This window comes from Mustelus asterias, chromosome 1 (genome assembly GCF_964213995.1).
Source record: "Mustelus asterias chromosome 1, sMusAst1.hap1.1, whole genome shotgun sequence".
In the NCBI taxonomy this organism is placed as follows: domain Eukaryota; kingdom Metazoa; phylum Chordata; class Chondrichthyes; order Carcharhiniformes; family Triakidae; genus Mustelus; species Mustelus asterias.
Genome location: NC_135801.1, coordinates 83,308,596 through 83,524,080, shown reverse-complemented (window position 1 = coordinate 83,524,080; position 215,485 = coordinate 83,308,596). Strand labels below are relative to the sequence as shown.

Below are 215,485 nucleotides of genomic sequence, written 5' to 3'. Positions count from 1 at the left end.
ACAAAGATTCAGGTGTGGTTCCTGGTCTGTGTGGCGTTGGCATGCCTCAGCATAGGGAACAGCAATGGCTCTGGAATGAACCGAAAAATAGAAACCACTAAAAAAATCAGGAATTAACAAGCAGCAATAATACGAATTCCAAACAAAGAAAGATTCTGGAACTTCATTCATTAAACTCATTGATTATTGCAATTAAAGCAATAATTAAAAAGTCAAATTAAACAGTGTTAAAACATATCAAGTCTGCCTCATGCAGATTGTTCCAGAAAGGAATGTTATCTTATTATGTTCAATTCTGATATAATTACAAGTCTTACATAAAGTTTATTGCACATTAAATGTGCATATAGTGGCAAATTAAATCCATCTATAGCAGGGAAAGAAAAACATGTCATATTGTTCTGAATGGATAAGAAACTTACCCTGGATGATTAATTGAAATATAGGTCAAGTAGGATACTACACAGTGTTGCAATTTGAATCAACCATGTTGCTCAATTTCATTTGTTTAAGGAAGTCAGCGACTATCATAATCGGGGGGAGGTGGTAATGTAGTAGGAATTTTGCTGAACTTGTAATTCAGAGACCCAGGGTAACACTCTGGGGACCAGAGTTTGAATCCCACCAAGGCAGATGATGGAATTTGAATTAAACAAAAAAATGTGGAATTACCAAGTCTGATGAAATCGTTGTAGATTTATTTTTGTTTAAAAACCTACCTGATTCATTAATGCCCCTTTAGGGAAGAAAATCTGCCGTCCTTACCTGGTCTGATGTATACGTGACTCCAGATTCACAGGAATGTTGGTGACATCTGTCTCACAGATTAGACAAGCAACAGCCTGACATAGTCATACTCACAAAATCGTTTGTAGATATTGACAATATCGGTAAGAGGGACCAGCGCACAGCCCTTGAGGAAACAAAGTCTGGTCTTTTTCACATTGAAGATATCCTCCATCGCATTGTGTGGCACTACCACCATGCTAAATGGATGGACTTCAGATAGATCTAGCAACTCAAGACCTGGGCAACCATGATGGCACTGTGGGCCACTTGTACTCAACCTCAATTGATAACCCCATGGCCCAGCATAGACCCCACTCTACAATTACCATAAAGCCAGGGATCAACCCTGGTTCAATGAAGAGTGCAGGAGGGCATGCAGGAGGGGTATCAGGCATATCTACACAGATGTCAGTATTCAGCCAGTTTAATTCACTCCATGTGATATCAAGAAACAGCTGAAGGCACTGCAACAGCTCCAGGCCTGACAAATTTCCGGTAAGAGGAAAGGGAAGGGTAAAACTACAAGATGCATAATGGTAAATTGGAACCAAAGTAGCAGGCCAGCATATAAGGATAAGGTAGAAGTTAATAGGATGAACAAGCAGGGCCAGTCTAATGAACACAGAGGGGAAAGGAAACATAAAACAATCAAAATGTAAGGTGTCTGTGAGAGTGAAAGTTGGGGATGAGGCTGAATGTTATCAGAGATTAAAAAAGGATGTCAAAATGTGTGAATAGTGTAGTGCACAAGAAAATTCTGCAAGGGAAAGACAAATCAGTAGGACATATTTAAAAACCCTGTACCTAAATGCACGCAGAATTCAGAGTAAGGTCAATAAGTTGATGGCACAAATAGAGACAGATGGGTATGATTTGGTGGAGATTACTGAAACATGGTTAGAGGAGGACCTGGACTGGGAGTTGAATGTCCAAGAGTACTCAGTATTCCGAAAGGAGAAACAGGATGAAACAGGAAGTGGAGTTGCTTTATTGGTTAAAGATGACATCAAGGCTATGTCAGGAAATGATACTGGCACTAAGGGCCAAAATGTTGAATCGGTCTGGATGGAAATAAAAAACAAAGGAAAAGCTCCTTGGTTGGAGTAATTTAAAGGCTCCCGAGCAATACCTCTAAAGTGGGGTGTAGCATAAACCAAGAAATAATGAGGACTTGTGAGAAGGGCACAGGAGTAATCACGGGGGATTTTAACGTGCACATTGACTGGATTAAGCAAATTGGCAAAAGTAGCCTTGAGGGAGATTTCATAAATGAGGAATTGTTTCTTATGGAGCCAACCGGGGAGCAGACTATTTTAGATTTAGTTTTATGTGACAAAGAAGGATTGATAAATAGTCTTGTTGTTAAGGATCCTCTTGGAAAGAGTGATAACAGCAGGCTAGAATTTCAGATTCCGATTGAGCAAGAGTAGACCGAGTGCCAGACTAGAGTTTTAGTGTTGGGCAGAGGTAATTATACAGGCCTGAGGAAAGAGTTGGCCCAAGTAGAGTGGGCACAAATAATTGAGGGCAGGACAGTTGAGGATCAATGGCAGATGTTCAGGGAGAGATTGAATACCTCTCAATTAAAGTATATTCCTGAAAGGAAGAAGAATTGTAAAACGAAGAAAAATGTTCCATGGCTAAACAAGGAAGTCAAAGGGGACATAAAGGCAAAAACTAGGGCATACCAAACTGCAAAAGCTAGTGGTAAGCTGGAGCATTGGGAGAACTTTAAGGTTCAGCAAAAGGCTACTACAAATAAAATCAAAAGAGCTAAGATGAACTACGAAAGGAAATTGGCAGAAAACATAAACACAGACACCAAAAGCTTCTATAAGTATATAAAGAGGAAGAGATCAGCTAAAGTAAATGTTGGCCCTTTAGAGGACAATAATGGGGAACACAGAGATGACAGAGGCACTGAACCAATATTTTGCCTTTGTCTTCACGGTAGGGAATAATAAAATTTTTCCAAAAACTGCAGTTAATGCAGAGGAACTTAGTACAATAACCATCACTAGGGAGTGGGTATTGAATAAACTCATGGAATTAAAGGCAGATAAGTCTCCGGGACCCAATGCCTGCACCCTAGGGTATTAAAGGAGGTGGCAACAGGGATAGTGGATACATTGTTTGTGATATTTCAAAATTCCTTGGATTCTGGTAAGGTCCCAGTGAATTGGAAACATGCTAAAATGATGCCCTTTTTCAAAAAGGGAGAGAAGCGAAAGGTAGGAAATCATAGGCCGGTTAGCTTGGCCTCTGTGATGGGGAAGTTGCTGGAATCAATTATTAAGGAGGAGATAACTGAACATTTGAAAGACAAAGCTCAATCCACCAGTGTAAGCATGGTTTTATGAAGGGTTAGTCATGCTTGACAAACTTGCTTGAGTTCTTTCAGGACACAACCAGAAAGGTAGATAATGGGGAATATGTGGATGTAGTATATCTAGACTTCCAGAAAGCATTTGACAAGGTGCTGCATGAAAGACTGATCCAGAAGGTGAGATCACAGGGGATTGGGGGTAGAGTACTAGATTGGATTGAGGATTGGCTGACTGACAGAAAGCAGAGGGTCGGGATAAATGGGTTTTTCTTTGGCTGGCGAAATGTAACTAGCGGGGTGCTGCAGGGGTCAGTCCTCGGACCTCAATTGTTTACAATCTATATGAATGATCTGCAAGGAGGGACAGAGTGTAGCATAACAAAATTTGTGGATGATACGAAAATAGGTGAGAGAGCAGGCAGTGAAGAGGAGATAAGGATTTTATAGATGGATATAGATAGGCTAGGAGAATGGGTTTAATGTGGATAAGTGTGAAGTTATCCAATTTGACCAAAAAAATAGAAAGGGAAATTAGTTTCTAAGTGGAAAGCAGATTCTGGGCAAAAGGATCTGGGTGTCTATGTTCATGAATTGCAGAAAGTTGGTATACACATACAGCACGTAATAAAAAAGGCAACTGGAATGTTAGCATTTATTGCAGAAGGACTGGAGTATAAAGGTTGAGAAGTGTTGTTGCAATTGTATAGGGTGTTGGTGAGACCACATCTGGAGTATTGTGTCCAGTTTTGGTCTCCTTATTTGAGGAAGGACGTGGTGGCATTGGAGGCAGTTCAAAGGAGGTTCACCAGATTGATTCCAGGGATGAAAGGGTTGACATATGAGGATCATTAATAGTCCTATCAAGCAGCACGTGCTTAGCAATTACCTATTCACTGACACTCAGTTTGAGTTCCACTACATCCACTCAACTCCTAAGCTTATTCACCTTGGATGAAACATGGACAACAGAGCTGAACGTCAGAGGTGAGGTGGGAGTAACTGCCTTTGACATCAAAGCTGCATTTGAGAGTGTAGCATCAAGGAGCCCTAACAACACTGGAGTCAATGGGAATCGGGGGAAAGCTCTCCCTTGGTCGGAGTCATTTCTGACACAAAGAAAGATAGCTATGGTTGTTGGAAGTCAGTCATCTCAGCTCCAGGATTTCACTGCAAGGGTTCCTCAGGTCCTAGGCCCAACTATCTTCAACTACTTCATTAATTACCTTCCTTCCATCATAAGGCCAGAGGTGGGGATGTTTGCTGACGATCGCACAACATCCAGCCCCATTTGTGACTCTTCAGATATTGAAACAGTTCATGTCCAAATGCAACAAGACCTGGACAATGTCCATGCTTGGGCTGACAAGTGGCAAGCAACACTCACACCACAAAAGTGCTAGGCAATAAACATTTCCAACAAGAGAGAATCTAACAATCACCCCTTGACATTCAGTGGCACTACCAGCGCTGAATCTCCCACTATCAACATCCTGGGGGTTAACATTCATCAGAAACAAACTGGACTAGTCATATAAAAACTGTGGCTACAAGAGCAGTTCCGAGGCTTGGAATCCTGCAGTGAGTAATTCACCTCCTGACTCCCAAAACCCTGTCCACAATCTATAAGCCACAAGCCAGGAGCGTGAAGGAATACCCTCCACATATTCTCCATGCCAACCTATGTTCCACCTACCCACCCTCCATGGCCTCTTATCTCACCCATGCCAACCTAAGCCCACCAGCCCAACCCCAATCATCCCTCATACCTTCCATGCCAAGACATGCTCACCCATCTATTCCCATGGTCCCTCATATGCTCCATGCCATCTCATGTCCGTGCACATCCTAGGGCTCTCTATAGCTCCTATGCCAGCTTAATGCCAACTAATGACCCATGTCCCTTACCCACTACCCTTTTCCCTTACACCTACCATGCTAACTCACCCAGTCTGCACCATGGGTGAACTTTAGGAGCCATGCTGAGATAAAATAACATAAAGTTTTATGTGTCTATTGCAAACTTTATTTTTAAAAATACACTCTCATTCATTAAAAATAAATTATTAAATTTACATTCCTTCAACTACATAAACCCATTTAAGAATAAACATTTCAATCAAGTGGATAATTCCTTATAAAAACAGGCATTGGAATTGGTAGTGCCACATCAAAGAGTCAATAACCATTTGGAGCTGTCAATCAAACTGTGATGTGGAGATGCTGGTGTTGGACTGGGGTCGACAAGATGAGAGTTCACACAACACCAGGTTATAGTCCAACAGGTTTATTTGAAATCACAAGCTTTCGGAGCGCTGCTCCTTCGTCAGGTGAAGTGGAGCAGGGTGCGCAGGTGCAGAATATATAGTGACGATAGCCCGACACTAACAGGTAATCAAGAGTCTCAAAGGATAAGTGCAGACAATGTAGGCCAGCTGAATAACAAGTCTTTACAAGTAATCACAAGTGCTAATAGACAAATGCAAGCAGTTACGTTTAATCAGTATGTGTAAAGTACTTTACACATGCTCTACTTCACCTGATGAAGGAGCAGCACTCTGAAAACTTGTGATTTCAAATAAACTTATTGGACTATAACTTGGTGTCGTGTGACCTCTCATCTAATCAAACCGTGAAATGGCAGGCATCCTGCAGTGATAAACGGAAGATTGTGAAATCAACCACGTAGCATTAATCCAGCAATGGCAACCCTTAGACTTATGTCAACAGACAGGGTGAAATGGCATGCAATGATTTTTTGTTTCACACTCCAGACATTTTTTTCAAAGATTTAGAAGGCAGCAGTTTTAAATGCCTTGAGGGCTTGACAGTTGCTTTTGACAGATTTTGACACTTTTGACAGTCGCATTTGATGTTTTATTTTGACACTTATGACAGTTAATGAGTTTATACACTTTTTACACATTTACATAACAACCCAGAAGCACTCCTTAACACCCCCCCCCCACGCCCACCAAATGGCACCATACCTCTCATAGGTGTCCTTGAACCGTATTCAAAGGGGTACCTCTCTAAAAGGGTACCCCACCTTTCCAAAGTATTCCACAAAGTTCAGGCTTGTTCCTATCAGGTCTAATTTGCACATGTCATATTTTACACACCTGCGTCGCCAAACTTAGACACCACAGAATCATTACAGCACAGAAGAAGACCATTTGGCCCAACATGTCTGCACCAGTTCTCCAAATGAGCATCATGACTTAGTGTCATTCCCCTGCTTTTTCCCCCTGCCCCTGCAAGTTTCTTCTAACAGCAATTATTGCCCATCCCTAATTGCCCTTGAACTGAGTGGCTTGCTAGGCCATTTCAGAAGGCATTTAAGAGTCAACCACATTGCTGGGGTCACATGTAGGCTTCACCAGAGGACGGCAGATTCCCTTTCTCCCGACAGGACATAGTGAATCCAATGTTATTAAAAAAAATGATGACAATGGTTTCATGGTTATCATGAGAAAAGGCCAGTGGAGGCAGCTGCTGATTTATATGGACAGCTGTCTCCGTGAAATATGCATGTGTGAATCCCCCCACAAAAATGGTAGATCATAGAATCCCTACAGTGCAGAAGGAGTCCATTTAGCCCATCGAGCCTGCACCAACAACAATCCCACCCAGGCCCTGTCCTTGTAACCCCACATATTTACCCTGCTAAAACCCCCTGACACTAAGGGGTAATTTAGCATGGCCAATCCACCTAACCCGCACATCTTTGGATTTTGGGAGGAAACACAGTCCAAAGATGTGCAGACAGGGGGGGAACATGCAAATTTCACCAGCCAGTCACCTGAGGCCTGATTTGAACCTGGGACCCTGGTGCTGTGAGGCAGCAGTGCCAACCACTGTGCTAACCTACATGTTTGAAGGGGAAATATCTGGATTTTGGTCTCTTCCACCACTTTCACAATGATGGAGATGCTCACCAGGCCAATACGTTCCCCAAAAATCCTCTATAAAATGGTTTATTTCAGCATTGTCGCAGTTTAATGCCAAAAATACAAACCCTGGAATGAATTTTTCCTTTTAAATTCTCTGAAGACCGATACTTATGCAGGATTGGAAAAAAAGGATGTTTGTGGAGAAGTTTGATACTGAGCTCAGACATAAGTTTGTCAGTCAGCCAAATGCAAATCATGGCAAATGACCACTTGTTCAACGTGGTGGTCTTCTAAAACTCTAATGTGTGAAAATCCTCTCGGATGCATCAATGATATTAGTAAATAATAGTCCTGGGAATATTATGTATAAAATATTAATTTGAGGCAAGGGGTTCACTAGCCTCTTCCAGAGAGGAAATTGGATATAATGTTCGAACTGATGTCATAGAAAAATGGGAAATCAGGCAAAGGGTGAGAGGACTCTTTTTTTTTAAAGTAGCAGCTAGTTTCAGGGAATGCTTAATGTGAATGTAATCTCTGAACTGAATTAAAGTGGTGTGCTTTGTTATTTCGGTTTTATAAGGAATGATATGAAGTATAATCAATTGTACTGAGAGCTGTGTTCTGCTGTCGTGTATCATATGTAAAATATACAAGTCCCTTATGTTACAATTGGCCTCCTTTTTGGAGAGTATTAGTCTACCTGCTAGAAGATAAGAGAAACACAGATGTGTACATGTGCAGCATGATTGTATCCAAGAAAGAGCCTCATTCAAAGAGTCCTCAGATTATTCTACCATATCATTCGATACAGGGCAAGAAAGATAATCTTCTAATCAAGAAATGGTGGGTACATGTCCAGTGACACTGAACCCTGAGGATGTGCAGTGCAATCCTGATATTTATAAGATACCTACAGACTGCTAAATAGAGAAACCAGAGTTAAATAGGAGCAAAGATGGAGAGAGGATGATGGGAGGAGCAGAAGACAAAATGAGTCAAGGAATTAGGAGGAATGTGGTGAGGATTATGTTTAGAAGGAGAAGGGGAGATCACACACTGGGGACGGAGGAAGGATGGGATGGAGAAGGAGGAATGGTTAACGAGGGAGAGAATTCCATTTACCTTTTCAACAAACCTTACAATTTGTCCTTTCCCTTTAAAGACTTGTTAGTGTAAACTCCTCAAGTCTCTCTGATACTGCACCGCTTTAAAATTGTACCATTTAATTTATATTGCCTCCCTTACTCTTATATCAAAATTAATCACTTCATACTTCTCAGTGTTAAACTTCATTTCTTTTCTTTCATAAGATGTGAGCATCAGTGGCTGAGCCAGCATTAGTTGCCCATCACTACTTACCCTTAGGGAGGTGGTGAGCCACCATTTGAAATCATTGCAGCACTACTGATGTAGGTACATGTGTAGGTACGCAGTGCAGTTAGGAAGAGACTTCCAGGTTTTTTTTGACAACTGACAGTAAAGGAGCAGTGATATAGTTCCAAGTCAGGATGGTGTGTGGCTTTGAGGGCAACTTGCAGGGGCGGCACGGTGGCACAGTGGTTAGCACTGCTGCCTCACAGCTCCAGGGACCTGGGTTCAATTCTGGCCTTGGGTGATTGTCTGTATGGAGTTTGCACATTCTCCCCGTGTCTGCGTGGGTTTCCTCCCACACACCAAAGATGTGCGTGTTAGCTTGACTGGCCATGGTAAATTGCCCCTTTGTGTCAGGGGGATTAGCAGGGTAAATATATGGGGTCACAGGGATAGTGTGGGATTGTTGTCAATGCAGACTTAATGGGCCGAATGGCCTCCTTCTGCAGGGATTCAATGATTCTATGAAGCAGTGGTGTTCCCATGCATCTCTTGCCCTTGTCTGTCTGGGTGGTGGGGTTTCCAGGTTTTTTAAGGTGTTATCAGAAGAGATTTGGTTTGGTGCTGCAGTGAATATTGTGTTTGATGCACATTGCTGACACTGTGTACCAATGGTGGAGTGAGTGAAAATGGTGGGTGTGGGCTGATCAAGCGGGCTGCTTTGCGCTGGATGATGTCGAGCTTCTTAAGTATTGTTGGAGCATTACTCATCCAGGCAAGTGGAGAGTATTCCATCACACTTGTGCCTTGTAGATGGTGGACAGATTTTGGGGAGTCAGGAGGTGAGTTACTTGCTGAAGAATTCCTTGCCTCTGACTTATCTCTGACTTCAAGTATTTATAGGGCTGGTCCAGTTCAATTTCTGGTCAAGGGTAATGCTGTTGAATGTGAAGGGGAGGTGGTTAGATTCTGTTGGTTGGAGATGATAATTATCTGGTACTTGTGTGGCACAGGTGTTACCTGTCATTCATCTGCCCAAGTCTGAATGCTCTCCAGCTCTTCCTGTTTTTGAAGACAGACTGCTTCCTTGAGGAGTCGAGAATGCTACTGAACATTATGCTATTCACCAGTGAAAATCCCCACTTCTGTCATCAGGATTGAGGAATGCAGCTGAAAATGATTGGACCTAGGACACTATACTGAGGAATTCCTCCATCGATTTCCTGGGACTGAGAAGATTATCCTCCAAAAACCACAACCAACTTCCTTTGTTCTGGGTATGACTCCAACCAGTGGAAGGTTTTCCCCATTTGTCATGTGTCCATTCATTTTATCAGCCAGTGTATGTCCTCCTGATTATTATCTTTCTCATGTTTCCTACTTTATCAATTTTGTGTCATATGCAAATTTTGAAATTATGCCATGTGTACTTAAGTCCAGTTCATTAATATATATTAAAAAGAGCACTGTCCCCAACCCTGAATCCTGGGGGACACCCTCTCCCCTTTTTGAACAATGGTGTCTTATTTGTGATCCCTCTGTCCTCAGGCACCACTCCAATCTCGAAGGAGAATTGGAAGATTGTGGTCAGAGACTCTGCAATTCCACCCTTACTTCCTACAGCAACCTAGGGTACATTCCATCCAGAGAGTGACTTTTCAACTTTGAGCACTGTCAAGTTCTTTAGTTCCCCTTCTTACTCAATGTTGCCTATCCAATTTCTCTACTAGCTTGTTTTCACATGTATTTTTACATTTTTTGTGTACGTGTATATACTGTTACTTAGTTGTGAGCCTTCAGTGGGACCTGAGTCCAAGCAATCAATGTGGAATCATAGAATCATAGAATCCAAAAATGCAGAAGGAGGCCATTCGGCCCATTGAGTCTGCACTGACCACAATCCCACCAAGCCCTATCCCCATAACCCCATGCATTTACCCAAGCTCGTCCCTTTGACACTAAGGGGCAATTTAGCATGGCCAATCTACCTAACCCATATATCCTTGGATTGGGTCTTGTGTAATTGTAGGGTCAGGGAGGGGAAGCAACCATGTATGTGTGTAGGAACAGCAAAGTGTGGATGGCATCCATTCAGCAAATGCACAATCATTGACATGGCTAGTGGCTACACAACGAAATGGGCTAACCCAGAGGAGTGTGACAGTATTTGCTGCAGTCAGGATCTGTCAGCTTTCCCAGCACAAGTTACGTGCGAGGTATGCAGGACTTTCTTTTTCTGATGTTCTCTGCCCAAACGTCATTGGTGATTGTTTGCCAAACTATGGGTAAGTGCCCTGATTTTTTTTGCTATTGTTAGGGTGACAAGGTAGATCCTGAGACTGTCTCAGCTGGAACAGGAGTCAAACCCCATGCTGTTAACATTAACCAGATCCACACGCTAGCTGTCCAGCCAACGAGCTACCCGGCTCCCCATGCAAGGCATTAAAGATGAATAAATACAAGTTTAAAAAGAAACCTTGACAGGCACAAGGATTGTTCCTGGAGATCTTAAAATGAATCAAACAACGGGGAACGGGCTGATTTCTCTTTTTCCCAAAGGAGAAGCAAGACTTGAAGTGTCTAAAAAGACAGAAAAATGCGAAAAGTTGTTAAGAAAAAGATTAAATTTAAACTTAGCCAAAGGAAAAGACAAGATGACAGAAAGAGGCTCTAAAGATTTTCAGAGGTAGTCTAGAAATTGGCACAGATAAGGCATTAAGCCCCCAAGTGCTCAGTTTATGCAATTACAGTGTGATGAGGTTGCATAGAGAAAGGCAATTTGAAATTGGGGCAAAGGAATTTATAATGATATAAAAGTGAGACAAAAGGTCAGACAAAATTATGGTAACACCACATAAAGTGGAACAAAACAAACTGCAGATAATTGTAAGATTTTTAATATATTAGATATATACATGTAAATGATGAAGTAAAACCTCTCAGTCGAATCAATAATATTTGTAACGATAACACAAATAGTAAAAATTTATACTTATATAGTGACCTTCATGAACTCAGAATGCCCCAAGATACATTACAGTTAATGATGTGCTCTTTGAAATATACTCACTGTTGTAACTGCAGGGAAACACAGTGGACAATTTGGGGAAACCAACCAACAAGGTCCCACCAACAGCATGTTATCTGAAAAGTTATTGCAAGATGCTTATCATGGATTGATATTAATACAGGCAACAATATCATATCAGGTACTGATAAACAATTGCTGGAAATGTTCAGCAGGTCAGACAGCATCTGTGGAGAGAAAGGAGTTAACATTTCAGGTCACTAACCTTAGTTCAGAACAGGTCTATCAGCTTCTGATGAAAGGTCATCGATCTGAAACATTAACTTTGTTTCTCACCACAGATGCTGCCTGACCTACTAAGCATTTCCAGCATCTTTTGTTTTTATTTCATTTTCCAGCATGTGTCACAGTTTGCTCTTGTAATATTGAAAGTATTTTGTATTTTGTAATATTGAACCAAGAAGCTCTGGTTTCAAGTCTCATCCCAGGACCTGATGGCCAAGGAAGGTGTGTTCATAATGCAGCCAACAGGTTGAATATCAACTGCAAAATCCTTCCAATCATGCAAATGGTTGGTGGTCAGAACGGAAGAGATTCTTGGTCAGCTATGTTTGATGTGGAGTGGTACCCGTCAAGCTATAAGCCTCTGGTGACAAGCTAGCAACCTGTTCAAAGAAAAAAAAATCACTATAGGAACAGATGAAAGACTGCCAACAATAGGTAAAAGGACAAAGATGAATCCTGGTTGTTATTTTGAATTTGGACAACAAATTAGATATAGATGGAAGAGATATAAGACTCCATATGTCCACATTGTAATTCAGCTTCCAGCTTTGAGAAGAGGTTATTCTACTTTGTACAAAAGAATGCCCTCAGGAAAGAGGGACAAAAGGAAATTAAATTTTATGTGAAGAACACAGGCCAAAGTGCAGCAGTGGAGATGAGTACTGCAACAACAGCAACTTTATATTGCCTTTAACAGCCATCTCATAGTATGTCATAGGAACATCATCAAACAAAACTTGAAGCAGAGTCACATAAGAAGACATTGGAACGGGTGGTTGAAGCGGTAGGCTGTAAGGCGTATCTTAAAGGACAAGAGAGAGGTAGAAAGGCAGAGAGGCTTCATGCTGGCCTTTCAGAGCTGAGGACTCAAGCAGATGAAAGCATCGTTTGCAGTGATGGAGCAATTAAATTTTGAAATGTGCAAGAGGCAGAGATCCCAGTCGGTTGCGAGGCTGGGGGATGTCAGTGATAGGTAAGAGTGAGGCTATTGAGGGATTTGAAAACTAGGGTGAAAAATTTAAAATCAAGCCCTGCTCTCTGAGCCTGTCTTGATTTTTTTTAACGAAGGCTCAAAAAAGTCCAAGATTGAGCTCAAATATCATACAGACACTGCCACCTTCACCAGCAGAATCTGCTGCTCCATTTGGCCATGAAAGATGGCAGGCTTTTTCTTCTGTTCTTGTACAACCTCGTTATACAGGTAGCTCATTGTCCAAGCTTAGTAACTTGTTAATTGGTGATTTAAAAATGGTGGGTGGGCTTCTGATTTAAGTGCCAGCTCACCTTGCATAATATTTGAGACTGGCGTGATGATCTAATCTTGTCGATCTGAATCATCGCATCCCATGTTCCATTGCTGTGGGGGCATGACCCACAATTTGTAACCATAAAATTCAGCCCAAGTTTATTTTAGGAATGGAACTCTTTTATATACTATCACAATATTTTAATGTAAAACAATGTGATCTTCAAGCATCAGGCTTCCTTCATAAAATACATTTTTGGAAGGGATGGCAAAACTATTGTCAGTGTTTCCAGTTGTTCCTACCACCAATAAAGAAGTCAACTATCCTACTCCAGGTACTTGTGTCATCACACTATGAGGCTCTGTTGAGTTGCCCAATTCTTAATCTGGCAAAGACAATGTAAAAAAGTCTGGAGTGTAGCATTTCAATATAAACCATATTTTCCATTAAGAGGCACCATGTGTTGTTTATAGAAGGGACATTAAACATGCCACTGTCGCTTCATTCCTCTCAGCCTCCTCTCAGTGCAAGCAGACATTGAAGATGAAATCCAGCATCGACTCCAATGCGCCAGTGCTGTCTTCAGACTCCTGAAGAAACATGGACAATGTACAGTAGACACCTCGAATCCCTGGAGAGATATCACAATTATTGCCTCTGCAAAATCCTGCAAATCCATTGGCAGGATAGGCTTACCAATGTGAGCATCCTCTCCCAGGCCAATATCCCCAGCATCGAGGCACTGGTCACGCTCGACCAGCTGCGATGGGCAGGCCACATTGTCCACATGCCCGATACAAGACTCCCGAAACAAGTGTTCTAGTCCGAGCTCCGCAATGGCAAGTGATCACTAAGAGTGCAGAAGAAATGTTCCAAGGATACCCTGAAAGCCTGTCTAAATAAATGCAACATCTCCATTGACATATGGGAAATGCTTGCCTTAGCTCGCACAAACTGGAGAAGAAGCATCCACAAAGGCGCCAATCAGCTTGAGCGTCAGTGGGTGGAGCACGTGGAGGCCAAGTGTAAACAGAGGAAAGAGGGCACAGAATCTACAGCATCGCATCCACCCACCTCATCAAACACCACCTGCCAAACCTGTGGCAGAGTGTGCGGCCCCTGGATTGGACTATTCAGCCACCACAGAACCCATCTCCCCGGAGTGAAAGCAAATCATCCTCGACCGTGAGGGACTGCCAAAGAAAAGGATTACTTCACTGTAGATCGGTGCCATTTCTACCCATTTATGTTCTAATTCCTAAATCTAATGTCAAAAGAAATTCTCATCAGTTATTGTAGCAACTGACAAAGTTTAACTTCCCACTCATTATTTTGCCAGTAATCTTCCATTTCATGCATACAGCATTGAAAGCCACGTCAGAAAATACAATTTCCATTTCCGATCAAGGATGTCCTTTGATGTAACATCCATTGTTCTTCTTGGCAGGCATTTTTAAAAACAGAATTAGTATTCTTTTATGACCATGGACACCAAACGTTATTTCAAAGTAGTGCATTGTTGTTAATTGCTACAGTATTTTTTAAATCACTGCCTCAGTGGAATAACTATCATTATATAAAAATAACTTCTTCCACGGTACATCAAATGTAAGTGAATTTGTAATCAAATCAAATTCTTGATTTTTCCTTTCCTCTACCTTATTTAAAAGCAGTAGATCCAAAAACATAAAAAACAGAATTCATTTATTTTCTATTCTTATTATCAACAGAAACTTCTATGGAGTTTATGTTTTTTTCATGTGTGCAAGGTGATAAGATTCCTTCAAACAATCACAACAGAATTGATTCTGGAGTACAATAGTTATTGATGCATCATATGTCTCGACAGTACAGTTTTTTTTAAAAAGGGGAGTGACATTTATCAAGTTGTTTCCAGATATAGACTTCCAGATATTTCTCAGTAGATCAACATTTCACATGCATCTTGATTTTTTTTTATAGTTAGGATCAGATTTGGCTGAAGAACCAACCATTGGAGACAGGTGTCAAGGACATTTTTATATGTGGCTTTCACGTCATAGAGCCATAGAGTTCACATGGCACAGAAGGAGGCTATTTGAGTCCACGGCTGGCTCTTTATAGAACAATCCAGTCAGTCCCATTCTCCCTTTCTATCCTCATAGACCTGCCTGTTTATTTTCCTTAAGTGCCCATTCGATTTCCTTTTAAAATTATTTATCATCTCTATTTCCACCACCCTTGGAGTCAGCGAGTTCCAGTTCATTGCTTAAAGGAGGTTTTCCTCACATATCCCATGTATCTCTTGTCAAAAGCCTTAAATCTGTGACCATTAGCCCTTGCACCATCAGCTAATGGGAATAACTTTTCTTTGTTTACTTTAGCTAACTTGTCATAATCTTGTACACATTAAGCAAGTCTCTACTCAACCTCCTTTGTTCCGAAGAGAACAATCCCAGCTTCTCTAACCTTTTAGCTAAAATCCCTCAACCCTGGAACTAACTTGATAAACCTTTACTGTACCCTCTCACAAACACTCCCATCTTTCCTAAACTGTGTTGACCAGAACTGGACACAATTCTGTGGTTTGGTCTAACCAAAGGTTTACAAAGTTCAACATAATTGTCCTGCTTTTGTACTCAATACCATTCCCAGCCCCAAATCCCATCTGTTTTGCTAATTACTCTCTCAATATGCTCTGCCACATTCAAGTAAAGTTAAAGTTTATTTATTAGCCACAAGTAATGCTTACATTCACACTGAAATTCCCTTAGTCCGGCCCCTGTTCGGGTCAATGCACTTAACCAGCATGTCCTTCAGAATGTGGGAAGAAACTGGAGTACCCGGAGGAAACCCACGCAGACATGGGGAGAACGTGCAAACTCCACGCAGACAGTGACTCAATTCAGGAATCGAATCCGGGTCCCTGGTGCTGTGAAGCAGCAGTACAAACCACTGTGCTACCGTGCCACCCTTTGAAGATTCATAGATATATATGCACATGAACGCCTAGGTCTCACTGTCCCTGCACATTCTTCAGGACTGTACCAATGAGCCTATATTGCCTCTCCCTATCTATACCTTCTGCCAAGATGCATTACCTCACACTACTCTCTATTAAATTCCATCAGGCACTTGACCGCCCATTCTGCTAACCTATCTATGTCCTCTTGCAGTTGATTTGTATCATCCTCACTGTTTGATAAACCTCCAGATTTGGTATCCTTGGCAAATTTGAAAATTTTACTCTGCAGTACAATATCCAAGTCATTTATATATATGTGAACAAAGCAATGGTCCTACTACTGACTCTTGGGGAACACTACTGTCAACAAGTCTGAGAAAGAACCATATACCATGATTTGTGATTTTCTGTCCTTAAACCCAAATAAACAATAGGAAACGCCACAGGAAAAATATTGAATATTGTTTGTTCAGACTGATTTTTATAAGATCAGAAAAGATGGATTTGGTTATACTTATAGAAATAAAAACACACAATAAAAGCAGGGGCAGTGGAGGATGAGAAGAGAATAGGTCTCGATGATGGGGAGGGGTGGGGGGAGGCAGCTCAGCAGTGATGTTTGTTGGTGAAGTTTCTCCAAAACAAACAGAATGCATGTTATTTTCTGTAATTAATGACTTGATAGCTAATTTACACCCTCAAGATGAGCACGTCTCAAATTTCTGACATTGTGTCAGCAGGTTTTTAATTAATTACGCTTATTATTCTCTGTAATTAATCATCTGTTGACACAATTACAGGAATTGCAAATGTGCGCATCCTGACAGTGCAAATTAATTATCAGGTTATTAATAATAAGCAGCTTTTTTTAACAAAAAGAACACTTTTACCACTACGTGTTTGCATGTTTTATATGATTCTAGCTCACTTGGTGTTGCATGTGGGTGTCAAGACAAAGTGCAGTCTTTCACTGGAACAGGGTAAGAGGACAGGACTTAAGTAGAGCAGTGTGGACAGATCTAATTCAGTTGCCATTTTAAAGTAATCTATTCTGTTGTTAGTTTATATTACATATAATTAATCAGAAAATGATACAGTAATTTGGGAAGCTGAACTGCTAGGAGATTTAAACATCACCATTAGCAGGAGAGTGGAAGAACAACATAATAAATGCAGTTTAAAAGTGAGCCAAAAAATGATAATGTGACAATGGAAAACTGAGTTTCTTCGAATGAGCTGAGAATTGTCTATGTTTGTGTTGCTGGTGTGAAAAATGAATTGTTGATTTAATATATACTTGTTCACTCTTGATCCATGTCATAAAGCAGTAGGTTTTTAGTTGCCACAATCTTGACAAGTGATTGACTAGATTTTAGCAGAAATTATCTTTTGCTCTCAACATTCCATGAAATGAGACCTAATATTTATAATAACTAGGGGTGGCACAGTGGCACACTGGCAGCACTGCTGCTTCACAGTGCCAGGGGTTCGGGTTCAATCCAGCCTTGGGTGACTGCGTGGGTTTCCTCCAGGTGCTCCGATTTCCTCCCACAGTCCAAAGATGTGCACATCAGGTGGATTGGCCAAGCTAAATTGCTCCTTAGTGTCCCAGGATGTATAAGTTAGATGCATTAGCCATGGTAAATATGTGGAGTTCCAGGGCTAGGGTGGGTGAAAGGGTCTGGGTAAGGTATTCGTTGGGCCGAACGGCATCCTTCTGCACTGTGTTAAAATGTAACCAATGATAACATTGGACCTGTTATAATGTAACCAATGATAACATGCTGTGAGGGTCAGCTGATTAGCTGACCTGGTAGACAACGTAACCAATGACTAAATGACAAAAAAAGGGCGGCACGGTGGCATAGTGGTTAGCACTGTTGCCTCACAGCGCCAGGGACCTGGGTTCAATTCCGGCCTCGGGTCACTGTCTGTGTGGAATTTGCACATTCTCCCTGTGTCTGCATGGGTTTCGTCCGGGTGCTCCGGTTTCCTCCCACAGTCCAAAGATGTGGGGGTTAGGTTGATTGGCCATGCTAAATTGACCATTAGTGTCAGGAGGATTAGCAGGATAAATACATGGGGTTACGGGGATAGGGTCTGGGTGGAATTGTTGTCGGTGCAGACTCAATGGGTGGAATGGCCTCCTTCTGCACTGCAGGGATTCTATGATTCTATGAAAATGATGTGGTCAATATAAATAAGAAACGGTTGGGAATTATGGGGTGCTTGTATGGCCCAGGGTGTGGCCTCAAGTGTTGGAGTAATGAAGTTTCTTCTATTAAACCTTTTTCTTTGATTTACTTACTGAAATAAGTTTTTTTTATTGCTTGCAACTGAAGAATTCCTTCTCCAGGATGAACACACTGTAGGGATTATATGATTCTATAATACTATAATTTCCCATACCTATTTTATCAAGAACAAACTTTCAATTATATAACACCATGCACATTTTCAGCACATCTCAAAGCAATTAAAAACAAATGAATTAGTTTTGAAGTATAGTTACTATAGTTAGGTTGGGAAATACTGCAACCATTTTCCGCACTACAGGGTCCAACAAACATCAACTGAGATGAGTGGCATAATTCTGTTTTGATTGAGGGCTGAATGTTGGCCAGTAGAAGCCCCAACTCTTCTTTGAACAATGTTAAAGGATCTTTCACAATACCCTGAACAGGCAGAGAGGGCATTGTTCAGTGTTATGTTTACACCTCAACTGACTGGACAAACAATTAGAATATGTTTCAGTGAACAAAGCAGTGTAATGCTGCAAATAGTAGATAGTAATGAATAAATTTCAATTGTGGATATCTGTGGGAATTTCAAACTTTAGATCATAAAATTATTAAGTGTAATGTTAACTATAGTTAAAAATAATAACCTCATTAATCTCTAATACTGATAAATGATTTGTTTTCAAATAATTATGGAAGTCATATTTTATCTATGTTGACTCTATCTCTGACTTTTATCTCTGTGAGTTAAATATAGACTGGGAAAGGAATAGTGCAAAGGAACAAGCGGGGACGAGAGTTCCTGGAATGGTTTCAAGATCATTTTCTGCAGCTGTATGTTTCCGGTCCAATTAGAGGGAAGGCACTCTTGGACCTGATTCTGGGACTATGTTGGCCCAAGTCGATCAAGTATCAGCGTGAGAACATTTAGGGACAGTGACCATTGTATCATAAGGTTTAGGCACACAGGTGGCAGATAAAGTTCAATGAGGAGAAGTGTGAGGTGATTCATTATGGCAGGAAAAATATGGAGAGACAATGTAAAATAAAGGGAGAAACTCTAAAAGAGATGCAGGAACAGTGGGGCCTTGGTGTATATGTACATAAGTCAATGAAGATGGCATGGCATTTTGAGAGAGCAGTTAATAAAGCATATTATATTTAAGACTTTATTAATAGGGGCATTGAGTATGATAGTAAGGATGTCATGTTGACATTATATAAGACACGAGCTATTAGTCCTCATCTGGAGTACTGTGTCCAGTTCTGGGCGCCATGCTTTAGGAAAGATCTGAAAGCATTGGAGAGAGTTCAGAGGAGATTCACAAAAATGATTCCAGGGATAAAGAATTGTAGCTATGGGGATAGATTGGAGAGGTTGGGACTGTTTTCCTTGCAGAAAAAAGGCTAAGATGAGACTTGATGGAGGTATTCAAAATTCAAAGGGGTATGGACAGGTAAATAGTGAGAAATTGTTCCCACTCAAGAGAGCATCGAGAATTAGAGGGCACCCATTCAAAATAATTGGTAAAAGGAACAGATTTTTTCACCCAAAGGGTGATTGGACTCTGAAATAAACATCCTGAAAGGGTGGTGGAGGTAGGTTTGATTGAGGTATTCAAAAGGGATTTCTACGTAAAAAGAGTGTGCAAGGTTATAGGGCTAAGGCAGAGGAGTTAGATTCGATAAAAATGCTCTTGCAGAGAGGCAGTGAGAACTCGATGGGCTGAATTTTACATTGTCTCTCCTTCTGGACTGTAAAGATTCTGTTTTATTTTATTTGATTAATGGTGTTACTGTTGTGAATATCTAGTTCATAATTCTATTGTTTTAGAATATAATTCCAGTTTTAGGAATCAAAGTTTTAATTCCATAAATTGGGGGACGTCTAATTGAGAAATTGATAAGCAACTCTGATGTAAATACAACTCAAGCAAGTCTGGGTTTATTACACTTAAATGGTAACTTTTGTTTATCTTGCAAAGTCAGTGGTAGAGGTGTAAACCTGAAACAATAAATTACCCACCTCTGAGCTTATAAGGAAGCGATTAAACATTTTAATAATTTATATAGTTGCCAGATCAAAAGAAGGTAAGACCAGGTTACAAACATGGAATAAGGAATAAGGTCTACAAGAGGGTGATTACGTCCATTAGCAATACGACTTATTCAGGTGGGTTACAGAATCAAAGAGATATGTTGAAGGTAAAAGAACTTGTTTAATTGAATCATCCCAAAACATGCCACAATTCCATGGAGATAGTGGATCAGGGTGGAGCCTTGGTTAGAAGGTTATTTTCTTTAATTTATTTCTGTGTGGTTGCTAACAGAAGCAGGCAGTTTAGTTTTGGATTTTGTAGGGGAAAAGCCATTGGAAGATTTGCTCTAACTTGCAGCTAGTGGAAGAAAGCTATAGTGGTTCATCAGAGCCCTGTGGCAGAGTTAGCCTGTAAGTTTGTGAGAAATAGTTGGATATCTGCCAACAACTTCACAGAAACTTCATACCTTTGAGTTGATACCAGGAAAAATGAATGAACGTTCAAGGTTTCGTAAGATAAAGGAACTCTTGGCTGTGGGGGGTGGGGGGGGATTGAGTTCATGGTATAAGCCTTTATAAGCTATAGTGTTAAAATACCCCTTTGAAGTTAGTGGTGTTTGCTTTATTTAACTTCTCTTTATATGTACAATAAAGTTTGTTTTTGTTTAAAAACATAAAATCTTGTAGCATCTTTGTGTTGGTTATTTGCAGGGTGTTAGGATTTCATCTTTAAATGTTAACCATCCCTGACAGGATTGTAATGTTACAAAAATATAAACTATTATTGTTGTTAACATAGATTTAATAATATTGACAAAAAACAAAAGGGAAATGAAGAGAGTGTTTGTTTATGCAGCAAATTGTGATTAGGAATGGATGGCCTGAAAGGATGGTGGAAGTAGATCCAACAGTAACTTCCAAAAGGGAGCTGGATTATAAAGTTGAAAGGGGAAAAATGCAGCCTTATGCGAAAGAGCAGGGGAATGGGACTAATTGGATAGCTCTTTCAAAGAGCCAGGACAAGCATGGGAGGCTGAAGAGCCTCCTTCAATGCTAAACAATTCCATAAATTCAAAAAAACACAGCAGCACCTAATCTTTAGATTGTTTCCATGGTCAATATATACTTAAATTCAGCAGAAAAATGTTGAAAGATAATAAAAGAGGACAATATTGTTCCAAGAACATACAGTTTTTTTGTACTCTCACACTATATCAAGGCTTGGACGAGTGGACTTTAAGCAGAGTTCTGTACTTTACCATGATTGCTTCTGAAATTGTTCCTGAAATCAATAGAGAGAGCAGTCACCCCAGAGGCAATTACATAATGTTTCAAGGTTTACTTTTTTTGATTATAGTATTTAGCAGGGTGTGAAACAAGTACAAGTAACATTCACGTTTGCACTACACTACATTAAACCTTAAAAAATGTGGCATCTGCTTACATTACCTGAATTCTCTATATTCAGCCACAGGTGCCAATCTATAAAGATACAAATGACAATAGCATTCTTAGGAGGTTAAATCAGCAAACTTGATCTTGTCATTAATTATAATGCGGCAGAGTCATGAAACTTAGATATTCAACATGCCCAGAATTTATTGGAGTGTGCCACTTTCATTATACTCTTTCCCTCAATCTTCAACCAAAATAGTTTTGCACTGTATTTTGCTGCTTTGTGAGTTGGTAATAGGGTATCTGCAGCTTTGCTGAACAACTGGACCAACAGTACTTAACCAATGAGATTAGGAATGTAGGAACATAGGAATTAGGAGCAGAAGTAGGCAAATTCAGTCCTTCGAGCCTGCTCCGCCATTCAATCAGATCATGGCTGATCTCTCCCTGATCTCAAATCCAAGTTAAGTTTCAAATAAAAAGATAGTTACTGTAGCAGGAGATACAGAAATCCCTGCTTTTGCGACTATTAAAATAAGTAGATTAGTTTAAAATAGGGACCACAGTGTGCCTTATATATATGATGTGGAGATGTCGGCTTTGGACTGGGGTAAGCACAGTAAGAAGTCTCACAACACCAGGTTAAAGTCCAACAGGTTTATTTGGTAGCACAAGCCACAAGCTTTCAGAGCGCTGCTCCTTCATCAGGTAAGTGGGAGTTTTGTTCACAAATAGGGCATATAAAGACACAAACTCAGTTTACAAAATAATGGTTGGAATGCAAGTCTTTACAGGTAATCAAGTCTTAAAGGTACAGACAATGTGAGTGGAGAGAGGGTTAAGCACAGGTTAAAGAGATGTGTATTGTCTCCAGCCAGGACAGTTAGTGAGATTTTGCAAGCCCAGGCAATTCTTGGGGGTTACAGATAGTGTGACATGAACCCAAGATCCCGGTTGAGGTCGTCCTCATATGTGCGGAACTTGGCTATCAGTTTCTGCTCAGCGACTAACGAGTTCCAGATTTTGACCCAGTGACAGTGAAGGAACAGCAGTATAGTCCCAAGTCGGGATGGTATGTGGCTCAGAGGGGAACTTGCAGGTGGTGGTGTTCCGGTGCCTCTGTTGCCCTGGTCCTTCTAATCTAGGTGATAAGAGGTGCTGTCCAAAATGCCTAATGGAGTGGACAGCAGGGAAGCAGACTGCAAGTCCCCCTCCTCCCCTCCTTATTGTGAGCAAGCCCCAGATGGGGAACAGGAGGCTTGTGTTGTGAAGCAGAATGGCCCGGGAATGCCTACATCGACACAGTCCATTGTGACCGCACAGGGACAGTCCTTTGTGACCTCACAGAGCCGCAGGGAATTGGAACGGCGATTGCTAAGATACGGAGCGTTGGAATCCTTCGAGCGTTCTGCCGCCTCATTTCCCGCCTGCAGTCGGCTCCAGCGGAGCGGGCAGCGCCAGCACTTTGGAACCGCAGCTGGGCCGGGAAGGAAGCCGCTGACCGCCCGCAGACTGAGAGCTGAGGAAAAGGCTTCCACTGTAACCAGGGCGACAGGTGGCGTTGAACCGAACTCCCACAGTGTCGCGGCGGGCAGGATAACAATAGTTATATTTTTATTATCTCATTTAGAATATATTTTTTTTACCTGAACTCTTTTTTTATATATAAAAAAATCGCAATAAAGGTCGGTATATTTATTTAAATGTAAATGTTTATTTTTAAGTAAACATTAAGTTAATGCCCAAAGGATTTTTTTTTAAAAAAACAAGTCGCTCCGGTGTATTAAAAATGTCCAACGTTTTTGAAACTGAAGCTCAGAAGAAGGCAGCGACTGGTGGCAGCTTTACGAAAGGTGGATCACTGAGTAGCTCATCGCTTCTCGATGTTTCAGAACTATCCCCAGCTTTAGAGAGTGAGTATCGTGTGGTGAAGTTTTCATTCATGCTGTGTAATGTAAACCGGAATGGACATGTAATCCAAGGCAATGGTTCTGAACTGGGACATTTTGATGTGAATATTGAGTGTCTGATTGAAGTTGAATATTACCAAGGTAGGATGGGGAGGACAAGCACTTCTCACCTTCAGCTAGGCCGCAGTTTTCCAAGTGTTCTTGCCCTCGTGGGAAGCTGGATGAGTGATGCCATGGGTCAAAATGGAATTGAGGATGCAGAAGGAGTTAACGTTTATTTATTAGAGCCACAAGTAGGCTTACATTAACATTGCAATGAAGTTACTGTGAAAATCCCCTCGTTGCCACACTTCAGCACCTATTGGGCTACACTGAGGGAGAATTTAGCATAGCCAATGCATCTAACCAACAGGTCTTTTGGATTGTGGGAGGAAACTGAAGCACCTGGAGGAAACCCACGCAGGCACGTGGAGGACATGCAGACTCCGTACAGACAGTGACCCAAGCCGGAAATTGAACCCAGGTCTCTGACTCTATGAGGCAGCAGTGCTAACCACTGTCTCACCCATAGAATGAGGCATAAGTCTACAGGTCCCAGTTTCCACTGAGTGCTTTTGTTTCTCACCACCTCCCAACAACAAAAATAATTGAAACAAAATGTTGTTTTAAATTTATTCCTTCGTGGTAATGTAGGCGTTGCTGGCTAGACCGCATTTATGGCCCATCCCTAATTGCCTTTGAGAAGGTGGTGGTGGGGAGCTATTGCTAACGTCTGCTGTGATAATAAGTAGATTTAACTGAACAAGTCAAAATTGGTTTTGCTTTCACTGACAATTCACCGACAATTCTAGTCTATGTGTCTTTGAGATGAGATGTTAATCCATTCGAACTACTGGAACAACTTGACTATATGACAGCCAATGCAGATTCGCCAAAGGCAAATTGTGTCTGACTAAACTGGTTCTCTTTTTGGAAGTAGCAGAGAGGATTGATGAAGGTGTTGCAGTCGATGGATTTCCTGACTTTCAAAAGGCACTGGGTGATGTCCGACATCATGGCTTATTTGGAAAATAGAAACACATTGCATTAAAGTGACGGTGATTAATTGGGTACACTGGCTGTGTGAAAAGAGGAAAGAGTAGTGGTGAATAGATGCTTTTCTGACTGGAGAGAAGTATACAGTGATGCCTGCCCAGAGGTCAATATTGGGGCCACTGCTTTTCTTGTTATATTGAAATTAATTGGACTTATGTATAAGACTTGTGATAAAAGCAAATTACTGCGGATGCTGGAATCTGAACCAAATAGGGGCATGTGGCACAATGGTTAGCACTGCTGCCTCACAGCACCAGGGACCCGGGTTTGATTCCTGGCTTGGGTCACTGTCTGTGTGGTGTTTGCATGTTCTCCCCGTGTCTGCGTGGGTTTCCTCTGGGTGCTCCGGTTTCCTCCCACATTCTGAAAGACGTGCTGGTTGGGTGCATTGACCCGAACAGGCACCAAACTGTAGCGACTAGAGGAATTTCATAGTAACTTAGTTTCAGTGTTAATGTAAAGCTTACTTGTGACTAGTAAATAAACTTTAAACAAATACAGAAAATGCTGGAAAATGTCAGCAGGTCTGACAGCATCTGTGGAGAGAGAACAGCTAATGTTTTGAGTCTAGATGTTTCTGAGACTGAAGCAATCATAGTGGGGAATAAGGAAATGACAGAAACATTAAAACAAATAGAAGATACATTCAGAAATAGTGTGGAACCAAAGATCACATGAGAATGAGGAATTTGGAGAAAACAGAAAATGCTGGATAAACTCAGCAGATGTGGAAGCATCTGTGCAGAGAGAAACAGTCAATCCTAATGTGCTTGGCCAGAATATTATTAAGGCATGTGGAGAGGTAGCTAATGCCTGTACAACATCATCTTGGGTACAACCATCAAGGGAAGCCTAAAGATTTTAACAGATTAAATGTGACAAAAGAAGTCTGGTCCCATCGTACAAGTTGTATGAGATCAAAATATGCAGGCCTATCGTGAAGTATAGCAGGAGCAGTGGCTTTATTCAGTTGCATTGGTTTGATTCTGGGGTCCGAAACAAATCAGTGGCTTGGAATTTGAAGTGTTCCAACAAATAAGAGTTGCACTAAAAATATCGTAAAGAATGATTAAAAGTATTCAAGATGCATCAGGAGGCACAGTGTATGAGGCATTGTTTACTAGATTTTATTGCTCAATTATTTTAAAGTTTAAAAGACTTAATATTGTAGAGCATGCAATTAATGCCAAAGAATGTGCAAGGCGGGAGAATTGAGACAAAGTGAGGTTACATTCTCCATGGAATATTTAAAAAAATGTAAACAGCCTTTTTAATATAATGGGTGCAAATGTAATGGGACCATTGCTGGCTAGGAATAACCCAGTGTGTAGATACAAAGTGAGCTTTGCATTAGATATTTGGATACGGGGATACAAACTTCAGTGAAAAGTGTATAAGCGTAGATAAACCCAGCTATTCATGTTTTCACACAGTGGGTAGAATTTCTTCTAGAAAATCAATCAGGTTAGAAACCTTACATTTCAGCTAGTCAAGTAACCAGGGAAGCAGTGCACATCAAACAGCTTTGCACTATTCTTGGAGCGATTTATTGAAGCACGGAACCAAATGTTGCACCCATATGCTGAATAGAACTCCTGTGGCTGGAATCACAAGTTAAATGTATCCTGTACAGAGAAGCTGGTGGCACCATTTTCAGTTATTGTTTGCTTGTTGAATAGACCATTGTTGATTACAGTAGCTTGTCAGGGAAGACAGAAATTTGGTGGAGTGTGTCTCAAATTGCAGGATGACTTGACCTAATTGGTAGAATGCACTGAGGAAAACCTGGAACGTGTGTGGCTTTGCCAGAACTTCTGCTAAATTTGTAATCCGAACTACTGCAAGTACCAAATGAACCAAGTGTTGGTTCTACTGTTGGTCAACAATACAAACTATCGGCCTACTGGAAGGTTCTTTATAAGGCAGTGAACAAATATGACGATGAGTTGCATAGTTGAAGTACTGTTCTGGTGGCATAAATGTAAGATTTATTATGTTTAACATGTTAAAATTGTATGTAGATTATGAAGGGAATATCCATGTGCTATCTGTGGATGAGATGCTTTAATGTAACTAATAATAATGCAACCATTAGTGTAGTGTATTGAAAATTGTATTGTGTATTTTGCCCATTTGTGGCTAGGAAACAGAAGGCCTCTGCTAGGCAGAGAATACATATTAAAGGATCCCTAGTTAACACCTTATGCGTTCTAACTTTAATTTTAAATATCTCTGGCTGTATATATAACTGTTTCGGCCCCAAGAATTTCACAAATACCATTGTATTAGTTTAAAGTGATGATTGTTTATTTTTCATGTGCTTCTGCAATTTTAGTTGATGTGTGCTATTTGTTTCATTTTTATGAGTCCAAATGAAAATTCAGTAATTGAGAAAGTTATTTATTCTGTCAAATACAGTGGAACTCTGATTTTACGTGCCCCGATTTAGCGCGAAATCGGATATGACGCGATGAATCATTGGACCTTTTTTTTGCTCTTTCCGGTTTAGTGATTTAACCCGACCCCGATAACATTCGCGATAACATTTTATGGACCCAAACCATCGCGTTAGAACAGGGCTGCACATGTTCTGGACTACATTTTGCACATTACAAATAAGTTGATGGTCAAATAATAATTTCAGTTCAAAAATTGATTTCTTGAGATGTGGGCTTTGCTGGCATTTATTCCCTATAGTTGCCCCAAGATGGTGGTGGTGAGTTGCCTTGTTGAACCACTGTCCCTATCTGCTTCAAGAAGACGACCATCATCCCTGTACCAAAGAAAAGCCAGACAGCGTGCCTTAATGACTATCGCGTGGTGGCTCTGACATCCATCATTATGAAGTGCTTTAAAAGGTTAGTCACGGCACCAATCAATTCTGGCCTCCCAGATTGCCCAGATCCACTACAGTTCGGCTATTGCCGCAACAGGTCCACAGTAACCGTCATCTTCCTGGCCCTACACTCAACACCTTGATAACAAAGACACCTATGTCAGACTCCTATTTATTGACTACAGTTCAGCCTTCAACACCATTATTCCTACAAAACCCATGTTCCAACCTCCATAGCCTAGGGTTCGGCTCCTCCTTCTGCGACTGGATCCTAGACTTCCTTACCCACAAACCGCAATCAGTAAGGATAGGCAACATCACCTTCTCCACGATTATCCTCAACACCGGTGCCCCACAAGGCTGTGCCCTCAGCCCCTTACTGTACTCCTTATACACCTGTGACTGTGTTGCCAAATTCCCCATCAACTCGATTTTCACTCGCCCCGTTTAATTTTTTGACCGACAGATCTTTAATTATTATGAGGCAAGACTTCCGCCCTGTTCCAGGAGAAAGAGCTGTGAGCCAATTAGAGGCTGGCAGCTCTGCAATATTGGTAGTGCCATCGGGGGCAGTGACCTCTGCTGCGATGAGACATTGAAGAGACGTAAAGTGATGGACCAAACCTCCAGATAAATCTGGGATTTCACCAGGACCAGGCTGGCAGGCCCTGGTGATGGTGGTGGTTATGCATGTTGGAGGGGTTCCTGAATGATACCGGAGGACTGGAGAGGAAGCACCCTCCCATCTCAGTAGCTGGCAACTTTCAGGGTCATACCTGTCAAGCTGCATGTTAGGCTGTTGTAAAGTGAAAGGTGGGTAAATGTGCCCTGACTAACCTTGACTAGTTTACAGTAACCCTTTATAACTCAGACAGGTTAGGCAGTGAGATAGACAAAGGGGACAAGAATCAGGTGAAGTTCAACACAACCTTATTGAACACCATCAAGGAAAAACAATATTGATCAAACTCTACTATTTTATTTTAATTAAACTCTAACAATCTCATCACAGGATTCTTCTGTAAACAGTCTCAAATCTACACTAACTATTTTCTTCTGACATGCTTCTGAGGATTTGTTACACCCTATCCATAGGCCCCTATCACTGTATTGGAACTGTTTGTTTGAAAAGACTGGTAAAGCCCGTTCAACAAGACTGGGACAGACTGTTCCTTGGTCTTTGAGGGTTGGCTGATGTCTCAGGATGTGCAATTGTCGGTTTAGGCTTCACCTCTCATCTAGGGCTGGTTCTGGTATTCAGGTTGTCTCACCGGGTTGGTCAGTCTGATAATACTTTCCCTGAGGTACAAGGAGCTGGAGATGCTGTGCTGCTTGGCTTGGTTGAAGGTGCTCTCAGGAAATGTCATTGAAGAAGGCGCAAAAACAGAGAGAGCCGGGCGCCAGGTTGCCCCTTTTATCCCCCTCTTCACACCCTTCTCGAAGATTCTATGGCCTGTGTCAAATACTAGTATTGGGCGGGGGCAGGAAGATCCAATGAGGTGACTACTTTCCATGTTTGGAGGTCGCAGAACATGGTTTTGGACCCTCAATGGTCAAGTCCTGTCCTTGTCATGCTATGCCTCTGGCCTCCTACAAAGCTGGGTGTAGCATTTTTCTAACAAAGCAGGTTCACTGGAGGTGTAAACAATGTGACCATTAGCACCTGGCTAGGCAGTCCCAGGCCTGTCTGGTTTTGACGGTGAGTTGATTCTCCAAGGCCTGACTGCATGAATACAGTCTATTCCATCTCTGCAGTTTGCAAATTGCAAAGTCCGGCTCGGTTTAAACTTGGCTTCCACATTTTGAGTTTTTATCCATGCTCATGAAATGTATCAATATTTCTGTCTCAATCCTGGAGGTCTTGGGTCACCTAACCACAAGGTGCAGGCCTCTCCTGTTGTCCATTAAATCTGAGCAGCGACAGGATGAAGCCCATATGTGACCTGCTGATTATTTCTAACATTTTTAGCACAGCGCTGATAATTGGTGTAAACAGACAGATAAGAACGTAAGAAATAGGATCATGAGGAGACCAGATGGCGTGTCGAGCCTGCTGCACCATTCAATATGGTCAAGGCTGATCTTGGATTTATTTCCATTATCCCACCTGCTTCCCATATCCCTTAGTTCCCTGAGAGGCCAAACATCTGTTCATCCCAGCCTTAAATGTATCTAGCGATGGGGAATCCAAAGCCCTCTGGGGTAGAGAATTCCAAAGATTCATAACTCTGAGTGAAGAAATGTCTCTTCATCTCAATTCTAAATTATCAGCCCCTTATCCTGAGACTGTCCTCTTGTTTTAAATTCGCAACCAATGAAAACTATCTCTTCGCACCTACTCTATCAAGCCCATTCAAAATTTTGCAGGTTTCAATGAGATCGCTCCTCATTCTTCAAAACACCAGGCAGTATGGGCACAATTTACACAGCCTCTCATCATAGGGCAATCCCTTCATCCATGGACCAATTTAATGAACTTTAGCTGTACCGCCTCCATTGCAAGTATATTCTTTCTCAAGCATGGAGACCAAAACTGCGCACAGTACTGATAGGTTCAAAACCTTATACTACTGTAGCAAGACTTTTAATTTTTGTATTCCAGTTCCCTTAAAGGCTAACATGCCATTTGCCTTCCTCATTGCTTGCTGCACTTTCTGCATTTCTAATACCAGCACAGCCCCTTTGGACATCAACATTAAGTTTCTCACCTTTTGAAAAAAAAATATTCTGCTGATCAAAGTAAATAATTTCACATTTCCCTATATTATACTCCATCTGCCATGTTCTTGCCTACTCACCTTACCTGTCTAACCTGTCTATATCTCTTTGCAGCTTTCTGGCCTTTGCGAGCAGCAGGATCTTCTGGACCCACCAAAGTTGACCAAACCCCCCCCCCCCCGTGACAGGTTCCCCAGTGGTGAGGCGGGTGAGCCATACAAAATGCCGCAGACTTTGGCAGGACCAGAAGATCTCGCTGACGGCCAATGGCAAGCCACATCCGCTACTGTAAAACACACCATGAATTTGTCTATCATATTGCAGGCACTTTGTGCATTCAGCTAAAGAAACTTTGATTTCATTTTTTTACTTCTGTTCCCTGCAATGACCTTATTTATAGTTGTATATTTGTTAAACTCTGCCCCTTTCTGCCCCACACTGCTTGGCTTTATGCACATCACTATATTGTTTCAATACCTCGACCTTTCTCTTTGAACTTCCAAGTCTCCCTTTTCCCCCATCCACTCTGTTAGTTTAAAGTGCTGTCCCCTAGTTATACAATTGGCTTGGACATTGATCCCAGCCCAGTTCAAGTTGAGTCCATCACAATGGAATAGCTCATCTTCCCTGAGTGCTAATGCCAGTGCCACATGAAGCAAAACCCCTTCTTCCCACACCGTTCTTTAAGCCATGCATTTAATTCATTGATCTTTAACCATGTGCCAATTAGCTCACGATTCAGATAACAATCCAGAGATGATTACATTTGATGTTGTGTGTTTTAATATGGACCCTATCTTCTTAACTTCTCTTTGCAGAACACTATTCCGGATTCTATCTATGTCGCTTGTTCCCACATGGACCACAACAACTGGATCCATCCCCTCATACTTCAAATTTCTCTCCAGCTGTGAGGAAATGTCGTTAACGCAAGCATGGGCACATAGCACAATCTTCGGAGCTCCCTGTCACAGCTGAGGAGAAAGTATCTATGTTCCTGATTATACTGTCCCCTATCACGCCACATTCCTCTTCGCTCTACCACTTGCATGGCATCCTTTACCATGGTCAGTCTGTTTATTCACCTTGCAGTCCTTCTCTCATCCACAGGGTAACAAGCACTTCATACCTGTTGGACAAAGTCAGAGGCTAAGGCGTCTCCATCACTACATGCTGAGCCCCCATACCCACCTGACCTGCAACCACATCTTCCAGTCTCTGACCATTGACCAACTCTAAAGTTCTGCCTCTCCTAAGGGGTGTGACTGTCTCCTTAAGTGCATAGCTAACTGTCTCTCTCCCTGATGCATCACAGGTTCTGCAGCTCTGACTCCAAATCAATGACTCCGATTCCTCAAGCTGCAGACGCTTACTGCAGACGTATTTGCCTTGGATCGCACTGGTGTCCACAAACTATCACATTTCATAGCCACAACACATCACCTGCCCTCCCATCTTAATTCTGTGTTCATTAGTTAGTTAATTAATTACTTTTCCTTAATTAATTTATAATTAATAAATCCCACTACTCTCAATAAACTTTACTACTGCTAGTACAATGTAATGCTACCAATAAAATCTTACAATTATTAATAAATTACACACTTTTAAAAGATACAGGAACAAAACACACACCAACCAATCACTTACCTGTTTCCTTGTGACTGCATACTTTGATAATTTTCCAAATATGGGTGTTCCATACACTGATTTCCCCCCCAACCCCTCTCCACCCCCTGCTCCCTCAAAGCCTGTCCACCATCTACAAGGCACAAGTCAAGAGTGTGATAGAATATTCTCTCCAATTGCCTGGATGAATGCAGCTCCAACAGGTCTCAAGAAGTTCAACGTCATCCACAACAACAGCCGGCTTGGTTGGCACCTCATCCACCGCAATAAACATTCACTCCCTTCACCATGGACGCACAGTGGCAGCAATGTGTACCATTTATAAGATGCTATCAAACACTGCGACTGGAATCTTACACTGTTCACGCTGGCAGGATTTTCCCATCCCACTGCAGTGAACGGAGATTTGGCTGGCTGCCAGATTCTCCAACCTCGCTCCAGCGGCAGCGTAGCGTGAACGGGCGGTAAGATAGTGACCACAATTTTTCTGATTTCCTCAGGCAATGTATCCTGTCCTGAATATTCTTTCTATAACTCCGATCTGAGTATTCTCCCACCATTAGTTGCAGAGCTGTTAACTGCTTTTGTTTTACTCTTTTTCAAATTTCCTTCCTAAATATGCCTCTGCAACAATGCACCAAGGCTCCTTTGACAGCACGTTTCAAACCTGCAACCTCTACCACCTAGAAGGACAAGGGCAGCAGATGTGTGGAAGCACCAGCACCTGCAAATTCCCCTCCAAGTCGCACACCATCCCGACTTAGGGATATATCGCTATTACTTCACTGTGGCCGGGTAAAAATCCTGGAATTCCCTCCCTAATAGCACTGTGGGTGTACCTACAACACAAGGATTGCAATGGTTCAAGAAGGCAGCTCACCACCACCTTCTCAAGGGCAATAAATGCTGGTCTAGCCAGCGACAGCCATATCCCATGAGTGAATATACAAAAACAAAAGAGCAACTTTCATATAGGAGTGGGCTCTCTTCTATTTGATTCTTCTATTTTATGGCATGGCAAGCTTGAGCTGTGGGGAACTGAAACCCAAACTGACATTGTCCCACTGTGCCAGCATTCATTGGAGATGTGGCAGGAGTAAGTGATATTTAGAGGCATGGAGCAGAGATGGAAAGAGGAAACAAGTGTGACATGTACATGCTGAGGGAAGGGCAAATTTAAGATAAAATTGATTAGCAAGATCATGATTTCCATAAATTTCCATAAATGTATAAATCATAAATTCCCAAGTGCAAAATAATTTTCTTGTTTATGTTGCTGTGAATCACAAACTGATTATTCTTTGTTAATTATGTCATAATACCCCATCACAACACTGTCACTGCAATATCTCTTTAAGCTTTTTCCACTGTTGTCCAGCTGTGGCGGTAAGAATATCTCTCTTTGATTTTTAATTTTGTTTCAATATACATGTAATGAAAAAAGTAGAAGACTTCAGCTTTGCTTTTACTAATTAATGTCATTTGAAGCTCTTGATTTTTAAGTTATGCCCTTGCTGTTTGCTCTCTGTCCGAACACATGGGTCTGGATATATTTTAATATCTTAAATACTCCCTCACTCAAGTTTTAAAAGTACTTTTATTGGTGTAATCTGAAATATTGAAGTCGATTGAGAAAATGTGACTTCACCTCATTTGATATAATCTCATTTTGGAAGAGAACTGTAAACATTGCTGCATTATTTTGAAGCTAGGCTTTTTTCTTAACGTTGCGTATTTGCCTTAATTAATTATGATGTGGAGTTCCGGCGTTGGACTGGGGTGGGCACAGTGAGAAGTCTCTCAACACCAGGTTAAAATCCAACAAAATAAACCAAATAAATCTGTTGGACTTTAACCTGATGTTGTGAGACTTCTTTCTTAATTAATTAGTACACAATAGCACATAATGAGATTTCACTTTACTTTTACTGAAGCTGTCGTCACTCGCAGAATTTTTTAAAATGTTTTTGTAGTCTGTGCAATACAATGGATTCTATGTGGTCTGTGGGAGAAATTGGTTTCATTGGCTTTTTTCTTGCATGTTTGCTCATGATGCAATTTTGAATCTGATCCTGATCCTGTTCCATTGAAGTCATAGGCCGGAATTTTCACACCCTGCTGCGAGAGAGGATGGAGAATTTGGCGCTCAGCCAAATCTCCATTCACAGTGGCGGGACAGGAGAATCCCACTGGCGTGAACGGCCGGAGAATTCCAGCCATAATTTCTGCTGCTGGAGTGGATAGGGAGAATCCCACTATGCCATTCTTAATTGGCTTTCTACACTACTTATGGTCTCCCAACACTACATTTGAAATCCTTGACCTCTTCTGTAAACCTTTTCATAGCTTTCTGACGCTCTTTCTTTGCAATTCCCTCAGGCACTGTATATTGGCTTAAATGTTCTTTAACCCTGACCTGAGTATCCCCAGTTCTTTGTCCCAATATTAATTACAGAGCTTTTGACTGCTTCCGACCTACTCTTCAGAACTTTCTTCCTAAATATGTCTCTTTTTTTCCCTCTATCTTTCTCCTTCTTTCCCTTTTTCTCTTGCTCTTTGTGAAAAGAAATCTCCACACAATACTCAACTCTTAGCAATCTCTGCTTTTTGTCCATGGCACAAACAACTTTCTTCTACTTCCACAGCATCCGCCTCCATCCCATTTCTCCATTTATGCCTTGAAGCCCTGGTCCCTCAAAGTTGATTATTCCCATACCCTTCTTGCGAGCTCCCTAGCATCAATCTGCCACATGTTTAAACTCATCTTAAACACCACATTTAATTCCCTCATCCACAGTAAACCCTGTTGCTATCAACCAACTCCCCTCCAAAATCAGTGACTCTACACCCCGACAGTTGACACTTGCCCACCTTCCATTGTCTCCTCCTGTGTTACATTTTTAAAAATGATTTTATTGGATGTGGGCATCGTTGTCCAGACCAGCATTTATTGTCCATCACTATTTGCCTTTGAGAAGGTGGTGGTCAGATGCCTTCTTGAACCGCTGCTGTCCCTGTGGTATCGAAACACCCTCAGTACTGCTGGGGAGGGAATTCCAGGATTTTGACCCAGTGACAGTGAAGGATTGGCGATATTTCTGCATGCACCCTTGATTCTTAGATGTATTGGCCTCTCTAGCATCAGCAGTTGCTTATTCAGCCACTGTGATCCTGTCCTTTGGAACTTTCTTTGTACTTCCTTCCCTGCTCTTGAAAGTTTCCTCAAAACTCCCTTCTTTAACAGTACTTTCAGTTCCCTATCCGAGATTCTCTGCTCCCTTTTTTTAATTCACTGCGTCCCCTTTTTTCCTTCATTGTAAAAGACTGAGTTCTCTTCTGGTCTTGACTGCCATATAAATGCAAGTTCTTATGGATGTGATTGCAGTTGGTGTAATGATAAAAGTAGGAAATTAATACTTGGAGCATTTAATCTAAAATTGGATTTATTTTCACTTTCAGTATCAAAAACTTGTAATGTTCTGTACCGTGTTGCTGTTATTTTATAATGCTTTGAATATTGGAAGTGCAAAAGTTATGGCACCCAAACCAACAAATGGTAAATCTACAAGTCTAAATACAAAGATGGCCTGACCTGTTGTCTGGTAAGACAGTGAATAACGTTTAGCTGATTTGGTAGTGGAGTGAAATCATCTTTTAGATTTGTACTGACATTGGATGTGACTTCATCAAAATGTTCCTCTCCTTTCAACAATATCCTTGCACTGTTGTAGTTTCCATTAGTGGAGGAAGCGTTGTCAACTGTTGTCATTGACGAGCAACCTCTTGTGGCAGAATCCAAAGGAAAACATTGTATTTGTATTATTTATTTCTGCGCTTGCTAATTAGTCATTCAGATCAGATGCAATATTAACTAAACAGTTTGAGATTTTGGGGAAATTCATTATCCAACTTCACCTAATTCTGACGAAGGGTCATCCCGACTCTGTTCTCTCTCCACAGATGCTGTCCGACCTGCTGAGTTTCTCCAGCATTTTCTGTTTATGTTTCAGATTCCAGCATCTGCAGTATTTTGCCTTTATTTCACTGTTAACTTGTTTACTCGCAAAGTGGCAATATCTATTTAATATGACGATTAACTTAATGGCCGGAATTCTCCCGTGGGTTTCCGGTCAGCGTGGGGTGATGTCAATGGGAATTCCCATTGACAACGGTGAGACCAGAGAATCCCGCCACTAGCAAACAATCCGCTAACTCCCACCGGCGGAAAACACACAGCTGAGAGACCAGAGAACCTCACCCAACATGATATAGAATGTGTTACAAAAATCTATTGCCATACTCTCGCTGTCAGCTGCTAGTTAAATCACATGCAAGAAAGGAGCATTTTACTACTGTGCTACTATCGAAATGTTTCAATTATTCTTCATAAAAGTGAAGTCTCTTTTTGGAATGAGTGCATTAATGTAGTTTGAAATTGTAAGAGTGAAATAAAAGCTGGTGATTGAGCTGGGCTAAAAAGAAGAGCAACAGCATGCACACAGACTAAAGGGCAACATACTTGTGAATCCAGTTCCATGCTATGATAATTATGTTATTTCATTACTAGGGGCTCGTGGACGCTTATCATCTACTGACTATCGGTCTTGTCAGTCAAGTCTGCATGCCTCAGAAGCTGGAAAAGAACCATTTACATTGTGTAAATGTAAGTGTTTGGATTATTGATATTCTTTGGATATTTTAATTCCTGATTGAGTACTTGAACACAACACTAACTCAATTTTAGACACTAAGAGGTTGTTTTAACTAGATGAGGAATCTAGCCCTTGGGGGCACAGTTTTAGGACCACCAGTCATTTAGGGCTGAGATGAAAGTTCTTCATTCAAAGGGTTGTGAATCTTTGGAATTCTCTACCCCAGACGATTGTGGATGCTCCATCGCTGACTATATTTAAGGCTGAGATGGACAGATGTTTGGTCTCAGTGAAGGAAGGGATATGGGGAGCGGGCGGGTAGGTGGAGTTGAAACCCAAGGTCAGCTATGATTGTATTGAATGGCGGAGCAGACTCAACTGTATGGCCTACTACTATTCCCATCTCTTGTGTTTTCGGATTCTTCATGTGTTCTTGTGAAATCTTTGTAGTGGAGAGATTATAAGCCATGGTGTGTCAGTTTTTATTCTATGGCAGCAAATTCTAACTTAAATTAATAATTTATACAAAGTTATAATATGTCCTGTCATTTTATAATAAAATGTTTTTTTTAGGCATATGTTATAGAATTTTAACTTCAGAATGCTATTTGTGTATTTTTGTGGAATTGTAGTGTATGTGCAGTCTGTGCAGCTTCAGCGTGTTAGGGTACTTTATTGGATGAGGAGGTTACAAAATCAACTCAAATTCATTTAATGAAATAAATCTAGAACAAACAGCCAGTCTTAGTAATGGTGATCAGAATTGTCATAAAACCCACGCTCATTGTCTTTTAACAAAGGAAATCTACTGTCCATACCTGTTCTGGCCTGTATGTGACTCCAGGTCCATGCAGTCGTCCAAATTACCTACTGAAATGGCCCAGCAAGCCTTTCAGTTGTCCCAAACTATTAAGCAAAGTTTAATAAAAATAAAACTGGGCAGACCTCCCAAAATTCACCTCAGGAGTGGACTAAACAAAGGTCCAGTCAACTCCACAAAGTCTTCCATACTAACATCTGGGGACCTTTGCCAAAATTTGGATAGCTCTCTTGTAGACTAATTAAGCAAACAGCCTGACAACCTTACAACCAATGTTGCAGAGCTTCTCCTTCGCCATCCTGTCCTGACCCATTGGGTGGATATACCCACCAGAGGGGGTGACACAATGGCATACAGTTGGGAGGGAGTAGCAACTCCCTCAACATTTGGGGCCTCAACATTGATTCCAGAGCCCATTGAGTTCTATGGCGTCCAGTCAAACCTATTCGAGGAAACCATGTGCAATTACCATTACCAGTTGTGCCTTCCCACAACTGTTGAATGCTACTTGGAAGAAGCATTGAGGGTAACAAAGGCAAAGAATGTACTCTGGGTGGTGACTTCAACACCCATCATGAAGAGTGCCTCAGTAATGTGATTACTGATAGCTGTCTGAGTCCTGAAGGACATACCTGCCAGACTCTGCCTGTGGCATATGTTGAACGAATCCACATGAGTGAAAGATCTACTTGACTTTATCCTCACCAAACTACCTGTCACAGATGCATCTGTCCATGACAGTATTGGTAAAATAACCATCGCACAGCCCTTTGGAGGTGAAGTCCCATCTTGACACCCTCCTTCATGTTGCGTGGCGCCACCACCATGCAAAATGGAATAGATTCAGAACAGATCTGGCAACTCAAAACTGAGCATCCATAATCTGTCGCACATCATCATCAGTAGCAACAGACTTGTATTCAAACATAATCTGTAACCTCATAGCCTGGCATGTCCCTCATTCTATCATCGCCATCAGACCAGAGGACCACCCCGCTTTAGTGATCAGTGCAGAATGCATGTCAGGAACAGCACCAGGTGTACTTAGAAATGGGGTGCCAACCTGGTGAAAAAACAACACAGGGCTACATGCATGCTAAACAGCAGAACAGCATACTATAGAGGAACTAAGAAATCCAAAATCATTGGATTAGATTTAAGCTCTGCAGTCCTGCCATATCCAGCCATGAATGATGGTGAATAATTAAATAACTAATAGGTGGAGGATTTTCCCCACCCTTAATAATGGTGGAGCCCAGCAAGTAAATGCAAAGGATAAGATTAAAGCATTTGCAACTATCTTCAGTTGGAGGTGCCAAGTAGATGATCCATCTCGACCTCTTCCTGAGGTCCACAACATTACAGATACCGATCTTCAACCAATTCAATTCACTCCATGTAATGTAAAGAAACTGAAGACACTGGATAAAACAAAAGCTGTGGACATCCAATAGTTTCTCAGCTGTAGTACTTAAGATATGTGTTCCAATACAAGCTATGCCTCTAGCCAAACTGTTCCAATGCCAGCACTGGCATTGACATGTCAACATGGAAAATTACTCAGGAACGTCCTGTCCACAAAAACAGGATTATTCCAATCTGGCCAATTACAGCCTTATCAGTCTACACTCAATCACCAGCAAAGTCATGAACGGTGTCATTGACAATGCAATCAAATGGCACTGACTCACCAAAAACCCGCTAACTGATGCTCAGTTTGGGTTCTGTCAGGCCCACTTGGCTCCAGATCTTATTTCACCACTTGTCCAAACATGGACCACAAAACCTATGTTCTAGAGGTGAGGTGAGAATGGCTGCTCTTGACATCAAGGTGGCATTTGAGTGCCGCATTGAGGAGCCATAGCAAAACTGAAGTCAATGGGAACTAGAGTGGGGGAGGAGGGCAATGGGGGTGGTTGTGGTAGAAACGGGGAATTCTCCATTTGCTGGAATCATACAGAGCACAAAACAAGATGTTTACGGTTATCATAGAGGATAATGTCCTAGACCCAATCACCTTCAGCTGCTACATCAATGACCTCCCTCCATCTTCATGTCAGAAGCAGGAATTTTCACTGCGCAAAGTTCATTACCATTCGCAACTCCTCATTTAATGAAACAGTCCCAGCTCATGTACAGCAAGACCTAAACAATATTCAGGCTTGTTTTGATAATTGAGAATTAATATTCATGCCACTCAAATGCCAAACATGACCCTGAACAATGAGAGAATCTAACCGCCTCTCTTGATATTCAATGACATTACAATCACAGAATCTCCCACTATCAACTTCCTGGGGGTTACCATTGATCAGAAACTTAATTAGATACTGCAGTGATTCAGGGAGGTAGTTCATCGCCGCTTTCTCGAGGACAATTAGGGTTGGATAATAGATGCTGGCCTTGCTAATGGTGCCCGCATCCCATGAATGAATAAGCATACAAAGGTGCAAACAAGTAAAGCTGCTTTTCCTACCTGCCTGGTTCCTTCTCTAGAGTTTTTCGCTGATTTGTTGAATTGCCAAACACTATTTCCACTCAGGATGTGACAGGCAAGTCAACAAGTGACTACATGAGCAGAAACAACACAGACAGCTTCTCTGTTAATCTAGTCTATTACATCAGTTGAGATAACTCTGACAGTTACTGACACAGTTCTCTATGGGGTCACAGTTATAGATACAGAAAGCTGTGTGTTATTTTCATATAAATACTGTGGCTACAGAATCCATTCAAAGCCTAAATATTCTGCCATAAGTAACTCCTGACTTCCCAAAGTTGCTCCACCATTTAAAAGGCACAAGTCAAACTGTGATGGAATACTCTCCACTTGCCTGGATAAATGCAGACCCAAGAATGCTCAACATCATTCAGAACAAAACAGCCCACATAATTGACACACCATCTTAAACATTCACTTCCTGCATCACGTGTGCATAGTGGTAGCAATATGTGCCATCAGCAACTTGCCATGGCTTCTACAGCAGCATGACAGCATGGTGGCACAGTGGTTAGTCCGCTGCTCACAGCGCCACGGACCCGGATTCAATTCTGGCCTTGGGTGACTGTGTGGAGTTTGCATGTTCTCCCTGTGTCTGCATGGGTCTCCTCCGGGTGCTCTGGTTTCCTCCAAAAGTCCAAAGAGGTGCAGGTTGGGTTGATTGGTGGTGCTAAATTTTCCCCTTAGTCAGAGGAATTAGCAGGGTAAATATGTGGGGTTATGGGGATTGGGCCTGGGTGGGATTGTTGTCTGTGCAGACTCAGTGGGCTGCGTGGCCTCCTTCTGTACTGTAGGGATTCTATGCTAACAGCACCTACCAAACCCCTGACCTCCACTAGCTAAAAGAAGATGGACAGCAGGCACAGGGGAGCATCACTGCCTGCAAGTTCCTGTGCAAGTCGCACACTATCCTGACTTTGAACTATACAGATGTTTCTACATTGTTGCTGGGTCAATATCCTGGAACTTACTCCCAGGCATACTGGAGTGCAGCTACACCTGCAGTGATTCAGGGAGATAGTTCATAGCTACTTTTTCGAGGACAATTAGGGTTGGATAATAGATGCTGGCCTTGCTACTGGTGCCCACATCCCATGAATGAATAAGCATACAAGGGTGCAAACGAGTAAAGCTACTTTTCCTAGCTGCCTAGCTCATTCTCTAGAGTTTTTCGCTGATTTGTTGAATTGCCATACACTATTTCCACTCAGGATGTGACAGGCAAGTCAACAAGTGACTGCATGAGCAGAAACAACACAGACAGCTTCTCTGTTAATCTAGCCTATTACATCAGTTGAGATAACTCTTGACAGTTACTGACACAGTTCTCTATGTCTGGGGTCACAGTCATAGATACAGGAAGTTGTGGGTGATATTTTCATTTCAGAATAATGAGGGCACCTCAAAGGCTGATGGGGCTAGAATTAATTTGCTTTGATTTATTATTGTCACATGTATTAGTGTACAGTGAAAAGTATTGTTTCTTGCGTGTTATACAGACAAAGCATAAGGTTCATAGAGAAGGAAAGGAGAGAGTGCAGAATGTAGTGTTACAGTCATAACTAGGGTGTAGAGAAAGATCAACCTAATGGGAGGTAGGTCCATTCAAAAGTCTGATGGCAGCAAGGAAGAAGCTGTTCTTGAGTCGGTTGGTATGTGACCTCAGACTTTTGTATTTTTTTCCCGATGGAAGAAGGTGGAAGAAAATATGTCCGGCGTATGTGGAGGCCTTAATTATGCTCACTGTATAATTTGCAAGGCAGCGGGAAGTGTAAATAGAGTTATTGGAAGGGAGGCTGGTTTGAGTGATGGATTGGGCTACATTCACGACCTTTTATAGTTTCTTGTGGTCTTGAACAGAGCAGGAGCCATACCAAGCTGTGATACAACCAGAAAGAATGCTTTCTATTGTGCATCTGTAAAAGTTGGTGAGAATCGTAGAGTGACATGCCAAATTTCCTTAGTCGTTTGCGAACGTAGAGTCGTTGGTGGGCTTTCTTAACTATAGCGTCGGCATGGAGGGACCAGGACAGGTTGTTGGTGATCTGGACACCTAAAAACTTGAAGCTTTCGATTTTTTCTACTTCCCATTGATGTAGACAGGGGCATGTTCTCCCCTACGCTTCTTGAAGCCAATGACAATCTCCTTTGTTTTGTTGAGGGAGAGATTAGATTGATGATGAAATTAAATTAATTGAAATTAGGGTGGGAGTGGGCTCATGTGGAGCATAAACATCAGCATAGACCAATTGGGCTGAATGGCCTGTCCCTGTGCTTTAGATTTGAGACACATATCATGTGGTGCCCAATTTAATAATAGTATATCTTTTGCTACTCAGCTATTGTAAAGAAAATTACAATCAGTCAATGTTCATGTCCTTGTTGCAAAGGGCTCTGACACAGATGCCAATTGAAATATCCCAAGCCATGTACTTTGTTCTGTTTCTTGAATCAAGAATGTCTTTGGCAGTTACACACAAGAGTTTTCTTAAAAATTCATTCAGGGATCTAAGAAAACACGGATAATTCCAAATTCATAATTCGATTAATCGCAATTATGATTCTCATGGTCTTAAAATGAAAATATTTTGAATAATACATTTTCTTTTTCAGATATTTCTGATAGCAGAAGACCGAGCAAAAACTTAGAGGAATTGAGGTTAGTTTCAGGTAGAGTTACTAAATGCATGTTTGGTTGACATCTCTCTGCTGACGTGATACTCAACTGAATGTGCTGCAGATAGTGCATTACTTGTTCTCATCCAAAGGTGGAAAGCTTAGGAGAAATTAATTTCATACATTTAACAAACTTACCACAAATTAGAATACGGAAGATTCTGTGCACACACTGTAAAATGGCACTCACAGGGACTACAACTTGAGAAACTGTGGTTGGGCAATCTGTGATTTTTTAAAGTTAAAGTCAATGGACAAAAATCACAAGTGACATTTCACAATTTCCCAAGATACACTCCTCACCAGGAATACTAAATCAAGGGGCAGAATTTTCTGCTCTCTGTGGTGGTGAGCTTGGAGGGAGGGACAGGTGGGGAGTTTGCAGAGGAAGAAAGTGTATTTACTTAGGTGGGATGGTGTCGGACCTGAACCTTGTCACCACCAATGGAAGTCCTTAAGTGGCCAATTAATGATCACTTAAGGACGTCATCTAGCTACCACTAATATTAGCCCAGCTGCAGACAGGTCTGTCACCTTGTGGTGTGTATGGCAGCTAATACCATGCAGCCAGCCTCTCACCTTTTAGCAGGTGGTGGGGGTATGGCATGGAGAGATCAAAGGCACTCAGTGCCTGATTGAGGTACTGGACATGAGGAAGACAAGACCCGCTGAGAGCCATCTCCCTGCCCTTGCTCTCCCCCCCCCCCCCCCCTCCCATGACCAGCCTCCCCCAACACATTACTTACCACAAATTAGAATATGGGAGATTCTGCACACACACTGTAAAATGGCACTCATTTTACAGTTCTTCAGCGATCCTGGAACTCTGGTGCCTATCCTTCTGGCAGTAGCCACAGCCTCCCCCAGTAGCGTTGCTGAGCACAAGAGCTGCCACCCTCTGGTTGACTGCCAGCTGTGGTGGGCCCCCACCGCCGGACCCGCCCGACCGGCCCCCGCCGCCGGATTCAGGGAGATGGCCTGTTGCTGGCTTTGCTACTGCCTGATTGGCTTGTGGTTCAGCGGGCCTTCCTGACAAGAGGCAGCGCAAGTCTCTCACCAGCTCCCTAGCTGACAGGTGAGACCCCCTGACGCCTCAACAAGATTTTGCCCAAGGAATCACTCTTTCACTCTTTACATAAGTTTAGGTTTTAAATTCCAAGGAAGGTATTTTCTGATGCATTTGACACAATTTTCAAACATACTGAATATTGTTACAGTTTTCTCCATCCCTGACCTCTTGCCAGTGGGGTACAGATGTGGTGCAGAGGATCACAATCAATGATCACATTTTGCCATTTAGATGGAAGATTAAACAAAGAGATTAAAACATTCTGTTTTTTTGTTTTAAATGGATATGGTTGACCATCTCTTTAAGTTAGAGACCATTGTATTCCTTGGCACCTTTTCCTGTGAAGATGGAGTGTGAGCGAGATTATATTGTAGCAGTTTCCATCAGTCAGTGCTTTGTCCCTAAACACTAATTCTGACAAACTATCGTAGACACACCTATTCCTTAGTATTCATCCTTTTCGCAGAAACATTAAATACTTCAAGTTTCTGAATTGTTCTTGCTGGTAATATTTTGGTGACTAAACGAATTGTACATTAATTCAGCAACATCATGGCAATTTTTTTACTTTCTTAAATCATAACTTTTCTGATCATATAGTTAGTTTCTTTCCCCCATTTTCCTCAACTAATAAATTTGTGACAAGCTTGACAACAAACTTAATTGAGCACTTAGTCCTTTTCAAAAGCAGGAAGCGTAATGAAACCGGTCGACAATACATTAAAACTTCAGATTTTAACGGAACTAACTTTCTTTCCTCCGACGCTCCTCTGTTTTTATCACAGGTGTGCAGGGCAGTTAACAAAGAACAATACAGCACAAGAACAGGCCCTTCGGCCCACCAAGCCCGTGCCGCTCCCTGGTCCAAACTAGACCATTCTTTTGTATCCCTCCATTCCCACTCCGTTCATATGGCTATCTAGATAAGTCTTAAACGTTCCCAGTGTGTCCGTCTCCACCACCTTGCCTGGCAGCGCATTCCAGGCCCCCACCACCCTCTGTGTAAAATATGTCCTTCTGATATCTGTGTTAAACCTCCCCCCCTTTCATCTTGAACCTGTGACCCCTCGTGAACGTCACCACCGACCTGGGGAAAAGCTTCCCACCGTTCACCCTATCTATGCCTTTCATAATTTTATACACCTCTATTAAGTCTCCCCTCATCCTCCGTCTTTCCAGGGAGAACAACCCCAGTTTATCCAATCTCTCCTCATAACTAAGCCCCTCCATACCAGGCAACATCCTGGTAAACCTCCTCTGTACTCTCTCCAAAGCTTCTACGTCCATCTGGTAGTGTGGCGACCAGAACTGGGCGCAGTATTCCAAATGCGGCCGAACCAACGTTCTATACATCTGCAACATCAGACCCCAACTTTTATACTCTATGCCCCGTCCTATAAAGGCAAGCATGCCATATTCAGTTTCTGAATATGAACATCAGTTTAACTAAAAGAATCACTGATTCTAGTCAGAGTAGACTATAGTGGCCTGAAGACTAGAATATGTTAAACAACGACAATAATGAACATTTATCTGGCCTCCAAAAGAAAAAGCTTGTTCAAAGAAGTAGGTTTGAGAAAGAGCAAGAGGTAGAGAGCTTTAAAGAGGGAATACCAGAACATGGGACTTATACTGCTGAAGGCAAGATTGTCAGTGGTAAGGTGAAGGAAGTAGGAATGTAGAAAAGGCCAGAAATCTCGGATTGCGGAGTACTCATAGAATTTTTGGATTGGAGGAGGCTACTGAGATATGGAGGCTACAAAGTAATTTAAACACAAGGATAAGTATTTTAAATCAGAATTGTTGGAAGACTGGGCGCCACTGTAGACTAGTGAATTTGGGTTTTAGGTGAACAGAATTTGGCGCGAGTTGGGTTATCGGCAACAGTGTTTATGGAAGATAGAGGGATAGCAGGAAAGCATTTGTATAGTTGACTCTGGTGGTTGGAAATCTACAGATGAGGGTTTTGGCAGTTAATGGACTGAGGCAGGGGTGGAGGCTGGCAAAGTGGAGGTGGAACTTAATGGTCTTCATGATGTAGAGGATATGAGGTTGGAAGATGTGCTCAGAGTTAAATCAGATGAGGTTATGTTGAGGTCACCTTCACCTTAAGACAGTAACTGAGGCTAAAGACTCCATTACTTTCATTAATTTAACATTTTTAAAATTTAGGATCAGAGTCAGCAGTGCTATAAATACTTCTTAAACTTAGGAAATAATCAATCAGATTTTGCTGGAGCTATATCCCATAAAGTTAGATTTCGTGCAGCAAGTTTAACTTTAAAAGATTTTACCCAGAAAGCTTTTAAACTGCAAACAGATATTGGCGTGGCAAGGGCAATAGTGCATCTGGGAGCTTGGTGAACAATGGGACAAATGCTGTATCTCATTAATCAATGAGATTAAAAGATTGAGAAATAGAGAGAGGAAGGTGATATGAGAGTGATTGAATTCAATGTCAAATCAGGCGCAGAAAAATAAATAAAGATTGGATTCAGGGAGAGAAGAAAAAAGAGACAAAGGAAAGTTTAAAAAAATTTTTAAATTGTATTTGACAACAGCCTGAAGGAATAATGATTCCTCATGATAGTTTACTTGGCAAGAGAGTTTGATTGGGAATCAACAGTTATGTTAAAAGAGTACTTACGCTGAACATGACTAAACTTTGGCAAAATTTGGTGAATTTAATGGACAATTAATGTGCAAATGCAGCAACTTCATGTAACTCATAGGAAGGTTAAGCGCAAGAAACCTTTTCTTGCAGCTAATCACAGAGCCTTGCAAATCAACCAGCAACTTGTGAGGATTCACAATTCATGTGTTATTTCTTCCTCACTGTGTTGCTGGCTGATTTGCACTTTAATAACTGCATTTTTGAAAAGTTGTTTTTCAACAAATTCTGGCCCTTATAGTTATAATTCTTGTGACTTTTTCAGGATCTATGAAGAAGATCTCAAAAAATATTCACCTTGTTACTAAAAATGGAAAGTTATTTTGGATGAATGTAACAAAGTATTGTATTTTCACTTCTGCATGTGTTTTATGGAATGTGTAGGAACTAGAATTGAGCAAAGATCTGATCGTTGATACTTGCAATAGGGACAAGACTAATCTTTAGCCAAAACATTACTGACTTATCTATAATGAGCGCAGCAAAAGCAATTTATCATTGGCTGATTTTCTTTTGTGACGGTTGAGATGATGGATGTTACTGTTGGCTAATAGAACATTTTCCAACATCAGTGACAATATACTCTATTTTTGTGCTCCTATCTACAGGAAAGAACTAGAAAGACAGACAAAAGAAACAAAGATACTTCAGGAAGAGGTAGAACTTGCTACCAAATTAACAATGGACAAATTCAACTGGAATTTAAATGAGGGTAGAAGTTGTAGTCACGATGAGTTCTCAACTAGCCCTAACGACAAGTCAAAAACAGATCGTAAGTATAGGCCCATGTTCTACAATGTGGAGATGATGTCTTGATGCATAGTACAATTATCATAAATTTTAGACATGTGTATTTGGGTCAATTATCCCCACTTTTTCCTGATGGGTAAGATGGCTTTTAAAAGAGGCATCTTAAAGGACACTGGATGTTCATTGTTTGAAATGTTGAGAACGTACAGAAAATCCTTTCTTTCAATACATTACAATGGAAAATAAAACTCTATGTTGCGGTCTCCACATTGGTAATGTAGGGTTACAATTCCCAGCATTTACTTCAATCTTTAGATATTGTTAGATCAAAGTCTCAAATTTATTCAAAATTTGAGTCATTGCTATTTCCATCAGTGCACCCATCCCCGATAAGCTCAACGCATTCTCTGCCTGTTTTGAGCAAGAGCATGCCCTCCACCCTGGAAGCCTCGGCCAAACCCATTTCCGAGGTCACCATCGCAGATGTCAGAGCAGCTTTCTTGAAAGTCAACCCACGGAAAGCAACTGGCCTGGATGGGGTATCCGGACGAGCTCTCAGATCCTGTGCGGACCAGCTGGTGGGGGAATTCGCAGACATCTTTAACCTCTCTTTACACAATCTGAGCTCCCTCTCAGCTTTAAAAAAACCCATCATCCCGGTACCAAAGAAAAGCCAGGCAGCGTGCCTTAATGACTATCGTCTGGTGGCTCTGACATCCATCATTATGAAGTGCTTTGAAAGGTTAGTCATGGCACGAATCAGTTCCGGCCTCCCAGACTGCCTGGATCCACTACAGTTCGCCTACCGCTGCAACAGGTCCACAGCATACGCCAGCTGCCTGGCCCGACACTCAACCCTGGAACACTTAGATAACAAAGGCACCTATGTCAGACTCCTATTTATTGACTTCAGTTCAGCCTTCAACACCATTATTCCTACAAAACTCATTTCCAAACTCTGTAGCTTGGGGCTCGGTTCCTCCCTCTGCGACTGGATCCCAGACCCACAGGCCGCAATCAGTAAGGATGGGCAACATCACCTCCTCCATGATCACCCTCAACACCGGTGCCCCACAAGGCTGTGTCCTCAGCCCCTTGCTATATTCCTTATACACCTATGACTGTGTGGCCAAACTCCCTTTCAATTCAATTTTCAAGTTTGCTGATGACACCACCGTAGTGGGTTGGATCTCAAACAATGATGAGACGGAGTACAGGAAAGAGACAGAGAATGTTGTGAACTGGTGCAACATAATAATCTCTCCCTCAATGTCAACAAAATGAAGGAGGTAGTCATCGACTTCAGGAACCGTAGTGGAGGACATGCCCCCAGTTTACATCAATGGGGACGAAGTGGAAATGGTCGAGAGCTTCAAGTTTCTAGGTGTCCAGGTCACCAACAACCTGTCCTGGTCCCTCCACACTGATACTATAGTTAAGAAAGCCCACCACCGCCTCTACCTTCTCAGGAGGCTAAGGAAACTTGGCATATCCACTACGACTCTCACCAACTTTTACAGGTGCACCATAGAAAGCATTCTTTCTGGTTGTATCACAGCTTGGCATGGCTCCTGCTGTGTCGAAGGCTGCAAAAAACTACAAAGGGTTGTGAATGAAGCCCAGTCCATCACACAAACCAGCCTCCCATCCATTAACTCACTATACTTCCCGCTGCCTCGGCAAAGCAACCAGCATAATTAAGGACCCCACGCACCCCGAACATACCCTCTTCCACCTTCTTCTGTAGGGAAAAAAATACAAAAGCCTGAGGAAACATACGAACCGATTCAAGAACAGCTTCTTCCCTGCTGCCATCAGACTTTTGAATGGACCTACCTCGCATTAAGTTGATCTTTCTCTACACCCTAGCTATCACTGTAACACTACATTCTGCACCCTCTCCTTTCCTTCTCTATGCGTAGAATGCTTTGTCTGTTTAGCGCGCAAGAAACAATACTTTTCACTATACTAATACTTGTGACAATAATAAATCCAATCAAATCAATTACCCATCTCTTTTCGTGTCCTAGCCTAAAAGGACTGACCCCTCCCCCACCCACTGGCCCACCTCTCGGTTTCTCTCTACATTGAAAATAAGTTTGGTTCTAAATGCTTTGTTTGCCAACACTCGATCATGGTCATTTTGTTCTGGAGTTACACTGCAAAAAATATTTTTGTAGTGACTTAGTCAATTTTAAGCAATTAACATGTTAAAGTCTTTGTAGGGAGGATGTAAAGCATTTTTATGAGTGATGGTCGTAGTGCATTACAAATTGTTTAAGAAAGGAAGCAGGGATAATCCAGGAAATTATAGGCTGATGAGCCTGACGTCAGTGGAGGAGAAGCTTTTGGAGAAGATACTGAGGGACAGGATATATGCACATTTGGAAGAAAATTGACTAGTTAGTGACAGACAGCATGGTTTTGTACGGGGAAGGTCAACGTCTCACCAAGTTGATTGAGTTTTTGAAGAGATGACAAAGATAATTGAGGGAAGGGCTATGGATGTAGTTTATATGGACTTTAGTAAAGCATTTGACATGGTTCCACATGGCAGACTGGTACAAAAACTAAATCACATGGGATTCAGAGTGGGCTGGCTAGATGGATACAGAACTGGTTTGGTCATAGAATAGGTTAAAGTCCAACAGGTTTATTTGGTAGCAAAAGCCACACAAGCTTTCGAGGCTCTAAGCCCCTTCTTCAGGAGTTACACTGAAGAAGGGGCTTAGAGCCTCGAAAGCTTGTGTGGCTTTTGCTACCAAATAAACCTGTTGGACTTTAACCTGGTGTTGTTAAACTTCTTACTGTGTTTACCCCAGTCCAACGCCGGCATCTCCACATCTTGGTCATAGAAGACAGAGTAGCGGTGGAAGGATGCTTTTCAGAATGGAGACCTGTAGCTAGTGGTGTTGCGCAGGTTGTTTGTAGTATATATAAATGATCTGGAGGAAAATGTGGGTGGTCTGATTACTAAGTTTGCAGATGACACGAAGATTGGTGGAGTTGCTGATAATGCTGGGGATTGTCAGAGGATACAACAGGATATAGATAGATTGGAGACTTGGACACAGAAATGGCAGATGGAGTTTAATTGGGATAAATGCGAGGTGATGCATTTTGGAGGATCAAATTTAGGTGTGAATTATACTGTAAATGGCGGAACCCTTAACATACAGAGGGATCTGGGCATGCAGGTCCACAGTTCCCTAAAAGTAGCAACACAGGTGGCCAAGATAATTAAGAAGGCAAATGGCATGCTTGCCTTCATCAGCCGGGGCATTGCAATTCCACAGTGGTCTTATTTCATTGTACCTCAGTAAACTGCGGCCATTTATCTTAGCCAGGCCTATGCTACCCAACCCCCACCCCCTTCAGCTCCACCAGTGGTCAAGCTGCTTGAACACAGCTGACACTTTTATCTGCTTAATGATGTGTAAAATTGCTCAGGTATATCCAACCTGCAAAAAATGTATTAACCTATCTGACATCTCCCAATCATCAGCAAAGTAATGGAAGGAGCTACCAATAGTGCTATGAGGCAACATTTACTCACGGAGGTCTACTCATTAATTCCCAATGCAGACTCCATCAAACCATTTAGCTTCAGACTTCATCACTATCTTATTGCAGGCATTGATGCAAAAGCTAAATGCTAGAATGGGGTGAGAGTGAGTGCAACTGCTCGCAACATCAGCATTCAACTTTATTTGGCATAAAGCTGGAACTCCTCTAATAACTGGAGCTGTCACTGACCTATAAGAAAGTGGTTGTGATTGTTGTCGGAGACTTGCTGGTGTAGGAGTTCACTGGTCACCACTTGCAGTTCAGCCACCTTAAGTTGCCCCTTTGATGACCTTCCCTTCATTGTGATGTCAGAATTGGGATTGTTTGGTGACAATTACAATGTGCTCAGGTCCATTCACAGCTCCTCTGACAATGAAGTAGCTCATTGCAGAACTGCATCAACATGTGGACAATATTTAAACTCGGGCTGACAAGTGTCAAGGACCACTTGCATGACATAGGTGCTACGTAACGACCATCTGCAGCAAGGCAAACTGCGACTACCCCTTCCTGACCTTTAATAGCATTACTGAATTTTCCACTTTCCAAATCTTCTATGTCATTTTGAACTGAATTTTAAAAGGATTAACCATATTAATAGGAGCAGACGTTATGTACCCTGATAAGTGCATCACTTCTTGACCCCTCAAAGCTTTGCCAATGTCTACAAGAATGATTGAAAACACATCTTGGTGTTCCTATGATGGCTGCTGCAACAAGAATCGGAGTTCAACAGTATCCAGAACAATGAACCGTGCTTATTCAGTGTCCTGCCACCGGATTCGATAATCTATTCCCTCCATAACTGGCACAGTGTGGCTTCAGTAGATCCAATTTACAGGATATATTGCAGCAACTCACCAAGATTACTTTGACAGCACGTCCCATCCAGTTGGAGAAACTATTGGTTTAACCAGGTCCTCACATCAACCAGGAAGTCCAATGGCATGGTGGTGGTTGTCGGGCTGAGGGAAATGGCAGAGTTAGAGTGGTGTGCTGTGCAAGGTGACAATGTTGATGGGCAGCATATTGATGAGGATGAGGTATGAGTTAAGAATGGATTTTTCAAGGACACTGATGACTATAAAGCGACAAGGAGAGAATCCATTGACAGAGTTATATTAGTTGCTTTGAGACAAGTGGGAGCCGAACCAAGTTAAATGCATAAACCTTAACCATGGGTAGTAGAGGAAATAGTGAGGGTAGTTCAGTTTAAGGTAATGTTTGAGATTTTTTTAAATTTCCTGAATAATTTTGTAAACCTTTTATATCCACCTTTCAGAATATCTCGCCCAGGTTGAAAAGCTCAACATTTCCCTCCACAATCCAGAATTTTTACACCGAGAACTTAAACATCTCCATTGTTCCTTTAATAAAAGCTAAATACTGTGGATGCTGGAAATCGGAAATAAAAACAGAGTACAGGAAAAGCTCAGATCTGGCAACATCCATGGAGAGATAAGCAGAACTAGAATTTCTAATAAGAGTCAGTCACATTTGACTCCATATTATTTCTCTTTCTCTCTCCACAGATGCTGCCAGACTTGCTGAATTTTTCCAGCACTTTATAGTTCCCCTTGTTTCTTGGCCAGCAGACTGGGCATTGTTTTCGAGCTGCAGTCTGGTCAGAGCATTACATGGTTTAATGAGAATTTCTTCTGACCGTTATTCTACTGTTATTCATACGTTGCCAATGATTTGAGTGTAATGAGTTTACAGGGGTATTATGTTCACATTTGGAACAAAGGGAAATAGATTAAAGCAACTCCCTTTACCTCCCTTTTCCCAGATGGCTTTACCATAGAACCATAGAAAATTACAGCTCAGAAACAGGCCTTTTGGCCCTTCTTGTCTGTGCCGAACCATTTTATGCCTAGTCCCACTGACCTGCACTTGGACCATATCCCTCCACACCCCTCTCATCCATGAACCCATCCAAGTTTTTCTTAAATGTTAAAAGTGACCCCGCATTACTGGCAGCTCATTCCACACTCCCACCACTCTCTGCGTGAAGAAGCCCCCCCTAATATTCCCTTTAAACTTTTCTCCTTTCACCCTTAACCCATGCCCTCTGGTTTTTTTCTCCCCTAGCCTCAGCGGAAAAAGCCTGCTTGCATTCACTCTATCTATACCCATCAAAATCTTATACACCTCTATCAAATCTCCCCTCAATCTTCTACGCTCCAGGGAATAAAGTCCCAACCTATTCAATCTCTCTCTGTAACTCAGCTTCTCAAGTCCCGGCAACATCCTTGTGAACCTTCTCTGCACTCTTTCAATCTTATTTACATCCTTCCTGTAACTAGGTGACCAAAACTGTACACAATACTCCAAATTCGGCCTCACCAATGCCTTATATAACCTTACCATAACACTCCAACTTTTATACTCGATACTCCGATTTATAAAGGCCAATGTACCAAAGGCACTCTTTACGACCCTATCCACCTGTGACGTCACTTTTAGGGAATTCTGTACCTGTATTCCCAGATCTCTCTGTTCAACTGCACTCTTCAGAGTCCTACCATTTACCCTGTACGTTCTACTTTGATTTGTCCTTCCAAAGTGCAATATCTCACACTTGTCTGCGTTAAATTCCATTTGCCATTTTTCAGCCCATGTTTCTAGTTTTCTATATTTCCTTTTCCCTTGTACTTATACTTTTCCTTTTCCCTTGTACTGCTTCACAGCTCCAGGGTCCTGGGTTCGATTCCCAGCTCGGGTCACTGTCTGTGTGGAGTTTGCACATTCTCCTCGTGTCTGCGTGGGTTTCCTCCGGGTGCTCCGGTTTCCTCCCACAGTCCAAAGATGTGCGGGTTAGGTTGATTGGCCAGGTTAAAAAAAAAATTGCCCCTTAGAGTCCTGGGATGTGGAGGTTAGAGGGATTAGCGGGTAAAGTATGTGGGGGTAGGGCCTGGGTGGGATTGTGGTCGGTGCAGACTCGATGGGCCGAATGGCCTCCTTCTGCACTGTAGGGTTTCTATGATAGTTCTATGATTATTAATGACTGCCTGATGATGCCTTTGGACAACCTGAACCATGAACTGTTGGGTAATGTAGAGAATGCAAAAGGAAATGTAAAGGCTGTGCTGAAGCATAGCTTGCCTTTGGTACCCACCCTACCAATTTCTGATGGTAACCATAATCTTGGAATTAAATTAAACTAACTATTCTTTGGTTATGCTGCTGGTCACACATCTTGATCCCAAGAGGACGATGCTATTTGCCAAATGATGTAAGATTTCTGAACCACCGCAGGTTTTGCCAATCGTGAAGTGAGGGGAAAGCTAAAATATAATTCATTGTGAATAACATCAGAACAAATCTAAAAATATTTAATTTGACTAAATTTGTTTCAAAATTGATGTAAGCTGTTTCTTTCTATAGGTGTCTCGAACTTTTTCTAATTTTCTACCTTGCTTTGCCCTCGATCTCTTCTGTGTTCTATATATCTTCTACGTTCAAATGGTTGTCTGCACACTTTTTTCTTTGTGTTCACCATATGCATATGGTTTCAAAATGCATTTGATGTGGGCTTTGATGTCAGCCTTTTAATTGATCACAACTTTACCCTTCGAGTAACCAGATAAGTAGCAGAGTTCTCTTCAACAACTGTTTTAATACGAGCTATAGGAAGGATGCTGCGAAGCTACAGTTCACATCCCTGTAGCTGGCCAGAGTGCTGTATTCCAAGATACAAAGGCAATTAAAGTTTTCAAAATCAATTACAAGTAATTAGCATAAACCAATCACAATCACTTTACGCTTGCTTCATTATAATATCCAATCAGCGTGTACTACTTCATAGCGCAGCTCGTTTCTGTACCTGTGGATCACTCCCATTTTCCAGTTACAGATGTCTGATTTTTGTGCTTTGCCAGACTAATGGCCTTGGTGTCTGTCTATGAAGGCTCTTATAAGAAGACCTTTGTTTTTCAGCCTGTGATTTTTAAACTTGTGTGACTATTAACCCTTTCAGCATTATTTTACATTTTTCAGTTTCCCTTTCAGACCATGGTATTAGAACATTACAACCTAAGAAATAGGAACAAGAATAAGCCATTTGACCTTGAACTTGCCCAATCATTCAATAAGATTGTGGCTGATTGTCTACTTCTAGATCCTACTGTATCTCTATAATCACCTGATTCTCTTTGTATCCAAAATTCTGCTAATCTCTGTCTTGAATCTACTCAACAACGGATTATCCACAGAGTACTGGGGTAGAGAATTCCAAAATATCACCACCCTTTGAGTGAAGACATTTCTCATCTCAGTGCTAAATGGCTGACCCTTTATTCTGAGACTGTGATCCCTAATTCTAGACTTTGCGACAAGGAGAGACATCCTCCCAACATCTATTTGTCAAACTCCATGTGTTTTAATGAGATTTGCTCTGATTCTTCTAAGCTCAATGGAATATAGGCTATTCGCATTGACCTCTCCTCGTAGGGCAATCTGCTCATCTCAGAAATCAGTGTAGAAAATCTTGGGTGCACTCTCTCTCAGGCAAGTGTATCCTTCTCTGGTTAATGAGACCAAAACTGTACACAGTACTTCAGGTGCGATCTCACAAAGGCCCTAAATAATGCAAGTAAAACTGCTTTACTCTTGCACTTGTTATAATCCCAGATGAGACCAATTGTCATGATCTCAGTAGTGATCAGTAATGAAAACCCAGATATTTAATAAAAGACTGAAAGCACAAGATTCATGGTTTAAATCAAAACAGTTTTCCTAAACGAAATCAAAACATCAATATTCATAATTATACCACCTGAAATGTTTGAAGATATTTAAAGTACAATAAACATAGTTACTTATTTTCTAAACTGAGTTTAACACAAATTTCCTTCTGCTTCCATTTGATTTACACCCCCAAAACCCACGTGAGATACTTAACAAAATTTGGAAGAACAGCCACTTGATCTGAGTACCTTGCTCTGCAGTCAGATTATTCTAAAAACACTGAACACTGTTTTCAACTTGCATGCTGCATTAAAAGAATTTCAAAATGGTTACCTCAATCACATGACCTCTCCCCATATTTATTACCCAAGGTTTTGTTTACATGATATCCAAACTGACAATGCTTTTTTATGGCGAGGGGGATAAGTAGATTCTGTAATGGCCCAGCCGTTAACCCCCTGAATGAATCATTTTTCAGTTTAATGTGATAGGAAGACATATCTCCAGATAACCAACCTTCCAGCAGACTTTCTGTCTCTGCTGAAGAGGTAGCCTTATGGAAATGGAAATTTTAGGTCTGGTATATTTTTTCAGTAAATCCCTTTGAAGTAGTTCTTGACATCCTTAGGTCTGAAATTCCATAGAATGTCTTGGCATATCTGATTTACAGTTCACAGTGGAATTTTCCAGAAGTTGGTTAACTTGCAATACCATACATCAGGTGACTTGTGGCAGCCACCTTTAGCCAACACCTTTTTTGTCATTTAAAAGTCTGTTTTAATCAGTTGAATATATGTTTAGTCAGCCAGTGAAATTACAGATTAATATCATTTATGCACAAGTCACATCATTGTGACAATGTCTTTTTTTCAGAAATACTCAAATTCTGTACTGCCAAACAATTCTTTGTTTTTAAATTGATTTTTCAGGTTTTTTTGCAGCAGCCTTCCCAAATGTGAGATCTCCATTTCGTAGCTCATTATTTCAGGCTTCTAACTCAAAAATCCCTCGTAACAAATCGCCACAGACTACGAAATATGATCTGGATTTGGTTGTATCCAGAAAGAATGTCCCGTCTTCTGGATCACCATGTGTGGAGAAGCCAATGGATGACTGTGCAAATGAGGTAAACAATTTATATAAGTGATCAAGTGAAGAGAAATTCTTTATGAAAAGCAAATTATTTGAAAATATATCTTTTTGTCCTCTACCTCTCCATTTCCATGCTTGAAAGTATGGGTAGATGCCACTCAGGAGTCAGTCCTACTCTTGAGCTGAGCACCAGTAGGTATCTTGTACAACTATACCCAGAGATTTTTTTTAAAAAATTACATTCCCTTTCCTGGTCATGATTACGAACTTGCTTTTGGAGAAATTGTAGATACGATACCTGCATCTTCTCGTTTCCATGACATTCATATGTTTGTTGTAAACTTTATTTATTATTATTTGCTGAGCCATTTGATGTGGCAACCAAACTTTGTCGGACTTTGTCCCAGTTAAAATAAAACACAAAGGTCCTCCAGCCCTCAGCTCTCATATCCCTCACACTCCCCATGCCCCATCTATACCACCCTCATGGCCCAGTGCCAAGCTGTAGACTACACCCATTCCCCCATGACCTCTCATGCTCCCTACGTCAAGTTACAGCCTCACCCATCCTCATGGTCCCTTATGCCCCCATGCCAACCTCTGCACTTCCATACCAATTGACCCACTTATACACTGTATAGACCAATGAATCCTATAGTGGCAGCAGGATGTGCTTAACAAAAAAACTTTAAAAAGTTATTCATTCATTACTTTCCACAATGTTTAAAAAAAAAATCATCTCACTATAAGGCAGCTGTCTTAACAAAAGTAATAATGCCTCGGCTCTCGAACAGCCAAGCCTCATTATGTATGGCTCGTTATGATCTCTCCAGTGAGAGTAACTTTCTTATTGGGCTCCCCTTACATTGCTGTTTTTTCCCCCATCATGATGTGGAGATGCCGGCGTTGGACTGGGGTGAACACAGTAAGAGTTTTAACAACACCAGGTTAAAGTCCAACAGGTTTATTTGGTAGCAAATAAACCTGTTAGACTTTAACCTGGTGTTGTTAAAACTCTTACTGTTTTCCCCCATCAACCAGCCCACACTCTACTGCCACCATTGGCAGCTGCACGTACATCAAGTGCTCCAGTCCGCTGCACGCCCCATGTGCCTCCAAATGCATCAGGCAATAAATCCACCAATAGACATGATAGATGTGCCCCTAAACCAATCAATCAACACTGTTCAAACAGACTAAAACTGAGATAAAAGCAAAATACTGCAGTTGCTAGAAATCTGAAGAAAAAAAAGAAAATGCTGGAAAAACTCAGCAGGTCGGGCAGCATCGGTGGAGAGAGAAACAGAGTTAAAGTTTTGAGTTCTTATGACTCTCTTTCAGAGCTGGTGAACAGAAAGAGAGTATTGTTATTATAGATGTGGGGTCTGGATAGAATCAAACGTGGCTGTGACACCCACTAGCCCCATGATTGAATGGCCTTCTGCCACTCATCTGGCTCGTACATGAAAATAACTAATTGGTTGAGGTACCAGAGACCTTCCTTTATCTGTAACACTTTGATGTCTTTAAGGAAGTGGAGGAGGATACTAATGATTCAGAGATGGGGAAAATACTATAACTGTTGAAGTTCATAACTGCAGTATTCACCTTCTTCAATAGCCACCACATTTTAAGATCCACAATGCTGGTTCATGTGGCCTTTTAAGGCAAATATCTCAGCAATCACTGTGATAATGTGCTGGGATTGCATAACTAAAATAACATACTATTTTGACAGGTATTTATGACAAAATTCCATAGTACAGGGATAATACACAAGGTATGGACAAATCAAATATATTTCTAACGTTGGCGAATATTAAAAAGAACAATGATTCTTTGATTATTGATGGGTCTCCGGGTGCAGAACGAAGAATACTTGAAATTATATGTTGTGCTATGAAAATCATTCTCATATTTCTGTAAATTTAATTTTCATTTAGCATGCCCCAATTTGAAATTTAGCGCACTACAAATCGGCAAGGTTTCTAAAATGGGCAGATGCAAGGTTAGAATTTAAAGAAGTTGTGATCACTGCATTTTGTTAGCTCAAAGTACATTAAAATTTCTTTGCAGATTTTTCTTCACAGAAAATTAATGAAAGTAATGCTGTCCTTGAAGAATCTTGATGAAAGTAAAGAGTATCTTGAACAATGAGAATCACCCCTTGTCTCATTATTCCTGTTGGGTGTATGCAGAGAAAAGACTGCAATCCCTGAGGTGCAGGACAAAAATGGTCCCTGAACTTGTGCGTGCTCTTTTCCATAAGAACTTTTAACAGGAGTTTGGTGAATAGATGATGAAATGCACTTATGAAGGGACTCGTTGACTAATCATTTTAATGTTACTGGAATAGTTTTATCATAGATTTTACTTAGAGTTAGACTTTTGTGATAAGGTAATTTGCTTTCTTTTTATTGTTAGTATTCATATACATATAACTTTTTTAATGACAATGGACCTGAAATGAATTACTGTTACGACAATAAATTGAAGCTTCATTGTGCTAAACATCTTATACATTTTCCTCCCTCTTTTTAGAGTGTTCAATATCATGAACAGCCAAAATTTAATATGAGACAGTCTGTGATAGATTTGCAGAGTAAATTACAGGAATTGCAAGCTGAAAGAGATAGCTTGATGGATCTCAGGCAAGTACTGACCTGATTTACTGTCGGGAAATCTGGTGAACAAATTTTCAGGCTTATTTAAATTCCCCCTCATTTTTGTCCAACTGTAACCTCCTCCCCAATTAACATTATTAATTTTTCAATGTGGAGATAAATGCAGGTCAACTTCGTGGAATGTTTTGACAAATGCAGTTACAGGGTGGCATGGCAGTTCAGTGGTTAGCACTGGTGCCTCAGTGCTGACCCGGGCACCCTTTAAAGATGGCGCTCCAGTCTCTGTGGCCGGCTGTAACAGGCCCCGGCCTGCTAGAGGGACAGTGTAAACCACCCCCCCGATTTGTTTTTATCAGAGTGGTCTGAAAACTTGCCTGTGCATCTGGAGAGATACACATCTTGATTTACTTAGAGTCTGACACTCTGACAAATTATGGGAAAATTTCACCCCTAATATTTTCCATATCATACAACATCTGTGGTCTTAAATGTGAACAATCTGAGCAGACCGTAGCTTCACGTTTCCAACCATCTGCAGCCCTGGTTATGTTTTTTTGTAGATGCCTTGTGAGCGAATAAACTTGCTATCATATCTTTCTCTCTGATCTGGAGGGTGCCACGACAGTTAAATCCAAAGGAACACAAAGCAACCCTGAGCTTACGTAAACAGTTGTTCCTTTTTAAAAAGAACTCTGTCCAATTTTCAACCATTTCTCTTGAAGACACTAACTACCTGCCAAGATGCACTTTCTCCCTTACCTGGCGCTCTGTTTTCTTGTCCAATTAGCCATTCCTTATGGCAACTGTGAGTGCCAACATGGAATAGCATTTTCCATCTTCCCCTGAAATTCACACATGTATACAATGGAAATTATCAGCTGTGGGAAATCTGACTGATTTCTTTTTAACCCCGGCCCTCCCTACTTCATCTTTACACAAAGTTACTAAGGCCAGTGGTAGAAGACTGAAGCAAAGTAGCTGTAAATCAGCTAATTAGGTAGAGACCAGGGATTCCAACTGGAAGATTCCTTGTGTGGCTTAGCAGCATACCAGGTGGTGCATTTTAGAATTATGGTCCATCTGTTCTCCATCTTGCCCCCATCACCCCTGGAGTCTCAATGCATTAACACGCAATTCCAGAGCCAAAACTTGCTGACATCTCAAAAGGTGCTGCTATCGTGGTAGACCCACCAGATTTTATGCAATGGTGACAGTGGGCAAGTATGCTGGCTATTATTTTTCCTCATTCATAATACTTCTGTATTATTCCCAGTTGGATTTTTCTACTTTAATATAAAAATTGTTCTATATTGGCCTAGATTGATTTAAAGGTATTTAAGCAGAGCTGTAAAAAGTGCAAGTTACAGGCCAAACATTAAAGTTGCTGAAATCAGTGAATTTGTATTCTATTTCAGATTTAAAGAGAGTCAGGACCAAGGAGAATTGATATGCAAGCTGCATAACACAGTGCAAGACCTTGAAATAGTTAATCATATGCAGGATGAGACTGTTCGAGATGCCAACGTTCAGATTGAGCAACTGAGGAAAAAGGTACATGTCTACGATACTGTGCTTAATGAAATCCGTCAAGCACTGATGAATTACGAAGAGCGCACTGGCAAGAAAATATATGAACATGAGAATATCTGCAACCTTCTTGTCCAGAAAATGGGCACGACAGTGGATAAAATCCTGAGAGACACGGATGCTGACAATTGCTACCTCAAAGAAAGACTTGGTCCAGTAAGTGATTGACATGTTTCACTGGGTGGAAATATCCTGGGTTTTGGGTGGGGCTGAGGGGCGTTGCACACACTGGGCAGTATTCATAGAATCATAGAATCTTTGTAGTGCAGAAGCAGGCCATTCAACCCATCGAGTCTACACTGACTCTGTCAGAGCATCAAACCCAGACCCTAACTCTGTAACCTCACATATTTACCCCAGTAATCCCCCTAACCTACACTTCATGGGACACTAAGGGACAGTTTAGCATGGCCAATCCACCTACCCTGTACATCTTTGGACTGTTGGAGGAAACTTAAACACCTGGAGGAAACCCATGCAGGCATGGGAAGAACATGCAAACTCTACACAGTTGCCCAAGGCTGGAATTGAACCTGGATCCTAGCAGTGCTAACCATTGTGCTACCCTGCCACCCTGTGGGATTGCGGGGTATTGCCAGGAAAATGGTAGGTACCATGTTGGGACAGTTTTCTGATGCAGTTCTACCATCAGGAAGGTTTCCCAGTGACAGGACTGCAGGCAAAGAGGCTGTGTGCGAAATGGAGGCAGGCAGCCAATTTAAATATTTAATGACGCCATTTGGGTCTTTTGTTGAGGCCATGGTGGCATCCTGCTGTGTGGAGGGGCTGCCAGCTTCATGAAGGGGTTATCCATGAGGGCATTGGAGCTGGAATTGCTAGAATTTTACCGGCATGACCGCCCCGGAATCGAGGTGGACGGGGCTCGCAGAACAGCATTCTCTGTTGGTCTCTGGTGAGATCTTAGGAGCCTTGGGCAGGCGAAGCGGTAAAATTCTGCTACATGTCTCAAAAAGCAGTGAAATTGCTGAGCAGACTCCACTGCTGGAAATGTGGGCTCAGGACCCCCATTTAGTCTCAATGTCAGGGTCCCAAAGCTTGTGGTAGAGTCCTGACCATTGTTTTCTAAAGATTTCTGATGGAACTTGGATATTTCTGGGATACTGTTTACTCAAGCACATTTGATCTCCTCATCCCCAGCAAAAACTCACCCATCTCATCAATTTTTCTAGTATAGCTTTGCTCCTTCAAGTCTGAGCAGTGTAGACGAGCTCATCTAGTGCACAATTGTTTTAGCCATCTATTATTGGATCTGGCTGTAATGTGTCATGCCCTATTGGATTTCATCTCCCTCTGCCAAAACCACCCACTATTCCAGGTTTATCCAGGGGCTTCTGCTTCTCCTGCCTCCTCCACCCTAGTACCCCTAGTACAAGGAGTTCAAGGAGCCTATTTGTTCAACTACTTTTACTGCTGCCTTCTTTTTCCTGGTCAAACTCTTAAACACATCGCATGTTTCTCTGATTTCTGTCATGTTTCCCTCTGATCTCCCATCACGCCCTCTCTGAGCATCTCCTCTCGATGAGACTTACCTCGTGCTCCCTTAACCCAGTCCTTCTGAAGTGCTGATCATACAAATATCCATGAATAAATGATCCCCCTCCCTTGAGCATTGGTCTCTTGCCTTAAGAAATGCTATCATCCCCACTCCTCAAAAAACCCACTCCTGACCCTGGGTCCATAGAAGTACCTGCCCAAACTTCAACAAGATGAAAACTCATCAACCTGAAATGCTAACTTGCTTCTCCCTCCATAGATGTTGCCAGAGCTTCAAATTCCCATTTTTCTCCAGTCCTTATTACTTCAAAATCTGTGTCCTTCTTTCTGACAACCTCTTGTTGAATCTCTGCAATCCAGTTCTGCCATACCAGAACACTGAATCAACCCCATCAAAGTCACAAATGACACCTTCTGTTATTGTATTCACAGTGCGTTATTCTTTCTCATTCATTTCCATATCTCTGCAACCAGTGACAATTGGCCACACCATCCTCCTATCCGACACTGTACAACTGCAATACATTCTTTCTACTTTTATCATTCCCACTGTAACTGGAGCATCTTCAGCAATGGCTATTTTTCCTGTGATGCGCCAATATCTCTAGACATTCTCAGGGATTTATCCTTAGCCCACTCACTTGCCTCAAAAATGTTGCTCCTTGATGTTGACATCCACAGGCATGGGATCAGTTTCTACATTTACACAGACAACATCTACTGTAATTCTCCCAAAACTTCTCTCGACCCCTTCAATTCCTATTCCATGCCTCAACTCCTCAGCCCCATTGCCATTGACCTATATTGGTTCCCAGTACCCTCGTATCCTTTTTGGTCTTCCCACATAATGTCTCCTTTTGCTTGATATCCATATTTTCCTTGTGCCTATGTGAAGTACCTTGGAATGTCTGAGGCTCAATATAAATGCATGATGTCTAGAAGCAGTCCAAGTGAAGCATGAGACAACAAACTAATAAGTTATCAGTCAGAAATATTATTATCTGAAGAATCATATGCGAAGCAAACAAGGAGGGCACCTCTGAGTTAGTGGTATGGAAATGCATTGTCACATCTGATCATTTTCCCAGGAAAATATGTATTTTTGATATTTTGCCAAGTTTGAAATCCATCATTTTCTGAATAATTTATCATAATTTTGTTGTTCTAAATACATAATAGAAGTAGAATATAGAATTAGCCTTAATCCTGACACAGGTAAGGCTGTTTTTTTATATTTTTGAGTTGATCGTCTGGTGTTTTGCATGTATTTTCTGGCACAGTGTTTTGTGGGTCTGGGAATCCTAGCTGACTTTCCATTACCCCTGCCTAAGGATACTGAGACAGATATAGTTTCTGATAAATATAGTTTCCCACAGCAGACACAGCTGACATCATTTACTTCAGCGCATTCCATTTATCAAGTTTGTGACACTCTTGAGCTTATGGCGCATTGCCACATAGTTGTTCTATTAATATCAGTCTGAGTACAAGTTGAAGTATTTCTATTTGTTTATACAGCCTTATTTTAACAAGAATTGATATGCATGCACCTGTGTGTCTGTGTGACTATTTCCAATTGCTCCCTACCAACCACATGACTACTAATGTATCTCTGGCAGGGAATAATTAAATGCATTTAGTTAGGGCTCGATCAGACGCTGCCTCGGACTTGACTCATTTTTGTCCCATTGTCACTTTCACAGTGGTTGACTCCCAGATTTCAGGCCTCAGCCAGGTTTCTTCCTAACTTTCGATCTGGCTATCGGCCTGTCTCACTGCTATTCCTCACATTGTCCCATTCTCACCGCAGCTGGCCTCAGGTCTACTGCACAAGAAGCTGGAAGACAATCCAACTTAGTGGTATTGGCATAGTGGTATTATCACTGGACTAGTAATCCAGGATAATACTCTGAGGTCTTGAGTTTGAATCCCGTCATGGCAGATGGTGAAATTTGAATTCAATAAAAATTCTGGAACTAAGAGTCTAATGTGACCATTAAATCATTGTAAAAGCCCATCTTGTTCATTACTGCCCTTTTGAGGAAGAAAATCTGCTGTCTTTACCTGGTTTGGCCTGTATGTGACTCCAAATCCACAATAATGTTGACTCTTAGATGCTCTAGCAAGCCAAGCACTGTGGGTATACCTGCAGCGGGTGAAGAAGGCAGCTCGCCACCACCTTCTCAAGGGCAATTAAGGATAAGCAATAAATGCTGGCCTAGCCAGCAAAACCCAGATCTTTTGAATGATTTTTTAAAAATTGAAAATGCTGAAGCTCAAGTCCTCATCTTGCTATTCTTGCTCACATTGTCTGCCAGTCCACTCATTTCCATCCTCCTTTTCAAATCCTTTGCCCCCTCCAACATTGAACTCTCTGAGATTTTTGTGGTCTTGTCGTTCTGGCCTCTAATGCAGATTTTCAAAGCTGTGCACCTAGTTGCAAGCTCTGGTAACTTCTCTCTGAACATCTCTGCTCATCTAATTTTCCCCCTTCTCAACGATGCACCTTGAAAACTACCTGTTTGACCAAGGCAGTGGCTCAGATTTTATGGTCAGCAACAAGTTACACACTCCACACTGACGTCTGGTTGTAAGGCTGAATGAGATTAAAAAGAAAGGGAGGAATTAAAACAAAGGTGAAAATTTTAAAATCAAGGCATTGCTTATCTGGAGTCAACAGGTTCACATGCATAGTCTTTGTGTAAGTAAGAACATGGTCCGCAGAGAGTTGGCCTCGGGTTTACCGAGTATAGAATGTGGGAAGCTCGCTGGGGATGCTTGGAATAGTCAAGTCTTGAAGTAGCAAAGACACAGATGAGGATTTCAGCAGCAGACGAACTAAGATGGGTCAAAGCTGGACGATGTTACAAAAGTGGAAACCAGCAATCTTAGTGGTAGTGTGAATATGTAGTTGGATGCATATCTTAGGGCCAAATTTTGTGAACAGACTGGTTCAGCTGCGAGCAGTTGTTGAGGACAGGAATGGAGCTGATAGCTAGGGACTGGGGTTTGGAGCAGCGCCCTCTGAGTGAGCTTACTGATTAGTACCAAATATTGGTATGGCTTTTAGAGTAGATGCAGGCAAATCTTGCGTTGAGACCATTTAAACTAATTTCACGGGATCCTTAAAGCAACAACCAACTCAGTGGTGTTCCTAATATTTAAGCGGACAATTTTACTGCTTATCCAGTACTAATGCACAACAAGCAGTCTGATAATTTAGCAGCAGTGGAGAAATTGGGAGGGATGGTGGTGAGGTGTTATCATGGGGCAGCATGCAGATGAGAATTAAGATGGAGCCAAGGATAGATTCTTGAACCTGTGGTAGTAGGAAGATAGGAAGAGAAGACATTGCAGGTGATAACCTGATAATGATTTGATAAATGAGAATCGAAACGGCCAAGTGCAGTCTCAGCACCTCTTGAGAGGTGTTAGGGGAGGATGATATTGTTAGGCCTGCTGAAGGCTGCACACGGGTCAAGAAGGGAGAGCAGAAGTAATTTACCTTTCTCACAATCACACAGGATGCCATTCATAACTTTGATAAAAGATCTTTCAGTTCTGTGGCAGAAGAGAAAACCTGTGTTATGATCTCTGTGGAAACCAACAGACCACAGGAACCAAATTTATCGAACATCCACAGCAAAAAAACCCAAGGACATTATCTCACCTTTTATAACTTTTGCTTTAGCAGTGAAACCAAAATTAACGTAAATTAAATATGAATTAACAGACAAATTGTAGTCAGTATAAACTATAAATTGCACTTGAAAGAGCAGATGCAACAAAGATAGATCTCAGGGATTGAATAGGTAGCCCACTTAGCACATATGGCATCATGTTCAACCACAAAATTCATCAAAATTCTGGACGGGATTTTATGACCTCGCTTGTCCCGAAGCATTAAAATCCCATCCGAGGTCAACGGAACTTTCCATGTTCCGTCCCTCGCCTGCTCCGATTCCTCTAGCGGGCGGGCTGGTAAAATTCCAGCTTCTGTCTTCCTCAGAGCTCCAGTTCCTTTCTCCATGCACAAGTCAGACACAGATTCTCCTTCAACAGATACTCTCTACCAACCTGAGTTTCACACAAGCATTCATAGAACATAGAATCCCCACAGTGCAAAAAGAGGCCATTCAGCCCATCAAGTCTGCACCAACTCTCCAGAAAAGCATCCCACCCAGGCCCTCTCCTCCACACTATCTCCGTAACCCCACACATTTACCATGGCTAATCCACCTACCCTACACAAGTTTGGATACAAATGGGCAAGTTAGCATGGCCAATCCACCCAACCTGCATATCTTTGGACTGTGGAAGGAAACCGGAGCACCACGAAGACATGGAGAGAATGTGCAAACTCCACACAGTCGCCCAAGACTGGAATTGAACTCAGGTCCCTGGTGCTATGAGGCAATGTTGTTAACCACTGTGCCACACATTCTTCTTCAAAATAGCTAGTTCTGGTTAATCGGTCCCTTTAAATTAACTGAAGCAGTGGCAGTAACTTCGCTTCTCTTATAATTGGAGAATTGTGTGTGAATTGCAGGTTAAAGAAAGAAACTTAGAGACTGAAACTGAGAGCAGTGATAAGAGAAGTGAAGTTACTGCCACTGCTTCAGTTAATGTGTGTAATACTGTGTGCAATTCTGGTCACCCTATTATAGAAAAGATATTATTAAACTAGAAAGAGTGCAGAAGAGATTTACTAGGATGCTACCGGGACTTGATGGTTTGAGTTATAAGGAGAGGCTGAATAGACTGGGCCTTTTTTCTCTGGAGCATAGGAGGCTGAGGGGTGATCTTATAGAGGTCTATAAAATAATGAGGGGCATAGATCAGCTATATTGTCAATATCTTTTCCCAAATGTAGGGGACAGTAAAACTAGAGGACATAGGTTTAAGGGGAGAGATACAAAAGTGTCCAGAGGGGCAATTTTTTCACACAGAGGGTGGTGAGTGCCTGGAACAAGCTGCCAGAGGTAGTAGTAGAGGTGGCTTCAATTTTGTCTTTTAAAAAACGTTTAGGCAGTTACATGGATGAGATGGGTATAGAGGGATATGGGCCAATGCGGGCAATTGGGACTAGCTTAAGGGTTTTAAAAAAAGGGCGGCATGGACAAGTTGGGCCAAAGGGCCTGTTTCCATGCTGTAAATCTCTATGACTCTAATGTGTAAAAAATATTATAAGTAGATTAAAACAAGGAAGGTTTGAGAGAGAGAGAGGCAGACATTAGGATGAAGTGGAAGCAGGGAAAAAGAGAAATCTATAAAAAGATGGAGAAAGTGCACAAACTATCGAAGTAGAGTCAGAAGTGAGAAAGTGTAAGATCCAGAGAGGGGAATCATAAGTTAACAAGAACAAGTGAGGAGATGGAAATAATTATGGCATGATAGATAAGTAATGACAGCCACAGAAGGGACATTTAGATCTAGATTTTATTCATTGGAAATTAGTTCCAGGAATATTCCAACTTTCTATTAAAAAGATTTCCACGTTTACTCTGCATTATTATTTCTGAGAAACAATTCAGTATCATTGTGTCATTATCTGTTCACTAGTTGAATTAGATATTATCATCTTGAAACATGTTATTTGGGTTTAGATGGAAGAACAGCTGGAAAACCTGAAAACTGAATCTCACAGCAAAACTGAAGCTTTGCTTAAGCAACAAGAAGACCGGTAATTCTCTTTAAGGTCTCCTCTATGTTAAATTGCAGTTATTGTTATTCTGGATTGTTAGGTGGGGAGAAGCTGAATTAGAACAAAATTGCTGTCTGAAGCTTCCCCACACAGTTTACAAGATGAATGTATATTTTTGAAATTTGTGGTTTTAATTTATATATATGTTTTCCCTTTTTTAGATTTACCCTGTGTCACTCATCATTCTTTGCTGAGAGATTGTTTTACCCCAAGATTTATGCATTTTGTTGTTGAACTGAATGTTTCTGATGACTTTTTTAAATCCCCTTTTCCTTTCTTGGGAAATGGTCTACCTTTGATTCAGCATATGTCCCTGTACGGCAGGTTGGAAATCTCAGATGTAAACATACACTGTGCATGGAAATATAAAAGCACCTGGCCAGTTTAATCAACACCAATTTAACAATTGTTAAAAATTCCAGCTTCTCTATAATGTTAGTTCATTATTATGAACAATGTTTCAAAAACACAGATACCAATTTTAAAGGACTATAATGTCTGAGATTCAGTATCCAACTTTACTTTCATGTGTTGATGACATGCCAAGGTAACCGCTTCCTCTGGCACATTGCCCTAGTAGCCATTCTTCATGTATGGACATAAAGAGTGATCGGCAGTAGGTTATTTGGATGTACCAGTGAGGGCTTTGCAACCACACTGGTACAGTTCCAGTACGTTAATCTTTAATCTTCTGTCCAGGAACACAATTTTAAAATTCTCACTCTTGATTCCAAATTCCTCTACGGCCTCACCCCTCTCCATCTTTGTGATTTCCTTCAGTCCAACAACCCTCCAATGTATCTGTGCTGACCTAATTCTGGCCTCTTATGCAGCCATGATTTGGAGATGCCGGCGTTGGACTGGGGTAAACACAGTAAGGAGTCTAACAACACTAGGTTAAAGTCCAACAGGTTTATTTGGTTGCAAACGCCACTAGCTTTCGGAGCGCTTCTCCTTTGTCAGGTGAGTGGTAGATCTGCTAACAAACAGCAAACAGGGCATATAAAGACACCAACTCAAGTTACAGAATAATGAATAATGTTTGGAATGCGAGTCTTTACAGCTAATCAAGTCTTAAAGGTACAGACAATGTGAGTGGAGAGAGCATTAAGCACAGGTTAAAGAGATGTGTATTGTCTCCAGACAGGACAGCCAGTGAGATTTTGCAAGTCCAGGCAAGTTGTGGGGGTTACAGATAGTGTGACATGAACCCAAGATCCCGGTTGAGGCCGTCCTCATGTGTGCGGAACCTGGCTATCAGTCTCTGCTCAGCGACTCTGCGCTGTTGTGTGTTGTGAAGGCTGCCTTGGAGAACGCTTACCCAAATATCAGAGGCCAAATGCCCATGACCACTGAAGTGCTCCCCAACAGGAGGAGAACAGTCTTGCCTGGTGATTGTTGAGCGGTGTTCATTCATCCATTGTCGTAGCGTCTGCATGGTTTCCCCAATGTACCATGCCTCGGGACATCCTTTCCTGCAGCGTATTAGGTAGACAACGTTGGCCGAGTTGCAAGAATATGTACCGTGTACCTGGTGGATGGTGTTCTCACGTGAGATAATGGCATCCGTGTCGATGATCCGGCACGTCTTGCAGCGGTTGCTGTGGCAGGGTTGTGTGGTGTCGTGGTCACTGTTCTCCTGAAGGCTGGGTAATTTGCTGCGGACAATGGTCTGTTTGAGGTTGTGCGGTTGTTTGAAGGCAAGAAGTGGGGGTGTGGGGATGGCCTTGGCGAGATGTTCGTCTTCATCAATGACATGTTGAAGGCTCCGGAGAAGATGTTGCCACTTCTCCGCTCCGGGGAAGTACTGGACAATGAAGGGTACTCTGTCCACCGTGTCCCGTGTTTGTCTTCTGAGGAGGTCGGTGCGGTTTTTCGTTGTGGCGCGTTGGAACTGTCGATATGACTTGGGATGTTTCATTACAATAAAGGTACTATTGTTGTTACTGGGGGTACTGAGGGCAGATTCCCTGATAGAGGTCAATTAACACAGCACAAATTGGAAGCCATGTCTAGGTTATCGCTGGACAGTATGGTGCAACCACCTCATGTTTTAAACAGCTGAGCCATTGTGGAAGTCATGTTGATTGTTAAGTTTTTATTACTGTGGAAATCGGAGGCTCCAAATAACATTTAAACAGACTTTAAAAATAGAGATGACAGTCCCTAGTATTGCAAGAGGCTGGTGTAAAAGAGCAAAGAAGCCTTACTACAATTGTACAAAGCTTTCGGAGACCACATCTAGACTCTGCAATTTTGATGTATTTATCTAAGGAAGAATAGTGGAACTGGTCCAGCAAAGGTTTGCTAGATTGATTCCTGGGGGACAAGAGGGTGATCTATGATGAGAAGCTGAGTGAATTGTGTTGTAGGGTGTTAGGCATAGTTTGATAGGTCTTATTAAGGTATTCATTGTCTTAGGTAGTTTTACAGTAAGTATTTATAAACTACTAAAAACTATCTACAAAAGTACAGTAAAAGTCTAAGCTAGGAGCTATCTCCATGCTTGCTTAGACACATGGCTCTGACAATACTACACTGACTCCTAGGTGGGAGATAGTGGTGTTATGGTAATTTCACTAGACAAATAGTCCTGGTTAATTCTCTGGAGACATGGGTTTAAATCCCATCATGGCAGCTGGTGGAGATTAAATAAATTTGATTTTAAAAAAAGACTGATTGAAATAGTAATATTGACCTTGAAACTGTGATTGATCATTGTAAAAACCCACAACATACCCGAGAGAGAATGAACTCCGAGTTAGTTTAATTGCACAGACAAACCAACTTTGTCTCCTTTGCATCATACAGTAAAAGAGGTATTGAGAAAAGAAAGCTTTACAGCCCAGAGACCACAGAAATATAAATATTGTTTCATGTTTGTCCAAAGTCCAACAAGGTATTCCTTCTTGGAGGTCAGCAGGTTGAAAACTGATACTGTATAATTCACTTTTCTGGTGAAGTTAACTTCACACAATAAAAGAGGCTCGCAGAGATGAATCAGTCTTGTCGGCGGTGGTACAGAAGTTCCAGCAGAAAACAGTGTAAATGGGGGCAGGTATTTTCTTTTTGTTTGTTTTTTTTTTATTGTTCATGGGATGTGGGCTTCACTGTCCGAGCAGCATTTATTGCCCATCCCTGAGGACATTTTAAGAGTCAACCACTTTGCTGTCGATCTGGAGTCACATGTAGGCCAGACCAGGTAAGGATGACAGATTTCCCTCCCTAAAGGACAGATGGGTTTTTACGATAGTTGAAAATAGTTCCATTGTCATCATTAAGAATTTTAATTCCAGATTTTTATTGAATTCGAATTTCACCATCTGTCATTGTGGGATTTGAACCTGGGTCCTCAGTGCATTACCCTGGGTCTCTGGATTGCTAGTTCAGTGACAATACTACTATACCATTGCCTCCCCTTATTCGACCTGGCACAGCTCCTTTTCTGTGAGGCTGTATGTGGAATGGTAAAATGGCAAGATTTGAGATTTTATAGTACAGCAAAGCAATATAACTTGTTTCACCAGCTCGAGTCCTCATGACCCCTATCTCTCCTCTCTGCCTTTGGCAAAGGACGTGTATCCCTCATCCGGGCCCCCGAGATTGTTAAGCATCCCAGCCATTAAAAATTGAAAGGAAATTCGTGGGGCCCTTTGTCCTAGTAGATGAGTAGACTTGATTTGCTAGCTTGGGTTGTGAAATGTAGTAATGTGCTCCAGGGAATTCCCCCTTCCTTATATCAGCTACACTTTATGCAAGGTCTACTGAATTCACACTTCAGTTTAAGTTTTTATTTTCTTTGTCACCAATCAATCCTATTGTCCACACCAGAGAGAAAAATCATCTTCAGACTTGCTATTTGCTTGGTCATTTCTTATAGTTTCAGTAATGTAATTAGTCTGGTCAAAATAAATTTAAATAAATGATTGAAATTGGTTTTGTTCAGTCTAGTCTATGTTATTGATTTTCTGGCAGAATTTGATACTACCCTCAGATGAGCTTGGAGGCAGTGGCGGTGGGGAGTAGGGGGGAAGGATGGTAGTCATTTGATCAAGTGGGTGGGAGGGAGACACTGCCACCTTTCCAGCTTCTCCTGGTTGAGCTTCGAGAGGGAATGGTGGATGATAACTTCATCAACTGAAGGTAGTTGAAGTAATTAAATAATTAGTTAAAGGCCTCGTCCTGCTGTTGCTGGTATTCAACCAGTAGGGAGCTTGCCATCTGGGCAGACCATTCAGCAATTCCAATTATGTTTGCTAGCAGCCTACCCTCATTCACGAACAAGGAGCATCTGCTGAAAGCTACCTCCTTGCCTTGCTTCCGACCCCTAACCCTTTACTGGCGACACTCTCACTGTGATCCTTATCTTGGTGCACACTCATCACTATGTAGAGATTCATTACTGATCCCTCCTGCAGGCCTATGTGTAGTACCAACAATGGCCACTGTTCCTGGTGGTGCTATGCAGATGACTTCGGATTGGCCAGCTGCTCTTGGGGGTGGGGTTTCCATTCCACTGGGGGCTTAATTTTGTGGGAGGCCTGACGCTGTCCAGGTAAGTGCCTGATTACCTGATAATTGCGTCAGGCTTCCTGGAGAGAAAGTTCATGGGGCTCCCATCGGTTCTCCAATCATTGGCAAGACTCCTGTTACATTCATTAAATTCCATCCTCTATTCCAGAGGATAGTGTTTTGCTTCTTAAGTCGAAGTGTGTATCATTAAGTGTGGTATCTACTGACCCATTGTGACTACATCAAAGTTCTTGATAGCATTAGAGATCAACTTTAATCAAGAATTATACCCACAAATGTTGCCTACATTGCTTTTGGATGTAGAGCAGTGCATTTAAGTACAAGACTCCAAATGGACATGTTGGGAGGCTGAAGTGGTGCAAGGTGATCCTAGAAAATTGTATGGTAATTGGGGATCCTCTGTACTTGCCCATCTCCTCAAGCTCAGACAGGATTTCTACAGTGGTGTAACTATAATCAAGCCCAACAACTGGAACAAAACCAACTTTAAACTCGGGGATACAGATATCAGTGATGGACTGGTTGGAGAGAATTCCTCCTCAAAGCTTTTTGCAAAGAAGCCATCCTCGAATTAGCAACTGCCCACTTTGTTGGTCTTTAGCTATGGCCCTGATTTATGAGAAGAAGTGATATGAATGGAGGGAAGAAATTGCTGTTAATAATGAGTTGTTCAAGAATTCCATACCAAAAGCCCTTGACTGATGCATGCTTGTCCATTTACGTTGGCACCTGATCGAGCTGAGATAATGGGTGTTTATTGCCTTTTGGATATACCCAGGAATTTTGTTTACTAGAATAAGATACTATAGATAGCTGTTGAGTCTAGGCAAATAAAAATCGAATATGAATGAATAGTTGAGGAATATTATGCCCACACAGCAGTTGTACTTGATGTTACTTAGTTCACATTGTGATTTCTACCACTGGGAATGGATATCTTGCATTAGAAGATAATTTAGACTTTTTCCTTTCATCTTTTTCATGCTGAGCTCCAGCAAAATAGTGTAGGAGGTTTTAACTTGGCTTTCCTCAGTAATTAAAAAAAATACAGTGAATACGAGTGGACCTTTTGTATTTTTCTTTACTTGCTGTTGACCAAGTCTGTTATTCCATTTATGGCAATGCAAGACTCCTGGACAGTCTGCTTTGCCCACAGAGCAAATATAATGAGGTTCTACTCAAGCATAAAATATTTAATCCTATCCCCAGTGCCAGGTCTGAGGAGTACTGAGGGAAGAGCAATGACAAACAAAGTCACTAATGGAGTACAGAATTTTGAGAACCGGCTGGTAAAAATCACCTTCTTTGGATAGTGCCGGTGCCCATATTTGGCGAACTTGAACCTCCTTCTCATATTGAGAGCTTCTTTGTTTTGTTTAGATTAAAGCTAGGTGTTGAGTTGCATAAGCAGACAGTTGAACTGTACCTGGGATTACATTTGGTGAAACCATTCAGTATCTCCAACTTCTCATAAGAGAAATTCTCCTGTCAAGATAGACTGGAAGATTCATTTGCCTGTTACTGGGGAGACCTGAAACATGTAAACATGCCTGCCTGTGGAGCAAGATATCCTGAGCTGCATCATCCACCATGACCACCACCAATGAGGTCATCAATTGTGGATTGTTGCAGTAGCTTAGCAGTCTGTGCAAAAGCAACATAGCAAACCAGCTATCCCTGACCAATGGCATGAGGTTAGTTAATGTCATCATTAATCTGAACCACGTGATAAATAAATGTAACTAATTTTCAGTGTGACATGGGTGCATGGAGATTTAGCACAGAGACCCCAATTTTTAAATGACTTGTGTTTTTCCATATCCCTTTGATAAAATCCTCAGAGTTTGGGGGCTAGGTTTCTTTGGACAGTCAACCTGTTACCATGGAAGTTTTGGCTTCAGAGGTAAATATTGAGTGGTTATTTTTCAAACTGTGTGGTGAAATGTGCAATTGTGTCGCGCAGGGTTGGGACCGTTGCTCTCTTTGATATATATTAATGACCTGGACTTGGATACACGTAACATCATTTCAAAGTTTGCAGATGACACAAAATATCTTAGAATCTTAGAAACCCTACAGCACAGAAAGAGGCCATTCGGCCCATCGAGTCTGCACCGACCACAATCCCACCCAGGCCCTACCCCCATATCCCTACATCTTTTACCCACTAATCCCTCTAACCTACGCATCCCAGGACACTAAGGGGCAATTTTAGCATGGCCAATCAACCTAACCCGCACATCTTTGGACTGTGGGAGGAAACCGGAGCACCCGGAGGAAACCCACGCAGACACGAGGAGAATGTGCAAACTCCACACAGACAGTGACCCAAGCTGGGAATCGAACCCAGGTCCCTGGAGCATATAGTGGTGCAGTAAACAATGAGGAAGATATTAACAGATTTCAGGAGGTTATAGACAGACTTGTATAATTGGCAGACTCATGGCAGATGAAATTTAATGCAGAGGTGTGTAAAGTGATTCATTTTGGCAGGAAGAAAGATGAGAGACATCATAAACTAAGTAGTTACAATTAAAAGGAGGTACAGGAACCGCAACTTGCAGCTGGATGTACGCAAGTCTCTGAAGGTGGCAGGACAAATTGAGAAGGCTATTTAAAAAGGCACGTGGGATCCTTGGCTTTACAAGTAGAGACATTAGAATACGAAAGCAACAAAGTTATGCTGAACCTTGCCCGAACACAGTTCTGGTCCCCAGCTGGAATGCTGTGACCAATTGGGAAGGATGTCAATGCTTTAGCGAGGCAGAGAAAAGATTTATTAGGATGGTACCAGGTGTGAACTGCTTCAGCTACATGGAGAAACTAAAAAAAAGGGCTTCTACTCCTAAGAGCTTAGAAGATTTGATGGAGGTATTCAAAGCTGTGAAGACTTGTAATAGGTTAAGTAAGGAGAAACTGCCAAAGGGGCAAACCAACAGATTTAAGGGAACGATATGAGGAAGCAAGACTTTTCACGGTATTCTAAAATACACTGCCCAAAAGGGTATTGGAAGTTGATTAAATAATCATTTTCAATGAATAATTGGATAAGTACTTGAAGTGGAAACATTTGCAGGACCATGGGAAAGAGCAGGAATGTGGAACTAATTAAATAACTTTTTTTAAGAGCCAGTACAGGCATTATGGGCCAAATGGCTTCCTTCTGTGCTGTATCATTCTATGACTGTATGAAGGCTCATCTTCAGCTAAAGAGATGCCTTCTTTGTGACTAGGATTTACTCTTGTTGTTTAGTCGCCCCAAAAAAGATGAGCATTTCCTGAAATGCAATTAATGTAAGGATCTTGAATTATTTTATCCTCAAGAAGGCGTTCAAAATGGTAATGCTACTTCAGATCATTTAGGGAGTAGACTTCTGGCATCTATCAACCTTAAAGATCCGTCTGTGATAATCGAGGTAAATCCAGCCCTTGAGTCTCAAAGCCAGCTATCAATGTAACATTCTCCCATTCAGTGTGGTCTCAGCATTACCATAGAGCTTCTTGGCTGTGAGAGCTTCATATTTGTAACTGCTTAAAAACTAAGACAGCTACACTCCTTTTCAAAACTCGTGGACTATATTCATGGAAAATCAATAATTCCTCAATGAAAAAAATGAACAACAAATCAGCAATGAATCTGCCTTTTATAGCTGCTTCAGCTCAATCAGATCTGCTCAAAGTCTGAATATAATTTTGTATACCATGAAGAAGAAAGCAGAATCCAAAGGTAGAACTGTTCGTAGGCCCTACATGGCAGCTTTGTTGTGTCAGGTATGAAAGGATTCACAAGAGAATTGTCATCACACTTCTCTTGCAGTGTGCCTTGAAGCATCCACAGTTGCTCCGTGAAGTAAGCAATGAGACAACTGCTACTTCAATCTCATGTTCTTGCGAGAGAAGAGGGATTGGGTGGGTGGGGGGGAGCGGGGGGGAGTGCAGAGGGGGGTGAGATGTGACAAAGCAAGCATGTTATCACTGTAGGTTCAACTGCCCATTTGCTCTGGTGATTGACATTTTCATACTGACTGGGAACCAAATCTTTACGTGCATGCACCTGAGGTTTCTGAATGAAACATCCACTTTCCCAACCTATGATACTGAATGAATACCAGTCAGACTTGCTTTTTCTAGTTGTGTTTTAGGTGGGTGACCAGAAACTCATCACTCACTGTGTTTTCCAATCTCCTGAATGTGGTCATAACTTAAAGACAGGAACTGTTCTTTCAAACAGATCTCTGGATACTCATAGCTTCCCTTGGATTGGCCATTTATTTAACGTGACTCTTGGCAGGAAAATTTTATTGAGGCAACATTTCTTTCCTCATGTGACAATTATTCAGCATCCAGAAAAAGGTCTGCTCTAAAGTCATAAAATGTCAAATTAATTTAAATTTCTTGACTCCTTGATATTCAGTACCCCAGCAGGTTTTGGTTTCTTTTGGAATTTTTTGGCCCATCATGTAATTTGTTGGAGTTTTGGGTTTCATGTTTCCAATTCATGTAAAGCAGGTTAACACAGGGCTGCACAGTGTCATAATGTTAGCACTGCTGCCTCACAGCACCAGGGACCTGGGTTCAATTCCAGCCTTGGGTGACTGTGTGGAATTTGTACGTTTTCTGTGTCTGCGTGGGGTTCCTCCGGATGCTCTGGTTTGCCTCCAGAATTCAAAGATGTGCAGTTAGGTGGATTGGCCAGGGTAAATGTGCAGGGTTACGCGGGCACAATGGAGAGAAGGGCCTGAGTCAGATGCTCTTTCAGAGAATCAGTGTAGACTCGATGGGCTGAATAGCCTCTTTCTACATTGTAGGGATTCTTTGGTTCCATGGGTTCTATGGTTTAAAACTTAAACTTTACATTTTCCTGTTGTGTTTACCTGAAACATGAGCCTTGTTTTTTGCAAGATCTTATCTGATCTGTTTCACCTATTGGTCTTACGAGGCTATGTATTTGCATATGAAGCACTAGTTAGCTGCATACTTCGGTGATTTCCCCTACACTATTGAGGCAATTAAATAAAGTATTCCTATTTTGTTCAGATGTAAAAGTTTTGTGTTTTACAGGAAGTGACCAAACATTGATACAAAACTTGGCAGTCAGTAAAAGCTATAAATGAACAATTTTTGGATGGGTGGTTAGGATGCATCTTTACTCATCAGCTAAAATGAACAGCTTGTGCCATGGACCAAAATATAAATAGTCTATCTTGGCGAACCTGTGTTAGATAACTGAAATGGTTTGCAAGTATTGTTGTAGAATTTTAAACTAAATCGTGGGGGCGAGGGTTCAGTTGCATGGAAAATTAAGAAATCAAAGTTAAAGGAGAAGGTATGAGTGCAGGTTAGTGATGAGGCTGATTGTTACCAGAAAAGAAAAGGAAGGGACAGAATGTGTGAATGTCATATTACACTAAAGAATCGTGCAAGAGTAGGGAAATTTGATAATAGAACAAACTTAAAGACTTTGTATTTGAATGCACTAAGCATTCAGAATAAAATTAATGAGTTAATGGTGCAAATAGAGACAAATAGGTATGATTTGGTGGTGATTACTGAAACATGGTTACAAGGAGACCAGGTTTAGGAATTGAATATCCAAGGGTAATCAGTGTTTCGGAAGGATAGGCAAAAAGGAAAAGGAGGTGGTGGAGCTTTGTTAGTAAAGGAAAGGATCAGTGCTGCAGTGAGAAATGGTACAGGTACTGAAAATCAAAATGTGAATTAGTCTGGGTAGAAATAAGAAATAGTAAGGGCAAATTGAAGTAATCTACAGGTTCCCAAACAGCAGTGAGGCACAGTATAAACCAGAACGTACTGGAGGCTTGTAAGAAAGGTATGGGAATAATCATGTGCGATGTTCATATGCACGTAGACTGGATTATCAAATTGGTAAGGGTAGACTTGAGGGAGAGTTCATTTAATGTATTAGAGATTCTTTCTTGGAACCATCCAAGGAGCAGGCTATTCTGGGTTTTGAATTGTGTAATGAGGAGGGATTGATTAGTAATCTCATAGTTAGGGAAGGGTGATCATAACATGCTATAATTTCAAATTCAGTTTGAAGGTGAGAAACTGGAGCCCTACAGTAGCATTCTAAAGTTACATAGGCATGAGGATAGAGTTAGCCCTAGTGGATTGGGCAGGAGGACTAAAAGGTAAGACAGCTGATGAGCAATGGCAGATGTTTAAGGAGATAGTCAATTCTTCCCAACTAAAATATATTCCAAAGAGGAAAAAAGATTGGGGAAAAGCATCCATGACTAAGCAAGGAAGTTAAAGATGATGTAAAGACAAAAATTAAGGCATACCATCTTGCAAAGGCCAGTGGCAGGTTAGAAAATTGGGTAACTTTTAAAGATCAACAAAGGCTATTTAAAAAAAAAAGAACAAAGGTAAATTATGGAAGAAAATTAGCACAAAATATTTTAAAAAGCAAAAGTTTCCAAAGTATATAAAAAAGAAGAGAATTGCTAAAGTGAATGTTGGTCCCTTGGAGGATGAGACTGGGGTGTTAATAGTGAAGAACAAGAAATGGCAGAATGCTAAGTTAATATTTTGCCTCGGTTTTCATGGTGGAAGACATTAGTACCATCTGAATAGTAACAGGTAATGTAGAGGTTATAGAAAGAGAGGAACTTAGAACAATCATCATCACCAGAGAAAAAGTACTGAGCAAAATATTGTGATTAAAAGCAGATAAGTCCCCAGGGCCTGATGGACTACATCGTGGGGTCTTAATGGAAGTGGCAGTGGAGATAGTGGATCCATTGGTTATAATATTCCAAAATTCTCTGGATGCGGGAAAGGGCCCAGTGGATTGGAAAAATGCTAATATAACACCCTTATTCAAAAAAGGAGGGAAGCAGAAAGTTGGAAACTATAAACCAGTTAGTTTAGCATGTCATTAGGAAATTGTTAGAATCCATTATTAAGCAAGTAATAACAGGTCAATTGGAAAGTCAAAATGCAATTGCTCAGTCAGCATGGATTTATGAAGGGAAAATTGTGTTTGACTAATTTGCTGGAATTGTTCGAAGATGCAACATGCAAAGTGGATAATGGGAATCCTGTAGACGTATATCTGGATTTCTAGAATGCGTTTGATAGGGTGCTGCACAAAAGGTTAATATACCTTTCGTGAAGGGCAAGTCGTGCCTCACAAATTAGTAAATTACAATGAGGAAATAAGAAATTTACATATGGATAGGTTAGGTGAATGAGCCAAAATTTGGCAGATGGAGTTGAATGTGGATGAGTGTGAAGTTATCTATTTTGGTCAGAAAAAAAGAAAGGCAACTTATTATCCAAATCGAGAGAAACCTCACAGTGCTTTGGTGCAGAGAGATCTCACTTGTGCATGAATCGCAAAAAAATGGCATGCAGGTACAGCAGCTTATAACGAAGGCAAATGGAATTTTGCCATTTATTGCTCAAGGAATAGAGTGTAAAAGTAGGGACATGTTGCTGCAACTGTACAAAGCTTTAGTGAGACTGCACCTGGAGTATTGTGTACAGTTTTGGTCCTCTTACTAAAGAAGGAATATAGTTGCATTGGAGACAGTTCGAAGGAGGTTCACTAGATTGGTTCCAGAGATGAGGGGTTTGTCTTATGAAGAGAGATTGAGCAGTTTTGGCCTATGCTCTCCAGAGTTTGGACCAATGAGAGGAGATCTCGGCACGGTAGCACAGTGGTTAGCACTGCTGCTTCACAGCTCCAGGGACCTGGGTTCGATTCCCGGCTTGGGTCACTGTCTGTGTGGAGTTTGCACATTCTCCTCGTGTCTGCGTGGGTTTCCTCCGGGTGCTCCGGTTTCCTCCCACAGTCCAAAGATGTGCGGGTTAGGTTGATTGGCCATGCTAAAATTGCCCCTTAGTGTCTTGAGATGGGTGGGTTAGAGGGATTAGCGGGTAAATATGTAGGGATATGGGGGTAGGGCCTGGGTGGGATTGTGGTCGGTGTAGACTCGATGGGCCGAATGGCCTCTTTCTACACTGTAGGGTTTCTATGATTTCTTTCTATGATCTTATTGAGGTATGTAAGATGATAGAGGGGTTTGACAGGATAGACGTAGAGAGGATGTTTCCTCTTGGGCAAGCTAGAACAGAAGTTATAGTGTTAGGATAAGGTGTAGCAGATTTAAAACGGGTATGAGGAGAAATTACTTTTCTTAAAGGGTTGTTCGTGAACCTGTGAAATTCACTACCCCAGAGTGTGGTGGATGAAGGACATTGAGTAAATTTGAGAAGATAGACAGATTAGTAATGGGTTGAAGAGTTATGGAGAATGGGCAGGAAAATGGAGTTGAGATTGAGTTGACATCAGCCATGATCCTATTGAATGGCGGAACAGGCTTGAGGGGCTGAATTGTCTACTCCTGCTCCTCATTCTTATGTTGTGTTGAACTGGCTGCTCAAGTTAATATCTAATTGAGGCTTGCTTTGAAATTAAGTCCTGGAAATTCACATCCCCATTTTTCTCTATTCTTTTCACTTACAACACTTTTGTTTGAGAATAAATACATTTTGAGGAATGTTTAAGATTTTATCTTTATTATGTTTCCCTCATTCTTTGAATACTGGTCAGACCTCAGATTCAAAGGTCCTGCTACACAATCAACTCTCAGTACTTTTCTGATCTGATCTACTTAGTGATTCTTATTCTTTATGTATGCATTTATTTAGTCATCAACTGTTCGATGAATTTAGTTTCTCTTTTGTTGATTCAATTTTTTAAAAAGTTAAATCTTATAATAGGAGGAGGATCACTACGACTTCTGAATAGTTCACAAAATGGCCATGTGTACGGGGGTTCCCCATTCCCTTTCCCAGTGAATGCTGACTCATTACTTTTTATGAGGAGGCTGAACTACATTTAAAGAAAACCACAACAAAGGTAGCAAATCTAAAGTGTTTATATTCTGATGTATGCAATAAAATGGTCTGGTGCATCATTTGTATACAAATGATGACTTGTATTTAGTATCATTCCTCTGCACTGAATTCAAGTCTATGTGCACTTCAGTACATTCTTTGGATATGTTACTGTGAGAGGACCAAGTCCCTGGCATCCGTCATTGTTGCAGTGAATGTAAGCTGCTTGGAGTTCCAACACGAAAAATACAACATTACCTCTTCCTCCAGTTTCCTCTTCTCCAATGAGGAAGCAGCTGTCTTTGCTCCAGAATTGTGCCACAATGTTTTAGCTGTGATGAAATATTTATTGGAGTGGATACCACCAGTGCGTATAAAGCGCTGTTCAGAACTTTTCATAAATTCAACAATTAAGAATTTTGATTTTACTTTTGCTGTTACATTTTCATAGAAATATAAATGATACTGCACAGAAGGAGGCTGCTCAGCCCATTGTACCTGTGGTGGTAGAGCTACCCAGCTAGTCCCACTCCTTTGTTTTTTCCACATAGACCTGTAATTCCTTTCCCTTCAAATACATATCCAATTCCATTTTGAAAGTTACTATTGAAACTGCCTCTGCTACCCTTTCGGGCAATGCATTCTAGATCACAACAGCTTGTTAAATAAAATGTTTTCTCCTGTTGGTTCTGGTTCTTCGGCTAATCATCTTGAATCAGTGTCCTCTGGTTATCAACTCTCCTTCCATGAGAAATTGTTTATCCTTATTTACAGTATCAAAGCAGTTCATGACTTTGAGCACCTCTATCAAAGTTATTTTTAACCTCAGTTCTGAGAACAATACTGCAGCTTCTCCAGTCTCTCCACATGACCGAAGTTTCTCATTCCTGGTAACTTTCTAGTACATCTCTCCTGCATCTTCTCTTCACATCCTTCCTAATGTGTGGTACACATAATTGAACACAATACTCCAGCTGATGTGTTCTCTAAAGGTTTAGCATAACCTCAACTAATAAAAACACAATAATAATCTATACTACAGTGCAGTGCTGAGTGACTGTTGCATGGTGTCACAAACCCAGCTGATATCTGCGAGGGTGTCCCATGGTCCATGGTGGCATATTGTTTTGTCTACAGGAATGGTGTAAGGAGCCACATGCGGTGGTACACAGTGAGAACAGTAACCAGCCCAGTCATAGTATAACACTTATTAAAGATTATTTATTACAATAACAAGACACATGTACACGAACAGGACTATAATGATCTAAGACAGTGACATACAAGAAAACAACTAAACACACCCACGCAGCTTAAGTAGGAATTACCCTTTTGATCCAAAGTACATTTACCAGATCTGAACTCTTTCAGGACATCCATCTACCTGAACAACATCCAATTCAATAGATCTGTAGGTAAAGGCCAGTTTGTAGTTACCACACTGTATATGATTGAGTAGTTATTATGGGGAATGTCTCTTCTTGGTTCAGCAGAGATGTGGATTTTACCTGCCTCCATGAAGGTTTTCTGCACTCTTGTTTCAGGTCTGTCAGTTGGTACTGGTTTACAGGCTACTTGATGGAATCAGCTCCCTGCTTCCACGAAGAGGTTGTCAATTATATCATTGTTTCCCTTTGAAGATTCTCTCTGTATATTTGGTTGTCTGTGCCTTTGGCTTCTGTCAGTTTACGTCTTCCCTGAATGCTGCAATCTATGTGTTGCTATAAGCAGGATGATGCATTTATTTTGGTCTGTCTACAACTTTTAATCTCGTTATTGGGATTCACATCTGATGAAATACCTTTTGAAATGCTGGTAGCTTTGAATCTGCTGGCACATTCATGACACATGGTCAGAGGTGGGTTTCTCTGGGTGAAATGGTAACTTTTTCCCATTGTCCCAGTTAACATTCCTCTTTGAGTATCACTGATTAATTATCAACCTGTTGGTCTTTGTGGTGTCTTAATGTGTGCAAAATGACTACCAAATTTTCAATCTTTGAGCTTCAAATAAATTTGTTAAGTATAGGGATACACAATGCTGCTAAGTTAGGGATGTTTCTGAGGAGTGATAAGGCACTAGATAGAATATTTTTCTTTCATTTTAGTGTTGGATTCAATGCTATTTTTCTGATTTCTTGAGTACTTGGCAAATACAATCTATGGCAGTGGTTCCCAAAGGGTGCGGCGCGCCACACTGGTGCGGCAAGAGAGGATGGCAAGTGTGGCGGGAAGATTCAAAGACAATCAAAGAAACATTTAAACATGGATTAGATATTTTTCCAAAGTGATTGTTTTATACTTTCTGGATGTCCCATGATCATATTGTAAAGTAGTTGTGTTCTATGTTATGAATCAAGCACTGCTAGGAGTTGTTTTTTTTTGTTTTTGAATGTATTTCTTATCAATAAAAAATTTGGTGTGGCGCGAGCAAATTTTTATTCCAAAAGTGCGGCCCAGTGAAAAAAGTTGGGGAACCACTGATCTATGGTGTATTAAAAATGTTGAATGCACTGCACCATTCCATTTCACTTAGGAGATAGGTTTTTAAATCCTACAGTGGCAGAGACACCTACTGAAAACTTCTATACCAGGCTTTATAAATGGAAAGCACCATTTTAAAAATGTCACCATTTGGCTGCTGTGCTTTTTACACTTCAGGTGGTGCTGTGGTTGGTATTAACAATACGAAACTCCCTTCATGTTCCCTTACTAATAGAGTATTTGCTTTGAGGGTCTTAAACTCCAAAACTGGATTATCAGAATCACAGTCTGAGGTTGCAATAATTTACAGTAAGTCCTCACTTAAAGTTGTGTTTGCACTCCTGAAAATCACAACTTTAAGTGAAGCAAGTGAATCTTGAGTTTCCATAGGAATCAATGCTAAACCCAGTGTTAGATTACTTTGGACATTTTTTACCTGGAAATGTAATGTACAAGTTGAAATACTGTACAGCATTGTACAGTGCAGCATTGTGTATTTCTATCTGAAAGAACTTGCAAAATAAAACAAGCTGCTAAATATAAAAGAAATATCATATAAAGCGAAAGGAAGATTTTGCAGGGCTATGGGGAACAAACAAGGGATTGGGACTAGTTGGATAGCTACAGTATTTCAAAATACTGGCATGATTGGCTGAATATCTTCCTTCGGTGTTGCATAATTTGACTGTTCTCTGATTAGAAACCTGGTCCTCTGATCTTTTCTCTAAATAGGAAATCGTTGCCACATTTTCCTCCGTAAGATTCAAAAACATTGTCCCCTAAGTGCTTTATTCTGCAGTTCTTCCAGTCATGCAACTAAATGTATTTTTAAAATTATATTTTGGTAACCTTTCAACTTTGAAATACTGCATTACGTTTTCACGTCTCCTTTATCTCAGCACATTGCGTTTAGTTGGCCCAGTGATTTTCTTCCCAAGCATTCCTTACCCCTTGAAGGACACATTTAATCCCTGTGTCATAGGTGGCTACCCAAGTCCTTCAGTCACCTTCAGATGGGTTTCCAATATTCTCTGCCTGCATTTCCACACATTCATGTCAATAGGATTTCTTCTAATTTACAATAAGTTGATCTGTGATGATCATGTGCAAATCCGATACCAATGCACAACTCTGAAGCTGATGTTAGAAATGATGAAAACATGAAAATGGCGACACAGAATGGAAAACAGGCCCTGAAGAATAAACTTTAAACCAAAATGGTATTGAGGGGATGACTTAAATTGAGGACTTCCTGTAGTGCAGTAATCAACTAAGTGATCACGGTACGATCCAACAATTTCTCCACCAATTTAAGAATAAAAATTGTCGCCTTGGTGAATAGAGGAAAAGGAGGGACAAGTATTGGTTCCTAAATTTCTCTCTTGACTCCTAATGAGAAGGAAACCTCAGTGCCACCCCCAACCCCTCAAAAAAGCATGAAAATCCAAATCTTGCAGATAGACGTCATGAATGGTCAATTTATATTATTTAATAATCAAAAGATTTTTTTTTATTATTTATTAGTCACAAGTAAGGCTTACATTAAGACTGCAATGAAGTTATTGTGAAATTCCCCTAGTCGCCACACTCCGGCGTCTGTTCAGGTCAATGCACCTAACCAGCACGTCTTTCAGAATGTGGGAGGAAACTGGAGCACCCGGAGGAAACCCACGCAGACACGGGGAGAATGTGCAAACTCCACACAGACAGTGACCCAAGCCAGGAATCGAACCCAGGTCCCCTGTAGCAGCAGTGCTAACCACTGTGCTACCATGCCCCATATAAATAAAAAAGTAAAGTTGTTCCTTGTTCTCAATTGGTGTTCCTTTTTAAAAGAGCAGCAATATTGAGATCCACTCGAAGAATCTTTGGACAATACTTTGTAAATATATTTGGGGCGATTCTCCCATCACGCTGCACTAATTCCTTTAGTGCAGAGGGCCAGGAGATTTAAGCTGCGCATGATGCGCGGGTTCCATGCTGGATGTCCCATCCTGATAGCATTTCCCAGCGACGGATTTCCGGCGGCATCAGCTCTGCGCCAGAAATAGATGCGGAGCCGCATTATACATGCAAACGAGCATGTAAATCTGATTTAAATATAATGAATGGGCCCGGGACTGAAGTCTCCTGGCCCATTAGCCTCTTCCCCCATTTTTTGGGTGTATCTTTTAAAACAAAGTACCACTGTGTGCAGAATTATAGGGTAACTACTAATCCTTCTTTCATAGAATACAGCAGCTGAATCATGAACATGAACGAGAATTGTCAGCACTAACTGGAAAAGTAAACCGTTCTCGCAGCTTTGCCACAAATTTCCAGAATCAGGTGGAGGCTATACAGTAAGTTTAGACTTTTTCCATCTTTCCATTTGTTTTGTAGAATCCATCATGCATTATTGTCATTGTTTAGATGACTCTTTGAAGAGTTGAAAAACCATACAAGTCCCTTGGTGCTTGTTACTTGGATAAACTTAGAACTTGGTTATCGGGCATCAAATTTCAGATACATATGCTAACAAGGAAGTGAAATTTAATAGACCAGCTTTTCACAAAATATGTTAAATGAAGTGCATCCTGTCAGTTACGGAGCATTAATACATTTTAAGCAAGTGAAAGAGCGAGGGTTTAAAAAGAATAAAGGGGAAAGTCTGTGATGGGTAGAAGACAGGAGAGGTTAAGGGATGAATTTTCATCAGGTATGGCAATGCATTTGGTATGTCTCCTGCTCTGACCAAGACCGTAAGGAACTACAAAGGGTCATGAATGAAGCCTAATCCATCACGCAAACCAGCCTCCCATCCATTGACTCTGTCTACACATCCGCTGCCTTGAAAAAGCAGCCAGCATAATCAAGGACCTCACACACTCTGGACATTCTCTCTTCCACCACCTTCCGTCGGGAAAAATATACGGAAGTCTGAGGAAGCATACCAATCAACTCAAGAACTGCTTCTTCCATGCTGCTATCAGACTTTTGATTGGACCTTCCTCATATTAAATTGATCTTTCTCTACACCCTAGCTATGACTGTAAGACTACATTCTGCACTCTCGCGTTTCCTTCTCTATGAACGGTATGCTTTGTCTGTATAACACGCAAGAAACAATACTTTTCATTGTATACTAATACATGTGACAATAATAAATCAAATCAAATAATTTCAGTGCAGAAATGGCACTTAGGAGGAAATGTGATTTTACTCGGCATTCCCAATCCCACACCACTTTCATCTGGCCTTTTTGCAGGTCGGGAATGTTGGTGTGTAAAACGCTCACCCAACCTGAAATAGAGGGCAAAGATTTCATTACCTATTGCATATAATTTTCATCTGCCGGTATGAGGTTTTGTAAGCCCAGTAAAAGCACAGCAGGTTTGACGGTTTTTGAAAAAATGGAGAGCCTGTTGGGTCTGGAACATTCTGAGACACAAGTGTGAAATGTTTTCACACCTCCCCCTCCCCAGATGTCATTATTAGGCACTGTTCTGGAATGTAGATTTATTTTTAATGCAGTGATTCATCATCGGGATCTGAACTTTAAAGGTAAGTGGATCCTTACATTGACCAGCCTTGTGTATTTGTTCACATGCATTACAGTGCTTTTGCAATGGAAAAAGACACCATACTGCAATGAAAAATATTTCAAAATATCCCATCAGCCTGTACGGTCATCTTTTCTACTGTGAATTAAATGGCTGTTGCTGATTAAAAGAAAAGACTGTTTTAAACTTGAAAAACATCTAATCACCTGCTCCCTTACGCTGATTGATATGCACACTACTTTGAAATTAAAATGCGCACTTTTTTTCTGATTTGTTGGCACAAACTAATAGGATTACAAATGTTAGGCTTTTTTACACATGGCCGAATGTAATTTTTTTCTCATTATTAATGATATGGAGGTTTTTAATAGATGGTGAGAGGTTAATTTCTTCCCTAAGGAATGTAAAATATTGCCCATTGATATGTGACTAAGGTCAGGGGTGGAGGGCCTGGATAAGATGTTTTGTTGGAGAGTCGGTGCAGATTCGATGGGCCGAATGGTCTCCTGCACTGTAGAGATTCTGTGATGTCACATCGGCTTTCCATAGCCAAATGGCTACACCATGAGGCTATTCACGGGAGGCACACATCTTAACAGATAGTTCAATAAATATTTATAATGACAAAGCACTGAAGAAGCTCAGCTGTCCTTAAACTTCAAACATGATGTCAAGAAGTGGAGAAAAAATTGATCCTTGAACCTTGGAAATGTTGTAAAGAAGACAGTGAGAACCCAGGCACACATAATGTTCAAACCTGCAAAATGCTGCTGAAACGGACAAATACATACCGAAGGCTGCAAAAAAAAGTACTTGGTAACATGGCGGGAGTAAATTTTTCACTCCTTTCTCCTGTGGAAATGAAAGGAGATACGTGGCAAAATTGGCAGTTTTTCCACTTGCAATAACAAAACCATGAGATTGCAACAGATTTAATTAACAGTCCGGAACCAATAAGAGTAACTACATGCCTAACATTTCTGGGGAGGGACTGCTTCAAATTGTGTACCAGCCTAAATATAATCAACGAGCAAAGAAAACAAATGGCGGCGATGTTGAACATCTTGAATGAACGCTTTGAACCTCGAGTGAATGTTATGTATGAATGCTATATTCTTCAATAGAGCACAAGGGTAAAATGAAAACCATAGATGAGTATGTGACTGCAGTGACACAACTTGCAGAATCATGTGAATTCGGACAGCTAAAAGATAATTAGATGAGCAGGACATCTCAATGAGAGCAAGTCCACTGAAAGATGAAAAACTGATGCTAAAGAAACTGATAGACGTTCAAAATGCAGAAGTTTTTAAATGTCATTTGGAGCACCTGTATGGCAGAACAGACCAGGAGATGCATTATGCTGAGAGCCATTCCAGACCAAAAGAGCAGAGCCACCGCAGAGAAAGGTTGCAAATACTGCACAAGATGTTATACAAAAGAGAAGACAAATTGCCCTGTGTGAAGAAAGCAGTGTTTTAGCTGCCAAGGTGGTCCAGGGTCACTGGTCTTCTCCATCTCAAACTTCAATGGCATCCCCGGGCCTTTTTTGAGTGAGTTCCGACTTCTGAATGCCACGATGTTTGTGGCGTGTTCTGGAGCGGCATATTTTCCTGCTGGCGTAATGAAGAATCACGTGCTGGGGGAAGATTCCTGTCGGGCCTTTGTTTGCATCCATTGGTGGGATGCAAATCCACTTTCAGTGAGATTCCCGATCCGCCATGGGAGACACCATCAGAAAATCCTGTTGTACATGCGTGAAACTGATTTTTAGGCCTGCCACCAAATTCTTTCCCCCCCGCCCCCCATGTGTGAAATGCATGTGCAGAGACTGATTGGGAGAACAAACAATTGTTAATGCACCTTCCCAGTTTGATCTGCACTTTGCATTGATTTTCTGAATGAGATAATTTATGTAAATTAGAACAGTAGTTCAGGCCTGATAGTACATAACACATAAAACCCATCTGATGAGCACTTCAACTGCTTTTATATCCATTTCCCAGGCTTAACCTTTTGATTTTGATTTTGATTTGATTTATTATTGCCACATGTATTAGTATACAGTGAAAAGAATTGTTTCTTGCATGCTATACAGACAAAGCATACCGTTCATAGAGAAAGAAACGAGAAAGTGCAGAATGTAGTGTTACAGTCATAGCTCGGGTGTAGAGAAAGATCAACTTAGCGCAAGGTAGGTCCATTGAAAAGTCTGTTGGCAGCAGGCATGAAGCTGTTCTTGAGTCGGTTGGTACATGACCTCAGACTTTTGTATCTTTTTCCCGATGGAAGAAGGTGGAAGAGAGTATGCCCAGGATGTGTGGGGTCCTTGATTATGCTGGCCGCTTTGCCGAGGCAGTGGGAAGTGTAGACAGAGTCAATGGATGGGAGGCTGGTTTGCATGATGGACTGGGCTACATTCACGACCTTTTGTAGTTTCTTGCGGTCTTGGGCAGAGCAGGAGCCATACCAAGCTGTGATACAACCAGAAAGAATGCTTCCTATGGTGCATCTGTTAAAGTTGGTGGAGTCATAGCTGACATGCCAAATTTCCTTAGTCTTCTGAGAAAGTAGAAGTGTTGGTGAGCTTTCTTAATGAATAATCTTTTGCGTGGAAAGGCAAAATCCCCTTAAAGCCAAATTACACCACGTCCATAAAGTTTCCTGCAATCCAGTTAAATAGTCACTTAAAGGGTTGAGGGGTTAGTCAATCAGGTTTGTAACCTTAGAATTCATGCAGACTCTTTTGCAGTTTATTATTTCAGAGCTGATTTTTAAGCTTATTCCTGATAGTTGAATCCAATATTTTATGTGGAATGGAAGTAAGACTAATTAAATCTGTAGCTTTCTGTGTTTGCTTTATGATCCCTTTTGAATAAGTGTATCATATTAGCTTGTTTACAATTGACTGGAAGCTCCCCAGTGTCCATTGGTGCCTACTGAATATGATTGTTAATGTCTCAGAATTCTGCTTCCTACACTCAGCACTCTAGGATTAAAAACTATCTATTGCTGAGACTTTATTTGTTTTGAATATAAATAGCTTGCTTCAGAAGCTCCATCTCGTACATACTGAAATCTGTCATTTTACTTAAGAACATAAGAAATAGGAGCAGGAGTAGAACATTTGGCCTCTCGAGCCTGCTTTGCCATTCAGTAAGATCACACCTGATTTGATGGAAGAGTTAAGTCCACTTTCCTGTCGATCCCTTATAAACGTGATTCTATTGTAGATCAAAAATCTGTCTAACTCAGCCTTGAATATATTCAAAGACCAAACCTTCACTGCTCTCTGGTGTAGAAGATTCCAAAGACTAATGACCTTCTGAGGGAAGAAATTCTTCCTTATCTCAGTCTTCATTCAGAGACTCCTTATTTTGAAATCATATTCGGAGAAACATTGGGAGGAATTTAATGACCTGCCCCTCCTGGTTAAGTTTTGAGGCGAGGGGACCATGTAATTGTGGGGTGCAGAACCTGCCACCTTCCTGCCTTCTTCCAATTAATTCTGGAGTGAGAAGGTTTGCAGGTAGTCTTTCCACCTGGATGCTGGTTGAGGCCATTAAGTGGGAAATCCATAGTATCCAATCAGTGATGGGTGGGGGAAGTGAAGCTCTAGGAGTAGGATTTCCCCCACATTGGCGATGTTTGTAATTAAATGTTTCCAGTGGAGCTGGGAGTCCAGGTTGATGGGTTCCCATTTTCAATTAGGAACGGAGTTATCGGACATCCAGGGATAGGATGGGCACAAATGCCAACAGCTTTGGTGGCAGATGTTGGGCCATCCACTCTCCTCATTAAATTCCATCCATCCTCTCAGCATCTTGTCTGTCAAACTAGCTCAGAATCGTTTATGTTTCAATGAGATCACTTCTCATTCTTCTAAACTACAATGAGTTCAGATGCAATCTGTTCAATATTTTCTCATTAAACAACCTCTTCATCCCATGCAAGTTTATCCCTCCTGACGTAAGGAGACTCGGGACTGGATTTTATTTTTCTGACGGGTGGAAGGAAATGAAGTGGGAAGCATGTGGTCTGCTGCTCCCGCCCCCACTACTCAGCATGACGAATCAAGCCAGATGGCCAGTTAGCAACCACCTGGCAGGAGGATGGGCAGTTTGCATTGGGAAAGGGCTCCATGCCCAATTGGGCATTTAGGCTAGGATGTCAGGTGGGAGAGGGGTATCACTGTGAACTGGAAGTCAGTCATGGCTACCAATTCAAAGATCCCATACCCTCTCACTCTCTCCTTATTTGTTATGGCAGCCTAAACCAGTGAGTAAATACATTCTAATAACATCCAAAGGCTGCCACCTTCACCAGCACATTTTGTTGCTACATGCAACTATGGTCCCGTTTACAGATCCTTTCATCCATCTTTGAGCCACTTCATCACACTTGGTGTAGATCACTCCCAAACAGATTCTGGTCGGACTACTAAACATGGAGTTGGCAATGAAAAATTGCAGTTAGGTCATTTACAAGCTCAGTCACTAGTTAATTGTTATTTCAAAATGGCAGATAAGCTTCCGAGTTTGATGCTCACTTGCCTTCCATAATATCAAAGGCTGGCATAATAACACAACATTGCCAATGTCATTATATTCTACGTAAGGGGGGAAGGAAGGGGCAGGGTAGAAGAAGGGATGGCTATAGAATCTAGCCCCAAAACCTTACACAGTATTCTTTTAGTGTGATCTCACCAATGCCTTGTACAGTTCATAGAATCATAGAATCCCTACAATGCAGAAGGAGGCCATTTGGCCCATCAAGTCTGCACCGATTCTCAGACAGAGCACCTTACCCAGGCCCTATCCCCATAATCCCACATACTTCCCCACTAATTCCCGTAACTTATACACCTTGAGAACTAAGGGGCAATTTAGCATGGCCAATCCACCTAACTTGTACATCTTTGGACTGTGGGATGAAACCGGAGCACCTGGAGGAAACACACGCAGACACGGGGAGAACGTGCAAACTCCACACAGACAATCACTCAAGGCCAGAATTGAACGCAGTCCCCTGGCGCTGTGAGGCAGCAGTGCTAACCACTGTGCCACCGTGCTGCCCAGTTGCAGCAAGACCTCCCTAGTTTTATATCCCATCCCCCTTGCAATAAAGACCATCAATCCATTTACCTTTCTAATTACTTGCTATACTTTCATGCTAACTTTTTGTGTTTCTTGTACTAAGACTGCCAGGTTCCTCTGTACCTTAGCATTCTGCAGTCTCTCTCCATTTAAATCATATTCAGCTTTCTATTCTTCCCTTCAAAGTGGACAACCTCACATTTTCTCACATTATGCTCAGTTTACCAATGTTTCGTCATTCATGTGTCTTAACCTATATATATCCTTTTGCATACTCTTTGTTCCCTCCTCACAACTTGCTTTTCCACCTATCCTCGTATTGTCAGAAAATCTGGCTGCAATATACTTGGCCTCTTCATTCAAGTCATTAATATAGATTGTAGGTATAACTAGTAGCAACCCACTGGTTATAATTTGCTACACAGTAAGAGTTTTAACAACACCAGGTTAAAGTCCAACAGGTTTATTTGGTAGCAAATACCATCAGCTTTTGGAGCCCTGCTCCTTTGTCAGATGGAATGGAGCACATTTCCACTCCATCTGACGAAGGAGCAGCGCTCCGAAAGCTGATGGTATTTGCTACCAAATAAACCTGTTGGACTTTAACCTGGTGTTGTTAAAACTCTTACTGTGTTCACCCCAGTCCAACGCCGGCATCTCCACATTATAATTTGCTAACCAGAAAATTTCCTATTTGCTTTAATTCTGGTTCCTGTTGGCTAGCCAATCCTTTATCCATGGAAACATATCATCACCAACACCATGTGATCTTATCCCTTGTAGTAACCTTTTATGCTGCATCTTATTGAATGCCTTCTGGAATCCAAATACAGTACATCCACTCATTCCCCTTTACCTTGTTGCATCTTTGGGTATTTGCTACATCCATAAAGAACTCTAATAAATTTGTCAAGCACAATTGTCAAGCACCATGTTGACTGTGCCTGACTATTTTAGGATACTTTAAATGTTTTTTGGCTACTTACTTAACCACAAATTCCAACATTATCGCCATGACAGATGTTAGGCTAACTGGCCTGCTTTCTGTCTCCCTTCTTTCTTGAATAGAGCTGTCACATTTAAGGCTTTCCAATTGGCTTGTACCTTTCCAAAATCCAGGGAATTTGGGAAGATTACAATCAATGCATCTACTATCTCTTGCAGCCACTTCTTTTAAGCACCTAGAATGCAGACCGTCAGGGGACTTGTTAACCTTTAGTCCCATTAATTAGCTGAATACTTTTTTCTCTCATGATAGGGAATGATTCAAGTTCCTCCCTTACTTTTACTTGACACATCTTTTTGGAATGGGCATGTCACTCATGTCTTCCCATGTTATCGTTCAGATTTTTCTTTTACAATTTTAACATTTTCTGTTACAACCCCTTTTGCAGCAGTCAAGGTTTTCATCTCTTTAACTGACCTTTTACTGTTTTGGTACCTAAATTATCATAAAAATCATAGAAACCCTACAGTGCAGAAGGAGGCCATTCGGCCCATCGAGTCTGCACCGACCACAATCCCACCCAGGCCCTACCCCCACATATTTACCCACTAATCCCTCTAACCTACGCATCTCAGGACTCTAAGGGGCAATTTTTAACCTGGCCAATCAACTTAACCCGCACATCTTTGGACTGTGGGAGGAAACCGGAGCACCCGGAGGAAACCCACGCAGACACGAGGAAAATGTGCAAACTCCACACAGACAGAATCTTTTACTATTTATCTTTTACTATTGTTCTTAGCCTCAGCTGCTATGCCTTTCTCCAGGTTTCTCTTTGCTCCACTGATTATAATTCCAACAATGCTCTGTGTTTTCTCATTGTCATCCCAGTGAACAGCTCCCCTTCTCTCTGTGAAATGTTTGCATCCTTATTTTTCCTCTTTATTTCTGTTTGAATGTGGTTGTTAATCCATTTAGGATCATGCTTACTTAGTTGAGCTTTGTTAGTTTTGTACATGTTTCTAATTGGGGTATTTGGTATTCTTTTAATATAGAGGAACATGTTGCAGGTACCCAATGTTTCAAGGTGTTAAATATTTTAAATATTAAATTCTCCCATTCTATATGTTTTATTTGTGTTGTTGTTTGTAGTTTAATCGTATTCATGGTTATTGGAACATAAATTTAAATTCTCAACTTTTTTTTTCTGCTGTTATGTATAGCAAAGTATTAAGTCAGTATTTTTCCTGCTTCCAGAGAGCAGGCAAGGAATCAGAGCACGATGTACTCACGACAGCTTACAGAACTGGAGTCCACAGTCTGTCATCTGCGAACTGAACTACGGGAAGCAAAAAGGATATATGAGGACAAGGTCTGGTCTGCAACTAATTACACAATTTATTTCAGTTGTTTGATGTCAGCAATGTTCCCTTTCCTTGTCACCTTATTAAAAATACGAGAGCTGCACCTTGCAAAAGAGTCGGTTGAACAATTCATGTAATTTTTCATTCTGGTAGTAATATCTGCAAATGTCACACTCTCTGCTAACCAAATATACTTGGAAAGGATTAGTGCCGCTGGCTGCCTAGGTAATCCACAAGTCCACCGTAACCATACTAATTTTCTGGGTTTATCACATAATGCATTATAAACAATGTAATGTGTGTACATTAAATATAGTGTATCATAACAGAAACTATACAACAGTTGCCAATGAAGCAAATTAAAATGAACTTTAGCTGTGGCACAACAACATGAGATTTTATTGACTGTACACAAATAGGGAGGTCGGTGCATGTCAGACACATGTCCAGTCAGTGGCAGGAGTTTGGATCTATTTAAGAAGAAATAATACGTAGTTTCACACTGCTTTGAAATCTGCAATGCAAGCATTGCGGCACAGGTTAGCACTGCTGCTTCACAGGGACCCGGGTTCGATTCCCGGCTTGGGTCACTGTGTGGAGTCTGCACGTTCGCCCCATGTCTGCGTGGGTTTCCTCCGGGTGCTCCGGTTTCCTCCCACATTCTGAAAGATGTGCTGGTTAGGTGCATTGACCCGAACAGGCGCTGGACTGTGGCGACTAAGGGAATTTCACAGTAACTTCATTGCAGTGTTAATGTAAGCCTACTTGTGACTAATAAATAAACTACTTTTACTTTACTTTAGCATTTCCTATGGGAATCGCAATGTTAAAATTAATACTTACGTCTGTCTATGTTGCCAGTAATATACCACCAAGTGGCATAAAAATGGGAATTCTCCTGTAGCATTTCAGTGTAGCTCTGTGGCACATTTGTGCCAGCAACAATCCATCACAAGTCTCAATCTGTAATCAGATTGCAATCTCAATGAGATTTTGTGAGTGCTGCCTTCTTAGACTGTCCATAGTATTTTGGCTTTGTGCAAGGAGTTTCTAAACAGCTTGGGTAGTTCATTTGGTAGATAATGTGACTCTTAATTTGAAGGTCATGATCTTGAATTCCACATCGGGAAATTATTTTTCTTCTTAAATGTTTAATCAAAATACTGTTTTATTGATTTTTACCAAAAAGTTAAAAGTTGAAGTTTATTTATTAGTCACAAGTAAGGCTTGCATTAACACTGCAATGAAGTTACTGTGAAAAGTGTCTCTAAAATAAATATCACAGTCAATTCTCCACATTGGAAGTTGAGAATCTCATTTACTGCAATTTACTGATTATACATCTTCATCATTTATTTAATTATCAGAAGTATGTTTTATAGAGGGAGCAGTTGATAAATGGATAGATGAGCTAGATACAAGAACTTGCACTTGAGTAAGGACTATACAGACCTAAAAATGGGGAACTTGAACTTTATTGTTAGTTTTTGTGAAGCATCCAATTAGCACTTAGACCTAGACTGCAAGTGCAAGAAGTGCTCCCCCTGGTGTTGTGGCCTTGTTTAAACTTGAGCTTCATTGCACTTCTGTGCTGTTTCATCAGATAGAGAATTTGGAGAAGGAAGTGGAGCAATCTCAATGTGACATGTATAATTGCAAGAGAGAGAGAGATGAATACAGGCAACAGGTGGAAAGCACAAATGGCCGAATCCAATTGTTAATGGTAAGTTTAGCTGCTATTTAATTTTTAAACTGAAATCATTTACATTTAACATATCAAGAAGGATAGATTTTTTTGTGTTTAATTACAATTGTTCGATGCTTATAACTGGCTTCACAGACTTTCGGTTACATACAAATGTACTAATTAGGCTATTCAGCCCCGGGAACCTGCTGCACCATTTGGTAAGATCATGGCTGAACTGATTGTGATTTTAACTCAATTTTCCTATCTACCCATACCCATTATCTCCCTTGTCAATCAAGAATCTAGCTCATTTGGGCTTAAAATATTCAATAACTCAGCCTACACGGCTCTATGCGGAAGAGAATTCCACGCATTAATGACACTGAGTTCTCCTCAACTCAGTCTTCAGTGGAAGACCTGTTATTTTTAAACTGTGTCCCCTAGATCTCATTTCTCTCATAAAGGGAAATATCCTCTCAGCATTCATACTGTCACCTCCCCTGAGGACCTTATACGTTTCAATAAAATCACCTCTCATTCTTCGAAACTCTAATGGATACAGACCCAACCTATCCAACATTTCCTCACAAGTTAACTCCTTCATGTTCAAAATCATGACGGGGCTGGACAGAGTAGCTAGGGAGAAAGTTTTCCCGCTGGTAAAAGGGTCATGAACAATTGGGCACAGATTTAAAGTGAATAGCAAGAGAAGCAAATGTGATGTAAGAAAAACCTTTTTCACACAACAAGTGGTTCGGATCTGGAATGCCCTGCCTGGGAGTGTGGTGAAGGCAGGTTCAATTGAGGCATTCAAGAGGGCACTAATGATTACTTGAACAGAAACAATGTGCAGGTGTGTGAGTGAAGGCACGGGAATGGCACCAAGTCACTTTGCTTGTTTGGAGAATCAGTGCAGACACAATGGGCCAAATGGCCTCCTTCCGTAACAATTCTGTGATCCCTCCCAGGAGTCAGTCAAGTGAACCTTCTCTGAACTGCTTCTAATGCAATAATATCCTTTCTTAAGTAAGGTAGACCAAACCAGTACACAGTACTCCAGATGTGATCTTGCCAGCATAATTGGAGCAAAACATCCTCACTTTTATGTTAATCTCCCTTGCAATAAATTACAGCATTTCATTTGTCTTCCTAATGACATGCAGGACAACAGTTTTTTGTGATTCATTTACCAGGGCATCCACATCCCTCTGTACCATTGAGTTCTGCAATCTCACTCTATTTAAATAATATGCAGCTTTTCTATTCTTCCTTGCAAAGTGGACAAGTTCACATTTTCCTACGTTATACTCCATCCACTTTCTTAAACCCTATCCATGTCTCTTTTAAAATTATGTCGTCTTCACATACTACCTATCTTTGTTGATAAATTTGCCGATGATACAAACGTGGGTAGGAAGGTAAGCTGGGAAAAGGGCAATAAGAGGCTACAAAGGGATATGGATAGATTAAGTGAGTGGGCAAAGCTCTTGGGTCCACTGGTGCAGTGAGCCGGGAAGATAGCATGCGAGGCTTTCGGGCTGGGCGTGAACTGGTCACGTGCTGAAAGCCATCTTCCCTGTTTTGCCAGCGTGATCAGCTCCGCACCCCTTTAAATATCAGTGTCATGATTAACCTGTTATTAATGCATCTGGCCTCCCAGCTGTTTCCCCTCTCGTCAATGAGAATCACTCATGGTCCCCATCCAACGGTGACCAGATGTGATGGCCACGCTGGAGGGATCGAAGACCATTGAAACCTCCAGGTGGTCGGGGGCATGGCTGACAATGCCCATCCAGGCACCCTGACAGTGCTCAACCACACCATAATGGGCAGTGCCAAGGGGGTGGGGCTCTGACAGGGTGGCGCTCTGCAGGTGGGGGTAGGCAAGGGGGGTGATTGACAAAAGATGGCGCGTGTAGAGGGATTGATCGGCAAAGGGGGGACATGCAGCGGAGTGATTGGCAAAGTGGGGAGCGTGCAAGAGGGGTGATCGGCAAAGGGGGAAGTGTATGGGGGGGGATGATCATAAAGAGGGGGCCATGGAGTGGTTTATAACGGGGAACTCATCGACAGGGTACTGGTGCCCCAATGCTGGTGACCTGTGTTGCATGGGGGGGGGTCACACTGCCACCAGTGACAGGAGGGGAAGGTGGCGGGGACGGGTACTGTTGGACATTAGGGCGCCATTGGCAATCTGCAGCCAGCTTCCCCAGTGAGCTTCGGCTCCATTCATCCCTTCCCCTACTGGCATGAACCATCTGACTGCCAAAAAATTGACAGTGTGGGAAGATTGTGAGGGGTAGCTCGCTGAAAAAACCAGAATAAAACACTCCGGTTTTCAGACTTTTTTCGGAAGATGCCCTCCCCCACTCTCCCCACCAGGAAATAGAGAATAGTGTGGGAAAATGTGAAATCATCCATCCTGGCAGGAAGAATAAAGAAGGAGCATATTATCTAAATGGTGAGACATCGCAGAGCACCGAGATGCAGAGGGATCTGCATGTCCTAGTGCATGAATTGCAAAAATGTTAGGATGCAGCTACAGCATGTAATTAAGTGAGTTAACAGAATGCTATTGTTTATTGCAAGAAGAATTGAATACAAAAATATGCAGGTAATGGGAGAGGGGAAATGAAGGAATTGCATCTGTGCATCTGCAACGTGTTTGCAAGATCCTGCCAACTTTTGTACATTAAGCTCAGTATGCCTTTATTGCCTCTATTTCACAAAATTCCCAAAAGATATCCTAATCCATCCTTTGCTGTGGGCAGAAGTGTTTTTTTCAATTTCTAGTAGGTTTTATGCGTTTTGACTTTCAGGCTGATTATTGTAAACTTGAAGAGGACCTCAAAGTGGCAAAAGAACAAAACCAGAAGCTGTGGGAACGTGGCACAAGTAGTAGCATCTCTGTTGAAAACTTGGAGCAGGAATTGGAATGTAAAAATCAGGAAATTCTGCGGCTGGATGGTGTGATAAACTCCCTGAAGGAGCAGTACCAGCATCAGTTACAATGTCAGGTTGGTCAGCAAGGTGGCTCTCAAACCTATTTAATTGTGGGACCTCAGTTCAATTGGATTGGTGATCATGGACCCCCCGGCACCCCAATCCAACATGTCTAAATTATAATATTAAATAATACTTGTATTTGGCACATTTTCTTCATGTTAAATGTTTTTTAAAACTCCCCACTCTTAACCCAGGCCGAACTCACCTCACACCAGCCTTTGTAGAAGTGGGTCTACCTACTGAAACATCCTGCTGCACACACTGTTCCTCAGTGCCACTCCCCTTTGAGGTGAACAGCCAATCTACACTGCTCTGCTGCCCTTGTTCTTCTAGGCACTAAAGGTTTTGGAAGATGCTATTGGGATAGCCTTTTGATGCAGTGTTCGCCTTGCTGCCAGGCTGAGCCAATGGTGAAATGAATGATTAAGGTGGTAGAAGGGGTGCAGATCAAGCAGACTACTTTTTTCCTGGATGGTGTCAAGCTTATTGAGTGCTATTGAAGCTGCACTCATGCAGGCAAGTGGAGAATACTCCATCGCACTCCTGACTTGTGTCTTGTAGATGGTGAATAGGCTTTGGGGAGTCAGGAGGTGGTTATTTGCCGCCGAATACCCAGCCCCTGATCTGCTCTTGTAGCCACATTATTTTTGTGACTGTTCCAGTTAAGGTTTTGGTCTATGACAAGTGCCAGAATATTGATGATAGGGAGGGGGTTAGCAATGGCAATGCTGTTGAATGTCATGGAGAAATATAGAGATTCTCTCTACTTAGAGATAGTCATTGCCTGACACTCGTGTAACATGAATCTGTTAGTTGCCATCTCAATTCAAGTCCGAATGTTGCCCAAGTCATGCTGCATGTATGTAGACATGGTTTGTTTCATTATCTGATGGACGGAACTGAACTCTGCAATTATTAGTGTGTATCCATTTCAGACCTTATAATAGAGGGAAAATCATTGATGAGGTAGCTGTAGATGGTTGGGTCGAGATCATTTAAGCTTGTGTCATATAATTTAGGTAGAATTTCATGCAACAGAATCAAGCTATGGCAGAGGATCAAACCACTTAAATATAATTCCTTGCCTGTGAAAGTGTTTTACTTTTCTTTAAGTAAGAAGTCCTCTATCATACCTGCCATAGGTTCAAATGAAGCACTTTCATTTGAAGCACTTTTCGTTCTTTCTATTATTCCCAAGGGTTTTTTTCTGGTGAAAACTCAGGTTGGAAAATATTCCCTCTAACCACAAGACATTCTTCAAGTGTGGGGATGGCAGTGTAAAATCTCAAAGCAGAAACACCGCAGAGAGTAGAACATGCAAAGGACCAATTTTCTGTATGGAGGTCCAGACAGATTTTTGAATATCATTCTCAGTGGCCAGAGAGTAAAACACAGTCTCTTTCATGCTGGAACACGTCTTCTCCAACTTAACCACTTAAGTCGGCAAAGACTGATAACGTATTAGTAATGAATAGTGCCAGAACATTTGCTTCAAAATTTCTAAGGACTTTTTTGATACGTTGAGAAACTAGATAAAAGAGCATGGTCTATACTGTAAAGTTAAATTCAATAGGATTCTTTTAAAATAAACATGCTTTTAGACAGTTTTAACATGTTTTTTCCTTGTTCAACCAAAGGCATCAATCGAGGAGCAAAGGAATGAAGATCAAGAGAAAATCAAGACCCTAATCAAACAATATGAGATCTGTAAGGAACAGCTTTGTAAAACTGGTGAAGAGCTGAACCAGAAGAAACAGCAATTTGACAAAACAGAAATGACCATCTGTCAGTTGAGGGAATCAATAAAAGAAAAGGAAAGGTGTTTGGAAAATGAAGCCATAGAAAAAAGTAAACTGCAACAAGAAATTGAAGATAAATGCCAAAAGATTCAGAGGATGAAAATAGCAGAGGAGACCATTTGCGATCAGTTTGAAGAAGCTGTTACCCACTTGAAGAAAATGCAGAATGATAATGATGCAGTGAAAATGGAGCTGAATGAGAAAAATAAGATGCTTATGACTTTGCGGCAGGAAATGGAAAGCATTTCTGAAATGACATCGCAACAGAGTTGTGCATCTGAGGCATTGCAGCTTGAAAGAAAACAACTTCAGACTGAAGTGGATTGCCAAAACCAAAAGATTCAAGAGTTAAAGGTCAGATAAGAATATACAGCCAGAAACTGGCCATTCGGTCAACTTGTTTATGCACCACCTAAGTTTAATCCCACCTTTCTTTGTCTAAACTCATCAGCATAACCTTCTATTCCTTTCTCTCTCGTATGTGTATATATAACTTCTTCTTCAATGAATCAATGCTATTCACCATAACTATTCCATGTACTGACTTCCACATTTTAATCCCACTGCATGTAAAAAAGATGCTCCTCACTTTCCTATGAGATCTATTGTGACTTTCATTTACATTTATGCCTCCTAGTTTTGGACCCTCTTCAACTGGAAATACTTTTTCTATTTCTGCCCTTTCTAATTATCTAGCATCGATCAGGTCACCCCTCAGTTTTTACTTGTCCAGATAAAAGACCCTCAATGTGTCATGATAAGTATAACCTCCTTGTAAATCCTTTTGAATTTTCTTCAGTGTCTCTATGTTCTTTCCGTTGTACAGAGAGCAGAACTGTGCGCAACACCCCCAAGTGTAGTGTAACCAAGGTTCTATATTCATTTAACATAACTTCTTATCTCCCTGGAAATTATCCTGTGTTTTTTAGTTTCTTTCTTATTAAACTGTATGTCTGCCTTTAGTGGTTTGTGTACTTGTGTCATCTGATCCTTTTAATCCTGTACACTACTTAGACTCCAGAAGTGAGATGGAAAGTAAAATAAATTCTTGCTTTTTTACCAAGTCCAGGATCAGATTTATCTCTGTGAATTATGTTAATATACCTGCAAAATCAATACTGTGAATTAGTCCAAGAGTACACTAACAGCTAGGCCAGGATCAGTTAAGTGTGGGTGGTCTGGCGGGGAGGGAAGATGAGGCCCAGGGCTGGTAAAGGGTCTTGTCGGAGAGCCCAAGAGGGAGCACCTGCAGAGGGCAGACATAGCAGCCCCAGTTTAGAAAGAGCACTCTTGAAGTACTTGTCCCACCCCTTTCCCACCCGAGGACCACGCAGGGTAACCTGCTGGGTTTTCCCACCATTCCGGAAATCCTCCTGCCGGCCTCAAAATTGATGGGGGTGGGAAATGGCCCTTCAGTAAAATTGTGGACCAGTTGGGCGCAGGGTGATAACAGGAAAAGCACCCAGTGAAGTTTTATGAGCCTCGCTGCCATCTGTAAACCCACCTGCAGGGAACCATAGAATTCTGCCCCAGATTATAGACCACCAAATAGGGGGAAGAAGATTGAGGCAAATTGCAAAAGGATACAAGAACTGTAGAATAGTAATAATGGAGTCTTAAATTATCTTAATATAGACTGAGATAGCGATGCTGTAAAAGGCATAGAGGGACAGGAATTCCTTAAATGTATGTAAGAGTACAAGAAAACTTCCTTAATCAGTATCTTTCCAGCCCAACAATGAAAGAAGCAATTGTGTATCCAGTTCTGGGGTCCTGGGATCTTGCAGAACTCCGCGCTACAGAGTGATCTGAAGGGCGATTACTGCAAACAAAATTCTAAGTGTCAAATTCACGTTAAAAACTGGAGTAAATCCCGCTGGTTTTTTCGGCGTGAGTTTGAAAATGAATCTCCCACACTCTGTGCACCGCAGAGTGCACTAGTGTAAATCAGTCCAAAAACCAGTGGGCAGGGCCTATTCCCACTGGAGAGGCCGGTAGCATAGCACTGAGCGGGCCACTGCACATTCGCTGATCTGTCAGCGTTTGATCAGTGCATGCACTGTGGTCCCACACTGCCAGCTTCCCGATCGCTGGCCAGTTCAATTGCTTGCCAGCCCTGCGACCCCTCATCACTGCCCCTCCGATCCTCTACGTGGCCCAATCATTGGCCCCCAAACATGCCCGGGCCAGCCTCGGCTCGGCCTTCTCACTCCCCCCCCCGCTGCCCCGACTGCATCCCCCCCACCCACCTGCAGGCTGACAGCCCCTCTGTCACTCAGCCCAAATGTAGAGTGGCAGCGGGACCCCCCAGCCCCACTGACCGCCCCCCAGAGGCCCCACCCCCATGGCACTGCCCAATGCTGGTGGGCAGTGCCAAGATGCCCCCTGGGCATTGGCACTTTGCCCCATGGGCAGTGCCAGGGGCCCAGGCTGGCACTGCCAAGGTGGCAACACCTAGGGGGCACCCCCCCCCCCCCCTTAGCCCCGACCTCCTGGGGACTTTGATGGCCCCCCTTCACTCCAGCAGGGTCGGGCAGCCAGCTCCCCGCAAGTGGGGCGCTATACCAAATCCCGCTGGAGTGAACCACTCCTGGCGGGCGGGGGATGGCGGCGGTGGCGGGGGGGGAGGGTGGAGAGGCTAGCAGGCTCGAGACTTCAGTCCCGGGCTCACTAATGGGATTTAACTTGTTTTTAAATTGTCAACCGCATGATTTATGCAGGTCCATGGCACTTTCTGGCACCGAGCTGACAGCGCTGGAAATCTGGTACTGGGAGACTCGCGGATGCGGCCTCCGCTCGGGTCTCGCAGCCCGCTGCGTTACAAAACCAGATCAGCAGTATGGGAGAATCATCCCGCTGGTGTCCTAATACGTGAATCACAAAGTTAGATTGCAGGTAGAGCAAGCGGTTAGAAAGGCAAATGTAATGTTGATGTTTATTGCAAGGGGATAGGAATATAAAAGTAAGGATGTTTTTCCGGTAGCTGTAGAGGGCCTTGGTGAGACCACACCTAGAGCACTCTGCATAGTTTTGGTCTCCTATTTTAAAAATTATATAATTGTGTTAAAAGCAGTTCAGAGAAGGTTCACTTGACTCATTCGTGAGATGAAGGGCTTATCTCATGAACCTGTTCAACCAGGTTGGGATGATATTTATTGGAGTTTAGACGAATGAGAGATGATCTTATTGATATACTGAAGATCCTAAGGGAGCTTGAAAGGATGGAAACCGGGAGGATGTTTCCTCATGTGGGAAAGTTTAGGACTAGGGGACATAATTTAAGAATAAGAGTTTTCTCTTTTAAGACCAAGATGGAGAGATTTTTTTTCTGACCAGCCAGGCTCCCTTTTTAAATAATAGTACGATGTTGGAGGTCATTTGCAACGGTGCCTGTAGCCAGAGAGTATTTGAAAACTGTTAGAACCTCTGCTACCTTCTCTGTTGCTTCTTTTAGCAGTCTGGAAAACATTTCATCCAGGTCTGGGGGTTTATCTACTTCCAAAGATGCTAACTCCTTGATATTTTCTCTCTTTCTGTCTATATCCCATCCAATATTTCAATCACCTCCTTGTTAACTACAATGTCCACATCATCGTCCTCTTTGTGAAGACAGATGCAAAATACCCATTAGGAACTATGCTTGTGCCTTCCCCCGCCAGACACATTAGCTTTTTAGGTTACAGAACAGAATCCGCTCGGGTGACCCCTGTACTGTTTGCCTAGTCTTCGTTATCTGCCAGACGGTCACCCAATACCTTTCTGTCTGCACACTTGTAAGTTACAGGGTGACCACCTGCAGTGATATGCTGTCCAGTCAGCCTTCTGGATGCAGCACTGTAATGCCAGTTGCTGCTTAATTAGCAAGCACAGTAAGAAGTCTCACAACACCAGGTTAAAGTCCAACAGGTTTATTTGGTCGCAAAAGCCACTAGCTTTCGGAGCGTGGCCCCTTCGTCAGGTGAGTGGGAGTTCTGTTCACAAACAGGGCATATAAAGACACAAACTCAATTTACAAAATAATGGTTGGAATGCAAGTCTTTACAGGTAATCAAGTCTTAAAGGTACAGACAATGTGAACAGGTTAAAGAGATGTGTATTGTCTCCAGACAGGACAGTTAGTGAGATTTTGCAAGTCATGGGGGTTACAGATAGTGTGACATTAACGCTCTCTCCACTCACATTGTCTGTACCTTTAAGATTTGATTACCTGTAAAGACTTGCATTCCAACCCCCATTATTTTGTAAATTGAGTTTGTGTCTTTATATGCCCTGTTTGTGAACAGAACTCCCACTCATCTGATGAAGGGCAACGCTCCGAAAGCTAGTGGCTTTTGCTACCAAATAAACCTGTTGGACTTTAACCTGGTGTTGTGAGACTTCTTACTGTGTTTACCCCAGTCCAACGCCGGCATCTCCACATCACACTTAGCAAGCCCCAGAGGTTTGAGCTGCTCCAGCTGACAATTTTTTCATGCACATGTGGTCATCCAGAACACAAAAAATGTCCTGTAGTTCCCAGCGGCACAGGATTTGCTGTTTCTTAGAGTACTAACAAAATTTCTCAGTTTAACCCAACACCCATGTGTTACTGATTCAGCTTCCTTCTCACAGTAATTAGCACCTATTCAGACAATCACAACTCATTGACAGATAACTGCTGCTGACGGGCAGTTGCTGTTTGAATATTGGTATTCTTGCAGTATCTTTTAGAGCTTTTGAAGTTCCAGGTTAAATTCAAGAAGTTAAACTAAAGACTGAACTACATTCCATTTAGACTGTACATACCCACATCTAACCCATCAAAAGGCTCCTATTCACACCAAATGTTTGCACTTTGTTCCCAGCGACCACAACTTTTCACAATATACATTAACGATTTGGAGGAAGGAACTGAAGGCACTGTTGCTAAGTTTGCAGATGATACAAAGATATGTAGAGGGACAGGTAGTAGTGAGGAAGGAGGGGGTTTGCAGAAGGACTTGGACAGGTTAGGAGAGTGGGCAAAGAAGTGGCAGATGGAATACAATGTGGAAAAGTGTGTGGTTATGCACTTTGGAAGGAGGAATGGAGGCATAGACTATGCTTAGGAAATCAGAAACACAAAGGGACTTGGGAGTCCTTGTTCAAGATTCTCTTAATGTTAACGTGCAGGTTCAGTTGGCAGTTAGGAAGGCAAATGTAATGTTAGCATTCATGTCGAGAGGGCTAGAGTACAAGTAAGAAGTCTCACAACATCAGGTTAAAGTTCAACAGGTTTATTTGGCAGCACAAGCTTTCGGAGTCTCAGGCTCCTTCTTCAGGTGAATGAGGAGTTGTGTTCACAAACAGGGCATATACAGACACAAACTCAATTTACAAGATAATGGTTGGAATGCGAGTCTTTACAGGTAATCAAGTCTTAAAGGTACAGACAATGTGAGTGGAGAGAGGGCTAAGCACAGGTTAAAGAGATGTGTATTGTCTCCAGCCAGGACTTTAACCTGGTGTTGTGAGACGTCTTACTGTGCTTACCCCAGTCCAACGCTGGCATCTCCACATCATAGAACTACATCCCTGCTCTTGTATACTGAGGCTGTATAAGGCTCTGGTCAGACCCCATTTCAAGTATTGTGAGCAGTTTTGGGCCCCATATCTATGGAAGAACGTGCTGGCCTTGGACAGGGTCCCGAGGAGGTTCACAAGAATGATCCATGGAATGAAGAGCTTGTCGTATGAGGAACGGTTGAGGACTCTGGGTCTGTACTCATTGGAGTTTAAAAGGATGAGGGGGGATCTTATTGAAACTTACAGGATACTGCGAGGCCTGGATAGAGTGGATGTGGAGAGGATGTTTCCACTAGTAGGAAAAACTAGAACCAGAGGGCACAACCTCAGGCTAAAGGGACGATCCTTTAAAACAGAGATGAGGAGAAATTTCTTCAGCCAGAGAGTGGTAAATCTGTGGAACTCTTTGCCGCAGAAGGCTGTGGAGGCCAGGTCATTGAGTGTCTTTAAGACAGAGCTAGATAGGTTCTTGATTAATAAGGGGAACAGGGGTTATGGGGAAAAGGCAGGAAAATGGGGATGAGAAAAGTATCAGCCATGATTGAATGGCGAAACAGACTCAATGGGCCGAGTGGCCTAATTCTGCTCCGATGTCTTATGATCTTATAGTGCACTTTGTTCTGAGACCACCTTATGCTGACCATTGCAATTGTGAAATATCTGCAAAACATGCATGTGATTGTTGCTATTGTTACGATAGTTTGCTTCCGGGCAACTGGGTGAAGAAAATTTGCATTTCCATCGGCTTCAGGAATTTTGCTTTGTTTAGCATTAATTTGCTCCTACACAAGGTTGGTTAAAGTAGCGAGTTATCAGTCGAATGTCATAGGTGCTGACAGGCTATTTTTGCAATAGTGGACTACAGATGCAAGTACAATTGTGTAGGTTGCCATTGTGCATTAATCCAGTTTGATGTTAATAACTCTGTTTTCTGTTAGAGTGATTTGGAACACAAAGATGCACAAATGCAAGCACTGAAGGCACACCTCTGTGAGTTGGAAAAGGAGAAAATTAAACTGGTAAATGCTGCAACTGAGCAAATGTCTGAATTGAGAGACTTGTTACAGGAAAAGGATGTGCTTTCAACTGAATTAAATCTCATCCAGAACCAAATGGGTGATCTGAAAGGTATGAAGACAGTGCCAACAAGGCAAATTCAAGGCTTTTTTATCTTGATTGGACCTTGTTTACCCAGTAATGTTTTAAACTCTTCTTCCCCCAGCACCACCCCCCTTCTCAAAGCAAACACACTATGTTCATATAAATATGAGTTTGATATCTTTGTGATTGCAAGGCAATTGATGCGGCCCCACCAGTATCTCATTGAAATGTAGCTCCGTTAGTGAATGGTTGACCAATGTTAACCAATGCTGTAAATGGAACATAAACTTTTTAAAAATTTATTCGTTCATGGGATATGGGCATTGCTGACTAAACCAGCATTTTATTGCACATGCGTAATTGCCTTTGAGAAGATGGTGGTGAGCTGCCTCCTTGAACTGCTACAGTCCGTGTAATGTGGGAACACTCAATCCTGTTGGGAAGGAAATTCCAGGAATTTGACCCAGTAATGGTGATATATTTCCAAGTCTGGTTGGTGCGTCACTTGCTGGGGAACTTGAAGGTTGCGGTGTTCCATGCATCAGCATAATTACATACATACTATATTAACTGTTGTATATTTGTTAAAATAAGTTAAGACCATTCTGGAGAATTAGTCACCTGGATTTTTTTTATCATATTACTTCAAGTAATAGGACCATTTCCTTCAATAGCTTCACATTGTGTGGCATAAATAAGATAAAAGTTTTAACAGGTTAAGTAGCAGGAATGGCTTACGTTTGCCAAATGTTGCTGTGGTGGATACGGGAGTTGATTTGACCATTCAGGGCAGATCTACTAGTAAGAACTGTACCCTACTCGCTCAGTCTTCAAGTTATTGAGCCTGACTGGCAGCAGGAGTTATCCTTCCCCAGATGGGAGTAGAAAGATTTTGGGGATACATATTTCAAGAAGCAGTCACCTTGCTGTTCGAGTGTTACGAGTGGAAGGTTTGGAAGTGAGTGATTGTATAATGAGGTGAAAGGGGCCCTGTCTTGCCAGGTAAGTTTTCAACAATGAATAGATGCTCCAAGGATGTTGACTCAGGAAAGGCAGCAGGAATCCCTGTTTGCCCAGAGAGGGAGAGTTGAATGCAAGAATGCAGCTGCAAATAGTTGAAGACACCAGACAGTCGATTCTGTGATAGTAATTGTGAGTCCTGAATGTTGTGATGCCTCCAGGGTAAAGAACATTAGAGAGCAGATGTAGAAGTTGGTAAATCGTCTGTAAACTGTAGTTCCTAATCAACATGAGCAAGGAAAAGATTCAGGATTAGCAAAAAAAATGTTGTAGGAATTAGAAAATAAGAAGCAGAATATTACAGGTAATTTCAGCTTTATTACCAATGCTACATGATGGCTGGAGGTGAATGCATGACTACAGAAATAGTAAATGAGGTAGAAATTCACAATCCTGGGCTACTGGGACCAGGAGTGAGATGGATAGACAGGACATAAGAAATAGGAACATGAGTTGACCATACTACCCCTCAAGCAGAGTCACCATTCCATATGATATGGCTGATCTTCAGGCTTAACTTCAATTTTCCACTTGCTTCACATATCCCTTGATTTCCTGTGTGATCAAAAATCTATCTTGTCCAGTTGTGAATGTATTCAATGTTGGAACATCTACAACCTTCTGGATAGAGAATTACAATGATTCATAACCCTTTGGGTGAAGAAAGTTCTCCTCATCCCAGTCCTAAATGATCTACCTGATCCTGAGACAGTACCCCTGTCCTTGATTCTCCAGCCAGAAGAAATAGCCTCTCCGTGTCTACCCTTTCAGAATCTTGGACGTTTCTGTGAGATTAACTTTCATTCTTTTAAACTCCACAGTATAGGCTGAATTCACTCAGTCTCTCCTGATAGGACAACCCTCTCATCCCAGAAATTAATCTAGTGACCCTTCATTGCACCATCTCCAATGCAATTATATCCTTCCTTAAATATGGAAGCCAAAAAGGCATAATGTGACGTCACTGAAACTCTTCTAGTGAGGCTTTCTTATTCTTGTACCCAAATCCCCTTGGTCAACATGCCATTTGCCTTCCTAATTGTTTTCAATACTTACATGCTATTTTTCTGCGTTCCATGTAGTACACTCAAGTCCCTCTGAATTTCAACATTTACACATTTCGTGCCTTTTAAAAAATATTTTGCTTTTCTATTCTTGCTGCCAAAGTGACTACTTTATATTTCCTCACTTTATACTCCATCTGTCATCTTGTTGCCCATTCACTTAACCTGTCTCTATCTCTTTGCAGCTTCTTTGTGTCTACCGCACAGATTACATTCTCACCTAGATTTGCATCATCGGTTAACTTATATACATTACTTTCTGCCTCTCAATCTAAGTCATTGTGAACAGCCGAGGACCTGCACTGATGTTGTGGCATTCCACGAGTCTGAGCCTGCCAACTTGAGAATGTCTCTTTTATTTCTCTATCCGTGCTAATATATTACCCACAACTCCATGAGCCCTTATCTTGTGCATTAGCCTTTATCTGTCACCTTATCGGATCAAGTTTACCGCAGCAGCTGGTTCCCCTTTATCTATGCTACTGGTTACAGCCTCAAAAAAACTAATAAATATGTCAAACCTTATTTCATTTTCATCAAACTATGTTGACTTTGTTTGATCATACTATAAATTTTAAATTGAATTGTTAAGACTTCCTTAATAATAGACTCCAGCGTTTTCCCGATGCCTGATATCAGGCTAACTAGCCTGTTTTCCTGTTTTCACACCCCCCCCCCGGGACAGTTCTAGCGTCTAGGGTATCCAGAACCTCACGCCCAAACAGCACTGAGAGTAGGATTCTTTCAAAGGGCTGAATTGGATCTCTAGTTGAGAGTTAGAACTCTGAGTGTAAGGGAGGAATGGTGCGAGGGAAGAGTCAGCATCTTGGAGAGGAAGGATGAGTTTGTGGTGTTTAGCTAATGAGGTAGAAACATTAAAAGATATAAAGCAGGTCAAGATAGCAACAAAACATTAAGGTGACAAAAAGAAAAATCCAAAGGGATGCAACCTAAAATGTTTGGATATCCATGAACAGAGTAGAAGAAGCAATAGTAGAGAACAAGAGTCACAGATTAAAATCGAAAATCAATGCAATATACTATTATGTCACAATTTTCCATTTGAATTTCGTTAGGGTTATAGATCAATTAGTACCATTAATTTAATTAATGGGTCGGCACAGTGGTTAGCAATGCTGCCTCACAGCACCAGGGACCTGGGTTCAATTCTGGCCTCGGGTAACTGTCTGTGTGGAGCTTGCACATTCTCCCTGTGGGTTTCCTCTGGGTGCTCTGGTTTCCTCCCACAGTCCAAAGATGTGTGGGTTGGGTGGATTGGCCGTACTAAATTGCCCTTTAGTGCCAGGGGGACTAGTAGGGTAAATACATGGGGTTAAGGGAATAGGACCTAGGTGGGATTGTTGTTGGTGCAGACTCGATGAGCCAAATGGCCTTCTACTCCACCGAAGGGATTCTATTCTATAAATTAAATATTCATGGGAATAAAGCTTAAAAGAGGGATAAAGAAGGTGGGTAACTACTATTTACAGCTAATATTTGTGCACTGGAGCATGGAAATATTTAAATAGGCATAAAGCCAAACCACGTGCTTTGACTCCGAGTGAGGAATAGGCAAGACATCTTACTTGAGAGCATATTATAAATTGCCATTTAGTTATATTATATTTTGCCAAAGAAGCAGAGTATAATATAATAAAGGACCTTCTTCCAGATTAAATAGAAAGAGAAATCTGCAAACAAACACACCAGTGATCAGGAGTGGGAAATATTTGAACAGGAGCTAAAGATACAAATCAAGTATTTTCTAGTATTCCATCAATGAAAAGGGATTCGTACGCAAATTTGAATCTGAAGAGAGGTATCTAATGCTCACAATGCAATTTATAAACATTTTTTGAAGCCAAGTAAAGGATAAAGGAAATTATGAAATGGAAATTATAATTTCCATTTCATAATTTCCTTTATCCTTTACATGGCCAAAATTATAAATGTAGGAGAGCATTCCAAAATATAGTGTATTAAAAGGTTTTTTAAATCGGGATATTTGTAGTAATAGGTAGAATTAGGGCCAATAAATAGGCAAACTTTGGAGAATGAAGGAATAGCAGATAGTGGAATGCATTGCCTCAGTTTTCAAGGGAAAATATTATATTGAAAGTTCCAGAGGAAAACACAACAGTGAGTGGAGGTTATTAGTTAATGAAAAATGGCACTGCAAGTTTACTCAGATTAGAAATAGACAAATTACAAGCACACATTGGTTTATACCCAAGGGATACTGGGGTAAACTAAGGTTGAAACAGCAAAGCCTGTTACAGTTCTTCTTAATTTTTCTGCAGCAAAGAAAATTGGGCTGGAGGGAGATAAATATGATAGCTCTCTTCACACATGCTAGGCAATTTTAGTCCTGTTTGTTTTGCTTCTGATGAATCAATGGAACCTGTAATAATGAAATAAAATATGAAGCACTGGGAAAAAACATAGGGATGGGAAATACATTTTATAGAGGTCTGTTAATGTGTTGAGATGCTTTGATTTTGTGCGTTGTTGTATAATTGTGAAATATACCAAATAAGGACTGTTGAATCCTTAAAGTTCAAATGTCATTTATTTGTTTGAGTTTATGATTTAGTTCTTTATTGGTTGATCGTAGAGGAGTATAATAATTTGCAGAGGAGCTACAATTGCAAAACAGAAGAATATGATTGGGCTACAAGCAAACTTAAAGCTCAGCTGAAATCAACCCAAAATGATCTTGAACAAACCAGAGAAGCAATGAAAGTACTTGAAGGAGCTGATACACATGGTACCGATTTTTAGCCCATATTTACTAGACTATCATTTATATATAAGCTACTTAGTTGTTCTATGCTTTTCTCCTGAAAATTGTGTTGACTTGTAGAGTGGATACACAGTGGAGATCTTTTAAAAATTTATATATGATTAAAATATTTGGGCCTTTTATAACTGTATAACATGTATATTCAAGTAATTTTCCTTTGGACATGCAGTTGACCAAACAAACAAAATTATTTTTAACATCCTGAAATTGCTGAACTTTGAAAATACTTTGTCTTCCAGTGAAACCAATGAAATTTGTAGTACTGTAACTGAAAGAGATCTGGTAATCCTCTGACCACACTCCAGCATGTGTTCCACATTCCTTTATTATTTAGTACCCTTGCAATATCCTACAACCCACGACCACTGCCATCTAGAAGGACAAGAGCAGCAGATATCTGGGAACCCCACTACCTGGACGTTCCCCTCCAAGTCACTCGCCATCCTGACTTGAAAAGATATCACCATTCCATCAGTGTCACTGGATCAAAATACTGGAATTCCCTCCCTAACAGCACCATGGGGTTACCTACGTCCCAGGGACTGCAGCAGTTCAAGAAGACAGCTCACCACCAACTTCTGAAGGGCAACTAGGGATGGGCATTAAATGCTGGCCGAGCCAACAATGCCCACATCCTGTGAATGGAAAATGGAATAAAAATGGAAAAGAATGCAGTAATGTAATTGCAATCTTCTCATGTATTCCTGAGAAGGGAAAATTCAGTCAGTGGGAACTGTGAATTACAAAAAATGCTGGAATTGATGATGGTCAGTTTGAATCTAGAAGGTTTCAGATAAAGGATATCCTAACTTTCCCTTTCAGATACTGGCTGACATGGTCTGCATTTCTAATTTCTTACTAATTACAAATTTATACATTTGCAATTTATGGCCCTAGATGTATATGGAGAGAGAATGGTGAGCTTTTGTAACCTCCTGCCATAGTTTTGGTGGGAGGTTGCTATCACCCTTGGAGAGATGACTGGAAAGGGTCACATATACTATTTCTAAGAAAGCACCAACAATCTTGCAACGAAGATATGGCAGAAAATCAGGACAACCCATTTTAAAATTCAGGGCTTGATATTTTTTGAAAGTGTTGAACTCTTTTATACTTCGAAGAAACTGAAGAAAAATAATCTGCTGAAAATTTGTGCTGCTCTTCTAACCCTCAGATTTAGAATGGCCCAAATTTGTCCGTTTGCTATAAGGATTTGTCACAATGTAGTTAGACCTTTCCTGTCCTCTCAATGTCATGTCCTAATTTAATTCAAAAAGTTAAATTGTGTGCTTTACAGCAATGAAAGTTGCCATGGGAATGCAAAAGCAGATCACAGCCAAGCGTGGACAGATTGATGCACTACAGAGCAAGATCCAATACCTGGAAGAATCTTTAGAGAACTCTGATAGGGTATGCAGTAATTCATTATTCTTAGAATCATATTCAAATGATTGAAAACAAATTGTTGTTCTTCACTTGGTCACTCTCTGCTTAATAATGATACCTCACCATCTAATGGGGGCTTGTTGCAGGCAGGGCACACTCCAAAGCACACATTTCCATTAATACTTTGCATCTTAATCAGGTGTTACTTCCTAACATTTCCTTAGTGAAGATGTTGCTCTTAGCCACATTTTAATTTCTCTACTATGAAATACTGATATTTCTTGATAGTTTTCCTTGCATGCACTGAACAAAAACCTTCTACATCTATTCAACTTACTGTTATAAGTATAGTTATCATAATCTTCTGTCAAAGATTAGTAACGTTTTTCCAAATTTTATGTGTTCGCAACAAGTTTGACTGTAGGCACCAATGCTTCCTTTCCTAGCCAGCTTTCACTATTATTATTATTTAAATTGGCTCCAGCTTCAAGCAGGTGTATTAGTTAATGCTAAATTCTGAATTTCAGACTCGCACTGAACATCATTTGCCCTTTTGGATATCTGGTACCAATGTTTCACTGTTGATGTTTTAGAGGGGGCGATTTGCCGGATTCCTGTGAGCGTTCACGTCCCGCTAGCATCTCCCAGTGTCGGTCTGCTCCGTGCCAGAAATCGGCAGGGAGACGGGGAATAGCATTTAAGTAATATTTTACATATCACTTAAATGCTATTAGAGGGCCCGGGACTGAATTCTGCGGGCTGCTAGCCTCTCCCACCCTGCCAGAGTGTTTCACTCCAGCGGGGATTACACTAGCTCCCCACTTTCAGGGAGCTAATGACCTGACTCGCTGGAATGAAAGGGGGGCAATCGGGGCCCACCAAGGGGTCAGGTGGCAGGGGATGCACCCTGGGCATGGGCACCCTGGCAGTGCCAGCCTGTGTCCCCTGGCACTGCGATCGAGCTGGCCAGCAAACGGGAGGCTGACAGTTTGGGGCCACTGCACATGTGCAGAGCCCCACTGGTTTCAGCCTCCCAGGTGGAATAGGCCCCTCCCCCTGAAATCACGCTGGTGGCCTCGGCATTGCACAGAGTGTGGGAGATTCTAGTGTGAACTCTCATTGAAAAAAACAGCGTGAATTACTCCCATTTTCCTGCAAATTCAACACTTAGGGCCCTATTTTATCATTTTGATTTTGTAAGTGCTGAATCTGGGTGTGATTCAGGTCTGACTTGTAAACCTGCTCTCAGGTGCCCCCATACGCACTCAGCCTGAAAAAAAAGTCGCGAGTCTGCATCACGCTGTGGGCGGGGCTAATCGTGCCCAAAATGCTGCTGCTCCGATCGGAGCCTTCAACTGCGCATGTGCAGTAAAAAAGAAATTTGAAAATCTCTCCCCTGTCACATCGCTCCCGGGCTGCAAAAAGCAGATAAAGCGGCCCTGGAGCGATGGCCCCCGTAGATATCGTGCCCCCCCCCCCCCAACATAACTGTTCCCCTTATCCATCCACCCCCCCGCTACGCAGACCGATCGTGACCTGCTGCCCCCCCCCCCCCCCCGGCTCCCACCGATCACCTGCAGAGTGACAGCGGACCCCCCTGCTCCTGCACCCCCCCCCCCCCCCGCACCCCCCACCAGAGAAGGATCTGGCCCCCCCCCTCCCCACCCCACCAGCGAATGTCTGGCCCACCTCCCTCCACCCCTCTTTCCCCCCCCCAAACCACCAATCTGAGTCAGAGAGCCGCTGGAAGCTCTGAACTTACCTCTTCAGAAGCTGGACCGCCCGAAACAGACCTTTGTCAAACATGTCTGTTTTGCGCCAAACCTGGAAGGGTGACCGCGATGGTAAAGGGGGAAATGCCGGTAAGTTTGGGTGTCCAGCTCATTAAGTCAATTTAAATTCATGCAAATACATTTAAATCAAAGTCGCGCCCATTTCGGGTGTGGTGCCAATCGCAGCCATTTTCGGGCCTCGGTAAAGGGGAACCTGCGCGCCCGACTTTTACCAAGTTTTTGCGCCCAAAAACAGACGCAATGCAATGGTAAAATCGGGCTCTTGGGAGAATTCCACCCAGAATCTTCAGAATTTTATTTTTTATACTGTTCCAATTCAATCAAATCAAATCCAATTCAGAGTCTCAACAAGTTGAGACATTTCTGATCCAGGCTGACAAGACAGGGCAAGCGACCAAACCACCCTGTCCTGGGCCTGATCTACATGAGCCAAGCTGATTGGAGAAGGGGGAGGTTCCTCCTCCAAGACTTGAGCTCATTTGCATCTTAGCCAAAAGGCCGAGATGCCGCTTTTAAAAATTGCTTCATATGAAACATATGAAGCTTCAATGTAACCTAATGACCTCAATCAAGTGCAGCATCCTCTCCATACTACACTTGATCTTAGCCAAAAGGAATCTTCAGAAATGCAAAGCTTGCTCCAAGCTTCAGCCTATGGTAGGCCTCCACAGTGATCATTTCAATAATGCCCTCATCAAATGGTTGAGGCTGGCCAAGAAATGCTTTCAGATGGTGGTGGGAAGACATTGATCTGCTTATGAAACTGCAGTTTGGGAAAAAGCCCAGTGCAGAGCTTGCGTTTGTGAGCTTGCCAGAGCTGATAGGGGCAGCCAAAGAAATTCATCAACCGCAAGCAAGAAATCCAAATTTGCATTTGGACCGAGAGCTCTAGGATTCTTTATAACAATTGACATGCTTTGCTATTTGTAACCTCCATCTTGTCCTTCACTCTAGTGCATGTACAGAGGAGGGAGACTCCAGAGAATATAATTTTCAGAAGCTATGTTCACATCATTCCTTCTCCCTCCATTCAACTCCTCCTTGCCCTACCGTTCTTTCCCTTCTGAGCTTCACCTCCTACTCATGTGACTTGTAGACAATTTCATTTTGCTACTTTGCACCTTTGTATGGAGTAGCAATTGTGTTATCCTATACATTTCCCTGCAATTTATTTCAATTTAAGCAATAGGAGATTGTACACCTTCAGCTTCTCAAAGCCACTGTCCCTGACTTTTTATTTTTGCCTTGCGCAAAAATGTTGATGTGGACCAAATGAAGTGCCTGCATGATGTAAATTCACCAATTCATTGAATTGTTATCTGATGGAGATTATTGGTGAAATGTTTCACTCCTCCCCCACAGACTTTTTTATATAGCTGCATACCATGGTGAGAGTTTTAAGTTTTCCAGCCAGCTGCTTTTGGCAGAAGGTCAAACTTGGTTAAATTTAGCTAACTTCCAGAGCAGCCTTAGAAGGAGTGGTTCTGATTCAAATGGAGTTGTTATACTCTTCAAATACCAAATTGAAGGTATCGTTTCTATTTTTAATTGCATTTTAATATTTGCTATTCTACACTCAGGTTCATACCCGCATTCTATAATGAAAATATTCAGCACTTCCAGATGACGCTAAATGCCCTGAGTGAGATTAACTATGATGTTCCCATGTACATAGCTGCAATGATTATACTGTACACAATGAAAAACCTGGCAAGCTATTAACATTTTAAATACTTCAAGAATATCTCAGCTAAACAAATTGTGAAACATTTCTTACCATTTGTAGAAACATCCACAAAGTACATTCAATGTTTAATTTATATTTCCTGAATCTAGAAAATTTTAGTGTTTCAAATTATTTCTCTTCAAAAAATTAAGCCCAGGTGCCTGATTTATCAATATTGTCCTATTTCATATTTTGCATAAATAAAAATTGCACAAAAGTTTACTTGTTCACCAATGTGCAAAATAAAATTGTGGTATGCTGAAATGGAGACTGAAGACTAGAATTTCCAATTGGAATAAGGGGGGAAAAGCTTAATCCCAGATCTTCACCTACGTAGCTTCATCTTCAATTTAGTGACAGGATTTGTTTAGAATCCCAGGAAGAGCCTGTCAGATCACTAAACGAAGTATGGAAATAAGTTGTTAATGATATTACATAATGTACACAATTTGTTGGCATTCATGCAAGGCTAGCATTGATTCATCCATCTGCCCATAAAGTGGTATTCAGAGCTGCTAAGAACCATCCTTCATGGGCAGTCCAAATGAAGACTGCTTTTTTTTGGTTCGATCTCCACATTTCCTTACAGGTGATCAGGCGACCGTGTGAATTGTAGCTCTGCAATCTTTACCAATGCCCATAATTGCTGAAGCGGATTCTTTATAGTGGAAAGAAGGGACCAAAGGAGAGATGTCTAGCACATCAAGCTGAATCAGAGATGTTCTGTGCCCATCTGGAGTTAGAGGATGAGTGTCAAGAAATGCCCCTTGCATATCTGTTTGCTCTTATGGTTAGCCGATCTCTTGAAGGCCAGTTAGTTGAGTTGGCTAGATGGCTAGTGTGTTACATTGGTTTCAATCCTTTGGCTGAGGTAGACTTGGGTCCTGCCTCCTTGCCCTATCAGTAGGAAAGAATATTATGGCACTTAGCCGAGGTTCCATGAATAAATGTCAATGACCTGTCTTCAGACAGGAAATTCAAGAAAAGGAAGGAACCTTGTCCTGCAACAGGTTTAGGCCTCAACTGAAGCACTGTGGCCAATTCTGAGAAATACTTTCAGGCAAAGGAAATTTACTGGAATGATTCCAGGAATAAGATACCAGTTTTGCAGAGACACCAGAAAAACTGGAATTGTCCTCCTTGGTACAAAGAAGCTTAAGAAAGATTTAATAAAGATCTTCAAAATTATAAAGGATTTTGATGGAGTAAGTAGCAAGAATGAGTATCCAATTTGAGCAGCTTGCCTGAGAGTCCTGTAGCACTCCAATTTGCCCTATTTTCAGCTCAGCAAGTTAGAACAATGCAGTTAAATTGCTCCCCTTGCAGAAATAGTGAAACACCAAAGAATCTTGCTTAATTCCAATTAGGAAAACCACAGTGTTTATCCCTTTAAACGGCTGAAGGTGTTTAAATGTTTCAGATTTCCCACTCATAAATGGGTAAATGCCCCAAAACGCAAGCATTCTTGATGCCAGGAAGTCATCTACATTTCTTAAGATAATCCTAAAACCATGAATCACTTTACTGCAGTTTAGATGGTGCTCTTCCTACCTACATCCAATGTATCTGATGCATCTTTTCTTATCTTGGTTATTCTAGTTTTAGAAATCTTAATGCTGTCATTAAATAGTCAGTCTAGAATGTGGAAGTGAGTTTGGCTTTGAAACAACGGGTGGGATTTTCCAGTCGTGCTTGCCCCAAGGTCGGAAAATTCAGCCCGAGGTCAATGGATCTTTGCATGGTTTGTGTCCCGCCTGCTACAATTCCAGTGGCAGGCGGGCAGTGGCGGATTAACCATTAGGCTGAGTAGGCTTAAGCCTAGGGGTCCGGAAGGGAGGGGGGCCCGGGAGCAAAACAAAATTGGTTTAACCCTTTTAAGGGTGAATAAATTTTCATAACTATACCCCGTGGGTGAATTAATATAACAAATACCTATAAATAGAGGAGCTTCACCCCCGGACTTGTACTACATGCAAACAAATACAAAATAAATGCAACAGAGAGTTTATTGTCATGTATACATATTTTAGTGCATACTTAGTTACATATAGTACTTTTTTCAACATTCACCCTTACATAGTATTAGTCCCACACCGCAGCACGATGACTGTCACCACTGCCTCCAGTGCTATCAATGTATCATCAAATTCACAATCATCATCTGATAATTCACCAATATCAACATCAAAATCCTCAGCATCTAAATCACTCCCACTATCATCACTGCATAATCCATGTACTGTACATTATACATAGTACAACGATATAAGTTATCTAATGTCACTTAACATCACTTTATTCTATTCAACGAAGGGTGGGGCAGGGGGCAAGGTCAGGGGGCCTTACTAAAGCTCAGCCTAGGGGTCCGGGTGGTAGTTAATCCGCCACTGCAGGCGGGACATGAAAATTTCACACAATATCTATGATTACATTTCCCCTCTCTTCTTCCACCTCCCCTCTCTCCCAAATAAAGTTTAGTTGTTTAACCTGTTTTATGTTTTGTAGGAGAAATGCTACCTAAAAGAAGAGAAGGTTCGCCTAACTAAGGAACTTGCCTGTATAGTATCAGAACGAAACAAAATTGCTGGAGAACTTGATGCCCTGAAGTCACAAGAGAAAAGCTTGAAGGAAAAACTGGTTAGATTGGAGTCAGCACTAGAGAAGGTACCAGCTTTAATTATTAGGGGCATCTTTTGGATTCCTCAGCATTTGTACGGGGAGTGACTCCTTAAATAAACTTTGCCACCTAGTTTTTGCACCAAGGACCCAAACATACACTGACCAGCAGGTAAAGCAGATATCACTAATGTCAACACTAGGGTGGCTTTGAACCCAGGTGAGGTAAGGGAAAGGCCAGTGCTCGTTTTCTGCTCCAGTGCCAATGGTACGAAAGTAGAAATTATCAACGTTTTCACTGACATTTGTCCAATCAGTTTTCAAAAGGCCCACATGCCTTAAGTAAGGTGCAAACTTCGCAACATGGGGTAGGAGAAGGGAAATAAATAAAAAACCTGTTCCTTCAAATGACTTTTCTGCTGACCTTCCTTTGACATGATTTAGAGGAAGATCCCTTTTCACTACCATTCTTTTGCTGCAGGTGTCCCTAGTAGTTGTATGAAAAGGACATTAGATTTTACCTTTTCAAAGATTCCTTTCTTACAAGCTTTTTGCCTGTAGTAGAGGTAGTTTTGTTCACGAATGGCTCGCCTTCTCAGCCTTGGCCCTTGCCTGAGATGTGGTATCCTGAGGTTAAATGACCACCAGTCAGGGGGACTATGCCGACTTTACCTTTCACCTAAAATGTTTTTTTTGTTGTTTTTAGAGACAGTTCTTCGAACAATTAACATTGCATGCTGTTTCAATCCTTCCTTTGTAAAAAGAAAATCCTTTGTTATATCTGTTTCTTGTAGCTTCTGGGAACAGATATTTTATAGAGTGAAACCTGTAATTTAGGAATACCTATGGGACTCCTTTGTCTGCAGGTGTCATTATTTTCAAAATAGTCACTTGATGCACAGGAAAGCAGATGAGGCATGACTGCATCTTGTGCTCTATTTTCACTCTCACCTGGAATAGTGCCTAATTTGAAGCCCTGTCAGCAGGGTGTGTTTTCAGTTCACTTTATGTTTATTGTGTTTCCCATTGTTATCCCAGGGCTCAGGGCCCTGATCCTGTTATCTGCTGTGATGGCAGCCTGCACAGGACAAGGTGACTGCTGAATGACAAGAGTATCTGGCAAAGCCCAAACAAATTGGGCGGCGGGGGGGGGGGGGGGGGGGGGGGGGGTGTTGGTGATGATGGAATAGGGTTATTGCACAGCTCTTCCTTTGTATGCAGCAGCTGCTAATGTTTGAAATTCTAGAGGGCGACAGCTATGAGTACCTGAGGTGCTCATGGTATAAGGTTGTCAACTCTAGTTGGAGGCATTACGTGAGCTTTGATCATTGACTACGCCAAGTGACTTCGACAAATGTTATTGGGTTCACTTTATAAAGAAATCTCCATTATACAAAACGAGGAATTCTTGGAGAGTAGTCTGGTTGGGAAGCTTGGGTACTGCAATCTTGTGGGGGGTCCAAAGATGGAGAGACTATGGTGGCAACATTTTCCCAAAAGATCTCAAAAGTGTCAAAATGGCAAGAAAAATGGGGTGAACCACGCTGGTCTCTCAGGTGCAATCTTTTGACAGTCATCACTTTTGTGGAGAGTTGGGAGTTTCGTGCCAGCACTGAGGGGGGTGGGGCCTAAACACACCAGTGAACGAGCTGCAGAGAGCTCGGGCGCCATTTCACAAGGGCGCCCTGATCTCAGTGCACTTTCACCTCCCCACGAACATCGAGACCCTTCCCCCCTCATTGGTGGCATATTCTCCCAACCCCTTTGCGACACAGGTCACCAGCCTTCCCGATGGGTCCCCCATCGTGATCCCTGACATCCTCTCTCCCCTCCCCCCCCCCCCTCCACATTATGACCCCTGACATGGCCCCTTTCTTTTGGAGGGTCATTTTTCTTTGAATTCTCTACCACAGAGAGCAGTGGAGACTGGGTCATTGAATATATTCAAGGCTGAGGTAGACAGAGTTTTGATAGATAAGGGAGTCAGGATGACAGGGAAGAGTTAACACCACAATCAGGTCAGTCATAGGCCAGAATTATGATTGCTCAGACAGCAGCGCACGCCACCCAAAAGTGTGTGAAATTGTGTGAGAAGATCTCAAGCACACAACCTGACATCATCGCACACTTGTGTGATATTTAAGTGGGCGGGCATGTGCAAGAGTCGGAAGCATGTCTGCCGACAATCAAGTCAATTTAGCCCATTAAGGGTCTAATTAAATGCAATTTTACATGGCCCGTCTGCTTTTATGGTTGGCAGGCGGCCTGCTTGACCAGGTGGCTTTTACATTTCAGCTGCAACCTCGGTCCAGAGTGGGATGAAAGGTCAGGGCTGAAATAGAATTTAAAAAGTTGTCAGGTGACTGAAGTTTGTGTCTGAGTATGTGCTGTATAGAGAGCTCCATAGCACTATCCCCCTGAGGGGACACATTGGCAGCGCCAACCCACACCGTCTCTTTGCTTGGTACCCACCCTCTTCCCGCCCTCCCCAGCAGCACTCAGCCTTTCCCAGCACACGCTTCATGCTTCTTGTTAATTGGCTAGCCAGTGTGAAATCATATTCCAGGGCCAGCCGCAGCTCAAAATCATTTTGACTGATTTCCGGGTTCTGTACATGCACCCGATGGCACAGAGTTCATTACAGTGTAAGCTATTTGGGACTGCTAGTAAATGCCCATTTTTTTGCAGATGTCCCTTTTCTTGGACTGCCCATTTGTACGGCATATTATAAAACTAGATTCCATTTACCTTGGTGGATGGACAGTTTACTTTTAAGTCCAAACAATATCTATGCACCAACGACACTAAAAGTGATCTTTTTCAAATTTCCAAATTCATAGTCCTAATTGTGTTTATATAGATCATTTGTTCACTTATCTGAATCCTGAGTTGCAAAAGCATCAAGAGCTGGATTTGTAAAGTGATTTTGTCACATGACCACAGGTTCCTCCTACAAAACAGAAACGTTACATAGTGTCCCAGTTGGAAATCATAGAATAATAAGTTGTAGAAGTAGCTACCATTTGGAACCGCATAAAATTGTAATTGGCAATGGATTTCAGGATATAAATAATGCTTTGAATAAAACCTGCTAAGGGAGCAGCTAAACTCGACTGATTATGATTTATTTCCATGTGAAACAGGCCTGCCTCAGGTTTTCTGATTGTCAGTCAGTTATTCAGCGTCAGGAGCAGGACTTCATGCGCTTAAAGCTGCAGCATGCTTTGGAAGTAAAGGTATGAACCGTTTGCTTACTTTACGTTTTAATATTTTATGGATGCTTTGGTGTTTAATGATTTCCTTTAAATCTTAGTTTCAGTCTCTATCATTGGTACTCGATTTTTAAGTCTCTTTAACTAAACAATTTTGGGTGATTTTGCATCTGCTTTAACTACTGTAATACTTTGGGACTTGTATAAAATGGAAAGGATTGGTTTAAATTCATATGATAGTATTACTATAAAGCTTGGACTTGGCTTACAAAGTAATGACTTCCAGAGGATCAACATTTTTCACTTTACTTTGTGTGCCTTCAAGATGGGTTTCCAGAAAGGCAAACCATCATATACTGTTTAGTTTTGCATGTTGAGACTTTGAGTTTCTTTAGGGTCTGGGCTTAGTTATTTCAAATAATTTCCATTCATTGTGACTATCAGGTTAGGTAGAACCAGTCATAGAGGGCAGAATATAACACTACCACCCACCCTGGAGTGGACTTGGGGATGTGAGGTGGGTGTTTAATTAGGTGGGAAGGCTTGAGTGGAGAGCCTGTCATTTTTCAGACTCCCCCCACGCCATCACTGGGTTGATACATGGACTGGCCACCCAGTAAAAACTGGTAGCCTGGCTATGGGCTGAGGTTGGGACCTTCCTAATCAGGCACCATACTCAATGGAGGACCCTGCCGCTGACAAAGGCAGCCCTGAAGGAAAAGTCTCCCCCTGTCCTCCACATCAATGCCCCCCCCCACCCACCCCCCCCCCACCCCCCCCCCCCCACTCCCCACCCCCCACCCCCCCCACCATCTCCCTCTTCAGTGCATGCTTAACACATCCCCAGTAAGTGTAGCTCACTCACCTGGGTTCTGAGGTTTCCATGGCTGCTTCTCATCTGGCAACTTTTTCAGTGCCCACCATTCCGAGTGGTGTTTCTGGGTGTGAACACTGCCGGCCTCTGATTTAACAGCAGCTCTTGGAGACAGGATCCTATCCTGATGTCCTGAGAACCCCAACCACAGGCAGGTGATTGGAATTCCATCCCATCAGGACCCCCAGGGTTGGCACCAGCTCTCCAGCCAGTGGATAGGACCACTGCCATGGTCGTTAAATTCAGCCCATAAGTTGGATTCCAGATCAGTAACTAAAGTCGTGGACAGAAAAATATCTATGGATTGGGTTATTTATACAGACTTTCAGATGGCATTTGATACAATTCCTTCTAAGGGCTAAAGTTTAAGCTCATAGAATTGAGAATTGAAGGAGAATTATTAACCTGATTAGGAAATTGACCGAGCGGAAAAAGAAAGAGACTAAGGGATGATGGACATGTACTCTAATTGGCACACTGTAGCCAAATGTGTCTCATAGAGATTTGTTTTGGGGCTTCGGCTTTTCATTGCTTTCATTAATGAATTAGATGATAAGATGGAAAACCAGTTTGCTAATGACGCAAAGATAGGGAGCATGTAATTACAAAAGAAATATTGATTAATAAAGCGAATGGACAAAACTGTGGTACAGATTTCAATGTGAGGTCATCCACTTTGGATCTAAAATCAAATAACTTTCTAAATGATTAAAAGCTACAAACAGTGGAGACTTGGGAGTCGACATGCACAGATCATTAAAATATCATGAACAGAATATAATGGAATTCTGGCCTTTTTATCCAGAGGGCCAATAGATAAGGGGGTCTAAGTCCTGCTTCACTTATACACCTGGAGTATTGAGTCATTCTGGGCATTGCATCTTACGAAGGATATATTGGTTTTGGGGGGAATTCAGCTTGGGTTTACTGGAATGATGCCTGAACCTTAATGGTTAATAGAATGTGAATTTTTTAAACGTGATTTTTCAATTCATTATGTATTTGATCGTATGTAAAGCTATATGAAGAAATAAGCCAACCAGATATCTTGAGTTAACAAGAGTTAGATTAATTGTTTAAAAGACTCACTCAGTTAACAGTGTAAGATCTATTAAAAAAAACGTCCTGAATCCCAAAGCTATACACACGCACTAGCTTGCAAAACAGAACAAGTTACAGAGTAGAGAAGGTGGAATTGATAAGAATTAAAGTCCATGAGGAAAGAAAAATATACATTCCAATGTTCTTTTGATGGTATTTGTTGTGGCCGATGTAAAATGGCTATTTTTCTGGACACATTTTCTTTTAAACAACGATCTATCTTTTCCCAAAGTGGATGTTATGGCATTTTTGAAGTTCCTTTTGATTGAAATTCTCTTTCTTTGTGATATATTCTAAAATGTAACAGAGTTAGGATCCTGAACTTGAATACCCTGGAAAGTGAGATAATGTTACATTTTGCAGTGCTTCTTCTGTGTGTTCCTTTCTGCAGAATCCTTTTTTGCTGTAACCAACAGACGAGCAGATAATCATAGCCTTTCAGACATGGGGTTTCAACCATGTTACAGCTGGTTATCAGTACACGAAAGGGGGCAGTCCACATTAATGAAGCAGTTTGTGTCAAAGCTATCAAGGTGCCATTGAAACAGATAGGGGTCCTTAGCACCCTCCTTTGCCTAATGAGTTTCATTAGTCCTTCTCTGTTTCTGGTAACATATGAAGCCTAGTAGCTTGTTGTCTTTATGCTTTGCAGAAAGTTCAGACAGTGGCAGATGTTAAATCCATCAGGTGAACTGCCTAGACACGTCCCCTATAATCTGCTTTCAGAGGCTACGAGAAACATGGGAAATTTGTAGGTCAGGTTACTTCTGCAGTCATTTTAGAACAGTGTCTTTGCAGTTCTAGTGTCTTTCTTTCCTTTTTAAAAACAATACAAGGCCTTACACCAGTCAATGAAACTAATGACTAATAGTTCACATTGCACATGACACATCGTTGTAACAGTGCATTTTTTTCATTTGTTTATACCAGTGTTGTCCAATACACTAGCCACTAGCTACATGTGGCTAATTGCATTTTTGATTAATAAATTACTACTATTGTGTATTTGCATAATATATGCATGTGTACTTGAAACTTTTTATGTGTTCATTGGTAAAATGTTAATTTGCTACACGATGTGTAACACAAATTTTAAAAAGCCAGTCTTAAGCACTGTGAGATCACAAGCAATGTTGAGCGAAGTCATCATGGTCAGCTCATCCAATTAGAATACTCCAGGCCAATAGAAGGATCCTTGTGCATGAGATGCAAAATCCCAGTCTGCAGGTGCAACAGGTGATCAAGAAGGCAAATGGGATGTTGGCCTATATCGCAAGGGGGCTAGAATATAAAAGCAGAGCTGTCTTGCTGCATCTGTACAGGGCATTGGTGAGGCCGCAGCTGGAATACTGTGTGCAGTATTGGTCCCCTTATTTGCGGAAGGATATATTGGCCTTGGAGGGAGTGCAGAGAAGGTTCACCAGGTTGATACCAGAGATGAGGGGTGTTGATTATGAGGAGAGACTGAGCAGATTGGGTTTGTACTCGTTGGAATTTAGAAGGCTGAGGGGGGATCTTATAGAGACCTATAAGATAACGAAAGGGCTGGATAGGGTAGAGGTGGAGAGATTCTTTCCTCTTAGAAAGGAAGCTAGAACTAGAGGGCACAGCCTCAAAATAAAGGGGGGGTCAGTTTAGGACAGAGTTGAGGAGGAACTTCTTCTTTCAGAGGGTGGTGAATCTCTGGAATTCTCTGCTCACTGAAGTGGTGGAGGCTACCTCGTTGAATATGTTTAAATCACGGATAGATGGATTCCTGATCGATAAGGGAATTAGGGGTTATAGGATCAGGCGGGTAAGTGGAACTGATCAACCATGATCTTATTGAATGGCGGGGCAGGCTCGAGGGGCTAGATGGCCCACTCCTGTGCCTATTTCTTATGTTCTTATGTTCTTGAGGAAAGAAACTCAACAATAAGGAACAGCTCCAACATGACATGTTCAGGGGCACGACATGTCCAAGGGCAAGCAGCATTTAACCATGTTCTGGATGGAGAGCAGAGGCAGGTCTGGTGCATCTCAACAAGTCAACATTCTCAGCAGCCAGTCTGATAAAGTCGAAGCATCACCTGCAATTAATGTAAAAATGCCTAGAAACAAGTAAAAAGTATTGTGTGATATTCTCCAATCTCGTCCGTACCTGCCGCGCTGCCAACGAGAATGGAGAATATGGCACTCAACCAAAACTCCATCCACTGCCGCGGCACTGGAGAATTCCAGCTGTGGACGAGGTCAGAGGTTTTTGGTGATTGTATCTGATATATTCATACCAGATTTACAGACTTTGAAAGAGAAAGATGGCAGAGTTTCACACTGAAAAGTGGTATGTGTCTTTAGAGTAATTGTACGCAGTGAGATACATATTGCATGTTAGCCATTTCCCACTGAAGTTTAGTACATATGGATAAAATGGTGTCACCATACCACCCTTATAGTTAGCAAATTCCCTTGGATAACATTGATATGTATCATGTAGAATAATCCTATTTGTTGGTTTATATTCATGATTTGGATCAGTGCCTTTTCAGTCAGCCTTCCATAATGACTGAAGATGGCATGTAATAGCAGATGAGAAATTATAGCATCCAATTCGCGCAATAAAAGGGTCTAGGTTGTCATCCTAGTCAACTTAAAGTACCGTTTGCAGACACCTTGTAGCACCGACATGGATAACTTGTGGGTCTCGTGCCAATAGCAAGCTTGCCATAGAGTACTTCTGCAGCTATCATCCATTTGGCTCACATGACCCAGTCAATCAGTTAATTAGATATTGGGCAGAATGTAATGTTTGCAACAGGGATCTCGCCTGCTAGCTGGGGAACCAGCAGGAGCCTAGCATTGCCACAGTTATGGAAGGCCAAGTGCCTGTCAGGGGCTTAATTTAACTCTCATGTAGGTTGGGATAAACAGACAAGCTCATGTCAAAAATATAACAAGCCTGTGTAGTTTTTTGCAACAATATGTCCTGGAACCAACAAGGATGCTTGCCATATTAGATCTAATAATGGGTAACGTTTTGGGTTTAATAACAGCCTTAGTGAGGTGAGAATGACTGCTCTTGATATCAAGCCTGCATTCAACCAACTGTGTCATTAAGGAGCCCTAGTAAAACTGGAGTCAATGAGAATTGGGGAAAACTCTCCACTGGTTGGACTCATACCTGGCGCAAAGGAAGGTAGTTGTGGTTGTTGGAGGTCAGTCATCTCAGCTTCAGGACATCACTGCAGGAGTTCCTCAAGGGAGTGTCCTAGGCCAACAACCTATTTGTTGGTTTATATTCATGATTTGGATCAATGCCTTTTCAGTCAGCCTTCCATAATGACTTTGCTCTGGATGGTGTCAGGTGTCTTGAGTGTTGTTGGATCTGTACTCATCCAGGCAAGTGGTGAACTGGTGCCTTGTAGATGGTGGACAGGCTTTGGGGAGTTCAGAGAAAAGTTACTCGTTGCAGGATTTCCAGCCTCTGACCTGCTCTTGAAGCCACAATATTTTTATGGCTGGTCCAGCTCAGTTCCTGGTCAATGGTAACTCTCAGGACGTTGATAGTGGAAGATTCAGCAATGGTAATGCCATTGACAGTAAGAAGTCTCACAACACCAGGTTAAAGTCCAACAGGTTTATTTGGCAGCACTAGCTTTTGGAGTCTCAAGCTCCTTCAAGGATTTGAGACTCCTAAAGCCAAATAAACATGTTGGACTTTAACCTGGTGTTGTGAGACTTCTTACTGTGCTTACCCCAGTCCAACGCCGGCATCTCCACATCATGCCATTGATGCCATGAGGGGATAGTTAAATTCTTCCTTGCTGGAAATAGATATTGCCTGGGACTTGTGTGGTATGAATGTGACTTGCCAGTTATCAACCCAAGTGGTGGTCTTGCTGCATGAGGACATGGACTGCATCAGTATCTGTGGAGCTGTGAAGGATACTGAAATCAGTGAACATCCCCTCTCTGACATTATGATGGAGGGAAGGTTATTGATGAAGCAGCTGAAGATGGTTCGACCTAGGACAACTGAGTAATGCCTGCAATGTCCTGGGGCTGAGATCATTGTGTTAGGCATGACTCCAACCAGTGGAGAGTTTGTCCCTTACCGATTCCCATTGACTCCTGTTTTCTGCTGGCCCCTTAATGTCACACTCGGTCAAATGCTACATTGATGCCAAGGGCAGTCTCTGTCCAATTCTCTCCAGAGTTGAATTCTTTTGACCAATTTTGATTCGAGGCATGCCTATGGATATTATTAATATAGACTTCCAGAAGGCATTTGATAAAGTCTGCCTCAAGAGATTATTACCTAAAGTTTAAGATGATGGATTAAGATCAAATTATTCATCCTTTTAGGAGATTATCTGACGGCAGTAGAGACAGAGTAGGGATATTGGGCAGGTACTCGAATTGAGACTGTCCCACAGAGATCAGTATAAGGGTGCACTTCTTCACTGCATTTATTTAACAACTTGGATGATAGGATGGAGAATCACATATTCAAGTCTGCCAATGACACAAAGATAGGTGGCAATGCAGACAATGTAGATGAAAGCATATAATTACAAAGAGATATTAATGGATAAGTGGGCAAAGCTATGGCAATTGGATTTCAATATAAGACAAGTGTGAGGTTATCCATTTTGAACTTTGAAAATGATAGATCAAAGTGTTTTTTAAACAGTAAAAACCCAGAAACAATAGAGGTTCCAAATAGACTTAGGGGCCCATTGACATAGATTATTAAATGTCATGGTTAGTGCAAAAAGTAATCAGAAAAGCTAATGCTGACCTTTCTATCTAGTAGACTGAAATACAAAGAGATGGACAAAGCCATAGTTAGACTACACCAGGATAAAGTACTCTGTTTGGTCTGAGCACTGCACCTTAGAAAATATAAATGACCTTTGAGGGAGAGCAGCATAGATTTATTAGAATAGTATCTGGACTAAAGATTAAATCACAAGGGGAAACTACAAACTAGGACTGTATATCAGGGGAGGAATGGTTTGATTCAAGTTTTTATGGAATTGGGGGTAACTGATAGGGTAGATTGGGAGAAACTATTTCTGCTGATTGGAAAACCTAGATATTAGAGTCAGATCTTTCAGGGATGAGGTTCGGAAACACTTCTACATGCAAAGGGTGGTAGAAGTTTAGAACTCTCTTCTGCAAGTGGTGGTTGGTGCTGGGCCAATTGTTAATTTTAAATCTGAGGTTGATTGGTTTTTGTGAACCATGGTATTGGGTGTAAAGCAAAGGTTGCTACGTAGAGCTGGGCCACATATTAATCATGATTTTATTGAATGGCAGAACTGGCCTGAGAAACTAAATGACCTGACCAGTACTAAACAGTCCATCACCTCTTCAAAGGTTACTTTTTCACACTGAACTGCAGTACTGAAATCCTGGTTACCCTACTCACAAGGAAAAGTTTTCCTCTCTTTGGGTGGGATTTTCCGGCTGCGCTCGCCCCAAAACTGGAAAATACCATGCCCGGTCAACGGACCTTTGCATGGTCCACCCCCCTCGCCCACTGCGATTCCCATGGCAGCCGGGATGGGAAAATCCCCCCCTTTGTGTTTGTAGGAAGATCAAAAAAAGCGTTCTTATGCACATTTTTGACTGCATTAAACTTAGCTGAAGAAATCATTTCACATAGTGTTATCCTGTCCACATAATATTAGAAAATTCTTTTTTTTTAAATTGTTAATCAAATTAATTCCTAAATTTACTATTAAAAGTAAGGATCTATGAAAGGTCACATAAGGGTATAACAAGCTTACTAACACTGCAGAGTAGTTGTGGGGAAATAGTCTTCTATCAAATGTAATGAATGCTATGATGATGAACAACATTTGTAAAGGTTAAGAATGGGATTGAAAGCTATGAGGATAAAAATAGGCACAGACTGTGTGCAGCATTATCATTCCAATCCTGCTGAGGCCATGAAATATCTGAGGTACACTGGCTAAAGGTGGAAAATATAGATTGTAATCTTTGATTGATGCATTGTAATTTTGCTTAATTGCCTTACGGAGCCTGGGTGAAACTTTCAAAATTTTAATGTTTCCTTGGAATTTTTACTTCTAATTATTGGCCTCCCTCAGGTGACTTATTCAATTGGAATAGTTCCATGGCAGTTTAAATAACAAGTCATCTATTGGGAGATTTGGTAGGTGGAATTGTCTGTCGTCCTGATTGTTAAAGTAATATTTCAAACTTGCTGAATTAAAAAGGGAAAATGCTGCTGTAATTTACTAGAGGTTTGAGCAGAAGTTTGTGAATTGAGTGTTTAAATTGCTCTAGTACTGTAAAAGTACATTCCGAGTGCTTGAAATTAGAAAATAATTGACTTGGGGGTGGGAGGGAGATGGAATTGTGTTGTCATGTTAAAACTGCTATTGGAATGGAGGTCATTTGCATTTCATCCAAGACTCGCCCTAAGCAGGAAGAGCATGACTTTGCTATTATTTTGTACATGAACTATGAAAGATGGACAGGATCAAAGCATATGCTGTAATCCTTCAAACAGAATATTACTAATAAGCTGTATCAAGTTAATCCTGGCTGAAGCTGTGTTACTAATTCTGAACTGAAATAAATTGAATTCTTAATGCTGTGTTTTAATTCCACAGCAAACGTTTACTTATACTCATTTAAGTTGATAATTAACTTGACGTTAACACAAAAAGTAATAAAATAGTCAATAGTACATCGGACAACAGATTTGATTTATTTGTTCAATAACTGTGCATCGCTGGCAAGGCCCTCATTTATTGTCAGTCCCTGATTACCCTTGAGAAGCTGGTGCTGAGCTGCACCTTGAACTGCTTGCTGCATTCCATTTGGTGTAGGTATAATTGCAGTGTTGTTAGGATGAGCCAGACGTTAACTACATTTAACCAATGGTGTGCTTGGTTGCTGCTGATTAAGCTGTACCTGCATCCTTTTATTTGATTTAGCTTACTGGACAACCGAGCCAGAAAACCTGAATATAAATTTAAGTACCTGTTTGCCCCATGAACTTGGCTGTTCCACTGGAGGAGACACTGAGGAAAGACCAACTTTGTCACATGAAGGCAAATCAACGGAGACTGCTTTGTGCACTTTTTGGTGTTCAATTGCAGGGTTCCAATGGGAGAATGCATCCATTCTGCTATCTTCTTTTCTTTTTTTCAACCCAATATTTGTTTGCTTGTTTTCATATTAGTTAAAAACACTGTGTTGTCAAAATCAATCAAATACTAATGTTTTTTGCAATATATTGCTGTATATTTTTACTTTTTTTGAAAGTATATACTACTAACCTTCCATGATAATTTTGTATAATATCTTTGTTTTAAAGGAGCTCCAGGGTCCAGGTTTTAGTACTACTCCTGGTCAGTGTTCAAATGCTCGAGCCTATTCCCCTCCAGTTTGTGTTAACCCATCATCTTCCCGGCCATCGTCAGGATACCTCTCTTCTGTAAGCGTTCATCTTTCGTCATCCATTTTATGAATGCATTTTTATTTTCCAGGACCATAACCTTACTGTGAGTAACCTCTTTTATCCCTTGTGAAGATACCTAGAGCACAGCGGGGCCTGTGGGGCTGGCAGTTTAAAGATCCCTGGGTTTCCTCACAGCAGATCGTTCACCTAGCTCTTCTTTACACTGTAGTAGCAGGGTAATGGGGGCAGGCTGGCAACTCTGCTAATTTCTCCTGGTTTATTCCAGTTCTGTAATGCAGTTACACTGACCAAAAAGTTTGGTGAAACCTTTGTTTGTCTTGTCGATCGACTGAGAAAGAATAATGGGTCACGAGCCTGGGAAGGAGCTGATGTTCAGTTGGGCCATTCAGGGAAAACAGACCCAATTGAAAAGTAGGCAAAGCAATGGTTTGCTTTTGTCGATGAACAATGTAACGATTAAATTGAATTGCAGCAAACATTCATCATCAAACTTGAAGTGCATTTTGCAGCTGTGATTTTTCACGCAGAATTACATCTGTCTGAGTCCTGCTGACTGCAACAAATAACTATTCAGACAAGGAACTAACCTACCTGAAACTTTCAAAGTGGAAATACTTGAGCATTTTCTTCAGCTGTATTAATGGAAAGGACGCCAACAGAATCAATTAATGACTGACCAAAGCCTAGTTTGCCAAATAGATTAGCAAGTTGACCTGATAAAAAATAAAAATACCAAGTGAAAATGCCATGGGATCAAAATTAGAAAATACTGGGAATACTCAGCAGGTCTGGCAGCATCACTGGAGAAGGAAACAGATTTGACATTTCAGGTGACTGATCTTTCTCAAAACTGGAAAAAAGGTCAGAGATGCAACAAATTTTACACAAGTGACAAGGCCAAGGGGTGGTGGTGGGAGAGAACAAATGAGAAAGTTTGTGATGGGGTGGAAGATAGGAAAGATTAAGTGAGAAAAGGAGTGATGATGCAAAACAAAAGGAAATGGTAATGGAACAGGAAACAAGATGGATGTAGAAAGGATGTTTGCTCTTGTGGGTGAGTCCTGAATTAAAGGGCACTGTTCTAAAATTATGTGTTGCCCTTTTAGGACAGAGACGAGGAGAATTTTTTTCTGAGATTTGTGCAACTTTGGAACTCTGCCTCAGAAGGCGGTGGAGGCGAGGTCATTGAATATTTTTAAGATAGATTCTTGTTAAACAAGAGAATCAAAGGTTACCGGGGTAGATGGGAATGTAAAACTTGAACCAAAAACAGATCGGCCATGATCTTATCAAATGGCAGAGCAGGTTCGAGGGGCTGAATGGCCTACTTTGTCCCCTAATTTGTAAGTTTGTATGAAACAATAGATTGGTCTAGTGGAAGCATAAATGAGAATAGCAGAAACACCACTAAGAGAGGGTTTCCAAAAAAATAGGGGCCAATTTTATGATTTGAATTTGTTGAAAGTATTGAGTTTGAAAGTCTGTAAAATGCCTAATCAAAAGATTACATTATGTTTCTCATGCTTACTCTGTGCCTCACTGGGACACAGTAAGAGTTTTAACAACACCAGGTTAAAGTCCAACAGGTTTATTTGGTAGCAAATACCATTAGCTTTCGGAGCGCTGCTCCTTCATCAGATGGAGTGGAAATCTGCTCTCAAACAGAGCAGATTTCCACTCCATCTGACGAAGGAGCAGCGCTCCAAAAGCTAATGGTATTTGCTACCAAATAAACCTGTTGGACTTTAACCTGGTGTTGTTAAAACTCTTACTGTGTTTACCCAGTCCAACGCCGGCATCTCCACATCCTCACTGGGACACCATGGGGATAGAGGAAAGAGCGGTTTGAGTGCAAATTGGACGTGAAAATTAAAATGATAGATGACCAGAAGTTCAGGGTTACGCTTGTAGAGGAGTTCTTCAAAGTGACCACCCAATCTGCTTTCAATCTCCCCATTGTAGAAGAGACCACATCATGAGCTGTTAGCACAGTAGCCTGTATTGGAAGTATGCCATACAGCTCCGTTTGTTCTGAATATTGTGTTTATCAGCTTGTGTCCAATATCTTCAAAGTAGCAAGTCAGAAAAAGGATGACATTTTTCAAACAACTGAAGGTTAAACACCTCTCATTTCTGTTTGTACAACCTCAGTGGAAAGATAGTGTTACTGTTCCATGTAACTAACCAGACAGATTTAAAAACAGACGTATAAACAAAATATAACTCTGTTTACATTTGTGATTGTTTCTGTCCAGTGGTTTGATCTATAGACATCTATTTTAAATAACTTTGTGCTTGACTATCATCATGTCCCAATGAGCTTTTACTTTGGCCATTGATGACACTGCTTCTGCTCCACTGCCAATGCTAATTGTCATTTGGCCTAGTTGTTTGTCCAGCAAATCGTGATGTAAATGCACCACTTAAAGATCACACACAGCAGAGACAATGGAGTCTGTTGCAAATATAACCATTAGAACAAATTCTGTACCAATGTGCGAGGATGTGTAACTTGTTCAGACATCAATTGCAGTATTCATCAGGGTTTATCTTTTGCAGAAGTTTGCAGGGCAAGCTGTTGATAGTGATATTGTCTATTTTTTTGATTTCAGGTATTTCTAGTGGAGTTCTGCAAGGTTCAATCCTCATGTCTACTTACAATCTGTATTAATGACTTAGATGAGGGACCATAGAATTCTTATAGTCCAGAAAGAGGCCGTTCAGCCCATTAAGCCTGCACCGATAACAATCCCATCCAGACCAATTGTGAGATAACCGAGTTTGCTGATGACACAAAGCTAGGTGGGAAAGTAGGCTGTGTGGTGGACACAAACAGACTGCAAGGGGATATGAACAGATTACGTGATTGGACAAGAAGGTGGCAGATGAGTATAATCTGGGGAAGTGCAAAATTATTCACTGGCAGGAAGAATGGAAAAGCAGCATATTTTTTGAAAGGTGTGATAATAGTCAATGTTGGTATTTAGACAGATTTGGAGGTCCTTGCATATGAATCACAAAGTTGACATGGAGGTAAAACAAGCAGTTAGGAAAGCAAGTGAGATCACACTGGAGCACCTGCACTATGTAAGTTTTACTGTCCTTACCAAAGGAAGAATTTACTGCTTTAGAGGGGATGCAACAACGGTTACTTAGAGTGATTCCTGGGATGAAATAGCTGACCCAAGATGAGAGATTTGTGTAGAATATACACAAATATATGTCTGGAGTTTAGAAGAATGAGAGGTGAACTCATTGAAATGTATAACATTCTGAGAGGGATTCACAGTTTAGGTGCTGAGAGGCTGTTTTCTCTGGCTGGTGTGTTTAGAATTAGGTCTCAGTTTCAAAATCAGGAGTGAGGTAAGAAAAGATTTATTCTTTTGAGAGGATGGTGAACCTTTGCAATTGTCTACCACAGAAGGCGATGAATGCTCAGCCAATGAGTTTATTCCTCTCGGTGGTGGGCATATCATTGGAAAAGATTCTGAGGAACAGTATAAATTGGCAATTAGAAAAGCATAGATTAATTAAATCAGTGACAGGAGGCAAAAGGTAATTGTCAACAGATGTTTTTGTGACTGGAAGGTTGTTTTCAGTGGAGTTCTATGGTTCTCAGTATGAGATCTTTTGCATTTTGTGGTATATATGAATGATTTAGGCTTAGATATGGTGGCCGGGGGGGCATTATTAAGAAATTTGCAGATGATGCAAAAATTTAGTATGAGGAATAAGGCTGCAGACTGCGTAACTATATCAATGGGTGGGTTAGGTGGGCAGAAAAGTCATAAATGGATTCAATCCAGAAAAGCAGGAAGTAATGCATTTGGGAAGGACAAACAGAACAAGGGAATACACCAATAATGGTCGGACAGAAGTATAGAGGAACCTTACATTTCCAGAGCACGCTGGAGGCAGCAGGACAGGTCGATAAGTCGGTTAGGAAGGTGTGCATGGATACTTTCCTTTATTAGCCAAGGCGCAGAATGTAAGAGTGGGGAGGTTATGCTAGAATTATATAAAGCTGCAGTCATAATACTGTGTACGTTTCTGGTTGCTGCATTACTGGAAGAAAGTGATAATACTGGAGAGAGGTGCAGAGGAGAATTATGAGGACGTTTCCAGCACTAGAAAATTTTAGCTGTGAGGGAAGATGGCATAGGCTAGGGTTGTTTTCTGTAGAATATAGTGGGTTAAGGGTCAATTTTGTTTAGATGTATGCAATTATGAAGGGCTTAGAATAAATAGTGTAGATAGGAAGGATCTATTTCCCTTAGACGAGAGGTCAATAACAGGGAGACATAAATTTGAAGTAAATGACAGAAAGATAAGAGAAATATTTTCACCCAAAGGTTGGTGGGAATGTCTGGAACTCCCTGGCTTAAAAGGTGTTGGAAGCAGAAATTCTCGGCTCATTTAACTCAGATGTGCACTTGAAGTGCCGTAACCTACAGGACTGCGGACCAAGAGCTAAAACTGGGATTAGGCTGGACAGCTTTTTCAGCCAGAAAAGTATAGTGGACCGAATAACTGCCTTTGTGCTAGAAATTTTCTTCATTTTTACTGAAATTGATAGATTTCGGGCAGTAAATGAATTAGAGGACATGGGAATAGGATGGTAAAGTGGACATGCAGAAATTCAGCCATGGTCTTATTGAATTGTGAATTAGGCTCAGTGGGCAGCATGGCCATCTTCCGGGCCTGTTTCTTGTATGCTCATTATGCAGCTTGTAATTGCAGTATTGCTAGTTTCCAATCTACTGCTAGAGATACCCAGATGTCGTAACAATACCCAGTAAAGTTGCCAATTCCCATACACAATGGCAAATTACAGCTGTTTAATTGAACATGTCAGTCATGGAAAATGCATGGATATATTTCTATTTCTCCCTCCACTGCAATGGTCGATTTATTTGGTTGGCATGAACATTAGAAGACAAAATTCAAACTTATGATAAATCACTTTAATAGTTTCCATCTTCTTGATGACAATGTTCATACATGAACTTTTTTTATTTTTGCCGAAAAATGCTTAACATTTTATGCTGAAATGTAATCCTTCAGAAAGCAGGTGTTCACCATAGTTACAATAGGTCAAGTCAGATCATGGAGTAAGTACTGCATCGATTGCAACGGATTTGAGAAATGTGTGTACTCTTTCACTGAAATTATGTTAAGATTCATGAAAGTTGTGTCACTATCGCAGGACATTTCACACATTGCAAAATTATGGATTAAAGTTTCAGAAAGGTTAAAACCAAACTGTAGTGAGCTTTTCAAAAAGCTTGCAACCCTAGAGATAACGGGGATCATTTTGCCATCGCCACTTGAATGGTAAACTGAGGGAGTGGATTTCATTGGAAATTAAATAGGATAGTTCTCACATTAATTCCACCCATTTAAATTGAAAATTGGCTCAATGTCTCCTCCCCAGCTCCAAAGATCCAAGTCAAATTCAAGTTGCATCGTAATGTTAAGAACATAAGAACTAGGAGCAGGAGGAGTAGGCCATCTGGCCCCTCGAGCCGGTTCCGCCATTCAATAAGATCATGGCTGATCTTTTCATGGATTCAGCTCCACTTACTCACCCATTCACCATAACCCTTAATTCCTTTACTGTTCAAAAATCTATCTTTGCCTTAAAAACATTCAGCGAGGGTAGCCTCAACTGCTTCGTTGGGCAAGGAATTCCACAGATTCACAACTCTTTGGGTGAAGAAGTTCTTCAACTCGGTCCGAAATCTGCTCACCCTTATTGAGGCTATGCCTCCTAGTTCTAGTTTCCCCCAGGCAGTGGAAACAACCTCCCTGCTTTTATCTTATCTATTCTCTTCATAATTTTATATGTTTCTATAAGATCTCCCCTCACTCTTTTAAATTCCATTGAGTATAGTCCCAGTCTACTTAGTCTCTCCTCATAAGCCAATCCTCTCAACTCTGGAATCAACCTAGTGAATCTCCTCTACACCCCTTCCAGTGCCAGTATATCCTTTCTCAAGTAAGGAGACCAAAACTACACAATACTCCAGGTGTGGCCTCACCAGCAGCTTATATAGCTGCACTGTAACCTTCCTGTTTTAAAACTCCATCCCTCTAGCAATGAAGGACAAAATTCCATTTATCTTAATTACCTGCTGCAACCCGCAAACCAACTTTTTGCAATTCATGCACAAGGATACCCAGGTCGCTCTGCACAGCAGCATGCTCTCATCAGCATGTTTACCATTTAAATAATAGTCCATTTTGCTGTTATTCCTACCAAAATGGATGACCTCACATTTACCAACATTGTACTCCATTTGCCAGACCCTTGTCATTAACTATTTAATTACATATTTTTTCCATTTATAAACTTCAGGCAGTGTCCGGATCCAGTTGTTTTCAAGAGGACTTAAACCCTGAGCTAAAAAATATTCTAATGGACCTGAAGAGTGCAGCCTCTGATGGATGCAGCCGATCAAGTGGTGTAAATTACACTGAATGTGAAGGAGAACGAACATCAAGAAATATGCATGCTGTGTAAGATTCAGATACTTGATATATTTTACTGTTTGGTCATAATGGAGCAATATTAAACTTGTTAAATTAGTTTAAATTTACCAGAATTACAATTTCAGGGACAATGAATAGTTATTAAAGCATGCTGTCCCACATTTCTATTGATATTACTGCCAGTTCATACAATTTATGGAAAGAGGCATTCTCTTTGGAGGTGAGTATTCGCTTTCCAGAATTAACATTTGGATAAATTCACATCACATCTCAGATATAGATCATCTAAATCTATTTGAATTTTTCTGAGGCTGTTTGCGAATTGAAGAACGGCCCTCTTCAGGGTGCCAATATGCATTCCAGGATACTTTTTCTGTTGCCCTCCATTGAAATTGACTATATTCCCCATCTATTATTTGCTAGACCAATCCTATAAATCTTTGTAAACAAAACTGTTTTGGTGCCTAATATGTTTTGACCATAAGAAATAGGAACAGGAGGCGGCTATTCGGCCTCTCAAGCCTGCTCCACCATTCAATAGGATCGTGGCTGATCCAACATTCCTCATGTCCACTTTCCTGCCCTTTCCCCAGAACCCTTGATTCCCCTACTGATCAAAAATCTATCTCAGCCTTAAATATACAAAAGGGCTGTGCTCCACAGCTCTGTGGCAAGGAGTTCCAAAGACTCTCAATCCTCAGAATAAATTCCTCCTCATCTCAGTCTTAAATTGGCACCTTTTTATTCTGAGACAATGCCCTCTGGTCCTAGACTCTCCGCTGAGGGGAAACATCCTCTCAGCATTTCCTCTATCAAGTTCCTTAAGAATCCTATATGTTTCAGTGAGATCACCTTTCATTCTTCTAAAGTCCAATGAGCAGAGATCCAACCTGTTTAACATTTCCTCATAAGATAATCCCTCCATACCGGGGATCATCTCAAGGAACCTTCTCTGAGCTACCTCTGATTAAATAATATCTTTCCTTCAATAAGGGGACCAAAACTGCTCACAGTATTCCAGACGTGGTCTCATCAGTACCTTGTACAGTGCAGCAAGACTTCCCTATTCTTATACTCCAATCCCCTTGAAATAAGGGCCAATATTCCATTAGCCTTCCTGATTACCTGCTGCACCTGTGTGCTAGCTTTCTATGTTTTGTGCACAAGAACCCCAAGTTCCTTTGTGTTGCAACTTTGTGTTTTTTCTCCATTTAAATAATACTCTGTTCTTTTGATCTCCCTTCTAAAGTGAACACACATTTTCCCACATTATACTAACTTTTTACCCAGTTACTTAACCTTTCAATATCTCTTTGTAAACGGTTTGTATCCCGCTCGCAACTTGCCTTTCTATCAATTTTTGTGTTGTCTGTAAATTTGGCTACAGTACATTCACTTCCTTCCTCCAAGTCATTAACATATATTGTAAACAGTTGCGGTCCCAGCACTGATCCCTGTGGAACCACACTGGTTACAGGTCACCAATCTGAAAAAGAACCCCTTCACTCGCTGTTTCCTGCCCATTAGCCAATTCTCTAACCAGGCTAATATTCTACTTCTTGCATTAGAAGTATTCCTTGATGAATTTAGTTGTGATAAACTACAGCTAAAAATGACTTCACGAAAAAAAAAGCATTTTTAACCTGTCTGATAAATCACCTATGTGTGACCTGGTTTTAAATTGCTTTAAAGGGCTACAAAGAACCATTAACCAGTTTAGTTAGTGTAGAGTAATTTAAACAAAAACTGAAGCTCTTTAGTCCATAATAGCATTGTACCTTTGTGTTGAGAAAAGAAAAACAGCTTAATTTTAATGAGCACAAGAGTGGAAATACACCACAGTGATTGATTTGATCTGGTGTCAGAGCCAGTTGTGTCAGGCCAATTTCCCATGAACTAACTCAAAAATTGTGGAAACATAATTTGCTCTGATTGTAACTTACACTTGAAACTCCAGGATCATTTATTTGCACTGAGCTGGCAGGTTTTAAGCAGAAACATCCTAATTTTCAGTTTTTTGAAGTTTACATTCCCTGGTTTCTGAGTTGTTTGTTGCTGTGTACAATGTCTGATCTATTTTGTCAAAGCCTTTCCAAGAAGAACATGTTCAATCTTTCCTTGTAACTTTGGTTCATGAGACTAGGTTGAGCATCCTGATTGTATCTTTTTTTCCCTCTTCCTCGAGCAGAAATATATTTCCGAAGTTACTTCAAATCTAGTCTAATCAGTTAACACTATCACTTTGTCTGAATTTCATTCTTCTCAACTAATTACCTTGTTTACCATTTTTATTATAGCCATAAAGTAGATTGATGGTTTCAATTAAGTCACCAATCTTTATTTTCTGATCAGCCTTCTGCACCACTATTCCATTCAATGCATACAGCCAATTTGAAGTCCTTCCGTTTTTAAAATATTCGTTCATGGGATGAGGACATTGCTGACTGAACCAGCATTTGTCATCCATTTTTCATTTTGGTAAAACAATTGAATTAAATAAACAAACTAATGGACAAATCAAGAAGGGAAGTCCTCGAAAACGGGGGGGCGGGGGGGAACCACACTGCCCAAAACAAAAACCAAAGCGGAAAGGAAACTTAAAACATCAAACCAAAATGTGATTAAATGGGATTGATAATACACCCCAGGCCCTGTGGGGCCCAACGAGCCATAGAAGGCCTCGATGGTGCCCTTGGACACCTTATGCTCCCTCTCCAGGGCCAACCCACTGCAAATCTAGCCATGATAGAGGGGCAGACAGTTGGGTCAGACGCCCTATTCTGTTGCCTGCAGCCTGAACCTGTTAAATGGCACATTTGGCTAAGGCCAGGAGCAGATTCACAAAGAACTCCTCTGCCTTCCCCGCCCCTCCATCCCTGATAGCCCTTGAGCTGAGTGGCTTGCTCGTCAATTTCAGAGGGCATTTAAGAGTCAACCACTTCACTGTGCATCTTCTGTACTAATTGTTTTTAACTGGTTTCTTCCCGATTTATCTTTTAGTTCATTTTTTGCTTTGGTGTTCCACCATCTTGATTTCATAGAAACCCTACTAGTGCAGAAAGAGGCCATTGGCCCATCGAGTCTGCACCGACCAGGCCCTACCTCCATATCCCTACATATTTACCCGCTAATCCCTCTAACCTATGCATCTCAGGACACTAAGGGGCAATTTTAGCATAGCCAATCAACCTAACCCGCACATCTTTGGACCGTGGGAGGAAACCAGAGCACCCGGAGAAAACCCACGCAGACACGAGGAGAATGTACAAACTCCACACAGTGACCCAAGCCAGGAATCGAACGCAGGTCCCTGGAGCTGTGAAGCAGCAGAGCTAACCACTGTGCTACCGTGCCGCCCACTTTTTTTTCCCCCTCCCTCTTTCTTGAACAAAAATATATTTCTGAAGTTACTTCAAATCTAGTCTAATCAGTTAACACGATCACTTTGTCTGAATTGCATTCTTCCTCTCAACTAACCTACGCATCTCAGGACACTAATGGGCAATTTTAGCATGGCCAATCAACCTAACCCGATTTCTTAATGTGGTAAGCTCATCCAGCAGAGGTACCCCGTGGCAGTTTGGACAAAGGGAGCGCAGGTTGAAAAAATAATGCAGGTGTTGTAGCCCAATTTCTGAATGGCATTGGCCATTCTTGCTCTTCCTCCTACAACAGCCCGCCCCCAAGCATGCAATGAATTTACCCTAATGAACAATAAACCATCACCCTAATGAACAATAAACCATCACATCTAATTGTATTTATATTCTATTGACCCTGTTCACTGGAAGCTCTACATCTTTCTGCCTCTGGATACATTGCCACTTTCAGCATCTTCTGTAAATATGAAAATCTTTTTATACGGATACCTTCTTACAAACTTATGATCTTTCATAAATAAACAGTGCTTGTGTAGCTTTTTAGGAAATAAGTCCATCTTGCATACTTGACGTGTTAGATTTCAGAATACTCATTTAAGAATATTTGCTTCAGTGAAAACAATATACAATGACTGTTTAAGCCTGAAAGTAATCTTAATATTGGGGGTAGCTATGAAATTAGAAAGTTGCTGAATTTCACTGCATTACTTTTGTCCCCTGTTGTTTCAATTTTAGGGATGACTTGAATACAGACGTTTGTATGAACAGAGGAACACAAGACACCTGCTTCAGGTTTGAGAATTTTGCATTTGGTTGGATGTGTTTATTATCCTTTCAGTTCAGTATTGTTTTGTGATTGATGGATTGTTGGGGGACAAAAAAAACCAATTGAAAATGTCATTGTTTTCTGCTGCAAATAGTATTAATAAAATTAAATTCAAGTCAAGCTCGCCAAATTCCACAATTTATGAAATGTACTTGGAAAAACAACTTCTTAAAATGAACTGAGTGATCTGGTTTTGGAATTCTCTCACTTCATAACACAAGATTTTTGCAATGTAATTATCAGTGTGAAAGGGAATGAAGACTTGTATTTAATAGCAGATGATTCAATACATGTATATTTGCTTTCATTTATCTCCTTGTTGCTTGCATGCTGCCACCCGTGTTAATTCACCACTCTCAGAAGTATATGCTCAGTTTTCATTCTTTTTAATCTGCTTAAATACCAATAATTTTCATAGCTCGTGTCTGTGGAACCATAGGTGAGATATTGGAGATTGCTGCACTATGTCCAAATCCAGACAGTAAGTGTCGACACTCTTGGACCTTTGAGGGAGACGATGGCCTTGTGGTATTATTGCTAGACTATTAATCCAGAAACACAGCTAATGTTTTGGGGACCCGGGTTCGAATCCCATCACCCAGATGGTGGAATTTGAGTTCAATAAAATATATCTGGAATTAAGAATCTACTGCTGACCATGAAACTATTGTCAATTGTCAGAAAAACCCATCTGGTTCACTGATGTCCTTTAGGGAAGGGAATCTGCTATCTTTAACTGGTCTGGCCTACATGCGATTCCAGAGCCACAGCAATGTGGTTGACTCTCAACTTCCCCCTGAAATGGCCTAGCAAGCCACTCATAAGCATAACTAGGGATGGGCAATAAATATTGGCCAGCCAGCAATGCCCATGTTCCATGAATGAATAAAAATCCTTGTGAAGCATCAAAGTCTGATCCTATCCTCCTCACCTGACATCCACAAGCGCACACACTCTCCAGCAGGGCTGACTGGATTGCTTTTTCGATGACTTTTCTTGCAAAATTAAACTTTGAAATAACACTTTTCTTTGAGGATGAATTTTTTAAAAAAAATACAGCATCTTTGAAATCCAAAACCGCTTGAATGTACTACCCACCTTATTTGACTGTTAACATTGGGCTGGGCAGCTATGGCACTTCTCCTTTGCTTTCCCTGCAGCAATGTTTGTTTGCATGCTTGCTGAAGTTAACCCTATGCTGTTGTTACTAAATCTGTGCATGCTGCTAGCAAGTTGGAATGCTATTTGCATCTCTCTTCCCCGCAGGGATCGAATAATGTGTTCTCCGGATGTAAAAGAACCCTTCAGTATTGACAACTTTACTTGCACTGGTGAGTCTAACATTAACGCAGCTGGGGTTCGGTCAGAGTCTGTATCTCCCTGATGTTACCAGCAAATATTAACCTGAATGTTATTCTAAAATATATATAGTTTGCATGGGAATCTATACTGCTGCATTTCCACAACAAATTTGTATAAGGGATGTTACTGTTAACATAACCAAAAATGTTTTGAAAAAAAAACTGTCTACTTCATAACCATTGTGTTTGATTGTGCACATGTCCAGCAGGAGGCTAGTATTAAGCGTCAGGAACTAGACACTTTGCACTTCAGATAATGGTTCAGCACTTTACATACGTGATGTAGTGAGATTAGCTTTCACTCCACCTCAAGCATGCAAAACATCCCAATGCAGTAACTTAGATAAACAGATAGTGCTAACTCTCGGCTATTTTTGTGCTGTGAGCCAATTTTCATTTAAGGTTTAGTCAACATAGAACCCTTTTACAGAAGACCGTCATCCTATCAGGTTGCCTAGATTGAAGCCAGGTTCTGGAACCGAACACAGGGTATTGTAATACCAAGCACGCACACCTGTGTAATACTTTGTAGTTAATATAAACAGCTCTGAAGAGTCTTCGTACGGACTCAAAACATTAACTCTATTTTCTCTCTCTCCACTGATGCTGCCAGACTTGAGTTTTTGCAGCATTTTCTGTTTTTGTTTCAGATTCCATTATTTTACTTTTATTATACACATTCTCTGCTGTTTTTCTCACTATTTAATGCAAACAATACCAAAGCCATTTAGTGCATCAACACCTATAAAGCCAAGTCACAATCAAGTAAGCAAAGACTAGTTTGCATGCAAGAACAAATAGGCTTTTATTAGCAAAAGACTTGGAGCACACCCATGCTGGTCCAGAGACTGAGGCAGGGGGTGGGGAGCAGTCATCTTTATACCTGGACCGGGGGGGGGGGGAAGGAGGAGGAGTAGTAGTCCCAGACAGGGGCAGCAGGGGCATGTCCAAGCATGTGTCACACACACAGGCAATAAGCTAACAGTGGTTTACCACATAAGAGCCTTGGAGACAGCCTGTTTCTGATGTGCTACACAGTGTAAATGGTGAGAAGTTTGGGTGCTCAGATTTCCAATATGTGCTCACAATTGATGAGGTTCTCTGCTGGATATACGGACATTGAGAAAAACAATCCCTTTTGGCTAAAGCTCTCTCATAACATTGAAGTTGTTTTGTATTTCTCAAATGTGTAGAAACCTTATTTCTTTCGTCTTATTTGAAAGAACTGGATTACAATTGAGTAGCAAACTGAATTTGATCTGCCCTGGTTGTTTTGGTGCAGGGGTCATGAATTGTGAGTGCACCCCTTGAAATCGAGGTGGTCTGAATGAGGTTTTCATATACTCACCTCATTTGACTGGCACCATTGAGCTGGGGAGCTCCAGCACTTCACCTGTGAGCCTCCCAGCAGCATTGTTTGATCAGGTTCTGCAGGCTGCCTACTCTTTCTAAAGACTCTTGCGATCTTGTCAGCCGGTGTGATCATTTTGCCGGTGAAATCAGCTTTGCGCCCAGGTCAGATTCTCCAAAGATCAATAGTGAGCCAGGTGAGCATTTACAACAATCCCATAGTTTCACAGTCACAATTACTGTTAACTAGTTTTCTTTTAGATTTATGTAGTTAACAGAATTTAACATGGTTGACCAAAGTTTTGGTAATTACCAGATCAAACAAAGGAAATAGAACACACTAAAAAGGTAAATATGGAAAAGGGAAACCTCAGCTGCTATCCAACCTGCTGAATATTTCCAGCATCTTCTGTTTATATTTCAAGATCGACAGTATTTTGTTTTCACATTAGTGTTGAATTCATCACCATTTATCTCCACTTGAAGTTCTACTCTTCTGTAAAAGCATTTTTGTCTCTTTTCTTTATTCAACTTCCTAGTTCTTTCCCTCCTTGCTTTTGAATAGGAGCTACCAAAACTTGCCTTTTTCTTCTTTCCTCCCCTAACCCCACCCATTCCCAGTCTCTGAACTTGCTACATCTCTAACGTTTTCTTGTTCTGATGAAAGATTAACTCCTTTTTCTCTCTCTCCACAGCAGCTGCCGAACCAGCTGAGTTTTATTTTGCTTACTAACCAGTTTGTATGTGGGATCAGCTTTAATTCTTCTTGCCTTTCTCAGACCAGCACTAGCTGCCACAACTGGAATATAACCAACAATTGAGTTCTTTAATTTTTGTCATATCACATCAGTTTATTTACAGATTGTACTTACATCCATCATAGATACTTGTCTGCAGACCTGCAGTTCTAATGCATCAATTGTCTGCTTAGTTGTGAATGGGCTAAGATGTCAGTCTCCAGGAACTATTTACAAACGTTACAGTGGATTGTCCATCAAATAGAAACTGTGACAGAAATAGAAGCTAAATTTTGACTCATTGGAATCACAGCACAAGAAGCACATCACATGTCACTGTAGATTCTTCCATAATAGACCAGATCAGGGTCAGCAGCGCTCAAGTTTAAACACTTTTGTTTTAAATGCATTTTACAAAACAAGATGTCATCTGTGCAGATTTCTGATTCAAGGCTATAAGCTGTAACATTGTACAAAGTATATATACATCATACCTTTGACAGTATTAAAGGATAAACTGCATTCAGTTTATAGCCTTGGGCCAAAATGACGATGTTTTCCATGCATTAAAATCAATGCTATATTCTAAGAGGCAAAGTTACTTAAAACTATTGTGTTGTTATTGGTAATGTTTCTGTTAGACTGTAATTTTGACAATGTAAAACAATGCAATCTGAAACAGATCAGCCTACAAATGGAGCAGTTTTAAAACCACATCTAGTAAATGGTGTGAAATCCATTGAAACTTCATCAAGCAATCTCTGGATCAGTAAGAGAATAACTGGCAAATATCTTACTGAGCTCCTTGCAGATATTGAAAGGAAGTGTTCTGGTATTGAAAGTGTGGGATATTGCATGACCATGTTAAACAATAAAATAAATCAATTGGTTAATAAAGAATCGGCTGAGACACTCACCCAATTACTTTGTTTGAAATAAACCAAAGCTGCATGAGTCAGTTTCCTTGACAATGTTAATGCTGTGAAACAATAGCTGTGCTGCTTCTAATTTGAAAACCAAGTTGAATAAAATATAAATTAGCAATGGTGAAATTTGCAGCATACATAGCCAATCTCATTGTTGAAGGAAATCCTGGGCCAGTACGCTCTCTTATTTGGTAGGCAAGCAAATCGGTTTAGTTGCAAAATAAAACAGAAAATGCTGGAAAACCCAGCATCTGCAGTAGTTTTCAGTTTAATTCAGATACGGTTTATGCCTAAAATAGTACAACTTCTATTTGGCTCAAGCGATGACTGTTTTTACTCTGTTCAATATATTATGGGTTTTTAAAAATATCTCCCTCCTTCTCATCATGCTAAAAGGAAATGTTATGAACCAGTAATGTGTATCTTGCACCTGGCAACCTTTTAAGTTTACACAGGTTAGGTCTAATAAAGCTAATTTCAATAAACTGTACCACTGAGTTTTATGGAGATGGTCACTTTTTGTCACTGAAGAGTAGAATCATGCAAGTTAAAACAATGACTTCATCTCTTCAACACAATGAAGTGCAGGGAGTAAAAAAGGGGGATGCTATTTAGGATAATGATTAGAATTGTCCTTCTCCAGCAGTTCAGGGGGCCAGTTTAATCCCTTTGAAAAGAAGTGCTGCGCACAGCCTTTTCAGTTTGAGAGAATTCCAGCAATATTTTTTCAAGTTCTTCCCTCAGTTCCAGCTTTCATTGTAATGTAATAAAACACCAAGGCATTTCAAAAGAGTATGAAACAAAAGCCACACAAGGACATAGTTAGACTAACATCTGAAGGGTTGCCTTAAAAAGACTTGGATATGCACTTGAAGTGCCTTAACCTGCAGGGCTATGGGCCAAGGACTGTTACAGAAAGAGGCAGAGAATTTGAGGGGAAATTTCAGCTGCGAGTACAGGTCCAATGATGATACAATTAAATCTGTGGGTGCTGGAGAGATCAGAATTAGAAGATTAAAATGACTTCTTTCTGTTCTTGCATTTTTAACGCTGTTACTTCCCCCCTAGGATCTATCCTGGCTCCCTCCAATTTCTAATCTAAATGATTACCCCCTCAGCAACAGGTTGTGGGGGCTGGAGGAGATTAGAGGTAGGAAAGTGACTCCGAGGGCAGGGCGGGGACTTTGAAAATGAGAATTTTTAAAACAAGGCTATTACTGAACTAGGAGGCAGTGTGGGTCATTAAACACAGGGGTAATGGATGAACAGAATTTGGTGGGAGTTGGGATAAGAGTAGCAGAGTTCAAGGTGGTATCAAGTTTATAGAGATTAGAACGTGGGACACTGGGAAAAAGTGCATTGGGATAGTCATGTCTAAAAGGTAACAAGGGATGCGTGTGAGTCTCAGCAGCAGATGAATTGTGCCATGGGCAGAGCCAGGCAATGTGTACATGAAAATAGGTGGTCATGGTAACAGCACAGAGGGATGGTCAGAATCCCATTTCAGAAGCAAATATGACATGATTGTGAACAATCTAGTTTAGCCTCAAAATTGCCAGATGGAGCCTGTGGTGAGGGAATGAAGTTTGTGGTGGGAACCAAAAGCAAGGTTTCAGTCTTTCCAAAACTTCATTGTTGGATATTTCTGCTTATTCAGTAGTGGATGACTGACAAACGTCTGACAATGTAGAGTCTGTAGAAGGGTTGAGTGAAATGGTGCTTAGGTTTGGTGTAATCAGCATAGTAAGAAGTCTCAACACCAGGTTAAAGTCCAACAGGTTTGTTTGGTAGCAAAAGCCACTAGCTTTTGGAGCACTGCCCCTTCATCAGGTGAGTGGGAGTTCTGTTCACAAACAGGGCATATAAAGACACAAACTCAATTTACAAAATAATGGTTGGAATGCGAGTCTTTACAGGTAATCAAGTCTTAAAGGTACAGACAATGCGAGTGGAGAGAGTGTTAAGCACAGGTTAAAGAGATGTGTATTGTCTCCAGACAGGACAGTTAGTGAGATTTTGCAAGCCCAGGCAAGTAGTTACAGGGGTTACAGATAGTGTGACATGAACGCAAGATCCCGGTTGAGGCCGTCCTCATGTGTGCGGAACTTGGCTATCAGTCTCTGCTCAGCGACTCTGTGCTGTGTGTCGTGAAGGCTGCCTTGGAGAACCCTTACTCGAAGATCAGAGGCCGGATGCCTGTGACTGCTGAAGTGTTCGCCAACAGGAAGAGAACAGTCTTGCCTGGTGATTGTCGAGCAGTGTTCATTCATCCGTTGTCATAGCATCTGCGGATGCCATTATCTCACGTGAGAACACCATCCACCAGGTACACGGTACATACTCTTGCAACCTGGCCAATATTGTCTACCTGATACGCTGCAGAAAAGGATGTCCTGAGGCATGGTACATTGGGGAGACCTTGCAGACGCTACGACAACGGATGAATGAACACCGCTCGACAATCACCAGGCAGGAGTGTTCTCTTCCTGTTGGGGAACCCTTCAGCGGTCACGGGCATTCGGCCTCTGATCTTCGGGTAAGCGTTCTCCAAGGCAACCTTCACGACACATGACAACGCAGAGTCGCTGAGCAGAGACTGATAGCCAAGTTCCACACACGAGGACGACCTCAACCGGGATCTTGGGTTCATGTCACACTATCTGTAACCCCCGCGACTTGTCTGGACTTGCAAAATCTCACTAACTGTCCTGTCTGGAGACAATACACATCTCTTTAACCTGTGCTTAACCCTCTCTCCACTCACATTGTCTGTACCTTTAAGACTTGATTACCTGTAAAGACTCGCATTCCAAACATTATTTTGTAAATTGAGTTTGTGTCTTTATATGCCCTGTTTGTGAACAGAACTCCCACTCACCTGACGAAGGGGCAGGCTCCAAAAGCTAGTGGCTTGTGCTACCAAATAAACCTGTTGGTCTTTAACCTGGTGTTGAGAGACTTCTTACTGTGTTTACCCCAGTCCAATGCCAGCATCTCCACATTGTAATCAGCATAACATGGAAACTGATGCCTTGTTTGGATGAATCTTGCTGATTAGAAATTAGAGGGAGCCAAGGATAGATTTTTAGGGGGATCATTTAAACTGCATGAGCAGAAAGAGAAGTCACTGCAGGAATTCTCAGACTATGATTACATTGGTAATGGAACCAGTGAGTGTGGTCCCACCCAGTTGGGAGAGAGTGGAAGAGTGCTGGAGGAGGTTTGGTGTGGTCAACTGTGCTAAAGGCTGCAGGCAGCTCCAGATTAAAAAGAGGGATCATTTATTTTTGAAGTAGACATACAGGATGTTATATGTATTTTGATAAGAGCTGTTTTGGTACTGTGGCAGGGTCAGGAAAACAGATTTCAAATATGGAGTTCCAGGAAACTTGGGGAGGTGACAATACATAAAAGTTCAATTTTAAAATTTAATTTCTCCACCTGCTCCAGCAGAGTGGACTTCTCCACGAATCTTAATGAGGTCTACGCTTCACCCTTCCGGACCACAGCACTAATTCAGCCAGCTGATTCAAGAAAAACCCACATGTTAGAAAAGTTTTCCCATGACGAGAACTTTATTTTTCTGATTTTCACTCATTAAGCACATTAGGATGTTTTACTACACGAAAGCCTTGTTGTACACAAACATTTCCTTGTACCTAAATATTGCAACATTTGAAATGAAACTTCATCACCTGTTGACCAACTGAAAAAAAGCAAGCACTGAACTCAGGACTTCAGTTAAATAAGGTGCAATTTCTTATTGATTATTCTCTGATCTGATTGCAGCAACTCCACGTTGATGCTTCTAGTAACAGTTTGATGTATTTCAATTACCCAGTTACATTTTGCTAAAGATAAAAATTGCTTTACTCCCTGCAGCGGACCACTCGTTACAGATAGGTGGTGGTCCATGTTACGCCTCCTCCCCCAAGCATCAGAGCCTGTCAGAGAGATCACCAGTATCTTCCTTGCTAACTGGCTCACTGTGTGAGCACAGACGGGAATCCTCAGTCCTTGATGACTTGTGCGCTTCAAGGACTGGCTACATGTCAGCACCATATTCAGAAAATGAACTTCACTTCCAAACTACTGGTAAGAACAATTGTGTACTCAAAGGGGGAGCCACTAAAACTTTTCCTTTTTATAGTCTTGACAAAGGACGTTTGATTTTAGTTCGCTTTTGAAGGATTAACTTTTAACACAAGGTTAGCATCTGCAGTCAATTAAACAGAGCAGGGGGTATCTCAGTTATTAGCTAAGCTTCGAATCCAAATTAAAAACACGTCAAAAATACAAGTGTCATTAACAAAACAACAAAAATCTCATGGTTATTGAACCAGTATGTCCAAACAAATTGCAGCAGAAAAATATTGTCCAAAATGGGGAACTAAAGTTGTGATTAAATGGAAGAGTATGAAAATAATTTTGCCTCCAAATACTTAGGATTACATGAGATATATAGTACAGATACAGGCCATTCAGCCTAACCAATCCATGCAAGTGTTTATGCTCCACTTGAATTTCATCCCATCAAAATCTACCATTGTAACCATCTATTCCTTTCTACCTCATGTATATGCTTGTCTGGTTTCCCCCTAAGTGCATCTATACTATTTACTTCAATTACTCAGTGGCAAGGAATTCACATTCTCACCACTGGCTAAGAAACACTCTTCTGAATTCCATGTTGGATCTTATGGTGACTAAGATTAATGGCCTCTAGATATCCTCTCAAAACCTTTCATTGTAAAAACCTTCATTAGGTCACCCCCCTTTGTTAAAGAGAAAAGATCCAGCCCATCAGTCTTTTCCTGTTACATACCCTCGGTACTGTTTCCCATACTTCTATAATCATTTTTATGATGGGGCAACAAGAACCACACACAGTATACTATACTGTCTACGGTTTGATAACAGCTTCCCTATTCAATTCTATCCCTTTAGAAATAACACTTTGCTTAGTTTGCTTTCAAAAAAAAAAAATCACCTTACTAACCTGTGGCGCAACTGTGATTGATGTATTTGTACTCAGTTGCTCTGTCCTACCCAGACATACACCCCTCCCAGTAATATGACTTCAAGTATTCCTATCAGAATGTACTACCTCACATCTGCGTGAATTTAATTGGCCCATTCTGCAATTTTATTAATATTCTCCTGTAATTTGTTGTCGTCCTCCATATTGACTATTCCACACACCCCCACCCCTCTGCAAATTTCGTGTTGTCTGTGAATTTAGAAAGTGTTTTTATTCCAAAAACCAAGACATTGATGTAAATTGTGAACACCAGTTGTCCCAGCACCGATTCTTGTGGAACACCCTTCTCACCTACTATTGATCCACTATTCCCATCCTCTGCTTTGTCTTGGAGCTAGTTAGCAATCCATTCTGCGATTGTCCCCAGACTCTGCATTCCAAGAATCATTGATGCGCCCAATAGCTTATGCTGTAACCAATGTGTCTGTGCTGGCCCCCTGAAGGGGAAATTTACCTGTGCCACTTTCTTGCTTTTTCATAGCCATGCACATTTTTTCCTTTTCAGGTAACAGTCCAATTGCCTTTTGAATACCTCAATTGAACCTGCCTCCACTACACAAGCTATGAATTCCAAATTCTAACCCCCTACTGCATAAAAGTTTTTCATGTCACCACTCATTTTGCCAATTATCTTGAATCTGTGCCCTTTGATTTTTGAACCTTGCACCAATCAGCATTTCTCCCTTATACCAGTAAGACATTTCTGCCCATCTACCCTGTCCAGACCCTACAGTATTTAAATATCAGTCAAATCTCCCTTCAACCAACAGTCCCAGCTTTTAAGCACTCCTTCATATTAATCTATTATGGGACACATTATCAAAGGTCCATGATCTGCTCTGTCCCCTCAAACTCAATTTGATTAAGCAAATTTTTCCCTTTAAAAATCAATATTTATTACCATATTTCTCAGTTCAAGGTGGTTCTATTTTCTGTTTAGTAAAGATTCCATTATTTTTACTAGAACTGATAAGCTGATTGATCTCATGTTCCTCTTTCTCCTTTATAGGAATTGCATTAGCTAGTCAGTCCTCTGGCACTGTCATCTAACAAAGTAGTAAGAGTTCTAACAACAGGTTAAAGTCCAACAGGTTTATTTGGTAGCAAATGCCATTAGCTTTCGGAGCGCTGCTCCTTCGTCAGATGGAGTGTAACAAAGTACACATAGCAATGTCTCTGCTGCAGATTAAAAATGTGGATACAATCCATTGAGGTTTTATCTGAGTTTTAATTCATTCAATACATCCCTTATATTTTGAATATACATCTCATTAAGTCATTCAATATCATTTCTACCATTCTTTCTCCCTTGCAAATACAAAGGCAGAAATAATTTTGCTATCTTCATTACCTGTGATATTATCCCATCAAACCCTTAATGGTCCTATTCCCATCAGTCTTCCTTAACTATAAAACTTTGATAATTTCTTAGTTCCTTCCCAATTGTTTTTTGGCTTCAATCCAAATCCCAGACAGCAAGTGTCCTGTGTTTACTGAGTATCTAAATCTCCTAAGGCTTAATTGACCCTTATCTTTATTCATCTATGCAATCCTACTAGTGTTTAATTTGATCTTTCCTTTATCACTCCACAAAAAAGTTCACCCATACTCAGCTCCTCAAAAAAACCAACCTTTTTTCCCCCAATCACTGTCATTTTTGTGACCATAATATAATAGCTTCATTTAGATTAGTGGTGTGCCATGAAATTCAAAAATTAAACTAAAACGAACCTTTGTCTTCAACTCTGACCTGATGGATCTTGGCCTTCCCCGACCTGGAAAGAGCCACATGTGAGATTTAGATTTATATTGGTCAAGCCAGAGTGCATGACCAACAGGACCCAGAGCTGAAGACAAAGGTCTCATGTAAAGTTTAAGGGCACAAAATCCCTGGGACCATAGAGGTTAAAAAACCAAAGTTTCCATTAAGAGAAGTAGACAGAAAATAGGAGGTGTACCTCATTTAAAAAAAAACAGTAGAGGTCTGCCATGAAGATTGGGGACCACTAATCCAAATGTTCCTCTACTTATCTACAGTGGTTCAGTCCCCATTACTCGATCCATTAGTGAATCTTGCCTTGGACTTTAGAATGGAGCCCTGTGCACATTGCAAGAACTCTACTCCCTTATCTCCTTTACCTACCTCTTCTGGTCAATTAATGTCAGGGTAGTTGAAATCCAAGTTTTATTAAAAATAAACAATTCCCCAAATAGGCAAATTTCTTCCACTTGTAAGAGCAGTATAACCTTTTGTTATCCATATGGATCCCATTTGATCATTTTGCCTCTTTTCTAACTATTGTACCTTACAATGTACAATTCCTAGTCCTCAATTTCTTCCTGTGGCCATAATCAATGCTTACTAATCATGCCTTCTAAATTTTCATCCAAATCATTATGACAAACAGTGGACCCAGCACTGATTTATGAGGCACACCGCTGGTCACAGGCCTTCAGTTTGAACCACCCCCCTCTGGCTTCTGTTATCAAGCCAACTTTGTATCCAATTAGCAACACTTGCCCTGGATCCTGAGAGATTTAACCTTATGCAACAACCTACCATGTGGTACCCTGTCAAAGGTCTTGCAGCCAACATCAACTGCACTGCCCTCATCTATCCTCCTAGTTACCCCATCAAAAAATTCATTCGAGACACATGATTTTCCACTCAAAACCATGCTGACTGTCTCAAATCAGTCCTTGCCTCTAAATGCCTGAAGATCTGGCTCTCGGAATACTTAACTTTGAGCAGAACTGACAGGATAGACTTCACCAAGTTTCTGTCCCAGAATATCCCACGAAAAAGGAACCAGTCTCTCCCACAGCAACCATTTCCTCCTATGTTAATTTGCTGATCTGTCTGCTCGATTCCAGTTTGCATGTGGCTCAGACAATAATCCAGAAATTCTTACCCTTGAAGTGTTGCTACTCCAGTAACAGATATAGGCTAACAATTTAGATGGCAAGGTGAACCACGGAAAGATTTTCAATAATCATACTAGCTTGATTTAACTGTTCGATAGAAAGCATTTTATTTCTTAACTAAATGTCACAGGACATCTGAAAGTGCTTTACAGGCAACAAAGCATTTTGAAGTGTCATCACTAATGTAACAAATGCCATAGTCCAAATTTCAGATTAAGTTTTAAATGCACTTACTGACTATTTATCCCTCCAGATACTGACCAAGTGGATGTTGCAGGGCAGGCCTGCAAAAAGTTGCAGAATAAACTGGATGGTCTGCAAAACCTGGTGGAAGATCTTCAGCTCAAGAATCATGGTATTATAATACTAACAATTTGCACATTTTAAAGTTTGCCCCCTTCTAAATTTAAGAGTAGCTAGAAATAAAATCTCTACACAGTGTTGAAAATGGAACCTTGAGACTTATTCTGGTCCATGCTTCCATTATACACATTTTAAAAAACAGCTGTTTGTACATAATCAGTTTATTTCAGGGTTTCAGATTATTACAATTTAATGCTTTGGAACCATTACAGAATCTAAAACATTTGATTTACAGAAATGTCCTCCATGATCAGAAACCAAGAGAAGAGGATAAAGAGAGTAAAAGACAGAGAGAAAATGCTAAAGAAGTGAAGTCCATGTTTCTGCATTTTATTCTTTACCATGTATGGGTTTTGACTTGCTGCAGTACACAAAATAAAATCTGCTGCTATTTAATACTTTGTGAAACCTATTTTATTTAATCTACCTGATATCCAATTACATATATCTGGATCTCCTGTACATATGTACAGGAGACTTGGCTACCACAAGTTCAGAGCAATCGAAACACTATGGGATTTTTAGTCTTGTGTATGGAGTAAGAAAAAATATATACTGGAAAGAGACATTAAATCACACTAGGAGCCCAGAAGAGTGGAGTTAAGGAAGACATGCAAGCTACAGCTCGAACTTAGTCTTCCATATACCAGTTACCTATGCACAGTTTTTTCACCACATTCTGTTCAAACGAGGGGAAAAATCATATTCTAGTCAAAGACAGTGAAACTGAAAAAATGAACCAGAGGTATGTGTGAAGTCAAATGAGTTCAAACAATGTTGAGGGATGGGGTAGAATGCTGTAATGGGATCTTTTTTCTATATGTTAATTACAGATTACCAACTGTAGTTGTGGTCTGACTGTGCTATGTCTTAGTCATGAAAAGATTACTTTGCCAGTGTAAGCTTACTACTGTCTAGTAATGGATTTTGCAATCAGTATATAGAGATGACCATGCTTCAAATTTTCTTTTACTAGTTAGAATATTTTGAAAGATACTTGACGTTTTGATGAGTCAGTTAAGATTAGTGGAATTTTGGCAAGAGCAAATCTTACAAGCAAAAAAAAACACCCAGTTCATATGGCCAAAATTAGAACTGACTTAAGGCCATGTGAAATTTCAGTATAGACTGGACATCCGAACATGAATATCACTGAAAAGAATAAACCATGCTGAGAAAAGTATTAAGCAAGTTCTTGTCTGGAAAAGAAAACCAGCTTTCAACTGGTCTTGTCCACCCTTTAGGTTAGTGGAGGAGCAACTGGAGAAAAGCAGTATAGATGGGCATGTTCAGGGAGAGATTTCTAATATGCATAGCATGTTCAGAATTCACACTGCCTCCTTAAAATTCAGGACTACATGCAAAATCCAAGTCAGGTGTCATTTCATACCATCAAGACTCCACTCAGTTTATTTAGTGTGTTTTTCAACCACTAGAACTATAGCTATTTCCATGTAATGTTTCCTGGCAAATTTCCTGAACTGTGTGCCTGGCAAAAGAATTTAACTTCTGCTGAAATGAGAAATCAAATGTTTCTATCCCAGGAACCACAACTGCAAATGCCTGAAAAATCCAAGTCAATCTGCTCCCTATTCAATACCAGATTTATTTCATTTCCAACTTCAACCAACCCCACTGAGTCTGACCTGAATACTAGCATCAGAGCAGAGGTTATTCACATTAGTATCATGCAGGGGTTCAGAAAGACAATTTCAGAATTTTAGGCTAGAGGGGAGTACAGATTTCATACATTTATGATCATGTACTTGTCCTCTTTGGTTTTAATTTAAGCTACAATATTCAAAACAGCATAACACTTATGCCACAAAACATTTAATTTAGTATATTGTAGATTTAAATTACCAAGGAGAGTTAAAGAAGAATAATTCACAACATGCAAACCAAGTTTTTATATAAAGCTCAGGTTTTTTTCAAAGACACAAACCACTTCTCTCCAATAGCTGGTTTCCTATAACATTTTAGTGGCTGGGGAAAGAAGGAGATGTCAGTATACCTTCGTGAAAAAGCTCAGAACCTTTTTATCCAAAAATATTCACTGAAATCCTATATGTAATTAAAATAATCATTTCCCCCCACAAAAAATTGTCGCAGAAATTGATGAGGATTAAAGTGACATCATGCAGTAATTATACTCATTAAAAATTTATGGTAAATATTTGAATATTCTATGCTTATTTACATTGCTGATTACCATGGTAATCTTTCTCTTGAGGAAATGACAGTGCAAAGCACATCTCAGCAGCATCAGATGGTTACCTAGAGACAGATAACCTTCAGAAGTGAAAAATCCTGGCAGCCCACACAATCAGAAAAGAAAGCAGAGAAATAGAAAGACCAGAGAAACAACATCTGACAGATGTCAAACTAAAAATTGACAGTAAGTTACATTATCACTGAACTACATTTCCCTTTTGAAAGCAGTCAGTTAAGTGAATGCTCCATCTTGCAGTACTGACCAGTGTACACTTCCATGATTCAATGGTAGCCCCAGCACTGATAGATTTCAAAATCTTCATGACCCGTCTCCAGTAGCCTATTGAGACATTCCTCCCACCGGCAGATCTCTCCGTCTTCCACCACCACATATTTCCACTCAATCTTGGAATTCACTGGAAGCAGAATGGAATTAGACCAGAAACCATCCTTGTTTGGTTTCAACAGCACATACTTCTCCCATTGCCCTAGACACTCGTGGTTTCCTGTCACTGCAAGGAGCTGAGCACTTGAGCAAGTAATATAGTGAACATTAAAATTCACAGAGATGTTGTTGAGGGGCAAAGGAGACACTGCAGCAATTTTCCTGGCGATATTCTCAGGCTCTGAACTTACACTTGTTCTTTCTGACTCAGCATTAACCTGCTCTTGAAAGAATTTTCTTTTATCTTCTCTTTCAATTTCAGTTTTAATGCAGTTCAACTCACTTGTGTTAATACTACTTTCACAGATATCAGTCATGTCACCATTATTTAGATAATCTGTTCTATTGAGTTTCTGATCAACTGCTGAAATTAGATCAAAAGCTTCATCTTGATGCTCAGATTTCTCATGCACCTTTTCAATGCTGACTGTTGATTTTGTTTCTTTCCCATAATTACACTCTTCAGTATTGCTTGCATTAGTGACTTGCCCAATGTCAGATGGCCAGGCTACCAAATTCATTGGTGTGTGGTTCTCACAAACCTTCTGTCTGGAATCAGAAATATTCTGCTTATTTGAGAGATGTTGGTTCTGCTCACACTTCTCGTTCTTGACCGTTACATCAGGATCATCTTTGGCCTCCAAAGCAGCAGTATTTTGTTCAACAGGAGACTGCTGAACATCAACTTTCAACTCTGTTGTCTTGATCTTTGCTATATTGTCCCTTTCACCACCTGCAATTTTATCTGTAAAGAGATAGAAGACATTTTTCACTTGAAACTTAGCATTGGTAAACTTGGGAATTGATTTGTCACATGTATTGGGATATACAGTGAAAAGTATTGTTTCATGCACACTATACAGACAAAACTGTTCATAGAGTACATAGGGGAGAAGGTGCAGAATGTAGCATAGTTTGAAAGAGTTAGAGTACAGTTTTAAAAGCATAGAACAAGTGTAAAAGATAGAATTAGAGGGTATGCTGGGGACAGCTCGCAAGAAGTCGCCTCGCTCTGGCAGCACTTTTTTTTCATAACTTACATATGGAAACATTCAAACAATCTAACCTTACCACAATATTTCATGGATCTGATTAGGTTCCTACTTCAAGAATCTAATCTGGAAAATTTTATTCAAGAATATTTGTAAGTATTAAAAATTAGCTTTACAACAACATGATTCTTTTTCCATACTGTGGGGTTTAGTTCATGGCATCCAAGATTAGATGTTGTCATAATAAAGTCTTGTTCTAATTCAGGCCATTTAGTCCAACAAGCAAAATCACTTGGATAAGGAAATGGAATCCTGATATTTAAGATTAGCCTCCTTCATGGAGGAATATCTCAAATGCTAATGAAAATTGCCAAATGCATACAAATGATTTCAAAATGTTAGATAAATTTGTAATTTGACATCCCTGTGCATCAATACGTGGTACGCAGGTGTCACTACATAGAAGGTGCTACCGGTCCCCAGTTTGGGAATAGTTCTGACCACATTGCTATGGAATGCTCCAAGTAGTTGGACAGTGCTGTACCACCTATCCTTTTTGTGGAAAGATTTATGCAAAAAAAAAAAACCTTTCACACAGGTCCATCAGACAATGGTCAGCATACAACATCCTAGAGACCCTGCAGGAAGAGGAGTGGAACCTGTCACAATCCCCAAGCAGGCTGGCAAAAGTCATTTGGTAGAATGCCTGCTCGCTTCAAGCAAAATGTCAAGACTTAGCTGACAGTGAGAAAAGGCTTGCCGACATTGGGAAGTTTGTCTGCATTCCCTAAAATTAAGGAACGAGGCAACTTCATTGAAACTTAATGTTTAGTGACAGGGTGGATATTTCCTCTGGTTGCTGAAGAGTCCAACACCAGGGGACATTGGACAAGGGGTTTCTGCACTGTGGTGAATCTTTGGAATTTTCTACCCCAGAGGGCTGTGGAAGTTCAAATCAATGAACATGTTCAAAACAGAATCAATAGATTGCTGGTAACTAATGGTATATGGGGATATGGAGATCAGAGATAGATATCACAGAATCCCTACAGTGCAGGAGGCCATTCGGCCTATCGAGTCTGCACCAACCACAATCCCACACAGGCCCTATTTCCATAGCCTCACATTTACCCTGCGAATCCCCCTGACACTCGGGTCAATTTAGCATGGCCAATCCACCTAACCCGCACATCTTTTGGACTGAGGGAGGAAACCCACACAGACACAGGGTGAACGTACAAACTCCACAGAGTGAACTGAGGCCAGAATTGGACCCGGGTCCCTAGCACTGAGGCAGCAGTGCTAACCACCGTGCTGCCCCAAGGCGGTCACACTGGAATTTCACGCCTTGCGGATTCACGACACAGTAAATACCCATCTCTGGCCCTAGAAGATTCACCCAACAGCTTGCATTTGGACCAGCATGCACTGAGTAACACGTGGTTAGGACATGCCTTGGAAATTCGCTTTGTTCTGAGATTACATTCACTCAAAGCAAAGCCAAAAATCAGACACAGCCCACTGTGTACTCCCCACTTCGTTCAGTTAGATCATCAACCATGATCTAACTGAATGGCGGAGCAGGCTTAACAGCCCACTCCCGTTCCTATGTTCACATCCAGTCTCACCCCCTCCACACATTGCCTTTAAGGCAATGGTAAGGAAGAGACCATTGTTCACCTCTTTCTGGAATGTACCTTTGTAAAAGGACCATCTGATTAGGGGGGGGGGGGGGATGAAAGAGATTTTTGTCAAAGTTCATCTTGAGCAGCTGTGATTCTATGGGCTGGTCACTTGAGACAAACAATAGCTCGAGGATCAACAATTGTGAAAGATACTTTTTGGTCTATCTAAAAGACTAGGTCTTTCAGTGCAAAGTGCTACCCGCAACAGTGTTGTGGACTGGCACATGCCAAGGTCCAGAACTACATACTGAGATGCAAAGCTTGGGGCAGCTGCCATAATTGAAAAGGTCATTGCCCAAAGCTTTTGAGCCACAAGTGCACCAAGGGACTGGAAATGGTTTCAACACTTGGGCTGAATGAGTTGCATGTAATATTTACTGTAGACATTCCGTGTATCACAATTCTGCCACCTGATGTGCCACAGCAGTAACCTATGAACAGCACAAGGACCATGTGGCTAGCAACCACAAAGCGGATCCTAGTTATGATTTTTTATGCATCTGACTCTCCTCCCAGGATAGAGATGGAAATATTGGCAACATCTTGCCGTCTGCTGTTGCACATGTCACTGATCCTGTTTGAGAACCAAATACATTGCCTGCTTCTCCAAAAAGAATCAAGAGTGATAACATGACTGATGTTTGCAGGATTTCCCATGGTGCCATTGCCTGTAGACATCATTTTGCAGGCAATACATGTCAAACTCCATCAGATACTTCAACCAAAAGGGATCATAGGCAGAGAATCATGCTGATTAAAGTTTATTTACTAATCACAAGTAGACTTACGTCCACATTGCAAGGAAGTTACCATGAAATGACTGGTATCCAAGTAGGAGTCACAATACCTTCATTCCGCAGTAGTCCACTATACAATCTGGATTTGAGGCACCATAAAACCAAGGGCCACTGCTGACCATGTACTTTGTGACTCTGATGCACAATCACATGCATAGCATGCAAGAGAATAAGACTATTAGTGTGCTGAAACAATGTTTCCAGTGCCTGGACTACTCTGGAGGAGTCCCTTTGAACAAGACAGGGTGGAGTCATCATTCCTTATGATCTGTTGCTCTGTGTGGACAATCCTCATCACCAGATATAGGATAGCATAAGAGGCAGCAATCTTCACAGCCCCTTTCTGTCCAGACAATAAAACAGAGTCAGACACCATTGCCTACAACCCCATTTAATAAATCTCCTTCCTTGCTGCCCAGTGACCATCATAGCATCTATCTGGTCACAATACAAAAAATAAAAACTAAATGGCACCAGCCAAATATAAGAAATCAAAATCATACCATATTTGCATCCTTGTGGAATCTGTTTTGGGTGCCTATGCAGTGCTACCACAGTCACTGCAGTTTGGCTGGTGGAAGGTTGCCAACTTTCACAACAGCTCTGAGCTGAACAAGCCCAGATGCAGGTTGCATCCTCTTGGCACAAGCAACAAACAGCAAGAGCACTGGCGAATGGCTGTAGCAGACAATGTTGTCTTCCTAAGAGAGGACAGCAGATGTCAACTCTATGGAGACATTGCCCCCTGGACAGCCTCTCAACCATTCTAATACAAGTTACTAGTTTGTTGTGACACCTTGAACACTGTTATTAGCAGCCATGATGGTAGAAGTCTGAGCTTCAACTGCAGCTCAGATTTCTGGTGGAAGCAGAGACATTGACCATCAATGACTGGCTCCACAAGTGTGCTGATTAAATTAACCACCCCTCCTGCGTTGGAAAGGATCTAACAAGTATGCAAAGATCATTGCCAAGATGTTGCTGGACTCCATGTTCATTGACAGTGACCACAGGCTCTCTTTTCTGGTAGGCTGCCAATGCATCTGGTATGTTGTTGTGCAGACCAATTAGCTCTCTTCAGTCAGTCACCCCACTGAAGTGCTCATCTGAGTCCTCTACGGAAGCAGTGTGCCAAGTTCCCTCACCATTGTGCTGGTATCTATATTAACCTGGTTTTCTGCCCTGGCTACAGGCCACATATCCACTGTCTCACAACATGCTATCCTCTAAATTACAGTGTCAGTATCAGAGCTGTTGGTGGCTTCAAATGTGTTATCATGTAACTACTGCATTATCATTTCTGTTTCTCCACTGCCTGGGTATCTAAAGGAAGAAAGGCACAAGGGTAAGGTTGTAGTGCAGCAAGGCAAAGTGTGTGGAATCAGGTGCGAGGATATCATCACCTTTGACATTTTCAAACTTGTCATGGCCATACCCTCAGTAACCACCATTCCAATAATAACCAGCAATCTGATCCACAGGGATCATGCTGGCAAGCCTGTCCACTTCTGGTTAGCTCCTGCTGCCTCTTGTTGTGCACTTTTCTCCTGCTAGAGAGAGAAGGATGCATGCCAGTGGGGGTCATGCAATCTGTTTGGCTGATATGGCTGTCACAATTATAGACTAGAATCCCTACAATGCAGAAGGAGGCCATTTGGCCCATCAAGCCTGCACCAACAACAATCCCACCCAGGCCTGATCCCCATAACCCCTTGCTAGTTCCCCTGACACCAAGGGGCAATTTGACATGGCCAATCAATCTAACCCACGCATCTTTGGACTGAGTGAGGAAACCCACACAGACATGGGGAGAATCCACAGACACCCAAGGCCAGAATCAAACCTAGGTCCCTGGCACTGAGGCAGCAGTGCTAACCACTGCCACCATGCCACTGGCAACACACAGCTGAGAATTAAGTGGTGAATGCAGCAGTGCCAACTGTACAAGGGTGTTGTAGTGCATATGAATATCAGGTACAGATTATGCAAGTTGGTTGATGCAAGCAGTGGCTGGTGGTGCAATTGGGAAGGTTTGAACATGCAATCATTGACCTTGACAATTTATTGCTGCACACATTCAAGTGCTCAAAACCCACCTCCTGGCATTGGTACCCATACTTCAAGCACTCTCTGGGAGAGGTCCTGTCGTGCAAGACATCACTCCCACATGGCACTTTTTTCACCAAGGCTTCTAAGAGCCTCTAAGAATCTTGGAGCCCACTCTCGCTCCTATTTTGTTCTATTGCTGAATGGTTCACGGGTCCCCCGCACAATAGCCAGTACCTGCTCCCGCCATACCTCTTAAAATGAAAGAGGGGTGCGCAAAGTTATTAATTACATCCGTTCTGCCAAGTAACGAAAGTTAGCGACTACCTGGACGGTGAAAATCACTTAAAATAGCGGATAGCACAAAATTGGCACAATGCCCACGTTGCAGACAACAGGTTTCAAGGGCTCACTCAGGGGTCAGAAAGAGTGCAGTGTTCATTTGGTGCAATGCGGTGTTGAGATTGGAGTGGGTACAGACACCTCAGGGTAGACCCTCACCCCAAGCTCAGCACGTTCCTCATCTCAAACCGACATGTGAACTGACCAGGCAGTGAACTTTAGGATTCATCTCCCTGACCTGGTGACTCTTCCTCGGTAATTGCCCCTAGCAGAACTGGAATCAATACATTTCACATTAAAAAAACTTTCCGTCAAATCCCCTCATTGACTGTTCCATATTAATAAACTTCTAAAAACGCTTTAAGAGTGATTCGGGTGAAGTTATCTGAGAATGTAAGCCAGAGGATTAAGCATTTCTGCCTCAGTAAAAGAGCCCAAAAATGTGACGTTTCTATCCCAGGTTGACTCAGTCCCCTCCAGACTGCGTTATAGTATTGAATGCAGGGTTTAAGAGACTTTCGAACTGAAGAAACGGGACTGAGAGGTTTGTGGAATCAGTGTGACAGATTCAGGTTTCAATCACTATATTCCCCAGCTGCTTGTGAATTTCCTGCTCCAAGCAGAAGCCACCCCTGGATTGTACACCCAGGGAGAGACACCTGCTCCCGGTCACCCTGCCCAGTCCAACAAGCAGCTCCAAAGCAAACAGTGAGTTAATCTTTACCAGCGCTGCTGTCCTGCTGCCTCTCTCCGTTCTCAGGGCTGACCTCCCCCTGGCTGCGGTCACTGTCCTCCGGGGAAATGTTCTCCAGCTGCTCCTGCTTCCTGCCTCTGCTAAACCACAGCCAGCTGCTGAGAGCCACAGCCAGCGCCACCGGCAGCACTGCCCACACGCTGCTTAGCATTGCCACTATTCCCTGCAATACACTCGCCAGCCCCACTGCCATCGCCGCTTGTTCCCAAACCTTCCACTGCTCTGGGGATCCCGCTTCACTCTGATCCTTTTCAGCTGTTGCTGTGGATTAATCCCCGCCTCCCAGCCCCGCCTCCAGCCTTGCCCCGCCTCCTGATCCAGGCCCCTCCTCCTGCTCTAGGCCCCGCCCCCAGCCCTGGCCCTTCCTCTTATATATGTCACATTATCAGTAACCCCCACAGCTTGCCTCCTGGACTTGCAGACTGTCCTGTCTGGAGACAATACACATCTCTTTAACCTGTGCTTGATGCTCCCTCCACCCACATTGTCTGTATCTTTAAGATCTGGCTGGTTGTAGGGACTCGCATTCTAATCAGTATTCTGTAACTTGATTTTGTGTCTCTGTGCCCTGTTTGAGAGCACATTTCCACTCCATCTGACGAAGGAGCAGCGCTCCGAAAGCTAATGGTATTTGCTACCAAATAAACCTGTTGGACTTTAACCTGGTGTTGTTAAAACTCTTACTGTGTCCTTCCTCTTCCCCAGCCCCAAGCCAGTCACTGCCACTGTGCACAACAAACCCAATGGCAGGATGTGCCAGAATTTCATTAGAAATTGGCCCTGTTCCTCCTGGGATGTATCTGTACACCTGTTCTTAGCTTACATACCAAATAGGAACAGAATTAGGCCATTTGGCCCCTCGAGCCTGCTCCACCATTTGATAAGATCGTGGCTGATCTGTTTGTGTTTCAAATTCCACATCCCATCTACCACCCAATAACCTTTGTTCCCTTTGCCCAATGGGAATCTTCTGCCTTAAAAATATTCAATGACCCCCCACCTCCATGGCTTTCTGAACCAAAGAGTTCCAAAGTCTCACAACCCTTCGGAAAAAAATCGAATTTCTATCCTAAAAGGGCAACAGCCTCTAATTGTAAAACAGTGCCCCCTAGTTCTGGACTCACACAATTCACAAAACACCTTTTCCATGTCCACCTTATCAAGAATTTTCAGGATCTTATATACTTCAATCAAGTCACCCCTTGTTCTTCTAAACTCCAAACACAGTCTGACCCACCTTTCCTCATAAGTCAACCTACTCATTCCAGGTATCAATCTCATAAACCTCCTCTGAAATACCTCCAATACACCTTTCCTTAAATAAGGAAGTCAAAATTGCACACAGTATTGGAGATGTGATCTGACCAATGCTCTGTATAACCGAAGCATTACATTCTTACTTTTATGTTCAATTCCTCTCATGATAAAGGATAGCACTCCACCAGCCTTCGTACTTATGTGCTCTACCTGCATACTGACTCATGCACTAGAACACCTAGATCCCTCTGCATCTTGGAATTCTGCAGTTATTCTTCCTGCCAAAATAAACAACTTCACATTTTACTACATCTGCCAGATTTTTGCCCACTCACTCAACCTATCTATATGCAATCTCCTTATGTCCACTTCACAACATACTTCCCAACCTATCTTTGTGGCATCTGCAAATTTAGCTACCATGCCTTCCCACATCTAAGTCATTTTTGCTGATGACACCAAAATTGGAGGAGTAGTGGATGAGGTGGAGGGCTGTTGTAGACTGCAAAGAGATATAGATAGGATGCAGAGCTGGGCTGAAAAATGGCAAATGGAGTTTAACCCTGATAAATGCGAGGTGATTCATTTTGGTAGGACAAATTTGAATGTGGATTACAGGGTCAAAGGTAGGGTTCTGAAGAAGGTGGAGGAACAGAGAGATCTTGGGGTTCATATCCACAGATCTCTGAAGGTTGCCACTCAAGTGGATAGAGCCGTGAAGAAGGCCTATAGTGAGTTGGTGTTCATTAACAGGGGGTTTGAGTTTAAGAGCCGTGGGGTTATGCTGCAACTGTATAGGACCTTGGTGAGACCACATTTGGAATATTGCGTGCAGTTCTGGTCACCTCACTATAAGAAGGATGTGGAGACACTGGAAAGAGTGCAAAGGAGATTTACCAGGATGCTGCCTGGTTTGGATGGTAGGTCTTATAAGGAAAGGTTGAGGGAACTTGGACTTTTCTCTTTGGAGCGGAGGAGGTTGAGAGGAGACTTGATAGAGGTTTATAAGATGATGAGGGGGATAGATAGATTGAATGTTCAAAGACTATTTCCTTGGGTGAATGGAGCGGTAACGAGGGGGCGTAACTATAGGGTTCATGGTGGGAGATATAGGAAGGATGTCCGAGGTAGATTTTTTACTCAGAGAGTGGTTGGGGTGTGGAATGGACTGCCTGCAGGGATAGTGGAGTCAGAAACTTTAGGAACATTTAAGAAGCTATTGAATAGGCACATGGAGCACTTCGGGATGATAGGGAGGAAATAGCTTGATCTGGGTTTCAGACAAAGCTCGGCACAACATCGTGGGCCGGAGGGCCTGTTCTGTGCTGTACTGTTCTATGTTCTATATAAATTGTAAAAATCTGAAGCCCCAGCACTGACCCCTGCGGAACTCCACTCTCATATCCTGCCAATCAGCCAAAGATCCATTTATGCATACTCTCTGTTTTCTGTCAGCCAGCCAATTCATGCTAATACGTTAGCCCCTACACCATGAGTTCATACTTGCTCAATAACCTTTGAGATGGCATCGTGTCAGAAATCCAAATACAGCATGTCCACAGGGTCCCCTTCATCCACTCCTTCAAAGAATTCTTGTTAAACATAATTTTCCTTTCACTCTGATTACCTTAAATTTTTCTAAGTGCCAAGCTATGACATCTTTAATGATTGATTCTAACACCTTCCTACAACAGACGTCAAGCTAACTGATACATAGTTTTCTGTTTTCTGCCTCCCTCCCTTCTTGAATAGAAGGGTTATATTTGCTACTTTCTAGTCTGATGGAACCTTTCTAGACTCCAGCGAATTTTGGAAAACTAAGACTAAGTATTAGTATTTACTACATCATTTGCCACCATGTTTAAGATCCCAGGATGAAATCCATCAGGACCCGGGGACTTATCTGCTCACAGCTCCATCGTTTGCTCAGTACACCTTCCCTGATAATTATAATTTTACCAAGTTCCTCATTTCCTTCCACTTCCTGATTTACAACTATTACTGGGATGTTTTTTGTTTCTTTTATAGTGAAGTCAGTAGCAAATTATTTGTTCATTTCATCTTCCATATTATCTACTAACTCCCCATTGTCTCTCCCTGAAGGAGAGACATGGTGGCACAGTGGTTAGCACTGCTGCCTCACAGCGCCAGGGAGCCGAGTTTGATTCTCAGCTTGGATCACTGCCTGTTTGGAGTTTGCACATTCTGCCCGTGTCTACGTTGGTTTCCTCCAGGCGCTCCGGTTCCCTCCCACAGTCCAAAAATGTGCAGGTTAGGTGGATTGGCCATGCTAAATTGCCCCTTACTGTCAGGGGGACTAGCTAGGGTAAATGTATGGGTTATAAGGATAGGGCCTGGAAGGGATTGTGATCAGTGTAGACTCAATGAGCCGAATGGCCTTCTTCTGCATTGTATGATTCTACGATTTATGATCTATAACTGTTCGGGGCTGTTACGAATGTTTTCTTGCATTTAAAACTATCGTTCCCCTCAAGTAGTCAGACAACGTAACAGAGTGGTTTAAGATGATTTATTATAGCTATAGGACTCTGAATGAAATCATTCAGTAAAAAAATTAGAAATACATAGGCAATTAAAATCTCAGCTTCGATTACAAGTAATTAGCATATACCAATAAACATATAGGAGATATTTCTATCCAATCATAGTTAAGGTTACATCATGCATACATAAGGGTATAATGTCCAATTATAACTTATAGATGTTATATCATCAAGAAATGATTATCTCTGACCAATGGTATCTCAACCTCCCTTTCCATTGTTCCTTGTTCTAGTGGACAAACATGAACTGCAGCTACACATCATTCAGTTAGATAGTCCTTCAGTATCTGGGCTTTCATCAAAACCTGTCATCTGCACACAGCTTTCCCTGTGTGACTGAGATTCAGCTTGCAGCTTATGTGATTTTTAAACTTGCGTGATTATTAATCCTATCAAGGACCAACCCTCACTTCACTGTTTCCCTTTTTAAATATCTGTAGAAACTCATGCTGTAATTTATATTTCTAGTTAGATTTCTCTCACTCCAATTTCTTTCTCCTGATTAATATTTTAGTCATTCTCTGCCATTTTTTATATTCTGACCAATCATCTGACCTGCCGCTCATCTTTGCGTAGTTATATGCTTTTTCCTTAAGGTTGATTCTTTCCTTAACTTCCACAGCTTGCTCAACTTTCATGTCCACATAATTGTCACTATTTGACTTTAAAATACTCATCTTAGAGCCACTCTTCGCCCCTTCAAATTGGATGTAACATTTAATCATATTGTGCTTGCTGCTATCAAGAGGTGCCTTTATTCTGAGATCATCGATACATCCTGTCACATTACACAATACCAAGCCTAATATAACCTGCTCTCTGGTTGGTTCTGGAACATGCTACTCTAAGAAACTACCTCAAAAGCATTCTATGGACTCCTCATCCAAATACTGCTGCCATTCTGATTGGCACCCTGGCACTGCACACAGGGCACCTACCCTGGTACTGCCCACCCTGCACTGAGCAATGCTAAGGGGCAAGGCATGAAAGGGGCAGGGCCTAAAGGAAGGTGGCAGGGCCTTGATGAGGGCAGAGCCTAAGGGGAGGGGCTATGCCTCTGCAATTGGGGATTGGCCAGTGTGGTGATTGACTGGGCCAGGGTGGGTGGGGGGAGCTGATCGGCCGGGGGTGGGAGGGGGGTTGCGCAGGGCGATTGGCCTGTTGTACAGAACACTGAGAGATGCGCGCATGTGCAATAGCATCCTCTAACTGTGAGCAACCAGCTTTCCGGCGAGAATAGACTCGTTCTACTGACCTGAATCACACTTTGGCTCTTTATTTGCACCATATGGCATAAAACCGTGTCTGAAAGTTCATTGAAAAAACGGGCATGATTCTCTCCCATTTTCACATTCATTTGACACTCGGAATATTTTTGGTAAGATCGCCTCCGATGTTTCAAAGAATCATTTTGTCCTATAATGTGTGGCAAATATATGTGAACATCTTCAAATTAAAATGGGCTTCTTTTTCTTTCCGGCAAGACAGCAATGCCAATTGACACTTTTTATATTTCATTGTTGTAGTAGGTAAAAATACCTCAGACTAGTCGTAGATCAAAATGCAGTGTTTATTTTCACAATTGTGGGAGAAGCCAGGTTCCCAACAGCGGACCCCCAGCCTTTCTCCTCGAACACAAGTAAGAACAGAGTTTTATACATCCCGGTTCCCTCCCCTTATTACATTGCAATTTTCCAAGATGTCTGTCACTGTTCATTGTTCATTGTGAGATCCTTGCTGCACCGACAGTTTCGTCCCTTGCGTAGTTTGTGCAATCTCCAAGGCCGCGATTGTTTCTGTTCTATCCTGTTCGTCATTCATAGCCTTGAAACAACATCACAGGTTTTGCACAAACAGGTTAACTAAAACACAAGCGCCTATTATTGGGCGGCACGGTAGCGCAGTGGTTAGCACTGCTGCTTCACAGCTCCAGGGTCCGATTCCCGGCTCGGGTCACTGTCTGTGTGGAGTTTGCACATTCTCCTCATGTCTGCGTGGGTTTCCTCCGGGTGTTCCGGTTTCCTCCCACAGTCCAAAGACGTACGGGTTAGGTTGATTGGCCAGGTTAAAAATTGCCCCTTAGAATCCTAAAATGTGTAGGTTAGAGGGATTAGCGGGTAAATATGTGGGGGTAGGGCTTGGGTGGGATTGTGGTCGGTGCAGACTCGATGGGCCAAATGGCCTCCTTCTGCACTGTAGGGTTTCTATGATTTCTATGATGATTATAGCAATTTATATCAGTTTAAAATAGTATAGATGCATAGCATATAATGAATATTTATAAATCTATTGTTATACGAAGACAGAAGGCAAATAGAACATAGAATATTACAGCGCAGTACAGGCCTTTTGGCCCTCGATGTTGCGCTGAACAGTGAAACCAATCTAAAGCCACTCTAATCTACACTATTCCAATATCATCCATGTGTTTATCCAATAACCATTTGAATGCTTCGCCGTATTAAACAAAGGTACATGAAAATGGAGACTGTTTAGCTTATTCAGGCTGGGTTAACCGCATTCCTGAATACGATAAGCTGGAGACAATAGGGATAGCTGTTCCTCTTATCTGGTCTAGGTGCACGAAAACAATGAATTCTAACAAAAATAATGAATTCTACAGTACTTCTCATGAATCTCTTAAGTATTACAGAGGTGAGTCTAAATGCTTAAGTGTTCCAAGATTCATTAACCCATTCCCGTCTTCAATTGTAAAGAAGGACGAGAGGATATACATTCATTTATAAAGCAAGAATCCAGGAAGCCTTTTACGTCCATAATGAATTTTATAAATCGTACAAACACAAAGGATATATTGGATTAGAAGTGTTATTGATGTATATTTCTTTCTGACAGATGCAAACAAATATAGCAGTGGTGATATGTAGGTGCACCTAAGTCAATGTTAATACATATTAGTACAGACAAATAGCAGCTCACACTTCTTTTGGCAAACTTCCAAACAAAATGGAGTTTTTGTGCTGCAGTACTTTTAGTCATGCTAGTAACTTTATACAAGACAATTGTAACATTCTGCTCTCTGACTCCTACTTGTCTTCAACTATTACTGTGGAATAATAATAATAATTCGTAAAAAAGTTTCAAAATTTCCAGTTTCAGTTGTTTGTGGCAACTTTAGTTCTTCAATTCTCCTTCGGTGATATAAGAATTCTTGTGAAATTTCAGTCAGGTTTCTCTGCATATTGGGCGGGATTTTACGGCCTCGCTTGAGTGAGACCAGAAATTCCTGCCCGAGGTCAACAGAGATTTCTGTTGCTGGACCCTCGCCTGCTCCGATTGTGGGCGGGCGAGGTGGTAGGGTTCTGGCCAAAGTATTCAGCCTTGAGCACGCAGAGTAACATGGCTGCTAAAATATTTCAGACTGTCGAAACGATTTACGCAGGACACTTTTGTTGCACAAAGCATGCAATTTTGATTTTTTTTTCTAAATATTTATCGTGTATAGGATTGTGAGAAATTTGTGCTTGTAGTCACATACTCCTTAAAAATGTTCATGCAACACCGTGATACTCTACATGGGGAGAAATTGTAACACTTGTGACTACTTTTAAAGATTTGATAACTAATGTGTGTTCTTTTCATTCAATTAGATGTTCACTTCTGAAATCCTGACCTTGAAACACCTAACTCTCTGTTGACATAAAACTGACACTAGTCAAGGCAAGGACAGACATCGCTCATGACTCTAGTTCTTGTATTATTTTACAATTTGGCACACCCCAAGCAGTATGTTATAAGTAACAGAAATAGTATAAAAAGGTCACCATAATTTAAGATCACTCACGTCTCAAGAAGTAAACACCCCTAGCAATCAAATAGCTTATTTTATCAATAGTCTGTCAGATGATTGTCTTACCTTTAAAAAAATAACTATTATTAGGTTGCCTACTGTGGCCTGCCTTTATTGCTTCCATACATTCCTTTCCAGAGAACCTGTCTTCTCAACCCTTCTTCAAATAGGAAATAAAATATAACAAGTCAATTAGCATTCTCCTGAAACATTAATCAAAACTGAACACTTGAAGTTCTCCCTGAAACAAAAATGCAGAAGGTATAAAATATGGTCAGACATGTTTCCCTAATAGTCACTGCATTTGATCATGTTGTGAATTGCTATGAGGTATTTTGTCCTGATGTGATGGAGTTACATAAGTTCACAAATCTGTCATAGTGAAACTGAGGCATAACATTTCAAACAAACGTTGCAGATTTTGAAATCCAGCAACAAGTGGACTGACCACAATTTAGAAAACAGTAGGAGCGATCATACCAATAAAATTCTTAGTTCTGAAGGAGCGTGAAAATGGGAGAGAATCACACTCACTCTTTGGGCGAGCTCTCAGATGCAATCATACGGCACTGAGAGAAAAGATTAGGCAAAATGTGATTCTTGCCAGCAGCGGGAGTGGGTGGAGCCTATTCGCACCGAGAAGTGGCTGCTGAGCTGTAGGGGTGCCATTTTTAAGGAGATTTTTTTAAGTACTCAGCAAAAATATATTCTGGTGATAAAGAAGGACTGCAAGAAAAGGGATAACCAGATGTGGATAACGAAGGAAATAGAGAGTATTAAAATAAAAACAGATGCATACAGAGTGGCCAAAAATAGTGGAGAATTAGTGGATTGGGAAAGCTTTAAAAAACAACAAAGAACGACTAAGGAAGCGATTAAGAAAGGAAAGATAGGTTATGAAATTAAACTAGCTCAAAATATAAAAAATGATAGTAAAAGTTTTTACAAATATATAAAAAGGAATAGAGTGGCTAGAGTGAATGTTGGACCCTTGGAGGATGAGAGGGAGGATTTAATAGTGGAAAATGAGGAAATATCTGAGACTTTAATAAGTTCTTTGTTGGTCTTCATGGTGGAAGACACAAATAGTGTACCGAATATTAGAGATCGAGAGTTGGTGGGAGGTGAGGTCCTTAATACAATTACTGTTACTAAAGAGGTAGTGCTTGGTAGACTAATGGGACTGAAGGTAGACAAATCCCCGGGCCCGGATGGAATGCATCCCAGGGTACTGAAAGAAATGGCTGAGGTTATAGTAGATGCGTTAGTAGTTATTTATCAAAATTCGTTGGACTCTGGGGTAGTGCCGGCTGATTGGAAAACAGCTACTGTTACGCCGCTGTTTAAAAAAGGAAGTAGACAAAAGGCGGTTAGCTTAACGTCCGTAGTTGGGAAGATGCTGGAGTCCATCATTAAAGAGGAAATAGCAGAGTACCTGGATAAGAATGGTTTGATCAAACAGACGCAGCATGGATTCATGAAGGGAAAGTCGTGTTTGACGAATGTACTGGATTTTTATGAAGATGTGACTAGTGCGGGGAACCGGTAGATGTGGTATTTTTAGATTTCCAGAAGGCATTCGATAAGGTGTCTCACAAAAGGTTGCTGCAGAAGATTGGGGCACACGGAGTTGGGGGTAAGGTGTTGGCGTTATTGGGGATTGGCTATCTAACAGGAAGCAGAGAGTTGGGATAAATGGGTGCTTTTCTGGTTGGCAGTTGGTGACCAGTGGCGTGCCGCAGGGATCGGTGCTGGGGCCTCAACTGTTTACCATTTACATAGATGATCTGGAGGAGGGGACTGAGTGTAGGGTATCAAAGTTTGCTGATGACACGAAGATGAGTGGGAAAGCGAATTGCGTGGAGGACGCGGAAAGTCTGCAGAGAGATTTGGATAGGCTGAGCGAGTGGGCGAGGATCTGGCAGATGGAATATAACGTTGGCAAATGTGACGTTATTCACTTTGGAAGAAATAATAGTAAATTGGAATATTATTTAAATGGAGAAAAATTACATCGTGCGACTGTGCAGAGGGACCTGGGGGTCCTTGTGCACGAATCGCAAAAACTCAGTCTGCAGGTGCAGCAGGTAATCAAGGCGGCGAATGGAATGTTGGCCTTTATCGCGAGGGGGATAGAATATAAAAGCAGGGAGGTCTTGCTGCAACTGTACAAGGCACTGGTGAGGCCGCAACTGTGTGCAGTTTTGGTCCCCTTATTTGCGAAAGGATATATTGGCCTTGGAGGGAGTGCAGAGAAGGTTCACCAGGTTGATACTGGAGATGAGGGGGGTAGCTTATGAGGAGAGATTGAACAGATTGGGTCTGTACTCGTTGGAGTTTAGAAGGCTGAGGGGTGATCTTATAGAGACATATAAGGTAATGAAGGGGCTGGATAGGGTAGAGGTAGAGAGATTCTTTCCACTTAGAAGGGAAACCAGAAGTAGAGGGCACAGCCTCAAAATAAGTGGGGGCCGGTTCAGAACAGAGTTGAGGGGGAACTTCTTCTCTCAGAGGGTAGTGAATCTCTGGAATTCTCTGCCCATTGAAGTGGTGGAGGCTACCTCGTTGAATATGTTTAAATCACGGGTAGATAGATTTCTGATCGATAAGGGAATTAAGGGATATGGGGAGCAGGTGGGTAAGTGGAACTGATTCACTTCAGATCAGCCATGATCTTGTTGAATGGCGGGGCAGGCTCGAGGGGCTAGATGGCCTACCCCTGCTCCTATTTCTTATGCTCTTATGTTCATTGTGCAGGCACCCTGATCTTCCAGTGCTCTGTGTACAAGATCTGTCACTCCCTCCCACCTCCCCCCAAACATTGCGCCCCCCGCCATTCGCCCCCTGGACATGGCCCCTCCCCTCCGATCAACTGCTGGACATGCTACTCCTGTGAAAAACCCCTGGACATTGCCCCTCCCCACCGCTGATCCCATCCCTCCCCCAGATATAGTGCCCCCTCCCCCCAATTGTCGGCCCCAATCACCGCCCCGGCCAATCGCTGCCCTCAAAACCCCCCTCCATTCCAGCCTATTTCCACCCCAGCCGATCCCCACCTCCTCCCCCCAATGTAGAGTATCCCCTGTCTGGAGCTTCCCCACCTCCCCGTCATGGCCCTGCCCCATCAGGCCCTGCTCCATCAGGCTCCATCCCTTCCCCTTAAGCCCTGCCCCCTTGCACAGCCGATGGTAGTCATGATGTGGAGATGCCGGCGTTGGACTGGGGTAAACACAGTAAGAAGTCTAACAACACCAGGTTAAAGTCCAACAGGTTTATTTGGTAGCAAAAGCCACTAGCTTTCGGAACAGGCTGTTCCTTCACGACAGCGCAGAGACTCACACTCTGGGTAAGAAGATCTATTGGAGAATCGGTGCAGACTTGATGGGCCAAATAGCCTCTTTATGCACTGTATTAATTATTTATGATCCCTGCAATCAGAAGATTGAATTATGAGAAAAGACTTATTGAATGGAAGTGACTGAGATCTTATTAAGTTATACTAGAAAATAAATGGTATAGAAAAGGATGATTCAAAATATAACATCAAATATATGGCATTGAACAACACAGGTTCATACCATTAAAATACAATTTTAGGACTGATGTCAATAAGTTAATTTTAATACAAAAGGGCTGAATGCATGATGTGGAATTTAGGGCAGGTTCCTGCAGGCACAAACCCTGGGGTCATTTAAGAAACAGCATGTGTAATTATGAAACTGCAGAGCCTCTGTGGAGAGATGCGTTCGGTTGGGTTGATTACCATTCCTGGTGTGCACCAACAATCAAACCTGACAATTTGCTGGCAACAAACTAAGATAGAATTCCATTAACTGATTCATGCCAAAATCTATCAGCAGTTTAAACAGCTTGACTAATAATTATTCACTTCTGAATAAACTCCTATGAGTTTTCTTTTCCCTTTGTTCTATTATTTGCTGATATTAACGATTAACTGGATACACCAAACTGCTGCAGGTTATTTGTTACCAAACTTGTTATCCTGACCAGTACCCAAATCCCATAATGTTCTATCCAAGTCTGCCTTCTTGGCAGACCTTGTAGCTGAGTTATAAGAAATGAAGCATGGAAAAATAATACAATTTCTCTGACATATTAAAAAGCCAGAAGATTTTCTGCAATTATAATTATGACATTCATGAGCCAGTTTTGGAATTCAAGAGTTAATAGGAATTTCCTCAGACCCACAGAAATCTAATCTTTGGACTGCAGCCTGGAGGTCAGGAAGCCAGGTAGTTCAGAGGGCTTTGCTGTGAACTTTCAACTCAGCCATGGCATTTGCACCCAATTTCAGGGTTTCCCGTCCAATCAGAGTGACTGGACGTAGTCACAAACCACATCTGACTGCTCAACTCTCACTAACTCCAGCAGGGATCAGAATGGATTCATTCTGCCATTGCCGGGACAGAGAAAGCAACTGGCTTAATAATGGAGTCTCAACATAGCAAGCTTGTTCTCCCCGCGCCCCCTGCCCCCGCGCCCCCCCTCTCCCAACCTCACCTTTGCCCAGCTTTTGTTGGCGTCCCTGGAGTTAATGTGGACTGGACTTGTCTCTGAGAGACCTGGAAGTGACGGAGGAAATAAGTGGTAGGGATGAGGCCTATCATCATAGATACACCAGTGCCAAGAGATTTAATGAGTTCATCAAGGCAGGAAAGACCTTTCACATTCAAGTGCAAATCCCACTCTCGGATCCCCTAGCATTCCCCGTACAGTGACTCCTCAGAACAACACATTTTGCAGCTCCACTCATTCCTCTCCAGGTACCTCACACCCTACATCTGAACAGCCCACATTGATTCTCATTCTCATCTTAACAGTATCTCACACCCATCCCTCAGTCAACCTCTGTGAATGTTGTCCTTCTGTCATTTCAAAACATTCAATTTCTCACTCTTACAATGCTTTGTCTTCTCTCTTCAGGAGAAGAAAGCACAGGATTCTAAGGAGAGGCAAGGAACTGCAAAAGGCTCTGCAGTAATTGCCACCTTGTCCATTACAGAGTAAGAGTCCACGGAGAACAGAGAGTAGTGGTGTGCATGGCCAGTGATGTTGGAGAGATGGTGGGTCTCCCATTTTGCGCAGCCAAATGATACACAACGCTGTTGAATTGATATCAGCAGCCACTGAAATATGATCACCTGCATTATGTTGACTGTGAACTCTTTCATCTTGTCTGTCCTCATTCACATTTCACCTCCCACAGCTCCTCCAAACATCATGCAGGTGATGGTGCAGGAAATGGCCAGGACTTCTCTGAGGAAGGCGTGCACTCTTGAGGTGCACAATCACACAACTCCAACAGCTCAGAAACACATACCTCTGAGACTGGTAACTACATGATCAAATAGTGAGGCACACAGCACAAGTGAGCAGGAGGAGGTGTCTCAGAGACAGGGCTGAAATGGAGAGTCCCCTATGGAGGTGCAGGACAAGCCAAGCTCTGATCAGCTGCAAGCAAATGCTAAATCTCAGGGGGCGCTGACGGAGAGGACTGTTTCGCACCAGCAGCAAAAAATGTGTGCAGTTCAGTCAGAATTTCCAGAGACACGACTGGAAAGAGATTGGAGAGATTGGCCCCAGCATGAGGGTTGCCCACTTTCATGAGAAGTGGTCAGATTCATGGAGAATCAGTCACGGCAGCAAGCAAGGGCCCTCAACAGTGGCCTGCAAACTCCGTTTAAATAAGATGGAGGAAACCTCACCTTGGCTGTTTAGTGCCTCCGTAAAGTGCTATCCAACTCCTTGGCCAGAAGGAAGGAGCAGGGTCTTGAGGGAAGAGAAAGGGCACCTGGAAGTGGAGACTTTCCTCAAGGTACCTCCACTCCTCCTCCCTCACTGTCCTGCTCTCAGTGGAAGAAAAGTAGTCGTAGCAGCCAGGGCATCATCCTCTCTGTCCTTCAAGCACTGGAGGGGATGGGTTGGCTGGACTGTGACATCTGTTTAACACGTTGATGCCACTGAATAAACTTGTGTGTCAGCGGAGGAATGTTCTCCCTGAACTTTGGAATGTCTTTTTGTGCTGGAGCTACAGAAATTCAGATTTAAACTTTTTAGAAAATAAATTAAGATGATTTCCAACTCCAATACGGAGCTGGCTCCTCTTTAAATATGGCACCTACTCCTGCATTGCCATCGGTGTTGTGGGCTTCCCGATGTCAGAGCCTCCCCTGGCATGTGTTCCAATGGCAAACCCACATGACCTGCATTCAAGCACCTGCTGCCATCTAATCCAGTTCAGCTGACTGGCACGGACCCACGCCAGATTCCAGATGATCACCAGGCCTGCCGGAGGGTGGCGCCATGGTAGGAGTAAATCCAACCCATTAATACAGTTGCAATTCCTATCATCAGCCTTTTGTTATCATTACTATTTTCTGCTAATTAAACTCGAACACCAGGTCTGTACTGTAGTGAAATATCAATTTTCAACTTGATTCTGCAACTATGGAAAACAGTACAAGTTCACTTTTCACAAGCTGATGTGAAAATCAGCTATTTTACTTCACTATTTGCTTTTGAACTATTCAATGAGCCATTTTTGGAAGAGTGCAATTATTTGGTCAGCATCAAAGACAGAGTAATGTTTCATTGCATCATTTCCATGTATGTTTCCTTATTGACTAATGCTATCAAACAGGGAAGTATAGCTCACATTCACATGCATGTCAAGAGCTGTTTTTCAGATTTTGGCCTTTTTGGAAATTATTTTACAAACAAACCAAATTAAACAAATAAAGTGATATGTAAGGATGATAGTGTGTTTATTGTATGTAGATCACAGTGAAATGTATAAACAACAGAGTCTGCTCTTCAAAGAACTTTCTAACTTGAGTTAACGTTGGTCTGGGCACCGCCTATCCTGCAATTAAACCAAACGAAGAATACTTTAGGATCCTACACTGGACAAACTACATTCTTACAAACCACACCGATTTAATGCTTCCATTAACAACAAGTACTGGATCGGCTGTGGGATGTTGAGCACCTTATTACCTCCCTTTTGGAGATCTGTCATATCAAATATTTTAAGAAGAAATACAGACGGGCAATTGATGGACATTCTAATTCACTTCCATACAGGCAAATTCAAATTCTGTTGACCAACTCCACCATGTGGCAAACAGGTCCATATACATATAAAACCCATTTACATCGATAGGATGAAGTGATACTTTACGGGCTCACGGAGCTTTGCGGAAAGAAACGTCTGAACAGTCATAAAACTCAAATCTGCTGAACTCTCTCTGTCAATCTAATTCAATATCTAAACAAGCTAAAATTTGCATTTTCAAATAAAACACAAATTAGAAGTGCCAATATCCAAACTTAGTTAACAAAGAAGAACAAAGAAGAATACAGCACAGGAACAGGCCCTCCAAGCCCGCGCCGCTCCATGGTCCAAACTGGACCATTCTTTTGTATCCCTCCATTCCCACTCCGTTCATGTGGCTATCTAGATAAGTCTTAAATGTTCCCAGTGTGTCCGCCTCCACCACCTTGCCCGGCAGCGCATTCCAGGCCCCCACCACCCTCTGTGTAAAATACGTCCTTCTGATATCTGTGTTAAACCTCCCCCCCCTCACCTTGAACCTATGACCCCTCGTGAACGTCACCACCGACCTGGGAAAAAGCTTCCCTATCTATGCCTTTCATAATTTTATACACGTCTATTAGGTCACCCCTCCTCCTCCGTCTTTCCAGTGAGAACAACCCCAGTTTACCCGATCTCTCCTCATAACTAAGCCCTTCCATACCAGGCAACATCCTGGTAAACCTCCTCTGCATTCTCTCTAAAGCCTCCACGTCCTTCTGGTAGTGTGGCGACCAGAACTGGATGCAGTATTCCAAATGCAGCCGAACCAATGTTCTATACAACTGCAACATCAGACCCCAACTTTTATACTCTATGCCCCGTCCTATAAAGGCAAGCATGCCATATGCCTTATTCACTACCTTCTCCACCTGTGACGTCACCTTCAAGGATCTGTGGACTTGCACACCCTCTGCGTATCTACACCCTTTATTGTTCTGCCATTTATCGTATAGCTCCCTCCTATGTTAGTTCTACCAAAATGCATCACTTCGCATTTATCTGGATTGAACTCCATCTGCCATTTCTTTGCCCAAATTTCCAGCCTATCTATATCCTTCTGTAGCCTCTGACAATGTTCCTCACTATCTGCAAGTCCAGCCATTTTCGTGTCATCTGCAAACTTACTGATCACCCCAGTTACACCTTCTTCCAGATCGTTTATATAAATCACAAACAGCAGAGGTCCCAATACAGAGCCCTGCGGAACACCACTAGTCACAGGCATCCAGCCGGAAAAAGACCCTTCCACCACCACCCTCTGTCTTCTGTGACCAAGCCAGTTCTCCACCCATCTAGCCACCTCCCCCTTTATCCCATGAGATCCAACCTTTTGCACCAACCTACTATGAGGGACTTTGTCAAACGCCTTACTAAAGTCCATATAGATGACATCCACGGCCCTTCCCTCGTCAACCATTCTAGTCACTTCTTCGAAAAACTCCACCAGGTTAGTGAGGCATGACCTCCCTCTCACAAAACCATGCTGACTATCGTTAATGAGTTTATTCCTTTCTAAATGCGCATACATCCTATCTCTAAGAATCCTCTCCAACAACTTCCCGACCACGGACGTCAAGCTCACCGGCCTATAATTTCCCGGGTTATCCTTCCTACCCTTCTTAAATAACGGGACCACATTAGCTATCCTCCAGTTGTCACCAGTGCAGATGGCAGTGAACAACATTGGGCAAGAGATTGCAGGAGCAGGGCATCTGGTAGTGCGCCTTGTTAAGCTAGATTTTTTCCTGCACCCTTCAGCTTGGAAACACCATAGCCTGCTGGAAGCATGAACTAATAATGGTGTGGCGAGGGGAACGGGACACCTAGGACCTTCATGAATGGTAGGACCAACAGTATACCTCCTTAACCAGTGAGATTTAAGGATTGGAAAAGCAGTATCTGTAGGTGATGACAGGGAGAAAAATGCGGGTCCCCGAGCAGAGATATTTGAAACGTCGACAGCCACAGGTGAGGTGCCTGATGATTGGAGGGTGGCAAATGTTGTGCCTTTGTTTAAGAAGGGCTGCAGGGAAAAGCCTGGGAACTACAGACCGGTGAACCTGTCAGTGGCAGGTAAGTTGTTCGAAGGTATTCTGAGAAACAGGATCTACAGGCATTTAGAGAGGCAAGGACTAATTAGGGACAGTCAGCATGGCTTTGTGACTGGAAAAACATGTCTCACAAATTTGATTGTGTTTTTTGAACGGGTAACCAAGAAGGTAGATGAGGGCAGTGCAGTTGATGTTGTCTACATGGACTTTAGCAAAGCCTTTGACAGGTTACCACATAGAACATAGAACAGTACAGCACAGAACTGGCCCTTTGGCCCACGATGTTGTGCCGAGCTTTATCTGAAACCAAGATCAAGCTATTCCACTCCCTATCATCCTGGTGTGCTCCATGTGCCTATCCAATAACCACTTAAATGTTCCTAAAGTGTCTGACTCCACTATCACTGCAGGCAGTCCATTCCACACCCCAACCACTCTCTGAGTAAAGAACCTACCTCGGACATCCTATATCTCCCACCATGAACCTTATAGTTATGCCCCCTTGTAATAGCTCCATCCACCCGAGGAAATAGTCTTTGAACATTCACTCTATCCCCTTCATCATTTTATAAACCTCTATTAAGTCTCCCCTCAACCTCCTCCGCTCCAGAGAGAACAGCCCCAGCTCCCTCAACCTTTCCTCATAAGACCTACCCTCCAAACCAGGCAGCATCCTGGTAAATCTCCTTTGCAATCTTTCCAGCACTTCCACATCCTTCTTATAGTGAGGTGAGCAGAATTGCACACAATATTCCAAATGTGGTCTCACCAAGGTCCTGTACAGTTGCAGCATAACCCCACGGCTCTTAAACTCCAACCCCCTGTTAATAAAAGCTAACACACTATAGGCCTTCTTCACAGCTCTATCCACTTGAGTGGCAACCTTCAGAGATCTGTGGATATGGACCCCAAGATCTCTCTGTTCCTCCACAGTCTTCAGAATCCTACCTTTGACCCTGTAATCCACATTTAAATTTGTCCTACCAAAATGAATCACCTCACATTTATCAGGGTTAAACTCCATCTGCCATTTTTCAGCCCCAGCTTTGCATCCTATCTATGTCTCTTTGCAGTCTACAACAGCCCTCCAACTCATCTTGGTGTCATCAGCAAATTTACTGATCCACCCTTCAGCCCCCTCCTCTAGGTCATTAATAAAAATCACAAATAGCAGAGGACCAAGCACTGATCCCTGTGGCACTCCGCTAGCAACCTGTCTCCAGTCCAAAAGTTTTCCATCCACCACCACCCTCTGTCTTCGATCAGATAGCCAGTTACCTATCCAATCGGCCAACTTTCCCTCTATCCCACACCTCCTTACTTTCATCATAAGCCGACCATGGGGAACCTTATCAAACGCCTTACTAAAATCCATGTATATGACATCAAATGCCCTACCTTCATCAACACACTTAGTTACCTCCTCAAAAACTTCTATCAAATTTGTGAGGCACGACTTGCCCTTCACGAATCCGTGCTGACTATCCCGGATTAATCCGCATCTTTCTAAATGGTCGTAAATCCCATCCCTAAGGACCTTTTCCATCAACTTACCAACCACCGAAGTAAGACTAACCGGCCTATAATTACCAGGGTCATTTCTATTCCCTTTCTTAAACAGAGGAACAACATTCGCCACTCTCCAGTCCTCTGGCACCATCCCCGTGGACAGCGAGGACCCAAAGATCAAAGCCAAAGGCTCTGCAATCTCCTCCCTTGCCTCCCAAAGAATCCTAGGATATATTTCATCAGACCCAGGGGACTTATCGACCTTCAGTTTATTCAAAACTGCTAGTACATCCTCCCTCCGAACATCTACTTCCTCCAGCCTATTAGCCTGTAACACCTTCTCTTCCTCAAAAACACAGCCCCTCTCCTTGGTGAACACTGAAGAAAAGTATTCATTCATCACCTCTCCTATCTCTACTGACTCCATACACAAGTTCCCATTACTGTCCTTGACCGGCCCTAACCTCACCCTGGTCATTCTTTTATTCCTCACATAAGAGTAAAAAGCCTTGGGGTTTTCCTTGATCTGACCCGCCAAGGACTTCTCATGCCCCCTCCTAGATCTCCAAAGCCCCTTTTTCTGCTCATTCCTAACTTGTAACCCTCAATCGAGCCATCTGAACCTTGTTTCCTCATCCCTACATAAGCTTCCCTCTTCCTTTTTGCAAGACATTCCACCTCTTTTGTGAACCATGGTTCCCTCACTCGGCCATTTCCTCCCTGCCTGGCGGGGACATACCTATCAAGGACACACAGTATTTGTTCCTTGAAAAAGTTCCACTTTTCATTAGTGCCTTTCCCTGACAGTTTCTGTTCCCATCTTATGCCCCCTAATTCTTGCCTAATCGCATCATAATTACCTCTCCCCTGGTACCACATGTTGCATAAGGTTAAATCTCACGGGATCCAGGGCGAGGAGGCCAATTGGATAAAAATTAGCTAGACAGAGGGTGGTTGTAGAGGGTTGTTTTTCAAACTGGAGGCCTGTGACCAGCGGTGTGCCTCAGGGATCAGTGCTGGGCCCACTGTTATTTGTCATTTATATTAATGACTTGGATGAGAATTTAGGAGGCATGGTTAGTAAGTTTGCAGATGACACCAAGATTGATGGCATAGTGAACAGTGAAGAAGGTTATCTAGGATTGCAATGGGTTCTTGATCAATTGGGCCAGTGGGCTGATGAATGACAGATGGAGTTTAATTTAGATAAATGCGAGGTGATACATTTTGGTAGATCAAACCAGGGCAGGACCTACTCAGTCAATGGTAGGGCTTTGGGGAGAGTTATAGAACAAAGAGATCTAGGGGTACAGGTTCATAGCTCTTTGAAAGTGGAGTCACACGTGGACAGGGTGGTGAAGGCGGCATTCGGCATGCTTGGTTTCATTGGTCAGAGCATTGAATACAGGAGTTGGGATATCTTCTTGAAGTTGTATGAGAAATTAGTGAGGCCACACTTGGAATACTGTGTACAGTTCTGGTCACCCTACGATAGAAAGGATATTATTAAACTAGAAAGAGTGCAGAAAAGATTTACTAGGATGCTACCGGGACTTGACATTTTAAAACCAACAACAATGACTTACTCCATACAAACGAATCAGATCGAACTGTTTAAATTGTTCCCTTTTTGGTCCAGAGAGGTTGATGGGCATTGCATTAGCAATTAGCAAGTCATTTAAAAAGGTACTTACGGCATTAAGCATCTATCCTAACTTTCTGCAGTGTGCTTAATGGACGACTAGTGTGAAAAATAATGGGGAAACTAAGGACGATGGCGGAGAACCTCTTTGGAGCTGCTCCTGGTTCGCCAGTATTACTTCACTGTAGGGGTGACTAAATCTCATTTACAAACATCAATGCAGTTTCTGTTGCACTTCTAATGAACTAAAACTGGCAAAGTGGGAGCAAGTCCATGAGACTTTCCAGTCTGTCAGCAGAAAAACTAAAGATAAGCCTCAATTCTCGACACGTGAGGCTGAATAATCTGAAGCAAACATCAAATTTTGTAAAGAAAGAACAGATTCTGGTCTCAAAGAAAGAGTCAGGCCTATGTCGTCCAGTCAGCAGCAATGTTAGGTACATTGCCGTGAAGGGTTTTTCAAACAAGCTGTGCTATCCACTTCTTCCAGCATCTTCCAATCCTAACTGAAGCAGAAATGGGCAGCGCAGGCACTCCAGGTTAAGGCCAGCAAGTGTAAGAGAGTTAGGGGAAAGAGAGGACATGTCTCCTAGTTACAACATTAGCTGCTGTATACAGGTAAGTTTTTAAAGGTTTAATGTCTTTTAACGGATTAGGGTGGGTGAGTGAAAGAGTGAGTGGGTGAATGAGTGAATAGGCTCGTGAATGGGTAGATGGGCAAGGTGGGTAAGTGGGTGGAGCTGTTAGGTGGTTGGGTGGGATGGTTGGGTCTGGTCATCAGGTGGTCAGGGGGGTTGTTGAGGGGGCGGGGTGGGGGGGTGCATGACAACAATTGCAGTGCTGGGATGAGCTACAGAGCCGTTAGACCAGGAATTAAACTGTCTAACATTTCCAGAGTAAGCATGCAGGTAAATTCTGTGCATCTGGCCTAAGTTAAACTCAGGGTTGGAAATATTTGTAGAGGGTCTTGGTCAGCAAGGAATCAGCTCTTCACAAGTTTAAACCTCCTGGGCAATTTCTGCATATTTTAGTGTCAGGACTTCTACAAGCCCCTGAAGCACATCTCCTGATGTATGTCCAATCTCCGACTGTCCGGAGATGAGAAGTTTTGAGCCATATTTAGGGTAGGAGCTTTGTCAGAATTGAAATGCAATGCTCCAGTCTTCCTTGCAACTGCTGGAGTCACTAACTGGAAAATTGCATGCCCAGTCCATGATTTTCCATCCAAATAGGTGCGTGCTGGAATCACTGAAGTGGAAAATCTCCCTTAAAGTTCCCTCTGGCTAAATGCTGTGCTGCAGATATTAACCTTTGCTTTTGCTTCACAGATACTGGAAGACCTGCTGTGCACATTGCTCTATTTCAAATTGTCAGCATTTGTAGCTTCTATTTTTACCAAAATAACCATACATTTTGAAACGCTGGATTCAAAATTGAATTCAAATTTTGAAGATAAAAGTACTTTGATTCTCTTCTATGTTCAGCACATTGCCATTTAGTATATTCACCTTGCAGTTATCAACATCTGATCAAGTAAATATATCATTACTTGTGTACTGTGGCATTCTTTTGATTTCCTCACACTCATTATGTGGCAATTTTCATGTCTGTATTCGAGAATGTGACAGTCCAGGAAACTATTCTGCCCACTGTGTCATTACCATTGATCTCAATCTTCTGAGCTTTCCCCATATTTCAGTTGCAAACAGTTAACCACTTCCCTTTTTAAAATGGCTTCACTTCTGTCACTGGCATCTTATGTCCCAGCAAACTTTAGTAAAAAGAAAATTTAGTTTCTTTTGGAAATGATTCAGAATGTATACCTCTGGTTATTAATTCCTCAATTAATGGAATAGGTTTTCTCTATTCATCTCAACAAACATACTTTTCACCATTCTAAAGCTCTCCTCCTTCTTGTTCTAATGACAGGAACCAAGGTTTCTCCATTCTTTCCTCAAAACTAAAGCACCTTGTTTTTGGAATTATCCTGGTGAATCTCCATGGCTTGACATAGAAACATAGAAAATAGGAGCAGGGGTTGGCAGCATTTGACCCTTCGAGCCTGCTCTGCCATTCAATATGATTATGGCTGATCCTCTATTTCAATGCTATATTCCTGCTTTCTCCCCCATACCCCTTAATGCTATTAAAATCGAAGATAAATCTTTCGTAAAGTAGGTCACGCCAAACTGCATACAGTCTCCTAACTGTGGTCTAACCAATCATTTTTATAGGCTTAAGTTAACAGTATTCATAGTAAATACATGAAAAACAACTAAACGAAGAAAGATCTGTTCCAGTTAACTTGAATACTCACTTTCAATTAATTGGTCAGTTAGACTGTACAAATCTGATGATAAGTAAGTGTGCAGGGTCTGTCACAATGGAAAGAGACCCCCGGATTGATAATGAAAATTAATCAACTCCCAAAATTTTAGTCTTGCATTTACAGTTGAGCAAAACAGTTCTGAATTGTAATCTTCTAGGCTGTCTGGTTAATTTACGTCAGCAAGTCAAAAGATTGGCAGTAATGACTGACATCTAGGAACATTTTGTTTTGTGAAAGTTCAAGCAGTTAATAAAAGCTCCACCCTTTTTTGGTTTAAGTAATAAAATGTGATTGCTTTGTCCTTTTAAGAGATGAAAGTGTTCCTTGAATTATACACTATATGTAATCAGAAAATCAGCAAGCACCGTTTAGGCAACATATCGGAGAACTTGTCCATTTATTGGATTATGTGTATTGTTCACACATTACATGTATTGATACATTATTTGACAATTCTTGAAGGAACGCAAATATTTTTCACATGAATATATATAATTGTGCAAAATGTTGCTTAAGTATAAACTAAATAGGGAGTCATAGTCACATATAAGCAGTGATAAAATGATATAATTGATATTACTTGCTAATTAACATTCGCAATCACGTTCACTGAAGGAGCAGGTTTTAGCTGTTCCACTTTGTTCTTGTGATTATCCGTTCCCTTAACTGCGGGGAAAAAGTTTCTCCAGAAACTGAAATATTTAAAACCATAATATGTTAATCATGGTGAATACTTAGAAGTACAAACTAAAACAGTTAAACCACATCACTTACACAAAATACCTATTTTTCAAATCTGTATATCTTCCTAATTTTGTGTGACCTTCAAGGTTATCACTTGTAAGTGTCCTTCCCTTGAGAAACTGCATTCAGATATTAATGATACCAAATGTTCTCATGACAATGATGCTAACTATTCCAAATGTCACCTATTGGAAGGGACCATCGCTTAACCTATTTTGCTATTGTATCACTCCTAAAACGTACTTTTGCAAATGCTTAAATGGATTTGCAACTATAGGCAAATGTCACTTCTATCAATTCCGAAATGCTTAGTTTTGTTGGAGGTTCAGAGGACAATGTGGACCAATGTAGCAGGACTATTGAACAAAGCGTTTTGGTTTTTATCCTTGAAGAAAGAATAGCTGAGTGCTTCACACATTTGATAGCTGATACATTGGTCACATGTATAGAAATGGCACTTGCAAAAGTATTCCTATTTAAAGGTGCTTATTGACAATAACAGTTATGTAATACACACATAAAATATCTGTAGTATTAAGTGTTGTGCATATGACCATCGAACCTGAAAGGTGAGCATGGGTGGCCACAGGGACAGACAAATGCTAGGGTCCGCTGGTTAGAAGGCTTGTCTCAATTTTCTGGGACGTCATCCCAAGTTGTTTTAGAAATTGTTATACCCTCCAGCCCTCACCCTCCCCAAGCACTGTTTGTGTCCCCTCATATCTTCCAGGGCACCTCCAGAGACCCTCACCCACTATTCAACATGAGCCATGTGGAGATGTAAACCAAAACTTCCAACAATCTAATTCAGCACTCACTCCTATATACTTCATAACGAAAAATAAACCTCATTCATAAAAGCCACTTAAAGGTCAGAATTCTCCCATCTGGGACTAAGTCCTGTGGTGTGGGGGAGATGCTGTTTCCTGATGCAGGGCCAGCGGGAAACTCCGCCATGTCTTCCAACGTTGACCTAATTAATTTTGCAATGGGTGTTTTACACCATGTTCCGTGGTGGGACAAGTCACATTGCGCACATCTGCTGTCCTATCCAAGCACCATATTTAATCGGCATCCAGAATCCCTACTGTCGGTACCCACCTTTGTGGAGATGTTAGAAAGGGAAAGTGAGAGTCTAGCATTTTAGTTCAGTGATACCTCCCCGCATGTCCTCCTCAACCATGTTACAGTCAGGAGGAATGAACTCTAACCAGCTGATGTGAGGGGGAGGAGACCCAGCAGAGTTACAAACCCAACTTGGGAGCAGGTGGCTGATGCTGTTAGTGCCCAGGGGGTGCACACAAGTAGATGAATAACCTTATTCGCCCTGCCAGGATAAGTCTCATCTATGGTTGCATAATCCACAAAGACTCCGAAATGTCAATGTCCAAGGACCAGCGGCAACTACATGTCCTGCCTCACAGCCCCACTTCACTGCATCCATACTTTGCCTCCAGTATAGGCGCAGAGGAAATGAACAGCCTCACATCATGGATGAGCCTTCCTCTTGCATGTGAATGTGCTCTGGACTCTGGAGGGAGCTGGTCCAAAACCTCTAGCCCAATTCACACCAGTGGTGACTTGCCATACAAAAGTGGGCTGCTTTACGAGGGGGACAATGGGGAATGTTCAAAAATGCAATGCTCCAGCCAATGTAATATTCAAATCTTCTCAAGCATTCTCTTCTCTGAGCAAGATAAACACCAGCAAAACTGAGCAGAGCAAGAGAAGGTCGGAGGGGGGTCAACAACAACTGAGGGTTCTCAGAGTTTGAGGAAAGGGCCCCGGAGCTTGCAGGAATCGAGTGGAACTGAGCCTTCGGCGATGGGGAACTTTGCCGTCCACCTAGTAAGGATTCCTCCATTGAATGGAAACCTGAGGGTCAAATGTGCCTCCATCTGGAGGCAGATGATGCTGTCACTCTCCTATCTTGCAGGTGCCTATAGGAAGAGACCAAGGCCAGAGGAAGTGGAGGATGCTGTCACTCTCCTATCTCACTTGCAGGTGCCTATAGGAAGAGACCAAGGCCAGAGGAAGTGGAGGAGGACCCCCTCTCTGGCCCCAGCCCAAGGCAAGAGAGGAGCCAGGAAGGAAGGGAAGATGAGAGTTTCACACTGTTCAAGGCATCACAGCGTTCACCTGCCCCTCCAGCAGCTCAGGTACTGCTCCAGCAGTTTGGACTCCCTCCCTTACCCCTTCATCTTTACCTCCAGTCTTGTCTTGTGTTTCACTCCTTTGTCACCTCTTATTCCTTCACCATTCCTTACTGCCTCCCTTGCTCCTTCCTCTTTTATGACACCTTTCCCCACAGCGCCATCTCTCTCCCTCAATATTCCTTCCTCCCCTCAGCCACCCTAAGACCTCCGAAGTCCCTGCCCAACTCTTTCCCCCATGACACCCACTTCCACCCTTACTCCTTCACCCCCTCCAATCTCTCTCCCTCAGATCTTTATCTCCCACAGCACCTTCCCCCACAGCATCATGTGTCTTCCCAGCTATTCCTTCCTGCCCCCAGACACTTTCACCCCTCCTAACTCAGCCCCCGGCAGCCTCTATGCAACTTTCCCCCCCAATATTTTCACCCCCTCCCCCATCTCAGTCTGACCTCCCCAGGCATCTTCAACCCCTCCTCCCAGCCAGCTCTCAATGCCTTCTTCCCCCACTCCCAGACTCACCCTCCCCCCAAGATCCAGGACTTCTCTGCAGGAGTTCCTCAGGGTGGCCCAACCATCTTTAGCTGCTTCATTAATGACCTTCCTTCCATCATAAGGTCAGAAGTGGGGATGTTCGCTAATGATTGCACAATGTTCAACATTATTCATGACTCCTCAGATATTGTAGCAGTCCATGACCAAATGCACCAAGACCTGGACAATATCCAGGTTTGGGCTGATATGTGGCAAGTAACCTTTGTGTCACACAAGCACCAGGCAATGACCTCTCCTGAAGAGAGAATCTAGCCATTGCCACTTGACATTCAATGGCATTACCAAAACTGAATCCCAAATATCAACATCCTGGGGGGTTATCATTGACCAGAAATTCAACTGGACTAACCATATAATACCGTGGCCCCAAGAGCAGTTCTGAGGCTGGGAATTATGTGGCGAGTATCGCACTGACTCCCTAAAGCCTGTCCACAATCTACAAGGCACAAGTCAAGAGTGTAATGGAATACTCTCCACTAGCTCCAACAACAGTCAAGAAGCTCAACACTATTCATGACAAAAACAGCCCGCTTGATTGGCAGTGCCTATCACAAACATTCACTTCCTGCACCACCGACGCACAGTAGCAACAGTATGTATGATCTACAAAATGCACTGCAGGAACTCGAGGCTCTTTAGGCAGCACCTTCCAAACCCATGACCGCTACCATCTAGAAGGACAAGGGCACTAGATACAGGGGAACACCACCACCTGGAGGTTCCTCTCCAAGTTACTCACCATCCTGACATGGAAAGATATCACCATTCCTTCACTGTTGCTGGGTAAAAATCCTGGAATTCCCTTCCTAACAGCACTGTGGATGTATATACACCTCAGCGACTGCAGTAGTTCAAGAAGGCAGCTCATCATCTCTCAAGCGCAATTAGGGATGGGCAACAAATGCTGGCCTAGCCAGCAAAGGCCACATCCCTTGAATGAATAAAAGAAACCTCCAGAATGATTGAGCCTCTGATGATCCAGCTGCTGACTGCTGCAGCCTCAAAACTGAAGGAAATGTTTGTTCGGGGTTAGGACTAGATTGAACATTACAGGAAGTTTGGCCAGGCAGGTTCGTGGAAGGGAAGGATATAGCAGAGGATTCCCTTTGCATTCCAGGATGCTCCTGGACAGTGAACTTTGCCTAATTTTACTGATTTCATTTTGGTAATTTAATCTATAATATACAAGAACTATGATCTTCATTGTCCAATTAGGGACTGTGGGTGGTACATAGATACAGAAGGACCAGTTCGAATTGGTCTTAAAGAAAGCTTTGGGAGGATTTGTCAGAAGCACTTAAAAGCAAAGAAAACTGGTCCACCATAGCACTAACAAGAAGCGGAGCTGGCCAAGTGGTGCAGTTTGCCATCTGTTCACCTCTAGGTCTTGGGTTAGATGCCACACAAACTAAGGAAATAAAAATCTTTCCATAAGCTATTTTAGTTAACAAAGCTGCAATGTCTACCCAGTACCAAACAAATATTCTACATAATTTAGCGTCAATTAATGTCACTAATTTGGCAATATTTTTGACCAACGCTACAATGCAGTGGCGTGGTAGATGCTTGTCTTTTATGGTTTGTGCCAATATCTGTTGGAGTTTATTCTGCCTGTGCTATACAAAACCTGCCGTACACACTGCTAATAATAAATGCCAAAATTGGAAAACACTTATATTCCCCAACATTGATGTTGCTCACCTGCATTAAAAATATAATTCAGCAAAGCATTTTATAGAAACTTCTATATTTTCCCATGGCCCCCTGCAATGTGCACAGTTCAAGAGTGCAAAATAACATTAAAGTGAGTTCTCTAATTTAAGAGGGAGTCTATCAGAGATACAATGTTTTCAAACAACACAAACATCAATATTTAACATCATTATAATAGTAGGAGGCCGATAAATTCAGTTTAATTGACAGCTTATTATAAAATTATTAGCTGTCTCTGATGTGGGGCTATAAATACAAAGTTTGGTTTATAAGGAATTAATTACTTGAAGGAATTTAAATATATTGAATGGGCTTTTATCAGTGTTTTTTAAATATAGTCAAGTCTCTAGTTGAGACTTCAAACTTAATTTTATTTCACCTTAGCATGGCTCCAGAAGTCTGTCCATAGTGGATACTGAGTGAGTTGGTTGACATGAAGGGTAAGGGAAAAGGGTGATGGGTCATGGGTTGGCATATTGGCATAAGATTATAAGGGGCCATTGGGATGAGTAGGAAGGTCATGGGTTGACATTGTTAGTAGCGGCCACTCCCACCTCCCAGAATGAAAATCTGAACATTCAGGGAAGTTTCCCTAAGTCTCTAGGAAATCTGCAGAATTCTTGGAAAGGGTCTTGGAGATCAAAGGCCTTATATTTGTGTAATACTGCACTATACAGAACTGTGATTTTGCATTCAGCACATTTTACATTAGTCTGATTTCACATATTAACCAATATTTCTGAGTTTATAACTTTGCTCCACCTATGCAAGTTGCTATGCATTTGTACTTTGTTAGTCTCTCCTTACCTCTGGTGTCCTGTGTCCTTTATCCCTTGTGTATTTCATGAAAGATATTGTTGCATGTAGCCTTCTTACTTCTTCATCCTTCAAAGAAAGTTGCAAAGGAGACAGATTAGACGACTGATCACGACACTCCTGTTTTTCCATTTGCTTCTCTCTGCCACCAGTCCTTGTGTCTACCCTCAAGTATAACTATTGCCCAATTTGGTGTAGATGTGTCTGACTATTCAGTATTATGGTGGAATGCTAATATCAGGTTGTAGAGGAAAAGATGCTTCAATCTTTACCAATCTTACAATCTTAGGTAGGTAGGTAAGTAATTAGTCATATTTCATGAAAGACCATAGACACCTAAAATAAAGTTTATTTATTTATTAGTCACAAGTAAGGCTTACATTAACACTGCAATGAAGTTGCTGTGAAATTCCCCTAGTCACCACATACCGGTGCCTGTTCAGGTCAATGCACCTAACCAGCACATCTTTCAGACTGTGGGAGGAAACCGGAGCACCCGGAGGAAACCCAAGCAGACACGGGGAGAACGTGCAAACTCCACACAGACAGTGACCCAAGCCAGGAATTGAACCCGGGTGTCTGGTGCTGTGAGGCAGCAGTGCTAACCACTGTGCCACCATGCCGCTCCATGCGAGAGAGACAACTCGTTAATTCAGGGGTTCCCAAACTGTGGGTCATAACCCCCAGTGCGGTCACTGGACAAGCAATTGGGGTCGCAAGTTCTGAGGCAGCTATGGTGGCCGTGGAGTAGAGACTCAGATTTGACAGTCCTGGGATGTGTTGTGAGGCCCCCTTTAAAGGTACGTGTTTTTCTTCATGTGGGCATGGTCTAATCTATTGAACTCTGAGGCCCGACTGCTGATACCAACACAGCCTGCAAAATAGTACGTGTCTTATCTGTTTTTTCTGTGCCTGCACCCATGCTGTTTGACCTCCCACTGCACTGAACACTTTCCCCCACTGCCTCCAATTTTCACTCTAAGGTTGCACCAAGGCTAAAAATGGGGTCACTGCAGAAACGATTTTGGGAAGCACAGGGTTATTTACTACTGAAAGGGACAATAATGACTTACATTTCTATAGCATCTTTCATGACCACTAAACTTTCCAAAGGGCTTTACAGCCAATTAGGTATTTTTAAAATGTAGTCACTGTTGTAATGTAGGAATTGCGGCAGCCAGCACCAACAAGCTTCAGATAATAAGTTATTTTGTGAGGATCAATATTGCCCAGGACACCAAGAATAACTCCTCTGCTCTTCTTCAAAATAATGCCTCGAGTTTGTTTACATCCATCTGAGAGGACAGACAAGGCTTCGTTTTGATGTTACATCTGAAAGTTCATCCGGCAATGCAGCACTGCCTGTAGATTACATAGGAGTAACAGCCTTGATTTTTGTGCTCACGTCCTAGACTGGCACTTGAACCCAAACCTGTCTGATGCAGAATCAAAAGTGCTACCAACTGAGCCACAACTAACACTAACCAAGAAACATCCAAGACTAACAGCTCATTTGACACAGGAACAGATATTTATTTGAAAATTCTCTCATTTTCTATTTACAAAATACTACTTGCACGCCATACAAATCAAACTATCAGCTGTTGATTTTTTAAAACGTTGATTTAAAACAGGCCTTTATCAGTGATGTGTTGAAGATAAGTGTTTCTCTTTCAATCCCCTCTTCTATTGTAATCACTAATAAAGTATTGTTTATTATTGTACATTTATAGCAATCGTTTATACATTTTTTGAATAGCTTTTATGTATGAACAGATTTTGGCAATGGGTTGGATGTCCAAACAGTATCAAAAGTCTTCTACGCTAATAAAAATACCTTGAACAAGTGAATGTAACAATTAGGTTGCTGCAATTAGTTTCCAAAATAAATCTACCCTCAAGTATAACTATTGCCCAACTTGGTAAAGATCTCCCACTATTCAGTACTTTGGAGGAATGCTAATATCAGATGGTTCAGGAAAAGGTGCTCCAGCAACTGCTCTCTTCTTACTTTCTTAGGTAGGTAGGTAATTAGCCTTAGTTCATGAAAGACCATTTTAAGATTAATATAAGACAGTGTGAATTCCTGAGTTTGAGTGAAGTCCACATTAATTTTGGAACATAACTACAGTACATTTTATCCCCACGTAGTCGCCTGTCATTGACAATTTCTGCCTAATGAATTCCTCTTTCAATTGGGATAGCTGCAGACCCATCATTGCCATTATGATCACCAACAACAGGTGCACTGCAGACATTTGGGCTTGGATTTTCACCGAGTCCGGATGACTTTGTAGACTTTTAAAAATGGCGGGTGGATCCCCATTCCGGGATTCCCAACCCCATTCCTGGCTTTCCGATTTTCAGGAGTGCTTTTTAAGGGTGCAGGCTGGCTCAAGTTACAAGGCCTTGTCCTACACTCCTTAACTGGCTGGCTCCATTGCAAGGAAAGGCAGGTTCTAGTCCTCTGCAATTTTCATGGAGTCAGGCCAGTTTTATAATGTCATGGTTCACAGACCCTCAGAGGTGTCATGAACCATAATCTGCATGAAGGAACCTTTTTTCAAATCTAAGTTCAAAAAATGTCCTCCTCATGTCCCCTATGCCAGGCTATGCAGCCACCCATTCCGCATATCCCCTCATGTTAGGCGGTTCCCCCACCACCTTCCATGGCCTCTCATGCCCCCTCTACTACCAGGCCCATGACCCATAGTGCCATAGCTTGGCATGAGAGGCTATGGGAGGTGGGTGGGGGACAGAGTCTGGCATGGGGGTGTGGGGGAGGTGAAGGGCAATGGGAATGATTGGGAGGCAAAGCTTGGCACAGGAATATGAAGAGCCATGGGATTGAGTTGGGGGCATAGCCTGGTATGGGGGCATGAGAGAACATGGGGATGGATAAGGGGAAAAGCCTGGCATGGTGGGCATTAGGGACCATGGGAGGAGTGCAGAGGCATTGCTTGGCATGGGGGCATGGATGGGGGTGTGAGAACTTATGGTTGGAGGGCCTTATTTCTTTCATTATAACATGGGACAATACTCATAGCATCAAGGTGGGCCTTTTAAACAGCCCACCTCAGCACCTGGCGACGGCCCCTTCGGCTGCCTCCAACCTCTTTTCACGTTTGCTGGCCCAACTGCAGCTGGCACTTGCCCCTTCAGCAATGAAGATCTCATCTTTGTAGACACTTTCACCTGAGGTGGAAAGGTCATGTCTGACTAACTTGATTGCAGTTTTTGAGAAAGTAACAAGGAGGATTGATGAGGGTAGTGTATGTAGTTGAAGTGGGGCTTGATTTTACGTGCCCCCGTCGGGCATATTTCAGAAGGAGGGTGTGGTATATAAATAAGGAAAAATGGGGGGGGGGGGGGATAATGGCAGGTGCAGAAATTGGCAGCACACCCATCATGGTTAAATAAATAATCAAGGGTTAATTGATCTTCTTAACAAAACACGATGGGCTGAGTGGCCTCCTTCTGTGCCATGAACTTACTATTATTCTAGTTTTCTCAACTCTTGTTGCCCACCTCGGTGATGAAAATCCAGGCCTTCAACTTCACTAACATTCCCACCCTTTGCTGAGTGGAAGATCTCCATTGTTGTGCACTGCTCCATCCAGTGGCTAAACCTAGAATTTCCCATCTTGCTTCCCATCAAGCCGATAGAGGGTAAATTTTACTCTGTGCACTTGGGTTAAATGGACAATAGTGCATCTATTTTACATCTGTCCTGCAATGGAAATGAAAATTGGAGAAGACGTGATATGGCTGCCGATTTGCTAATACCTGTTTTACATTATGGTACAGAAACTCTCTTTGTATTCATACGTGTTTCAAAACTGGAACTTGTGGAAATCCTTACAGGATTTCAGTGATTCACCAATAGTTATTAAGCCACTATCACTTGTTTCACTCAAAGAGCTGGCTTTTTCTTCAAATCCAGAAACAGTAACAGAAACTCAGTTTTCCAAAGTATCTGCAAACAAAATCTTTGTGTTTGAAGGTTTTTGACTACATGATATGGCACTAAATAAATGCAAGTCTCACTTTAATTTAATTAATTCCCAACTGCATGACAGCAGTCACTGTCATGTATGTGGTACCCATGCCTGATAAGCCTAGGTCCATCCCAATAGAAAAATGTCAATAAAATATTCGCAACAATCAACTCCCCATCTAAGCCACACATGAAAGATGGTCCCTTGGGTGGGGCACCAGTGGTTGCTCTGTATCCATTATACTGTCACCTACATGAGTCATCAACTTCTAGACGGAAGAGGAGAAAACTGAAAATAAAAAAATAAGTAATTATCAATAAATAATTATTTTTGCATAATCAAGTTAACTCACAAATTTGAAAGCTTAATATTATCAAAATAACTAAATATACTTTGTGCGTGTGTTCATTTGTTCATTCACAATGTTATGGAGTCAAACCCAGAAGAGGCTGTTACCAGAAAATAGCTCCTATAGATGGAGTGTATCTGGACTGCCTGCCAGAAGGCATTTGATGCGGTGCCGCACAAAAGGTTAGATCTAGGTTCGATCGCACGGGGTTTGGGGTAGAGGATTGGCTAACCAATTGAGAGCAGAGAGTGGTTGGCAAACTGCAACTAGCGGTGTGTCACCAAGGTTCAGTCCTTGGGCTCCAACTATTTACAATCTATATTAATGACTTGGATGCAGGGACAGAATGCACTATAGCCAAATTTACAAATCCCATTAAAATAGGTAGGAAAGCAAGTTGCAATGAGGAAATAAAACTTTTACAAATGGATATGGGTATGCTAGGTGAGTGGGCCAAAAAGGATGAAAAAAGTGAGGTTATCCATTTTGGATCAAAGGAATAAAAATTTTAGTTTACTTATTCATGTCACAAGTGGGCTTTCATTAACACTGCAATGAAGTTACTGTGAAAATTCCTGAGTCACCACACACCGGTGCCTATCCGGGCACACTGAGGGAGAATTTTAGCATGGCCAATGCACCTAACCAGCAAGTCCTTTGCACTGTGGGAGGAAACTGGAGCACCCGGAGGGAACTCACACAGACACAGGAAGAACGTGCAGACTCCACACAGACAGCGAACCAAGCCTGGAATCGAACCCAGGTCCCTGGCATTGTGAGGCAGCAGTGCTAACCATTGTGCCACCATGCACTTATTATTTAGATGGAGAGAAGCTTCAAAATGCTTTGCTTCAGAGGGATCTGGGTGTCCTCATGCGTGAATCACAGAAATTTAGAATGCAGGTGCAACATGTAATAAAGTTTATTTATTTTAAAGTTTATTTATTAGTCACGAGTCAGCTTACATTAACACTGCAATGAAGTTACTGTGAAAATCCCCTTGTCGCCATACTCCGACGCCTGTTTGGGTATACTGAAGAAGAATTTAGCATGGCCAATACACCTAACGAGCATGTCTTTCAGACTGTGGGAGGAAACCGGAGTGCCCGGAGGAAATCTATGCAGACATGGGGAGAACGTGCAAACTCCACACAGACAGTGACCCAAGCCGGGAATTGAACCCGGGTCCCTAGCACTGTGAGGCAGCAGTGCTAACCACTGTGCCGCCCACACACCCACAATAAGGAAGGTAAATGTATTTTTCGCATTCATTGCTAATAGAAGAGTATAAAAATAGGGAAGCGCTGTTGCAACTGTGTTGGGCATTGATGAGACTGCATCTGGATTATTGCATAATTTTGGTCCCCTTACTTGAGGAAGGAAATAAATGCATTAGAGACGGTTCAGAGAAAGTTGACTAGATTGATTCCAAGGATGAAGAGAGAGTGAGCAGTTTAGGCCGTTATTTGCTGTCGTTTAGAAGAATGTGAGATCTAACTGAGGTATATAAGATGCTAAAAGGGGATTGACAAGGTAGACATAGAGCGGATTTTCCCCCTAGTTGGACATTCTAGAACGAGAGGCCATAGTTTTAGGCTAAGGTGTGGCAGATTTAAAACAGAAATGACGAAGAATTATTTCACTCAAAGGGTCGTGAATCTGTGGAATGCTCCACCCAAGAATGCGGTGGATGCTGGAACACGAAACAAATTCGAGGAGATAGGTTTTAAATTAGTAGAGGGGTGAAGGGTTGGGGGAGCGGGCAGGAAGGTGGAGCTGAGGCCGAGATGGGATCAGCCGTGATCATATTGAATAGCAGAGCAGGCTCGAGGGGCTGAATTGCCCACTCCTGATCCTAGTTCCTATGTTCTTATGTTTTATGATTAAAAAACTAGGCAATGAAAAGCAATTAGGTTTCATAAAATGGGAACCATGGTGGCCAGCGGAATTTATGATGCTACATTATCAGAACTTTTCTTTTATTTCTTTTCCCTAATCCAAGACTCTGCCTGGAGTATTCCTTTAAATAGTGCCCATTGTATTAGGAAGTTAGTTTCAACAGGATGACCGTGCTATTTAAATTGGAGAAAGAGAAAGGTGACAAAACCAATGTCACCAAGATGGATACAGGCCAGTTATTTACATTGGCTCCTATCAGATGGTCTTTTTTTTATTGAACAGAAAAATCCATCTGATTAAAATAGTTTGATAAAAGAAAATCAGATGATCCGGTTATTAATTTGCCAAAATAAATAAGGTATATTACCATCGCTCCAACTTCTTTAGGAAAATACGATTTGTTTTCCTGAGCCACAGAACTGGGATCCATCAAAGGTTCATCAGCTCTTCTTTTCTTCCATGTCTTTGGATCCAAATACCACGCTCCATATATACATTTAGACCCATATGCCTCGGTGGATTCCTGATTAAAAATAAACACAACACAAAGCTAAATAAACTTTTTCTCTGAGTTTATATGAAGACCTGCAATCTATTGATACAATATAAGTGCAAGTTACTTTTCCAATATTACCTTCATGTAAAAAAAAATCAGCAGTTATGCAGAAACATAATTGGTGGAATCTTACGAGAATTTGGCAGAGTGCCAGTTCTGGTGAGAAAACTGGTGTGGAACTCTCCAGCTCCAGTGGCCAGTTTTCTCTCCAGATCTTGTCACTTGAACTGCCAAAAAAAAACCAAGCTTGGTTTGCACTGTCAATCTGGCGGGGTGGGAACACTTAGAGCCAGGAACTGGCTCCATTGGAAAATAAATAATCTCCCCCCTCCCCCCCCCACCAAGGAGGTATCTGTGCCCACCTTAATCGTCGGCGAGGAGGGTGTTTAATTGGATTAAAATTTATTCAAATGAACGCAAATCAAGTTCTCGCCCATTATCGATGTGAACCTGATCTTGTTGCCAGTGAAAATCAGCTATCACCATCTCGCCGGCAAGATCTGTGACTTCCGAGTTTTGCTGGACCTTGAGTTCCACTGGTGATCTCGCGGACGGAGAGTGAGGCCTCAAGATCCCACCCAATACAAAACAAAACATTCCATTTGTCCTGATACAAGATCTTAGCTCGGCCTCATAACTGTGTTCAGTTTGATGGGGGATATTAAAGCTTTGGTGAATGTGAACTAGTTTTGAACACCTACAAAGCTCGGAGAAAAATTATTCAACTATTTTGTTCTAATTTGCCTGGGATTTTATTTGTTTTTTCATGTCTCCCAAGAGTGTCTGTTTTGTGAACCACAACTATACAGGGCAAAGTAGATGAACCAACTGCTCTTTTCTGCTGCCATTTTTGTAAGCTTTCACAATCTTTTCTATTTTACTTTCAACATATGTCCCATTCCTATTTGTTTGGAGAATAAGTCTGCCAGAAGGAATGACTGCCTTGTGACCCATGTAAGGGTTCCATTTGGGACCCTTACATTTTACTGGGCAGTGATATTATATATTGGGCTGTAATTTCCTCAGAGCGTCAAATACTGGCAGATTGCCACTCTGGAGGGACTTACCCTCACTGAAATTCCAAAGCTCCGGTCTCACCCAACCTTCCTCCCTCAGGCTGAGTGAGACAGGAGCAGTGAAACTCACCCCTGGCTGCATTGGGTGCAGAGTAACTGGAACACAGAGGGGAAAGACACATGCCCTTTTTATGACACCAGATGTGTAAAGGAGTCTTTAAAGGGGACAATTTCAAGGAAGAAGGTACGGTTTAAAGGTGAATGGTAATTCAGACAGTGCAGGGAGAGGAGACAGGGGTAGGGGGCAGTCAGTACACCAGGGGGAATCTGGAACAGCAGGGGAGACCGGGTGGGGGGGGCAGAATGGCAGGGAAGACCCGGTTGCAGCGGGGTGGGGGAGGAGGGTGGTGGTGGTCAGAGGGGTCGGACTGGGGGCAAAGCTGTGTCGAGTCAGGCTTGGTTGGAATGGTGTGGGGTTCCCCTGGGGGGGGGGGGGGGGGGGGGAGTCATCAGTATGCCTGGTGTCTCATGCAGGGTCAGTCCGGGCTTTTTTAAACAGTTATTCTGAAGTCAGAAGTGTTTTTTTTCCCCTTCTAATTCTTTCAGAGTAACTATGAGGTTAAAATGGGCAGAACTATCTGAAGTTAGTGATTTAAATCACTTTGTCGGATTGATCCCAATGCAGTGCAATTGTCCAGGGTAAGTTAGCCCAGTGGGACAATTCACTTACCTGGCAACATGCTACAGGAATTCTCCAATGCATCATTGGGGTATCTCCCAAATGCAATGCTGGTAAACCAGGCTGTTATGGACATTATCTATTTAATCTGGTGCCATCTCAGAAGAGCAAAAGATTCTTGGGAAAGGCCTCCAGCCAAGCATTAATCTTTCTCTATAAATACTGATCTGCATGAATACACTGCATGAATTTCATGGTGGCTTAATTACAAAGAGTTCAGTTCTAACTAGCATGAGATGCACTCCAAATGCAGAGATGTTGATATGCTTCACAATCATCAGTCTTAAAAGAGAGAAGTATTCTTCCAGCAGAGAGTGCGGAATCTGGCATTGTGTTTTCTCAGATTGGGCAACTCTCTACTGATTCTCTGAATTACTCTTTCTGTCTCTGTCTGCTTTCTTGTTGTGCCTGAATCTGTGTGTGTGTCCTGATTCCAGGACAGCTAACAGAAATTTTGATTAAAATTTTTTTTAAAACATTTATCTCCACGCAGATCCAGGGCGATTAAACAAACACCTGGAATTTTTGCAGGATTCTCCTAGTCGCCTGCCACAACTTAAGTTGTAGATCAGTGGAATCCCCAGAGAAACAGCGGGATATCAGGAGAAACATGAGGAATTTTTCTCCCAAAGCATTTTGCTTATATTTTGTTCCCCTCTAAACATGAAATAGTGAAAGATGTTCTTAACGTTTTTCAAGAAACAGGTTGTTGGTAAATTGTAAACGTCTGCTTACCAAGGCAGTAGTTTTGCGGATCTTAACTGAAGTTTGCAGTGGAGGGGTTCCAACTATCATCCTTAACTCTCCAGGAATATTCGTCAGCTTCATTACTTTGATGGGTATAGCAAGGGCAGAACTGGTTTCATAATCACTGGCAAAGAGGCTCATGATCGTAGACTCTTCTATATTGTTGTTCTCTCCACCCTTTACAGTACAAGCAATTTATGAAATAAACAATGTAATTATCATGCACATAGTTTGATGTGTAAACTAATGACAAAGTAAGTAGAGCCAAAAATAATTCTCTTTTGGGAATGGGGAAGAATCTTTGTTGTAAAGTGCCCCACAAACCAATAGCACTAGAATCAAATTTTTCCCTTTGCTGAGTTAGTTGAGCAGAGGAGGGACTGCCTTGGAGGTGCTAAATAGATTCCATAAGGCTATCCCATTTAAAGTGTGGGTGTTTAAGAAATCTTCCAGAGGTGCTAGTTGAGCTGCCATAATAGGGGTGAACCTGTCATGTCTTCACAGCAGTACGGTTGTGATCAATAGCTCAGCAGAGTGTGGAAAATTGAACCTGCAATCCATGTTGCTCCAATGCCTTATCCAACTGCAACACCCACCATACACTGAATTCTATTAATTCTCTTTTGCATTGCCTTTAATAAAACATTGAGAAAGTTAGTCGATAATAGCAGCTAACATAAAACAAAGAAAAGGCACTCTAAAATTTAAAGTTTGAGTTTTACAGCATGAGGCAGGTTGGATGATCACCATCAAAAACATTATTCGAGTTTGGACTAAACCAGGATGGCAGGGCCTCCAGATGAGAAAGAAATAATTTGTATTTATAAAGCGGCTTTCATTACCTCAGACTGTCCCAAGGTGCTTTTCAACCAATGACTTACTTTGGAAGTGTAGCCAGTGTTGCAGTGTAGGAATTTCAGGTCTTTAATTACTTTGGAATATTTTGGAGGGCTAATAAGAGATCAAGAGGATGAATTTCCTTGATGTTTCTCCTGCTCCACTGGCATAATTACCACAGTGGTCATTTGTCAGAATCCTCGTCATCCAACATATATAACTGTGTTTCCACCAATGTTACAGGGCCAAAATGGAAAAAGGCCAGAGGAAATTCAGTCCCCAAGTATTCTATTACTGTACTTATTCTGCTACTGATTCCATTTAAATTTATCTCCGGATACATTTCAATGAGTAGTTCCCAGCCTGAAGCATTAGGACATTTAGTGTATTGTTTTCCACTGATTTCAGAGAGATCAGCTGTTTTGTGATTAGTTATACTGGAGAATGAGGTTATATTCACTGCCACGTACACACAAATCTGAACAGGATTTATGATTTGCCCCAGATATCTATGTGTAATGTTGATTTTCAGTTTCTTGGCAGCAGGCCTATGGACATTTTCCTAAGTGCACTCAAGGAATGCAAGGTATCTTGTCATGAGAGGGGAATAATGTTTGAAAGTGCACCATAGAAAGCATTTTTTCTGGTTGTATCACAGCTTGGTATAGCTCTTGCTCTGCCCAAGACCGTAAGAAACTACAAAGGGTCATGAATGAAGCCCACTCCATCATTCAAACCAGCCTCCCATCCATTGACTCCGTCTACACATCCCGCTGCCTCGGAAAAGCAGCCAGCATAATTAAGAATCTCGCCCACCCCGGACATACTCTCTTCCACCTTCTTCTGTTGGGAAAAAGATACAAAAGTCTGAGGTCATGTACCAACCGACTCAAGAACAGCTTCATCCCTGCTGCTGTCAGACTTTAGAATGGACCTACCTCACACTATGTTGATCTTTCTCTCCACCCTAGCTGTGACTGTAACACTACATTCTGCACTCTCTCCTTTCCTTCTCTATGAACAGTATGCTTTGTCTATATAGCATGCAAGAAACAATACTTTTCATTATATACTAATACATGCAATAATAATAAATCAAATTAAATCATAAGGAATATCTCCAGAGATATGTCATTAAAATAGACTGCAAACCTATATACATTCAAGAGTATTGTTACAATTTTGAAGCCCTAATTCTTCATATGCAAAAATGTGCTTACTAGTGATGAATCATTATGAAACGTTTGTTAATAGTTTCTTTTTTTGTGACTTGCTGTACTCCCAGATTTTGATATGAAGAATGCAATGTTGAATAATTATTTTTTTCAAATGAAAAGCTCATGACACATGCTGTGAAAGTTGATGTTTCTTTGTTTCCAACTGTCTTTTATGATTGTAGTTTTTTTTTAACAATTGTTTTTGTGTTGTAATTATCCTTTGAATGTATTGTGTCTTCTAAGTATATGCAGGGTTCACACAAGAAAAGGGACATCATCAATAGCAGGAACCTATCGCAGGATCAGCACTTCACAAAATTAGATTTATGAAATAGTCGGCTGATTCAAGAGATCAGTTGGAAACATAGAAACTAGAAGCAGGAGTAAGCTATTCGGCCCTTCGAGCCTGCGCCGCCATTCATCTTGATCATGGCTGATCATCAAATTCAATATCCTGATCCCCCTTCCTCCCATATTCCTTGATTCCTTTAGCCCCAAGAGCTATATTGAATTTCTTCTTGAAATCAGACAATGTTTTGGCCTCAACTACTTTCTGTGGCAGTGAATTCCACACATTCACCATCCTCTGGGTGAAGAAATTTCTCCTCACCTCAGTTCTAAAAGGTTTATCCCTTATCCTCAAACTATAACCCCTAGTTCTGGACTCCCCCACCATTGGGAACATTCTTTCTGAATCTACCCTGTCTAACCCTGTTAGAATTTTATAAGTTTCTATGAGATCCCCTCTCACTCTTCTAAACTCCAATGAATATAATCCTTCTAAGTATATGCAAGGTTCACACAAGAAAGGGGACATCATCGATAGCAGGAACCTGTCGCAGGATCAGTACTTCACAAAATTAGATTTATGATTTAGCCTCTCCTCATATGACAGACCTGCCATCCCAAGAATCAGCCTGGTAAACCTTCGCTGTACTCCCTCTATAGCAAGGACATCCTTCCTCAGATAAGGACACCAAAACTGCACACAATACTCCAGGTGTGGCCTCACCAATGCCCTATACAATTGCAACAAAACATCCCTATGCCTATACTCAAATCCTCTTGCTATGAAGGCCAATATACCATTTGCCTTCTTTACTGCCTGCACACTTACTTTCAGCGACTGATGCACGAGGACTCCAAGTTCTCGTTGAGTATCCACTCTCTCAATTTACACCCATTCAAATAATAATCTGTCTTCCTATTATTGCTACGAAAGTGGATAACCTCACATTTATCCACATTATACTGCATCTGCCATGCAAATGCCCACACACTCAGCCTGTCCAAATCATGCTGAAGCATCTCTGCATCCTCCTCACAGCTCACCCTCCCACCCAACTTTGAATCATCTGCAAACGTGGAGATAATACATTCAGTTCCCTCTTCCAAATCATTAATGTGAACAGTTGGATCTTAGCACAGATCCCTGCGGAACCCCACGAGTCACTGACTACCAATCAGAAAAAGACCCATTTAGGCCAACTCTTTGCTTCCTCTCTGCTAACCAGCTTTCTATCCATCTCAAGACATTATCTGCAATCCCATGTACTTTAACTTTACATAGTAGTCTTGTTATGTGAGACCTTGTCGAAAGCCTTCTGAAAGTCTAAATGAAACACATCCACTGGTTCTCCTCGGTCAACTCTACTAGTTACAACCACAAAAAATTCCAATAGATTCATCAAGCATGATTTCCCTTTTGTAAATTGTAGATCAGTTAATAAAAATACAGCTTCATCAACTCCATTGCAACACATCAATTATCTTATTCATATATATTTGCTCTACGTACCAGAGAAGCAACCCAGTCACAAAATTCCTTTGTTATTTGTTTTATTTCTTCATCTTGTTGTGGTGACTTGTCCCATTTTAGTTTGGTTTTCTGGTCTTCTTTCTGTGTCCCTCTGAACAGAATCCACTTGTATGGGTTTCTATGCGTCGATTCTTCACTGCTGTACAACACAAGCACAAATAACTACTGAAACTGTTTGTTTCAATAGAAATATCACACCATTCCAAGGCTGATCTGCAATAAAAATATTTTAAAGCTCTAAACTAAGGATTCATGCAGAGATATAGCTTTGTAACACGTCATCAGAATTTACATGATCACCTGTTGAATCCACAATTGTTTTGCAACACTTGACGACCAGAATTTTGGTGAATTAACAGATATGTGGGTTTATGGCATAGGTTTTCCACAACTAACAACAGGGATGCAAAGATCCACCCTGTTCCGATCTTCTTCTCAGTATATTTGCAACACTGACCATGTCGAAGGCATAGAGACCTACTGCAAAAAGCTAAAGTTAACAAAGCAGGTTTTAAAAATTACTTCAGTGCAAGCCTGATGCATGCACATATGTGGGATTTTAACCCCCCCGTTTCTTCAGGAGGCTAGGTGAATAGGGGTACGGGGTGGCTAATTATTTTGTGTAGTAGATCTTCCAGGCTAAGGTGGGCCAGACTCTGTGGACCAGTTGGTCTTAACCTGCCCTTCTGTTTAATTTCTTTATATAAAATAAAAGATCAAAGATTCTTGGATTTTTTTTGCAGTCTGAGGTGTGACAGAACAGGACTCTCAGGTAGTAGCTTGCTGTGATCCTGTCTCTGCTCCAAATTCTCAGGTGGGATCATTTCAACATGGGGGCATGTGTATCTGCACCGGTTTTGGCACTACTGGAGTGTTTGTGTCAGTAGCAGCCAACAATTTCACCTTGTTACATTAAATGGCTAGCTACTCTAGCTGAAGATTCCTCACAATATAAACATATTGAAAACATTTGTCAGTGAAACTGCCAACAACAACAATCAATCACTCCGCAATCAATACCTTTCAATGAGACTAAAACCCTTATTTTCACTGAGTTCTGATCCCGGCACCCACCAATATGTCTGCATCCTGCATTGCATACTAGTGTAGCTTTGGAACTACTTGGGGGCAGGAGATTGTTGCCAGTTCACCTTCTTCAGGTAAAATCCACACAGAAGATGTGGAGGCCAGCACGCAAAGCACTGCCTCCCATTTCCAATCAAAATCACCAATGTTGGAAACAAAACAGACAGCGGACAGAGACGGATTCCGTCCCAAATGTCCCAAGCCCATGAATTTCAGCGCAATAGCATTTTAAATCTGAGCTTTCTTTCTTCTACTATTGTGCTGCATCCAATATGAGCGGGTAAAAAGTAACGCAACGGGTCCCGCAGCACAACACGCACTGCTCCTGGAAGACCATGGAAACATTTATACAGGCAAGTATAGTGATTATTATTTCAATATACCTGCTGTTCATATCAATTAGGTATAAAGGCAGGAGATGGAGATTTCCAAAAAGATTTTCCCATGCATCAGCCAAAATCTTATCGGAAGATCCATGTCATTTTATGGCAGACAATAGAGAGAATCACAAACTTCCCAAATCAAAGGCATGCTGCCACAGGGAAGAAATAAAAATGATTTTTGTAGTGTTCCTGGTAACCACCTTAAGAGTGCTGAGAGTAGCTTGGAAACTGGCTCAAACACAAGGGAGTACATGGCAACAAGACCCAGAAGGAGGATGTAATTGGCAGAAGGAGCAGGCTTCGTTACGATAAAAAAAAGTTTGAATTAAAATGTGGATCAGTTATGAGCGGACGATTTGGAGATAGGCTGAATAAGCCGATCTCTTTCTGTTTTTTACTTCAGCGTCTCATTATTTGCTGTTTTTAAGATGTGTATGTCATTGAAGGACAGGAGGTACTTACTCTTCTGAGCATTTTATGCTGGACGCCTTCTCTTCATTTAATTTCATAACCTTAGGCTTCACTTCAGCAGGTACCTCGACACAAATCTCCTCATTGGTCAAGACCATATCAGGATCCAGAATACCTACAATTTCCTCAAAGAGCTGGATTGAAAATATTTGTGTTATTCTTCTGGTGAAATGTACATGTCTGTAAAACTTTTGTGGCTATTCTTAGTTAAATCACATAACAAGAAGGTTGGCTCAGCTGGTAGCAGTGTCTATGAATTATAAAGGTGTCGGTTCAAATTTCACAGCAGGATTTGTGTTCAGGCTAGGCTGAGTTTCCAGTGTAGTACCTAGTAAGTACTCCATTGGCCATGATGCCATCTTTCAGCTGAAGCACTAAATCGAAGCCTCGACTGCCTGTTTTGTCTTTTACTTTATTTTGAACCCGTGTTCGCTGTCCGCAGGAATGCCAGCGGGGACTCAAGATCCGGCGAAACCCAGAAATCGTGAAAAATGAGTGTGAACCTGATTTACATTCATTTTAATATATCATATGATTAAAGACCCCTCCGCCAAATATTGAGCCCCCACCATATTTTCAACCCGCATCGATGTGATGTCACATAGTCATGTTTACAACAGGTTCGCCCAGACGTGAACTTGTCATGGGGGTTCCCCCTGGGGGCATACATGACAGCATGAAACACACCTAACTGTTTTTTGTGACGGAGTGTGGTAAGATCTGGAGAGAAACACACAGGTTTTCTCACTGAAAACATCATTCTGCCAATTTTTGGTAAGATTTTCCCCAGTACATGGGCAATGTTGACGAGGCCAGCATTTATTGCTCATCCCAATTGCCTTTGAGAAGGTGGTGGGAAGCTGTCTTCTTGAACTGCTGCAGCCTCTGGGATCCAGATGCACCCACAGTGCTGTAAGGAAGGAAGTTCCAGGATTTTGACCCAGTGACAGTGAAGGAACGGTGATATGTTTTCAAGTCAGCATGGTGAGTACCTTGGAGGGGTACTTCCAGGTAGTGGTGTATGTGTATGCTGCCTTTATCCTTCTAGGTACTAGCACTCATGGGTTTGGAAGGTGTGTCTAAAGGAGACTTGGTGAGTTCCTGCAGTGCATCTTGTAGATGGTACAGACTGTTTTGAGTAGTTTGAGGTAATATTTGAAACGCATAATAACGTGGCTCTTTCTTATATATATTTATCTACAGAAGCCAGAGACTTCCATACCCATTTAGTCTCATAAAATATCTAAATTTGGGATGGCAGCCACAAAGAGAAGAACAGACTTTTCCAGGGGAAACTTCTTGCAGATACTTAGTAAGTTAATCGTGTGGGTAGGTTTAGCCATTTTAGCACAAGTGATTGAATCTTTAATGCAATTATGTTATCAATGCTATAGTTGAAGGAAGGTCAGAAGCCTAAGATTACAGCTGGAAAAAAAATTGTTTTAAGTTAAGCAATGTGATTGTTTTACACTGCAGTATTTGAATTGGTCAATTTTCTTTTGTAACCTATTTTGCAGTGAATAAGTAGTTAAATTCCTTGAGACAAAAGTAAAATACTGTGAATGCTGGAATCTGAAACAAAAACAGAATATCCTGACTGGAAACGTTGGCTCTATTCTCTCTCTCTGCTGTCAGACATGCTGAGATTTTCCAGCATTTTCTGTTTTTGCTGCAGTTAAACTCCTTAGTTGATCCAAACAGAAAAATGTGACTTTTTTTGTATCACACAAATTTGTGATAAACTCTGCATAAGTTTTTGAATTTATGCATGTGATTTTATTCCTAATGTGGAGATGCCAGCGTTGGACTGGGGTAAGCACAGTAAGAAGTCTCACAACACCAGGTTAAAGTCCAACAGGTTTATTTGGTAGCAAATACCATAAGCTTTATTCCTACCCATCCAGCGAAAAGGGGGCAGGCAGAACAATTTAAAATATTCCGTGGGAATTGCCCACCAAGGTCCTGCTCTCTTCCTGGAGCATCCAATTTTAATCTACTTAGAGTAGACCTGCTTTAAATGTGCAGATTGAACTCTGACGATATCATACAAGCCTGACTGCTATTTTAACCAGAGGCCCAAAAAAATAAGTCAGTTAAAATCAGACAATACCAGCATTTTGTCCAAATAATTTCCTACCTCTGGAGGCATTCCTTCTTCCAGATGTGGGTAAAGAGCTAATGGATGCTGACTCAAGCCATATTCAATTTCTTCCATCTGTTCTCTCCTCATCTGTTGTAATGGTAAACACTTGGAAAAATATATCTGTGATTTAGTCAGCCTTTTTGACACACTCTGAGCAGGTTTGAAAGTTTCTGTCGCATTCTTGAGAAAGGGACTAAGACCAGCGCCTTTCTCACTCTGTATTATCGCTAAATCCTCTTGTGATTGAGGCGGATATCCATCACGAAAATCATCCAATCCATTTTTCAGGAAACGCCATCGACGTCCATTCAAAGCATCAGACTGCGAGTTCTTTCTTAGGCACTTGGTTTTTATCCTCTCCTTGTACCTACAATTTCAATTAAGTTTTCAGTTTAATTCATTACCTGGAGCTGTACCTCACTATCATAGATTCATGGAATCATTGAATCCCTACAGTGCAGAACGAGGCCACTTGGACCATCAGATCTGCACTGACTCTCTGACAAGAGTATCTTAGTAAGAAGTTTAACAACACCAGGTTAAAGTCCAACAGGTTTATTTGGTACCAAAAGCCACACAAGCTTTCGGAGCTCTAAGCCCCTTCTTCACGTGAGTGGGAATTCTGTTCACAAACAGAGCTTATAAAGACACAGACTCAATTTACATGAATAATGGTTGGAATGCGAATACTTACAACTAATCAAGCCTTTCAGAAACAAAACAATGTGAGTGGAGAGAGCATCAAGACAGGGTTCACGTCACACTATTTGTAATCCCCACAGCCTGCCTGGACCTGCAGAGTTTCACTGGCTGTCCTGTCTGGAGACAATACACATCTCTTCAGCCTGTCTTGATGCTCTCTCCACTCACATTGTTTGTATCTTAAAGACTTGATTAGCTGTAAGTATTCGCATTCCAACCATTATTCATGTAAATTGAGTTTGTGTCTTTATATGCTCTGTTTGTGAACAGAATTCCCACTCACCTGAAGGGGCTTGGGGCTCCGAAAGCTTGTGTGGCTTTTGCTACCAAATAAACCTGTTGGACTTTAACCTGGTGTTGTTAAACCTCTCACTGTGTTTACCCCAGTCCAACGCCGGCATCTCCACATCATTTTTGGACTGTCAGAGGAAACCCACGCAGACACTGGGAGAACGTGCAGACTCCACACCGACAGTCACCCAAGGCTGGAAATGAATCCTGGTGCTGTGAGACAGCAGTGCTAACCATTGTGCCACCATGCAATTATATCACTATATCTTGTCTCTTTCTCAAAACAGCCCTAGATTTACAGGGCAGATTAATTTTTTAAGGTCCCCTCCAGTAGCAGTGATGTTCTGCTGTTCATAGACGTCTTCTACAAAGAAGGGGAAGGGATAGCTCCAGGTCTAGGCTATGTGCAGGTGCACTTAGTGGAGATAGTGAGGGCAGAAAATGCAGATGGAATTGGTAGTATGTTGTGTTTGAAAAGCACTGGACTTATGAACGGTCATGGAAAAGCTTGTGGAATAGAAAGAAATGCAGGACTAAGAAGCACAATGTGGTCAACGCTATCAGATGGTGCACTGCCGTGATCTTCATGCGCTTTAATGGTAAAGTCATGAAATTATTCCATAACTGCAGCCATATCTAGTAGGTAGGGATATGTTCAGCGCAACTTGTGGGCTGAAGGGCCTGTTTGTGCTGTAGCTTTTCTATGTTCTATGTTCTATATCCTTTGCACTATATTGGAGACGCTCATGCTGTTTACAGCCTCACTCTGTCTAGCGAAATATCTGGCAGCCACATTAGGGGGCAAACAAAAACTTCTGTTATTGTTTCAGATTCCAGCATTCGCAGTATTTTGCCTTTAAAAACTTCCCTTTTTTGCTCCGAATCCTGAAACCACAGCTCTGCAAAATCATCATCCTTCCCCAATTCTACCTAACACCTCTTTTCAGAAGTCAGGGATGCTCTTTACCAAGTAATGTCGAGGAAGTGTCACCAAAACGGAAGAAAGGGGCAACCTGAAAGTACATCCGGATTTACATAACTGTTGCAAACAGCAACAGCACTCAACCAGCCTGCCTTCAGATGGGCCGAAAGGAATCCCTGGCAGGCCAGGTCTACATTCTGCTTGTCAGTAACAAACTGAAATAAAGAGGTTGGCCGCTGCTGTGGAGCGGGCTAATTGAACAACAACACTTGGACTTCATGAGGGAAGGACTTACCACGGCTGAAGAAGTGGCTCCTTGTCCGAACGTATTTTGCTTAACTCGGATTTCTCAACAACAAGCGTGTCGTACTTGCGACTCATGGCGGCGGATTTGTGCCGCTTCGCGGTTAATTGCGGACAGTGTTGGCTCCTGAAGCTGCTCCAGACCGGCCCTGACTTCCCGCCTGAATCCTGCAGCCGCACATCCGATTGTAAACAATGCGGTTGCTAGGAGACCCCATTGTACAGGCCGCAAACCCCGGATGACCGGGTTTATCCTCAACGAAGAGTGACAAGTCCGTCACACCATAGGACGCAGTAAGAAGTCTAACAACACCAGGTTAAAATCCAACAGGTTTATTTGGTAGCAAAAGCCACTAGCTTTCGGGGCGCTGCTCTTTCGTCAGGTAAGTGGGAGTTTTGTTCACAAACAGGGTATATAAAGACACAAACTCAATTTACAAAATAATGGTTGGAATGTGAGTCTTTACAGGTAATCAAGTCTTCAAGGAACAGACAATGTGAGTGGAGAGAAGGTTAAGCACAGGTTAAAGAGGTGTGTATTGTCTCCAGACAGGACAGTTAGTGAGATTTTGCAAGCCCAGGCAAGTCGTGGGGGTTACAGATAGTGTGACATGAACCCAAGATCCCGGTTGAGGCCGTCCTCATGTGTGCGGAACTTGGCTATCAGTCTCTGCTCAGCAACTCTGCGTTGTCGTGTGTCGTGAAGGCCGCCTTGGAGAACGCTTACCCGAAGATCAGAGGCCGTATGCCCGTGACCGCTGAAGTGTTCCCCAACAGGAAGAGAACACTCTTGCCTGGTGATTGTCGAGCGGTGTTCATTCATCCGTTGTCGTTGTCGCTGAGCAGAGACTGATAGCCAAATTCCACACACATGAGGACGGCCTCAACCGGGATCTTGGGGTTCATGTCACACTATCTGTAACCCCCACGACTTGCCTGGACTTGCAAAATCTCACTAACTGTCCTGGCTGGAAACAATACACATCTCTTTAACCTGTGTTTAACCCTTTCTCTACTCACATTGTCTGTACCTTTAAGACTTGATTGCCTGTAAAGACTCGCATTCCAACCATTATTTTGTAAATTGAGTTTGTGTCTTTATATGCCCTGTTTGTGAACAGAACTCCCACTTACCTGGCGACGGAGCAGCACTCTGAAAGCTAGTGGCTTTTGCTACCAAATAAACCTGTTGAACTTTAACCTGGTGTTGTGAGACTTCTTACTGTGTTTACCCCAGTCCAACGCCGGCATCTCCACATCATGAACACCATAGGACAGCAGAGGACGCCATTCACCGACTGTCCCTCATGGCTCTGTGGAAGAAGATTCACTTAACCCCACGCCCCTGCTCTTTCTCCATAGCATTGCATTTTGCCCCTTTGCAACTATACTTTAAATTCCCTTTTGAGAATTGCTACCCTAGCTATGACTGTAACACTACATTCTGCACTCTCTCCTTTCCTTCCCTATGTACGGTATGCTTTGTCTGTATAGCGCGTAAGAAACAGTACTTTTCATTGTATGCTAATTCATGTGACAATAATAAATCCAATCAAATCAAGTACTGACTCTACTTCCTCCACCAAGTGCATTCCATTTCACATCAACTCCCTGCAGTAAAAAGTTTCCTTATCTTTCCAAATGGGTGTTCAGGTTAAACATAGAAACATAACAACCCTACAGTGCAGAAAGAGGCCATTCGGCCCATTGAGTCTGCACCGACCACAAACCCACCCAGGCCCTACCCCCATATCCCTACATATTTATCCACTAATCCCTCTAACCTACGCATCTCAGGACACTAAGGACAATTTTTAGCATAGCCAATCAACCTAACCCGCACATCTTTTGGACTGTGGGAGGAAACCGGAGCACCCGGAGGAAACCCACACAGACACGAGGAGAATGTGCAAACTCCACTCAGACATTGACCCAAGCCGGGAATCAAACCCAGGTCCCAGGAGCTGTGAAGCAGCAGTGCTAACCATTGTGCAACCGCACTGCCCAACAACTGTGCTACCGTGCCGCCCAGTTACTACCGTTCACTGGTGGAAACAATTTGTCCCACTCAAAACTCCTGAATTTTGAACACCTCTATTAAATGTCCCCTAATCTTCTCTGCTTTAAGAAGAACAAGCCCATTGTATCTAGATAAAGGCAAAATACTGGAGATGCTGGAATCTGAACCAAAAACAGAAAATGCTGGAAAGTCTCAGCAGGTCTGATAGCATCTGTGGAGAGAGAATAGAGCCAACGTTTCAAGTCAGGATGACCCTTTGTCAGTGTATCTTTCCATATGTATGGGTCTACATTCTCATAAACCTTGTCTGCACCCTTTCAAATAACATCCTTCCTAAAGCACGGTGCCTAGAATTATAGACAATACCCCAGTGTTTTATAATGATTTAGCATGCATTTGTATTAATACCTCCATATCCAGTCATCAATTTTTTCAATTTGTCCTG

General features: G+C 41.8%; 3 protein-coding genes across 5 annotated transcripts; 1 reads left to right on the top strand and 2 right to left on the bottom strand.

The window, feature by feature from the left end:
• The first annotated feature begins 44,903 nt into the window (after positions 1-44,903).
• Positions 44,904-156,400, top strand: LOC144508316 (coiled-coil domain-containing protein 158-like). Its single transcript, XM_078236181.1, has 24 exons — positions 44,904-45,057; positions 46,338-46,413; positions 46,681-46,844; positions 56,008-56,204; positions 58,712-58,821; positions 60,210-60,537; positions 67,503-67,579; positions 85,716-85,826; positions 94,326-94,440; positions 96,036-96,155; positions 98,939-99,136; positions 100,763-101,278; positions 107,407-107,596; positions 112,268-112,420; positions 113,754-113,866; positions 119,867-120,025; positions 123,121-123,213; positions 132,501-132,620; positions 138,964-139,124; positions 143,213-143,269; positions 144,570-144,634; positions 151,560-151,772; positions 155,897-155,998; positions 156,242-156,400. The coding sequence occupies exons 1-24, from the start codon at positions 44,904-44,906 to the stop codon at positions 156,316-156,318; spliced, it is 3,669 nt and encodes a 1,222-aa protein (XP_078092307.1). The 3' UTR covers positions 156,319-156,400.
• Positions 106,166-165,549, bottom strand: stbd1 (starch binding domain 1). Of its 3 annotated transcripts, none has more exons than XM_078214283.1 (3): positions 165,252-165,549; positions 158,484-159,410; positions 106,166-108,809 (listed from the first exon to the last, which is right to left on the bottom strand). In XM_078214283.1, the coding sequence occupies exons 1-2, from the start codon at positions 165,472-165,474 to the stop codon at positions 158,503-158,505; spliced, it is 1,131 nt and encodes a 376-aa protein (XP_078070409.1). In that variant the 5' UTR covers positions 165,475-165,549; the 3' UTR covers positions 106,166-108,809; positions 158,484-158,502. The 3 variants fall into 3 exon arrangements, with proteins under 3 accessions (XP_078070409.1, XP_078070419.1, XP_078070400.1); XM_078214293.1 differs by lacking the exon at positions 106,166-108,809 and adding an exon at positions 155,736-155,967; XM_078214274.1 differs by lacking the exon at positions 106,166-108,809 and having other exon boundaries at positions 157,595-159,410.
• Positions 165,550-187,931: 22,382 nt separating this feature from the next.
• Positions 187,932-213,198, bottom strand: fam47e (family with sequence similarity 47 member E). The gene is made up of 8 exons (XM_078216534.1): positions 213,013-213,198; positions 210,797-211,169; positions 208,651-208,793; positions 206,699-206,858; positions 202,835-203,023; positions 200,156-200,311; positions 193,534-193,611; positions 187,932-188,253 (listed from the first exon to the last, which is right to left on the bottom strand). Exons 1-8 carry the CDS (start codon positions 213,096-213,098, stop codon positions 188,224-188,226), a joined length of 1,215 nt encoding a protein of 404 aa, XP_078072660.1. The 5' UTR covers positions 213,099-213,198; the 3' UTR covers positions 187,932-188,223.
• Between the last annotated feature and the right edge of the window lie 2,287 nt (positions 213,199-215,485).

Excerpts from the sequence above, each read along its gene's own strand:
- LOC144508316 (XM_078236181.1), top strand. The coding sequence starts at position 44,904 with ATGTTAAACAACGACAATAATGAACATTTATCTGGCCTCCAAAAGAAA. Across the intron at positions 46,414-46,680 it reads TTTTGGATGAATGTAACAAA|GAAAGAACTAGAAAGACAGA; the intron begins GTATTGTATTTT and ends TCCTATCTACAG. Across the intron at positions 151,773-155,896 it reads ACTTCACTTCCAAACTACTG|ATACTGACCAAGTGGATGTT; the intron begins GTAAGAACAATT and ends TTATCCCTCCAG.
- fam47e (XM_078216534.1), bottom strand. The coding sequence starts at position 213,098 with ATGAGTCGCAAGTACGACACGCTTGTTGTTGAGAAATCCGAGTTAAGC. Across the intron at positions 211,170-213,012 it reads GAGCCACTTCTTCAGCCGTG|GTACAAGGAGAGGATAAAAA; the intron begins GTAAGTCCTTCC and ends TTGAAATTGTAG. Across the intron at positions 203,024-206,698 it reads GTGACTGGGTTGCTTCTCTG|GGTGGAGAGAACAACAATAT; the intron begins GTACGTAGAGCA and ends TGTACTGTAAAG.
- stbd1 (XM_078214283.1), bottom strand. The coding sequence starts at position 165,474 with ATGGCAGTGGGGCTGGCGAGTGTATTGCAGGGAATAGTGGCAATGCTA. Across the intron at positions 159,411-165,251 it reads GCAGCAGGACAGCAGCGCTG|ATAAAATTGCAGGTGGTGAA; the intron begins GTAAAGATTAAC and ends ATCTCTTTACAG.